The 288358-nt window shown below is 38.1% G+C and overlaps 8 protein-coding genes across 29 annotated transcripts in view; 4 read left to right on the forward strand and 4 right to left on the reverse strand.

Moving 5' to 3' along the window:
* Window positions 1-13049, reverse strand: part of kaznb (kazrin, periplakin interacting protein b) — a 209513-nt gene extending 196464 nt beyond the window's left edge. For all 4 annotated transcript variants that reach the window (XR_013818509.1, XM_079843827.1, XM_079843830.1 and 1 more), the window contains exon 1: window positions 12452-13049. Coding sequence is in view for 3 of the 4 variants with exons in the window: in XM_079843827.1 (XP_079699953.1) it covers window positions 12452-12527 (76 nt within the window). In the remaining variant the exon portion in view is untranslated. The remainder of the gene's footprint in view (window positions 1-12451) is intronic.
* Window positions 13050-19483: 6434 nt separating this feature from the next.
* Window positions 19484-31176, reverse strand: prdm2b (PR domain containing 2, with ZNF domain b). The gene is made up of 4 exons (XM_079844413.1): window positions 31077-31176; window positions 26372-26485; window positions 21254-25911; window positions 19484-21165 (listed from the first exon to the last, which is right to left on the reverse strand). Exons 2-4 carry the CDS (start codon window positions 26388-26390, stop codon window positions 21139-21141), a joined length of 4704 nt encoding a protein of 1567 aa, XP_079700539.1. The 5' UTR covers window positions 26391-26485; window positions 31077-31176; the 3' UTR covers window positions 19484-21138.
* Window positions 31177-51399: 20223 nt separating this feature from the next.
* foxj3 (forkhead box J3) lies at window positions 51400-176658 on the reverse strand. Of its 2 annotated transcripts, none has more exons than XM_079844821.1 (12): window positions 176422-176658; window positions 120239-120674; window positions 85001-85075; window positions 79937-80020; window positions 76780-76881; window positions 66868-66996; window positions 64271-64445; window positions 58493-58930; window positions 58020-58121; window positions 57390-57578; window positions 57201-57302; window positions 51400-55713 (listed from the first exon to the last, which is right to left on the reverse strand). In XM_079844821.1, the coding sequence occupies exons 2-12, from the start codon at window positions 120557-120559 to the stop codon at window positions 55601-55603; spliced, it is 1830 nt and encodes a 609-aa protein (XP_079700947.1). In that variant the 5' UTR covers window positions 120560-120674; window positions 176422-176658; the 3' UTR covers window positions 51400-55600. The 2 variants fall into 2 exon arrangements, with proteins under 2 accessions (XP_079700947.1, XP_079700946.1); XM_079844820.1 differs by having other exon boundaries at window positions 54146-55713; window positions 57201-57314.
* Window positions 176659-177639: 981 nt separating this feature from the next.
* ppcs (phosphopantothenoylcysteine synthetase) lies at window positions 177640-180080 on the forward strand. 4 transcript variants are annotated; one of them, XM_079844337.1, is made up of 4 exons: window positions 177640-177766; window positions 178180-178721; window positions 178813-178916; window positions 179307-180080. In XM_079844337.1, exons 2-4 carry the CDS (start codon window positions 178187-178189, stop codon window positions 179625-179627), a joined length of 960 nt encoding a protein of 319 aa, XP_079700463.1. In that variant the 5' UTR covers window positions 177640-177766; window positions 178180-178186; the 3' UTR covers window positions 179628-180080. The 4 variants fall into 4 exon arrangements, with proteins under 4 accessions (XP_079700463.1, XP_079700466.1, XP_079700465.1 ...); XM_079844340.1 differs by having other exon boundaries at window positions 177642-177750; XM_079844339.1 differs by having other exon boundaries at window positions 177642-177711.
* Window positions 180081-180241: 161 nt separating this feature from the next.
* Window positions 180242-186942, reverse strand: utp3 (UTP3 small subunit processome component). The gene is made up of 16 exons (XM_079844336.1): window positions 186744-186942; window positions 186346-186433; window positions 186180-186236; window positions 186036-186092; window positions 185776-185902; window positions 185532-185600; window positions 185305-185426; window positions 184234-184389; window positions 183667-183738; window positions 183533-183573; window positions 181236-181332; window positions 181025-181141; window positions 180814-180944; window positions 180682-180736; window positions 180469-180576; window positions 180242-180392 (listed from the first exon to the last, which is right to left on the reverse strand). The coding sequence occupies exons 1-16, from the start codon at window positions 186758-186760 to the stop codon at window positions 180303-180305; spliced, it is 1404 nt and encodes a 467-aa protein (XP_079700462.1). The 5' UTR covers window positions 186761-186942; the 3' UTR covers window positions 180242-180302.
* A 3108-nt stretch (window positions 186943-190050) lies between these two features.
* Window positions 190051-210894, forward strand: cpne1 (copine I). Of its 11 annotated transcripts, none has more exons than XM_079844741.1 (18): window positions 190106-190234; window positions 192242-192325; window positions 201370-201501; window positions 202439-202618; window positions 202744-202818; window positions 203178-203249; window positions 204183-204266; window positions 204382-204471; window positions 206934-207029; window positions 207363-207449; window positions 207556-207615; window positions 207782-207915; window positions 208720-208774; window positions 208862-208913; window positions 209028-209161; window positions 209314-209550; window positions 209655-209784; window positions 210002-210894. In XM_079844741.1, exons 3-17 carry the CDS (start codon window positions 201370-201372, stop codon window positions 209766-209768), a joined length of 1602 nt encoding a protein of 533 aa, XP_079700867.1. In that variant the 5' UTR covers window positions 190106-190234; window positions 192242-192325; the 3' UTR covers window positions 209769-209784; window positions 210002-210894. The 11 variants fall into 11 exon arrangements, with proteins under 11 accessions (XP_079700875.1, XP_079700868.1, XP_079700870.1 ...); XM_079844745.1 differs by lacking the exon at window positions 206934-207029 and adding an exon at window positions 207109-207207; XM_079844749.1 differs by lacking the exon at window positions 192242-192325 and having other exon boundaries at window positions 190051-190234.
* A 392-nt stretch (window positions 210895-211286) lies between these two features.
* Window positions 211287-242495, forward strand: fer1l4 (fer-1 like family member 4; the record flags this gene model as incomplete). The annotated part of the gene is made up of 46 exons (XM_079844751.1): window positions 211287-211365; window positions 211540-211595; window positions 215182-215270; window positions 215384-215483; window positions 215684-215778; window positions 217085-217126; window positions 217211-217384; window positions 217584-217644; window positions 217750-217881; window positions 218187-218249; window positions 219654-219738; window positions 220547-220709; window positions 220884-221058; window positions 221649-221835; window positions 223643-223921; window positions 224288-224391; window positions 224919-225027; window positions 225498-225681; window positions 225774-225894; window positions 226054-226154; window positions 226266-226353; window positions 226434-226550; window positions 226669-226821; window positions 227021-227204; window positions 227345-227469; window positions 227699-227833; window positions 228140-228313; window positions 229205-229315; window positions 229559-229720; window positions 230135-230300; window positions 231752-231864; window positions 232476-232592; window positions 232681-232720; window positions 233086-233189; window positions 233313-233447; window positions 233558-233674; window positions 236125-236252; window positions 236482-236652; window positions 236941-237095; window positions 238337-238518; window positions 238730-238815; window positions 240000-240098; window positions 240268-240509; window positions 240605-240906; window positions 241017-241117; window positions 241222-242495. The coding sequence occupies 46 exons, from the start codon at window positions 211287-211289 to the stop codon at window positions 241400-241402; spliced, it is 6087 nt and encodes a 2028-aa protein (XP_079700877.1). The 3' UTR covers window positions 241403-242495.
* An 8103-nt stretch (window positions 242496-250598) lies between these two features.
* The window catches only part of unm_sa1614 (un-named sa1614), a 46708-nt gene continuing 8948 nt past the window's right edge, over window positions 250599-288358 (forward strand). For all 5 annotated transcript variants that reach the window (XM_079843782.1, XM_079843779.1, XM_079843780.1 and 2 more), the window contains exons 1-21: window positions 250599-250894; window positions 261716-261788; window positions 262219-262364; window positions 262686-262760; window positions 263457-263506; window positions 264366-264495; window positions 266000-266085; window positions 266522-266597; window positions 270440-270526; window positions 272041-272141; window positions 272428-272497; window positions 275135-275222; window positions 275744-275792; window positions 277961-278124; window positions 280160-280293; window positions 280479-280570; window positions 283839-284025; window positions 284110-284195; window positions 284309-284424; window positions 284708-284775; window positions 286468-286575. In XM_079843782.1, the coding sequence (XP_079699908.1) occupies window positions 250769-250894; window positions 261716-261788; window positions 262219-262364; window positions 262686-262760; window positions 263457-263506; window positions 264366-264495; window positions 266000-266085; window positions 266522-266597; window positions 270440-270526; window positions 272041-272141; window positions 272428-272497; window positions 275135-275222; window positions 275744-275792; window positions 277961-278124; window positions 280160-280293; window positions 280479-280570; window positions 283839-284025; window positions 284110-284195; window positions 284309-284424; window positions 284708-284775; window positions 286468-286575 (2112 nt within the window). In that variant the 5' untranslated portion in view covers window positions 250599-250768. The remainder of the gene's footprint in view (window positions 250895-261715; window positions 261789-262218; window positions 262365-262685; window positions 262761-263456; window positions 263507-264365; window positions 264496-265999; window positions 266086-266521; window positions 266598-270439; window positions 270527-272040; window positions 272142-272427; window positions 272498-275134; window positions 275223-275743; window positions 275793-277960; window positions 278125-280159; window positions 280294-280478; window positions 280571-283838; window positions 284026-284109; window positions 284196-284308; window positions 284425-284707; window positions 284776-286467; window positions 286576-288358) is intronic.

A 288358-nucleotide genomic window follows, 5' to 3' on the forward strand; every position in this document is an offset into this window, starting at 1 on the left:
TTATGCTTTTTATTTATATTATTTTATTCCGTTTTTCTCTGTTGTCAGAAACGCTGCAGGTGCGTGAAAATTTGATAATGTTCCGTATGCTGCTGTTTGCACGGTAAAATAAACCATTGAAAAAAACATATTTTTTAACGGGTCATAGACACTCGTCGATTGTATTTTTATTTAATGCCAATTCAATATTATAATCTTATCAGTTAACAGTTAATATTCGGATAATGAGCAGCGGTTGTCGGTCGGGGAAATTAACTGAAATGAGCATCCCTACTGGGAATACACCCCTACTCTTTTTCAGATGGACATCCTGGGATTTTTAATGACCACAGAGAGTCAGGACCTTCAGAATCCGAAGGACGGTGCTTGTTACAGTATAGTGTCTCCATCACTATACTGGGCCGTTAGGACCCACACAGAACACAGAGTGAGCACTCACTAACACCTCTTCCCGCAGCTACCTAGTTTTCCCAGGAGGTCTCCCATCCAGGCACTGACCAGGCTCAACCCTGCTTAGCTTCAGTGGGAAACCAGTCTTGGGATACAGGGTGATATGGCTGCTGGAATTCATGGAGGAATTCCTGCAATATACCCATCTTTCAACCTGGACTGACCACCAGCGAATGGACTTGTTTTGGAGTGGTTTGTATCCACATGTTGCCCCATAGATACCAGTAGGTGACTCTAGTTACAATCTTGAACGCTATTTTGATATGGTGCGCTGAACGTGTTGTTCTCCCACCGTTGGTGTGTCCTCATCACCTTAAGTCCCATTATATCCCAAATTCAACCTCAGGGTTCCCATTCCTAGAGCCGGAAAGGTGGTTGTCATGTTCATTCGGGCCGGGGAGCTCTGAAAATTCTCCTCTCCAGAGTCTGTGCTACCCTCATGAACGTGCTCCAGAGTTTATTTCGGAACCGAGTCTAGTGGCTATTGCAGCCTCAGTTCTTCATTTCACCTCTGCCCAAAGGAGGAGGCGGAGGAAGAAGAAGAAACAACCCTCTGCATATCCAGTCCCTGTCCAGAGTCCAGAGATGCCTCCAGTCCCTGACCAGAAACCCGAAACGGCTCCAGCCCCTGAGCTCATTCCAGAGTGCTCTCCAGCCCATGAGGCTATAGCTCCTCCCAAGAAAATTTGTCATTGACTACCATAGTTGGGAGAAAAAATACTATGGTAATCAATGGGGGGCGAGATCTGCTTGGTAACAAACATTATTCGAAATATCTTCCTTTGTGTACAGCAGAACAAAAAAATGAGTACAGGTTTGGAACAACTTGAGGGTGAGTAAATGATGACAGAATTTTAATTTTGAGGTGAACTATCCCTTTTAATTACATTAAATAAAACCCTAGCATTGTGGCAGTTTGTATCTATTAAATTAGAAAAATAAGCAGATCTTTCAACTTTAAAAGGGTCATGAACTGGCTTTTTTTGTTTTATACTGTTGTCTGAGGTCAACTTATGATGTTTGCGTGATTTTTTTACATTCAAAAACATCATAATGAATAAGTAATAGGCTATTTTCTACACTGGTTTTGAGCCTCTCTCATGGAACGCTCTGTTTTTCTGGCCGTGCCGCACTAAAGACTTAGAAGTAAATGCCCACTACTATGATTGAATGAGCTTTACATATTATAATAAGCTTCGGCTCCCCTGTGAGTACACGTGAGGAATTGTTTTGAAAGCGTGTGGGAAAACGGCAACCGGAATGATTCGCTCATAGGGCTTACAAAATGTCTTTATAAAAAAAACACAATGATTTATCTCTCATGCACCCGCAATTAATTGGAATATTATTTTTTTTATTGCTTGGTCCGTCCAATCGGTGGATATAACTGCAAATAGTGAATCACTAACAGACACACACGCTCACACACGCACGAACAAGCCTCACTGCAGAGTCAGACAAATCAGCATGTTCAAAGCTTTCGCGATTGTATTTTTCCTTCAAATATCAAGTCCAGAGAGTGAACAACGCACATCAAGAAAGGATTGTTATTTCACTATTTAAGATAGCCCGTCGGTAGGCCGGTGATCTGTTTTGGTAGCCCATCTGAAAAACACATATCCCTGGGATGTTGGGCTTTGTGAGCCCTGGCACATAAATGTCCGAGACTGATCACGAATCGCAGCACAATGAACCACCAACACCTCAAATAAAGGATTCTCCAGCCTGTGACAGCGTGGTAAGTTATGATCAAGCGTTTGCTGAACCTGGTGTCAATAAAAGCTTTTCTTTGACTAACAAGGAAGTTTTCAGCTCTGAAACTACAGGATATTCTTATATTACTATGACCTTTTATAAATCAAAAGCTCAAGGGAAAGTTTATTTCTCAATTCATGACCCCTTTAACTGTCTCATTAAAAAGCACAAATAACCCTTCAAGTGCTAAAAATTGACAAAGTCTAGTTGATTTCCAAGCCCGTTCTGCCTTCCTACACTTTCTCTTTAATATACAAATATCTTCATTTATCTATGGTACTTGATTAACTACTGACCTTGTTTTTTATTTTAACTGGGGCCACTGAGTCTAATATTTAAGAACAAAGATAGTTAAAATCATTCAACTGACCAACTGTAGTTGCATCCTAAGCCCAGTCATCCGTTAAAGCATAAAAATTAGCTGAAAATGTATCAACAATTTCAGGGTTTATAACGTGTCATAGATAAGTACCAGTTGTCTTGATTTTTTTGTCTCTCAACAGTCAATGAAACATAAAAAACAATGCTCTTGTGATCTGAAATAGCACTATCCTCGATTATTAAATTGCTAAACCAAATCCAATGTAGTGCCATGAGTCATGACTATGCATAGTTATATATATACTGACACATGTTTTATATATATATATATAATGCCAGATATAATGCAAAAAGTAAGGGAGTTACACAGTAAATCCTATGTAAAGGCAGAGGAACCAAATAGGCTCCAAGTGATTAAAACGATTCTCTCCATGGAGAGGGGAGAGCTGCATAATCTGCTGTTGCAGATGTTAAAAACGGATGCTTGGCTACTAAAGCATGACAGAAACATAATCTCAGAACAAGTCCTTTGCTATAAAACTGTAGTACAAGGTTTCTTGTACAACAAAGATGCAAAAAAAAATGCTACAGCAGTTCTCAAATGCATAAGTTCAGAAAGGTGTGAAATTGACCCTTGTGTAAAAAGTTCTGCAGCACAAACTAGTCTACGGAGAGGAAAATGAGAGAGAGATTGGGAGAGCGGCGGGGAAGGTTGGGGAGGATCTGATAATATTAAGCAGTCCTCAAGTTACATAATGGAAATGAAATATGTGGATTTAATCCCACATTCCGGAAGATGTGTCAAATTTTCTAAATAAATAAATTACAAATACGACGCACTTGCCACAGACATATTATGAGATCCCTTTGAAGTGGTTTCAGAAGAAAACAAATTTGCATGCAGGAAGTTCTTTAGCTGCTCAAGTCTTGCCAGCTGCCTCTGTCAAAATATATTCCCTCAGATGTAAATACTATTCAGAACAGTTCAGAACATCATGTGTAGGGACTGATATCCAAAGCAATTTTAGGCTCCAAAGTAACCTGTCAATTGGATAAAGCTGCCATGCCAAGTTGCAGACTAGCCTATAATCACACACCTAACCTCACGGTAAACAGCATCAGGCAAATCCACACAGGCTGATGCGCTACATCATTTTTGAACTTATTCCTTCCAGAAACTCTCCAGGGGAAGGGTTGTGTGTACTTCTTGCAGTTTAGAGGGAGTTACATCACTTTTCTTATTATAAGTGAAATAGTTCAGAAACTCCAAAGCTTAAATTCAAACAAAACTGGCCCCTGCTTAAAATTCATGAGAACGCTCTAATCAACGAGCGCTGCCTGTAAGCTAAGCCTTTTCTGCACTAACGGCTGCGTTGCCACTTAAAACCAGTTTCTTTCAAATACACTTAGAAGAAAAATGGATTTATGTCCAATTGTGAACACCAAAGTTCTTGGAATTAATATGTGTGGTATTCGGTCAGCAAATTCGCACTTGGTTCAAAGGTGCTATTGCTTAGAAATATCCTTTCCATCTCGGCTGCTTCTTGAGTCAATGATCGGATAGTTGTGAGATTCAATAATAGTGATTCAGAAAGAGAAGCTCTCGAATTAGGCATCTATTGATCCAAATGGAGTGATTGTCGAGCCTCGTGAGGAACATCTAATGACTCTGGGTCAATAGAAATTTGTCAGTAAACCTAAGATATAACCACGGCAAAGAAAGCAGTTCAAGACAATCAATTTGTACAAGTTTCTTCTTCAAAACCTAGTATCAACAATAAAGTACAGTGTTGTGAGTAACATTCTGTTGTGAGCAACATACGCACAATATTAAAGTGACAGTCTGTAAGCATCTAATGTCCCTTGAAAATATATGCCTGAAAACATATGGGAGGAATAGTCAGATTAATATGCAAGCAGTGTAGCAGCACTGTGTTGTTTGTCATTACATAGCAACTAACAAATTGCCAGTAGCAGAAACTACTAGCTTTCAAAAATGTAAAATATAACAATAGTGTTGTATAGTATTGGGAATGTATCCAAAATGTATTTTGACGATAGATGAGAAACAGGTCATTTAATGTAATATAATTAAAACGCTAACTACATATACATCTATACACACACACACACACAGTGCTGCTTGTAAATTTGTGAACCCCTTGCAGAATCTGTGAAAATGTGAATAATTTTAACAAAATAAGAGGGATCATACAAAATGCATGTTATTTTTTATTTAGTACTCTGAATAATGTTCTCATAATGTTCCACTCCCGTCTCTTAATGCATCGTGTTTCCTTCTGGAGCATCAGTGAATGTTTGAATCCTTTTTTAATAGTTGTGTTTGAGTCCCTTAATTCTTCTCATACAGTCATAAATCATAAAGTCACTGCTGGAAAGAGTTCAAATATGCAAAAGATGCTGGAAAACTGAAGAATTATCAGGACCTGGAGGATTTTTCTGAAGAACGTTGGGCAGTTTAACTGCTCGGGACAAACAAGGGACTCAAGAACAACCATCACAAAACAAAAAAAAAACAGCTGTGGATCATCCAGGGAACGACACACAGTATTAAGAATCAAGGGTTCATAAACTTATGAACAGGGTCATTTGAATAAATTCAGCTATTTTTTGTCTTGTGGACTCTATGTAAACATTTTTTATGTAAAATATCTTATTCAGGACAGTACTAAATAAAAAATAAAATGCATGTTGTATTGTTAAAATTATTCACACTTTCTGCAAGGGGTTCACAAACTTAAAACTTTCAAGCATATATATATATGTGTGTGTGTGTGTGTGTGTGTGTGTGTGTGTGTGTGTGTGTGTGTGTGTGTGTGTGTGTGTGTGTGTGCGCTCACGCGCGCGTGTGTGTGTGTGTGTGTGTGTGTGTGTGTGTGTGTGTGTGTGTGTGTGTGTGTGTGTGTGTGTGTGTGTATATATATATATATTGTATGCTATTTTGTTGTAATATTGAAACATTTCTAACATTTATTAGTGGCCATATATCTTTTGGTGCCACTGTTATATTGTAGTATCAGGAGAGCTCTTATTATGCTATGCTATAAAACTATATGACTTTAGGACAAGGTCATGACTTCCTTCCTCTAAAGGGACACAGATTGGCTCTCTCTTTATTGTGGCAGAGGTGACAGAAGAAAAGATTTCTCAACTTCTAGTCAATTCTGCTGATGCTATTCTTTTCCTACTGCTATAATACCTCGTCTACATTGGGCCAATGATGCAGAAAGGTGACTTATTCTTGGGCTCGATGCAAACAGACTTGGCAAAAGCAAACCTGATTTCTTTGCTTCCAGGTCAACAAAGTTGCACAGAGAAAGTATAAAAGAGAATCATTAGATTACAGCCTTGCTTGCTTATAGCAGGTTTTCTAATGTATCAAGCAACTTTAAAGCAACATTGTAGACGTTATTTTATTATATTCTAAATCACTTGCATTATAGAAAACATAAGTCATAGCGGTAACACTTTACAATAAGGTTTCATTGGTTAACATTCGTTAACTACATCAGTTAACTTGAACTAACAATAAGAAATATTACTATAATTTACTAAAATACTAAATTAATGTTAATCTCAACCAGGGTTTCTGCAGGTTTCACCAAGTCAAATTTAAGACTGTTTAAGACCTTTTTAAGACCATTATGAATTAAATGTAAGACCTATATCACGCAATAAAAAACAATTACGTACAGAGGAAATACAGAATCACAAAATGACTTGCAAAGCAAAATAATTTATTTATCAGTATTAGTAAACTTGCACTTCCTCATAGCTCAATCCCACTAGGATTGGGGGGAACATTCACACTAATTTATATATATTATGTTTTATTTATTTATTTTATTGTTTTGTGGTGGTAATTCTCAGAAATTTGCATGCTTTTTTTTTCATAATTAGGATGCCTTTTTCCCCAAAATAAACGTAACAAGAGCCTTTTTATTTTACCATTTATGACTCAAACATCTCCTGATGAGCATACTGACACCTTGTCCGCTCACAGTGGGTGCACCTATAAGCCTGTATCCTATTTTTGCTATTTTCTGGCGGGTCGTTTTTTTCCCGCGCTTTCTGCGGATGTGACGTCACCACCGTTGCGAGAGCGAGCAGAAAATAAGAGCAGTTCTGTTTTTTGGCCACAGGTGTCAGTCGCGAGTTTAAATTTCAGAAAAACGCATATAGCCCCTTTAAAGTGGGAAATATGACCAAAATCTTACATGTAAACCACATAAATAAGAATTTGCTTAATATAAGTAAAAAGTTCTCAAAGTAATCAAGTAAAGGGTGTGTAATGTGTGTATTTAATCGTATTTGTGTGTAATGTCTATGGGTATTTAATCATTCAAGGGCAATAAGCCTAGAAATAGACACATTTGCGTGAGCGCTGACAGGCGGCAAACGCGTGAACAGAATCCACAGTCAGAATGACTTCAGTCAGTAACGAACTGAGTTTGTGGTTTATTAACTCTTTTTTAAGACTTTTATTTGGTCATTATGCGAGATGGCAGGTGAGAAAGATTCGCCTTCGCTTACCCGATCGTGCAACTATAAGAACTGGAGGACTGTTCTGAAGAATAAAATCCATTTGATGCGTCTGTGGTACAGTCCGAAAAAGACTCGCGCCAATAACATGAAAGCTGATTGGCTGCAATATAAGATGCATGTTGGTCTCATTTGTAGTTGTAATACAGTGATCTAGCGAAAGAAAGAACACCCCGGAATAAACACACACACACACACACACACAATCACACACACACTAATGCGCTGCGGGAGCATTTCAATGAGCAATAGAGGAGGTAGCGTTACATGGACATATAGGAAAATTAAGACCTGTTTGAAATTAATTTAGACCTAGAACTCAATATTTCAGCAAATTTTTAAAGCCTTAAATTTTCATTTTGAAATGTTAGACTTTTTAAGAGCCCGCGGGAACCATGTCAACATTTACTAAAACATGTTTGAGGTCAAAAGTTATATCTGTTAACATTAGTTAATGCACTGTGAACTAACATGAACGTAATTTTTTTTTTAAATTAAAGCCACAATAATGAATTTTTCGCCGTTAGAGATCGCTTATTCAAAAAGGCGTAGCTTGATGACGCCTTGATTTCCCAGAGCTTTTATTATGCCGCTTTCATTTCTTCTTCTCATGCGAATGAGGGGTAACATATTAGACACATTTGAGTGTGTTAGTTTTGTTAGCCTATAATACTACTCTCTCAGCCGCAACTATGAGACACTTGTTGCACACTGCAGAAAGCTAGATCAATCTTAGGCATGGTAAAACATGGTACTCGCGGTAAGTCAAGAAAATGAGATTTAAAACAATAAGACTAACTGAGTTGAGCTATATAACAATGATTCGTTTTCTGTCGATAAATGTATTCAAACAGCTGCTCACCTGTCTAATAAAACACAATATATTAAAGCGTCTTTGGTGTTTCCATGGTTTCTACAAAATAAAACTGGAAATCGAGGGTAACGCAGGTATGATGTCATTGATAGGCGATGCACGGACACAGACTGGTTAAAATAGCTTATTCCTCTGGATTTAAACATTCTTGGAAACATTTGGGATAATGTACACAAGTCAACAAAATATATTACATTGTTCTAGTGGTTTTTGGATATTTTAATCCAAAAATCTTACATATTGGGCCTTTAACTAACATAAACATAGGTTAAAGCTGTAAAAATTTATTGTTAGTTATTGCATGTTACCTTGTTTTACATTTCAACAGTCAATGAAAAAAATTTCATTAAAAAAATGTGTAATAAAATGTGTAATAAATTACAGATTGTCGCATATTGTCTTATGTCTGTCTGTTATACTATTTATTCAATATGAATAAGAACTATGGGAAAATACTTAAATAGATAACGTTCAGTCAGTCATTATTATTTATTGCACATAAATGGACATGAAATATTGATCTGAGCTGACATTATTATGTGAGAAAAAAGGAGGGCAATGTGACATGAAACTAGCACATTGTGGCATTAAATATAAAAATCAACAGCCATTATACAAAAATATTTGACTGATCAGAATCAAGTATTCAAGAGCTAAATATAAAAATGAATGCGAGTTTGAGTTCATACTTTGTATGCCGTGTCAAGGCTTATTTCTGCAGTAAGTATTTCTCAATCAAACATGCAGTGAGGAAAAGAGGTCATCACACCCCGAGACGGTGTAACTCCTGTTAGAGTCACTGGCGCTGCATATTGTGCTATCACTAACATCTGCAGACATACAAATGAGCCCACATCCCAGCCACGTCCGTTACGTCAGCCAAAACAGTCTGTGTGTCGACGGGTGAGTGCATAGACTTGGATCTCAGCCAGGCTCATATAAACACCAACACAGAACATAAAAGCAGTGGTGTGCCATGCCAATGAAATCAGCACTGTAGATCAGTTTGCATCGATTGAAGATGATCTTTCAAAACACTTATGGAGCAAACATAGGGCACTTTGATAAATGTTAAAAGAGAAAATTGTTCGAGGCGAAAGTGCACCAAAAAAAGCACCACATCCTCCTGGCAGACTTTAATGCAAATTAGAAAAGGAAAAAAAAAACCACGTATTTTTGTGAAAAAAATGAAAGTCCTCTCATATCAGTTCATTGTTTATAAAAGGAGAAACTTCAGAAAATTCCATGTCCAGTGAGTCCACGGGGAACGAGACATCAGAATGTTTCGAAACTACAAAATCTCATCATTATGGATGATCCAGAATGTGAGACATTCAAAGCAAAGAGCCACAGAGAAGTGGCTGATGATAATACATACAGTATTTCGGCACCTCTGAGGCTCAGATATTGCAGAGGAGTCTCATCTTCAGGCACTTCAGAAACACAAATTCAGTAAAGAGGCTTTCAGCGCTCCAAAGCCACACGCAGAATATTAATCATGGCAATGTCACACACTCTGCAGACACTAATACATCCCTGCATACCAAACAGCTAATGAGTTCACAGAAATAAAACAAACAAAGGGCATTATTTATAAAAGTTTTTTTCTATTTCTGGAGAGCGAACAGAGAAAGAGAGAGACTTTTATTCTGTCTCGTTTCACTGCTGCCATTCCCCCCACCAAAACACCCTGCTAACACACACACACATATAATACCACTCCGATAACGCACATTTTTTTATTACAATTTGCAAACTTTTCTTGCATGCAGTTACTGTGAGAGTAAAGATGAACTTTAAATTAGATTCTAGTGGTTTAAAGTGCAGAAATCTCTCACCCAGAGGAAGGTAATTTAAGGACATTTCCTTTTTTTAAAAAAACATGCACCATCTGGAGAGGTAATAACCGAAACCATGGCGTAAAACCCAATGACAATGACATTGGCTTTCTACATGATATGTTTCTATGCATGATAAACATATCACATGGAATTTAAAATTTGCCTTTTTGCACAACTGATATTTAGCATTACAACCATTTAACTTTGTATTGTTACATGTGGAAGCAATCCTGTTAGTTGCTTTATTAAGAAAGCATTTATCAAAAACGAAGGCAAATGTATATGTAATATAAACTCCCGAATGGACCATCATCACCCTCTGATACACGGTCTTTAAGGGGGACCTATTATGCAATATTCACTTTTACATGGTGTTAGAACATAAATGTGTGTTGGCAATGTGCGTACACAACCACCCTATAATAATAGAAATCAATCAATCATAAGCAGTGTCTCAGAACAAGCCATTAACAGATTCTACTTTTTGTGATGTCACAAAATGCCTTGGCCCCGCCCACGAATGGCTTACGGACACTGCCTCATTAGCATAGACCCCGCCCTCAATGTGCTGTACACAGTCTGCCAAGTTTATCTCCTCACCAGAGCATTTACCAGCAGCATTTAAGAAATGTATTCTTAGTAAAGCTACTTAAGTTAATTCAGTCAAGAGCAGTGAGTAATTTTTGTTTTTTCTTTTGTTGTTTTGATTCATATTAACAGCATATATAGCAGTAGTTACTGTATATTACGCTGCTTTCACTTTAATTCACAGCTCTAATATTACACATGCGATTTCTTTACTTGCTGTTTATGTTCACAGACACTTTGTTTGACATAACCATGTGTATATTTGACAGTTTAAGCGCAATAAGGCGTGAAAGAGAACTTAGTTTAATACTCACAGGACGCGCCGTCTGACAGCCAGCTCTCTGTGCGTTTCTATGGCTTTAAAATGCATGCAGATCATAAACTTTCATGATTATGAAGAACTGCAATGTCACGTGAGCGTAACCGCAATAGTTTTGGTAATATTATCCGAGGCACAAGCTGTAAAGGCTCCACCCTTTTCTGGAAAGTGGGGTGAGGTGGGGAGCAGCAGCTCATTTGCATTTAAAGATACATGCACGAAAACAGCATATTTTTCCTTCCACTAAAAAATGGGTATTTACAATAAGGTTTAATAAATGATCTGTGTTTTGAGCTGGAACTTCACAGACACATTCTGGGGACAACTGAGGCTTATATTACTTTGTAAAAAGAGGCATAATAGGTCCCCTTTAAAACTCTGTCCCAGAAGGACTTGGTAATCACGTTTTTTTTGGCAGCATGGCTTTGATTTGGCAGCATGGCATTTCTCTGCTAATTGGCATGTTAATGTGTAGAGACATCGAATTAAACATCAAATTAAAATCTGCTCGGATTGTCATTACCGCTAGTATCACGGTCATTTACAAACTGCTGTTTGAGTAATTGCGTCCTGCTGCAAGTCTCCTTAATTCAATTGCTCCACCAACATCTAAGCTGTAACTTTGACATGCGAGTACAAATCAGCTATAAGCTAATATAAGCTATTGATAAAAGCCAGAGATATCTGTGAAAACATTACGGAAGTACACTAAAATCATTTTTAATGTAGTTAGTTTACAAAAGCAATCATCGCCAAGTATTTTTTTAAACAGTGCAGTAATTCCTTGACAGCTTCATAAATATTGCAGTCATAAGCACTGATCACTGAATAAATAAATTAAAAAGTACTATAAATGTATAGAGGTTTTAAATCATACTCCTTTATATAACAAATTGAAAATAAATTATATTTTGTGAATATTTAATATTATCAAAAAACCTTGGGACAACAGAGTGTGTGACCAGTTAAAATCATAAATATTAAGTGTATGTATGTTAAATATTTATACACATTAAAAATTATCTATAATAAACCTGAAATTGTTACATGTGTTTAATTCCAAGTTCCGAGTTATCATGTGCTAATTTGTCACTAGTTTCCATTTTCATTCTTAATTAAGACAAAGATCAGGGGTATTTTGGTACGCTCATACAAAACCTGTACAAAGCCATTAAATGCAGAAGTACAATCTGTGAGACATAAGTTATGAAGCGGCATCTATTCATAGCACTGGGACTTTTTGTAAGACAAAATTCATAATTCATCAATGCTTAGGAGTACAATATTTATGAAGCTGTCAAGGAATTATTGCACTGTTTCAGAATTACACTGGTGAGGTTCTCTATTAAAAAACACCCTGAATAATCTATCTTGAGTTAGTTGCTCAACACAACTTTCATGTTCCTCTTTCAGCCCCAGCCCTCATGACTGACTTATTAAGATCGCTATATCCATCCATAAGCAAGATGAGAGACGCACACACGCAGACACATTTCTTGACTGTGTGCAGCTCATTAGCGGGCTGAAAGCAACGGGGAAGAAGAGCTGGTTTTCTCTCTGCATGCTGGGTGCCTAAGCCATGAGATCAGGATTTGCAGTGGACCATGGTTTCACCAGCAGAGCTTTCACAGACCATAAGCAAGCACTCAGCTGACTGGTCCATTTCATATTTACTACCCCAAGGCCTGCAAATTGACATAACCTTGCAACCTCCCAATATGACAGATCTCATGTACTTACTAGCTTGCATCAGCTGTCCTTGGCGGCCGAAGACCTGGGAAAAGGTGGTGGGAGTACAGGTGAGAGTGTCCTCCATGGTTGGGATGTCCCACTAGGATTGATGGGTCAGTCTCTGAACGACACACCACGCAGAAAAGCCCCGGTTTGCCTTCACTTCCCTTTGAAAACGGCAGCTGGAGCTACGTTGCAGCTGTGTAAGAATAGCACAGAGGTTTCTGCTCGGGACAGAGAGAAATAGCCTCACTCACATGCAAGATAATGAGGGAGTGTGTCTGTGTGCGTCAAGGAGAATGAGTGAGAGTGTGTGCGGAGAGCGAGCTTGAAAGAGAGAGAGAATCAGAGCAATGATGTCTTGCCTTTTCCTGCTGCTCTATGATCATGCGTTGAGGTTGTGCCTCGCTGGCAGGTTTCTCCAGAGTGAGAGCGTGGCGGTCTGAAGCTCCTGGTCCAGCTGACTGAGTGAGAAGCCTTCTGTTCCCCCAGGCTCAGGGTGGACTGCCGTTTGTTGTGCTCTGATCGGGTGCGTGTGCCCTCTTCTCTCCTCCCTCTGCCTCGGCTCTACCCCTCCCTTTCATTGCTTGCTCGCTCCTCTCAACTCGATGATCCGTTTCATAAGAAGCGCGGCTGCAGGGAAAAGATTTTTTTTGCAACTCTTGCAGCTCTACTTTTTAATTCCTCCCCCTGTGGAGGAGAGAGAGGAAGTTGAAAAGGAAAGTTCATTTTGGGTAACTCACTCAAGGTTGGCAAAATAACAATTGAAATACAATGAGAAATCTTAATAGGTGGGATCTTATGGGATGTGTACACCTGCAGTGACACCCAACATGTACAGTTGGACACTTAAAAATTTAGCAATGTCTTTGCATTATATAAGAAAATCTCAAACCTGGAGGGAAATATAACGTTAGCTACATAAAAAGACTGGGAAAGAGAAAAGTTAGGTCAGAGAAAAGGTCTAGCTTTTTTATTTTTATTTACAAACGTTACTCGTGACGTTGTCACACCTGATTATCACACTTTCCAATTAATGAATTCCAAATATGAATTTCTAAATAATCATTCAACCAATCTATCTAAGGTTAAATTTTAGACTTTATATTTGCACATTTTCAACTTAGTAACGTGTTATTTTAATGTGACGTAGTTACTTACTATAGTTATATTTGGTAACATTGTATTTTCGTGTGCTTACCATAGTAGCTAATAACAATAAATTATGCATAATTACATGCAACTAACCCTATAGTAAGTACATTAATTAATATTACTCAGTATAATTACACTGCAACAATGACACCTTAAAATAAAGGTTAACACTTTATTTTACAGCGTCATTATTACTTATGTTACATGTAGTTACTATAGTATTAACTATAAATTATGCATAATTACATGCAACTAACCCTTAACCAAACCCTAATCCTATAGTAAGTACATGTAGTTGGTCAGTGCTTAAATGTATAATTACAGTGTAACGTTAAATAAAGTGTAACCATATATTACTAGTATGCAATATTATCACTCAGTATTTGTGTATTTGTATCATTTTAATATAAAGCGTAACCTTCAGTTTTCCTTGAGACAAATTATTCATCCAATAGAGTTGTGAAAGTCCCTTCTAGCTACATTTTTAAGATGAAAGAAAAAAACTACTTCATTTTTCCATAAGCTTTTATATAAGCTCGTTCATTTTTATGCTGTTTTCCCATTCGTCCGATTTTCCCATGGAAGCTGTGTGTCAGGTCAGTGTGATAGTCGATAGCTACCTGGTATTATGCAACATCCAGCTACTCGTGTAGTTGAAGGTGATTGGTTTACACAAGGACAGCCTGCCGTTCCACAGCGGTGAAAGAGAAGGTGATTTTACATTCTTTTCTTCCTTTTATATCAACAAAACTCTGAAATTTAGTTGTGACAAGAGGCACAGTTAGTTTCACAGCTTTCAACTGACAGACAAGGCAGATGCCAAGTGGCTGGAGCTCGCTGGAATTAATTCCCTCTGTCTAACTGAAGGTTCGCTCAAATCAAATTCTTTTTGAACGTGAACTGAAGAGACATGCAGATAGTACGCTGTCAGCTGAGAAGGGTAGAGTTGTTCCTCCTATGCACCCCCTGCCAGAACAGATCTCTCTCTCTCTCTCTCTCTCTCTCTCTCTCTCTCTCTCTCTCTCTCTCTCTCTCTCTCTCTCTCTCTCTCTCTCTCTCTCTCTCTCTCTCTCTCTCAATTCCACTGTTCTTCCGCTCCCCTCAGAGAGGCAGAAAGGTATGTGATAGCATGTACATCAGCACAAACATATCCTCGGCCTATCTAGTTACATAAGGCAACGCTACTTCTAATGGTCTCTGAACCCGTAGGGTAGAAGTAACGTTAATATTTTGCAGCAATACATACCGGTAGATTAATAAAAGTAGTAGCACGCAAGTCTGAGGTTAAAATTCCACAAGGGTTCAAAACTGGCCTTATATACATCATTAATGCAAGTTAAGTTTACATCAAAATTGTGCTCGTGATGTGACTTCCACTGGTTCGTTTTGTGGCCAACGCCACAGGAAATAACGTCAGCTGCGGGTTCTCGCGCTCACTCACTCCGGTTAAAGGGTTAGTTCACCCAAAAATGAAAATAATGTAATTTATTTCTCACCCTCATGCTGTTCCACTCCCGTAAGACCTCCGTTCATCTTCGGAACACAAATTAAGATATTTTTGTTGAAATCTGAAGGCTCAGTGAGGCCCCCATAGCCAGCAATGACATCTACACTCCCAAGATCCATTAATGTACTAAAAACATATTTAAATCAGCTCATGCGAGAACAGTGGTTCAATATTAATATTATAAAGCGACGATAATATGTGTGGTGCGTCATTAAAACTAATTAACGACTTATAGTGATAACCGTTTTTAAAAACACTGCTTCAGTGGATCGGAGCATTATATGGTATGGAGCGGAGCGCCAAAGTCACATGATTTCAGCACTTTGGCGGTTTGACACCGACACGCGATCCGAATCATGAATCGACTCGCTGATACGCTCCGAGGCTTCATGAAGATGCTGTCTATGCAATGCTGGCTATGCAGGCCTCACTGAGCCATCGGATTAAAAAATATATATCTTAATTTGTGTTCCGAAGATGAACGGAGGTCTTACGGGTGTGGAACGGCATAAGGGTGAGTAATAAATTAGATTATTTTCATTTTTGGGTGAACTAACCCTTTCAATAGTGCTTGTATTGCACATCAAAAAGCGCGTGTACCATTGATCGCTTCTCAAACAGCTTGAGTCGCAATTCAAATACAATGGTCAAATACATACAAAATGATGTCAAAAATTCCCTTAGCAAGTAGGCCTAGCCTATTCAGTTAAACAGTCAGTTTTGGAACATAAATAGTTAAGAAAGTTAAAGGAGCTGTATGTAGGACTGTGGCCAAAACTGGTACTGCAATCACTTTCAAATTACTGTAGAGCGGTGTATCCCCTCTCCCCCTCCCCCTGACTCGAGGTTGCCAGCTAGGCTGCAGGATCCAGCAGGAACGTAGGCTGCTACAAGGAGCTTTCGATGGCAAGTGACGAGTCGTACACAGTAAGTTTTTTTTCTTTCTGTTAATTATGTTTATGCTTCAAGAGCGATGTTTTGTGAAGTAATTATGAATCGCAAAAATGTACTAATCGCGATTAGCCAAATATAATCGTAAATATGAACGATCGTATGTGACAGTACATTCCCACATGAAAAAATACTATAGTAAAATTACAGCAAAGCTAAATAACATTAGCAATGGTCATACAGGTCCACTTGCAGCATGTTTTGTCCACTATATATGCGAAGAACGAATGAGGAATAATTTTTACCGAGGTAACGTTAGGCTACTGTCGTTTTCACATTGCCATAATAGGCGTGCTAATGTTGTTTTCCTCAGCGTCCCAGCATAATGACAGAGAAACGGGCTCTGATAATGCAATACTAATGTTAGCAATGACGACTCACCGGTTTTATTTACCAAACAATTCCTTAACGTTACCTTTTCAATTCAATGACCCACCTCCTCCATCTGCGCTAACCTAACGTTACTTTGCACAAACATGCATAACTTTGTTCGACTGTCATGAATATTTGAAATGTCCATTTACATTAAGTACAAGTTAGCCAAACATAGATGAACCTTACCTGTCCAGGAGAAAATTAGCAACGTTGGCATCAGTCTTCAAATTATTCTCCGTTTTCAGCCGTCTCCATCTTTCAAAGGCATCTCTTATACAAATCCTTGTTTTATTTCAGACACTGTCACAACGTTTTTCTGATTCTTAACGAGGTCGTTTAGGTTTCGTAAAGTTAGACATTGTTTATCCAAAAAGTTTGTAGCTGCAGCTGTGGTAACTAGAGCAGAGCTGGCAACCCGAATGCAGAAACACTACTGACTTCGTGATTGGTAGATAGGTGGAGGGTGGCGCTTCAGGCCAAAACACAACATGTCAACATCAACATCAGTTGAGGGCTGCAACTTCACTTTTAAAATGACAATATCTTGGCCGGGCAACCGTTGTCAGTGATATAAGTATTTTAAATTAACATGATTTCTTAATGTCTAGAGACATATCAAGGCCATTTTATGATTAATTGAAATACATTTCTTACATACAGTTCCTTTAACACGTTGTGCAACAGTATATTGGATTTGTTCATAAGCTCTTAAAGTGACAGCAGTCTAATATTCCTGCTGCTGTCTGTCATTTTAATCAAAGAACAAACAAAAGAAAACCACTCTCTGCTTTTGACTGAATAAGTTTTATAACTCTGATTGTAATCAGCAGTCTGTATTTAATTTGTACACTGAAGACTATCCAGTTATTTTAGATTTGTTTACTTAATTTCTGTAGCCTATTTCTAACCTGAATAATAACCTGTTAGACCCACTTGAAAAAAAGTTTCATAGCTCATTCTATTGCATTTATTGGTGCTGTCGTTTGCTTTTTGTTCTTATTTTATTACTGACATTTACTTTTGTTAATGAAAATAAACATTTGTATTCACTGTAAAAAAAATAAAAAAATCAGGTCTCCAATTGAAAATTTTCTAGTGAAAATTTTAGGTGTGATCGGTCACTAGAAAATGTTCAATTGGAGACCTGATTTTTTTATTTTTTTTACGGTGTTGAAGAAAAGTAGATTTTTGTTTGTATATGCTGTCTGTCAATTATAGTTATTAGAAAGAAAATCGGAATTGGCAAAAAATCGTTATCGGCTGGTCACACGTACAAAAAATATTTTGGAATTGGCCAAGAAAATTGCAATCGGTGCATCTCTATTGCAAACTGCACTTAACATTAAAGGGATAGTTCACCCAAAAATTAAAATTAGCCCATTATTTACTCACCCTCAATTCATCCTAGATGTACATGACATTCTTCTTTCAGACGAATACAATCAGAGTTTTGTTAAAGAATATCCAATTAATTTTTGGGTGAACTAACCCTTTAAGCATTAAAAGAAAAAAATCTTTAATACATGACAGCAAAACTTTTGAGATATCTAGAAGTAAAATAAATAAATAAAAAAAAGTTAATTATTGGGGATGATTTCTAATGTAAGCATCATCTTAATGTACTGCATCGACCAGCTCAGCAGCTGCATAGGACTGCATTTTATGACTAGGGCTATGCCACCTTGCACAGCAATCAGGATTAAGTGTGGCTATATTTCATCCTGTCAAGCTGAGCACAGCATCATGCACCTCTTCTTTTCAATACATCGCATCGAGGAACCATAAACCACAGCATTGGCCCATGGAGGAACCATAAAAAACAGCACCATGGCATGGGGTAAACATAAACAAGATGTGCTTTCCCCGATACATAAAGATCTATCCTGTGTAACAGAACAAATTTGCACTCAATATTCTATTCTTCATTTGAGTATCGGCAAGCCAGACGGTTATAAATGTCCTTACAGCTATACAAGAATTTTGTCATGGTTATATGGCTATAGCCTAGAAGATAACTATTCCATTCTAATGGCTTTTTTGATGGTCAAATACGAGAATCTTAAGGCCACAGTAAAACTTAAATCCTTCCGGAAAGATCGAGCTCTCAATAGGATGGGTTCAATTGTTTAAGTCAGGTGATTTGAAGGAAACATACTAATATTGGACCTGGGGGGAAAAAAAATTACGTGACTGAACTAAAAATATGTAAGGCAAAAGCATGGATTAGTCAAGAAGCAATGCTGTCAATGAATAGTGATATGCATAGGATCAAACCGAAGACATTAAATTGAGAGATGACTTATCTCTGGATACTAGGGCTGGGCAAAAAAATAAATTTTTCGATTAATCGTTTTTTTAAATGTGGTCGATTCAAAATCGATTCTCAAGGCCAATAATAGATTTTTTTCCCCCGGGGGTTTCCAGTCGGTCCTGCCCGGTATCGCATATATGCTGCTTGTCGTTAAGATAAAATCTAATGGCAATCACATCTAAGGAAGGCACGCAAATAACAGAGATAGTGACGAAATATAATGCATCATCCGGGGCACGAATCAAAGCTCAGATGCCCCTGGAGGAAAAAGCCTCCATAAAAACGGACAGAGTCTGAATGACGGTTGGCTAAATCGCAAGAAATGCTTGTCCTTTACTGAAAATCATCCAATATCCTTTTTATGTTTTAGAATAAGTGTATCAAAATATCCATAAAAACAAAATTGTATTCTATTTAACATAATTGTATGCATTTGAAATATAGAGATGGGTTCTGTTTTAATGTAGGCCTACCCAAGTGTACCTAAAATAAAAAGAATTTAATATACAGGTTTGTGGCTCTTAATTTCTTTTTAATTACCCACTTGTAAACTCATGTTCACTGTTCTTTTTAATAAATATAGTAGGCTATTTGAATTAAATCTATATTCATTGAGTTGAATCGAGAATCGAATCGATTTGAAAGCTTGCGAATCGAAATATCTGAATCGATACCCAGCCCTACTGGATACATTCTTTAGTATCACCTAAAGTCAAACTAAAAGCTAAAATCAATTATACATTGAAAAAAACATTTTATATATCAATTAGGACAATGCATTTTACATTTGTGAAGGTTATTATTCATAATCACAAAACACGGTCAACATTTCATTCCCAAAAATATATCAATGCAGGACAGCAAAGACATACTGCAAGGTGGAAACTCTGTAAAGAAAAAGAAATATCGTTTCAAGTTCCTTGCTTAAAAAACATTTCAAGCATTCAGATCTTGTTTAGATCCCGGTCCTCATTGTCCAGGTTGTAAAGTGGAAATGACATGGCAGAGACAGGCTTAGGAGTGAAAGGGATTACGCTGTCCGAAGGCAGAAAACGCATCAGTTCAAAGCTTGCCAGGAGGTAGACCACTACGGGTTTTAAGAGCAGTTGATGTTCTATTGAAGCAGAGGCCTTATCCATTTTATAAAAATGAGAAACGATAAAAACAAACCATTTGTGTAATGCTCGGTTACCAAAGAATCTGAGTGCTTGTGATGGTGTCATGGCAATAACGGCTAAATATACTAATAATGCGACATTACCAAGGTCTTAATCGACCGGAAGCAAATTTCTGAGGTTGCCTCAGGGTATGACGTGCGTGCGTATAATATACCAGTGAAAATGGTGATTTTATAGTTTTCAAGCAGGTGTCATCACATATTGTAAAATCACCTCAAACTTTGAGATATCCATAAAAGGCAAATTAGCCTAAATAAAGTGCTTTTCATAGAAACAAGCAACCTGACTGACCAGATCACTAATATGCAATATGTATGTAATATGCAAATTACATAATTTGGGTTGTAATAATGGCACTTACAACTTTTAATTCATCTCATGCAAGTGCAGAAGACAGTTTGTCATTCCCAGTTGAAGTTTTAGTGTAATTTTAATGGCCAGCAGCCCTGCTGTAGAATCTGTAGATTACAAAAGGAACAGAGAAAAGAAAAGAAAAAAAAATGGCTTACGGTTTTGGCTGGTTCAGGTGAAGGTGGAACACCTTTTACATACAGCAAACCGTTCTCTCCTGCTCACTCTGACTGTATCAAACAGCTGAATTCAATGTCAAAATAAACTAAAACATTAACAACAAAGTAAAAACAAAAAAGCCTCTCAGATTGTGAGAGTCTCAGTATGATAAACATTCCCTGTGGAGGATTACATTTACTTAAATATACATATATACTCTTCAAATAATTTCTCTCAATAAAAGAGGAGCAGGTCAAAATGGAGTACAGACATGGAGAGAGGATCAGTCCAATCATACTGTATACAGAAGCACATGCATTACGAGTTTGCAGGATCCGAAAACCTTACAGATTAAACAGGGTCAATCAGCCTAAGAAAAACTGTTGAATGATTGCCTCTTGCAATATCTTAAACCAGAAGGTCAACATTTATAAATATTACTTATATTAGTAATATTATGCTTGATTGAGATTTATTTATTTAGCATATTCTTTTGTCCAGTCCATTTTTGGGGAGGGGTTAGACATCCAAAGGCTTATTTATAAAAGTGCACCGAGAAGATACTTCCAATGGGCCAACACAAAAGATGAGCAGGGAGACAACTCCTGGTTCCCCTGAACATTCAGGCTACGATCAAGATAATCCAATTTAGTTGAAAGGTTCCCCTTCCAGTCCTAGACTCAAGCAGTCCTTTAGAGAAAGTGGCGTTCTACCTGGCTAACTTCAATAGAGACTCCTGAAAAAAAAACACAGAAAAACAAGAAACTATAAAAATGTAACTACTAACACATTATATCAATGCTAACAATGAAATTCTGCATTACCTCAGTCTGCCCTGGTTCATGGTTTGAGAGGTCTTCAGTCTTCACTTCCAAAGGAGCTGAAGCACTAGCCATCTGTACACTGCGTGTCACCGGTCCGCCTTTTCTCTCCCGTGTCCTTGCTGAAAAACGCTCCTCCTTTTTAGACTGGTGCGTTTTCGCAACAACCTCCTTAATAACCTCCTTCTTGACAACGACCTCTTTTTTGACAACAACCTCCTTCTTGACAACAACCTCCTTGACAACAACCTCCTTCTTGACAACAACCTCCTTCTTCTTGACAACAACGTCTTTAGATCCACGTTGAATTTTAGATGGTGGTCGTGTTGAAGAGTCATCAGCAACTGCAGGAGTTATGGAAGTCAGTGGCTCATTGCTCTTTTTGCCTTTCTTTGTTTGTGGGGCCGAGTTGTCCATATTCAAGGCTGGCCTCTTTGTACGTACCTGAGGTTCCTTTCCTTTAATTGCTGGTGGAGCTTCATTCTCAATTGGGTCAGAGCTCCGGGCTCTGGTTTTCCCCAAAGGCTTTGCACTTGATCCAGAACCTGCCTCTTGCTTGACTTCAGACTCGGTGGCTCGACTTCGGAGACTCCTGTTTTTGTCTTGAGGCAACAGTGCACCTTTATTCAACTTCTTGGCAACAGGTCTTTGTGGACAACTGCAAGCAATGTGTTTAGCGAGGCTGGCTGGGTATGTGAATTCTCGATTACAGTATGGGCATGCATGGACCTCATGAGTCTCCTCTTCCTTTACCCGGGTTGTCGGTTTCTTTGCAGAGGCAGCAGACTTGTTCTTTTGAGATATGGCTTTCTGGACAAGCTGGTTTTTCTTCTTATTTAGAGCAGATAACTTTGCTTTAGAGGTTATATCTTGGTTAAAGTTCAGCCTTTTTGGTTGACCCATTCTGCGGAAGGCATTCTGCCCAGTAGAAGCTCCTGTGGTGGAAAGACCATTTGGAGACTGCTTCACAACTTGCTTGAGAGGAATGGGATTCTTCTTAGGGGTGTAGCGTCTCTTATCACTAGCATTAGCACAAACTAATATGTGTTTATGTAGCTCTGGCATGTTGTCAAAGCTGTTTCCGCATTTGGTACACCGGATCGCAGTGCTAAATGTTTGGGGGATGTTGTGTGTGGTAAAATTAGTGGCGGAGGGAACCGAGCCATCGGGTGTTCGGTTGTGGTACGGGAAAGGTGGAGGCTTAAAGCTGGGGTAGTGTTGATTAATGCCAAGCCGTACATCTGGACCTTTTGGTTTACCAGCTTCAGATGCCATAATCTTTATTGTAGTGTATATTTCTTCTGTAGGATCCTCATGGCCATTTTCCTCTTCTTCCACCTTATTAGTGTCACTGTTGTGCTCCTCAGAAGAATCCTCAGCAGTTGAGTCAACAACAGCATCTTTCTCCACATTTGCGTAAGAAGGATCGGTGTAGTTCTGAGGTCTGAGCTTCCCGTTTTCAACAGCAGTGTGAGTGCAACTCTGACTTGGATGTAGGTCACTTTGATGTTGCTGAAGATTGCAGAGGAAGGCAAACTCCTTTGAGCAAATGGAGCAAACATAAATTCTTCCCACCCCGTGGAGAGAGGAGCGGTGCTCGAGGAGCGCAGTGGCATTGCCAAATAACTGCACACAAAACTCACACTTAAAAGGCCACTCTGACGCATGCTCTATTATATGGCCACTAAGGTCTTTGATAGAGCGAAATGGCTCTTTGCAAACGTTACACACAAAACTCTTAACAAAAGTCTCTCGCTCTGGCGTTTCAACCTCATCACAATTTCTGACTTGAGTCCCAGGTGAAACGTCAGCTCCATTTGTAATATCAAGGGGCTCCTCTTTTTTCAATGCATCTTCTACAACCAAGTTATCATCAACATCTGAACTCTTGTCTGGAGAATGCAATTCGCTGAGGAAGTTCGGTGAAGATTCCCTAGGAGTTGATTGTACAGTAGAAAGAGAAGACTTTGATTTGTGTCGGCCTTCTGTTTTAATATTGAGGTCTTGAGGGAGAGTTCCTTCACAGGAATGGCTTTGGCTGGTTTCAGAAGCAGTATCCCACTCTAGGTGAGACGAACCTGCTTGGTCTGCATTTCTTAAAAACTGAGGCTTAGAATCATGGGTTGAGCCCTCAAGTAGTGTTTCTGACTTTGAAGAAGAATCTGCTGTACAATGTATTTTTGCATCCTGAGGCAGTGGAGAAATCGCAGGGTCTAACTGCTCAGCAGTTTGGCCTGATTCATTAACAATGGAATTTAATGCGTCATGGCATGATTCTGTTAATGCAGATGAATCAGACACTTCCTCTAAACTATCATCTGCTTTTGGTGACATTTTAGGGGACAACACAGGAAAAGGGGATGGCGATAAGGCGTCTGACATCCGAAAATGCTGCGATGATAAAGGTGGAGGAGATGGCATAGTGGGTAAGACTGGAGGAGGGGGAGTAGATGAAGCTATACTAGAGGAAGATGGAGAGGATGGATTAATAGTCATAGGGGTCAGGGAGGGAGGAGAGGTTGATTCACAAGGAAGGCGCTCTGATTCTGATCCAGGGCTAGAAGGGGCTACACATGTGGCACTCTCAGAAGACGAAAGGGCGTCAGGGCTTCCAAGAGTGTTGGATCCTTCTTCTCCGGGTGAGTTTAGGCCAGCATACTCGTTCATTAACACTTTTTCTAAAATGCTGGTATTAGGTTTCTTCCTCTTCACATGTGGCGGAAGTGTGGCTGAGCATGTCTTTACTTCATGGTCAACAGGACTTTTACGGTTCATACTTAAGTCAAGCACAGCCTCTCCAGATGCTCTGCTTACACTATTGTCTCTTTTACAGAACGAATTCGAAAGGTCAAGGGGCTGCTGATTGCAAGAATTCCCTCCACTTCTTGAAGGAGACCAGTCTTTTCCTGTCAGGCTTTCAGTGTCTCCATGATCACTGCTGGACAAACTCCAAGAATGCGTCATGCAGTGGCTCTCAATCTTTGGCACCTTCAGAGAACATGAAACCCCAGTTGCAGAGCTTATGTTGTCATTTCTTTGTGGTGGGCTACTCTGTGAAGTTGTGGGAGGGGAGGCAGTTCTTCTTTTAAACCTACCTTGGACAGCAGGCAGTGAAGTTACGGAAAGTGGGGTGGTCAATCTATTATCTGCAATTAGACCTATGGCTGGTTTCTGACCGTCCGGGGCCTGTAGTAGTTGTTTGAGTTTCGGAGAGAGATAAACGGTTTTCTCCTTTTGAAAAGCTAACGTTTCGGTTGACTGGGAGAAAATGTTTCCTACCAACAAAGAGGACTGAGAGGAAGGGGAGGACAGTGAGGAAGAGGAGGACACCGTTTCTGCCTCCACTTTCACCGCAGGCAGCAGCGGTGGTGTAGCAGTTCGCCTTTTAGAAGCTGTCTGAGCCACGCATGAAACTTCCTTCACTGGACAAGTCCGTGTTTCAACTTTAAGAGCATGAGTAATTTGTTTGGGACTCAAAATGAGAGCATCGAGGCCAAATAATGCTGCAGTGCTTGAATCAACCTCGATGACCTCACAGTTACTCACTGTGCTCGTAGATGGGATCTTTCCATCGATGTAATGGCTGAGATTTTCAGAAATATTGTTAGAGATATCAACCATACACTCCTCCCTCTCTCCCTCGTCCTCGGTCTCCACACTGGGCACATAAATAGGTGGTGGACTGGCACTTGGTGACTCTTCCTGGAGCAAAACAGGCTGCCCTTGTTCATGCTGCTGGTGTTGGGAGGAGCCGTCCTGCAGGAGTATACCTTTCCGACGAACACCTTTCGGCATTAGATGCCGCTCATGGATTCTGCGCTGGTGTCTGCGCATGTTGGTGTGTGTGCCGAAAGCCTTGTTACAGTACTTGCAAGGATGAAGCTCTTTTGACTCCCCATTCTCATCTAATACAAAAGGCCGGTCAGAATCAACACCAGGCTCTTTTTTCAAACTGTCAGAGGGTTGCTGAGGAGGACCATTCTGTGTGTTCATAGTTATTGTGTGGCTTGGAGTGGACACACTGCCAGAGGTAGCAGAATCATTGGACATTGTAGGACTGTGGAGAAACGCCGTTCCGCTGAGTGACCCGGGCCTATTTAAAGTTTTACTCCCATTCTCATGTCTACGTTCATGTCTGCGCCTGCCTACCTGAGAGCCAAAGGGCTTGGCACAGTACCGGCACTTAAATGTATGAGTTTGAAGGTTTGAAGTAGTGTGAATGTGAGTGTGGCGCTCCAGGCCCTGTTTGGTTGAGAAATGACGCTCGCAGTGCTGACAGGGGTACGTTCCTCCCTGAGGGTCATCCTCAAAATCCCCATCTGCCTCCAACTCAGGATTCGCTAAAGAAGATATACACTCTGTATCACACAGTGGACTTTCAGAGCTTTCCTCTGCAGGGCTGCCCGAATTTAATTGCAGGAGAGACTTTTCATTCCCATCAACCGATTCTGCCTCAGAGGGGTGCTGTGGGCTCGGATTTAACTGTGGCTGCTGCGGTTGTCCATCAACCTTTGCATGTTCCTCATCCAAACCTTCCCTCTGGTCCATCTCTGTTGTGTGAGACTGGACAGGGTTTTCACTTTCTGTAGAAAATGACTGGGAAACTGCATTCTCCTGTTGCAACTCTGGAGGTGAAGATGGTCTTTCCTCACCATTAAGCCCTGAATCACAAGAAAAATATATTTAAAATACTACCCAAAATGGTTTGTAACTGCTCAAGCAAATGAAAACTGACTAGAGAAGCTGAAAATCATTAATCTAAACACATAATTCTGTTACATGTCATACACACACAATAATTTTGCAATGTAGCATTAAACCTCTTTGTACATAATGTACTGTATACACAGCCTGCACTAATTGTTTTCATAGCATTCAATTTGCACATTGTTTGGAAGACAATTTTGAGCAGGATCTAGAACATCAAGCTTTTCATTCAAACAAGAATAATAAAAAAGTGGCTTTTTTAATCCATTTAATCAAAGAAATAAATGGCAATTGATTATCAAAATAACTGTTAATTGCAGCCCTACTGTTAACCATAAAAATACTATGATTGAGCTAAACATACTTGTGAACAGCACAAATCGCTGCCAGAGGCTGATGAAGAGCATATCCTACCTTCCTCTGAGTCCCGCATCTCTGTGAATAAGGGTTCAGCGGCACGCGATTTCTTCGGTTCACAGAATCCACCCAAATCAGCCTGTCTGCCTTTTTCCGACAGCTTCCTCCTTGCTTTAGGGAGAAACAAATCTGTTTTTAGTAAAAAAAAAAACAAGAAAGAAAAAAAAAAAAACTCAAGACTCACTAAAGCCAGCAAAAAAGCAATAAAAAAAAGAAAAAAAAAAGTTTCATTAGGGATGCTCCAATCAGGATTTTTCCTGATTGCCGATAACGATCCTGATTATTTAATCTTTATATAAAAAAACTATTTAAGCGCTCTGTTGAATGTCATAAGTAATACCACAGACATTATTTACAGTAATGCTGTAGATTGTGGTTTTAATTGAGAATCAAAAATAAGCACAAATCATTTTAATTTTACAGTGAAAATGAATAGGCCTTTAAAAACAGGGCTTATACAAAACACTATCATTATTAGGATACTCTGGCTTATTAAAGAGCCTACAAGGCTTAAAGGATTAGTTCACTTTTAGATAAACTTTTGCTGATAATTTACTCACCCCCATGTCATCCAAGATGTCCATGTCTTTCTTTCTAAAGTCGAAAAGAAATTATGTTTTTTTGATGAAAACATTACAGGATTGTTCTCCATATAATGGACTTCAATGGGCTCCAAATGACAGTTTCAGTACAGCTTCAAAGGGCTTTAAATGATACCAGACGATGAATAAGGGTCTTATCTAGCGAAACGAATCCGTTTCTGCGAGAAACCGAGCAGTATTTATGCTATTATTTTACATCTTATCAGACGAACGTGATCTCTGAGCTCCGCCATAACTTCCGCTAAGTGAGGTCAAAATACGAGCCTGGTCATAGATGTATACGTAGATGCCTCATTAGCGCTTGCACGGATCAGTAGAATGAGGCATCTACGATCGATATATCTATGACCAGGCTCGTATTTTGACCTCACTTAGCGGAAGTTATGGCTGAGCTCAGAGATGATCACGTTCGTCTGATAAGAGGTAAAATAATAGCATAAATACTGCTCGGTTTCTCGCAGAAACTGATCGTTTCGCTAGATAAGACCCTTATTCATCGTCTGGTATCATTTAAAGCCCTTTGAAGCTGTACTGAAACTGTCATTTGTACCTTGAACCGTTTGGAGCCCATTGAAGTCCATTATATGGAGAAAAATCCTGGAAAGTTTTCATCAAACACTTAATTTCTTTTCGACTGCAGAAAGAAAGACATGGACATCTTGGGTGACAAGGGGATGAGTAAATTATCAGCAAAAGTTTATCTAAAAGTGAACTAATCCTTTAAATGTCAAACTCAACATAATAAAAGCCCATTAGATGTAATTAAACACGGTCCAATATGTGACTGAGGAAAAAAACTAATTGAAACACTGCAACACCTGAATGAACAAAATTAGTAGTCGGATACCAAAATGATTAGGAAAATTATTCAGCAAGTGCTGAGTATTTGTGTCCTTCCTTCCTACGCCCTATTTAAGTGGGTAAGGCAGGATTCTCTTTATAAATTCAAGCTTTTCTGCATTGTGGGGAGAGTCTATTCCTCTTCATCCAAAAAATATGTGGCTGTCCTGAATAGTTGCTCACCATCAACAATCAAGCGTTAAACTTCAAGCACTAGAAATAGAAATACAAGTTTTATAAAGTAATCAAATGTACAAAAAGAGTGCATAATCTTCACAAGTGATTTACTGAGAGACTGTTTGATTAAAATGAATGCAAGGACAGCAACAGTTTTTTTAGCCTGCTTTCACTTTAACACCGGTTTACATTCACTTAAGACTTAAGGCATTTTGACACAAGTGAGCGTCTTCAAATCAAGGCTAAAACGCATTGTTTATTGAAACCGCCTATTTTAGTGACTCCCGATCGAGTGATAGAATATGACGGCCGATTGATCAGAGAATCCATACCTACAACCTACAATAATTTAATCCAATGATATTTTATCAAAGTAGTAATAAATATAAAGTGAAAAACAAGTTTTTTTAAGAACATCTGGTTCATTAACTAGAATAAAGAGCTCCACCTGCAAGATACACAACAAGTATGTCACCGCCTTTTCTAAACTAGCAGCTCACCACAAAACCAGACTGACTTCTCAGTAACTGCAGCATTGTGCTGACATAGCTGAAGAAATGCTTGTTTTTCACACTTTTAATGCCCAAAATAAAATCTATATCTCAGTTGCATGTTGAACGTAGTGTGCATCAACTGTTACTGAATTACATGTTCACCCAAAAATTGAAAATTCGCTCATCATTTACTTACTCACATGTTGTTTCTAACCTGTATGACTGAACTCTTGAGTGGAACACAAAATAATATATTCTGAAGAACATTGACTTTCACTGTATGGATGAAAGAACATCCTTAAAAAAAAGAAGAAATTGTTTTCATGTTTCACAGAAGAAGAAAATTCATACAGGCCTGTAGTGACATGACAGTAAGCATTTTATTTTTTGGGTGAACTTTCCTTTTAGTGGCGTATAAATGTTGGCTAATGACGCTTTTATATACATTTACACAATGGATCACATATTGTCGCAGCTAAGCAAAGAAACCAGCTATCAGCTGCTGTCCTTGTGACAAGGTCATTTGCGAACATCTTATACAAAACCCAATTCATAAAACAGACACATGCTGCTAACTTGGTCATCTGACCAAGCTTGTCAAAAATAGTCATTCCCACATATCCACATCCAACTCGGTCCTCAAATGCTAGTCTAATACTATTTCATGTACACAACCATGAACATTTTCAAACAAAATTCGAAACATAGTAATTACAACTGCCCTTAATGTACGCATTGCCATTTGACCCTGCTTTTTGTCAGATAAAGGATTGATGCATACCGGTAGTTACAATGTATTGACATGTTAATAACATCAAAAAGTTCACTGTTAAACAGTCTATAAATTGTTAGGGATTTAAATATTTAGGCTAAAACTTCCAACTTATGTAACCAAATTTAAAACAAACTAAAAACAGAACATCCTTTTCTCAATTCCTAACAATTTTCCCCAACAGCAAACTTTCGAATATCATTTAAGCCACTATGTCACTTTTTGCCGCTAGGAGGTCGCTTATTCAAAACAAAGGCGTAGTTTGAAGACACCTTGATTTCGCAGAGCTTTTATTATGACAACGGTTTTCGCTTCTTCCGGTCATGCGTATGTGGGGTAACGCAGCGCCATTTTATCATATTATACATTATTTGAGTATGTTGAAAGTTGTTATAATGCTACTCTGTGCATTCGCTCGGTGATAACTATGAGACACTTGTTGCACACTGCAGAAAGCTAGATCAGTATTAGGCATGGTAAAACATGGTACTCGCGGTAAGTCAAGAAAATGAGATTTAAACAATAAGACTAACTGTGTTGAGCTTTATAACAATGATTAGTTTTCTGTCGATGAACGTATCCAAACAGTTGCTCGCATGTCTAATAAATCACATAATAAAGTGTCTTTGTTTCCATTATTTATATAAAATAAAAGGTATGATGTAATTGATAGGCGACGCACGGACACAGTCCGTGTCCTGGTAAAAATTGCTTATTTCTCTGGATTTAAACATTCGAGATAATGCAAGTACACAAGTCAACAAAATATATAACATTGTACAAGTGGTTTTTGGATATTTTAATCCAAATATCTTACATATTGTGCTATTAACATGTAAAATATTTCAAGAAATACTTGTAATATTAAGCAAGTAAGGTTGGGCATAAGTACAAGCTAAATTGAACCTTCATGCATTTAGCTGCATTTGTCATTGAAAAGGGTAAAGTCAAATGACCGTTTACTCAATGAAATGATCAGCAAATACTCTTTTCCTTTTCCTAAACAGTGAGTTTAGGTCGGGCATATGTCCTTTAAAGTCATTAAAACAGTCTAGACAGTTGGGGGACAGGTCAGACCGAATACATACATTTTAACTCAAATAGATTTGAGTACTATTTTATAGACCAATTAATTACAAAAGAAAAATGTTTATCAAATTACGTACAAGCATCAAACTTAATGCAGTGATGTGTGACAAATGAGCTATGGACGAACAAACAAATCAGACTCTCATACTTGGAGCTTTTAGAGGTGAAACTCTCTGTGTTTATTTTATGGCTCATTTAGGTCTCATTCAAAATGCTTTGCGAGGAGGGTCTCGAAGGTCATCCCTGACAGTCATGGGCTGTGTCTCCAAACCTAGTGAGCTGTCTATCTAGATGGCATGTTTGGGCATCACAGGCGGGTTTTAACCTTTCAAACGATCTGAATCGAACGCTTGACCGTGCCCGTGATGCTCAAACGGCGAGACGTTCATTAGATTTTGAGAAACTGAAACAAGGTTCGAGTCTGCAAGGCGGCTAACTGACCCGATCAACATGAGGAAGAGTACGATATGTTCAACGCACTTTGGCTCTGTTCCGAGTGTTTTTTCTCTTTAACAAAGCCGTTTAAAACAGAACATCATCTATAATTCATGTTTCTAAATATTCTTCCTATGAAATAGGCGAATAGCCAGGTGGCTAACGTGCTAGCTCCAGCTAGCGACTGCGAATACTTCCGAATAGAATAAACATATGTTCCCGGACATTAATTAGACATTTTTATCGAAAATAACTCCTGGTAGTAGCAGTAAGAGGCGGTGTTTTCATTTTACCTCGCTTTGCTCTAGGTGAACTCTTCTTGTTCAGGTTGCTAGTCCTTTCTTCCTCTAATGCAGCTGCTATCTCAGGATTGTCTTCCCCATTGTACCACACGAGAAGTTCTTCGTCGGGTCCGATTGGCTGACGGAGAGTAGACGGACCAATCAGAGTCGAGGTTTTTGGCATGCCATAGGATGAAATACTATCTAGGCCTTGACGCTCTGTCAGGCATTTAGGAACAGACCCCAATAACAAACTAGGGTGCAGTATGAGAAAGCTCATTTAAGAATATTAGAACATTTTTAATTGAAGCTAAAGATGCTTTGTTCATCTGTCAACTACAATAAAAGTAGAAGGGGATGCATTTAAAAAAACAAACAAAAAAAAACAATAGAATTTTAATTTCTACTGGTAAATGTATAAAATATTTACATATAACAAGTTTACTGTGCATACATTTAAGCAGGAGCACAGCAATTTTTATTATGATTATTCTATATTTGTCCCAGATTACTAGTTTTCAAATATCCATGCCATGCTATGAAATTAAAATGAGGGTTGTTGTTGTATTTAGTCCATGTCTATTACCTTTGAGTGCATTTATATACTAGTGTAGGGGTTTTCAAACAGGGGGGTTGCAAAGGTTTGCTGGTAAAATTTCAGTGAAAAATTAAATATTAATTAAAAAAAATAAACCCACAGCACAATCATGATATTACTCATGATTATTCTACTGACAGCCCTATTTTAACAATAACTTAAATTATATAAAAGTGTTCATTTCTCCTTCCCTGCTATGTACAAGCTTTTAAGAACAGTTTGTATTTGTGTTGTACTTTCCTAGATGGTTTCTCCTCGTCGTCACTGTTGCCTTTTGCAACATTCTCATTCATATTTAATTATTGTGAAAAGCACCACACAAGTAAATGCAACTGAATATGGTTCTCTTTGCGTTAAACATTTAACATTAATAGTGGTATTAAGTTAATACTAGCAAACCTAAGACATTTTTACTTTAGTACACTAGCATTTTCATTTAAAGACCCCTGTGGTGTAAGATATTAATGTTCATATGTCTATGTGGCGTTTTTAATATGCTTTAAGACAAACCATGTGCAAAGTCATTAGTGAACACCGTTGCTGAGTATTTTCACCTTAAAACTGCAATGACAAAATGGAATTGTGGCATTTCTGATGTCACAAACGACCTTGTAACCAATCATGTAAACGTGTGGGCGGGCTTTAGCATATCATTAACTATTCTCTGAAGCAGTGGAGTCTCAAGAGAAGCCAGGTTATCTTGGTATATTTTTCTGTTGATATGAAAAATTGGGTGACTTATGTATATGTTGTATATTACAATGTTATAATGAACTATGCCTTTCTCCACTGACGTTCTAAATTGTTCAAAGCCTTTCTAAGGATACTGATTTTTAGAAGGCAGCTGTCTGACTCGGAGGAGGCAAACGGGAACACGTTATCAGCTGTTTGATAACGTAATCAAGCAAAAGGCTAAATCAATTACCGTTATGTGTCTGACGTTGCAGAGAACGATACATATAACATTACCATTCTGATACATCGACGTAGACGAGCCTGCATGAGTGTGTGGAGGCGGGGCTCATTTGCATATTCATGACTCCACGTATATATTAAATGAGGCAAGAGTGTATTAAGGGCCAGGGTGCATTATTGACTACAGGGGGACTTTAACAACATCTGCCCCGGTTTCACAGACAAGGCTTAAGCCTAGTCCCAGACTTTAACTGAAAGCATCTTAAAATATGTTAGTGCCATTGTTTTGTCTCAAGATGCACACCAGAAATGTTTTTTTTTCCCCTTTCTAAGACACGTTTATAAAAGCTATCTAAAAATGTTACATTTTAATTGATGCAGATAGCAAAGATAGCTATATTACTCCATTCTTCAGTGTTGCATGATCCTTCAGAAATCACGTCACTTTTTTTCACTGTTGATTGAATGCATCCTAGATAAAAGGTATTCATTTCCCTTACACTTATTTAAGAAAATAAGCCTTATATTGAGGCCAAACATTTGAAGGGTGGTAATATAGCTGCTTTAATAATTTCGGAAGAGTGTACCTTGCAAGGAAATCATATTTTGGTGGTCGTTAGCATAAAAAAAAAAAAGGTTTGAGAACCCCTTTACTAGTGTACTACTCCCCTGTATGCACCTTCTCCAGGCTTAAACTTTTTGCAATCATAAAACACTAATTGGTGAAAATCAAAACAATTCATCAGCTCTTACCCTTAACACCTTGTAGTAAATAGCTCGGTTGATTTCCAGTGGAAAGAGGTTTTGCTCTTGAGAAGAGCGTGCCCAGTTCACATACCGCAACCAGTTTCCTTTCATAGGGTCTGTGGCATCTACACACATCCATCCCCAGGCTGGAAAATATACCTAATGATAGTGGAGCAAGATGTATTTAATTAAGAACCACCACTTAAACTTACACTACTGTTCAAAAGTTTGGGGTCAGTAAGGTTGTTTTTTTCAGCAAGGGTGCATAAAATAGTTTTTTTTTTAAAGTGTCAGTAAAGAATTATAAATTAACAAAAGATGCTAATCTAAACATCATTAAAAAATGTTGCAGTTTCCACAAAAAGTTTAAGCAGCACAACTGTTTTCAACAATGATAATAATCAAATGTTTCTTGAGCACCAAATCAGCATATTAAAATGATTTCTGTAGGATCATGTGACTGAAAACTGGAGTAATGATGCTGGCAATTCAACTGTTTTACTGTATTTTTGATCAAATAGCCTTGGTGAGCATAAGATACTTTTTTCAAAAACATCAAAAAAATCTTACTGACCCCAAACTTTTGAAAGGCACTGTACATTGGTCCAAATATACTTTGTGTTGATCAGTGTTTTCAGATGGGATATCTAATACATACCTCCCACATGTAAACATTGCTTGTCACTTGAGATCTCTTCTTTCGTTCTCCTACAAAAGGTCCAAACCTTTTGCCTTTAGGTATTAATCTAGATGCCCATACACCTGTAGAAAGACGTGGACAGCATGTCGCAAGAAATCCTATGTGAGCAAACACTGGGAATTTTATTTGCTTCTTCATTCATACATCAGTTTTTTTGTTTAAACTCTTATTTGATGGATTTGAGCATGAATCCTCATTCAGAATGAGCCACTTTAAGATCTCCAGAGACTCTCTAACAGAGCCATTTTTTGGAGCATTCGATATTAAACATTTATCTGTATATTTCTAGGGCACCACCACAGCATACTGCACATTCTCCATTTCAAACATGGAACAAAACAAGACTGCAGTTACGTTGTTTGAAATTCAATTGTTTAACTTTCTCGATTCCTTTGGCTCAAAATGCTGACCAGCTAAACCACAAGGCGACTGTCAAATGTGAAGGTTGTGGAGCAAATCAGGCAAACTTTGTAAATATTTCAACTTTTTATTTGAAGTAAGTGATTGTGTTTCAAAGTCAAATATTTGGGACAGATTTTTCAGCAAACAGAGTTCAAATAAAATACTGCAATAATGAACATGATTTCTCATCAACAGTATCATTTACAAGTACTCAGCCATGCGGTTACTCACCAATGCGATTTGGGTTGACAGCTGACGGTCCCAGCTTCATGCTGTTTGGCAGACCCTTCCACACATGAGGTGGGATGTCATCCAAGATTTCATATGCTCCTTGAGGCAAAGCCATTACAGCCTTTAAAAAAAAAAATTACAATATGTTCCTTAACTGTATATCAGCATAACCAATACTCATGGTTTTAAAGCAAAAGTATGAATTGCCTGGGGGTGGGCATTTATAAATCATTAGGAAAAAAAAAAAGTTGTTTCGCCATACCTGCGGCAAGGATTTAACACTTGATTGAATTTAAAAAGTCCCTAAGACTTTTCGTATTTCATGGATTCTGTAAAACAGAAAATATGAGTGGTTATTTTTAACATGTAGAACAAAATAATTATCTATGCTTATGAAGCAGGAAGGGACTTGTTCTCAAGCTGAAAGCATGAATGGACAGGCTTTAAAAACCGCAGTAAACTCAGACTCTCTGGTATTTGCTTTTTTTTTTTAAATTTACACTACCATGCAAAAGTTTGGGGTCATTATGATTTTTTACAAAATATTTCTGTTTCAAATAAATGCTGTACTTTTGAACAATCTATTTATCAAAGAATCATGACAATTGTGACACTGAAGACAGCTTTGACATTACAGGAATAAATTACATTTTAAAATGTGTTAAAAAAGAAAAGAGTTATTGTAATAATTTCACAATATTACAGCCTTGTTAAAGGGATAGTTCACCCAAAAATGAAAATCACCCCATGATTTATTCACCCTCAAGCCATCCTTGGTATGACTTTCTTCTTACAGAGATGAGTTATATTTAAAAATGTCCTGGCTAATCTAAGCTTTATAATGGAAATGAATGGGAGCCCAAAAATAGTACATCCATCCATTATAAAAGTAATCCACACGGCTCTGGGGGGTTAGTTAAGGCCTTCTGAAGTGAATCGATGGGTTTTTGTAAGAAAAATATCCATATTTAATAAATTTAAAATATCTAGCCTTCCATATTCAACTTATGAACAAAGTGTAACGCCTCTCGCAGTTCACAACGCTTATGCTACGTCCGACGTCACGCTATTTTCGTAAGTTGAATACGGAAGGCGGTCCGGCGGAAGCTAGACATTTTACTCTATAACGTGTTAAATATGGATATTTTTCTTACACAAACGCATACGTTCAGAATAGAAGGCCTTTATTAACCCCCCGGAGTCGTGTGGAGTATGTTTATTATGGATGGATGCACTTTTTTGCTTCAAATTTTGGGCTGCCGTTCACTTCCATTATAAATCTTGGATTAGCCAGGACATTTTTTAATATAACTCCGATAGTATTCGTCTGAAAGAAGAATGTCATATACACCTAGGATGGCTTGAAGGTGAGTAAATCATGAGGTAATTTTCATTTTTGGGTGAACTATCCCTTTAAGCATAAGCATTCTTTCAAAAACAAAAAACGGTAGTGTATATAATTAATATGTACAGCATAATTCATACAGTTAATACTTCAACGAATGATCGAGTTGCTCTCCTAACATCTGAGATGTTTAGTAAGTGGAGGTGAGTCACCCTCAAGGTGTATTTCACACCAAATGGTGATGATCTAACAGGTGTGGTTAGACTATAAACAGTATCTATTACCAGGGGCCACACCAGCTTTACACTCTGTGTGTAATTAACCCAGCCTCACCTCAAATCCAACTGAGAGACAGCACACACACACACACACAAAAAACATTCTTCAGTCAGGCATACAGGTGCAAACCCCACAGTTTCAGACAAATGATGATCCGTTTTGTTGTGGGTCTGCAGAAAATTCTTCTCATAGCATGAGAACAGCAATAACGAGAGCTGACAGGACGGTAAGTAGAACATTGTCATCAGGTTTGGATGACAACTACAGAGAATAAGGGGAAATTGAGAAAACAGCATGACACACAAGGGGCCTCTCTGATGTGACACCGTTACATAAGTGTGGAGGTCGGAGACAGATTCTCGGCTTCCGCTGCCTCTGACTTTCACAAGGGTGGGAGCATGAAAGCACAACAGAAAGTCTGTTAAAACAAGCTGCTGGAAACAAAATTAAAACGTCAAATTCAAACTCCCCCTCTATCTTATCAAGATGGATGCTTGCAGAAATAATTCATGACATCCTTACACTCAAATCTCAGTAGTGAATAAAAATAGATGCGATTTCTAATTTGCAGAAAAAAAAAAAGAAAAAAAATCCTTTCTCCCAGTCAGTAGCCTAAAGTACACTGTAGTCATTAAGAATTATTAGTCCAAAAATTATTAGTCTGTATCAGTGACCTCCTCTGTCACCCTCATAAATGTTTGGAATAACTTTATAATGAAAAACTTTAACTACCAACTTTATATACCTTTTGGCACCAGTATGTTATTCCTCGATTCAACCCTTAAAGCTGCCCCCCCCCCCCCCCAATATTACTAGTAGCTTTAAACTCTATACTGACGCCTATTGGCCTGGATGCATTATGTTTGTTCGCTAACTTCTGCCACATAAACTGAAGCAGTTATGTTGCTTTTCATTCATGGTTTTATACTAGGGCTGTCAAAAGATTTATCGCATCCAAAATAAAAGTTTGTGTTTACATAATATATGTGTGTGTACTCTGTTGATTATTATTTATATATAAATACACACACAAGCATGTATATATTTAAGAAAAAATGTTATTTTTATATATAAAACATTTATATATATTATAGATTTTATAAATGTATATACATGCAAATATTTCTTAAATATATACATGAATGTGTGTGTATTTATATATAAATAATTAGCAGAGTACACACACATATATTATGTAAACACAAACTTTTATTTTGGATGCGATTAATCGCGATTAATCTTTTAACAGCCCTATTTTATACTAAACATACCTATGTTTTAGTACACTAGCTGCATTGACAGCATGTCGTAATTACAAGATGACAACCCGTGACGTTCTACTCGGAACTGTTCACGTCCTCAGACTCAGAAATGTGCATTTCTATGGCAACACTATCAATGCAACATTATCACTATCAACTCAAAGATTTGGGTAGAATAATCTTGTACCATTTAGATATAAAAATACAAATAGAAAGAAATTATATTCCATTCTTTGTTATCCACAACATGAAGTGCATTAAATATTACAACACACCAGGGTTTCCCAGACAGGGTACATGATGGAACTGCTGAGATTTGTGGGTAAAGAAAAGCCATTAATTAATTAAGTCATACAATTGTTTGAATTAAAATAAATAATTAAAAAACAAAAACATTAAAAATAAAATAAAATAAAAAGTTTAAAAAAAGTGCGTGTGTGTATATGTGTATATGTATATATATTATAGATATATATTTAAAAAAAATGTTTAATTATTATTATTTTTTTATGCACTGTTAACTTAAATTATTATTTAATATTAATTCAAGCAAATGTATTATTGACCTAGTTTACAAATTAAAATCTCAGGGGGTACTTTAAGTATATAAGGTAAAAAATTTCAGCTGACAAAAAAAGTTTAGCGAATTCCTGCATTGCATGTAAATATGAAATTACGTGAATTTGTACATTTTAATGTGTTTCAAAGACAAAAGCCTTCCAAAGACATTAATACATGATTAAATGACACACTGAAATGGAGTGATAATTCGAATAATGAATGTGTTAATCAGGAGTTGATTAGATATGCAATGTTGAGAAAACACCGTAAATCCAGTGTGGGTCTCAGTTTCCTCAGACCAGTGGCTGCTCTGTGTACGTGATTCCACAAACCTGGAAGACCTTCTGAACGTATACAAGCAGTGGGCATTTTTAGAAAGGAAGATTTAAAAGATAAAAAAGAAGTAGTAGGGAGAATCAATTAATTATGAATATTTGAATGCCATTGTGAGAACAACATATAAATCAATAAAGTAACTGTAGTCTGAATATGAGTATTTTAAAACAAATATAATCGAATTACAAGTACTTAATTTTGAGTATACGTAATCCAGATTACATGCAACCAGTTACTACCCAGCTCTGCTTGTAATTAAGGTAATTCCGACATGGCATGAACGCACCTACTCATCTACATAATGGACATATATTGGATTTAATCTCAAAGTTTTTCTACATAGTTATTTTGTGATGGAATATATATATATATATATAAAATTTTACCACAGTTAGCACTGCACGCAAATGGAAGAAAAATTACATAAAATGATCAAATTAAATAAAAAGCAAAGTAAAAACTGTCAAAAACAAGCATAATGCCTTAAATTATTCTTAACATGTCAACATGGCAGCCTCCATGAGGGTGCGACCCACTCTATCCCTTTTCTTTTCTTTTTTCTTTCACAAATCTGATATCAGACTTCAGTCACGTGAATATATCATTTTAATGTTTCTCAAATTTCATTTCCTCACATGTACAACTTTTTAATTCGGCAAAAAAAAATTGCTGAATGCACCTTTAAGTTCACCCCAGTAATCACCGATTTCATCTGAACAGCCGCCAGTCTCTACTACTGTGTTTTATTGTATTTTTACAGATTTTCTCTAAACTACATGTAAGAATACGAAAAATATTATTTTCGAGGCATGAGCATGAAGAAAAGCAGGAGATGAATGAGATGTAATTCACGGTGGTGTCATCTTTGTTAATAACAGACGGTGGCTGGGACAAAGAAAGAAGGCGTTTCAGCACCCAAAGCAGATGATGATTTAACTAACAGCGAAAAAGTTTCCAAATTCTTAAAAGAAACACCAGCAAAAACTCACACGATATTTGTAGGTGGATTTTGATGCACAGACACGCAATACTTAAATGCCCACAACCTGATTATAATAAACTTAATTCAAAATACATCTCAAAACAAGTGCGGGTTGTATGTAAAACAGACTTAAAGTGTATCCTCGCGCTTAAAATATTGTCAGGCGAACCAGATGATGTTAAATCTTGAATTATAGTGGCTCGTGCAAATCTGTTCAGGTTGTATATCCCGACTTTCAGGCAAACAAACACAAACCGCGCTTTAAAGACACTTCTAATGGTCACATTTTCGCTTGAGGAATCTTAAATGAGAGAAAAAGTTCTCTCAAATGTTTCAACGGAGCACTAGTGTTGCTTTGTGGACTGGCAGGACACACAGATTTTATTGTTATCATCAATCCGAGCACTCATAAGTGCACAAACCCGCTGCAACTCACTCCGAGCAAGGTGTCCTGCTTTCCCAGCCATTCAGTGCAGCGTTGCAAAGGCTTGGTTGAAATAAAAAATGTGAGCATGGTGTTCTTGAACACTTACCTGTTGTTTTATACCGGCACTGTGTAGTTTTTGGTCTACCTGCTTTCCAGTGTGCTGAAAATGGCGGATGGAGACTAGAGCTTATGGAGCTTCCCCAATGTAACTGGTCGGGTCGCAGAATTGGGAGAAGCACACGACCATCTCGATGGGCCATTGGTGAAAGTAAGGCTGGACCATCACAAATCAGCTTATTCTGTAGGGCATGTTATGCCGAAATGTGCCTGTATAGCATAGTTGAACTAATGTGTTTTTAATTTTCACTATAGGGGAGACTAGGCTTGTCGTCATACACAGTTTTTTCTCCAGTGAATATTTCTCAAGGTGAGTTTACTTTTGTCCGTCCGTTTCTGTATAAACTAGTCTTAGCTACAACAAAAGCTATTGAACATTTTCACATTTATTGCCCAAGAAAAAATAGACCCGTTGACCTTTTAATTGCCCCAATTGTTTTGGCCAGTAATTAATACATTGTAAATAATGACAACATATGAAACACGTGTGACAATTTGGCCAATTATATTTATGGAAAAAATGCACAGGCAATTCTTTCAGTTGAAATCTATTATACGGTTGTTCTTGTTGTTTATGGTGGTTTATTTATTTATTTGTCTTAATTTACACCATTGTGGTTTTATTGTGATCATCTGTGTTTATGGTATGTTGTTTTAATTTTGAGGATCTTAAATGAAAGGGTATAAATCACAAAACGTTCTATTTTAGGGTATTTAGACTAATTTAAAGATTGAACACTAACACTTTAAATTTAAAATGTAGTGTCTATATGTAATAAAATATAGTCGACATCGCCCATATTGCAGGGAAATTGTCAACAAAGGTCTAGGAAAATTAACCTGGTATATAGCAATTTTAGAGACAATCAGATCATAAACATAATCCAGATTGTCTTATTCTCCTGAGAACCAGGAAAAAAAAAAGTTTTGAGTTTTCTATTAGTTTATTATTTTTTTGTGTCATTACATAAAAATAATATATATTTTTTAATGATATTTTATTCATGTTATGCTATGTCCTCTGTAGAGGACACCAGGATTCATTTAAAAAATAAAAAGACATGAATGGATGTGAATAGGCAAAAAACAATGGGATTTTTTTTTTATTCCAAAGTTTGTATAAAGATGATTCTTAACTATGTTATGAAAAATATAACAAGGATTTGATATGCCATTTTGCTTTAAGCGGGTTTTCCCATTATATACAATGCACTATATCTAATTAGCATATTAATGAATTTTTGGGGCAACGTAATGAAAAAGAAGTGTAAAAATGGAAACAAGTTTTTCATAATAATATCTAGTATTTCATAGGAATATTGAAATATAATTTCTTTCCCTATTCACTTCACACTCCCAAAATGCCTGATAAACATGATTTGAGTCCTGGTGTCCTCTATAGTGGACATGTATGAAATCCATGCCCTGTTTCGTAACAGAACGTCATATTATGAAACCCCATAACATTTTCCAAGATGTTGATTTATAACAAACAATTCAAAAATCCAACCAAGTCCAAGGAGAGGCAGTCATTGTGAAACTTCCAAATGTGCAACATTTTGGTATCCCTGAAATGTGCTCTTTACAGAACACCCAGACTTAAAACTGTACATGTATGTTGTCAGAGAAATGTACTCAAATATAATCTCCACTACAGGGGACAAAAGTCTATTCCTGGGTCCCAGGAGGATTCAGTATGGTTTAAATGTTCAATGTCATTCTTTTGCTCTTTCAGTTGTTTTGTGGAACTGATCTGACTGACCTTTTAAAGTAAGAAAAGTTCTGTTTCTAATGCAGAAATTGCTCTTTGAACATACACTTTATTGCCTAAAGTTTTGGGACGTCCACCTCGCCACACACATGAACTTTAATGACATCCCATTCTTAATCCGTAGGGTTTTAATATGGAGTTGGCCCACCCTTTGCAGCTATAACAGCTTCAACTCTTCTGAGAAGGCTTTCCACAAGGTTTAGGAGTGTGTTTCTGGGAATTTTTGACCATTCTTCTAGAAGCGCATTTGTGAGGTCAGGCACTGATGTTGGTCGAGAAGGCCTGGCTCGCAGTCTCCGCTCTAATTCATCCCAAAGGTGTTCGATCGGGTTGAGGTCAGGACTCTGTGCAGGCCAGTCAAGTTCCTCCACACCAAACTCGCTCATCCATGTCTTTCAAGGTCAAGGTCACGGTATACTTTATTATCCCCGAGGGAAATTTGTCTTAGGCTCCAAAATACAACCACCACATCACATAAAACATCTAGTTACAAAATAGCACAACACAATAACACAACATTACATAGTATTCTTTAATAACTTAATTGCACACAGAATAAACAAGTCCTTGAACCGATTCAATCTGCATCTTGCAATTCTTAATCTCCTGCCAGATACTTAAATAGTGGGCTTTATGGACCTTGCTTTGTGCACTGGTGCGCAGTCATGTTGGAACAGGACGGGGCCATCCCCAAACTGTTCCCACAAAGTTGGGAGCATGAAATTTCCCAAAATGTCTTGGTATGCTGAAGCATTAAGAGTTCCTTTCACTGGAACTAAGGGGCCACGCCCAACCCCTGAAAAACAACCCCACACCATAATCCCACTCCACCAAACTTTACACTTGGCACAATGCAGTCAGGCAAGTACTGTTCTCCTGGCAACCGCCAAACCCAGACTCATCCATCGGATTGCCAGACAGAGAAGTGTGATTCGTCACTCTAGAGAACTCGTCTCCACTGCTCTAGAGTCGAGTGGCGGCGCACTTAACACCACTGCATCTGACGCTTTGCATGATGTAAGTGATGTGATGCACTTGGTGATGTAAGGCTTGGATGAGCTGCTCGGCCATGGGAACCCATTCAGTGAAGCTCTCTACACAGTTCTTGAGCTAATCTGAAGGCCACACGAAGTTTGGAGGTCTGTAGCTATTGACTGCAGAAAGTTGCCGACTTCTGTGCACTGTGCGCCTCAGCATGCGCTGACCCCACTTTGATTTTACGTGGCCTACCACTTTGTGGCTGTTGTTCCCAATTGCTTTTTGTTATAATACCACTACCACTAACCGAACCATTCTTTCACAAATGTTTGTAGAAGCATCTGCATGCCTATAGGTGCTTGATGTTATACACCTGTGGCCATGGAAGTGATTGGAACACCTGAATTCAATGATTTGGAGGGGTGTCCCAATACTTTTGGCAATATAGTGTATATTAAATATAACAACAATAAAAATAATTAACAAAAGGGTTTAAAACAATGCAACATGACAAGTAATAATTGAAATGGATAATACCATGAAAAGAAAAAAATATAGGGCCTTCAGGTGTAACATGATGAATAAATTATGAAGGCGGAACTCAGTCCTTAGATTGATGGATTTGAATCTCTTCTACACTCTAAAAAAAGATGTTTCTTTACACGGAGAAACAGTTCTATTCAGAAACATATGGTCTTGAGGATCCTTTATCTGCTGAAATGGTTCTCTTTGTGTTAGAGCTTAGGGTTTTTTTATTCCCGCCTTTTTGTTTTTCAAATCTGACGTCACACGGCAGTGCTTCCGGGTCCAAACGCTCTCTCATACCACAAGAAAAACAACAAACGGTGCTAATATACACACACAATGTGGGGTAATACACCAAAAAATATGTAATCATAACCTTTATCTCCAAACCAAAATTCCAGATGGCAAGACAGTGATTCATCTTTTATAAATCGTTAAAATATTAATGTCTGTGACGCTGTGAGCACAGAGACTGTTGTGTAGACTGTAAGTATTTAAAATGTTGAACTTTTTACAATGTTTGATGTTTAATATGAATAAATAGTGCTCATAAACGGCCGTCGATGGCATTCTCAAGTGAAACGAGTTGAGGCTTGGACCCAGAAACGGCGTTCCTTATGTCACGACTTAACAAGTGGATATAACTTCACTCACTGTCAACACACATGCTGTTTTTTTTTCTTTGTAAAACCCAAAAGGCCACAATTATTTATTTATAAATAATATTAATAATACTAATGAATAATAATATTACTATACTAATATTAATGAAAACAAACGTGTTAAAAAGCACCATTAAGGTCCTATATAGCACGTTTACAGAATGGTTCTTTATGGAACCTTATAAAAAGGGTTCTGCTATTGTTACAATCCGAAGAACCCTAATTTGGTGCTGTTCAGAATAATTTTTCCTAAGAGTGTAGTCAGATATAAAAATACATTTAGCATGTATTGTGACAGAGAAAATAGGAAACTGATCAGTTTGTTTTCAATCATAACAACAGAATTAAAACATTTTAGGATAATTCATCACCCTGACCGATAAATATGCATAGAGCCCTTCCTCCGTTCTCAGAGAGAACTGTCAAGCTGTGAAGTCCTTCTGTCTCTGGTCCAGATGCGTACAACAGTCCACATCCCAAATAAATCCAGGCCCAGCATTTCCTCACATAAATATCATGCGTTATGATGTGGAGAGTGAGACATGTTTCACATATGGACATAGTTTCTCTGCTTGACCCAACAACCAGCCATTGTGAACATCCTGTTCTCTGCGCAACATGTGCTAAACACACGTGTGTGTGTATTTAACATGCCCTCAGAGACGATAACATACCTATAAGTTGTCTGCGTTTATTGGCATACTTTGGGAATTTGTGATTTATTGATTTTTATTACTAACTACATGAAAATGAACAGAGTTATATATGACAAATAATAATAAAAAAAAAGGTGCATACATGTCATTATATATGAACCTATACTTTGATCCGAGGTTGTATCATCATGCTATTATTGAAAATGGAGATTATGATGCATCGATCCCACAACACACTGACCAAATTCGGCAGATTTTTCTTGATATGGCTCTGCCCGCAGAGCCGTCAGCGATCAGAATCATTAGAGAGAAGAATGCAGCGTTCAGAACAAGACCTCAGCTAACCCCTCCTGAAATGCAGCTAAACAATGACAGTGTTGAGACTGCACTGAAAACATTACACTGCATTCAACATAGAACGTTTGTGGCATCCTGGGCAACACTGAATTGCATGGAATTGTTCTTCTAGGCTCTTCTAGATCATACACAGGTTCTTGGAGCATCTTTTGTTTCAGAAGACGTAGAGATGTAGTTCTTATGGAGAACTTTGTTCTGCCGTTTTTCTTTAGAAAACACTGTTCATCTGTTAAAACAGGACAAACTGTTCATACTTTGTGATCATACTCATACAACATAGCAGGAAAACATGGGAGCACTAAAGTCCCAGGTTATTTATAACTATATGGGAAGAGTTTTGATATCCTGTCAGAAAAGCTGCACAGAAGGAATATATACATGCTTGTACACACAATCCAACAACACAATGTAAAGACACATTTCTGTCCAAAAATACTCTTTTGCAATGTAAAGCTTTCACACGGATGATACTTACACTGATAGTTACATCAAAAGTAGGCCTACTTGCCAAATGGGAGAGATGCAATATGCTATTCATAAAGAAGTCTATTTGGTTAAAATTGCAATGTATCATATCAAAGAGCAGTCTATGAAGCACATCTCACACAGAAGTCGCTTTCAAACTAAACAGCTTTCTGTTGGTCAATGCAGCAAATCGAAATCCACAACGAATTCCTACTGAAGTTGCCAAACAATGCTAAATGTGTCCACACTTTTAGATTGTACACATTGTGGGTTATACACACTAACCATGACTGAGTTTACCATTTAAAAATGACTATTTCTAAAGCCCGGGACACACCAAGCGTCTTGGCCAAAAAGCTGCTCTTGAACACACCAAAAGGACTAAAGATGACTGTCAACTAGCATGTGTGTTCTGCGCCTGGGTGTGAGTAAATATCTGTCTATTTCAGCAGGTATCAAGAGTCTATTTTCATTATTTAAAAAGGGAAACCAAAACTAGGACTGCATATATACAAACCGCTTGCTTAGAATATCAATCACACTGATCTCTTTCTTCATTCCAGTCGCACGGCCCGACGATAAATCGGACCAGAAAACCCCAATGCTGTCCGAGTAGAGCCACACCGAATAAAGTAAGCCGATCACTGCGGTCAGCTAGGTGTGTCCCGGCCTTAAAGTTCATGTCAGTTTTCTAGGGAAGCTTGTTTCCGCCCCAGAATAAAACTTTTTAAAAGATCATTTACTTTTTTTCTCTCAATTGTGACTTTATGACTCGCAATTACAACTTTATTTCACGCAATTCTGAGATAAAGAAAATAAGAATTGCGAGTTTATAAATACAGAATTGTGAGATAAGAGGCAATTATCTTTTTTATTTTTTATTCTGTGGCTGAAACAAGCTTCCATAGTTTACATCTCGCAATTTGCGGTAAAAAGTCGCAATTTTGCGTTATAGACAAAATTGTGAATATAAACTTGCAATTCTGACTCTTTTTCCTCACAATTGTGAGTTTATATCTTGCAATTCTGACTTTAGAACACACAATTGCGAGTATATCACAATTTTGACTTTTTAATGCAATTGCGACTTTATATCACACAATATCTGAATTTATATCACGCAATTCTGACTTTAACACGCAATTGCGACTTTCTCGCAATTCTGATTTTGTTACACGCAATTGCAACTTTATATCACGCAATTCTGACTTTATAACTCGCAATTCTGACTTTATAACACGCAATTGCGACTTTATATCACGCAATTCTGACTTTATAACACACAATTGCCTCTGGCTTGGCATGCTCAGTTGGGGACACTACATTTTTCAACTAAACATCGAAATAAATCGAATTAATAAACTAAATTAACCATATAAACTAAATTACTGATCTAATTATTGATCTAAAGCCCACACTGTTACTGTATGATAATTGAAATGAACTGATGACATCAGCGGTTTCTCCAGAATGGCTATACAGCTGAATAAAATAATGGTGCATTATTTTCCTGTTTAGCACAAACAGTAGAGCATGGCGCTAGCAACGCCAAGGTCATGGGTTCGATTCCCAGGGAAAGCAAGAACTGAAAAAATGTAAAATGTGTACCTTGAATGCAATGTAAGTCGCTTTGGATAAAAGCGTCTGCCAAATGCATAAAAGTAAAAGTAAAGTAAAAAGTAGCACTGTAAAGCTGCTTTGAAACAATCTACATTGTAAAAAGCGCTATATAAATAAAGTTGACTTGACTTGACTATATCACGCAATTGCGACTTTCTCACAATTCTGATTTCATAACACGCAATTGCGACTTTATATCACACAATTCTGACTTTATATCACGCAATTCTGACTTTATATCACGCAATTCTTACTTTGTAACACTCAATTGCGATTTTATATCATGCTATTCTGACTTTATAACACACAATTGCGACTTTCTCGCAATTCTGACTTTATAACACGCAATTGCGACTTTCTCGCAATTCTGACTTTATAACACGCAATTGCGACTTTATATCACGCAATTCTGACTTTATAACTTACAATTGCAACATTATATCACGCAATTCTGACTTTATAACACGCAATTGTGACTTTATATCACGCAATTCTGACATTCTGACTTTATATCACGCAATTGCGACTTTCTCGCAATTCTGACTTTATAACACGCAATTGCGACTTTCTTGAAATTCTGACTTTATAACACGCAATTGCGACTTTATAACACGCAATTGCAAATTTATCTCACAATTCTGACTTTATAACACGCAATTGCGACTCTATATCACACAATTCTGACTTTATAACTCACAATTGCGACTTTATATCACGCAATTCTGACTTTATAACACGCAATGGTAACTTTATATCACGCAATTCTGACTTTATAACACGCAATTGCGACTCTCACAATTCTGATTTCATAACACGCAATTGCGACTTTATATCACGCAATTCTGACTTTAACACGCAATTCTGATTTTGTTACACGCAATTGCGACTTTATATCACGCAATTCTGACTTTATAACACGCAATTGCGACTTTCTCAAAATTCTGATTTTGTTACACACAATTGCGACTTAATATCACGCAATTCTGACTTTATAACTCACAATTGCAACCTTATATCACGGAATTTGGACTTTATAACACGCAATTGCGACTTTCTCGCAATTCTGACTTTATAACACGCAATTCTGACTATAACACGCAATGGTAACTTTATATCACGCAATTCTGACTTTATATCACGCAATTCTGACTTTATATCACGCAATTCTGATTTTGTTACACGCAATTGCGACTATATCACGCAATTCTTTATTTTTTAACACGCAATTGCGACTTTCTCAAAATTCTGACTTTATAACACGCAATTCTGACTTTTTCGCAATTCTGATTATGTTACACACAATTGCGACTTAATATCACGCAATTCTGACTTTATAACTCACAATTGCAACCTTATATCACGGAATTTGGACTTTATAACACGCAATTGCGACTTTCTTGCAATTCTGACTTTATAACACGCAATTCTGACTATAACACGCAATGTTAACTTTATATCACGCAATTCTGACTTTATATCACGCAATTCTGACTTTATATCACGCAATTCTGATTTTGTTACACGCAATTGCGACTATATCACGCAATTCTGACTTTTTAACACGCAATTGCGACTTTCTCAAAATTCTGACTTTATATCACGCAATTCTGATTTATAAGACGCAATTGTGACTTTCTATCACGGAATTCAGACTTTATAACACGCAATTGCGACTTTCTCGCAATTCTGACTTTATAACACGCAATTGCGACTTTATATCATGCAATTCTGACTTTATAACTCACAATTGCGACTTTATATCACGCAATTCTGACTTTATAACTCACAATTGCAACTTTATATCACGCAATTCTGACTTAATAACACGCAATTGCGGTTTTCTCGCAATTCTGATTTATTACACGCAATTGCAAATTTATCTCGCAATTCTGACTTTATAACTCACAATTGCGACTTTATATCACGCAATTCTGACTTTATAACACGCAATTGCGATTTTCGCCTCAAATCGACTCAGTGGTTCAGAGCGCCAAAGTCACGTGATTTCAGCAGTTTGACACGCGATCCAAATCATGATTCGACTCGCTGATTCATAACGATTCGAATCTTCATGAATCAGTGTTTTGAAATTGCTTATCACTATATAAGTCGTTATTTAGGTTTTTTTTGGCGCACCAAAAATATTCTTGTTGCTTTATAATCTTAATATTGAACCACTGTACTCACATGGACTGCTTTAAATATGTTTTTAGTACATTAATGGATCCTGAGAGTGTAAATTGCTTTGCTCCCTATGGAGGCCTCACTGAGCCTTCAGATTTCAACAAAAATATCTTCATTTGTGTTCAGGAGATGAACGGAGGTCTTACGGGTGTGGAACGGCATGAGGGTGAGTAATACATGACATTATTTTCGTCGTCTTTTGCAGCAATCTGGATCATTGCTGTCCTGACAGACCCTCCAAAGTCTTACCCAAAGTTTACATTCCCATACATTTTACATATTCGTGGCAGAGAAAGAGTTTTTTTTTATAAGATTCCCACAGAACATATCAAGAATTGATTGATCTGATAAGGCAAGGGGGGTCGATGCATGTGTGCATTTTAGTAAAAAATGTTTTAAGGGGGTTTTGAACATAACTAAGCTTTAGATACTAGAAATAGACCGCCAAGTCAGTGACAGCACCAGATCGTCAAATTCAAAATAGGTCGGTAAAATACCAAGGGACTGTGTGTGCTCTTCAGGAGGAAACTGGGATTACAAAGACTTAAGCGATTTCAAAGCACCGTGGTGAGCGCACCAAATACACAAGCGTGAGGAAATGCAAACTTGTAGGGTGCTTCAAACACTACAGCATCTCGAGAGTGTCGCAAAAGCTTCTCAAAGCTAAGAACATCCCGTCAACGGCTGTCTTGCCATCAGAAACTAAGATGGCTAACCTAGATCTGCTGCTGAGCAAAAACAGGCTTGTTAACAAGCTTATTGTTATAACCCATTGTGACAGCCGAAGTTCAGCAGCACGTGCATCATATACAAGAGCGTACAGAATACTTTGATGAAAAATGAATTCGATTTTAAGGTTAATGTGAGTGCGACCTTAAAAGTTCACATTAAGGTCAGCTTTCATGTATCATGAATGACATAGCTTGTGGACATATGGGATAAGGCACTGAATGCTATATCCTGTGTATTACACGGCTACTCACGAAATGGATATGTGGACATTAAATCTTGATTTGAATTGAAATTATTTTATAATTGTACCTGTGTATTAAAGCATCCGCTGAGAAAAAATATGGTCCATTACAGCATACAAAACTATCAAGACTAGTATGAACATTAATATTTCTGAGGCTTTTTTTTACTATAATCGATTATGCGGTTTTATTTAATGACATTTATTTATTTAATAAAAAAAATTATATTTAGTAATTCCCACATGTATTTATTTCCAGATGAATATATGCATTCATAAACAAAAAAAAATAAAAAAAGATTTATTTGTTTTATCGGGTCATTTATTACTTTATTTTCCTATCGTTACATTTATTTATTTATCTAATCAATAAATTGACTAACCAATTTTCTGTCAGTATAGTGACTAGTTGGTTAAAAATTAAAAAAATATTTTTTTTTTGAGATCAGAAACAAACAAACTGACAGGATAACAGCAAAATCATCCATTCAATTAAATGAAGGCCTTTTGCAAATATATATATATATAAATAATTGTCACAAAGCAGCAAAGATTGCACAGTGAAGTTAACATATTTTATTTCTTTAAGTGCCATTCATGCATATCGGGGGAAGGGGTGGTATTGACAATCCTAATGACACTTCAGTTATTTTACAGCACTAAAACCAATACAAAGAGAAGCCGTGTCATCTTATTGGACAGCAAAAGTAATAAACCGTGCAATAACAAAAAGGACAAAAAGGGGGAAATAAAGGAAACAACAAATACAAGTAATGACCAGGACAAAATCAAACAGAAAACAAAGATTAAAATAGAATATAAACACTGAAACACTGAATGTTGAACCATAGTACAGGTAAAAGGTAGTGTCACACAAAAAGCCAACGCATTTTCATCACATATATACAATATAGATATATACATACTGTGTCACCCTTGGATTGGACAATAACAAAATACTCTGTATTCATCTCCCTCTTTTCTTTCGCAGGTGAACCCGAGCCCTTGCCTTGATCCCTCACCACCCCAGAGGAAAAAAGGACAATCGAAAAGACACATATTTACAATAAGCACAACAACACACCAACAATGAATAAAATAGGCTCCAAATACCAGAACTTGTTGGCAGTTTTCTCCCGTAAATGTAACAAGGCTTCTCAAATCTTCCTTGATTACAATAATCTCTCTGGCAGATGCATCTCCACTCGTTTTAAGTTCTTTTTTTTTTTTCTCTTTTGTTTTACGAAAACTGAGTTGTCTTTAAACAGTTAAAACTTTCACACAACACAAACACAAAAATCAAAGGAGCAATGTTTTTCCTTTTTTGAGAAAAAGAGGAAGAGAGAGAGAGATAGAGAGAACTCATCACCTGTCCAGCTCATATTCTCTTGCGCTCCCTCCTTGAAGCTTTCCGTTCGGTCCGATCCTTCAGACTTACTTTACGCCAATTACCCGCCGCCGCAAAAATTAGACTTCCTCTCTTTGGCAAACAAGAGATCCAAACACATCACTACCACAAATAGATTGGCAATACATACAAAATATTTCCAACTTAAAACAGACACTCCTTCTCTGGTCGACAATCCAGACAAACCGTGATCGAGGGTGAACGCCACAGTATGGTATTAAAGTTCACGCCGAGGGTGGATCGATGCCAGACATTCACTCGAGGCGAGATCCTGCTCGAGTTCATGAACGACAGGAGCGCTTGTGCTTCTGAATTCTTTTCAAAGTGCACAAAATGACCAGATAAAAGCTCCGAAAGCTCTTTGTATGACAAACACTGAGGCTAGGTGAATGAGGCTCGTGAACAGTATCCTAACAAAAACACGAGACGAACCACTGACAGAAAGAAAACAGGAAGAGGAGGATGCGGAGAGCCAAAGCAGATTTTTGGGCAATGGAGCTTAGCTTAAGAACAATGTGCACAGCATCGCAGTCGAACAAAAAAAACACGGACGTTAAACAGTCGGTCTGGGGTAAAGTGGATAAAAGTTCTGTCGTCGTTTTTCTTCTCGTCACAAATTCGGCATCGTGGCCAGTTGAGTTGGATTCGGTAATATGGTTTCACCGATTTAAACCCTTTTGACATTAAAAGGGTCTGACGATTGGTTATGTGATGATGGAATCCATGGATATGTAACAAACTACATAGCTAATGGTCTGAAATGTCCTTAACCATTCAAATCCTTTAAGGGTGAATCTCTCAAGATCTGTCTCGTTTCACCCCAAAGTTAAAACATTTTGATCAAGAAATCTTTTTTAAGACCATTAAGTTCGGAATTCTTATTACACTATAAAGACCGTAAAATGCAAGTAATTAAAAGAAAAAAGCAGAATAAAACCATGTTTTATTTTCATTTATCAGTGTTTTTTTTAATACTGCATTTGTGATAAATTGAAGTATTCTGCTCTGATTTTTTTCATGAACTACTGTATTACAGTAATCGCTGAGAATAAAGGGGAATTTATAGAGGGAAAGTGTCTGGACAGATTCGAGCAATGTCTCATGATGATAAATGTCAGAAGTCCAAATCTTAATGGTCTTAAAAATAGATGTCTTTATGCAAAACAAATCTGAGGTTGTAATGTGACATTTTCATGATATTAGGACACGTCTGACAAACCGTCAGGTAGGGTTCATGGATCCATGACCGTAAGGGCCTTAGCGGTCAAAGCCCAATACATGTCAAAGACTAGTGTAAATACTTTGTTTGAGAGTTTATAATACTGAGATACAAAACGAAAAAAACAACGGTCATTAGTTCATTTCACTTTACAAGTCTATTTGCACGTACACTTTGATAAATAATAAAACAAGTCCCATTAAAGATGACCGAGAACTACTGAAAGCCAACGAGACTCAGGTGTGTGTAAACTTTCAAGCTATGAGAATCAGATCCACTCCTTCCCTTTTCAACCGCACTTAATGGCTTTTCTAAATAAGCACTTCGCTCTGGAATTTGGTCTAATCCAGGGGTGGCAAACTCCGGTCCTGAAGAGTTTTGCTTCAACCCTAATCAAACACACCTGAACAAGTTCATCTATGAAGCTACAGACAGGGGCTGCGTCCGAAACCTGGAAAATGCGGCCTTCGGAAGGACACATTTCAAGTCAGGAAGGCACCGAGGCATGTCCGAATCTAATGTTAGCTTCACTTCCTGCCTCCTGAGAGACCTTCATCTGATCGATTTTTGAAGGCAGCCTAAATGTATCCTTCGCCGCCTTTGATATCCCACAATCCTGTGCGTTCCATTCTGTGACAGTTGAGATGGCGTCCGAAAGTTTGCTGGTCAGTTTGTGAGTAAATGTACGTTTTCCACTTCTGATGTCATTTCTAGCGAGAAATTACTAATGTAGTAATTAAATATGTGTTTAGTTCTCACCAAAGCTCTCTCTATTTTGCTGTAGATCCTTAAACGGTTACACTGCCTAAGAAGTCGGTACGAAATTAGTTTTGTGAGGTGCCTTCATGCACAAACGCTGCCTTACAAGCCATTGTCTGCTAAGGCAGCGAGGCAACGAATCAGCTGCCTAGGTTTTCGGACGCAGCCAGTGAGCTAAGCTCTGCTGGACTGAGGCTCTCTAGGACCGCAGTTCAACAGCCCTGGTCTAATCGAAGTGCTGCTTCTCACCGATAAATACCCAGCTAAAGGTCAACAGCCTGCACCTATTTCTAATTTGGGTTCCGCTATTCTAGTCCACATCTTGTGCATTAGTTTTGTGCTCTTCAAAAGAGATGATTGTAATCACTGATAGCCCTAAATTAATTATATTGCACAAACACATTCCATAATATCGCTGCTAGAATAAAAATGACACTGATTTGTTAAGTTAGCAGACACTTTCAACCAAACTTTTCAAAATATAGTCTAGTATGTAGTAATTACAGCGAAGTTGCTTAAGGGCGCTACGCTTGATCAGGCAAGGCGTAGTTACAGTCTAGTTCCTGCATCCATCCAGGTCGATGATTTTCTTTAGTTTTTTTGAAGGACAGTCTGAATGTGTGTGATTTTGACTTTAGTAGCAGAATTTCAAACGCAGCAGTTGACATTCCTCCAACATAAGGCTTTTAGTGTATCTAAATATTTTAGTCCTCATCTTTCTCTCGGTATTACGCTCCACCCAGCATCCAGAAGCCACAGCTTAAGTGAAGGTACGCTCTCTGCAAAATGTCCTTGTCAGTGCAGCAAAGAGCAAGCAATTTCATGTTGGTTGGTCCTAGGGTTAAAATAAAGAGGGCTCTTTTATCGCGGACCATTAAGCAAATGTGCCTTGACGTGATTTTCATCTCCTTCTCAGCGCTGCTGTAAAGAGCCACGCAGCAGGCTGATTTCTCAACGTGAAAAGGGCTCTGTTATCCCACAAATCGCCGCTCTGCTCCTAAACAGCGCATGAAAGTTTTCAGTGGCAGGTCCTGAGGGCTTTAAATGAACTTAAAAGCAAAGCAGTCCAATTGGGAGACTGCAGGCTGACGGGTGAAAGTTGACAGAACAAGGATTGTACATGCAAACGTAAAACGTTAACAGCGAGGTCTGGATCGATATCATTTTCTGACGCACACGTTTAGACTTGCCTAAAACTATTAGTGACAGAAAACATGACACACTTCAGGCAGCAAAGATACACAAGTACAAATACTGCAGGTAATGTGGTTTACACGTTTCATTATGAGCCTTTTACGATCAGTAAAATCTGCTAGAATCGGAATCGGATGCATGGCGACTTCGACATGTTACAGTGTGTAGGGTCAGAAGAGCAAAAAAAAAAAAAAAGAGAGAGAGAGAGAGAGAGAGAGAGAGAGAGAGAGAGAGAGAGAGAGAAAAAGGGCTACTTGTGCCTGAATGAGCAGAGAGAACAATGGTAGGTGCATTGAGTGTCACGTTACCTGCACCATCGGCCTTCTTCCGAAAAGTGCCCTGCATCTCCGAGGAAGTTTCACAACACAAATGAGGGAGCCAATCTTGTCTGATAGGCAGTCAAGGCCTGAGTTAGTCACCATGAGAGGGGAGAACAAGCCAGACATATTACTCGAAAATCACAGAACTACAGTTGAAGAGCAGGGGCGAGCTTGGCAATTGAGCGGGCTTGTAGAAAGGCTGTGGGTTGGGAGACATTTGACATAAACACGAACCACTTGCCCCTTGGACAAGTATAAAAGCGATCACTGAAACGTCCTAGTAAATGTGATTGTCTTCAAAGTAATATCTTTTTTTTGTTTGTTTGTTTTTGTTTCATAAGAACACCAGGAACACAGGAGTCTCTTTCAGGTCAAAATGAACAACACCTGCACTATTTTTCAAGTGTCCCGTTCCAATCTGCTTTCGGTCACGGGCATGCAGACACCTCAGGTCCAGCCCTCTTGCTCTGTAACACAAACACTCTGCCTCCATACGCTCCTCTCTCGTTTTGTCTGCACCACTCTTCGCGCTCTGGGACTGGGTTAGACGATGGAGTCCCAGTCAAACTCGTCCTGGATGTCGTCGGCGGGCATGCGGCGCATCTGGAAGTTTCCAGCAGGCATCATATGCTGCTGGTTCATCTGAGCGTGATGGCCTGAGGACAGAGCAGAGGGGAACGGTCACGACATGCAAATGCTTTGACTTGCATGTTAAGAAAATCGTATTCCCACACATATCATGGAAACTTGCAACCTGGGCAAGTGTTAAATACAAACTGCTAATGAATTATAAACAGGCTTCCTTGTGATGTTAAGCAAACCTAGTGTAAGGAAGGTGTCTATGCTCATTGCTATGTGGTTGTAGTGTTACTATGGAGTTATTAAAGGGAAAAATGAAAATGATCCCATAATTTACTCACCCTCAAGCCATCCTAGGTGTATATGACATTCTTCTTTCAGACAAATACAATCAAGAGTTATACTAAAAAATGTCCTGGGTAATCCAAGCTTTATAAAAAATGCAACCATCCATTATAAACATACTCCACACGGCTCTGGGGGGTTAATAAAGGCCTACTGAAGTGAATCGATGGGTTTGTGTAAGAAAAATATCCATATTTAAAACATCATAAAGTATAATATATCTTGCTTCCGGCGGAACGCCTTCCGTATTCAACTTTAAAAGAAAGTGTAACGCTTCGCAGAGTTCAAAATGCTTGCGCTACACCTGACACCAGTTAAGCTTTTTCCGTAAGTTGAATATGCAAGGTGGTCTGGCAGAAACTTTATAATGTGTTAAATATGGATATTTTTCTTACAAAAACCTGATTCGCTTCAGAAGGCCTTTATTAACCCCCCGGAGCCGTGTGTGGAACACTTTTATGATGGGTGGATGTGCTTTTTTGGGCTTAAAATTTTGGGCTGCCATTCACTACCATTGTAATGCTTGGATTAACCAGGACATTTTTTAATATAACTCCGATTGTATTCGTGTGAAAGAAGAATGTCATATACACCTAGGATGGCTTGAAGGTGAGTAATTCATGGGGTAATTTTCATTTTTGGGTGAGCTATCCCTTTAAGGTGTTTTGGGTGGTTGCTTGGGAATATCAGGGTGTCTCTATGATATCTTCCGACTGCATGATTTAAAGTATCATTCACATCCATAGCATAAACTGTGCAGGATAATTCAGCAAGATTGATCAAAAGTGCCACATTTATAATGTAAAAACAAAAATTCTAGTTCAAATAAATGCTGTTCTTTTGATCTTTCTATTCATCAAGGATTCCTGGGGGGAAAAATCATCACAATTTCCAACTCTTTTCAAATTTGATAATAAGAAATGAGCACCAAATCAATATATTAGAATGTTTTGATCATGTGACACTCTGATCATTGCTGAAAATGTAGCTTTGCCATTACAAGTATATATTTTACAAAAGAAAAATACTATTATATTTCATAATACTGTACTTTTGATCAGATAAATGCAGCCTTGGTGAGCATAAGAGTTATTTTGTTAGTGCATCTTCATCAAAAATCATATTTTAGTTTTTAAACTAGCTCCTGTTCAACATGAATCACATGCAGCAAAATCGAGGCCATTTGATTGTTGATATAAGAGTTATAAAAGATAAGGACCTGTCATAGTGGGGCCAGGGCTGCTCATGGGCGGCATATGAGGATATCCCGGCGGACCCATCATAGAACTCAAGCTCTGTCTCGAGTCCATGTACATGTTTCCTGAAAAACAAACTGATGTTACTATGTTACTATTGTGGCAGTCTTAATGTATGACAGTGAATTTTAGGGATGATTAAGTCCACTCACCTGTGTTGATGTGTGGGCTAGGCTTGTTTGGATGCATGGAGCCGTGGCACACTGGAGGCTGCACTGCCCCCTGTGGCTGAATTCCAGTGCGAGCAAAGAACTGATTGATGGAAGAGCAGAGGTCTGCTATCTGAGTGGGCTCGAGAGACCAGTTATTCAGCTCCGCCTGTCTCATGCTCTCTTTCAAACCTTCAGAAAAACAATGACAGACATTTTCACAAAGCCAAAAAAAAAAAAAAGCTTTAAAAGACCACATCCATGGCTACTGTTTTAAAACAAGTGACTTGCACAATCAATTAATATACAAAACAAATATTTAACAGGTGCTTAACAGGTCATTTTTTTCAAGTTAATAAGCAATCCTGTGATAGTCAATTAAAACAATTTATATATTTTCTTTATTCAAAAAGCTAGTTTAAAGACGGGTCTTTCATTTTTCAGTTTAACTACTCAAATAAACATTTAGCTCATCACATAGATTTAAAAATAAAAGCTCAGAGTTGTTATATTTTAAAAAATGTATTAGATGAAGTGGTGCTAGTACAAAATTAATAGCTTAAAAACTCTAAACTTTTTCATTAGCATTTAGTGAAAAAATGACAGCAAATATACAGGGCATTTCGTTTATACCTTGGAAGGGTGACAGATCCACATCAGCCCAGTTGTAGCTGCTGGCGATGCGGCAGCTTTCTTTCAGCGCATCCAGATTGGGGTACCAGTCACTGGGAAGACCTGCAGATAAAACAAGGTAGTGAAGGCCACAGCAGAACTCATCTGGATGTGTGGAAGCGGCTTTGTGTTTGAGCCAGCAGGGGGAGCCATAGCCCTCTGCTACAGGCCTGCTCTCTGTAGTGTGCTGCATTTGCTTTGTTCTCATTAGAGAAAGCTGTATAAATCACCTCATGATTTACTGCTGACTTCTCCGAAGTTGCCATAAATTTCTTAATTTAAAATAAATGACTTTTAGAAGAGGCCTGAATAAATCGGCCTGTCAGGGCAATGCCAGCGCAGAAGGAAGTACGCTGAGGGTTTGAGACAGAAAGCAAGAGGAAAAGGAGAGACGATCAGATAGCGAGAACTATCCCAGACAAGCAGACTCTTACCGGTGTTGCACTGCATCTGTTGCTGGGCAGGATGAGGCTGGTGGGAGAGATTCTGGTGCTGCTGCTGCTGTTGCTGCGCCGTGTGCTGGCCGTGGGCCTGGTGCTGGGAGGGATGCTGCCCGTGCTGGCTGTGCTGGGGATGTTGGCTGTGTTGGGGATGTTGGCTGTGCTGGCTATGCGCCGTGTGTGGGTGCTGGCTGTGCTGGGTGTGAGGGCCATGCTGGGAGAGGTGCTGTCCGTGGGGCGAGTTGTGGGCCGAGTGAGGGGGGTGGGAGAGAGGCACCTGGCTACCGCTGTTGGGGATATTGTTGGGGTGAGAGTTAGTGATGCTGTTCTGGTTGTTGTGAGGGTGGGTGCTGATGGTGCTGCTGGGGGAGTGTTGGTAAGAGCAGGAGGTGTGGGTCTGCTGGGACGACTCCGAGGGCATACCCATCAGACCTGTTAGGATCAAACAGACAGAGCATCACGTCAAATATGCTGCCAGCATCTGATCAGAATTTAAGAAGCCTAAGAAATGTAGGGACATTTCCATCATGTCAATTTAAACTATTGATTTATACTCAAACACTTTATATTAAGGTTGCATATGTAATACAATAGTTAACATGGACTAACAAGACAATCCTTTCACAGCATTAATCTATCTTCTAGTTATTGACCTTAAATGTGAATTTCTACATACACTAAAACATTTTAACATTACAAATTTTCACAAATAACTTAACGCTATAATTTGTTTTATTCACATTTTTAATATTTTCAATAAATCATTTAAGTTATTTAAAATTAATAAGGAACAATAATTAATATTTATTCATCTGGTTATTACTTTTAAATGTTCTTTTCTAAATTTTTAACATTAATAGTTTGCACAAATAAACAAACAAAATGCTACATTTATTTATACTTTATGTTAATTATTTTAAAGTTATTTATCATTAATAACAAGGCACAATAATTTTGAACAAAGTTAAAAAGCATATGCTAACACTATGCACATTATGCACAAAAAATTAACAGAAAAATTAACAGAAATAGTACATTTATTTTGAATATTTTATTTTGATCAATATAAAATGAAAATATATGAAAATAATTTAATTTAATTAAATAATAATAATAACAATAATAACAACACGCATTATTAGGGATGCACCGATCCAATACTCCATAACTGTGCCGGCTCCGATACCGCCTTTATTTGCCGGATCGGGTATCAGTCAAACAGGACCGATCCAGATCCGATACTATGTGTATAATAATCTGTTATTGTTAAGCCCCAGTGCACCACAAAAGGCACAAAAACATTATATGGCATCATCAACACTTTGTGCACAATATTAAAGGGGTCTCAAACACCATTGCGTCCTCCTTCATATGTAAATCTCGTTTGTGAAAAATGGGCGAATCTCAACGTAACACCGACTGTTGCGCAACAGTCGGAATCATTAATATGTACGCCCCCAACATTTGTATATGCCAGCACATGTCTTGATTATTTCATGTATGTTTAAATAAATCTGTCATGAAAGTGACAGTCACTGTGTATAAATGATTATATTTCAACAATGAATTGGAGAAAAAACTATTTTATAATTAGATTTAGAAGTTAATGCAAAAACTGCCTAATGTGAAGTTTACATGTTTGCACACAATGAGTTATTTGAGTGTTATTATTATACCTAAAAATAAATATCAACTGAATTTAAGCTAATAGTTTGGGCTCTGTTATTAACCTTTAATATTATAATGTGTAAGGAAGGGCTCCCTATATAGTTTACAGCATTATCTTCAATAACTTTTAGTTGAATTCATTTAAGGACAGACACTTTTTTTTTTCAGTAAACCACTGTTATTAAATAAAAATAAATAAAAAGCAATTTTGTAAAACTGTTGTACCGAACCCGTGCCGAACCGTGACTTCAAAACTGAGGTACGTACCGAACCGTCAGTTTTGTGTACCGTTACATCCCTATAAACTACACATAGATATCTCTTCGCTTTGAGTTTTGAACTTTGCAATGTGGACGGAACGCTACCGCTGCATGCTGTGACTCAGTGTTGCTTCAAGCGCATCATTTTGCACACAGGATGCGCATATGCGCTTTGTGTCACTCTGTATTGGAGCCTTTCGCATTATAATACTTTAGCGCAACGAAAGATTATTAATAGCCTTTCTTGTTCTGCCCAATCTATAATATGTTGCTGCCTCGTTAAAAAGCGGCGCTATACATTCAAAATAAATGTCTTTTAACTTCTTAGTATATAGGCCCTATTTCTACAAATATATTTACTTGTTTTTCCATGAATGTATTTTACAACAATGTGTAACATTTTACCAGATTTAGTGTTACAATTAATCACTTTTATTTGTTCCCCAATACATTTTTGTTTTTTGTGAATTTTATACAATTATGGTGCACTCATGATTTTTCTAGAGTAACTTTTGCTGTTGAATTATCCATAATAACCTAGTTTTTCCACCACCTAGTTTATAGTAGTATTTTTGTCATTGATTGTGATTTATATATACATTTTTAAATGTGTTGTTTTTCTTTATAATGAAGTTGTCTGTATTTAGTAGATTGTGTTTAACACACAAAAGCGTGATTATCAGTTCAACACACTGAGGTATAGAAATTCTACATTGAATTTTTAAACAAAACTGCGCTGGTATCGGATTGGTATCGGTAACGGCCGATACTCAGAATTTTTTGTACCGATGCATCCCTAATAAATAAATTATTATTAATAAAATGCAAATATAAATGAAAGATTACCAAACGCTGTAATAAATGTATTGTCAGTTCACAATACTTCATACATTCACTAATATCTAATGTACAGAACTAATGTACAGTCAAACGGTTGCCATGCATACTATGTCAGTGTTTATGCCAGCAATAAGTTTGACTCCAGTTTGTGACTTTCTGATCACACTTAATCCTTTATCCAGTCCTTATCTATGTAGTACAAAGGTCAAGACATTTTGAAAACATCAGATTGTGCCAAGACAGTGACTCAGCACAAAGTCGAGGTCAGCCCTCTTAAACTGAACCAGAATTTCTCCAACTTTTCATTTGTGAAACGATTGTTTTGAACTATTTTCTAAAAACACCTGACAAGCTTCCAACATCTGCACACTCAATAGCAATCACCGAAGCGTGCAGCTTGCGGTCTTAAGAGGCCCTGTCCATCATGGCGTTGGCACTGTAAACCTATTTCGGTGGAGAGCTTTTAGAGCAGACTGCGGGGCCCTGCATCGCTGCAATCGCCAGAGAATACTCATCGGCGGGGTGACAGGGGTGCATCTCTTATCAGCAGAGAAAGCCTATTGTCCAACCATGGGAGAGCACAGAAAGCAATTAGCTAGCAGCTCCCCTGAATAATAATGCGATTCATTACCTATTATCAAAGCCAGTGAATTAGCTCAGTGTCTCCAGCAGTGGGGTGTGAAATCCTCTCGCCAGCTTTATTTGCTCATTTTAATTGCCCAAGCTTGTCTGACTAAGAGATTTAACTTTTATGCACATAAAAAGGTAACAACTTTCAGCTAATGAAACATAGATGATAGATTAAAGAAGTTCACTTTGGAAACATTAACATGAAAAGCATCTGATTTGAGCAAAGTAGGTTAGACGCGGGGGTTCGTCTGGTGTTGCACGCAACTCGCTTGTCAAGTGCTTTTTGAACATCAGTCAATCAGATTACAAACAATAGGAATTAACTTCTAAAAGACAGGCAAGCTCGCAGTGAACCAAATCTAGCACTGCAATGTTCTTATATTCATTTGCCATTTGAGATGGAGAACTCTCTTTCAATGAAAAAAACTTTTCCGGTTCATTGAAACAAACTGTGAGATAACCGGTTCGCAGAAAAGAACTGGACTTCCCATCACTACCACAGACAGTTTATTTGTCTTAATGTATTTCATAATGCTTTCAGCTACTGAATAATAGAGTCATAGTCAAATATTAAATAATTTTCAGGGCTGTACGTTAACATTTTTTGCATACTGGTGCTACAGAGGTTGAAAGTTTTGTAGCAGAGGCCACATCTGTTACCATGTCTGAAAAATGCAAATGTGTATTTAAGAATAAATATAATAATAATTATTGTTATATTTTACAGAAAACAAATCATTAGAAAGGTCTAAGGTTTTATTATAAAACATAAAATTAAGATGAAAAAAAAAACTGACTCTGTCAAAATTTTTGTCAGGAATCCATATGCATCCAATGAGAGAGAAAACAAGTACTGTACACTTCTCTACACAGCGAATCACTTTACAGAATACAATAATATAATTTCTGCCTCTTTCGGTGATGTGAAGCACATCCGATCTCAAAAGTAGGTTATTTCAAACACTTGATTAAATGTTCTCTTTTGTTTGACAACAGGTTTGTAAACGCTTCTTTTTACAAGTTTGGAAAGATGTTTGGCACATGTTGCTTTTGGCTTTTCGCAGCGTTGGTCTGGTTTCACACTCAACTTGATTCTATCGAACCCTTGTGCATTTGCGCTCATCTCATCACAAACGTGGACGGCGCATGATAAAAAAAGTGGTAAATATATTGTGTTTTTTATTAATTTGGTGCTATCATGCGCAGCTAAGTGAACAACACTTTGGTTTACTGTACTGTACTCTTTAGAGGAAACAGTGGATTACCATTCGCTGCCCTGATTGCACTCGCTATATGCGAATATACTGTTGGCCCACTCTCGCTCGTATCTAAGGTAAATCCTCAACACTATCATCCCTTACATGTGTTTTATTGAACTAAATACATCACAATCGGCTAAAACATGCACTGGTTACTTTTATTCCTGAAGAAGTGCGCACACGAGTCCGTTACTTTCACATTCACGCTAATCGCGGCACAATTCGAGTGCCACCGAACTCAGACCACCTCCTCCAGGTAGTGTCGGGTTCGGTACCTCGCACCGCATGCCAGTTTCGAACTAAACTGCCAATAACTCACAGTGCTTGCAGAGATAGCGCATCCGCTCAATCCAAACGATCCGCTCTGAACAGTGCTGCGCTTCACCTGCACATATATTTATTTATAAATTAAAGCTTTTGCCATTTCATAATTTCACTAAGCCAAATCGTGATTTAATTTCAGTCAATCGTGCAGCCCTAGATAACCTCACACATTCACAAAACAAATTCTCACATCACACAAACGAGCTCTGTCTCACAAGACAAACTGTATCGCACGCGTGCTACTGGGGTAAATGTATTCATCGCACTGGCCGATTTTTTTGTAGCACATGCAACATATATGTCATATATACATGTCTGAAGCAAGCTCAGCTAAAGCGTTGATCCATTTTAAGTTACTATATTTTTATATAATTAATAGCATATGCAATTAGATAAATTATATATACAATTGTATATTATTAATAGTTTATTAGTTTTAATATTATAAATTATATAAATAAATAAAAAGTTTAAAATAAAATAAGGATAATAAAATATTATTAATAAATTATTATAAATACTATACAATTATTTATTATTTACACTCATAGGCAGGCACATACAGAATCTGTTGACACAAAAATTCTGCAGAACTGAACAGTTTCACACAATCTCCACTCTGTTGGTTTATTAATTAATTTGGCTGATATTATGATGCTTCCAGCTACCAATAAGACTCTGCATTACTCTCAGCTATGCACATGGTGCAAAAAGTCTGCAGACTCCATCTGGACTTGGCCTACGTTCTTTTTCCAAATCGGTCTGATGCGATGTCCGTGTGTGAAACTCACCCTGTTGGTTGTAGGACTGCTCAAACACAGTCTTGTAAAGGCTGCGAAAGGAGGCACTGAGATCTTCGAAGTCGGAGAAGAGCAGCTGCTTGTCGCGGTCCGGTATGTTGTACTGGGCCTGAGGGGGCTGCTGCAAGCCCATGGACTGGGACACCGGCTCTGGATGACTCGTCACCTGAAGGGGGAGAAGAGGAGGATTTACGGTTGTGTGAGGGAATGAATGCAAGATTAGCAACAATGACAGAAATCAGCCTTGCCACTCTAAAAGGCAGAGCTGCTCAGCCAGGCCCAGTGACCGGCAGATTAGAGCTCAGATAGAACATGACAGCTCTGACTACAGCACTCAGCATCACGGCACAGGAAATGAACTGCCAGACACACTGCAGTACAATATGCAGGAGCGAAATCTCAGGCGCACAAAACTCCTTCAATTCTTGACCGTTTATTTACGAGCACAGCTGAATCTGTACATAACCATACAGCCATGATCAAAACAGACGCGTCTCCTGAGAGACTCTCTGAAGTTGTTTTTACGGCTGTTTATTCTGTAATTAACAGCTTGGCGAAACGAACTGAGCAACCCAACTGAAATCGACAGCGAGATCATACAAGCTTGCCTGCAAAAAACAGGCACTGATCCATAAAACAAACCTTTCTAATGATAAATATCCTTCAAACTAAATACAGGACAGGTTTGCCCATCAGAACGAATTAGCTTGTGTGTCTAAACTCTCACATCTTTGAAATCGTAAGTGTTGCACTCCAAAGGGGATCTGCTCACTGTTTTGAGTCTGAAGAGATGCCTTTCGTGCCCAGAATGAGTGATTCATTGAATGGCTCCCAAGGCCTCCATAATGCCAAGCATATTTGTGGCGTACACAAGGGCAGAGGCTCTGCCATGTCTAGCTCAAGACAACAGTGTTTAACAGACTGGAGAGGCTGGCAAAACAGTCATCTGGACTCTGAAGAAGTCTAATTCTAGCTGTCACTGCGATCTGGTGATGGGACATTGATGTATCTGAACATGTCTCAAAGCTACTGCAAACAAGTCCCATGAACAGATAATTGTTAGCGCCAGGGATTCAAACAGTGTCTCCTGATAATAAGTTGTACACACAAATACTATTTTTTTTAAATTAAAATACCTTGTATAACAAAACATTTTTTTGCGAATATCTATCTTACACTCTATATCCCGTTCATTCAGTACAGGTTCACTGTAAAAGCGGTTTGAGAGTCATTTCGGTTACAAAGTGCAATAATCAGTATCGTTAATAGCTGAAATGCATTATCATTCTAAAACTGTGCTGACATCCATATTTTGCTAGGGATGCACAATATTAACTTTCAGGCTGACGCTGAAAAGTTGATAATCATTTTGTTATTCTATGGCTGATAAGTAATATATGGCAGATATTACAATTTTGTCCAAATACATTGAAAATCAAACATTAAAAAGTAAAACCAGTCCTTTTAAAAACTACAAGTGAATTTATGCATCAGAACATTTGAATGAAAAATTAGATTTGCTAAAGATTACATTTAACAGTGTTATTAAATGATTAGTGTTTTTTTAAAGATTAGTGGTTTAATTTATTATTTAGTCTTAGATGATGGTAATTTAAGTGTAAAAAGTAGGGACATTAACATACACAACGAAACATGCAATATTAATCGATATATATTTAATATCAAGAAATTCAAAAACAATTTGGAAACATTACACATCCTCTCACATATATATCGTTATGCATATACTGTGCATCCCGACCTTATCGTGTGGTACCCATCATTTTGTACCTCTTTACAATTGCAAACTTAATTGTAAAAATCACAGAGCAGGAAAGACTAGTTAGCACTATCAAAAAAAACAACAACCTTGCATAAGACCTGCTCGCATGCAACATTAGCAGCAGAGACTAATTGTACATAAGAAATATGAGCAGTGGGAGTCAGATGACACACTATGCATCACTGTAAAGATGATGCGCATATAATCTGGTTATGTTCAAACAGACTACAGTGTTCGAATCAGCTGGATGGAGCTGAAAAAGAGACAGAGACAGAGACAGACAGAGAGAGAGAGAGAGAGAGAGAGAGAGAGAGAGAGAGAGAGAGAGAGAGAGAGAGAGAGAGAGAGAGAGAGAGAGAGAGAGAGAGAGAGAGAGAGAGAGAGAGAGAGAGAGAGAGAGAGAGAGAAAGAAAGAGAGAGAGAACATTGTCTGGCCCACTGAAGTGAATCTATCAGTGTCTGTGCCGGATCAATGCTGAGAGCCTGGAGCGAGAGGCATGCGGGGCTTCTAGGGGACCACAACAAAGAAGCGGCTTCTCTGGTGGGAGGACATCAGAGGCAGCGTCTCTCTTTAGCAGCGCTCCAGCAGTATGAGCTCTGCCTTTCATTCCCTTAACCTCTGTGTCAGCACGCTCCCATGCACAGGCCTCCAATCTCTGGCATTCTGACTAACGCACTGGAATCTTGCTGCTTCTCATAAAGTAGATCCACAATAAAACTCAGCAAATTAAGAGCTCTGCTTCAGGTTCACGAGGTTAAAGAGTGGAACAGTGGCTGCAAAGTTTGATGAAAACTGGACTCTTACCGGTGTGTAGCTGTGCACGCTGCCCACGCTGTTAAGATTAACAGAGGCCAGACTCTGATCAGATAGGCTATTGTTAAGGCTGCTTCGAGGGCTGTCACTCCCGTCTTGGTCAGGGTTGTACAATGCCACCTGGAAATCAAGAAAGGGAAAGGGTCAATGACGTAAGAGTTTCCATGATAAAAAATTTGTGCCAAGTTCTTAGATGTGCACTCTGTTTATGTTGGTTTCATACGGTTTTGAAAAACTTTAATGCGATTAACACCTTTAATACTAAAATGTTTAAATATAAATGACACTAAAGGCCCTGATATACTCACAGCAAAGTTCTTTTTCGTTCTTCGTTTAGCGGTAAAACGAAGCTGGAAATACGTGATCAGCGATATACTGTTAGTGAACATCTGACACCGCCCACACTGCTGAGAGCGAAGTTTAGATGAATATGTAAATATGTGCTGCACGCTTTCCTCTCAATAACAAAATAAACAACAAAATTGAGAAAACGGCAAGCATTTTAATAAAGCAGAAGCATCAGATCATAGCAATGTGGATGTTCGCATAAGCTCTACAGCACTCAAGTAAAGTCACATTTATTTTTATCACTTTATACAATAGATAGCTTAAAATAAAGCCGCTTTACCATATTTAACATGAAAAACAGTGTCAGCGCCTCGTTTCATTAGAAGCACAACTCTCCGGTGTGTTCATGTTTATAAATCACGGATGTCTAATGTGAAACGGGAAAGAAGGCAGGGCCTCCGTGCAGTCACACACACCCACTGAACCAATGGTAGTACGAAGGTGTTTCTGGAAAGCTGTTTCCAACTCCCAAAACGAACTCCAACCGAACTTTCGAATCTTGATATATGAGTATTATCAGGGCCTTAAAGGACAACATATTTTCCTTACACAATGAATACAAGTGCACACATTCTAATATACATTTGTTTGATTAAAAAAGATATAAAAAATTGTATTAATAAAAAAAATTATTAAATATTTGATATGTAATTTGAATATATAATTTATAATACGATTTCTTTACTTTGATATAAAGACAGTAGTATTACTAAGTATGGATATTTAACTTTTTGCCCCCTGAGCAGTGTAATTATTTTAAATAATGAATTAAATAAATAAAATGTATTGTGCTATTACAAATATTAGTTAAACATTGTATATATACAATTAAAAATATATATATATATTTTTATTTATTTTATTATATATTAACTTTTAATGTAAGCTTTACTTTATGATGATGTCAAAACAGTTGCATATTAAACATTTTTATAAATAAAATGATTACATATATAAAATGTACTATACAAAATATATTTATGAATATCAAAATGAATTAAAACTAGAATTAGAAAGTAAAAACATGTTTATTATGGAAGATGTGCATTCAGGTAATTGCATTTTAATGTATTTTTGTCGTCTGCCACTTTAAATGCTCAAGCTCTTTAAAACAGGATGGATTCTGATTGGCTGCCAATGTTTTTAACATTCATCAGCTAGAAAAAAAATCGTTCTGAAAGTGAATCCAACGATAATGTTTCTCTGTGCCGAAATTGTTATAGTTGTGGTATGGACTCTGCTGGACTCTTTTTAGAAATATATCTTTATCATTATCGTTATAGTCCTTGGTGTGAACGGGCAGATGCAGATACTGCAGGTGAGGTGTAGAGGAAAAGGAACCAATCAAACAGAAACCATCTGGTTTCAGAGGTCGAGGGGAATTCTTATCCCTTTTCAAACTGTAATAGAAACCCAACAGACGGTTGCATCACATACGTGACGTGTGGCATGCGTACACCACACTCTGTACACGAGTAAGGTCAGTGTTAATGCGCAGCGCCCCACACTGTGCCTCATATGGAGGGAGAGCGTGGCTGGTGGCCAGCAAGATGATCTGCTGTCTCAGACGGCTGAGAGGGGAGAGCTCTCCTTCAGTAAAGGTCACGATGCTGGCAGCGTTGAAACCGTCAACTTGCACAGCGCAAATTGGTTTGGGACAGCTCACAAAGGTCCCGAATGCTACAGAGACCCTGACCTTTCGGTGTGCACTGTTGAATGCGCAGTTTTCCGAAGCGGAAGAACCTCCACTTCAAAATGATAATCCCAATTATCATTTGAAAAGCTGAACTGCAAATATGTGCTGGTTGCAAAATGAGAATAAATAAAGCATTGGAGGGATGTATGGGAATGAATATAATGAGCTCCTGGGAGAATAGTCCTACATTGAGTTCGCCGTGGTAGGAAAGGATGAATGGAATCGCAACAATGCTGGCCGTGCTCGCATCACACAACGCATGTCTTGGCAGCCGCAGAATAGTGCTAAAACCACGCAACAAGTCCCAAAATTCACCTGCCTGAGTAAGGACATACAGAGGCTTTCATGCTACACTAAAACCGCCAGTTCACCAAATATTATATTATATATATTATAAATTACATTTACTCTCCCTCATGTAGTTCCAAATCTGTGAGACTTACTTTCTTATGCTGAACACAAAAGATGATATTTTGAATGCAAAAGATGATAAGATATCTTGAACAAAACAACATTAGACCCCATTGACTTTCATTGTATGGACCTTTTCAGAAACCAAGGCCCAACCATTTTTCCGTTGCCGCGAGAGATGCAGCAAACGCTTCGGTACTGTTCCCCCGTGACTCAGCACGACAGCAGATAGAACGACACATTACAGATCACGGTCTCTTACAGAGAATTATCATTGAAGCAGAATAAATGTTTCCCAATCCTATTATTCCCTGTTCATCAAAAGAGCAGAGCATAACGGTTGCCGGGGCTGCACTGGATTGAGGGTGGATGGGGGGTTAATGTCATGGAATGATTAGCATATTATAACTCTTCCATGTTTCAGCTATGTTTAGGCCTGGAAACAGTACATAACTAGAACAACTAACCCTGCACGCAACTAAGCACTGAGAGGCTCAGGCATGTCGAAAATTCAATCACGCAGAAAACAGTAACAATTATAATCAAAACCTGGTGAGAAGAACAAGTATAAATGTTATGTGTAATTAAGTCATAAAAGAGGCTTTTAGCCATGAGCCTTTCACCGCAATCTATTTTTACTCCCTGTATCCATAAAGTATGATTTAAAGACCTCATCACACTGTGGTTTGTTCAAGGCCCAAAACGTGGACGCCTACACACACTGTGTGCACGTCCGCGCACACACATGCACACACAGTGGGAAAGTAACACGCAGAGAGAAGGTAAGGGGTGAACAAATCCATTGCAAATACTCCTGTGTGTTTGCTGCAGTGGAAAAGGAGTGCTATATTTAGCCGTGAATTAAAGTCAAAAGCCAGTGGAGTCTTTCATACAGGCGACTAATCTGCAGCATGAGACAAGGATTATGAAATCAAAGAGAAATCCACCCAGGTGTCTCTTACAATAACTCGCATTCAAAAGAAAAACTCCATGTTAGAAATAAATAAAGGAAAGCAAGAAAAAGAAATAAAGAATAAAAAATGAAAGTTTTGCTTATGTTTTAATCCATGTTACACTTTCAATATCAGAATAAGTAATACATAAATATCAATGATTAAATATGACATAAAAAAGCATATCCAATAATAGATTTATTCAGCAATATTAGACTAAGTTCTAATATTCAATTTAAAGGTGCAGTGTGTGAATTATAGGTAGCCTAGAACTCTAGTCTAATCTAATTTGCAGCCAGGGCGTCTAGCAACTCTCCGTTGGCTTGCGAGCTGAAAAAAACAAACTCTGGTCAGGTCAATCACATCGTTTATGGAGTCGGTGGGCGGGCTTAACATAATGACGCCAGTTGTTGCGGTTCTGCATGCTACTTGTAAACAAAGAAGCTGGCCAACAGCGGTCTTTCTAATCGGCTTTGGTCGTGACTCTGGAAGACTTGGAGTTAAGCTTTTCTTTGAGAAAAGAACAAAGAACGGCACTGAAGTCATTCTTAAGAAAGGAAGATGTGTTCGGAGTTTTGCCGACCGGATACGGCTAAAGTTTAATCTATCAACTAGCTCTGCTTCACCTTCTTCTTTGCACTGGTTGGTTGAAGCGCTATCCTATTGCGTGCAGAGGGAATTTGAAAGACAACCGTTTATCCCGCCCCTCGGATTGAGCCCTGCCAATGGTGTGTTCCCAGACCCAACATCTTGATGTGGGTCTGGCATGTCAGGCTACCGGTGAGGTTGTGAATTGCAATCACCCAACCGCTCACCCCTCCCTTTCAAAGCACATAGAGAAGCTACGGTGGCCGACACAGGACAAAGATGTCGTCTGAGACAGCAGAGAGTGACTAGCGCTCTGTAGTGCAGTTTGTCCGTTTAGGGCTACTGTAGAAACATGAGGCCGCAAAATGGTGACCTCACTGTAAGGGGATCTGTGGTGTATGTAGATGGAAATGGCTTATTCTAAGGTAATAAAAACATAACAGTTCATTATGTAAGGTCTTTATACTGCACTGAAAACATAGTTATGTATATTATATTGCATTTCTGTCAATAGATCCTCATAAATACTACACACTACACCTTTAAAGTAAAAAAAAAATTCAATTTTAAGTTAAAATTTTTAAATAGAATTCAATTCAATATAATAAATATTTAAAATATATTGAATGTACATAAATATAATATCAACATAATAGAATATCATGTATAATATTAACATAATACAATTACATGCACACACACATCAAATACTTACTTATTTATGGCATTAGTAAGAAAGTTAGAAAGAAAAAAGAAAAGATTAATGTTAACGTTAAGCATCAAGTACGATTATGATCTTTCAATTTAAAGAAAAGATAAATATAATCAGTGTTGGGAAGGATACTTTCAAAATGTATTTCATTACAGAATACAGAATACATGCCCAAAAATGTCATCTGTAACGTATTCCGTTAGGTTACTCAAACTGAGTAACAAATTCTGAATACTTGGATTACTTCTACTAGGGTTGTGCCGATGATGGCTGACCGACATCACGATTGAGTGCCGCCCCCCGTTGCGAGTCTTGCGCGAGCGACACACTAATCCTAGTCTATTATTCTATAGTTAACCTAAAAACTTTGCACTGCAGGGATTGCTCTGAAAATTAAAGTGAGAATATAACTATGCTATTTTAAATATTGTAGTCTATGCCAGAGACGTGATGTGTTAGTCTGTGAAAATACAGTGTCAGGCAGGCTACACAAATATTGATCTTGACATTGTTAGCCTCTGGTCTTACACTGTGAATTTAACTTAAAATATTTAATTTTGTACAAGAAAACAGTCCTTATTAATGAATTATTAGTATACAAGCCTATTGTAGTGTCTCATGAGATTGTGCTCATTGTCACACAGCTCTTGCTCCTGCGCTGAAGCGGCAGTTTAAGATAAACCCAGACTTCAGCGAACGTCAAATAACTCTTGTCTGGTTATTACTTTTAAAGACGATGTCAAATCAAATGAAAGAATGAAGGTGATTCTGATAACACACATTTATTAAAACACAGAAGAACAACAAATCAAGAACAAGAAAACGGGAACAACACTCAAACTCGGGATTTACCAGCACAAGTAACTTTTTGTTGTGCAAAGCATAGCATAGGCTACAAAATAAATTAGGTTATTGAAATATTGTATGGTGGTTGTATGAACTACACGAAAGAACGTTTAAAGAACAATATGCAAAATCAAAATTGATCAGCTCCGTGATGGATTGTGAAAAGTGCGTGTAACCGAAAGCCAGTAATTAGTTGGGTGAGTAAAATAACGAAACTATAGTTTTTAAGTAGAAAATAATATTTATGTAAAGAGATACAGTAAAATAAAAATGTAAGTGGAAGAAAGCTACGTTTTTCCCCTCACGTGCAACCTATAGGGCGGATGAGTAGTTGGGTTTTTAATATTTTTGAAATAATTTTTAATTGATTATTGAAGGTGAAATTTTCATAATAATAAAGTGCTGATTAACATAGATTTATCACTATAGAATACCATAAAATAATGCATTGTCTGCCTCATTCTGAGATAAGAAGCCACATCAGCTCACAAACACTCGACTGACTATATGAAGCGAGTTAAAACTATTATTAAACGTTGTATTTTGTTGGACAACAGGTTCATGAACGCTTCGTTTTACTAGTTGGTTAAGATATTTGACGCGTGATGGTTTTTTAAACTCACGTTATAAGCGACTCAAACTCGCAGTGCTTTCAGACGGAGCGGTGTTACTGATCACAGAGCCGCTCTTCACTGACACAGTTCACAACTTCACAGTTATATTTCGTTCTCCCTTTTCTTTCTTTAATGTGAAATGCTGTTTGAATTTCCAAGATAGAAACGCTTTCTTGCCCTGGCTCTGTTGTCCTCTAGCTCCCGCTGCTGCTCTTCCGACTCCATTGTGACTGATCACACAAACCGCGTGTTTTCATATTTGGGCGTTCTGGGAAATGCAAGGAGTTGTCTTAATTTATTTAGAGAGTGAATAAACTTGTGAAACCGAGAAGTATCGTAATGTAATCCATTGATTTCAACAATGTAATTGTATTCTAAATACCAACTATTTAAATTGTAACTGTAACGGAATACATTTACTCATAATTTATATTCTGAATACGTAACAATGTATTCCGTTACTCCCCAACACTGTGTATAATAAGATATTTTTTTAATAATATTATAAATATGATCAATGAATATAATAAAAAATATTTTAATATGGCTAACTTCTTGTAAACCAGCAACATCCATAAGTCAGATTCCATCTATGGGTCTGCTCAGTAGGCTTAACCAACTGAATTAAAAGATGGAAAAGCACTGCATGATGATCATTTAATCTGAGGGAGAGAGAGAATGCTCAGTAACAGCCAGGCTTTCCTTCTCCATGTTATGCAGCATAGGCGCTTTCCCATTGGCCTGCACCGGCAGGCGGGAAAGTATGAGAAAGAGGGAATTCCTGTGGCTTGGCATGAAACACTCAAGAGGCGTGGCATGTTCTCTGTTTACAGGGCCCACACTGAGAAACAGCATCTCCAAGGAGCCACCGAAATCTGCAGTCTTGTTTTCGCTCTCGTGTGTGTTCGGTTTCTAATCTATCAGCGTTTCGAGTAGGAGGGCAAAGAAAGCATATGCTCATGGGATAACCTTGAAATTCCATTCTGGGTGGATCTTGAAATTCTTCCCATATGAATCAGTCATACGTTACGCTCGCATTGTTTTGTTGTGGGGAACACTGTAAAAGGGGAATAGTCGTTTGAGATGTGCTAAAACAATAATAATATTGCAATAAAACAATCAATACAAATATTTATTGTTTTGATATAAAGGTTGGGTTACAAAACCTAGTAAACTTCCAACATCAGGAGCATTTTAAGGGATCAGAGACACACTCCAGAAGATATCTTGTTTTGGTCAACTTCGCATTTGCTAAGAAAAGCTAGCAAAAAAAACCAGAGAGAGAATGACAGAAAATGTCAATTATAAAATTAACAACTGAAAACTGGAAATTAAACAATTTACTCAATTTGCATGCTTATATTACAGTATCGCTTTACTTGTTCCAAATTGGTCACTTACAAGGTTAAAATTTAGTTACGACAAATCACTTCTACTGGAGGTTTTGCAAAAGAAACAAACAACAATTCTATATACACTGTATAACTAAAATGTGACATTTAGATCTGCTCATTTATCAATCTAACATAGAAACGAGTGCAGAAATCATCTTACAGCAGGGTTCATATGTAATTCATGAAACATTCATATGCAGCCAATCCCATCGTACGAGGGATCGTACCTTGATAAATGTGGCGGCTGAAAACAATCGTCATTTAAATATAACGCTCCAAAAAAATCACGGTTTAGAAACCTTGCCCCTAGGATTTACGACATGCAGAAATGTGTCTTAAACGTATATTAAATAAAACATTTACAAACATTATAAATAGCCTAGGATATTTCCCCCTCACTCCACAAAAAGTCCTTTACATTTAACAGTATTCAGAACAGAACAAGAATGAAAAATAAGTAGCTATAAATTATATATTAAAGTATAAAATAAAACACAAATTAGGCTATAGTGGCATTCATTAAAAACAACATACAAACGTCAAGCCAAAATGTATTTATTTAAAAATGTGTCTGGTTAGACGCTGGGCACGCTGATTTTACAGCGGACCTTTTAAAAATGAGCAGTGTCACTTTTATGTTTGGTTGACTGCATTTTGGTTTGATGATGAATGGCTGAAGTTAGAAAAGCTACAACTGATACGTGGAAAAAAACATTTGTGGTATTTTTAAAGTGTCACAGACACCCATCTATTCCAATTTAATTTTCATTTGACATTATAATCTAGTCTTTTAACAGTTAATGATCGATTAGTGAGCTTTGGTTGTCGGTTTTGCGTGGAACCGGCCATACGCACAGTTTTCTGTCGTACTTTAGTTTCATACATGAGGCCCACTGTATTTTATCCAGATGAACAGATCACCAAACTTACTATAATTCAATCCAAATGAATTCCACATCCCCCTAGCCCTCATCTTAAACACCATGCTTAATGTGAAATACTATTGGTTTAATGCCTGAAGTAAATTAATAACTGATGGTTTTGGGCTTTGTAAAAGCACTCCAGAGAGAGCGAGAAGCCCGCAACAGGCCAAGAGTGAAGCGCTTAAGGTTAAAAAGCCTATTTAAATTTCAGAGTGTTTTGCTCCATTCCTTTTTACACACTTCTCCATGAAGTCATGCCACGAAGGGCGAGTTACAGAGAGAGTCACTCGGGGTGCTCTGCCTAGAAGCATTCAGCAGGTAATCATACTTCCAAACAATAAACTGTTCTCTTGCAGAGAAGAACTGCAAGTATTTAACACTATGATACAAGCTTTTAAAGATGCAGTACAAACTTAACTTTCACTTTAAAAGAATATTCTGGGTTCAGCACAAGTTAAGCTGACTATAAAAGGTGCAGTCAAATTTCTGTGAAATTGTGCAGACAAAAAAAGTCAAGCATTGTCAAGAAGTGACGTATGAAGCACAACTAACAAAGTCACTTTCAAACTAAACAGCTTTCCCATGGTCAACAAACTCAATATGTGAAGCCAACTTAAACCCTAGAAATCTGCGAAGCCAACTTAAACCCTATGAGAAATCTGCGCAAGAAAGTCTTTTGCCTTCATATAAAAATTCAGACTGAAATGAGTGGATTTTGTCTGTGAAAATTCACAGTAAAAATATAAATGGGACAGCACCTTAATGTTGATTACCAAATCATTTTGACCTTGTTTTCTCAAAAAAACAACAACAAAAAAAAACATATTACATATAAACATTACCGTAACATCATACAAACAAGGTTAGTAAGTGACTTTTTTTCACAATTGGCACCATTCACTTCCATTTTAAGTGCCTCACTGTAACTAAGATTTGAGCTTTTTTTAAAGAAAAAGAAGGACAAATGGAAATGAATATAGTGGTTTCTGCATATTAAGATAAGTGAAAATATTTTAACATAAAATCACGCCTCAGCGTGGGATAGAACCATAGAAGCAAACCATAGTCAATGATGAAGAATGCTGTATTTTTGCACAGCTTAATATCATGTGTAGGCACAAACCTGACATTTTGGACTCAACCGAAATATGGAATAAGGTATTATCAATGCACAATACAACGCATTTGCACTGTTAAGGATTTGTATACATAATGCCTGCCCAATATAGATGAAACCCAACATCAGTTTTCTCAGCGTCCGTGTAAACAAAAGCATCACATGTCAGTCCTGTTATGCAGTGCATGCATATAGTCATAGCAGGATAAATATAAATGTAAACTGGGTATGTAGGCTGCTAATGTCAGCTGTGATGGGACAAACACAGCCAGGACTTGTGGAGTTGGAGATTGAATGCTACCTTGTTAGTCACAGTGTTGATTGCCAGCGTTGGAGAGGCACTTCCAGAGATGATGCAGTCCATTCCCAAGTTATCCGACTCCAGGCTGTATGGCGTAGATGCCTGCAAGAAAACAAGGAAAAAAGGACACGTTCAGTCAACCAGGATGAAGATGAGCGATCTGAATTGACTTTGATTTCTATTCAAAGGCATTTGATATTACTCTGGTGCAAGAAATTTAAAAGCATACACAGCAAGCGTTTATCAACAATAAAAGAGCAACACCTTTTATTTAGGTCAAAATTAATTTGATGCATTCTGGGAAAGAGATGAGCAGGAGAGAGGAACGGCTCCCTGTGCTCTGTCTGCTCTTGCTGGGGTAAAAGATAACTTCAGCACGCCTGTCTCCCAAAACTGCTTATTGTAAGAGGATTGCCTGGCAACAATGCGATTTTTAATTTGTGATAAACATAAATGAGATTTTGCTAAGTCACAATTTTTAATGTCAAAGAATTTCTTAAACAAGACAGGAGGAGGATGAGAGAGAAAGAGAGAGAGAGAGCGCGAGTGTGTCTAATGAAATATACTCTTAATAGCAAGCGTCACACTTCGCACAGACAGAATTCCCACTTATTTTTCATGCAGGATCAGGCTGAGAGAGAATGGATCTAATTGGAGGTTTTTGATGTGAGTGAAGTGAGTGTCAGAATGAAAAATGTTTGTGTGTGGCCTGAGGGCAAAGATGTGTGCCGAGAGAATGATACTCTCACTGGAGTCTGGAGTGTGGCAATTATAAATGACACCAGCCTAACTGCCTGACCATACAGAAGAAAACACACGCCACCAGCTCAACACGCAAAAGGTCAACTATGCAATCAGGCTTATCACATGTGATTTCTGACATATAATCTTTTTGGTCCAATATATTTACACTGATGTGCGAGCAGACGTTATCAAGTATAATCGCACTTTGCAACAATTTAATAAAAACTGCTTGATAGCATGCACGCCTACACTGTGTGAGTGTGACGTAGCCAGTTGGAATTGCCCCCAAAAATGCCTCTCTGATTCTGCACAGAATATGAAAAGCTTCAGAGTCCTCTGTCCACAACAGGCCTAAACTAGCCAAAGTACCAGCGCAGAAATGCACCCAGGAAAATAAAGTCCAGTTATCTTTATCGCCGAAATCCTACAAAAAATTGAGATCTAATCTCAATATATAGCTTTACACCCCCTACAGTACACCTAAAATGGAAAATTCTGTCTTTGTTCACAATTTTTACCGTTGTGCTTGTGACGGCAATTTAATGCCCTGATAAATAAATGCTTCTTCACAAATGCTATTTTCTTCTAGGCCTATATGGCTTTCTATCATGGTAACTCTATCATGGTAACCATCATGGTAACTCTTTCAGTTTGCCTGCCACCGATCCAAAACGCAGGGTTGGACAAAATGATGCAAGATGCCTCTGAGCCAGGTCAACCTCGGAGGCCGGCGTGGAGTGCAACCGAGTTGTATATTCCGGTGAGTGTTGCTCATAAATAATGGAAGGAAAAAGCTCTGGCTGAAAATAACCGGTGCAGAAACTCGGCATTAATTGATGTTTGCTAAAAAATGACTGCAGAATGCAACGTATGTAAAGTCTGCCTAGGGCACAGTTTATTAATAAGCCGGACCCCCCTCTACAAGATAAACTGAGCCACACTGAGTGAGACAGCTATATAAAAAGATATAAGCGCGCAATCAGCAAACCGATGCACGGCACGACTATAAAGCACAGACTCAGACATGAAACAAAGCCAGCATTCTCAACTCAGGAAATATTCAGTCCCGTCTCATTCCTTTTCTATCAACACACCAAGCCCATGTTGTCTCACATTTCTGGCATCACAAAAAGCCAGAACAAACAAGCAACATTCATGCTAAGTTGGGCTACCTGCATGCTAATGCTGAGGGGGAAAAAGACAAGACTTATATAAATAAAGACATGTATATATATATATATATTTTTTTTTTATATCAATTATATTTTTATTTTGAAACTGTTCATCTTAGGTGTGGTTGGTTGGTTTTGTTTGTTGTTCTTCCCAAAAATAAAAACATGTACGAGCCATTAACACATACGCTGACGAAATTACTTAAGTTTTCTGCTGACCCTTTAAGTTTGGAAAGATGAACTAGACTAATAAGCTTACATTTTCACCCCTGAAATTAGATTTCTAATACAGAAATCTGTTTTTACAGCAGGGACTCATAACCTCACTACAATCAAAAACGATACAATTGAAATAATGTAAAATATATTTAGAACCAAACAACTCTTTTGTGAATGTGTATCTTTAAGTAGACATTGACATAACATCCAGTCAGTAAGCAAGTCGGATGTTAATCAATGTCCATTCTAATAGATGAGCGAGACCAATTCAATCAAGTCTAAACATTTGTTGAGCACCTCACTAAAAGATCCGACTGTGTAAATCATGTAGCCCAGAAGAAAATGCATCAACATCTTTGGATTGCTTTAGTTTTTAAACTGCACCATATTCAATTCAAACTGCAAAATGAAATCTCAGGTAAAACTATTTCATTTTCGATGGCACTCTAGATCAATGATTCTCAACCTTATTTTAGTTTTTTTCTTTGATGAACCAAGTTTCCAACAGTCTTGAAAAACCTTGATATATGAGGTAGCCTAATGTTAAAAGTTTAATCTAGACCTGAAAAAGTCATGCAAAACCTAAAACTATGTAGGCATTTTTATAATGATTTTTCTATTTATATAAAAGTCTTAAATATTTTATCGGTTGGAAATTGTGAAAAAAAGGGGGCCTTATTACTGTGAACAATGGGGGGCCTTGGAGTCAAAAAGATTGAGAACTAAAACAGTGTCAAAATCGCCATGCTGGAAACCATAATTTTTACAGTGGCGATTGAATGGTATTCTGTACGGTTTAAGGAACTACAGCATCAAGTGAAGTTATGGCGCAAATCAGTGACATTGAGCTTGAACTGGGAGAGTGAGATGCTCACTGTTTTCTGCTCTTTGATCATTTGACCAGACTCAAAGTAATGAGCTGAGTTTGGCCTGAGAATGTCTGTAAGCCTGAAAACTGACCACCAGGGGGTCTCGGAGCATGCACACACACACACAGAAAACTCGTAGAAACTTTCATTTACCCGCTCTCCAGACCGTGGCCTTTTCTTGGGTCGTGTGGGCAGCGTATCCTCCTTTGGATTTGTGTCGATTGCCCAGTAGGAACCCTAGAAACAGGATAAAGATGGAATATTAACTCCAAAGCAAGTCATCATATTCTAAAACAGTGGTTAACTTGAAGCCACGCAATAAAACTTTCATAAAAACCAGAGTGCGATAATCAGCAGGATTTCTAGGAGAGAAACTTCGGTAATCAGATACTGGGCGCGTTTGCCATCAAACGCATATAACTTTTTGTTCATCAAAGTTTCAGCGAGCCCATTTGTAAGCCTGTCACGTCTTGAGGACGTTCATGAAGATATATGTTGAGGTGCGAAGAAGTTTGGTCTTTCGCTACAGCCATTTCTTTCGCTCGCTCGCTCTCGCTTCGCATTTCTCCTGAGCCTTGGCAGAGGCAGGTAAAATGTTAAGCCCCTCCTGAAGCCCCTCTTCCTCAGCCGCAGGTTTATCGATTGCTCCTGTTCAGGGCTGGACACAGAGGTGTTGGATTTCTGGTCAGGTCTGAGCTCTGATAATCAGGCAGAAAATAGCACACCTTGGTTTGGGGCTGCTGGTATCCAAGCACCCAAGACCCTGGCTGAATAATTTATCTTTGCATTCTTCCTGTTTAATTTATTTTTCAATAGTGCTGCTCTTCCCAGAAGCTAAAGGCAACTCTGGCCAGCAAGTTAGGCGAAAAGAAAAAGAAATTAACCTCTAGGCTTGGGTTTTATTTTAAAATATTTCATATTATATGGGATAAGATCTCAATTGTCCAGAGAGGGTGCGATTAAGACCTTTAAAATTACTTGTGCACAGCTCTTGCATGCACCTAAGCAAGGAGAATAATTGAAAACCACCAAAGGATGTGTCTAGACAGCATGCTTCAGGTTCCTCCAAAGACATATTGATAAAATGATGTAAATTTCTACATTTAAACAGCAATACAGCACAGGTTAGAAGCCACGGAATGGCAATGAGCAAAGCTCCAGTTTTTCGCTGCGTCTCTTCCTTAAGAAAAGAGCTCATTGTCTCTGTTTTAACACGCGGATGTTACAGCAATTTGTTATTTAAGTGTGATGACAGCTTCAAAACAATCTGACCAATCACAAAGCTTGCAGCATTATCACACCTTGCTTTAACATGACATTTTTTGGCCTTAGAAGCACTGTACTAAAAGCGGCTTGATGAAAGGAAGTGACATAATTAACATTAATCAAATGATAAACTAGGCATTCAAATTATAACATTAATGAATGCAGATCACTGTGGCAGTCAACCAAAAATAACCACAATCTTCAATAAGAGCCTCGTCTAATCTTAAGATTGTATGGGACATTTTTTTGTTATGTTAAGTTAAGTTTGTTTAAGTTATGCGCATGTGTGTATATTTTAGAAATGTATAACTAACAAATCTAATTTAGAAAATAAATTCAATGCATTTATTTTTGTTTATTTAATTAGAGAGGAGCATTTTGCTAAATATATGCACTATAATTTATATTCATTATATTTTTACTTAACCTAAAAGACACCTTTTTAAAAAAACGAAATGCAGTAGAAACCTAATTGTGTTTATGATAAAGTTATTATAAAAAAAAACTGCCTTATGTGCAATTTACATGTTTGCACAGCTAACAAATTGTTAATTCAGTTGTTCATTTTAACATTATACTAATGTACCAATTGACAGAGTTCCCTGTATAGTTTACAGCAGTAGTTTGAATTGAATCGAGATCGGAACTGAATTGCAAGCTTGTGAATAGAAATCGAATCAAAGCGTGAAATTTAATACCCAGCCCTAATTTTTAATTGATTACCTGTCAATATGCATGACTTTTCATTAGGAGTGTTTCAACTTGTACAACACAACATAAAAAGCATATGACATTCAGAGAATAATTCATCATATTACACATTAGTATGCAAATTAACCAACCAAGCACAACTTGAGCTGAGAGGTGCGCTGATGGGAGTCATGTGAAAGGGTCTTAAGTTTCTTTATATATTCTAATGTAGCATGAGTTAAATGTTACAGGTAGTGAGTGCTTCCACACAAAAAGCAAACTAGATAAGTACAGCTACTCTCCAACAAATTGTTTAAACACTGAAACGTGATCTTCACCCTGCATCGCCATTTACGCATTATATTCCATCATTTGACCATCTGAGTTCATTACATGCAGGACAATCTTAGTATTAAACACCCTCATGTTCGTGATTTTAATTTAAATAATCATGTTCCTGTAATTGATGCAGTGACGATGAAGGACAGCTGAAGGTGACTGAAAATGCTGGCAGCCTGTTACACCTAGCAGATGTAACTGAAATTAAAACTACTGCAAGACACTTTCACTGTGGAAGGGGAGGCTGAGTATCATTCCATTTAATTAGCAGAAAAATCTTGAAACACTGAAAGCCCTTGGGAGGGGAGTAACTGTAGGCTGCAACAATCTCTAGAGAAAAAGCAACGTTTAAAGAAATCCATGAAAGGAGAGTTTACATGAATCTGAAACCGGGAAATACAATAAGATTGTGTCAAGGTTACTTCTTTAAATTATGAACTCGACTGAACCCAAAAATTAACAGCCGTTAATGCAATCAAATAAAGAACATTAACAGTCTCCCTTCACAATGGCCGTCCAAATCAAGTACTAAAAGGACAGTTCACACAATTTTTGTCATCATTATTCCAAAAAAGATAAGTAAATATAAAATACAAAACACTTTACATATATTCTATTAATTTAGTAGACTTTTTATCCAAAGCCACTCGTAAACGAGGAAGATATCAATACTGTATATTATATACCAGCTTTCAAAAGTTTGGGGTTGCAACGATTTCATTTTTTAGAAATAAATTAATACTTTTATAAGCAAGGATGCATTAAATAGATCAAAAGTATCAATTCAAACATTTATAAAGTTACAAAAGATTTCAATTTCAAATAACTTCTGTTTTTTTTTCAATTCAAATAATCAAGTTCAGCATTATAATAATATTAAGTAAGTTTCTTGAACACCAAATCAGAAGTAGAATGATTTCTGAAGGATCATGAGACACTAAAGGCTGGGATAATGGCTGCTTAAATATTTTAAAACGTATATAAAGACCATTTAAATTGTAATAATATTTCACAATATTACGGTTTTCAATTTTCTTTTTTATATTTGTTTTTAAAAAAAGTCTCATGCTCACCAAGATTGCATTCATTTGATCAAAAATAACGTAAAAATTAGTGTGAAACATTGCTGCTGCGTTTGTGATGGTTTAATGGAAACTGACTAAAAATCAGTACACCACAGTCTTAATGCAGGCTAGACCTCCCTGACCAGAAGTCTACTCAAGGGCAAACATGATTCTATCTGCCCCAAAGTTCAGCCTTCCTCATTCTCAGCAGCTGCTGCGGTTCACAAAGGTGAAGTGAACAATCGTTTTTGCCATCTCTGAGAAACACGCCTCAGTTACTATCTCGCACAAACAGCAGGGTCCATATTCCTGCCGTATTACAATATTGATGGAACATATCAAGAGAGCGGTGCGCAGCTTTGAAGTTCTCCTTCCAGGGGGGGAGGGTTGTGTGGAAGGAAGCAAATTCCAAATTGAACATTAGGGATGCAAGCATGTTGGCCGTGCATTCGGAATAGAATCCATCCAGCGATAGATTATTTTGTATTTAGTGGAGCACATCCCAGGAGTGTCAATATCAGAGGATTACACCAAAACATGAAATTAGCATTCAGTCCCCATCCCCTGCATGCCTCCGCTCTTCTCTTTATGTCGCGCTGTGAGCGTATGTGCGTGAATGTGCTCGCACAAGATGGCTGAGGATACAGAGAAATGAGCAAGCGTTTGTGGCAGTGGTACTATGTGGAGAAAAAAGAAACAAGTTAACCGGTGTCCATCGATGTTGTACTGATGCACATATAGTTGAACCGCTTGCAGAATCTGTGAAATGTGAATAATTTGAACTAAATAAGAGGGATCATACAAAATGCATGTTATTATTTTTATTTAGTACTGTCCTGAATAAGATATTTTACATAAAACATTTTTATATATAGTCCACAAGACAAAAAAATTGCTGAATTTATTAAAATGACCCCTTTCAAAAGTTTATAAACCATTTATTCTTAATAATATGTCGTTCCCTGGATGATCCACGGCTGTTTTTTTGTTTTGTGTTGGTTGTTCATGAGTCCCTTGTTTGTCCTGAGTAGTTATACTGCCCAACTTTCTTCAGAAAAATCCAATCCATTCAGTTTTCCAGCATCTTTTGCATATTTGAACCCTCTCCAGCAGTGACTGTATGATTTTGAGAGCCATCTTTTCACACGGCGCTCAAACACAACTATTAAAAAAGATTCAAACATTCACTGATGCTCCAGAAGGTAACACAATGCATTAAGAGAATAAATATCAATTGTATTAATTTAGTACTGCATCAGTGAATGTTTGAACCTTTTTTAATAGTTGCGTTTGAGTCCCTTATTTGTCCTCATGAACAACCAACACAAAACAACGACACCGTATTAAGAATCAATGGTTTATAAACTTTTGAACGGGGTCATTGTGTCTTGTGGACTCTATGTAAACATTTTTAATTTAAAATATCTTATTCAGGACAGTACTAAATAAAAAAATTAACATGCATTTTGTATGATCCCTCTTATTTAGTTCAAATTATTCACATTTCACAGATTTCGCATGTCGCTCTGCACTCTGGCCTACACATGAATCCGTTTGGCTTGTTTTAGCTCTACCAGGCCGGGCTAGTGGCATGCTAACTGAGGGGAAGCAGGTGGTGGTCTCCCCCTCTTGTGCAGGAAGTGCCGGGCTGAAGTGCTTTCTCCTCTACCCGGGAGAGCTCCGGAGAGCGCTTTTAAAACATTACAGCGAGTGCTCGCTCTCATCTATTTTCACAAGGATACGTATGCATTTTTAACGGCCGAATCTGCTCTGGTAGCGGCATTTTGTATTTAGAGAATGTACAAAACATTTCTGAATAAAACAGAACTACATATGGAGGTAAGAAGAAAACCCTTACCTTTCCCGGGTCATCTTTGGAGCGAGGCACTTTAAGAAAACACTTGTTCAACGAGAGATTGTGCCGTATTGAGTTCTGTAGGAGGAAAGAGAGACAGAGAAGTGTTTAGGTTGTTTATAGGTTAATGAGCCCCCTGCATGATATTACACTATAAGAGTACCTAAACCCCTCATTTACATGCAGCCTATAGCGCGCTGTCAGACAGTGCCGTAGCAATCGCGAGTGTGTAGGGTCCCTGCAAATAAGAGAATATGAATAAAACACTGGGGTATAATAACCCACGGCCTGCGTCATCTTTTCAGTGCTATGCAAAGCAACCGGGCCAGAGAAATATATTAAAGAGATTCATCTTGCTGCAGACGACAGCCTCAAAAAAAAAAGAACAAAAAAAAAGGAAGGACGGTTAGGACGATTGCAGAATATTGAGACTCTTAAACTCAATAATAAATACCCCTGACTTAACTATTTTTAACGACACAGAGATTTTTCATAACTTCTGTGATTCCCACACATTTGAATGCACTGAAACTGATGTGACGGAAAAACCTTGATAATTCCCATACATGAAGGATGTCCTGAGGTTAATTAAAAAAAAGGAGAGAGATCCAGTTTAACTGCATAGTAATTCATTAATCATCCTGATCCTCAGAGGGAAATGAATTATGCAAATTATATATTTTTTAAACTTACACAATTCTTTAATGAGCAAAAGGTAATTTTTCAGCATGTGAGGGATGAATCAGCAGGAGGCGGCTTGAACGCACATCATGCCTTAATGCTCCGCGCGTTCCAGCTGGAGCTTAGCCAGCCACTTGGCTTAAGACACTAGAAACGCACAGGTTTTGAAATCATTTGACCAAATTGTATTGACAGATGGGTGTGATATAAAAGCTCTGGGATCTTCGCATGAGCTGGTCTGGCGTGGAACGAGACTGCGAGAGAAATGCTCACAAGAGAGGCGATTAGATGAAAATACTAAGCAAACACACAATCTAGCTTAATATGCGATGAATTTGTACAAGAGAACTACCGTATAACATCTAATGAGGGATAAATTTGGCCATTTCCACTGGGCCGATCAGGGTTGATTGCAGGTGTGTTGGATGTTTAACCGTGGACTGAAGGGAATGACACGTCATGGTAAGGGAGTCTCTGACTGCATAAGCAGTACCGAAACCATTAGCAGCAATAAACGTAAGCTCCAACGAGAGTCCAAGAGATGCATGCATGCAAAAAAGGCAGGTCAGAGCAGTATACTGTGTAACTCGCCACTGAACCTGACGCCCTCTACGCATCTGTCCACAGAACCTAATCTTGTAGTGTATTAAAACTTTAGCAGCCACAGCAACTCTCCACACTGCAATATCTGAGGTCAGTCAGGCAGACGGCGTCAAAAAAAAACACAATGTCAACTACTTAAGCCAGCGATGAGCACTATGGGCATTTTGAATGCTTGAGTACTCGAAAGATATAACGGAAGAGTACTTGAGGTCTGAGAGGGCAGATGATGCAAGATCTTTTTATTATAACAACCCTCAACAATGTGAGTAAATCACACACACGCGAGTAAATGTTCACTCTGGGCGACTAAATAATATCTATAATTAGCAATTGGCTAATAAATGCTTAGATTTTAATCGCCGGTGTATGGGTGGCCAAGAATACCTTTAGCATAGATGTAATTTTCACTCGCTGAACACTCAGAGAAACAGTTTCGCTCTCCGTCAAGCAATCGGTCTATTTCAGTTCAGCTCAACAGGTGCCTGCATTTGACGTAAACTCTAGTGTGAAGGCGCACAACTCGCCGTCGCTTTGCTGAGCTCACACACACATGCAAAGAGAGAGTGTCTTAAATACCACGCAGAATCGACACGCTACATGTGAAGTATGAGTTCATTTGGAATTTTTCAGCTTTTAAGAACAAGCAGAGGATATGCAGTTTCTCCGGTAGTGGGCGGGACTAATGCACAAACGGCAATCTCATTGGCTGGTGCTCATCTATTACCTTCACTGTTTTGATTTCAGCAAATCAGTTCAAGCGAAAGCTGACAACATGATTAATATTCATGACCCCAGCAGCTCATCAGTCTGTAGTGCATTGTATATTGTTATTAGTATTATTATTATCTTATTAATAATTACTAATATATATTACTATTATAATTTTTTACAGAAAAACTGAATGACCAACAATATCTTAAGCACCACCACCAGTCCTAAGTTAAAATATAAAATAAGCATTCATACATGCGTGTGTGTAATTTTTATATATATATATGGGCTGTCAAACGATTAAATGTGATATATAAGTTTGCTTACATAATGTGTGTGTACTGTGTATAATTATTATGTATATTTGAACACACACGCGTATGTATATGCATATTCTAGGGCTGCAGCTATCGATTCTTTTTGTAATAGATTAATCTAGCACTTAATCGATCGATTAATTGGATAACAAATTTTTCCGTGTTTTAAACAACCAAAACAAATAATGCATAACGAAAATGCTATTTAATTTATTAATATGCACAACAGGTTTCATCCTGTAATCTAGCCCTGACATCAAAGTAAATATCTGTTTTATGTAGATTTCTACACCTGCAGCATTGACCAATGGGCTACTAACAAATAATATATCATTTCTGGGGTAAGCCTATTTGCTATGGTAACCTAGCAACCTGTGTGTGTGTGCGCAATCGTGCCGTGCGTGAGGAAGAGTGACGCCCCAGTCAGACCAGTTGCTTCATTGCAGTTTGGTATGGCAGAAATACATACATTCATTTTCAATAGAACGCTGCATTTGGCTTGCATCACTTGCATTGCGGTGCATTTTAGGTGAAGCATCCGTTCGAAAAATCGCGTCACAACATCACGTCCTGGTGTATACAGTGAATGCATGCTGAAATTATTGTTGCGTGGCTACATAAAAGCTTAAGCATACGTGATGCATTGCCGCGATTGGTCTGACTGACGCGTGAGAGAGACAAGGGTGCATGCGTGTGTGTGTGTGTGTGTGTGAAGGGGTTCTTTTTTTAGGCTATACTCTCTTGCAATTGAACGTGAATACGTTTACTACTTAAAAACATCATATGTAGTCAAACCGCATCACGACATCGCTACAAATACAGTATGGGATTAAAATCAGCGAACATCAATGTATAGGCTTAGGCTACGTTACCATTGAAGTCCTACCGCTGTGGAATGCCAGGTCTACTTTGCATTAGACACTTTGCACCTTGTTCTCTTCTTTTTTAAGAATGTAATGATCCCAAACTTTACACATTCTCTGCCGTTTATGGACATCTTTACTCTCCGCCATCGCGCCAACTAAATTCAAAATGTATCACGCGCTATGGTGTGCTTCCTGAACATTGAACAGCGGTCCGTGTGAATCAGATCCATGCGCGTATAGTGTGCGTCATAGGAATTTAATGAGGCTTCGAGGCAGAGTTTTTGCATTTTTGTAATCGAGTTAATCAAGTAACTCGATGAATCGTTTCAGCCCTAGTATATTCACAAAGTATTATTATTGTAAATAAGAAATATTTGCATGTATACACACATTTATGTAATTTATATTATATATAAATATTTTATATATAAAAAAACATTTCTTATGCATGTGTGCGTATTTATGTACACATAATAATTATACACAGTACACACACATCTGTAAACACAAACTTTTTGGATGCAGTTCATTGCGATTAATCGATTTGACAGCACTAATATAAATAAAATACTATATCAGTCTGGCGAGTAAACTAAAACATGTTCTAACCAATGGGGATTCTATTGCCAAGGTGTGCGTAGAGGGTTGTATAATAAATATGCATCAGGCTGTCATGCTTCAACTCATGGGTTTCGCAATCAACACAAGTTTCCAACATCATTGATGAAAAGAAACAATTTATTTTTCAAAGTAACGATTCTGTGACCACCTTCTATCAGGTTAGGTAGGGGACCAGCTAAGTGGACAAGTAGGTCAGACAGGCAGGTCCCTTTCCCTGGCTGTCACATTCTCGCTTTTGTCCTCCACTGCTTTAACTTTCCTCTCCCTCTCTCTTCACCGTCTCTCCCTCTTTCTCTGCTGGGGGCCGGAGGGTTCAAGGCTGGCTCAGCAGGGCTCCTGCAGACAGACACGGCTAATAAGCACTACTGCACCAGTTCAGTCTGTCTCCAACTCTCTATCAGGGGAACTAACCAGGAGAGCCGCAGGGCCAGCTGCCATTCAGACACACTGAGTTTGAGAGTGTGTGTGTGTGTGTGTGTGTGTGTGTGTATGAGAGAGAAAAAGAAAGAAAATGAATGACCAAGAGAAAGTTAGTGTTGCAGCTTTTGTGTGTAGAAGCCCACTCTGAGTTGATCAGATGGATCCTGTATGGTTAAAGCTACCAAATCTAATGCATGTAACAAATTCAAAAAACGGTTACCTTTCGCAATATAATCCATTTCAAAAAGATAAAAATTAGGTTCCATCCTAAATGTTTTTTTTTTCTCCCTGAAAACTCTATTTCACTTGGAAGTGTGTCATAATTTAGGTTGTGAATGCTCTTTTGGCATGAAGTGCTAGCATATCCTACATTTTTGCACACTGCAGTGTGTAATATTAATGAGGATCTATTGACAGAAAAGCGATATAATATACATAACTATGTTTTCAGTAGTGTATAAAGACCTTACATAATGAACCTTGCCACCGCCGGTAGTTGGTCCATTACCACCGCGGTGGTAAAAAAAAAACTGCCACCGTCACAGCTCATGATTCTACAGTAACCCTAAACGGCCAAACTACTCTACAGATTGCGAGCTACTCTCTGCTGTCTCAGACGACATCTTTGTCCTGTGTCAGCCACCGTAGCTTTTCTATGTGCTCCAAAAGGGAGGGGTGAGCGGTGGGTGATTGCAATTCACAACCTCAACGCTAGATGCCGCTAAAATATGCACAATGAACCATTAAGGTAGGACATGTAACGTGTAATATGAGGCCTGCTTGTCAGTTGGCTATATAAGAGACCCACTTTTTTCCTTTTTTGAATCTGCTTTGAACCTGAAAATTGAGTTTTACTTTTTGACGAGTTACCCAACCGGTCACTGCCTTAGATTTCTTTACATGCACATTGCTGGTGTAAAACCAAAGGTCAGCAGGTCACTCACGGACATAACTGATGACTTCCAGAGCATAGAAATATTCCACATCACATTAAATGATGTGCAGCTAACACTGCTGATTCCAAATATCTTATGCTTGCTTGCATAGATTACAGCTGGAACTCAGAAGCACTGCAGTGCAGTGAAGTGATGAAGAGGAGGAGGAAGAGAGCTGTAGGAGTCATTGAGGATGAGGAGCTACAATAAGAGGGTCAGACAATGAGCTCTGTGGGAGTGCCTGTCCATTACGGTCTCGGTGGGCTGAGATGTACCTGCGTTCCACAGCAGGAGCGCTCTCTCGTAACCCCCCGCACAAACGCGCCCGCTGACAGTTAGTGCACCCATCCGCCCACTCAACCCTGGCCTCTCGCCCACCTTTTCCAACATGACAGAAGGGCAGGCGGGGGAAAGTGGGTCAGGCTGACCTCCTCGTGTCGAGTATCAAGCGCTCAGCGTGAGTCAAAGGGACAGGCCGTGTCGCAGCGGAGTTCTTCATCAAGGACATACCGCCGTTCCTTGCCTTCTCGGCCCAGGGAGCCCAGGTTACAACAGAACCATCCCATCAGTGCCCGCAAATCCAGCCTGACATCCTCACTCTACATACAGCGACACAAAGGGAGACTTTAAATTATGGCGGGGTTGGCCAAGAAACTGATGATGACTTGATCACAAGATAAAACACATTTTAACGTCCAAAGGTCTCAATGTAAAGAGTCTCTATATGGCAAAGCGGAAATACACATCCAATTCACGACCGGCTATTATTGTGCTGTAACTGAAAAGCATATGCACAATACAATACAAGCAGTATGCTTAAATGTCTCAATTAATTCCAGCCCACAAAAACATATCCAGTCTTTTTACCTTTTAGGAACACATTCTACTAAAACTATTATCCAAATTAAATCACAGAAATAATCTTAAATAATTTCAATCCTATGGGATGTAATAAGTGGTGAGTCTGTTTTGGTTCCTAAGACAGCATTTAAAAATACAATTGTAGGTTTAATTTTGCAAAAATGTTATGTATACGTTTTTTTCTATTATACTATTCTCTATATTACATAATATATTGTGTTGAATAAACCTACAGAAAGACAGACACGTAGTTTATAAATTATCAAAGATTATATATCTATATATATATATATATATATAATCTATATATATATATATATATATAATCTATATATATATATATATATATATATTTATATATATATATATATATATATATATATATATATATATATATATATATATATATATATATATATATATATATATATATATATATATATATATATATATATATATATATATATATATATATATATATATATATATATATATATATATATATATATATATATATATATATATATATATATATATATATATATATATATATATATATATATATATATATATATTTATATTAGTGGTGTAACGGTACACAAAACTGATGCCCTCAACAATGTGGCATAAGGTAAAGTGAGGTCAACCTCAACAGCAGGGGGCGGGGGGCGTTCGGTGCACACTATGAAAGTGCGGTACGTGCCGTGGGTGGTGTATTGCGTTTTTCATTTCGGTTTGAATAGTGTTACACCCCTAATAAATTTCCTTTTATAAAGAATATCTTTGCTGTAAAAAAAGAAAACAGCATACAAAATGTATTTATTTTCACACAATATAATATGGAATATTTAGAACTGAATAAAAAAAACTTTATCTTTGCTAACTTTCAACAACAAAAAAGAATAAATTCATATAAAACATGCAGACATATGCAACAACTTCAAATATGTTTCATAGATTTGTTGGATAATAAGGTATAATGTGATATGTGTATGACCCAAGCCTGCAGCACTCCTCTCAGAAACTGAAGCCTCCGCGCCTCGATCGCCCCCAGGTGGCCGGTCCCAGTATAGCTCATAAACCCGCCCCTCCGTGGATTCTAATGGACGCGAGACAAACTAAACGATCAAATTACACTTAAAATAATTGTTTCCTAAAGATGGTTTCTGTCATTTTAGGCAGTTTTTATCACAATGATTTTATTTCAAGCGTTCGTTTTTTAAATAAGTTTAGTTTTAAGGAGTTATTTGATACTATAAAAACAGGGGGTGTGGCGTCATGATTGACAGCTGAGATTGACGGCTTCTCTGAGTGAAGTTGTCACTGAGACACTAACTGACTTTTTTCTGAATTTTTGGGAGGAGATTGGAGCTTTAGCTTTAATTTCTACATTTCCATAACTGTTTATTTCACACCATCATAATGAATTGTTCTGCATCTGTGAGAGTGTGGGCGGGCTTTTGATATCGCGTCTCTACTTCCTGCTCTCTACCGCGCAGATTCTGGTCCTGAGATCACTACTGCGTAGACTCTGTCCCAAATCTGTGCAAGATGTCAGCGCTGTGTGCTTCAACTCTCGTCAGCGGAAACCAATGAATTTGCGTCGTCCCTATTTTTTTACGGTCTATGGTATGACCTTAAATTGAATTGATCATTTGGGGGCATGTGTCTAGCCACCAATCAAAATAATTTTCAGCACAATGCCTCATTATCATGCGAGAGGTGGGGGGGCAAGGTTGATCCGAGTGAGACAGAAAGGAACGTTTCAATACTCCAGGGCATGAAGAACATCCCAAACACAACCTGGAATTCCCAGCATTCCTCCTTATACGCTGTCTCTCTTTTCTGTCCAGTGTATTCACCCATCCCATACAGTATTTTATATCTTCTCTCTCCAATGCTTTCAATATCTTTGACATATGGGCTTTTCGCAAACCACGCTCAAGTTCCCTCACCCACTGCAGTTCCTGACAAGCCTTTTGCAAACACAGATGTACGCAGGCATTTCTTAAGATTGCAATATCTCTACACAAGTTCGGGAATGTAGCACGTTGGCAGACTATGTTTGTAGTGGGTGTGGGAAGATGCTGGAGCTGTTTTTCTTTCATGTATGTGGTGAGAAGAAGCACAAACGGTGCCCTTAACCGGACCCGAGGTGGAATGCTCCATCCAGCTCGGAGACTAAACCTGCGAAAATATCCCCCACCTTTGACAGACAAGCCATGCGACTGCTGCCTGGAACTGGATGCAGTGAGGATTTAATCCACTTAGAGCATGGAGAATCCCTCACCCTCGGCCACAGTGATGAGGACAGCATGACTGAGTGTGAGAGAGGCAGGAGCTGATAAGGCGCTAAGATGTGGGGGACTCTTGTTAAATGAATAAGAGGAAGGCATCATATTGGAGCTGTACCTGAAGTCTGCCACTGTTTAAACCTCATATTAACAACAGTCTCAGGTGATCCTAGCACCGCTCGGTTCGCTTGTCTCGGTTCGGAGTGTGTCCGTCGCACGGTTCGACGCATGCGCAATGTATCCTCGTGCCCGTATGTTACCTCAGACAGTGGGTGTCCTTTTCGCGCTAAATAAGAGGTGTGTGTGTGTGTGTGTGTGTGTGTGTGTGTGTGTGTGTGTGTGGACATACAGTAATTGTACTGCATACAGATCCAGTGCGGAGAGCAGGAGCCGGGCGCGCCCGTTGCGCATACACAAAGACAGTGTTTGTCTCGCGCAGCTGAACCGCGGCTCATGTATTGCAAATGCAGACAAATATTGTCCATTCTGTCACATTTTCCGGTGTTCTCCTCCAACCCCTGTCTGTCTCATGCTTTGATTTATGATGGGTTGCATATATCTGCTGCAAATGCGACCGTGTTCCCCTCCTTCTCATACACACATGCATATAGTTCATAGTTCACATGATAAATGTAACATTTAAAAGTTAATATATGCTTCTAATTTTAATAATTTAAACATGCCTTTGAAGTTTGGGAAAAAACTTCTGGCAGTGTTGTGTTTTCGTATATTTTTTTCTTTTCACAGCGCTGGATGTCATATGGTGATTGTGAAACACACGGAACACTTCATGGAGAAATTTGTTAATCAGGTAAGCTGAATTAAAGTCACAGTGCATTGTTCTGATCAAAATTTATATGATTAACATGAAAAATGTTACGCCAATGTGTCGGACTCGGTAGACAGCCAGTTAGGAAACAACTTGGAGTGTTAACGATTGGACAATTTCTGGAGTGTTAACGATAAAAAAAAAAAAAACAAGAACCGTACAGAACCGAAAACCATGACCCTGAAACCGTGATACGAACCTAACCGTGGGTTTTGTGAACCGTGCCACCCCTAGTGCTGACCATGCGATTGGATCACTAGAAACTAATCTTAATGCCAGAAATAAGTACTGAGTACTGATACCTTAGTATAGTCACTATATAGGCTATATGTTTTATGACAATACAAGTTATTTATCATATAAACAGCTGACAATCACCTGAGAAAACACACACCAAAGCAGAGCAAAATGGCATTTCTAACTTCAGCTTCAAGATAAACAGCCCACAACCGAGCAGCAATGGACGACTAATTCAACGATTTCTCAACTTCATTTTTCAAGTACTTCAAAGGTATTTGATCTCTTTTCTCTTGGCATCTAGTAGCAGTGTGTAGGCATGCAACATTTTTAAAGCCCATTCGTTCTCTGATCTTTACTCGCTTATAAGTCGTTTTAATAAAACATGAAGATTTTGCTAGCTGCAGCAAAAAATGAATGCCAAGGTGAAAACCACAATAAACATAAAGAGCCCCATTACACTGAGATCTCAATGGCTCACAATAAGAACAAGTCGAATAGCGGCGCGGTCAATACTGGCTTGATGTAATGCTGCGTGCGATGTACTGTGAAGTATTGCGATAATTAAAATTTGCAGATGCTGTACAAAGTAATATAACACCTTGGAGGACTGACTAATTCAGAGTTTAAATTAAACCCATCTTTCATGTAAAGCATGTTAATTTATAAGACTAATAATACATGAGTACCGTGGTAAGTGAGCCCTGAACAGATACTACACAATGCATGCAGATGATGGCACTGGGTTTTTTTGGGAATATTTTTCTTATCTTGAAAAATTAGTAAAAATAAAAATAATCCAAGAGAGGAGACTCTGAGGACAGAGCCTGTGACTGTGTCAAATATCAAGTGCAAGTCTCTGTATTTCTTTGAAAGACACAGGAGTGTTGATGGAATAAATAAACAGCCTTAATAACCTATTTAGGAATCTTGAGAGTCTGACTGCATGATCCTTTTATTTAAAGAGGTGAAAGTGGTGATGAAAGTCTTCCAAATGGACTTCCTCCTCTACATAAGAGTGTAGCTGTGTCAAACACTTTGCAAGGCTTTGCGAACTAAACCATGAAAAGTTTTCAATAGAAACACAAACAAACAACCCCCCTCCAAAAAAAAAAAAAAGGTGAACAGGGTTCAAAAAGAGACAAAGGACGGCTATTCATTCAGATTTTCTTCCTGGCTTTGTCACCCAAGGTGCTTTTAAAGCAAAGAGGGCTTTAAGACCCGAGCCATTTCAAATAACCTGACCTCTCTCTGGAGATTTTTTTGCATTGTATCGTTTTCTACAAGTGCTCAAGGCCGCAGTACTTACCTTAGTTCAACAGTACAGAGTCCAATTTAAAAAGGCAAATTCACTGGTGTAATTCTGACTAACAGGTCAAAAACTCATAAGACGACAATTGTCTGGAGTTTTTAATCAATGTTCCGTAAAGCTGCACTTTTAGCAAGGCATGTTCATACTTCAGTGCTGAGAGCTCAGTAAAAAGACTTCTTAATTTTCTAACAACCTTGAAGAATAACAAATTCCACTGAATCCTGCCTTGCTCAATGGCTCTGGTTTAGAGAGGCGATATTCAGAGGATTAGCTTGACAGAATTCTTCTGCAATCTGTGGTTATTGGTAGACAAAACAAAGAAACATGTCCTTTTACATAAACTACAGCTAGATACTTGCTAAATAAAAATATCACATTAAACCCATAACGTGACGCATTTCCTATATTATGCAAGCCAGATATTCAATGAGAAATAAAATATGGGTGGTACTTGGGAAAAGCCTGGATTGTGAAAAGTGGGCGTTAGCGTTACACACCAGAATGTAACCAGGCTAAGAATATGCATTAAGAATGTAAAGCAAAATGTTTTTACTTCATGTTGACTTTAAGGGAAATGTTCACCAAGATCACATAATAAATTAATATAATATAATAAATATTATACAATTTTATATAATATAATAAATATAAATTAGCACATTAAAAGCATGTGAATATTTTTTTCATTTTAACGTGTTAAAAATATGTAATGCAATTAACGTAGCACCCGTTTTTCTATCATCCTTTGGCTGGCATTACGTTATATGATCATGCAATAATAAACAATAATAATAACACAGAGAATTGTGACAATGCCGTTTTGTCGAGTATTCTCGTAAGAGCTTAAATTAACTTCAAGAATTGTGAGAAAATGAGATGCGTGTGACAGCGCGTCAGATCCAGGTCATGTTCGGCAGAGGCAGATCTTAAAGTGACAACAGCCTAATAAACCGGTTGCTGTGAAGCCTGTCATTCAAGTTAATCGAAGAACAAAGGTAACAGATAAAATTGTAGCTTTAATAAGGTAATTTTATTAATCTACATTTAATTTAAAATGTATGCAGTTCAGAAAGGTGTTTGAACTTTATTACATTTCTGTATGTCTAACAGGTAGGAAAGGCCACAGGTAAATATTACATTTATTATAATGGGTTTATGTGAAGATTGTTTGAGTAGCAGTATTAGTATCAGTGAATTTTTTTTAAATAAATGCCATTACAACAAATATTTTAAATATAAGTTATTTCTACATTAATTTGGAGAGTAACTGTGAAATGTCTACAATATAAACACACACACACACACACACACAACACACACACAACACACACACAACACACACACAACACACACACAACACACACACAACACACACACACACACACACACACACACACACACACACACACACACACACACACACACACACACACACACACACACACACACACACACACACACACACACACACACACACACACACACACACACACACACACACACACATCAGCAGATTGGAAATGAAAAAGCAAATTTCAGAGAGATTAAAGCCTGGGGCATGGCAGATTGATGGAAAAGGCCTGTTTGTCTTTATTAAATGTGCTATGGCAAGAGAAAAATCAAGTCAACCAGTACTATGTGCAAAAGTATCATATCAGTTAACCAGTTTTCAAGTGCAATCTTTGTCCCACTGGTCTGAGTTAAAGCTAATGCTCTTGTCCCGCTATGGACCCATTATGTCACGCAATGGCTTTCTACCAACTACTAATTTTCACACAAGCACAGTCACTGAATATGTTCACTGACTTTAAATTGACCCAACAGTTGAATGAATACTCACAAAACAAGTGCAGAGTGAGAATGTTAGAAATTCAACTTACACATGTACTATTCAAAAGTTTGGGATATAAAGGATAAAAAAAAAAAAGAAAAGAAGTTGATACTTTTATTCAGCAATGATGCATTAAATTAAATCACAGTAAAGGCATTTATAATGTTGCAAAATATTTCCATTTCAAATAAATGTTGTTCTCACTAAGCAGTGACTAAATTACATTTTAAAATATATTGAAATAGAAAAACAGTTATTTTAAATTGTAATAATATTCCACAATATTCTTTTGTGATCATATAATTGTAGCCTTGGTGCAGCAGACTTCTTTCAAAAACATAAAAAAATATATATATTAGTGACCTCAAACCTTTGAATGGCATTTTAAATAATGAGATAAGCCCCTCTGTGACATTACCTGCTCACAAACAGCAATAACCCACATGCATTCTCATTTCCCATCACTCTAAAAAAGTCCTTTGCTGTAAACATCTCAGGTTCTGATGCAAGTTACGTGTACATAATGAAAATGTCTCTGTAATACATAGACAAATGTCTGTTTTTTTGTTTATGCATTATTAATATTATTATTGCAATTTAGTATTTTAGCAACTGAAACTGAAACTGATGCATCAATAAAAATAAAAAGGCTATGACGGAAAAAGTGAGTAATCCGGTAACCCTAAACTAGTGGTGGTATAAAACATAAAAGCCATTGTGTATTAGGCCAGTAAAATTCAGGAATATCTCACTGAGGCAGTGGGGAGAACTTGGCACTTATGTGTGGCATAGCTGCGTTGAGTTTTTAAAGAGAGAGCTCTTTGCTCTGCTCTGCTCTCCTCTCCTCGGAGGAGCCACAGAAGGTTATGAAAGATTGCAAAGCAAAGACACGTCTCCCGGTTTATCCTCCCTGAAAGCCTTCGTGTGCTCTCAGTTCCAGATGAGCGATCTGATGAGAGCCATTTGTCAGGCCCTCCTCTTAATTATCAGCCGGCTCAGAGCGGCATCCTGCAACAGCCACTGACAATGGCACTTTGGGCCTTATTCAGCACTGCCTCAAAACTGCTGTCAGACAGAGACAGGGGGGGAAAAACAGTGTTTGTCTGAGAGTGAAGTGAAAGATACTGAGCATACCAAGTTTAAAACACTTTGCATTCTTCTCGTCTATTAAAGAAGCGGAAGGCAGAGCCGTCGTCTTTCCTCATGTCTCATCCCATGGTTTTGTGCCACACGGATTGGTGGAAAGGAAAATCATTTAAATGTTATAATTTAGGTCCATGCCAACACATAAAACACAGGGTTAAGGAGCTGCGTGGGAGATGTCCCTTTATAATCAGGGCTACCAGGAAGAAAATGAGAAGACAGTTGGGCAGAGTGCAGATGATATTAATGGTAGGGGGGAAATTGGTTAGTGGTTATCTTCAAGCATTTCAAAACTGCAAGTAGTTAGTGAGCAGACTGTCCAAACAGGAGTCAATTTGTGGTATTTTAAGGATTGTTTACTATATGTTCCCTTTTTTGTTTAAATAAAGAGACTATAGCATTATATTTATATATATATATATATATATATATATATATATATATATAAAATAAGTGAACAACACTTTCCTCTCACCATAAGACTTAACTTGTTATACATCAAGAACCAGAATATAATATCCTGAAGACATAGGCGGAGTTTGCTTTTGTGCTTTGGGGTGGGGGGCCACCTACCAGCAGATGGGGGGGGTATCTGCCGGTATAATTTAAATTATAAATAATAATAATTACTATTATTAAAGGATTAAAAGGGATTTAAGGTAATGCATAAATAATAAAGGTAAAATAAGTGCTCATGTCTAATTTTAGTAATTAAGTAATCAATGTAAACTATTTGCTAATAATGCACCGAAATGAAAATTCTTGGCCGAAGCGAATAATAATAAAACACTTGGCCGAAGGCCGAAGCCGAATACCAAATGCTTTTTACTATTTTGTCTTGCTTTTAAAACATAAATAAATAAATTACAAAACTACAATTTAAAAATATTTAACACTGAAATTTTTTTGCATTCCAGCAGACATTATATAAACAAAATCAAAATATAAGCAAAAAAAAAAAAAGTAAAATAATGTATTTTTTATTTGGCCATCTTATCTTAGGCCTATTATGCCAACAGGTTTCATAATCAAATCACTGAGGGTGCTCTATTAAAGTGCAGATGTAGGCTAATGGCTCCACCACAGCAGTGAGTGTACAGTGAGACATTTAAGATTATCTAGAATTTCAAAAATGTTTTGCAACAAATATTTTTCTATTAGTCTGCCTTTACATTGCTTTAATGCGTTACTATTTCACTGTCACTTCCGAAACTTTGCAGCGTGCAATTGGCCATTAATTATTTTTGCAACATGAAAAACAATAGTTTTATTCAATGGATTATATAGACTGTAGACCGCTCCATTTACGATCACTAAATGCTGTCGCTATGTCAGTTCATCGCAATCTCAAAAAGTTAAATGAAGCTGCTAAAAATGCACAACAAATATCTTACGTCGATTTGTGTCTACACTTTGTTTGTTTGTTCATGAGAGGTTTTGCGAGCCTGTATAACTCAGCACTGAATTAAAAACTCTGGTCTGACTAACTTTAAACACATTGGCCATTGCGTACAAGAGATCAACAACTATGTCACCGCTGCAGAAACACATTGTAAGTGGATACATTTGACGTTTTACAGACACAAATATGCACTGGAGCATTTGCCAATATATTATTACAGTATCAACTGAGGGTGCTCTTGCTTGCATTTGAGGGTGCTTAGACAATTCAGCACAACTGTGTCTGCAAAGGGCCATTTTTTGCGTCTTTCTCGGACACTTTAATGCTTCCACACTTCCGACATGTATTCGGTCTTTTCACTTATTCAGCCGAACACCGAAAGTGCAACTTTTGTAATAATTTTGGTTGCCGAACATTCAGTGCATCCCTACTATTTTTTTGCCTCGTCGTAACATTAATTTATGAATTACATGAATCATTATCAAATTTTTTCAATTCAAAACGGTGAAATTTCATAAAAAGTTGAGTAGTTTGCATCACAGATGTCTATTGCCATTACTGTCGGTAGCTGAATATTTCTATCATAAAACAGTTGTATGAGACTTGCATCTATTTACATCTTCCCACAAACTCTCGTTGCGTTGTGACAGTGACAGTTTGATTGGCCATTTCGATCATTTTTGACATTGATGAGCGCTGTTAGACCACTGAGGTAGAGCAGCCTAAAAAAATAATCAGCCTAAAAAAGTTACTTTTAAAAATGTTTTTTTTACAAAACAGCTTTACTCATTCTGCACTAAAAAGATAAGATAAGAAATAAAATGAGAAAATATTAATTTTTTATTCATAGCTCAGACAAAATCATTGGCTCTCCCCCCAAACTCTGCCTATGCCTGAAGGTCAGCCATACTCATTTTTTACATGCATAATATGCTAAATCTGCTCTTTCCATAAACTCAATTACAAACACATTTATTTTATACACATTACATTTTTTTCAGCTAACAACATCAAAAATGAAATAAATCATGAGTGAAATCAGAGTAATTGGCGAAAATCTAGATGTGCCATTGGGTTTTTGCTTCAATATTTTATGAATATTGAAACAATAAAAGAAAATTTCAATTATCGGGATGGAATATCAAACTATTTGAAAATCGACATCAGTAAACAAATTCTTTAAATTCCAATGCCGACAGACTAATTTAGGTTTGGGTCCATGTTGTGACGTTACATTTGGAAATTCACCAGAGGGAAGACTTAAATATGTAGCTGCAGGTAGAAGGTCAGTTTATTAAAAATCCTATTCAAATTGTTTATGCATGCAGAGTTTGAGGACTTGTATCTAGCTGGCTGCAAGAACCTCCAGGAAATCCATAATACAACATTATCATAAGACCGGTGTCAAGATGCAATATGTACAGTGCTTCTTAGGCTCTGACAAAGAATTTAAATCTGATTCTTCAACATCTTTTCGTCTAACCAAAGATATTAGGTGTTTCTCAATGTCAAGGATCCTTCCTCTGCAGGACTGGTCCTTCCAAGTCACTTCCTTCAGAGGCTAGGCGAGGCTCCTCTTTAGCATTCGGAGAACAGGTAAATGGAACAGGCTAGCAAGTGCGCGTCAGCCTCATTACGTCAGTGAAAAGGTCCGTTAGCCATCAATAACGTCATTTGTATAACGGTTGTAATTTGTACTGGCATTTAAAAGTTAAACTTTACTTACATTTACTACGGTTATAACTAATGTTTGGTAACGTAAATACTTACACTTGAAAGCATATTGCCCCGTTAACACTCCGCCAACGTCCGATATTTTGTATTTTTTGAACAAGATAGCAAAGCTGCGCGCATAGGATTGTGGGTGATTTGAGAACGCTAAGTGCGCGAAGTCTACTCGTATGCATCCTTTCCTGTATATGGCATATCTTTCGAACGAAGGACTCAGACCTTGGTTGAAATTCCGAGGATCCTCGACATTGGAACAGCCCTTCGACGGACGTCGATGACGTAGCATCCTCGGAATTCTGGCTTCCGAGGATCCTTCCTTGACATTGAGAAACGCCTATTGTTTTTAAACATCGTATGTTATAGAGATGCACCAGTCGACTGGCCACTTCGGTTTTATTTTGTCTGACCAGACTTGCATTACGGAGTCTGTAAACAGGATGTTAACACAGGCCGGAGGCGCCACGCGCTGAAGACAGGCACAGCAAGCTTCCTGTTCACAATTCACTAAATATTGTAAGAAAATGATAAATATTGAATTGGGGTAGGTGATGTATATGAATGCATCTCTGAAGGGAACTGACTGTCTTCAAAGTTTTGATGGCTTTTTCCATCCGTCTCACCTTTGTATAGTTCCTAATAAAGTAGTGTTTAGAAGAGCAGTGTTGTTTTGTGTACAGTGTACCAAGTACACAAAGGAAACGCTGTATCACTGTGATTTCATAAGCACCACCTACTGTCAGTGAGTGAATTTGCATTTACATTCAGTCCATTCAGGCATGTTTTATTTAGCATAATGTCACAAAGCTAAAGTCAAACCATGCTGAAATCTTAAAATTATACATTTTAAATAAATAAAAAACTGCTTGTTACATGTGTGTAGCATCTTTGTTTGGATAAAAAAAAAAATTAAAAAATGGTTGTGTACTAGGGATGGGCATTTTTGTCAATTTCTCATTTCGATCATCGATAGGTCTCAAAAACGAGTACTCGGGGGCGGGGCATGTCCGTCATTGACATAATGAAAACTGTTATGAAAATGGTTGTTGACAAATACAAACGTGACATGAAAACAGGTATATGAAAACATGAACATATAAAACAAAAAAAAACTGCTAGATTATAATGCATAAATGTCTTTGAAAAAGAAACATCTTTATAAAATGACTCAAATAACCAAGTCAGTATCGAGCATTGCCTTTGAGCTGAAACTGTGAAATAACACCACCCTGCAGAGCTTGCTAGCTGGTTAATAAACTCAACCAAACGCACCCTATATCAATATTAATATGAAGATTAATATGAACCTATTACAACTTAAATCAACACAAAAGGACGTGAATGCGCACGTGAACTTCAGCGTGCTAGATTTTACAGGCTATGGTTTGAAACGGAACATTTTGAATGCACTCTTCCCTTAACAACGCTGATACACGGACAACGAAAGCACACAGAAACAACATTTTATTAAAATCGTGTTCTCATTATAATGCTTTGACAGATTGACTCTGCATATCATGCACTTAATTTTATTATTCATGATCGAAGTGTTTACAGACATCACTGCGTGTTTTCGAACTCATAACGAAAAACAACTTTAAATAAACTAGGTCTACTGTTAAAAAATACGAGAACAGTAGCCTATAGCACTGCTGCATTACTAATATCAATGATTCTGAGAAAGAAATAGACTATCTAAAAAGAATATGACTGTCTCTAACCCATCATGTCGAGCATGAAATACGTTTGAGCTGAAACTGAAGAGAATGAACTAGAGCCGGTATAACGGCAGCGCTTTGCTAGCTTATTAAGCTCAACCAAACGCTTCTTATATTAGATTAATCAGATAGACAACATAAAACTAATCTTACAACGTGCATCTGCAGAAAAGGACGCGAATGCGCACATGAACTTCACGCGCTAGTCTGAGTGTTCTCGCTAGTTTCTCTGTGGATTTCCTTTAACAGCTGATACACGGGGAACTAAGCACAGATAATTTACAGCATTCTATTTCCATCGTCATTATAATGCTACGTAGGCTATGACAGATTGGCGCTGCACATCTTGCACTAACCATTTAATGATCACAGTGAGTCCAGACATCACTGCAGTGCACACCTCAGTTTCACTTTATTTTGCCGCGGTCTGGAGGTGTGCTGTATAACTCTAACCAATCAGACCTCCGGTACCGCGCAAAACGACACAATAAACAATAAAAAAAAGAGACAAATATAATTTTTTCAGGGCGATCATCGTTCTCATGATCGATGATCGCTGTCACGTTCGAGTACTCGATTACTCGACCACTGTTGCCCATCCCTATTGTGTACATCTAAAGTTGAAAGATAAAATCCATAAATAAACTTTAATAATTAACTTAATTATAAAAAAAGAATAATATATTCAATACAATTATTATTATTATCATCACCAGAGAAATAAATTATATTTTGAGATAATATGCCAATTACATACTGTGACAAAGGTATTGCAATATCACATTGTATCTAATTTTACCTCCACATTTAGTATGCTCCAAATATGTCACAAAAAAAAAAACATAAGTATGCACTGGTGCTTTAGATTATTACATGTAAAAGCTAACAAAATGGGAGCAAGTCTGAACGTGAGGGTCACCAGCAAACCCAGAGTTTGGAACGGCCGCTGTGCACAAGTGGCTGATGAAGCGGCGACAGAAGAGCGTCCTCAGCACCACTAGCGAACGCAGCACTCATCCATCGCAGCTGCAAGAGCCGCCATTAATATTACAGGTGCTTAAAGCTCCATCCAGTCAATAACCACTATTACAGCCAATGGAGCTAATGAGGGAGCAGAGGTGACCATCCAGTTCCCATATGCACAATACAGCACAATCTCTCCCCACTACTGTAAGACGGCTGTTATGTGAACACTTCATTGTGCTAGTGGCCTACAATCAGCACGATCAGATCAACGGAATACAACTGTTCAAGTCAATGTCGACAATTAGGCTCTTTGAAAACAAAATCGATCTGCTAGAGGCTCTAACAGTGGTGCAACGGCACTGCACACTTCCAAGAAAAGGCTAAAAAACACTTTGGAGAGGCTGCTTTGGCAAACCAAGGGAAACTCAGCATTCATCTATAACTGCGGACTGACACAAGAATCCCTCACACAACAGAGGCAGTCAATCAATCAACAGAAGCGCACAGCAGACATGGTGAAGAGGGTGCCGAGGGTGGACAGGGACCCGTCTTTTACACCTTTATCCATCTGAAGCTCGTACACCGGCTTTCCCTTCAGGCAAAACTCTCCTTTAAACTGCAGTCGAGAAAACAAAACAAAAAAGCAGATTCTTTGTGCTTTGACAAAGGAAGGGGTAAAAATTACTCAAGTTTTCCATTTGTATTCAACTTAACACAGATCCAAAAGTCACAACCCTCCTATAGAGTCCATTAGCAAAGTTAATGTAAAACTGTCAAGCACAACGACCCATAAATAATACATTGCTGAGGTGAGGAAAGGCCGGGTACCCTTCTGCTCACCATCGTCCCTCTAGTCAGACACTCCAGCCCTTTACAAGGCCACATTAATTGTCTAATTCAGAGGCAATTAGTTGGCAGTGAGAGGTTGCGGCCTTGCAGCCAGCTGGCCCTGATAAGGAGGACAGAGGCTAGAGGGGCGGCAACCAGCAGCAGTAGTTCTGCCCCTCTCTCTCTTTCCCCACGACCAGTCTGCCTGCTGACCAGAATCTCTCCGCTGCTACAGGCAGCCCACGCCACCTCGAAAAGAAAGACGACTGCATACACACCTTGGCTGTATATTTTATATTCGCCATGAAAAGTATTTTGGACACTTAAATCATGCTTAAGAAGAACTGTATAATCACTGCCATACAATACAATTTCAAATCAAAAAGCATGGAGTTCTAGTACATCTGCAGACAATGTAGTGACCAAAAGAGGTGAGGTATCTGTATTTACTATCTCAGAGGCTAAAGCCCAAAGTATACTTCGGCCGTCTGTGTCCGCGCAACTTTCGTCATCAGGAGGGTTTGCGGACGTCCGCACACCCAGTCTGCAGGCAGCCCAATTTTTGAGACGGTGCGCATACAACAGCGCATTCTGAACTAATGTTGCCATCGTTGATCCACTACTTTTCTTCTTCGATCCTGCCAAGTGAATGTCCTGTTGATGACACGACTCTTGACATTTTTTTTTACTGGCAATGTGTCGAACTCGGCCATCCGCTGTTGAGTAAACCTTGAAAGCTGTGCAGACATGACTGCGTGCGAGATGCATCCGGACGTGGAAATTGAAGTATACCAGGTGCTTAATAGTTTCAGGGAAAAATATTAGGCAAAAAAATAAATAAAAAATCTCTGACACTGGCCCAAGGACATTCTTCCTACACATTCACACAGGTGTCCTATCAGAGTAACACAGGTGTAGTCATTAGACATTAACTACATTACCCATTGACATCTTATATTAATGTTTAACAAACAGAAAGTGTTTCAATGCTTTAATTATGAATACATCTGCACTTTTAAGTTTCCATTTAAAACAGACTTCTCTTTGAAATGTTTTACTTGTAAAGTGTGCTTGTGCAATCTTTAAATGCCACTTGGCTTGATGATATGCAATCGCAGAAATTCATTATGACTTTAGTGTCCAAACATTTTTTGGGCTACTGTATGTGCATTCCTCCCCTTAAGTTTTCTTCAATAAATTAGGATGGAAAAAGTGTATTGAGAGCACTGACACTGATGAATAGGCAATCATGAGTGAGGAATTAATGTGTCATATCCATGGCTGCTATGACCTGCGATTATACAGAGTGATGCAAAGATGCTGGAGCTGTGCCTGTCAATGGCTGTGGGACAGGGAGACAGCGTTGATTCCTGGCATCTCATCCATCACTGATTGTGCTCCACTGCTAGGAGGCAGTGTCATTCTCCTCTCCTGAGTAAAGGGTAAATTCTGTAAGGACATAGTGCCTGTGGATACACAAATACTGTAGTGACAAACTAATGATGATACCAGGCATGTGAAGTGAATTTTCTAATCTCGAGATGATTATAGAAATTGGGTTTCTGGCAAAAATGAAATAAATAATCCAAAAGACACACATTGCTTTGAAGCAGAGATCTTGTAATTTCTGCTGTTTCCTAGCGGGAATTTAAGTCAAAGGGGGGAAAAAACAGGCAAGGGATCAAAAAAAAGCCCGGTCTAACTCATTAGACCTCAAAGTCCTGGCCTTCTCAGCTACCAGTACAGACAAACCAAAGTCACCCAAAAGCCAGATAGTAAAAGCATGGAGCTCAATGACATTTTCGATGTGGGAGCTCTATGTGAAGTCCCTGGGCAGTGTGCCATATCCTCAGTGACACCACACACATGGTGCCACTCTGTCTGCAGCTCCTGCCTGCTAAAACCATGTCAGATGGGCATAAAATGAGATGAAACATTTCTGCCATGGCACATTTCCTATTGTTAAAACTCAGCATTGTACTGGTAATGCCTTGGCAGGCCTACTTAATCTTTAAATTTGTGTCTTCGAAAAAAGACTTGACAAGAAGGGTCAGGTTTGCTGAAGAGAAAGCAAAGTAACCGAGCAGCTTATGGATAATTACTTCAAAACGCAAGTACTATTGTGTATGGCTGTGCTGCATTTGCTAGCGTTCTGGAAGAGGTGCTCCTCATGCAAACTTCTAGGACAGTTAACTCAATCTGTCATTACACTGGGTCTTCATACTCAGCTGTTTACATTAACATTGACACATTTTCTCTCCTCATTCATAAAAACAAGTAGACAGAGGGTATAGTGTCAGTGATGTAATATGAGTGTTCTTCTATATCTGTTCCAAATTCTTCGAAATTGTATTTTAATATGGAAATTCTAAAAAACGATACGTCATAACTATATGTCATTTTTGTCAAGTTCTACCAACTTGATACAGAAAAACGAATTTTATTACCAAAATGAACAATCTTAGAAGAGGTGTGTGCGAGTCACTATGTACGAATTGCATTAATATATGTTTTTGAATAATAAAAAAAAAACACAAATAAGCATTATTGTCAGTGGCCCCTTTCACTCAGGAAATCTGGTAAACTACCATTAAAAATGACCAGAATGACTTTACCGGTAAATACCCAAATATGCTGTTCACACAAGGAACAGTGTTCAACCTTTTAACCGTTAAGAGACCATTCACACATCAGCACCAAAATACCGGGTAATTCTGTGATGTCAGTCATCGGAAGTGGGGCGACGTTGTCTTCATTCTCCCATATGAGGAGAAGCGTAAACTGAGTGACAGACGTCTGAAAACACGAAACGCATAATCCAATTGCAGAGCCCCAACGCTGACAAATGGAAAAGAAGGCTGGGTCTCAAGTGCAACAAGTTGAAAAAGCTGCAAGACGTGGCGTGGCGCAAAGGACAAATATGACCATCAAACTCTTATTTACATAGAAACACTATTAAAAAGCAGCGGAGCTTACTGTAATGATGTTACATATGACACTGAAGCTTCAAAGCGTGTATCGAGTATGCAACACAATTGCTCATGAAGCTCCCATACAGGAGCGCATAGTTTTCAGAGAAACACGTGATCAAAGAAAAACAAAGCCTCACTTTCTTTCCAGTTATGTGAAAGCTTCACTTTGAGTGTCATTATGCCAAACTTTAAAGGGGACCTATTATGCAAAATTCACTTTTATAAGGTGTTTGAACACAGATGTGTGCCCACAGTGTGTAAACAACCAGCCTATAAATGGTAAAAATCCACCCAATACTTTTTTTATAATCCCCATCAATCATTATCAATCTCTCATAACACGCAGTTTCATATTTTCCCCTACTCCTACGTAAGGCTGTGTGTCCACCAAAGCGTTTTTATCAAGCTGACAATGCTAGGCGCTCTGCTGAAAACGTCTAGCTGTGGGCGCTTGAGAGCGTTTTGGCAGCCCAGAGTTTTTTTTTTCAGTTGAGACTCTTTGCTTGTTATGATACGGAATATCCGCGGAAGTGTTACTAGTTTCTCATTTCAAAGATAGTTTGTTTCTGTGTTGATTATAAAATTATGATATAAATTATATAAAAATGCCGATACAATGTAAAGAATTTGCTCTGGCTCTTGTTTTAAATAATTTTGTTCTGTTATTATGCTGCTTGTTTTCATATGTTGACGTTGTACAAGCAGAATGAATGTGGCGGTTGGTTGGTGTTGTATTTGTCCCGCCCCTCCTCCACTGTGATTGGACGGCTGGGTGAAAAGTGACAGTGATGAGCGCTGCGTGAAGAACATTCTTCAACTCTCGGCGACCAGTAAAAAATGCAGAGCGCTCAGTGCTTGAGCGTGAAATACTCGCTCAGCGCCTCGTAGGGCTGTGCAATTAATCGAATTTCGATTTCGATTTCGATTTTGCCTCCCAACGATCACCAAAATAGTACAATCGAGAAAAAACGATTATTTTGCCTTGCGTTCTGAATGAAACGCGCATGCGCTCATCCGCCCCTCCCGAAGCCACAAACTTTCTCAGATCGGGAGTCTCGTGTGCATATCATCCGCTGGAATTTAAAAACTCTGCGCGAGTAAAGATGGCAGAAGGAGGGCAGTTACAGCAGCGTTTGGTGAGCAAAAAAGGCAAAACCAACTCCGTTGTCTGGGAACAGTTTGGCTTCGAGGAATCAGACGACGAGCAGAAACATGCTACGTGCAAGATTTGCTACATGGCAGTGGCTGCAACGCAAGGAAACACCACGAATTTGTTTAACCACTTGAAAATTAAACAGAGTGACCTATGACAATCTAATAAAGAAACAAAAACTGACGAGAGCAGGGGTGCCGTGTAAACGTCCTTTTTCCCCTCATATTTTTCAAATAATTCTCTCTTTGTAATCTTTGTTCAATGCATGCGAGTGCTGCCGTATGTTTGAATATGACCAGTCGTTTTCACCATCATCACCCGGGTTTAGTGCCAGAAGACGCGAATGAGAAGCCGCGCGCGCTGTGAGGAAATGTATCTCTGTGCGCTCATCCGAGAGCGCGCACACGTCTCTCAGCGCGCAAATACTGAGTTCTCTTTCAAGTCTTGCTCTTGAACGGACAAACTCACACAAAACGTATGTCAACATGTCCATCTTGATGAGTATCCTAGCAGACATAGTCTGTATATGCCTTAAGTGAACTTTATACAGTCGATAAAGACGACGCATATCCGATCCGGATTGAATAGCTTTTGTAAGTTTAATAGGATTCATCTTTAATTTATGCACTCAAATATGCAATGTTATTTTACATTTGAGACATTTCTGTACCTGAAAACGAAGGTTAGACGTACCTGAAAAGCATATCTAGCCGAACCATATTGTTGATCTTATTTATTTGTGATTATCATTTTTACATGAATACTTTTATACTTTGATTTGAATATAGCCTATGTTATATTATTTATTTTAATAGTTCAAAAAGTACAACAAATGTTACAATTTCAATTGAATTGTTGAAAGGTGTATTTTTAATAAATACAACACATTCCCAAAGTCATGTGAAATAATCGTGTTACATAATCGTGATTTCAATATTGACCAAAATAATCGTGATTATGATTTTTTCCATAATCGAGCAGCCCTAGCGCCTCGTTACGCTCATGGTGTTCTAAAAACGCTTTGGTGGACACAGCCTAAGAGTAGGGAAACCCCACCCCATGCATTGATTAGTCGGGTGACAGACTTTTTAAATTCCCACACGTGCAGCTATACAACAATTTATAGATGAACATGACAGTACATGCTAGACGACAAGTTGGACCAATGTAACTCCACAACAACTAACGTTACATAAATGTATCCACTAACGATTCAGAAACGTCCAGGTGCAGTCTAAAAGTCGCAACCTCTTCCTGAGTCTCTCCATCTGTGTCAGACTCCGGTTCAAACATGCAAGGCTGTACTCCACAACTGGTTATTTCTAACATTTTGGCTGAGTTAGATTTGTTTTGTTGTTGACGTTGTAGCCGAAGCTCGTGTAAAGGAGCCACTGCAAGGGGGCGGGCGGGGAGCAGCAGCTCATTTGCATTTAAAAGGGACACAAACAAAAACTGCACATTTTTGCTCACACCCAAATAGGGGCAAATTTGACAAACTATAATAAATGATATGGGGGGTATTTCCCCACATTCTGGGGACACCAGAGATTTATAAATCACACCTTGTGGGCATAATATGTCCCCTTTAATAAGTGAATTATATTATGAGAAATCTAAACATTTAGCATTATACTACTACTATTTTCTACATGGTGAATGGCACATATACCCCTTTTCCACCAAGGCAGTGCTAGAGCTAGTTCGGAGCCAGAGCCTAGTTTCAAACCGGTTCTTTGTGTTTCCACACAAAAAGGCCCAGCTCCGAGCCAGGAAAAGTGGTTCTTAAGTAGCACCAAAACATTGTGTTTTTGTTGTGTTTTGATGCCGATGTAGGATCGTAAAGCCATGTGAATCAATAGTAACGCAACGTTTGCATTGTTGATGGAAGGCTTGTTCGCAGCGGTGCTGTGCAGAGACGATCGGCGTATGATAACGAGTCCAGCGAGAGCATATGACTCCTTATGCTTTTGATTCACTCATGCGTTTTTTTTTTTAATATCATACGTGGATCGGTCTGCGCAGCGCCGATGCATCTCGAACAAGCCTGGTGTGTTTGTGTTTCCCGCTGCCCAGGGTTGCCAGGTTTTCACAACAAAACCCGCCCAATTGCTACTCAAAACAAGCCCAAAAATTCTAAATAATACTAAAATTCGCATTCCCGGGGCTAAATATCACATAATTGGGGTCGCTTCAACCCGCGGACATGAAAAACAGCCCACGGCAACATTGATGAAGTAGCCCAATTCCGCAGGAAAACCACGGACTTGGCAACACTGCCGCTGCCTCGCTAGCGTTGCTGAGAAAGATGAGACGTATACAGTGACGTAAGACCTGGCTCTGTTGTGGCTCTCAGCATGTGGAAAAGCAAACGGTTCTTAGAAGGCTCCTCAGTCGAACCAACTATGAACTGGGACTAGCACTGACTCTGAACTAGCACCCAGTTCATTCTGGTGGAAAAGGAGTAATTTTGCACTATATAGGGGATAGGGAACTATTCAGACTGTAAATATGCTTTCCATTGGGGTGAATGAGGTCTGGTTTCACGTTAATGTCACGTGAACCGTTGCAGCGCGTACAGTCTGCTCTGGTCCAGAGACACGGTAGCACAGAGCGAATAAAGACCATAAGAACGTTGTGATTCGCCCAAAGTAGACCTCTTACATCAGCACGTTTGGAACTCAAACGTTCTCATAATGGTAATCACAATTCTGTTCAAACAGCACTATACCGGTAACGTTACAACTTCCCTTACTGCTAAATTTCCAGAACTGATTTACTGGCATTCTTGAAAAGGTCCTGTACACAAATGATCTCTTATGGGTAATTTAGCAGTAAAGACCATGTGTGAAAGGAGATATTGACTAACATCTGAAATGTAAAAGATCTGCATTTCCATCGAATCACAGTTCTATAGGAACACCGGACTACTTTCATTCTAGACAATTCATTATCTCAAAACAATGACCAGGAGGCCTAAAAGAGAGAAGAGGAGAATCCATCACACACAATTAATAAAAAAATCAGAGACCAAGAAAACCTTTTTCAAAGTGAACTGCCCAACCATTTATGAAAATTACAATTTCATTTTTCTCTTTTTTGCATAATGCCTGCAGCAGCGACAGACAGTCCTACTCCAGCTTAAGCAGATTTCAGAGAGTAGATTCGGAGTTAAAGGCAGATTCCAAGGACCAGACTCTATTTATAGCATGCGCAAATTCATCATGGCTCAGCGCCTCTCTCTTGGGGCCAAATCACAGCAGCGATGAGAGGCCATGTTCAGGTCATCCCAGCCTCAATTAATAAAGAGCTGGGCATCCTCGCCAGAATGAGGGAAGCTGCTGACTTGTTTAAAGGCTGGCATGATAACCGTGCCGAAGATTTTTTTTTTTTTTTTTTTTGTATAAAGTGGTTTATGGAGAAAGCAAAAGCAAGTATCTTTAGCAGAATATGGCAATTAACTTCTGTGGGGGAGGAGGAAAAAACCTAAATGGATGGAAATATGAAAACAGGAAATTGAGCAATAAGGTACGAGAGGACAAGCAACCCCTTCAAAGCTGTGACTATATTCAAAATAAAGCATGCCCTTTAATTCCTTATACAAAGCAGTGAATACATAAAAATAGAGCACAGAGCTTACTGGGCCAATATTTAATTCATTTTTTTCTTTCTTTTTAGCTATAAAACAAAACGCAGTTCAGAATCTTAAACTGCTTTTAACCCCCAAGTGACGGATGGAAAGGTGGCTGATATTTTACAAGCAATAAGAAAAGCTAAAGAGGCTGACATTTCACCTAAGTTCACCCAGCATTAAATGATCCATGTCAGATATTGACTTTGTGTAACAGGCCTCATTATCACTGTAGATGGGGCTGAATCAATCAATGAAGGACAAATGATTGATGATTAGTGAGAGAAGTATAAACCTACATGGACAGTAGGGATCATGGGCTTCTTGCTGTCTGTAAACGCTTACTCACAATATATATTTGTATTGTGCTTTTAACTTCTTAACCCACAGCGGATCGTGGGCTGTAACTAGTGGGTATGTCTGTACTTTTGTTTTATACAAAATATTTAATCAACTATCACAAACTATGCATCAATTGAAAGCTAAAACACTCAAGGTTCATGTTCTGAACTTGTTTTTGCAATAAATACAACAGAGAGGAAAGGGTTCAATTAAATGCTAAAGGCCGGCCATGTAAACATTAGCATAATAAACGCAGTACGCAGTAATCTTTACTCTCCTGTCGTTCAGATCAGACGTAACCAAGAAACACCAGCATATATGTCAGTGTAAGGGTCCACTCTTCAAAATGCATCCCATTTTTTAATCCAAAACAACGATAAAATAGGGGGGAAAAAAACAAAAAATCATCCTTTGTTTGCATGAGCGTTTTGAGTTAGAGTAACCAAACATGTCCATTTTCAATGAAATATCGATTCTAATCAGTATTCTGGCGAACTCCCTTGCAGCTTAGTCTCTTCCGCATAATATGAATGGAGTTGGTGGTCCTGTGGGTTAAACCATGGAACTGATAAGCAGAAGGTTGCTGGTTCAATCCCAGAGGCGGTCAAGGCACTTTACTCCATGTTGCTCCAGGGGGATTGTCCCTGTAATAAGGCCACTGTAAGTCGCCTTGGACAAAAGCGTCTGCCAAATGCATAAATGTAAATGTAAATATGAATCCTCCCAGGTCTCTCTCCTTCGATCACAGCCTTTCTGAGTCATTACATACAGGAAGCGCCTTACTGGTTCCACCAGGTGTCAGTCAAAGCGCCCATGGTTCTCGTTGGATAAATTCAGTCAATGCCTAGCCAGTGCCTTGCCAGCGAAGGTTTGATTGATGGACGTAGTAACCAATCAAAAGGCATTATCTTGCACAGTGTTTGTAAGCAATATTGGTGAATACTACTCATGCTTACGTTTTCAAGACACCAGCGCGCCTGCCTGACAGTTTTGCGCGCACACGCAATGGAGCGCGCAGACTCTATGACTGACACTTATCATCAACTAAATTTGAAATCTGAGACGGTTTCATATCAATAGTAACAAGGTACAAAGAATATTGCGATTTATAGGATGGGAGGCGTGCTACAATGTTCCTTTCAGTCTTGGGATTTAAGAAATCGGTATCAGTTTGTAAAAATGAGAATCGATTAAAATCGAGAAATCTATATTTTTTTACCCAGCCCTAGTTTGAACAGTAGTGTACAGAGACTAACAATCTCTCCCTAGAGTATTCAAATAGCTGTTTGATCTATCTTCCAAGTACTCAAGTAGTCAAAAGTAGTGCATTCCCTTTTTTAACAACACAAAGAAAAGATCATGACTGGTTACAGCAACACTGGTTAAAATGCTTTAAGACGTTTGAAGACGTCAGTCTCTTCCACAAGCATTTGCCAAAGTCAACTTGCTTTGCGAGGTGTATCGAGTGCCCTCTCTGCCAGCTCCACCTGGTGAACCGCTACGCTTTCTGCCCACCTACTCTGAGTGAGCGGCGGGGTACGAGTGGGATGGGGCAAGGTGAGGCTGGTAGGCGGGCGGCCAGGCGGGAGCTTCCTGACACGAGAGCCAGCCACACAGCAGGATCAAACTGGCTACGGCATGAATCACCACCACTCCCACCACCGACACAGCCACTTCTGCTGCTGTCACAATTAAAAACACAGAGAGAGATAGAGAGAGGCTGCATACTAAATTTATGCAGCAACACAGGCCCAATAATTGCGCATTAGATTTTTTAAATATGATGTACTGAAGGTTACTGTATTTTTAGAAAAAGAAGTCGAGGAAAAAAATATCAGGAGGCCGTTTAAAAATGAAATGCCCGACCGCGTAATGATCCTGGCTGGAGGATTAAACTGAGAATCAGAGTGCGCTGAAGCAATTTTACATCTTAATATTCCAAACCCTGCATACCAAGTCTGAGTCGAGAGATAGGACGAGTGCAATACCTGTGCTTCTACATTTAAATAAAAGCAAGGGGAACTAGGATTTGGGCTGTTTAGTTACTTAAGAGATAGTGTTCCCGGATTGCAAGTAAATAACGCCCTGGGGCGGCGAAGCGGTCCCCCAAATCACTTATTAGGGAAAAAAAACGGTCAACCGCCCTTGGCTTCCATTATTATGTCGGCTGCCCAGCAGCGGGTGCAACCTTTGATCTGTTTAGGTTGGTGAGCATTTGCATTTCATAATGAGATCAAAGAAGGAGGTTCGGACACTCCACAAGTGCCAACAGCGTTTTTAAACAGGGCAAGACTCAAAACTCGCCTACTGCATTTATCCATTTGCGCAGGCCGAAACAGCTTTGGAGTGTCAACGGCTACGCCATTTGTGAGGAATTATGCATTTGCACACTTTTTTGCCTACTTGCAGGTGTTGAAACGGGAAAATATTATGCCGGTAGCGACAGCAGATATTCAAGAACAAACATTTCAAGCATATTTAAACTGGTTAAGATGCGAGAACTGCTCTGGATTTTCGGCGGCGCTTCAGACGAGCAGCCTCCTGCACAATGAGATTCAGACTTGGGGTTCAAAAAAGAGCGATGACCTGAAAAGTCACCCGGCCTTCCCGAAGCACTGTTGGTAAATCATAAGGGAGCAATTAGGCGAGAAAATGGCAGAAACGCATTGTGTATTCTGAGGAGCAGCAGCCGTGGCAAAGCCATCATAAGCAGGCCGCGCTGTCACATCTGCTAGCGTCGCACGTTTTCAGAGTGCCTGATCAGATTACGGCCTGCTCTGTGGCCGGATTACAAACCTGTTGTGTAAACAGAGATTGAAAATTCTCAGCGGATAACAAGAGCTTTCGCGTGGCTTGGGTCCTCCATAATCCTCTAACATCCATACATTTAATGCTTTTAAACTGAGGTTTAGCCTGGTTGCACTCCGTTACAGCTTCTATACAAGTGCTCTGAGGTCAAACGGGATGAGGATGCTGGAACACTCAAATCAGGTGGGTTGCGATGGCATTCGCTTCACCAGACGCAGTTTTTGGTGTTAAATGCATACTAAGAGGGTGACCGGGTGCTAAGCATCTTGACAGCATTAAACATCTCATCAGCGAGAAGTGGGTTTGACGGGGAACAGTGAGCCTCTCAACACGATAGATGGCAAATTAATGTCATTTGCTCTTTCACTCTTTACACCGAGGTAGCTCGCATGCAGATAACTTGGGATTATGAGAACCAGACAAAGACAAGTGTATTACATAAAAGCTCTTAATAAGGATGGAGGATTATTTCTTGTGGTGACAGTCTAAGCAATATCTTGAATCTGTGTATAATGGACCACCACCCTGCTGTTCCAAGGCAGCAATCCTGGATTGTTTAATACAAATCATCCACAAGAATTTGATCTTTAAGTCGAACCACTGCGTGATTGTGATATAAACCTGCCTGCAATATATTACTTTGAACAGCGGTATACTGAAAAAAAAAAAAGGAGCAATATTGAATTAACTTTAGCATTCAAAAACATTGCTCCTTACAAAAAAAATTACAAGAGACTAGGGATACCAGGGTTATTCCTGCATAGAGAATTACGAGGCGGCCACCTCCGTCTGTTGACAAAAATCCGACAGGCAGTCACATGCTCCGATTAGGCCTGTTGTGATAATTAAATAATCAGAAATATATCTCATCACATGGTCCTTCAGCAATCATTCTTATATTATGATTTGCTGGTAAAAGCCATCTAAAGCCATTCCATAGCTGTGTGAGGGACAGAAGAATATTTACATTGTTAAATTAAAATCGTGAAACTCGTCTTTCCTCCTTTCAGCATTCAAACAATGCGTCCCATTCGGTTACGACAGTCAGCGCGGTAAAACTCTCTACAAGATGATATATTCCCAGTATTATTCTTTATTTGTAGACTATAGATAAAGGGCTGTGGATTTGCATGAAATTACTTTATCTTGCCATGTTGCTTTAAGCAAACAACAAAAGTTTAAGCAGTTGATGAATAGTTCAAAAGACGACCATTTATTTGAAATAGAAATCATATGTAACATTATAAATGTCTTCACTATCACTTTTGGTATATGTAATGCATTCTTTCAGAATAAAGTATCCCTTAATTCACAAAAAAAAAAAAGTTTACACACTCGCTTGAGATGGTTTTTGGCAACAACAAAAGAGTTAATATGCAAATAATGGGCGCTGGAAAAGCATTTAGTGAATAAATTCTGGCGTAGCGTTCATTAATTCCACGTGACTAATCAGCTGTTTCCACTGATGGTTTTACTCACTGTTGGTTACTAGGTTACCAATACCACCGCCATCCGTTTGAACAACTTGGTGGAAACGCACCTAATTTGCATTTGTTTTTTTTGCGAACTTTGAAAAGATTTGCTTCAAGTTTCGATGGAAACCCAGCAAGTGTAAAACAGAAATAATCTGTTAAATTTAACATTAGAGAGTTATTTTATATATTTGAAACCATACAAATGGCTAGAAAAACTAAAACAAAAGAAGTGGCTGTTTAAATTCTGCATTTCACCAGCCACAAAAAAGTTCCTACCTTGGTGACAATCCAACTCTACAGTAAGCGAATGAGCTAAAATAATCTCAAACTGCATATCTGTCTCCCCTAATACTGCATTAATATTTTTTGACCTTGATGAATTATCTATTCTTATTGACAGCACTTATTGATATTTCTTAAAAGCGTTGGCTAATGGAGTTCTATTGAGATGACTAAATGAGTTGCCGCCGCCTGGATTAGCCCGGTCTCATCTCTCCGGCACAGCTAGAATTATCATAGAGAACAGACGCGTGCGTGCGCTGGGTCGTAAATTCCTGCTGCCGACATCTCAGGGGGGTTGTGGAGAGATGGAGGGCGATGACTGCACACAGACCTACATTCACCCCAGCCACGCTCAGTATATGTGCAAACTCACAAATATAGCAGCGTGCACTTCAGAGACAAAGGATCTCTCTAAAATAATAGTCAACGGCGGTCGGAGTGAGATTCACGCTCTCCTGCCTATTAAAAGCAACACTCGTATTGCTGTTATACAATTCTTAACACCAACTTCATAGCTCCGTTTTCCCATCAGTACATGATCTTCCGCCTATGAGATGCGTTTTTGCTGCAATATCCTGAAAGCCATTTTCCACATCACATAGTAGGACAGCAGCATAGCACCTCGGTCTGTCTCACACTATGCATCTAAATGCACAGCACTTTCACAGAGACTGGCTGGTATTTGATTTCAGCTATATCTTCAACCTATAGATTTATATAAATGATTTTAAAAAAAATATCAAAACAGAACCACATCCAATTATCTAACTTGTCATTCCTTCTTTTATAAGAACGCCAACACACTAGAGAATGTATATTAGGTCCTTTGTAAATTGATAGGCTGCAAGATCTTTAATATAATAGCTGTAACAATACATGATATAGAGATGGAATGTGGCAATTATCGGCCATCATTGAGAACAGCGGTGGGTCGCCTCTTTCCACGACGCTTTTGAAAAAAGGCTACATTCCAGCAAAATGGAAAGCCGTCAGCCAGTAAACGTGTCAGGGCAGCAACCTTGTACAGCGATTTCAGTGAATTCAGTGAAAAACGCAGAAATCCATTTGTTATGTCTGTCCACTGTGCAAAATGTGTACGGGGGGAGGGGGGAGGGGGGAAAGAAAGGCAGAAAGTGTGAGCACGTTTCTAGCAAGAGGATAAAATGGGTCGTCTTAAATGAGTAAAAGCACTACACTGACCCTCAAAGTCACCCAAGATATCTGAAAACAAATATTTTCAGCGGAAACCGCATTATGCTTCAGGAGGGAAGAAAACTTTAAGAAATTGAATTGATAAATATGCAAATATCCTGTTCTATAATTCACAGACAACAAAAGGGGTGGGAGTTTATAAAGCCACATGTTTTGATTATAGTTATCAAGTAAAAACTGCATCTATAAACATTTTAAGGTGATTTTTTTTAAACTTGCAAAATCATCTGTTGCTTTCATATCTACACGGACATAAATATCCGTTTCACAGCAGAGCAAAAGAGGGTGGTGGGTGTAAAAATATGCTCACCAACAGATAGACACACACACACACACACACACACACACACAGACGCAAGCGTGAACAGGGCCGCGTCTCGCACGGATATGAAACGCATACATCTTGTCTGTCTGCAATAAAGCTGTGCTACCGATTCTATTGCCAATAAATGTCAACTGATTGGAAAGCTCATTCTAATATCAATTGCCATCTCCGCTCTTTAAAAGGCAATCAGCACGGCTTCATCTCTGTATATCATATGCTCCTTGAGATGGTGACACAGCAATGGCTCTCTCCAACATAATGGACTTCTATCAAGGCATCTGGCATGAATAATACAATCCATGAAAGGGAGTTTTTTCCTCTATGGCTTGTGTGGCTGGATCTGGCTGGGTGAATATCAACACACTTCCTTCTTAAACTTGTCTCTGCAAAAAGACCCTTTATTTTCTCGTGTCTAGAGACAAGATACTGTGTCAAATATTAATGGTCATAAACAGATCCGAACGGCGCTTTGCAAAATAGCAGCGTGACTGTTGCTTTGATATTTTCGAAATGTTCCTTGGCGAGGAAAGGCAGAAAAAAAAGTCTTGACAGCATAAGAAATGAGAATAATTTCACACATTAACCTTGGCAGTCTCCTCTGACTAAATTCAGGGCTGATTTGGTACACTGATTGAATTTAAGTGGAGGGACGTCACTCATGTGCATGCAAATGTCTCTGACGGGCAGAAAGCAAATAATGACAAATTAACTGACGCTTACAGTCAGCGCTTCGCCCCTTACCTTCCACCCGCTGCCGGCTTCCCTGTAATAGGGGAAATTGTCACAGATCCACTGGTAGATCTCGCTCAGTGTCATTTTCTTCTTTGGCGAGCTGTTGATGGCGAACGTGATGAGGCTGGCGTAGCTATACGGCGGTTTGCCATCCTTGTGCTGCTGCACCTCTTCCTGGTCCAGTGTGGTGTTGGGGTCCAACAGGGCACTCTTCTTAGCCATGCCCGGCCCGTGAGTGTTCTGGGCGTCTGCTTTCTGAATGGCCGCCCGCATGGTCAGCTGCGGCAGCCAGTCCATGGAGGTCAAGCTGCTCTCCAGCTCCGACGTCATGGTGGCAGGTCGAGTGTCGGCGGCTGCGGCGAAGGAGGGGTGACGATCCGTTGTGGTGAGAACGAAGGGGCTCCCTCAGATCACTGTTTTTGTTGGTGTCACTCAAAAACGAAACCTGCGGAGAAGAGCAAGAGAGGGGATCATTATATTGCCCGACACTGTCAGGATATGAGCGATCGCTTCTGAAGCACGCCGACACTTCAATAGTTAGAACCACTCCAGCTGGAACCAATGTCATTTTAATTAGCACATTCAAGCAGGCAGCGTTTCTCTTTGGAGAGAAGCTCCAGAACAGACGCTGATCTGCAGACAAACCAAAAAAAAAAAAAAAAAGAGGAAAAAAAAAAACACTGAGCTGCACAGACCGGCCAAGCCGTCTGGCCCACCTCCTACCTCCGGCCTGCACCCTGCAGCTGACTCACACAACAGTAATCCGAGCCGCAAACTGAGTAAATGCTGCGGAATTGTTTTCACAACTGCCAGCCAAATGGGGGATTGGTTCACAAGAAATTCCAATTCTCCTGAGGGTAGTGTAACCCTTTCTATCTCCCTCTACCCTTCCCCCTCTCCATCTAGTCTGCGTTGTAAACAGGCCTCAGAGTCGTCGTCACTGTGCGACAGGGGCTCTTTTTCCCATCTGCGGCTGCACCCTACACTCACAAACAACTATTTAAGGCACGCTGCCCTCTCCAGTTTAAAATGGCAGCAAAGGCGCGAGGCTCATCCCGTCACATAGGTACACGGTCAGGCGGCATAATCCATCAACTCTCTATAGAACGTCTTATCGTGAAAATGACACGACTGGAAAAAAGGCAACAGGAGAGGTAATATCCCACATATTATTCAAACGAATCTCTCTCAGTTTAAAAATACCTCTCTCGGGCACCCTCATTGAAATTCCCCTAGAATAGTGGAAAGCAAGCACGAGCCTCAGAAATCTGATAAATGAGATGTCTGTGAGGCCAGTTCTATGACAGACACTTTTTTTCATCGTTCTGTCATTTCCATAAAGGTGAGTCATGACCCTCTAATTTCAAAGATGTATCCCAGCATGAGGATGGGACCCTCTGATCCAGCTGTATGAAGTGCAAACTTAAAATTCAAATTTAGCATCCTTGTCGTTCACATGCAGGAAATGAGCGCCTTTGGGCGCTTGTTAATTAAATTAAATCAAATCTATGCACAGTGGACTCCTCAGCATCCAAACTGAAGAAATAAACTGCATCGACAAACTGAAACTGCTGCATGTTGCAACTAACAGGCAACCAACAAACATCCCAAAAGCAATGCCAGGCAGACAGCAGCAAAAACATATAAAATAAGGCAAATAAGCTTTTAACTAAAGCTAGTAAAATATATAGCCTAATTATACTTTTGGATAAGGCTGTCGGTCAAATGCATAAATGTAAATGCAATGTTATCCAGTATCTGAAGGTTTTCATAGTCACATTATCAGTATTTATAAAAATCTATACAAAACGGTAGATGGCATTAATTAACATCCTGTGGTGAGGTGCTAATGTAATCAAAAACCTTTTTAAACAGAAAATTGCTTATTTTTTTCGTAATGAATAAAATGTATGACCTTAAATTAGACTACATGAGAACCATTTAACTAGTAAAACTGAAAATGTTGGTCATGGTAAATACTCACAATACCTCAAATATATACTAGGGGTGCGTCCGTCCGATATACAGTATCGGTATCGCTCCGATACAGCCATTTTTTTACCCGATATCAGACCGATCCAAATCCAATATTGTGCGTATACTATTCTGTGTTATTGTTAAATCCTACCACAAGTTCCAAGTTTTCTGAAGCCATTCCATAGTTTAATGCGAGGTACAGATGAATATTTAAGTCATTCAATTCACGTGAATGCTTCCCTCGGCTGCAGCTGTCAGTCAGTCAGTCATTCTCCATTCAGCTTTCAAACTGTGTGTCGCGTTTGGTTACGACAGTCAATGTGATGAAACTCTCTCCAAGATGATTCAATGTTCCTGTTATTATATTTGATCTGTAGATAAAGGTCTATGGTTTTTGCATAACTTGACTTTATCTGGCTGGAGTTTATTGCTGTTTCAAATGTTACTTTCTCCCGGGTGTCTGTTAGATCACAACACTGGAGTAGAGAGTGTTATAATTGTTCTTCACGTGCACAATAACTGAAATGTAAAACTGTTAAAAGAGAAGACTCAATAAACTATTGCATAGATATATTACACTACACATCAATATCTCTTCCCTTTGTGCTTTGAACTTTTCAATGCGAAGCGTTGTCGCTGCACGCTGTGACTCAAGCGCATCATTCTGCACACGGGATGTGCATAAGCGCTCTGTATTGGAGACTTTTATATTACAATACTTTTGCACAATGAAAGATTATTAATAACTTTCTTGTTCTGTCCTATCATATGTTTCTGCTTCATTAAAAAGTTGAACTTGAACTTACATTTATTTTAATTGTGTAGTATATATTTATAAATATATTTACTTGTTTTTCATGAATGTATGACTCATACATTACAAAATCATGAGTCATGAATGAAGGAGTTAGCCTGACTCCTGTTTATTTTGAATGTCTACCAAGCTAGTGAAGCTATTGGTTTATTTACAGTTGTTGCACTGGTGCACAATTATTTCATAAATAATTCACTACATTTGTGTTTGAATTGTGCTTTACAAAAGTTAGGAAAATAATGTTTAAGTCAAGACGATGCCTTTCTTTTTTTATTATTATTAGTATCGGATTGGTACTCGGTATCGGCCAATACTGAATCCCCGGATTGGAATCGATATCGGAGGCAAAAAGGCGGATCGGACCACCCTTAATACATACTTTATACAAACAAAACAAATGTTTTTTACATCAAAATACACTTTACACATAAAAAAAAGTGAAAGGTGTTATACTCTGTAACAACAGTGTTTTCAATAAAGGAGAATTTGCACTCGTGGGCTTCGTTGACTATAAACATCTACGTATGAAAGTATGAAGACTACGGAGAAAAATACCAACGCTGATGTGGTAGATAAAACAGGAGAGAATGAATTTCCCAGAAAAAAAAAAACTTTTAAATACTGATCAAAATAAAAGAGTTAGATATCCAAAACATCAGATATAAAAAGCAGCAATAAAACAACTGATGAGTTCAAAACTTTCATTTCAAGGTGACCAAAACAATGCTAATATACTTCAGGTGAACTTTTAAACACACAAAACAGCTGATTCAAAATATTAATTTGGACTTGGGATACATATTTTAATATTTGTGAGGCTGCTCATGCCACATGTGCGCAATGTATTTTAAGGCTGTGACTAATAAACTAATACAGTACAAAAATGATGCATGCAGAATGAGGCATTCTGTACACTTAATATTCACATCACCATCCCACAAACCACAGAAGTATCCTTGCAATGACTCTGAATGATGAAATCTGCAGATAAAGGCTCAGGTCTCAAGCATCACCTACTTTGCTAAAGGGCTGCTGCCATTTTGACTCCATGCACATCAAGGATAAATGCACCAGTCAGGAGTGCTGCGGTGTTAATAAGCACACCTCTGCAGTGCCAGGCAGTAAAATGCAGTAAACATCTCCCCTCATTAACAGTGGCACCTGTACAGACGACTCAGTTACAGGCCCCGCTCTGTGGAAGAGCATGCATTGACTGATGGGTCGTTTTTGAAGTCCATAAAAGTGCATCTATCCATCATAAAAGTGCTCCACAAGGCTCCTGGAGGTTAATAAAGGCCTTCTGAAGCAAGTGGCGCTTTTGTGTAAGAAAAATACCCATATTTAAAACTTTATAGATTAAAATAGCGAACTTCCGGCGGATTGCTGTATGCATCAATTTACGACTAAAGAGTAACCCTTGACGCATGCATTTTCTTACACAAGCGTGCGTGGCACTTTGCTTCAGAAATATTAATATTTTATTAATAAAATATTCTAAAAAAAATAATCAATATGTGTGTGTGTGTGTGTGTGTGTGTGTGTGTGTGTGTGTGTGTGTGTGTGTGTGTGTGTGTGTGTGTGTGTGTGTGTGTGTGTGTTATATCCACAAGAAAGATTTTATCAATAAGACCATGTTAAAACAACTCACAAACGGTGCAAATGCTCTGAGCGCTAATATTCCTCATGTTATTGATTAGCATTACGCGACGTTTGAGAAATATGATCCTAAATATGATCCTACTGTAATTCAAAGATGACAATTACTCGGGAGTCATCTCTTTCCAAAACTCAACATCATCCGATCACAGTGTTAAAAGAGAATGTTAATTGCTTTGGCACACCGTATGCTCTGTCAGACGCCGATTCTCCAAGCCAAAGTGTGAACAATAAATATTTACTTTACGGAACAAACGCGAGCAAACTTGTGTGTGTACATGGATGTGTGGATTAGTAAGCAGACTTGCGGTGGAGAAGGCCCCGTCGGGGGGATGGTAACTTGGCTTCGGCAGAGGGGAATCACTCTCTGTGAGCTCCTTCCACAGCGCCTGAAGACCTGGCACACCGCTTCACAACAACAACAGTGATGTAACCTAGTAACAAGCCCTTGGCTTTTCTACTCCTAACCGAAACTCTGGCCATGTCTTCCATATCAACAACATTATTACACCGTGTAAAAAGGCTTGTGTTGTCTTAGCGATCATGAAAGGGAAAGCAGGGAGGGGTGGGAAACACGCTCACCTGCCCCAGAGTAAAAAGGAGATTCCTCATTTTTTCCAATGCCCCAGGCGCTGATCTCAAGTTATTTTTGAAAACAAGAATAACTAAAATAGCAACGGCTCATTGTTGCGCCTGAATGTTGAGTGCTGTAATTGTTCGCTGCGGCCGGCCCGAAGACTCATCTTCATTAAATGGAAAAGTAGGTAACAGCAACAGCTTTTAAATGTCAGTCTTCCCTCTCCATTAAAGGCTTAATGGTTGCATTGAAACCACCCCCAGGATGAGAACATTAATAACCCAGTCGTTACTCGCATTTTTAGGATGTGTCAATTATCGCTCCGCTGCGCACACTGCCAGCCGAGCACATTGTTCGGCTTATTACAGCCTGCAGCAGATCAGGGCTTGTCACAATGAGACCGCCGCTCATCCTGGCCTATCGGATGCCAGCGCTGATCTCAGGCCTGCCAGAGAATTTGCTTTAAGGCAGCGTGCACAGGCCGGGAGATCTGAGGCGTCGGAGGAGCCCTGTTCCAGTAACGAGGTCTGGCAGATACACATTGGCCGGGGCGCTGTGTCCTCAGAGCGCCAGTCTCATTGCTTTACATGAGGGCAGATTCCCACCTCCCCGGCTCAGCAGTCTACAGGGGCCGCATGCATGTACTCCATAATTAATCTGCCAGTCACAGCAAAGTGCCACTCTGGCTGGAGAGAAATGGAGAGCTGCGCACATCCGAGCAGCTGATAATCATAAATGTGGCACCGTGTTAATGGTAGGTTAACGTAAAAGCTGCAGGATTTTAAAAAGCCCCGTGGGCCAGGAATGCAGCTAAGACAAATGGACACTGAATTCACATAAGTATTTCAGCCTGATTTGCTCATACGCAGAGAATGGGTCAACTCAACTGAAAAATGTCATTTGCCAAATTGTGAAATCATATATTCACAAATAAATCAAATCAAGACATTTTTACAAAAAAATGCAAGCCAAATTTTTATTTGAATCATCTTTCAATTATATATATATATATGACAATGCAGCATTATTGCATTGTCATAACATTTACTCCTCTTGCAAGTACCTAATACACTTCCTTCCCTTCCAAAGTAATGACATTGTATTTCATACATTTAATGAAATAATGTACGGTAACATTAGTTTTCACAAAATAATAAAAACACTGACTCACACTTGTCAGTCAGCCATGATAGGTCCCGGTTGTCCTAAACATGGACTGCGACTTCAAAACGATACATTAATGCTATATTAATTGAAATTAACCTAACCCTAACCCATGGATATCATACTATTTGTGTTAATGCTAATATAAATAAAATTATATATTAGCTATTCCAGGTAGGAAAACCCAATAGTGTTTTAATAATAAATTATAAATTGTAAAAGACAGACCTACACATTAAAACCATTAAGAACATAGTCTTGTACCTTTGCTTTTGTCTGATTTTCAAATACAGATTTATTTTTTTGTTTATTTTTTTGCGATTCACCTCATTGCTAGTTGATTTGGTTCATGGATCCTTTATTCCTATATCCCTACGAGTAAAATAACCAAGGCTGCAGAAAAAGAGAATGGTTGAGTTTTTAATTTAGCTGAATCAGGTAGATATTGGATGTCTAACCGTTTGCACCCATTTAACAAAAACGGAATGACACGCATCTAGATCTATGTAATCATTGGGGAAACTAAAACAGCAATGACAAAACACACGATGACTGAAGCGTTGGTCAAGAGAGCCAAATAATGCTTATTTGTGGTGCGAACTTCACAGAAAAAGCCTAAATATTCTAAACGGAGCTCAGAACGCTGGATGTAGAATGTGAAGAGCAAAAAGGTACAACAGACAATTTTATCGTTATGACTGAATTGCATATCAGCCTCCAGCTGCAGACATTGCAATCGTGCCTACTGAGAGATCAAAAAAAAAATCTTTACAGGCTAATCAGCTGCAGGATGTCACATGGGGTTAAAAGCAGAGACAACAGGCTTTGTAACCTCTGATGCAGATACACTCAAATAATTACTGAAAAGGGAGGAAGGAATTTGAATTTATGCAAGAGTAATTATGCCATTTGGGGATATTAGAGAGATTTTCTCAGCAGTCTGCCACCACTCACAGTGCTTTTCAGAGGCGGGCGACTAAGAGCTGCACACGCTGACAAACACAAGGCCTTCGGCTCATTGTGCAATCTGCGGGCCCTTACAAAATAACGCTGAGCATTCCAGTAATTCAATAAGCCCTTCCAGTGAATTACAACCCTGATCAGGAGGGGGATTGTCTCTGTGTCCCTGGCAGCTAGGCTAGGAGGTGCGCTTTGTGTACGGAGCGGTGCCGCTGCCCTGACACCAACCATGCGAACCCAATTACACTGCTTTGTGAGCCCGCGGCCCCCATATTAACACATATTCTCCCCTGAGAAGCGTCGACCAGTGCCAGCCTGGCAGTCATTCGCCAGAGCCCACTGTTGAATCTCAAATAAAGCACTTAAGGCTCTGGCAAAATAATCATTTGTCCCTGGCATTCTTGAAAGCCCCCTTTCTCATCAGAATTCCCTGTTCCTTTCCTTGGCAATTAAATGCTAAGCTCTTCGACTCTGCAGCAGGCAGCACAATGGGACCTCAGAGCTGCAACAGACACAAGCCAATGCTCACTAGCATTATAAAAATAAAAAAAAATTACAAAAAATGATATAAGAGACATTCACATGAAGCATTCTATAGCATTTCTTCCGGGATGGGCGAAACTCTGATACATTTCTTGATTTTGTCTCGACTAAATCAGCGTTAATTGCTCTCCTCTAGGTACATTGAAAATCATCTCTGCTCCTTGAAGACTCGTGACAAGACCTCACTAAATCTCATTCACATGTCATTTGCTTTGCAATTCCAAAATATATTCCTTTGGGATATTCTGACAGTTTATCGTGATCTGTCTGGTTAAATCTGTCACACTTTAACTATTTCGCCACAAAGAGCGAATAAACAAGCTGAAATAAAAGCACTGAATGGCTTCAGCCGTTTCAAGTTCATCTCACGTAGGCCTAAAATTGTCAACACTTGGGATGACATTAACACTTGGGTTATAATTAAACCCGTTTTGCTTTTCAATCAATATCCAATCTCTCAGAAGTAATTAACAACATATTAAAGAGTTTATTGCCTGGCAGAGCTGGCTGCTGCTGCATCATTAACAGTTAAAATGTGACTCTTTGACACCTACAGTCATTTCGCAGCTTTTTACTGCAGCAACCCCCCCTTCTCTTGGCTGTCATTCCGGCACCCCCCTCAAAAAGAAACCCATTACCTACCGGCGGGTGCAGATTCACATTAGGACTTGCACACAATGACTGATACCAAAGAAGAAGTGGCAGAAATCGCGAGAGCGAGAGAGAGCATAATCAGTCTCAACCACAATGCACAGTAATTATGATTCTGCTAAAGGACAAGCACCTTGATGCAACATTAAATCAGATGTTTAAAAATTAAAACGGAGCAATAATGCAGATATCAGCCCAAACACATGCAGAGACAAAAATGTTTAACGAATCTGAGTTTGCGAGCACGGTGCGTGATGTGTCACAGGGGGCTTATCCCTTAGGAAATGAAGAACTGAGACAATATGACTCAGAAGGGGAATACCAGCGAGGGCTGATGAAAATATGGAATAAAGTTGCTTCTTTCAAACCCATGCACTTTAGCATTACAGATGCAACCTTCTCAATGCTCTGAAAAAGGTGTCAGATTACAGGTTAGAAATGTGAAAGTTCAGCGTTAGGAATATAGCTATTTCTATATTAATGCAAATATACTCCCACAGCGCATAAAACTGAGCCAACTGATACATTTGAAGTGCAATGCATTACTAATCAGAAAACAAATACTTAAGTTACTGCGTCTAGGGAAAACCCTTAGAGTTGTACAGCAACCAATTCAAAGAGCAACAGTTACTGTTCAAAAGCAGCCACCCACTATAAAGACGTACCCTTTTCCCAGAATGATAATGCATCGGAATCTGTGGTTGCACAACGCGGCGGCACACTAGAGATTAGAGGATTATGTCACAGGTCAGTAGTTTCAGCTTTTGTTGATGTTGCAGCTAAGCCATCACTTTTCAAAGACAATGCAGGAAAGGAGCCATGTCATCCGAGGCAAGGGGCACGTGTTGTCAATATGCTACTGTCCCAGGAACACTTAAGAAAAGCACACAAAAATGTACAAAATAAATGAATGAAGTATGGCTGCATGAAGCAGGTGGCAGGGAAGGAATCAACTGGACAGACCAGCGGAGGAATTTGACCAGGGATTCCTGGTCATGCAGCGTTATAGTTACACCCAGTCATAAATTCCATTGAATGATGCCATATATAGAGAGTCCGGACGAGTCATACTCAAATCTGAAGGTTGGGTTTAGTTCTGTCGGTTCTACAGTGACTGATTTCAATGAACAGAAGCAAATAGTAACAAACTGGACAGTTAAACAAACAGTTTACAAGACTAGCTTTGATGTGCCCAATGAATAAGAAACCCACCCAACTTTATGGGTGAGAGTATATAGCCTTCTCATTATTCATCAAGGGCAAGCTGTTTACATACAGTTGATAAATGTAATAAAATATGCTTTCAATGTAATAAAATGAGGTGTTTATGTTGTCCCATTACAAAAGAAAAGTATCACTCCAATAACTCTATGGAATCTGCGGAAGTGGAAAAAACTTTTTACGAGGCTACTTTTGGTAAAACATTCCCCACCGACCAAAACAGAAAAGGGGGGAAAAAAAACATGAGAGTAGGGCTGTCACTAACGATTATGGTAATCAAGTTATTCTGTTGATTATTTTGACGATTAATCTGATATTTTTTGTGGTAGTAAAAATAGACCTAAGCAAAGACCTAAACCTTTAAAATGACTTAAACATATAATAACAATGAGGATAATATTTGGTTCAAATAAAGTATCAAAAGCAATCAATCTATAACAAATGCCTGCAGAGGTCTGTATTGGAGACTTTTATATTACAATACTTTTGCACAATGAAAGATTATTAATAACTTTCTTGTTCTGTCCTATCATATGTTGCTGCTTCATTAAAAAGTTGCGCTTAATTTAAAAGAAACTTCTTTTAATTGTATAGTATATATTTATAAATATATTTACTTGTTTTTCATGAATGTATGACTCATACATTACAAAATCATGAGTCATGAATGAAGGAGTTAGCCTGACTCCTGTTTATTTTGAATGTCTACCAAGCTAGTGAAGCTATTGGTTTATTTACAGTTGACTGGTGCACAATTATTTCATAAATAATTCACTACATTTGTGTCTGTATTTTGCTTTACAAAGTTAGGAAAATAATGTTTAAGTCAAGACGATGCCTTTCTCGAAAGAATGATCCCAGTCTCTTCCACACAGTGAGGTATACAGCTAATTAGGTAATTCAGCACTGTTTTTTTTTTATTATTATTATTTTAGTATCAGATCGGTACTTGGTATCAGCCAATACTGAATCCCAGGTATCGGGATTTTTACTGGCCACACCTTTAACAGCTTATATCCGTATGTGTAAATGTTACAAATTCAACCGTGCTGAGAATTCTGGGCCGAGAACGGTTAATAATCGTGCCGTGCCATACCAGGCTCGAGGAAACACAACTGGAACCATTCCTTACCATTCGAAGAACCATTTGGCCACAGGAGAGAGGGAGACAATTAATATTCAGCGCAAAAACATTCATTTAGCTGAAATATCTGCTGTTGGACGCTAAATTTAGTTACAAGTCAACATGTAATTTAAGTATTTAATGAGAGTAGTAACTGTAAAGGGATAAAAGCGTGTAAATGCAAGATGTTTCTTATAGCCTATTTATTAGTGGTGCAACGGATCACTCACGGTTCGGATCACACTACGGATCATGAGTCACGGATCGGATCATTTTTCGGATCAGAATAAAAGGGGGAAGAGACTATTTTTATTTGCTTTCCATTTATTACATGAAAACTTTTGGTGTTAAAATAACCTATTTGGTTAATAGGTTAACAAGGAACTTTTGGTGTTAACAAAAAAAATAAAAATAAATAACCATCTGAATAAATCAAATTTGACTAAAAACAACCTGAGATGTGAAAATGGGCCTAAGCTTTTTTTAATTTATTTTTTTATAAAGATTAGGATGTCAACATTCCCAGGGGAGAGAGTAGACCTTTCACACTTGTCAGCATTGCCATTCTCTTTGTAGGCCTACACACTATTTTATAGATATCATGTTTAAACGCACTACACTTGAACAACGTTTTATTGAATTCATTACTTTATATTTATATAGCCTAGTACCTACTTTAGATGTATATATTACGTTGCTCATGCAAGTTGCAAAACAGACAATGTTAAAATAAACATTTTAAATTATAACTTACGATAGACAAAAACCGACTGTCGTCTTTTCTTTCGTTTTTAAAACTTTTTACAAGAAATCCTGCAGGTCATAAAGAACCTCCAAGAAAGGACAGGTGCTCTCCATTATTTCTCCTTGTTTACTTAAAGGCCGTTTTCCTTGCTTTACTCGAGTCAAAAAGCCAGGTGTTGACTTTGAAACAGAGTAGACTTTACATTATATGCATCTGTGGTGGAATTACTAGATTTTCGCATCGATACATGTTTGTTTTAATGCGGATGCGCTGTCACTTTAATTCAGCGCCAGCACATCAAAAAATAGACTGCCGGAAACGATCGCAGCACAGCTGTATGGCTATGGCTAGGCGCTCCTGGAACGCACTGACGGACCGAAGCCATTTGTATAACTACACAAATACCATAGTTAAACTATGGATTGAAGCAAAACTATGGTTAATTTGTGGTTACCATGGAATAACTAAAATAACCCTTTTATTTATTTATTATAATTTTTTGTTTGCTTGTTTTATTCATTGTAAAACTATGGTTAATTCTTGGATATATTCACTATGTTTGTTTTCATATAGCACTCAGCTGACACGTTTGTTTGAAGGACAGCATTGGGCAGGATATGGAATAGTGTGTTGTGTCAATAAAATAAAATATGGGGCTTTATCCGATTAATCGATGTCCTCAGAAGGGTAAAGTCTAGTCGTGCGTGGAAACTCTTAATGCATGACACAGGCTGGATCTTAGTAGAGGGCATCCACAGCGATTACCTGGGAATATAATCCCATCCATGACTTGGTCTGAATTAATCACATAGAGATCATATAAAGAGAAATTCAAACTCTTGACATTAAAAATCTCTGGGTAAAGTGGCAGCCAGGGTACACAGCAAAATCCCTCTCTAAAAAAATCTCTCTCAACTAACGCTGTAAACTATAAGGAACACCATTTGGTATCATTATAATATTAAAGGTTAAAAATAATTGATTTGTCAGCTACTTGCATTTAAATTACACAAAGTTACACACATAACAAATCTTAATGACAATTATGTTTCTACTTTTTTCTTTTTATATATATAAACAGTTCATGATGGCTGTCATGAAACAGATTTACTCAAATATTAAATATTGAAGAAGAGGTTAAGAAAAATACAATGAACTCTTCTCTAAATTCACTTTTCTAGTTGTCTAATGAGTTTTAGGACATTTCTGAGGTAAATGTGACGTTATGAGTCATTGTTTAAAAGCGTTTTATTGACGTCTTTCTGTGGTTGAAACACTGATTACATGTGAAATGATACGGATTTAAGTAAGTTGTACTGTATCTTTAAAAATACTTTCTGATGTTCATGATTTTTTTTCGTGCTGTAAAGCAGAACAGGTGATCGGTTCACGTGCGCTCCACGCTGCCAATTGCTTGAACTGAGGCACTACAGCGATCTGTCGTGCCACATTAGAGTGCCAAAAAAACAGCTCGAGAAATGTCAATGGGAAATTAATGAAGTTAATTTTACTAATTGTGAAGTTACACAATAATAAAAAGTTCCTATTATTATTGTGAAGGGACCACAGAACCAACCCACACACACACACACACACACACACACAAAACCTACGCGATTCACATAAATGACATATTTTGACTCAAAACACTATGATTATTATTATGTAAATATGACCCATCATCATGTTGTACTAAGTGAACACGTCACTTAAAATGACGAGAGTAAGTCTATGATTCTTACAATTTAAATGAATAGCATGTAGTATGTTGCAGTTCCTTGTAAAGTTACCAGCCACTGTTGTTTCCTCGCCAATTTTTTTTTTTTACTCATCAGGGGCTTATCGAGTGTTCATTTTATACCCTGGCTGCAGTTCTTTTTCTGACTGTGGGCAAGAAAAGTCAGATGACAAAAATCACCCCAAGTGTCACTGATCTGTCTATTTAGCAGTTGAATATTCTCAGCTGCATGAAAGCTGCTAAGAGTCACACTTCATTAAAGCTGAAGGCCCCCGACCTGCCCAAAACTGAGAGCATAACTTGAACATACATCAGATAATAACTCTGCTATTCATTAAAGAATGGAATTCAGTTATAATTCCTTTACAAACAAATGATAGGTATAGGGATAAAGGGATCACAGACAGACACACCTTTCTCTCCCTCACACACACACACATCACAGATATCAACAGGATATTGTTGGGGCAGGATGCAGTAGCAGTGACTCATTTCCCTTCACTAATTTGAGCCATGAATCTGAAATCTCAAGCTTTCATGAGTTAAAGCAGATGTTCATCAAAAACATTTCACCTAGCAGCAGCGATTGACCTTGGCCTCAGAGCGCGAATGACTGAACATCACTGCCTGGCTACCCCCAATGACTACTATTGACAGGTTTCCTGCAAGAAAATACAATTGCCGGCTAACAGGAAAGTAATCAGCTAAACCGGTTTGCAGATATAGCATCGATGAGGCATCATGGTTGCTCAGGCTTACCAGCCAAAGGCTTCCAAAATGTACAACTATGATTCCAAAATTATGATTTCAATACAATACCTGACTAGCATATCTCAATACCAATACTAAATTGATACCACAGCAAAAAACTAAAACAGTAAAAGTAGGGTAGGGTGATAAAATGGTAACGATAATTATTGATATATAATTGTCCTCGATAAAACAATAACAAAAGTTTGGTAAATGTTCGATATACTGTTTATGCTGCAAAGCGGAACGATACACAGCTACTCATTTGAACCGCGCGGCACACCATTTATCCGCTCCGCTCAGAGTTCAAACGGCAGCGCAGCGTGAGCTTACTATAGCATATGCATTTACTGACTGATCGTCTCGGTCACAGGAGCACTAAACGGTGCTGTGAGATCCAGTGAAAAGTGCTTGAATTCAGCGAAGAACCAGCATCGTGGTGATTTCAACTAGTTTAAAGCCAGAAGAAAGAGAGCTGACAAACAGGAGAAACTCTGTGCACAACGATACAGTCAGAAGGCTTTTCAGTCTACAAATCACCATCATTTAGCCTACTATGGATTTACTGTAGTAACAGTAATTTACTGCACCATGGTATTGTGGCAGAAATGTAGGATAATCATTTAGAATTGTGTTATATTTTAATGTAAACATGCATTAAATGTATTAAAGGAGTATGGAATACGATTACTGTAAATAGTGCATATTTTTGTGATTAGCCTAAGCTATGGCATTTGTGCTTTTATATAATTATTATCATATAAATACTATAGAAACCACATTTTACCATGGTAGTGAGGTGCTATATGCGTTGTTTTAACTGTGTTTATCTAAATGTATGCTATTATGAAAGACCAAACTCAATAAAACTCAAAAAGGCAGAACATTTACATTTTACTATATAAAAATTTGGGTTACAATTTTTACAGACCATTTTTGTTAATGATCATAAATGTACATTTGCATCCTAACTCAAGCTACTACTACTACTTCTTCAACTCAAGCTAGTGACATTAGGGTTAAAGGAACAATATGTAGGATTTTTGTAATTAATATCTAAAAACCAGTATGATACATTTCATGCAGTTGTGTACTTACATTATCCCAAAAGTTCCCAAAGATTTGTAAATCCAGAGAAATTCCCATTTTAAATAATGGCTCGTCCATCAATGACTTAATATCCACTAGGGATGTGCCGATCTGATACTCGGATCAGGTGTTGGCTCCGATACTGCCATTTTTGAACTTTTCAATGCGAAGCGCTGCCGCTGCACGCTGTGACTCAAGCGCATCATTCTGCACACGGGATGTGCATAAGCGCTCTGTGCGGCCAAGTTGGATTAAAGAATAGCTTGGATTGAACCAAAAGTTAACTGCGTCCAAAATGGCATAACACAACTCAGCCAAACAGCTGTTCTGGGGGAAATGCAGATGGCCTGCTAGCTCAATTACCAGCTCAGGAGGTAATAAACACTTTGAAATCTCGGCATGAACTACCGCTTAAGTCTAAGCCATGAAAAAAAGCAATACCAGTCAAAGACACTTAATGTGCTGATTTACTGTGAATCGATGCAAGAAGCTCATCAAACAGTATCTTCAAATCCTCAGAGTATTAAGGCCTGCGAAACGATGTCTGATGCATTTTTCATTGATTTGGAAGATCATTTAGTTGAACTATAAGAACTGCTCCAGGCATACAATTAACCTCTCTTTTAGTTCACAGAAACATCAAGTTCAGCATTTCTACAGGAAGAATAAATGTGTAAAACATCATGCTGCCCAAATTTAACAAAGCAAATTATTATAGCAAAAAACTAACATAAAACGTGCATTAAGCCCGGGGTTTTCAAACTGGGGTCCTCCAGAAGTTTCTAAGGGGTCCCCAGAAAATTTCAGATAATACAAAGACAAAGCAAAAATGGATAAAGTCTACTGAATATTCTAATGGTTTAATTTCTAAATGTTGCTCCTCTTTCTTGCCGTATACATTCCAGAATTGTATATGTTTGCTTTGTATCTTTATTGAGTTTCTCAATAGTCCCCTTAATCTCGCTCACTGGGGTTGTAAGGGAGTTCTCTTAACAGTACGTACACTGCTTACATACATTTATTGTAAAAGTTGCTTGTACAAATAATTTTTAATTGAAAATGTTCTTCTTCAGGTTTATATATCCAAAATGAATAGCCAATTTAAGTTGGGAAACAATATGTTGTAGTTATAATCTCACACTTACTATTTATCTAACAGTTTAAATATTGTTTCATACATAAAAATAGATGGATTTTAGGAAGGGGGTCCCTCATAAAGGTTCATCATATTTGGGAGTCCTTGGCATCATAAAGTTTGAAAACCCCTGCATTAAACAACATGTAGAGTCGGCTTAATACTAAAGCAACCAAACCAGAACATAATAGTAGCTTACTTTCACCACTCTGTGCCAGCTTTGTTTATTCTAGTTTAATACTCAATTACCCAAACCATTAACAGCTTTCCCCTTGAGCACTATAACACCATAAGAGAAACACTAAGCAGGAAATCCAGTTAATTAATTAATACTTGATTTGAACGAGGATGAAATCCTGTTACGAACCATGTCTTGGTAGTCTTCCTTCTAATTCCACATTTCCCTCTCTTTTTCGGTCTGAAGCTCACCTTTATTTCCTCTCCACTTCAAATCTGAACACTTTCTTAGGTTTAACACAAAACGGGCTGCACTCATTTCACTGGATTTGCATGTCTACTACAGAACAGTGCGAGAAGAAAAAAATCAAAACTCCCAGTGGCTGCCTCTGCCAGCCTTCACTCATTTGACAGCCAGAGCTTCAGTTCAGGGCCCAGAAAGAGCAGCATATTTAACAAGAGAGAAATTTAAAGGGGCCACACTCACCAATTCAACATCTGCAACAACACGATCATCACAGGTAAAGAAATAAAAGAGAAGAATGATTCATGGCGGGTCAATATCACACATAGTCCCATGAAGTATTTTCAAATAAGTAAATAAAACTGAGAAGGGAGAGCTTTGTGGTTCAGCTGAATGTGAGGGACAGAAGAATATTTACACCGTTAAATTAAAGTGCATGGAAACTCGTCGTCCATCCACTGCGGCTGTCAATCATTCACCCCGTTCAGCATTCAAACGGTGCGTCGCGTTCGATTACGACAGTCAGCAGCAAGGTAAAACTCTCTCCAAGATGATATATTCCCATTATAATACTTCATATGTCGATAAAGGGCAGTGGGTATTTGCATAAAATGAATTTATCCTGCTGGAGTTTATAGCTGTTTCTGAACAATGTTGTAGGCCTATATGCTAGTTCCGGGTGACAACACAAGGACTATTAATTAGCATCACACGCACAATACCTGGAATTTAAAACTGTGAAGAAACAAATTATCAGTGAACTGTTGGACAGATATTCATTTTAGACTAGGATTTGTGTGCTCAACATCTCTTCTCGTTGTGCCGAGAAGAGATGTTCATTGCGCACTTTTCATTGCGCACTCTGACTCCATGTTGTATATACAGTATATACATGCAAATATTTCATGTATACATGAATGAGTGTGTATTTACAGAATAATAATAATAATAATAATAATAATGCACAGTAAACTCACATATATTATGCAAACACAAACTCTTATTTTGGATGCGATTAAAGCTACACTATGTAACTTTTCCGTCCACTAGAGGTCGCCTGTTCAAAACAAAGGCGTAATTTGATGACGCCACGTTTGAGCGCAGAATCTTGGGACATGTGGTCTTCACCTCACAGCCAGTGGGAAAGAGTCAGGATAGGACTCGGGCAGAAATCATGTTCATGGATGCGATTATTAACATTACTGTAGTATGAAGCAGAGCAGGACCGAGTGTTGTGGAGCTGAGCACGGCTGCAGGAGCGATTGAAGAGCGGGACCGTTATTATGGCATAGTCGCCGGCTGGACTTTAATTATGACACGATCGCCGGCGCCACTTCCTCTTTTCCAGTCATGAATATGAGGTAATGCAGCTCTGTTTATCGTATTAGATATATCCGAGTGTGTTGAAAAGGAAGTTATGACGTTCACTCGGCGGAAACCAAGGGTAACGCAGATATGACGCCATTAACAGGCGACTCCCTCAAACGCATAGCTCACACGTCCCGGTTCCTTGGTTAAAATAGCAATTTCTCACGATTTACAAATAGTTGGAAACATTTGGGATATTCTAAGTACTCAACTGAACAAAATATATAACACTGGCCTAGTGGTTTTTGGATATTTTACTGCAAAAATCTTACATAGTTCACCTTTAATCGATTTGACAGCACTAAATAATTGTATATAATATATTGTTTTTTTTTTATTAATTTGGTGCTATTATGCGCAGCTGAGTAAATTACACTTGGGTTTACCGCATATGTGTGTGTCGCTTGAAGGCGGCTTTGCTGCTTGCAAACAGACTCTTTTGAGGAAACAGTGGATTGCCATTCATTCGCTGCCCTGATTGCACTCGCTATGCGTGAATACACTGCAGGCTCGCTCTCCCTCGTATCTAAGGTAAATCATAAACAGTGTCATCCCTTACATGCAAGTTATTGAACTAATGACATTGTAATCAGCTAAAATGCATGCGCTGGTTACTTTTCTTCCCAAACAAGTGCGTGTTGCTTTCACACTCACACATGAATACCGGCACAGTTCGAGAGCAACCAAACTCAGGTTGTGGGTTCTTGGGTTTGGTACCAAGCTCTGTAAGAGAGCTTTCACATTAGCAATTTTTCACGCTAACCGTGCCCCATTTCGAATTAAACTGCCAGTGTAAAGACACCCCGAGGCAACAGAAGAAGAACACATTGTCTCACATGCACACTGTGGACTTGCGTGGCATAACAGTTACGGTAACTTGGGGCGATGTCAAATAACAGTCATACGTTTCAGCATGTTACAATAATTATATGGCTTGAGTTAATATAGCTATTCCCTAATGAATTAAACAGTTTGTTATCATACAGATTGAGAGCGTGAATAGTCTCTCTCTCTCTCTGTGTAGCCTATACATGCGTGCATGCGGGGGAGGAGTTGCGATTTTCCAATAATAATCAAATAATTCCCAGCGATCATCGAATATTATTTTTGCTTGAAATGCCCATCCCTACTGTATTGTTGTTTTAATAAATTATGGATTATTATGAATCATTTGTCCTTCTGTTTTTAACCGATCTCATCTTATTACTTTTTTTTGGTCTAACAGAGTAAGAAAGTAAACAATTTTCAAACATCTCAATTGATTTTTCACACCTCTGATAATGAGATGCTTTAAATCTTTGTTTACCATTTCAGCATTATTATTGTTGTTTTACTTTCATCTTGAAATATTCCAATAGTCACCATTACAAATAATGTTAGCAAAATTATAGATAACATGATAGCGCTGTATAACAACAAGAATCTGTTTACGATATATTGTGATACTGTTAGAAAGGCATTTTCATTTATATCACTAATCACTATTTTAGTGCTTGCAGGATGCTTTAGGTATATCGTTTGTATATATTCTTGGATCCTGCTTTAAAGGTTCACAGTATAGAAGTCTTTAAAGCTGCAGTCCATAACTTTTTTTGTGTTCAAAATATACAAAATGTATATAATAAGCATACATTGTGAATCCATTTTCCAAGTACATCAGGAATCAATTTTCCAAAACGTGTTGTCATCTTACCCTGAATCACTACGGTACACTTATAAGTAGTGTTTATATTCGGACTATTTTAGACTGATTCAGGTCAGCCCCATTGCGCATTAGCACAGTACCTGTGCGCGCACACTCAGAGCCGCGAAGACAGCGTGTGAACACAAAATTCAGTTCTCTTTCTTTTGAGCTTAAACGGACATGTGCACGCCAAATGAAGTCAAAACACCCGTCTCGGCGAGTATCCTCGTAAACACTGTCTGTTATGTGTTTTAAACAATTGAGAAAGAAAACGGATAGCGTGCCATTTATTAGGGATGCACCGAATATTCGGCCACCGAAAATTTTCGGCCGAAAATGGCCCAAAAGTGCATTTTCGGTTTTCGGCCGAAAGACTTTTATCACCGAAACAACACGGCCGAAATGTTGTGATGACGCAAACAGAAACCGCGACCTGCACGTGCTTGTCTGAATCAACATGTCCGCGGTGTGGAGTCTGTGGACGTATTTCAGTATATCTGAGAAACACCCACGTCTGCTCCATGCACAAGCACTGACAGCGAGAGCTCATGTTCTCGATGAGAAGAGGACCAGACTTCACTGTGAACCCGAACGGTTTCTGAATGCAATCTTTAACAGTGGGCATGTTTTAAGCGCGGAACACACTTCAATCTGGCGGCGGCGCGCGCGCGTGAACGCGATCATCTGTGAGCGTGATCGATCATCTCTTCCTTAAGAATAAACATGAATGAACATCTAAGGTGTGTTGAGGATACATTACAACTTACTGTCACGTATCATTTGTGGTGTAATCGCTAAATCAGTGTCTCAACGGCGGAAAGACCTCACTATAACTGCTGTAAACTAAACAGTCATGTAGCATCACATTTAAGTTACCTCAGGCAGTCATTCAGTGTCCACATCTGTTAGTTCACTAGAGAAATCAACTCTTTCACTAAATATATGACCTATATTAGCCGTTATATTCATTATATTCTACTTAACCTGTTAATGATATATTGATTATTTCATGTATGTTTAAATAAAATGACAGACACTGTGTATAAATGATTATATTTCAACAACGAATTGGATAAAAAAACTATTTTATAATTAGATTTAGAAGTTATTGCAAAAACTGCCTTATGTGAAGTGTACATGTTTGTGTACTATGTTATTTGAGTGTTGATTATTAGACCTAAAAATACATAGCAACTGAATTTAGGCTAATAGTTTGGGCTCTGTTGTTAACCTTTAATATTAATGTGCAAGTAAGGGCTCCCTATATAGTTTAGAGCAATATATTCTATAAACTTTTAGTTATAATTTAATTCATTTAAGGACAGATACCTTTTTTTCAGTAAACCAGTAAGAATAAATAAAAAGCCATTTTGTAAAACTGCTGTACCGAACCGTCAGTTTTGTGTACCGCTACTACACCCCTATTCTACAGTTAACATATGGACTATGGCAGTCTTTGTTTTGATACACTATGTTGAAGGCCTACAGAGAAAATAGTTGTATCTTTAAGCAGTTGCACTTGTTCTGAATGCACTTTCTTGTAGTAGTCCTACAGAGACAAATTTTAAATGCACTAGACCTAAATGCACTTTGTTTTTATGAGAGAACATTTAATTGTATAACCTTTCTGTAGGCCCTTTACATTATTATTTAATGTACAAATGAGTGGGTCAAGTTAAACATTTTAGTTTGAATTTTATTTTATACTGTGCATTGTTGCAATGTGCTAAATAAATATTGGCATAATTTGTAATTGATTTATTCTTTGAAACTTTAATATTAATTTATGCAATTGCAATGCCTTGATTTTAGTAAAGTTAGTACACAGTCATAGCCATAAATGCAATGGTACTAATAATTGGCATAATTTCTTTCGGTGTTTCGGTTTTCGGCTTTGGTTTCCTCTTTTTCGGTTTTCGGTTTCGGCCAGGAATTTTCATTCCGGTGCATCCCTACTAGGGATGGGCGATATGGACTTAAAAATGTATCCCGATATTTTCTAGTATTTATTGCGATAATGATAAAAGTAGAATCATTCCCCATGTTTTTGGATACAAGTGAGAGCTAAGGCTCAAATAGGCTCCTATAATACATAATATATATACATTTTTTTTTAATGTAAAATACCACACCAGCCTTTTCAGAAATGGAAAAGTTGCAGATATAATTGTCTTCTGTAAAAGTGCAGGTAATGTTTAAATAGTGCAACTGTGCTGAAAAACATCACACAATACAAACAATAATAATTCAAATCAATGGCAAGTTTTAAATGTAAACCGATTCTGTATTTATTCATTTATTCAATTTGAGTTGATAAAATAATACAGCGAATTCTTCAACTAATAAAAATAAACTGCACTAAGGATTAATGAGCTTCTGGGCTCATGAATATTAATCACGTTGTCAGCGCTCATTCTAACTGATTTGCTGAAATCAAAACAGGCACAGTAATAGGTGCGCGCCAGCCAATGAGATTCCCGTTTGTGCATTCGTTTCTTCCTGTTCACGAAAGGCTGAATAATTCCAAATAAACAGCATTATTTTACAGGAAAATACAACAAAGGATATTGTTTACATGTAGCACGTCAATTCTGTGTTGTGTAAGACTCTCTCGCTCTCTCTTTGAGTGTGTGTGAAACACTGAGCGCTCTCAGTCGCGCGCCTCACACTAGTGCGTCAAATACACTGCGCATTCATTGAGATGAACTGAAATAGTTTGCTTTACCGATCGATTGAGACAGAGCGAATCTCTTAAGCGCTCAGTCCAAGTGCTCAGCGAGTGAAAATACATCTGTATGTACAGGTTTCCGATTTCCCTCAGGTAGCCCCTCATTTAGCTATGAACTCGTTGCGTATTCAGACTGGGCAGTCTGGCACCACAAGAAAAGTTCAGCTATACAAAGTGACGAACGCAGCCACCGCGGCCATCATAAAGTAATAACGCTTAGGGCATCAAGAGACGGACAGCGGCTGCACTGTGCGGATGGGTCGCGCCATCAACTAGGCTTTATCGTTATTATCGCGGGAAGACAAATTCTTATTGTGGGGAGAATTTTTACCGGTATATCGCAAACGATATGATATCGCCCATCCCTAATCCCTACCATTTATATCAGGTCCGTGCATTAGTCTTAAAAGGACCCTAATGTACCCGCAGCCGTACCAATAGTGATCAAACAACAAAAGAGAAAGAGAAAATTACTTTTGTAGCTTTAACAAAGATAAATTGAATTCATTCAAATAAAAAAAAATTAAATTTATACAGTGAAGATTGTTATTTTACATTTGATTATTCATTTTCTGTATACTGAATACTGTTAGATTTACCTGCTTATTTCATTTGTTTCTTTCTTCTATTGTATATATCTTTGCTTGTAATTTGTTTATCATTTTCTATGCAGATTAACTCCCCTACAAAATTACCCCACTTACTCTAGAATGATTCATTATTTTCAAATAGAGCTATTCAAATCATCTGGTGAATTTGTTTTTATAAATCGCAATACATAATCACAGAAAAACAAAATATTGCAATGTACGTTTTTTTCCAGTGTCCTGCAGCCCTAACAGAAACTACATTTTTTTCAACTGTAATGCTGCTTGCTTTACAGCATCTACATCTTTTGTATAAAGTGCTATATAAACGTGCCTTCACTTGAGTGCTGAATTGCAGAGCTCGTGCAAACATATCCACATCGTTGTGATCAGGTGCTTTCTTGCTGCTGTTTTCTCACCGCTGTCATTTTTGTTTGAAAGTGTGCAGTGCATATATTTACATATTCTATCAAAACGCCACTCTCATCAGCGCGGATGGTGTTGGGATGTTAAGTGAGCTCTCAGAGTCAATGTGTTTCCCAAATATTGGATTTTAGCATGGGTTATTTGGCAAACAATATGACTCTTGTCGATCTCCTTAGTGGTTTGTTTATAGTGGAGTGAGTCCACACTTCAGCTCTGTACTAGGGAAAGGCAAGTACTCAGGGGCGGGGCTTGTGCGGGGCTCAGGGCGTGTCCGTCATGGCGATAATGAAAATATTTTAGTTGAAACGCAGCTACTAAAATTAATGCTGACAAACAAAAATATGACATGGAAATGTCTATCGAAATATAAAAATATGAATAGCAAAAAAACACTGCTAGATTATCAATAATGCATCAATGTTTTCGAGAAAGAAACATCTAAAAGGAATAGGCTAGCTGCATGAGATGAAGCTGAAGAGTGAATGAACACCAGTAAACAGAAGCCAGTTCTATATGACATCCTATATTATTCAGATATCCTAGATACACAGCAGGAACGTAACATTAGAATTTTGTCAGAAACTTGGCAGTTGGTCAGAAAACCACTCAAATTTTTATCACTTGAGAAATATTTCTAAACTGAGGACTTTGTTGCCCAAAGCTACCATGGAGTTGATTATTCATGCTTTCATTTCTTCGCGTTTAGATTACTGTAATTCTCTTTTCACTTGCTTTAACAAATCTTCTCCGAATAGTCTCCAAATGGTGCAAAACGCTGCAGCCAGGCTTTTAAAAAGGAACTAACAGAAGGGCACACATTTCACCGATCTTATATACATTACACTCCCTGTTAAATACAGAATTGATTATAAAATTTTAGTTCTAACTTTTAGAGCACTACATGGTCAGACCCCCCAATATATCTCAGACCTGCTGTCACCGTGCTCTTCCTCTCGTACTCTTCGTTCCTCAGGTCAAAATTGTCTTAAAACATGGGGAGACCTGTCCTTTCAGGCAGTCGCCCCTAAATTATGGAACGCCCTCCCCCCGCATTGCGTGTGGCAGAATCTGTTGATTCTTTAAAAAGCAGCTGAAGACACTTTTATTCAGACAAGCTTTTAGTTAATTTTGGGCTTTTATGTTTTGTTATGGTGCTGCGTTAATTTTTTTATTTCATATACTTTGTAAAGCACTTTGTGATTTTTATCTGTGATAGGTGCTATATAAATAAAGTTTACTTACTTACTTACTTAACTTGTATCTGCACAAGTAGAAGTAAGAATTTGAACTTGAATTACATGCCAGCCAGAAAGTGCTATTCCCATTGTGGATGCACTCGCAAACCATAACAATGTGCAGGAAAAATGGGCAACTAAATCACAATAGTCTAAAGAGTTGTCTTTATAATGTTTATATACTATATGACAGATTGGCACTGCACTAATTTATCAAGTGATTCCAGATGTTGGATTATTAATAATATCAAGGTTTTAGAAAAAGAAACATCTAAAAAGAATATGACTGATAATTCAATGATGTCGGGCATAGCCATTTGAGCTGATGCTGATTACACAGGTAAACTGAACCGCTATGCTTATACATGAGATTAATCAGATACACAGAACATAAAAGTAATATTACAACACATCTGTACAAAAGGATGCAAATGCGCGGTTGAACTTGACCATGCTCGTCTGAATGTAGGATTACTCCCTACATTCAAGTAAATAAATAATCAATAGAGATTTAGTATCTAAATAAATATTGATTGTGTTTTTGAGAATTGATATGGAGTATGCAAATATAATATATTGATATTTTCTGACACCCCTATAACATGACCATTTTTTAGCCAGCATTAGAACAGATTTCTCACTGGTCTATAATTCATTGAGGTCTCCATATTAAAAAAGATCCTGATTCTAATAGCTGTAAAAAAAAAAGTGTAATTCAACAAACCCAGAAAAACCTTGCCAGTACCAAGACATCAAACTCAAGTTGGGCCGGTGTGAATGAAAGGAGACACGCCTCACTTTCTATTAACGTTTCAATGAGAAGCTCCATCACCTCAGTTACATAAGAAAACATGCAACTATAAGTCAGTTCACCATCTTGGTAATACACCCCACCAACGTCCCATCTACCTAAATACTGCCTGAAATCCCTAGCAAGACAAAATCTTGTCCATCTCTAACCCATAGAAGGTTTGATTCCGATGGCCCTCTATGTCTGTGAACTGCTCGCTTGGGATGACTCACTTGGCAGAAGTCACACGTCATGTGGCAGGCAGCATGACTCATTCAGAACAGAGGATTTCTAGAGCAAACTGCTGACCGGCCATTATCAGACACCAGGAGACATATATTAGTGACATCTCAAAAGACTCCAGCACTCAACATTTGGGAGGAGCTTTAAACATTTCATAAAGGGAAAGGTTGAGACTAATGTTTTTATTTTCTTTACCAATAAATGTTAGTGCTTTATAGAGTGCATTGCACCACTGTTGCACAACACATTTAGGGTAAGTAAAAAAAAAACTCAGTGAACTGGTGCGCGTCACAAATTACGTATTAAAGGTGCAGCCTTCATCTTTGTAGCCGACACCGACTCAAGGTTTTAAATGGCTCCTATCTATTTTTTCTGACACATTCATTATCATTACTTTTGTCGGTGCTCTGCAGCAAGCTTTATGCGTGCACTTGAGCACGGAATAGGCTATATATTCCAACCCCCAGTATATATTTGAGTAATTAAATGAATATAAACATGCGATTAGTCGACTAATGGCTTACATGTACGATTACTAGATGACTAGAATAATCTTTAGTCGGGGGCAGCCCTAAAAAGAAGTCAATTTCAAATTGACTCACCAACTAAAGAAAATTCAAAAGATATAAATACAACACAGTCTCAATTAGGGTTGGGCATCGAGAACCGGTTCCAACTTGGAACCGTTTAAAAAATAACGATGCCATTGGAATCGTTTAGAAATTTTATTTCCGATTCCAATCATCGGTTCCAAACGCGCAAGTTTTCGGAAGTGCTTGGCGCGCCCGTTTGTTCTGTTGCAGCCATGGAGCACGGTAAGCGGCGCTCAAAAGTGTGGCTTTATTTCACTAAAAAAAAAAAAAAAAAGCCTGGGTCGGCACAGTGCAACACAAATGACAAACTTATTTCTTGCACGGGAGGATGTACTACAAATATGTGGTGTATAAATCAACGAGTGTAGCGTGTTTGAAATGCTGCGCAGGTCTGTCCTCCTCGGGCAACCCTGCGCTAACCAACGCTACTAAAGGGATAGATCACCCTGAAATGAAAATAAAGCCTTTTTCTTACCCGGATGTTGTCCCAGTGCCCTATGTCCTATGACATTTAAAATACTGTTCCTGCACACGCTCCTTCCTATTATGGCAGTGAATGGCGATCAGCTAAAACATTACAAAAAATAAACAAATGTATCACGCAACTATACAGGGAGACGCGCGCCATATGGAACGTGTTCAGGGGCACACTATAAGGTTTTGCGAGAACGAACCCGTATTATTCAGTCAAAACACTGAGCTCGGCCGTTATTCTGAGCGCGCTCCTCTGTGTACACTATGAGCCGTCAGCAGCCGCCGGAGCTCATGCCTACTATAATAACTCGCACTGTTGTCATTGCAAACAGGATAAGCACACACACACACACACACACACACACACACACACACACACACACACACACACATATATAACCATTTTGAGAAATCAAGCTCAGTAGAAAAAAAACGCGATTCTCGTCTTTTCTATAACGTATATGATAAGAAATAATACTAATAATATAACCTCCTTAAGTGAATATTGTGTACCGGTTGTCATGACAATATTGCACGAGGCTACTGTGGCTTGGAGTGCGCACACACAGGAACACGCGCATTTGAACAACAGCTGGGTGAGTAAAAGATGGCTTTATTTTCATTTCAGGGTGAACTAACATTATCCCACCTCGTCATAATCAGGTAAGTGATTGTAGTGTAATAACAAAGCCCTTGACCAAATTGCGAATTGTGGTGAACAACAACGATACTGAAATTATTTTTCCCCCTCGTAGATAAATGTAGCTATACGCAAATTGCCCACGCTAGTAGCAGTCCTAATATGACTGCTGTTAATGCTATTGTTAAACCGGGACTCATGTGAAACTCCATTCACCTTTGCAGCAAAGCAAGTGAAAATGCCAGCGGAGAAAGTCCCAAAACTAAAACTCATTATTGAATCAAAATGCAATTTTCCTCTGTGAAATGAGCCTGTGACATGTTGTGACTCCACCCCTCAAAGAATCGGAATCGAGAATCGAAAAGAACTGTAATCGAAACTAAGAATCGGAATCAGAATCGTTCAAATCAAAACGATGCCCAACCCTAGTCTAAATAGACTGGGCATCAGCCTCTTTCAGATCACAGCATGCTCACTATTAGGTACCCTAAATGGAGACAACTGAGTGAAAGATTTCAAAGCCTCCCATCTTAAAGTACAAAGGCAAAAACGGAATGACAGGCAAAAAGACCATAATTTGCGGATCCTTCTGCAAACTTCATATTGCTGTCTTGTAGGCTTAAATAAAACGCCTCTGCTGGCACTGGGTATGTGTGGTCACTGTGTCCGGCCATTAAGCACCCCATGAAAAAGTCTGCTACCCCCTACCGCACAGTGGCTTTTACAAGCAACATCCTCTTTCGCATGTTAATGGGATAGTAAATCAAGACGGGGAAGTGAAGGTATCAAACCGTATTTAAAGACATCAGACTAAATGAATAAACACACTCCCCGGAGCGGCCACACTAAGGGGTTGCAGGAAGATTGTACTGTGCACGACTGCTCATGTCAGATGAAGCTGCAGGGTTCACAGCAGATGACATCAAAGACAGAGGCTTGTAAAAGAGGAAAAGCGGGCAAGAAGCCACATTCAGTTCAAATTTGTCTCCAATTCAAAGCGAGACAACAAATCCTGGGAAACAGCAATTAGTGGTTCAAAGTGCCATTTGGAAAGGGGAGCATTATTTCAAGCTTAAATAAGAGCAGATTCAATTTTTCTTTTACAGTATGACTGTCACGTTGCCAATGTCATGTCTTTTACCCAAAGCCACAGTGTGCAATGCAAGACCCATCATCAAGTTAAAGAGAGAAAGATGGTCTTAGGAAATCCCCTAATACGGCATTCCCTTCATAGCATTTGATTTCCTTTCATGAGTAGTCAGACCAAACCGTGGTTTCAAAAATCCTAAATTATCTTCTACAGTGAGAAAAAAACAATCTGGTAAAATGCAGACTACTAAATGGTTTAGATTTCATGTTCAGACAACAGTTTTTTTTCCCTTTATCAGTACGATTTCTTTGTAGTGATGCACATACTGACACAGCTTATAAGCATCGAAATCGAAAAACGCCTTTAAGACCCTTATTTATCAACTCTATTTGCTATTCTATAAAAAAAGGAAAACTCATTCTGGCACTCCTTGAAGACATTAAAAGTAGGTCATTCAGTCTCCAGTGACTCACCAATTCTGGCAAGAAACCAAATAGTGCAGGTATAGGGAAGGCAAGAGACGTTCTGACTGAAGCTATTTGGCAAAGGGGTCATGTTTTAATAGCTGTAAAGCCAGTTCACAAATCAGCACACTGCCTCCAAAAACATTTAATACTTATGCATTTCTTACAGTACATGGAGCATGTACAACTAGAGCTCTAACACAGAGCCTCCCCTACAGTGTTGTGGCACATTGGGGCTGGCTGACATATCTTAAAAAAAAATAATAAATAAATAAATTCAAAACATTGATACATTTCAACTGTTTGAAAAATAAATTAAATATTCAGCTTTTAAAAGCATTAACATGAGAGAAACCACCATATCAACCAATCACAACATTAATTATGATAAATAGATTAAAGATTTATGTTTAAATTCAAATCGTTTACATTCTTATGCACCAGTGCCGGTATATTGTTATCGTGGGCACTTCAAAATACAGTTAATTATTTAATCAGGAATTAATCAGATTTTTAGAATACTTTAAAAAATACTTATGTCATCAGCCGTTTAAAATGCACAACAATGCATGCCGCGTCAAAGAAGCATGTGCGCGCACTGATGTAAAGAAGCCCAACACGCATGAGAAGCGCATGACTGAACGAGTGAAAGGAGACGCGCTGACTGAAAGTGCACATTCCCTCTCTGACAGCAGATGGCGCTGATGGAACAGCAGAAACGCAGCAGTTACCCCAGTAACCATAGTAAACAAAGCACTACTACAGTATTTAAATGCTTCAAACAGCCAAACAGATTTTTGTATTCACTACTGTTCATCACAGCACCAAACACTTGAAGATTTTTCTATTTTAATCTGGACTACAAAATGCCCAAATAAATAATTATTGAATATGTTCTGAATCTTTATTGTTCAGTCGCACTTTACAGTAAGGCTCCAATAATGAACATTAGTAAATTCATTAGTTAACTCATTAGTTAACATAAAATGACAATAAAAAATACTTCAGAAGCATTTATTAATTTGAGGTAATGTTAATTTCAACATTTAATAACACTTTAAAATCAAAAGTTGTTGTTAATTGACCTGAGCTAACACGGTTGTATTTTTAACTTACTTAAACAAAGACTAATAACTTATGTAACAAATGTAGCTTGACTTCAAAACCGAGGTACGAACCGAACTGTCAGTTTTGTGTACCGTTACACCCCTAGTAGCTATTGCTCATTGTTAAAAGGTCCCATGGCATGAAATTTTCATTTTATGAGTTTTTTCAACATTAATATGAGTTCCCCTAGCCTGAATATTGTCCCCAAGTGGATAGAAATGTTGATCGGTGTAAAACCCGAGTTCTGGCTGTCTTTCTCTGCCTTAGAGAAAATGACAGGCCAGACTAGCCAATCCTGAAGTCTCCTGGTTTGACGTCCAAGCAGGAACGGTTCCCTCCCTTTCCTCCGCCCAGAGAATCTGGCACGCCCATGCAAACGCTATATTTGTCCTGGAGAGATCAAGGCTTGTGAACAAGTGAATGCTGGCAGTTTCTCAGTGTTTGGATGTACAAATGAAAACAGAAGTCTTTTTTCAGTTCATTCTGATCTGTGATCAGTGATTTCTGATGTGTAGCTAATTATTTATTATTCGTGCACACGCAGCGGCTTCTCTCTCTCCCGACAGAACGGTGTTTTCGTGTTTTCTATCTTGTGAGTCAGTGTTTTTGTACGTCCTCGTCGCGTCTATCTGTTCTAAAATGTGCATACAGTCGTTTCTGCTCAACATCAGTAGAGCCACATCTTTAGAGATAAACCTTACACACGCCGAAGCTCGGGCTGGCCGGTCGGCCTTCAACATCCCCGACCCCCAGTACTGCATCTGGCCCACAGCAGAGGCACCAAACGCGGCGCAAGATTAAGCAGAAGGGGGGTCAGCGTGAGCATATCCGGGCTAGGCAGCTATCCCCACAATAAACTGGATTACATTCGATTACTGCTGTTGTGTCTTTGTTTGCGCTGTGTAATAGGGCTGTGCAATTAATCGAATTTCGATTTCGATTTTGCCTCCCAACGATCACCAAAATAGTACAATCGAGAAAAAACGATTATTTTGTCTTGCGTTCTGAATGAAACGCGCATGCGCTCATCCGCCCCTCCCGAAGCCACAAACTCTCTCAGTTCGGGAGTCTCGTGTGCATATCATCCGCTGGAATTTAAAAACTCGGCGAGAGTAAAGATGGCAGAAGGAGGGCAGTTACAGCAGCGTTTGGTGAGCAAAAAGGGCAAAACCAACTCCGTTGTCTGGGAACAGTTTGGCTTCGAGGAATCAGACGACGAGCAGAAACATGTTACGTGCAAGATTTGCTACATGGTAGTGGCTGCAACGCAAGGGAACACCACGAATTTGTTTAACCACTTGAAAATTAAACAGAGTGATCTATGACAATCTAATAAAGAAACAAAAACTGACGAGAGCAGGGGTGCCGTGTAAACGTCCTTTTTTCCCCTCATATTTTTCAAATAATTCTCTCTTTGTAAACTTTGTTCAATGCATGCGAGTGCTGCCGTATGTTTGAATATGACCAGTCGTTTTCCCCGTCATCACCCGGGTTTAGTGCCAGAAGACGCGAATGAGAAGCCGCGCGCGCTGTGAGGAAATGTATGTGCGTTCATCCGAGAGCGCGCACACGTCTCTCAGCACGCAAATATTGAGTTCTCTTTCAAGTCTTGCTCTTGAACGGACAAACTCACACAAAACGTATGTCAACATGTCCATCTTGATGAGTATCCTAGCAGACATAGTCTGTATATGCCTTAAGTGAACTTTATACAGTCGATAAAGACGACGCATATCCGATCCGGATTGAATAGCTTTTGTAAGTTTAATAGGATTCATCTTTAATTTATGCACTCAAATATGCAATGTTATTTTACATTTGAGACATTTCTGTACCTGAAAACTAATGCTAGACGTACCTGAAAAGCATATCTAGCCGAACCATATTGTTGATCTTATTTATTTGTGATTATCATTTTTACGTGAATACTTTTATACTTTGATTTGAATATATGTTATATTATTTATTTTAATAGTTCAAAAAGTACAACAAATGTTACAATTTCAATTGAATTGTTGAAAGGTGTATTTTTAATAAATACAACACATTGCCAAAGTCATGTGAAATAATCGTGTTACATAATCGTGATTTCAATATTGACCAAAATAATCGTGATTATGATTTTTTCCATAATCGAGCAGCCCTACTGTGTAACGTTACTCAATGCGCGTCACTGACGCTTTTCATATGATAGGAACATATCTAAAAATAATGCTATTATCAACACTTACTTGTAACTCGTTCATCTCGACAGCTGTAATGGTACTTTGCATGTGTTACAAAGTTGGTAATAATGATGAAGACGGACTCGGTGTGACTGGGACTCGTGTTTATTCAGAACTCTCAGATACAAACACAAACTCGCGCTGGCAGCGCTCTCATAACTCAGTAGTTACTATAAATAACTTTGTAAGCAATCGCTGAGCTCCGTCTCTGGTAACGTTACATTAGTGATGTCCGGTTCGCGAACGATCTTTCTTTTGAACCGGTTCTTTTTAGTGAACCGAATCAGTTCACCAAATCGGACTGAATCGTTCTAAACGGTTCGCGTCTCCAGTCAGCGCTGATCCATAATTTACTAAAGTTACTAACTTTCTGACATGAGTGACAGTCCCTCTGACTAGAAATAGACTAATAACCTGAAGTATATGCTGTAACTACAACAGTTCACTCAAGTGAGACTGACAGAACTGATGTGAAGTGAACTCAGGTCCATCCGTCTCTCTGGCAGCAGCTCGTGCCTGCTCGTGCCTCGTAGACCTCGTTAAACCACGCCCCCTCCGCTCATTTAAAATGCAAAGATGTCAGCCAATCACAACAGTGGGCGTTTTTACTGAAGTCTCACAGCAGACACGCCTCTTGAAACAGGGCAGTCAGCCACAGGGCAAACAGCAGTATAGAAAAAATGCCTTTTATTTCTAAATTATGACATTTTATGATGTAAAAATCATACTAAAAATATAAGTACACCTCAGGAAACATTATAAAATAATAGAAAAATGCCATGCCATGGGACCTTTAATGTTAGTTAATGCATTAACCAGACCGTATTATAAAGTTTTACCTATTGTTCTTTATAATTCTTTTGCACTTTAATCTGGTTGAAACTAGGGATGCACTGAATCCAGATTTTTGGGGCTCGGCTGAATACCAAATCCACTGGTTAAGATTCTGCTGAATACGGAACTGAATACCGAATCCTACTCCCATCCTCAGTCCATCATCATAGTTAACACATTAAGGAAGTAAACAACGTCCACAGCAGTTAGTGTATTTTTTATTTAATTTAAATTAAGAATAGGCAACATTATGCCAGGATGACTCTCCTTCCTTTGCCGTACCTGAAGTTGCTGCATTTTGGCTGCTGTCTGTAGATTCCTTCATGCACAACTCGTATTCTTTCGGATGTTTCATATGAAAATGTTTTAACAGCGGCTATTGTTTAGGGCCACAAGACAAATCGGCATTGCAAATTGAACATGTAGCTCGACTTTTGACTGAAAGTACTGCCACGTTTTCTGTTCACGAGTTCAATTTTCACTTTCTCACAGCCTGCAGTCGAACAGTCCACCTAGTAAACACGTTCCCATAATCAACGTCAGCGCCATTACGTTCGACCAGCGGACCGCGCGTAGTGCAAGCCTAGGGTTCGGTTCTGTGGGAAAAAATTCTAGTCAAAAAAGTCCAATATTCGGCCGAATCAGAAACCGAATACTGGATTCGGTGCATCCTTAGTTGAAACATTTGTTTACTTAATACGTTTTTGTCTATTTCTTTATTTAAATGTTCAGTTCTTTTTGTTACAAGAAAAAAAGTTATTAAATCAGTTATAGTAGGACCACTTTTTTTGCAACTGTCAATATCGTGATAATACCGTATACCGTGATAAAAGCTTCAGTAATAATCACAACATGAAAATGTGATACCGTGACATGCCTAGTATCAATACACAGTAATAAACAGCGATATAGATTCACATAGACTCTTATTCAAAACTTTGGGGTGGGTATGTTTTTTTGTTCATAAAAGTGAGTTTAGACACCAGGTGCAGCTTCCTCCTCTCCTGCAGCCACTGGTGGGGTCACTCCAAGGGCTAGGATTCCAGCCGGCCTATTTAAGAGACGATGACTCAGCCGGCCCATCCTGATGTCAGTGGTGTCAGCCACCAAGGGATCTGGCATTCTAAAAGACCCATTGATCAGTGTGGCTCATGTCCCATCACTGACACACCACCACAAGGCCAATGGCACTGACCAAGCCTCCGAAAGCTTTGGAGTCAAAGGGGGATGCGAGCGCCCCTCCCCCACGTCGAGTTAATTCAAGCTGTGCAAAGGGAGCAGCACCGAGTCCAAAGGAAATATGACTCATTTGAGTAACATGAGGCATTCTCCACAGAACTCTTGTTTGTTAAGTGAGAGAAGCCAGTTGAATGCAGCAGTGTGAGAATTCAGGAGGAGAGAGGGGCTTCAAGGGGGAGGGAGATGTGACACTTATGGTGTCAGCTACATCATCGTAAAGCTTCGCTCTCCAGGTTCACCAAGCACTTCTTTGGCTTCATTCAAGGACTTTCTGAAGCAGAATGGCAGAATCAATCCCTTTAAGAGGAATGTTAAGAACAATTTAGTGCAGCAGAAACTATTAATGAAGTCAAAAGGCTGAAAGAACTTAAGTGAACTGCACCACAGAATGCCATGACTAACATATGCTCGATAGTGTGCTAAATGCATTAAACACTTCCTGTGCCAGTTTTACCAAACCACAGCAGGCCTGTAATGATGCTGTAAACACATTTTAATCAGAAGACAGGTGAGACAGTAAAAAACAACAAAGTAGCTCAGGCTGACCTAAGATTGTGTAAAATGGTGTCATTGAACCGGTCATAATTACATAATCGCCTGTTCACTATTTTAAGATAACCGCAACCATTATGCACTTAAAATACATTTGTATACCTTAAAGGGGTCATGAATTGAGAAATGAACTTTCCCTTGACAGGGCTCGACATTAAGCCTGTTCACACGCTTGTCCTTCGGACAAGTAAATCTGTCATTCACTTGTCCGAGTAAAACATTTGCTTGTCCGGATTTTTTTTGTAAATATAATATATTCTGAAGCAATATTCTCACCAGTGTTTAATCAGCTTTGACATATTTAAATATGCATATTTGTCACATTTGTACCTTTTTATAAAGGGCATTTTTCCATAATCTTATTAAATATAGGAAATCCTTCAGCTTTCCTTTTATATTCTTAAATTTGATCTATAAATTAAATTAGAATAAGACACTATAGGCTGCTACCAATCAAATTAAATAATTTACATTGAAAAAATTACAACTGCATTAAATAATGTTATGTTGCTGTGAGATGCGTTACGGTTCTGCTGTCATATTTGTTTGGAACTATTTTCGCTGCTGAAATAGAACAAAAACAGTCCATATTACTTCTAAAATGTAAGTGACTTAATGTTAATTAATTGTTTATGGAACTGGCTTATGAAATCAGTGTCATTTTCAGTCGTGATGGTATTCAGGAAAACAACACTCTTGTTAGTGTAATGTTGCTTAACTGTATCATATGTTATAAATATAAAAACTGCACAATTTTAACTGTGTATGTTAACTGAGTTTCTTTGTATGAGCGGCGCTCATTTGTTTTCGATTTTCTCCTCGAGAGGCTGCGCGAGCCTCAACAGCACAACCTTGTTAACGTCAGTTCGTTTTATATTATTATCCACTATCGATCGCCACTTACACTAACTGAATGCAGAATCATTATTGCACTTTGGTGATTCCCTAGTTATTTTTTGTTTTGTCGTTTTAACCAGGATACTTGTCCGTTGGGCAAGTAAAATAATTTTTCACTTGCCCCTTCAAAAAATCCACTTGTCCCGGACTTGTCGAGCCCTGCTTGAGCTTTTGATTTATAAAAGGTCATGGCAATATAAGAATATCCTTTAAGTTTCAAAGCTGCAAAACATCATTGTTAGTCAAAGAAAAGCTTTTATTGACAGCTGGCTCAGCAAATAATCAATCTGCGAATGTGCTTCCCTGTGACGTCAAAGTGCAGTGAAACGCCGCCTTAACCGAAGAAGAAGAATGCCTAATTCTGTAGCCCCGCCCACCATAACATAGGCCTTCATGGAACTAAACAGGATCGAACTTCCAAGCAATAAACATGCCGCATAAGCTTCATACGGATTCCAATATTAGCAATGCATGGTTGAACTTTATTTTTAATGAAGATCCAGCTCATGAGGGGAAGACATTGCGCAATACGTTTGTTCGCTTCATTTCACTGTGGATTCGTTTGTAAACGAGACTGAATTTGCAGACAGGATGAGATTAAACGATGCTGTGCCTTCTGGATCCGACAGGAATGAAGCAACACACTTTATATTATATACATATACAGTGAGGAAATTAAGTATTTGAACACCCTGCTATTTTGCAAGTTCTCCCACTTAGAAATCATGGAGGGGTCTGAAATTGTCATCGTAGGTGCATGTCCACTGTGAGAGACATAATCTAAAAAAAAAAAAATCCAGAAATCACAATGTATGATTTTTTAACTATTTATTTGTATGATACAGCTGCAAATAAGTATTTGAACACCTGTCTATCAGCTAGAATTCTGACCCTCAAAGACCTGTTAGTCTGCCTTTAAAATGTCCACCTCCACTCCATTTATTATCCTAAATTAGATGCACCTGTTTGAGGTGGTTAGCTGCATAAAGACACCTGTCCACCCCATACAATCAGTAAAAATCCAACTACTAACTAGGGGTGGTGAAAAAAACCGATTATCGATTAATCGCGAGTATGTTATGGACGAGTATGAATCGATAATTAAATTTTCAAAAATCTATTTTTTTATTTATCTAAACCTGACACTACCACCGTGTGTGTGTGTGTGTGTGTGTGTGTGTGTGTGTGTGTGTGTGTGTGTGTGTGTGTGTGTGTGTGTGTGTGTGTGTGTGTGTGTGTGTGTGTGTGTGTGTGTGTGTGTGTGTGTTCATTAGATGAATGTAAATCTGTCGTTAATGCTGAGATGATTCTGAGGGAACACTCTAGAAATCCTCCCGCCTCGCCTCCTCTGGAGCTCAGGCACATTAGCATTAGCGCGTTAGCACGGCTCAGATTCGCGCACAAACACCGAATAAACGCCTTCAATCCGCAGACTTATGAGCGCTTCAGATGAGCGAGCGCGACACACATCGACGCAAACATTCGCGGGAATAAAGGCGATCCTGAGGACGCAATGAGCGGATCACACACACACACACAGCCGGACTGATGCTGGAAACACACCGCCGCTCCGCTGCACCAACCCGCGGCTCCCGCTCACGGAACCGAACGGGCCTCGACACTCCTCCGACACGAACCCGTTTTTCTTCTGTCGTTTTTTTCCCCTTTTGTCTTTCTCACGTCAGGAAACGAACGAGAGGAGCTCGAGCGGTCCACGCGCTCCCGCCCCCCTCACGCGCGCACCGCATCCATCACTCTTGACATTTTGTCACTGTGTTCTACAGTACAGTATATAAGCTGAAGCTACAGTAAGTTGTTCAAAAATTTTCATTTTGTCTTCTTAATGATTAAATTGGACAATTTTCTTCTAGAAAGACAAGGTGTTTAGGTGGAGAAAAAACCTCTTCTTTACCTTGACATGTTTCGACTGCAGCCTGCAGTCTTCCTCCACCTGAACACGTTGTCTTTCTAGAAGAAAATTGTCCAATTTCTACAGTATGTTGGTTCTGATCTACTTCCTAAAGGAAATACGCCTTTCATTTATTTGTTATTGTTTGGTTCAACTTGATGAGTCACAACACAATATGATGTATTCATTTCTGTGTAACTACACAACACTACACGACAAGTGCTTTGAGTTGTTGTTACTCAATAAAAGAGTTAAGTAATTCAGTAGCTGACTTTTTTTTTAATACTGCAATCACTTTGTAGTGTATTTTCGTTTACTGTTGTGAAATGGAAAATCAATAATCGCTAATCGAGAATCGTTAATAATCGAAAATCGACTGTAATCGAATCGGGACTTCAATAATCGTTATCGAATCGAATCGGGAAATCAGACAGATTAACCACCCCTACTACTAACATGGCCAAGACTAAAGAGCTGTCCAAAGACACTAGAGACAAAATTGTACACCTCCACAAGGCTGGCTTGGTGAAAAAAGGTCCACTGTTGGAGCAATCATTAGAAAATGGAAGAAGCTAAACATGACTGTCAATCTCCCTCGGACTGGGGCTCCATGCAAGATCTCACCTCGTGGGGTCTCAATGATCCTAAGAAAGGTGAGAAATCAGCCCAGAACTACATGGGAGGAGCTGGTCAATTACCTGAAAAGAGCTGGGACCATCGTTTCCAAGGTTACTGTTGGTAATACACTAAGACGTCATGGTTTGAAATCATGCATGGCACGCACGGTTCCCCTGCTTAAACCAGCACATGTCCAGGCCCGTCTTAAGTTTGCCAATGACCATTTGGATGATCCAGAGGAGTCATGGGAGAAAGTCATGTGGTCAGATGAGACCAAAATAGAACTTTTTGGTCATAATTCCACTAAACGTGTTTGGAGGAAGAAGAATGATGAGTACCATCCCAAGAACACCATCTCTACTGTGAAGCATGGGGGTGGTAGCATCATGCTTTGGGGGTGTTTTTCTGCACATGGGACAGGGCGACTGCACTGTATTAAGGAGAGGATGACCGGGGCCTGTATTGCGAGATTTTGGGGAACAACCTCCTTCCCTCAGTTAGAACATTGAAGATTGGTCAAGGCTGGGTCTTCCAACATGACAATGACCCGAAGCCCACAGCCAGGATAACCAAGGAGTGGCTCTGTAATAAGCATATCAAGGTTCTGTGGTGGCCTAGCCAGTCTCCAGACCTAAACCCAATAGAGAATCTTTGGAGGGAGCTCAAACTCCGTGTTTCTCAGCGACAGGCCAGAAACCTGACTGATCTAGAGAAGATCTGTGTGGAGGAGTGGGCCAAAATCCCTCCTGCAGTGTATGCAAACCTGGTGAAAAACTAAAGGAAACGTTTGACCTCTGTAATTGCAAACAAAGGCTCCTGTACCAAATATTAACATTTATTTTCTCAGCTGTTCAAATACTTATTTGCAGCTGTATCATACAAATAAATAGTTAAAAAAAAATCATACATTGTGATTTCTGGATTTTTTTTTTTAGATTATGTCTCTCACAGTGGACATGCACCTACGATGACAATTTTAGACCCCTCCATGATTTCTAAGTGAAAGAACTTGCAAAATAGCAGGGTGTTCAAATACTTATTTTACTCACTGTATATGTATATATATATATGTATATATGTATATGTATATATGTATATGTGTATGTGTATGTGTATGTGTATATGTATATGTATATGTATATGTATATGTATATGTATATGTATATGTATATATGTATGTATGTATGTATGTATGTATGTATGTATGTATGTATGTATGTATGTATGTATATATGTATATGTATATGTATATGTGTATATGTGTATGTGTATATGTATATGTATATGTATATGTATATATATATGTATATATGTATATATGTATATGTATATATGTATATGTGTATATGTGTATGTGTATGTGTATATGTATATGTATATATATATATATATATATATATATGTATGTATGTATGTATATGTGGCAAGGTGGACGAGCGAGAGACATGGGAGGAGCGAGCGTGATCGGTGTGCGTGATTTAGAATAAACGTCACCTGCGAGGCACACCGGTCTCGAGTCCTCTCATGAGGGAGCACGGAGTCATATAAGGACGAGCGGCTCCAGTGAAGGACAAGAGAGGACCAGGCCTGGATTTTAAGTTGTGTTTTATTTATGTTTTGTTATGTGTGTGCGCGGCAGTTGTCTGTGAGGGGCTGCCGCTTTTACTTTCATTTTGTGTTCATTTGTTTTATTAAAAGTATGTTGAACATTCGCCGGTTCCCACCTCCCTCTTCCCTGAACGTCCGAACCGTTACAATATATATTTATTTATATTTATTATATTAGTGGTGGTCATAGAATCATTTTTTTAATCTAGATTAATCTCACTGTAATCTTGAAATTAATATAGATTAAAATGGCTCATTTGAATTCTGCCGAATTCGTTTGTCTTTTTGTAGTTTGAATAATAACTACTGTCCATTTAAGACCTGAGGCACGCATGGATCCCAAACACTGTTCCTGTGAGCTGGTTACGACTGTGTTTACGTTAAAACTCACCAAGATGAGCATTGAGACATTTTTGAGTGTATTTGACCATTAATAAGATGGAAAAAGGAGCTAATTTTTGCACTTGTATGTCAGAGGCGGCTTTATTGCGGTATGTGTGTGTGCACTTCAGATGAGAGCGCGAAATCTGCGGGAATTAGTAGAATTAACGTTATGTGCATCCCAGCGCAAAATTCAGACCGGTCACACCGATACTGGCTTTCCTGTAGCTCAAACAGTAGAGCATACATGGGCAATATACGGCCCGGGGGCCGGATCCGGCCCGCATAGTGCTTCAATCCGGCCCCCGCGATGCGCTCGATGTGCTGGCAATTTGGATGAAAGTTGAATTTTTGTATTCAGGATTACAAATGAAATGTTTAAGCTTTTGATCGTTATGGTCGCATATATGGGATTTTTACTTCTGTGCCCCTGAGAGTACGGTCCCACATGGTATTTAGGATGTTCAGTGACGTCGCATGACTGCCGGATTCAAACTGTGCTGTTGCGCGTTGGATGGCGCTGAGCCAGAGACGGACGAGCTCAGCGTCAGCGCTGTCATATATCACAACTATGCAGTTTTTTCCTACCTCATAATGTTTATTTTAGGTTTCAGACATTTCAATACACATTAGCACGAGTAAAACAATACATTTAGAGTTTGTAAAATACACACTGATGTCTGTGGAAGCAGCAATAACAATCTATTCAAATATAATTTTTCCGAAGTGATATTATATCAGACAAACATAGTGGAAGTAACTATTAAGTCTACTCTATTCTTGTTACAGTTCACCGGCCACTTTCTTGCAAGTATTTCGAGAGAAACTGATGACCCTGATTCTCGGAATAAAAGCAATGCATCTGTAATAGTGTTATTGTGGGTGCGGTGTCACGTGACAAATATGACGCATCGCCATGGAAACATTAAGGGGGAACAATCTAAAATAGGAATCGCCTTGAAAAAACTCACTGGGGACGCTGGTTTATCTTTTTATTAAGCTAGTTATCAGTGTGTATTGATCATTGATGGTATAAAGTTAAACAACATTGTTCAGTTTCATGTTGCTATTTCTTATGCATGTCCTGTAGATGTTGATGATGATACAGATTACAGTTACATCAAATTTACATTTTGTGAGACGCATAGGACTATTCCATGTTGTTAATTCTTTCAAGCAAACGTACGTGTGATGAAGTTGATCTGCACTTAAATTGTGTTATATTTTATAAAAGATTTAAACAACATATGTTAAAAAAAGAAATTACAAAAAAAGGAATAATAACAAGTGAAATAAGATGAATATGTTTTTCATTCAGTGATGAAGTTATCCCCAATTAAATTTGATAATTCCAAGCCAGATTGCCTGAAGTCTGTATGTTAATGTAACCTGCAAACATACATTTGCAGTTTTGTTAATAGTTTTCGATCTTGAATAGCTACAGCTGGTATGAATGACAGTTGAACAATATGCAGGGTAGTGTAAATTAATCCTTTTAAGTAAATCCAGTTATTGTAACCTTAGAGACTATGTCAGACAGGCCTAGCAAAAATATATATCAGGCCTTGAAATAGGCTGGTAAAAGTCAAAGTAACTGTAGCCTTATACATATCTGCATTTAATTAATTTGTACGATTTAATCATGTAACTATTTTTAATTGCAATTGTCCAAAGTGTGGCCCTCGGTTTACTTTGCCAAAGTAACTGTGGCCCTCAGACTAAAACTGTTGCCCACCCCTGCAGTAGAGCGTGGCGCTAGCAATGCCAAGGTCATGGGTTCGATTCCCAGGAAAAGCAAGAACTGACAAAATGTGTACCTTGAATTCAATGGAAGTCGCTTTGGATAAAAGCGCCTGCCAAATGAATAAATGTAAATGTAAATGTACTAACACGCTGTCATGAGGAAAAACCCAGCAGAACACCCGTTCGCAATGTTCAGAGGATTAAACGGACTGAATGAGAGGAGGCGGGTGCTGTCAACTCGCTGTCGGTCGGAGAGGAGGGGAGAGCGCAGCTGATATCGATACTGTAGAAAATGAGTATTGCATCGTTTCAGATATTTCAGTATCAATAGATAAATAGCGAAATATCAATATTTGACAACACTAGTAGGTAGTTTTTCTGATGCACATACTTGGCTTCGCGTTATATCCACCGATCGGCCAGGCCAAGTAATAAAAAATAACATTCCAATTAATTGCGTGTGGATGAGAGATAAATTATTGTGTTTGTTTGATAAAGACATATTGTGAGCCCTGTGGAAGAATCATTCTGGTTGCCGTTTTCAAACATGTACTGACGGGGGAGCCGAAGCTCATTATAATATGGAAAATGGTTATCCAATCATAGCAGTGGGCGTTTACATCCAAGTCTTCAATGTGGCACACCCATAAAAACTGAGCGTTTCAGGAGCTAGGCTCAAAACCAGTGTAGAAAATAGCCTATTACTTATAATTATGATGATGTTTGTGAATGTAAAAACCACGCAAACATCATAAATTGACCCCTTTAATCCAAAAATATTTCAATACAGAAATGCATTAAATTACAAATGTAAAGTAATGTAAACAGCATACAGAATCTGTCTTCCTTCATTAGAAAAGGTGGCTTATATTTATATTAATATAAGCAATGTATTCCTTAACATGAAGACCATAAATAAATAAATAAATAAATAAATAAATAAATAAATAAATAAATAAATAAATAAATAAATAAAAATAAATTGCAAGCACTTGCACCGCTGTTAATCTCAAATCTGCAAGGCATCTATAATATGGTTTAATGGAAAAAAAACATAAAACAGTTCCACAAATGCGTTTCTGTCGATGGACTGAATGCATTTCACGTGAGAGTAGGTGTCCAATCAACTGTTAGAAAGTAAATCTATTGATGACATCACAGTTCTTCACGTGTTGCAGTTCAGCATGACAAGCGATGGAGACAAGCCACAGACACAGCCACTGTCTGCATTACATAAATCTCCTGTCTGGAAACATTCTGGCAACCCAATACGTTACAACAGCGAGTAAACTTTGTTCAACGCGAGTGCCGTATGCTCTAATATGACCGGTCATATACACCATCATCACCCAGGTGTTGATAGCGCAAAAGCACAAGTGAGACAGAAACAGCACACATTGCCTTCTGGGTTTGAACAGGCACTCAGTACTAATTCGACAGTAGGGGTGTGAATCGTCACTGGTTTCAAGATTCAATTAGATTGCGACTATGTCATAGGGTTGGGCGATGTCTCCTAAATTGGCAGTTGAAGATGTTTACAGTAAAACATCATGATGGACGATGATATCGTCTTTTTTTATTAATACAAATATATAATTTACTATATCTGTATTTTACTATCTCTTTACATAAATACTATTTGCTACTTAAAAACTATATAATTTTGTTATTTTACTAACCCAAATAATGACTCATCCGCACTTGGTTGCACGTGAGGGAAAAAAGTAGCTTCCTTCCACTTAAGAAGAGTTGTGCACTTTTTATTTTAATATATCTCTTTACATAAATACTATTTTCTACTTCAAAACTATAATTTCGTTACTAACCCAGTGTTTTGTATGTTAATGCTGTTTTACGTGAATAATACCGAGTGAAGCACAAAGCTTTGTTTACAAAGGAAATAAAAATAAATTCTCAGCCATGAATGGATTCATGCCGAATGAGAGCGGTAGGCCGAGCCCAATTTAAGATTTGTTGGCTTTTTTACTCTGTTTTGTGATTTCCGTGAATTTTAACAATTGGCCTAACGTTAGTCCATTTTATCCCACATGGACATCTCGTTTCTTTTCTCAAATCTTCACTCGCGTCTCACCCATTTTCGCAGGGAATTATAAACGTTTCTTCCTTTTGTTTGTTTATAATTAAGTCTATTATACCCATTCACGTCCTTTACTGTGGGAAAGTAAAAAAACACTGTAGGATGAATAAGCTACCTTTTTACTTAATTTTATTTAACACAGTTTATGCTTGTTGGTAAGGCGTCAAGTTTATTTGAATAGCGCATCACACACACAGGCCATTTTACTTTCGTTTTCTCTGGCAGTGAATAATCAAACATAGCTTAAATGTCTTGACCCAGTGGAAGATAAAATCCGCTCTTCAGAACTTTTACAACAAGTGTTGCTTTGCAAAATCAGGAGAACACATGAAGACGAAGATATTTGAGAAGGTGTCTATCCAGCTCGTGTTTAATCTCGTGCAGAGCGGTAGGCTATATGACGCATCTTTGAGGGGAAATTAAACAATTTTTTTAAACTAATATTTAATTTTATTATATTCTTTAGGTTACCATTATTTACTGATAATTGTTTAAATGTTTTACAGGCAGTGGTGTGTTGTTTCACTGACGGAAGTGCTGAAATAAACATGCAATCAAAATGTAGGCTATATCTGGCATAGACTACAGTATTTAAAATAGAATATATGCATTAGTTATATTCTCAATTTAATTTACAGAGCAATTCCTGCTGAGTTTTTAGTTTAACTATATATAGAAGAGGATTTAGTGTGCGTCGCATTCACAACAAGACTCGCAATGGGGGGCGTGGCATCACGCTCCATCGTGATGATGATATCGTCCATCGGCACAACCCTACTATGTCAACAACTCAATTCAATTCAATATCACTCACGATGCGATGCATTCCCAATTTTCAATATTACTGCACATTACTACATTTTTGTCAATGAATACAAGCAGTCAGAAATGTGAACTTATTTTATCTGCTCCAAGAAAGTACACTTCCTGAATGTAGCAAACATCAAACACAACATAAGTCTGAACACAGCAGACGACAGGACCATTTAGATTTAACAAACATTAATAAATACTAAAAGCCCATGAAACATGAAACGCTCAAACACACGTTGTAAATGTTAAAATAGTGGGTGCACTTTTTATTACTCGCTTTTGTGTTTTACGCTGAGGAAGAAGCGGATGTGACTTTAGTAGCCACTAAAGCTAAACTTTAGTAGGCTATAATCGATTAAGGTCTATTACTGCATTGATGCAGAATCGTCCACGTCTGCATAGTACATACTGAACCAGAGACCCTAAAATCGTGATAAAAACCAAACCGTGAGTAATTTTAACTGTTACACCCCTGATATCCAGACAGGGTTCAAAACTAGTTTAAAATCAAGAGGCATTTGATTTGTGGTTTGTATGGGAGAACTCTGCACTGAACTCAAGCACTTTTCACTGCTTAACTGTGTTTACGTGAATACTCACCAGGATGTGCATTTTTACATATATTTTTTTGACCATTCAAAACCAATAACCTGTGAAAGAGAACTGAAGTCGTGATCACATGCTGTCTGAAAGACGTGCGTGCGCTTCAGGTCTGAGTCCGGTACCTTGCTTCAGTACTTTAGGCATGTTTACCTCAATAACTGTAAAGAAACTAAGTCATTTATAGAAGTGTTATTGACATTATGCCAGAGCTGCCTTGGTTGCTGTCTGCCATTGTCTGTGACATTTGTATTAGGGCTGCAACGACGCGTCGACGTCGTCGATGACGTCGACTACGAAAATACGTCGACGTGCGTGAAATGCGTCGACGCGTCGGCGGCACATTATTTACGTTCTAGAATGGAACAGAAGATCTAGAATAATGGCAGCTTCTGCTCCCGGGCATAGTGAAAATTATCATTTATCATATAAAGCCAGACCGCGACATTCAAAAGTGTGGGAGTACTTTAAACAGAAGCCGAGTAAAACTGTGCTTTGTTCGCTCTGTAACGCCGGTTTCACACTGCGCGCGCAGGCAGGGCAGAAGCTGTGCGCGTGGAGAGCGGGAGCTTTCACACTGCAGTCAGTGTTGCCAAGTCCGCTTTTTTCCGCGGAATTGGGCTACTTCTACACTGTTGCCGCGGGCTGTGTCTCATGTCCGCGGGTTGAAGCAAAAAAACACACATATTTAACCCCCCGAACGCGATGTTTACCAGAGAACCTCCCCGAAACGCGATTGGGCTTGTTTTGGGCTTGTTTTGAGTAACGAATGGGTGGGTTTTGTTGTGTAAACCTGGCAACCCTTCCAGTGTTCTCTCGCGCAGCTGAACCGTGGCGCGTGTATTGCAACAGACGGTCACATTTTCCGGGGTTCTTCTCCGACCCCAGTACGTCTCGTGCTTTTATTTATTATGGGCTGCATATATCTCCTGTTAATGCGACCTGGTTCCCCTCTGTCCCAAACACATATGCATAAAACATGCTGTATATAGGTAGTTTACATGATTAAAGTAACATTAAAGTTAAGATATGCCTCTAGCTTTAATCATTTAAATGTGTCTTTGAAGTTTGGGCAAAAACTTCTGGCAGCTTTAGTCGTTGTTTATGCACATGTATCTTCAAAATAGACGACTAGTTATACTATATTAAAACTATGCTGAAAGCTCCTGTATGTGAACCTTTTGCAGATAAATACAAGTGCATTTTCGTTTACTATTGACACAAATCAATAAGTAAATCATACTCAACTACTAGCCTATAGTAAACAACTTTTCCTAATTAGGCCTACTCTGTATACATTTTATGATGAATAGTATCATTATATATTATGTTTAAAAAGCTTCTTGTGTTCATATATTTCATTATAAAATGGCATACTATGTACACTACCTTTCCTGAAATACAATTAATATTGTCATCATTCATTGATTTCATGTTAAAATAATATACAAATTCACTACCCTCTTTGAAATACAATAATCAGTAAAAAAGAATCATAAGATTAATCTGGAAAAATAATCGTTAGATTAGTCGACTAATCGAAAAAATAATCGTTAGATTAGTCGACAGAAAAAATAATCGTTAGTTGCAGCTCTAATTTGTATACTGTAATATTTACCCGTAAATAGTAGACTATTAGGGTTGGGTACCGAACTCGGTACTTTTAAGGGCACCGACCAAATTACGTCGGTACTACCGAGTACCGATTCACATTAAATCAATCGGTACCAAATTTCGGTCCCTGAGAACGCATCTGGTGATATAGACTAGTGTCTGTGAATATTAAACCGCAAAAAGAATATTTAAATATGAATCATGTGTGTCTCTGTGCGAATGAATGCCGTAGACGCGCGGTTTACCACACACACACACACGCACGCGTGCGGTTGACGGTTTCATTTGAGGGCATATCATCTCCAGAGCCAGAGAGTCACTTTATGAGCATTTTACCGTTTCATTTGAGAAAAACTACCGTCATGACATAAACACACAGAAACTCAAAGGTCTTCACGGCAACCCGTCAAAATAAAAGTTTGGTTTATCTTGACAAATATCACTGTGTACAGTAGAATTTAGATACTCTTAATGGAATAAGACTAAAACTAATGTAATAATAATAAATTATCAAAACTTTGTTTTTTAATCAATTAAAAATTCTCTTTACGTTTTACTTTTAGCCGTATAAAGCACAGTTGAGCAGCACTTCGTTTGACAAAAAAAGTTTAATTAAATTAAAAGATAAATTAATGTCATGTCTTTATTTGATTACCAGAAAATACACAACACAGAATTTGTGGGAAATCTTTTCATAGAAATGAAATTAAAAAGAAAAAATAATATGGTTGTTTTTATTAATTAAATTAAGTACCAAGTTTCCTACTATTTACTAGTAAATATTACAGTACACAAACATCACAGACAATGTCAGACAGAGAGCAGGGCAGCTCTGGCATAATGTCTAACACTTCTATAAATGACTGAAAGGTTATTTGTAGTTATTGATGTAAACATCCCAAAAGTACCGAAAAAAGGTACCCGTTGGGTACCTCGGTTTCAGTAAAATGTGTTCCGGTACCCAACCCTATAGGCTATAACTACAGTAACAGTAATATAATTGTCAAGATAAACCAAACTTTGTAGTGAATAGGGCTGGGTATTGTTCAAAATCTTTCGATCCGGTGCCAAATTTGATACCCCAGTTTCGATACCGGTTCCTAATGATACTTTTTTCAATACAATAGGTTTTAAAATCCATTTCAACATCAACAAAAATACATTAAACACAAAACTTCACCTTAATTAAAACAAATTCAGGTAACACTTCTCACTCAGGGTAACATTATTAATAAAACTGGTTGTGCTCTTTGTAAGGGTGCTTAGAAAATCAGGATTTTTGGAGCCGATACTGATCTATTTGAAGCCTTCTTTTTATCATGTAGAATTATTTATAGGGAATTTTACAGACATTCATTCAGTGCCTGAATTTTATTTCTGACAATGGGGGAACCCCAAGCCTTGACTGTAGTATTAATTCACCCGTCCTAAGCAAACATCATTTAGTGCTACTTCACTGGTCAGCCTATGAAGCATTTGCATGCTACTCACACTGAGAATAATATTGAGTATTCCTTCAAAACTCTGCAAACAGCAAACATTTTTTATGATGCAAAATTTCTAAAACTTCAGCATTTCTCAAAGAGACGTAAAAGCGCAACACTGTGGTGTTCTGGTTCAGCTTAGTTATATTAAGTAATGAAACTGCTTCAGGAAAGTGACCTAAAGCATTATTCAATTCTTCAATTAGCATAATACTATGTCAAATTAAAGTTGAAAAAGTGAAACATTAAGAGCTTTAAATCCTTTTTAAAGACATATTGAAATACAGAATAAATGCAACACTATTTAAAACAAACAGTCTGCCATTTTTAAAGGCAACTTTAACAACAAAACTTGAACTTTTCTAAAGCAACTAAACCAATTAGCTTTATTAATCAGACGTCTGCATTACAGCTTTGGCTATTCAAGACTCGCATTTGGGGAAAAAACGAACCAAAACATGGAGGGAACTGGGCAGAAATTGCTCTCTGGAGCACAGAGCATGGATAATTGTCCATCTTTAGCAAGTTATTAGGGCTTCTCCAGAAGTGCATTTGTAACTACAGCTGAGTGTGCAGTAAGCTAAAGTAATTAAAATGGTTATTAAATGGTTTATTAGTGCAGCTTGATTATGATTATTTAAGCTGTGTAATCTAGGTAAAATCCTTTCCCTGCTCACAAGCATCCATGTCTCTGCTGAACAAGAGAGTCTCCTTTACCTTTAGTATGCACTAAGTGAAATATTCTGTGATGCTCTACTGTTTTAAGAGACACAAGATACACAAAGTCCTTACATTCCACTGTGACGCACCCTTGCAGACCAGCCTGTTTCGCCAAGGACAAATAGGCAATGCAGCAAGAATTTTTTCTGCAGTCATACCAAAAGGAATGAATATACACCAAGGTGTATCCCCAAACATTTCACTGACGTGCCTGTGGTGAACAGAGGGCATGTGTAGTCAAATAGGTAATGCCGTATGGTTAATGAAAGTGACTGACAACATGCAACCTACTGAAACCACAAAATGCTACAGTAGATTGGGAAGGAGGTCAGTCAAACCAATGCAAGAGGCCAAAAAGGCAGCCAAGGCCCCATTTGCACCCGTGAAACACTTGATCTGGATGGTAGAGCGGGTCTCCAGCCAGGTAATGGGGGCGGATGACACATAATCTGTCCACTGCACTGCATATCTGGAGTTCCAACTGCTGTTGGATCTGCCAGTGCAGCACAGCACAGACCAACATCTAACAAAGTTCTCTGTACACGGAGAGACTGGTAGAGCTCTGGCAGTGTATTTCAGCATTAATAAAAAATGAAAGTATAGTGCTTCGGTAGATCCGCACTCCTCTTCCCAGGGGTGGGGGGTTGTTTGAAAAACTCTGAACCAGTGCAGCATTCCCATATCCACCCATATCTAGTGAGGGGCTCTTTAAAAATTCATTAATTTACAGCAAAAATAGATTAAAGCACCCAGCTGAGCAAAACTCAAAATTTGGCTCCTGAATAACATTAATAATAAAACAGCTCCCAAAAGCCCCGGGGGTTTCGCCTGAAGAAACTGTGTTGGCTTCAGCTCACCTCGTAACACCTTGTGAAAAGCTATCTTTTTTTTCGTATTTGCTAAAATATTTTAATTGTCATTCACTGAATCTGATCATTGCCCTGAAAATGCGATCTAGCCCAAAAATGCCTGGCCATGAAACTGCAGTTACTGTAATTGCCCTGGTCAGTTCTAAATGAGGTTCACTTAAGTGCAATTATCCCCCAGTGATCTTTCACATAAAGAGACTTCTTGTACATGAAAAAGTGGGCTCACACAATATGACTGCAAACATTCAAATTGGTATCATAGATGAATGGCTTCATAGCTCATCTGCATTCTAGTGATGAACGGCTTTGCTAATGAAGACCGAGCTACTTACTGACTCTCACCACTAGCACAGCAAGGCTTCATATTGGATTTTGCCATAACAAGAGCTTCGGCATGCAAGGCATTATTGCAACAGCTTGAAATAGACAATACAAAATAGGGATGATCCAAAATGGTTGACCAAGACAACCAACAACCGATTTATTAGTGCGACTGACAAGTGGGACGCCATTGGTACAGTTTAAGGTGACAAAATGTGATGTTCAGTGAAGTTTTGTTTGTGCATTAACAGAAAACAACATGTCCTAAAAAGATCAATATTGGGATTTAAGAATCAACATTTGGTTCATCAGTTGAAATCGAGAAATCAATATTGCCAACACAGCCCTATATCTAACAGCTTTTAAAGGATTAGTTCATCCAAAAATGAAAATTATCCCATGATTTACTCACCAACGGAAGTTTGCTATTTTAGTCTATAAAGTTTTAAATAGGGATATTTTTCTTACACAAACACGCCACTTCACTTCAGAAGGCCTTTATTAACCCCCCGGATCCGTGTGAAGCACTTTTATGATGATAGATGCACTTTTATGGACTACAAAAAACGACCCATCAAGTCAATGCCATTATTATGCTTGGGTTAGCCAGGACTTTTTTAATATAATTTATTCATCTGAAAGAGGAATGTCATATACAATTAATTACCTTAGAACCGCAGGTCCCCTTACAGTGAAGTCGCCATTTTGCGCCGACATGTTTCTACAGTAGCCCTATAGGGACAAACTGCTCAACAGAGCGCTAGTCACTCTCTGCTGACTCAGACAACGACATCTTTGTCCTGTGTCGGCCACCGTAACTTCTCTATGTGCTTCGAAAGGGAGGGGTGAGTGATGGGCGGTTGCAATTCACAACCTCACCACTACATGCCGCTAAAATTTACACACTGCACCTTTAAATAATACAACCCAAGTGTCCTGGACCTCCTTGACACTGATTAGCTGACTAGTGTTTCAGAGAATCACAGACTAATCAATTATGAAAATATGTTCTTTATCAAATCCCTAAAAAGAAAGAGGCTGTAACAATAATGGTGGCAGCTTGTCTGAATCAACACTGCTTACCAGAATGTAAATGATTCTGCATTTAACTAATAAAGCCTAATTATTTTAACACTAGCATTGCAAGAGTGCTATGCTCTGGCTAATTTCTATGCTTAACAAGCACCAACACGTACTGACAACCACTGAGGGTAACAGGAAGTAAAAGATGATAATACATAATAGAGTAGCAATAAACATTATTTTTATCAAGATATTTAAAGTCATCGCCAGAGGAAGAGTAGGAGCAATGTAACAAGCGGTTACCTGATGGGCGGTTTCTGATCTGGGGAAGCCATGCATTTAGCTTGCCTGGACCCCATTTACCAACAGGGGTCTGATAACTTCATCTCACGGACTGCCATTTGAATAATCACTTCAACAAGGGGGAAAAATTAAAAGCCTCTGAGTGAGACAGGGCTGGGCAAAGGGCCACCGCTGAATTCCAAATGAGCAATTGGTATGCGAAAGGTGAGGGGTTGTCTCTTCTTTGCCCACGTCAGTGCTCAATCTACACACGCCTTACTACTAATTCAATGTCATTACGGTGCTTTTTAACATTACAAATTAAAATCTGTCTGACTGTGAAAATCTAATGGGGAAAATGGGAAGCAAACCACTTGTTGCAACCAGACAGAAAATGATACACTGGTTTCACACGACACAAATGTAAGAGAACAGATGTTTGTGCGGCACAGCTGGAAAAAGGCTTAACTTTTCTAAATGTGGGACAAAATCTCATCAACCAATTCAGCGGAGGGGGGAAAAAAAATTGCTAATGCCTCAAAAAACACTGTAAACAGTGTAACGGTAAAGACAGCTCATTATACTGAACACCATATAGCTCCAACGTATAAAAAAATAATAACACAGTCACCAAAGATCTAAAGCACCATACAATGGCCCATTTGGCACGTAGCCTATGGCGTCGTTTAGCGATGATAAAGGTGGTGGAATGCATAAAGCCAGCAGTTTCCAGGTGAGTTTAGACATAGCGGCAGGATGCCCACTGAGGCCTGAGGGCAAGACGGAGACGAGTCTGTATGCAATGCTGCAGCCGAGGCCTCGTCAGATCCTGGCATGGGAACAGTTATGCTACGCTACAACAGATGCCATGCTTGTGCTCTTTAACAGCTCCCATTCCAGCCCATTTAGCAAAGCACTAATGAACAACATACAGAACAAGTTGAAAGATAAAAGACACTTAAGGGCTAATACCTTTCTTAAGACAGGATTTAAAACCAGAGTAACAAAAACTTCTTTCATGGCTTTTCTCAATCGGCTTCACTGTGATATCGGCTAAGACGTAAAAAAAGCTTTAGTACAAATGCAATCAGATTAACAGAATATTAACACTAATAATGAATCATTCATGTTATGCATGTAATATCCTTATGCATTAATATAAAAATGTAAAGATGTGAACCATATCAGTTGTACTCTTATGAAGAGAGAAGAATTTTAAACTTGACCGACTAAACATTTAACCATTATATTATAACATTTAAATATTTATCGAACAAAACAAGTATTATCTGCTAATCAATTCATAGGTTTTTCTTGTGTTCTCAGTCACTTTCCACCCTGTTAGTCTTTTCTAATATCTATTTATAATATACATTTAACTAACAAATGTCAGGTCCCTAAAGACATTATCCTCCAGGAAATGACATTTTGGTGGGAAAACAACAGCAAAACCATGAGCAAGCAAGCAGCAATGAATTTGGTTATGTATGGTATTAGCCGATCAAATTTAATAAAATTGCATAAATTGGTATCCTGGTTATTAAAGATTTACAATAAAAAAAGAGAGAGAGAGAGGCCTGAGTTTGACCAAAACATATAGCCTGATAGGGGTGGGCGATTGCCGGTAGACACGATTAACCGTGTCTATCATCTCTATCGCGGTAATGCTCACATGGCGTTGCTGTGGTGTGTCGTCTCGAAAGATGATCATTAGAATGTAACTTTAATAGGAAATGTATATTTTATTTACAGTTTTTTGTTGTTGTGGTTTTCTTTTAGATTTGATTACTTTATACAATATGTAGTATCTACTTCTATAGGCCTATCTAGTGCTTGAAGTTTAATTTGTCTTTGTTCTATTGTAGCTTTTCGTCCTATTGCTTGTAATTATTTTCTTTGTTCCTCTTTTATCACTGACTGTGTACTTGTCTTTAGTGAGCTTGAGTTTTTTTTTTACTTATGTCAGTTAGGCTAATATTCATTTTTATGTGATTTTGAAATTGGAGAGAAGATTTATGAAATATCAATTCAATTTTGATATCATAACTTTATTTAAAGCAAAAATAACTATTAAGTGATACATATCATTATTGTGAAATCATATAGTGATATAAGATTTTGATATCGCCCAACCCTATAGCCTGAAAGTCTGATGAAACATTTTATATTAATACAAAAAGCTATAGAGATCAAAATGCACAGCATAACTTGCATGATTTGAATCATTTTTTAAACAAATGTAACAATGTTTTTGAAGCAATAATTGTAAATACTAAAAGGCATCAGTTTCAGCACAAGAACCACCAGGCATGTTCTGACAGGCAACTGATGGTTCAATCATTTTCTGCGTTCTGTGAGCTGACAACCCAAAGACAAACAAGTCTGGTGCTAACGTGAATCTTTCACACTATTGTACTGCCACACTGACTGGGTGGGGAAAATATGTCTCGGGTAGTTCACATGTGTCTATCATTCAATATTTTAAGCATGCTGGTGCATAATTCAACATCTCTCCATTCGTATACTCTACTCTTTTAGTGAATGGGGGGGGGGGGTGTCCCATTATAACTAATAGAATGCTGATGGTCAAACTTTATCAGGCCATAACAAATGTAACGTGCATGCAAAAATATGCAGACAGGTTGTCTTTGTTAACTACAAGCAAAACCATTGTTTTTCATGCACTGGTGAATTTTGGGCTATTTTGCTCCATAACATGTTTTCAGACTAGTCGAAAGAAAATCATTTAAATGTTTAGTTTATTACACTGTCTCTATACGCACATGTACATTTTCATTAAAATATATAAGATATGTTTTTTTTTGCCAGAAATCTCCACTTCAATAGCACTTACAGCAAACTTTCCCATCTATATTCTGATGTTTTTACAGCGGGGTTTGTTAATATATCATATGGCTGATTTATATGTATTCCTAAAAAACATGATGAAAATTATTTCTTTTCTGACTGCTGACAGTGTTTTCTGATTTAGTTTCAAGTTTATTTGTCATATGCACAAGATGTCAGTGACCGTTTGCACTTTGAAATGCTTGCTTGTCATTCTACAGCAGAAATTACAGATACAAATACTAACATTAAAAACATGGAAGAAAATAATTCAATATGTGGACTGTTATGAAGACATATCCTGTATCCTTTAAAATCTAATGTCAACTAAATGTAAACATTTTTTACAAATTACAATTTATGCAAATGAGCACAGATTTTACTAGATAACTACTTTTTGAATATTTCAACATACCATTTCAGAAAACTTGCAAAACATAACTGTCACATTGTACTGTGATTAATCATCTGGGGAGGTATAGTGATATCCATGTGATACCCATCACCTGTGGTGTCGTGGATGTCATATTTTGGTAGCTTCATGTAAATTATAAACGTTAGACATCGCGATATAAACAACATGAGGCACATTCAACACAGAGCACAACATGACAGTAAAGGTCTCTATTTGCAGTAGCTAGAGGGGAAACCCCAAATACAGACAGCGGGTTACATTCCAGCTGCTGACTAGACGAAGGACCAGTCTTGCATTGACTAGATATGCCAGCCAAGGTTGCCTAGATATAATGTGTATGAAATCTTGCAGATGTGGCTCTATATAATATCCGAGAAGTATTATCACTCGTCGTCGAAATTCACCTAAGTTATACTGCTAATTCATACACCATATGCTGACAGAAGAACTCATGTACAATTTCATTCAGTCAAACTAAAAATTTCAATACCACTCCATAAACAATCTAACATCTCTGGTTAGCACAAAAACAGAGCTCGTGTGCATATTAATGGCACCACAAGTTGGCCAGGATTCGTATTTAAAATGACACGCAGCTGCCGCGCGTCTGTTTCCAAAATATTAATAGATACGGCCTCCACCTCCAACTACTGTTAGTTGACAGGACCTAAAGTTGCTCGTTTGGCAGTACCCGGTCGAAAAGCCCCCTTCCAGCTCGCCTTACTGACCGAGTTCCAGTCACAAATATTTCACGTCAGACGCCTGTCAGATAACGCAAACAAATAGCAGGCGAGCTAAAGTAAAGCTGGCGGCTAATTAGCAGCTCACTCTCGCTACCTGTCTGACAAAAACCGTATTGGCGGCTAGCTGGCTTGCTAACTAAACTTGTTCTCCTGTCACAGTGGAGCTTGCAGTGTCCCCACCTGCCCCCGACCGACGGCGGCAGCGGCAGCAACATACCACTTGAGGCCTGAACGTTCGTCCTCCCGCTCTACTCAGAACTTCAGCACCACACAACTAACAGTTAAAGTCGTCCATTTTTCGCGGGCCCTGACTTCAACTTCGCGAGCTCCATGTCGCGAGCTTGTAACGTTCACCAGCACTCACCCAGGCTCGTGTCCGCTACTGGAGGCCAGTGCAGGTCTGTCAAAGTTAGCCGTCCCCTCCCCTTCCTTTTTTCGATCACTGCTCCCTCTCTCTCCTCGAAATGAGCCTCAGCTCTCCGTGTTTATCGTGGGTTTGGACCCGCAATCCCTTTACCGGTTTGTCCGTGGCGTCTCCTAGCTTCTCCGCCTCTCTCTCGCTCGTTCGTCTTTCTCTCTGAATAGCTAACATCCGGGGACTGAGCGGATCAAAAATCCGGAACTACTTTTGGGCATTAGCCGGAGAACGGCCCACTGTACCAAGCTGCGACAGGGCTTGCAGCCGGAAAGTAGTGCCTTTAGTGTACACAAAAACATCGTCAAAATATAATGATGATTATTATGACTTTTGCACATTTATCATTATCATAATAAGCATAATCGTATCGTACAATAAAACTGACTTCGAATATTAAATGTTCTAATCGATTCATAAGAAACTTTACTGCCATTAACAAAGCAGATCATAAAGCCTCTGTCGAATGAGTTGCGGTAGTACCCACGATTTTTTGTAATTAGTAGGTGTCTCGAGGAAGAAAAATATTACCTTTTTTGTACCCCAAGTGTTTCTGTTTTCAAATAAAGGCTTCTTTATTTTTTGTATTTTATTCCATTGTTAATTCATCTTTTTCATAATTGTGAATCTTTTAATAAAGAGTTAGGTAATATCTTAAGCTATATTTTTAGAATGGGTAAATATAAAATTCGCAATACTAAGTTTTTATAACCCAAGCCCTTAATGTTTGCAAAATGACAGTTTTTAGCTGTAGAAATACTTATAATTTCCCATTGCTTAAACAATGCTGCCCCCTGTGAACCTGGAAGTGGACTACATATTTTACAAATATTTTGTAGTTCATTGTTCCTACAAAGCCTACAATGCAATGTTTTCTCTCTTCCCCTTTCCATTTTTTATTTTATTTTATTTTATTTAATTATTTATTTTTTGTATATTGGATGGAACATTAGATCGCTGCATAGTAAATTAAATACATCAAATAAATAACGTATACTGTCCTTCTTGTATCTTTTATCTCTGTTTTCTTGTGTGGTTCTTTTGTCTTTCATATTACTGTGTTCCATGATCCACATAAAAGCGGAGGGTTATCTAAAAACCTTTATTTTGAAATTTACACAGCAGCCCTCTGACAGAGCCAATCACAACAGCCAAAGCTGCGCATGCGCATACTCAAACGCTATAAGTGTAGGAACTGCTCCTGCTGATCTGTCACACACTCAGTTCAAGTTTATTAAGGTCATTCGCAAGTTAATTATATTCTTTCGCGTTTTATTTGTGAGTGAGAAAACAGGTAAACCTTTGGTTATCTTATTTTGTTATTTTATCAATATCAGCGCGATAACAAGCAAACACTGACAGCGATAATGTTTATATTTTTATGTAGCAACACATACGATTAGTGTAGTAAAGAAAATACATTAGTTTTTGTCAGGTGAAAGTCATATTAATTATGATACTCTTTCTGGTTTTGGAATTGGTGCAAGTTAAGTGTGATTTCATCTGACCTTTATTTAATAGTTGACCAACAACAGTATATTGATACAGTGCTGCTCAGTGACAATTATGTAGCATGTAATGCCATATTATTTTGGGTATGGAATGTGTCAGATGATCATCTTTAGCATATTTTTAATTCAAAATTTGCATTCATAACCCCATGCCTATTGATAACACTTCGATAGCTGAATGTTTTTTTTTCTTCAGGTTTACAATGGCCCACTCTGACCCCTCATCCTCAAGTGCAGTGGATGAAAGACTGTCTAAAGAATTTACGGTCCCCTCTCATGTGGAGGATGTCAGGAAACTCATGACAGAGTTTGCTGAACATCACAGATCGGCCGGCCACAGAGTAGTTCTGATCACCTCTGGAGGAACTAAAGTCCCTCTGGAATCCCGAACGGTACGATTCCTGGACAACTTCAGCAGTGGTCGGCGAGGGGCATCCTCTGCGGAGTATTTCCTGGACTCAGGCTATGCAGTGATCTTTCTGCACAGGCATCGTTCTCTCTACCCATACACTCGTCTATACACAGGGGTCAATTTACTGGATAGCTTACTATTAGAGACTGATAAGGAGGACACTGGTCAGATCCTGGTGGATCAGAACACACTTCCAAACATTGCAAAGGTTTTAAAGCGCTATCAGGCTGTGAAAGCAGCAGGATTACTGCTGCCGGTGGAATTCAACACCTTGTCTGAGTACCTCCATCTTCTCAAAGCTGCAGCCCAAGCATTAAGCTGCATAGGTGAACAAAGCCACTTTTTGATTACTTTAAGCCGAATACATTTTTAGTGGGATTATTAGTAATTATTACTAATTCAGTTTTTCCCTCCTAGGGTCCAAGGCTATGTTTTATTTGGCTGCTGCTGTTTCTGATTTCTATATCCCAGCATCTGAAATGCCAGAACATAAAATTCAGTCCTCTAACGGGCCACTTCAGGTGTTGTATGAAAATACAAATATTAATTCTGTCTGCTAGGACAGGGGTTTTCAATCTTTTAGAAACCATGTGATAATATTTGTTCAAGGGACCCCGATTTTAAAATCAGCTATATAAAGACCCAATTTATGAAAAAAAGTTATAATAAATATGTAAAACATTTAGTTTTTATTATGTTACATTACTTCTTTCTACTCACTATAATACTGTACTGTTTGATGTATTATTTATTTAAATTCATTTATTTAAATCTATTTATTAATACATTTTTGTTTTTCTCTAAACTTTTCCCAGCACTCCTTTGCAGAAAACCCCTGTGCTGCTCTACATTCAGTTCATCTAGGCTCCAAACAAAATATGACAAGTCACTCATCTTCTTATGTTATTTAGATAAGTATGAAGATGGTTCCCAAGATGTTGTCCCCATTGGTGAAAGACTGGGCACCTCAGGCATTTGTCACCTCTTTCAAGCTGGAAACAGACCCCTCCATCCTTTTGGAGCGAGCACGGCGAGCCTTAGAAACATACAACCACCAGGCAGTGGTTGCGAATGTTCTTGACACACGCCGTGGTTATGTGGTCGTCGTCACCAAAGACACGCAACACGAGCTGGTCCTCACAGATGAGGAAGTGCAGAAAGAGGTAGAGATTGAGGACAGGATTGTCAGTAATCTGACTGCGGCACACAGTCAATTTATGTCTGAAGTATAAAAAGTATGAGCGATTTCATAGCATGTAGGCTCAAGTTGCTCTGTCAGGCAGATGTTGGATTTTTTTTGTTGTCTTCTAACAATTATGGTTAGAATTTGAACAGAGAAGAAAAATTGACTTGTTTGTGGTCATTCCGATCAACGTCTGCAAATTCGGAAAGTTCTCTGTTGTGAAATTAAGTTGCTAATCGAATCATTTCCTTTATATTAATTTCTTCTGTACAAAGATATCTGCAAACGTTTTATTTTAGTTACATTCTTTGGGCTTTAATCATAATTTAAAAATAAAATGATATATGGTCGGTGGATATCCTAAATTTGCCTTTGCTTAGTGTCTTAAATCTGTTCTTACAAATCTGTCTGTCTGTAACAAATCACACTTTAACAGCTGCTGATGTAAATTAAATTAAAAATACGTATAAAAATGTTTCTGCAATAAACATTTAACACTTCAGTTCTTTTGAAGTACATTTTTGAATAGGAAAATATCCATATGGCACTGCATGCATCATTAAAAATCATTTTTGAGATTTAATTTCAGTCGTTACATGAGCTGTTGCATAAAACATGTAATTTCCATCTGTTGATATCTGGGACAGTGAGTATAAACAGAAACACAAGAAAAGTCCATTTTAATATCACATTCAAGCTTGGATGAGCATCATCTGTAGTTTGATCACTTGAGTTTGACGCTCCTCTTAACTCCAGCGCGAATACCAGACCATTCTCCACTGTATCTCGTCTCCTCACGCCGCACCTCACGAACCTGACACATATAATCTGTAATCAGTGTCTGTTTTGGATAGTGATTTAAAAATGAAAGTGAATCCTATGACACTTACCTGACCCTTGCGACGAATCTGGGCACGTCTGAACTTCTCTCTGTGTTTGACTCTGGGATTCCGGTCAATCTTCTTCCTCTTGGGTGTGAGCCCTTTGTTCTTGGACATCTTTTCACAAAACATAATGTGAATATGATAACACTGTCCGTAATATTCTTAAATTGGACAATGGCTGACTTGCGAGATCAAAGCATATTAACCACAACACCTCACCTGATAGGTGATCCTTCTTTTAGCATCTCCCTCCATCCTTGCCTCTTCCACCAATCTGGAAATGCAGTCAGTAACAGTAAGGTTTCTGAAACATGACAAACCACAAGGGCTGAATGTTGTAAATGGACTCACCCGTCCTCGTTCTGCATCTCGTTCTTTTTCCTCTTGAGTTTCTGCCTCTCCGCCATGGCATTGTAGAAGCGCAGAGCTTCCTCGTCTGAGTCTGACTCCTCTGCTTCTTCCAACTCAGCCTCTTCTGATACCTAAAACAGACACGTCAAACTCAGTAAAAAAAGGGAGCCAGTGCTAATACTTACATAGATTAAAAAGGAAAAGTAATTACCTTGGAATGTTTTCTGCCTGCTGATCTCCTTGCAGTTCTGTCTTGCTGTTCTCCAGTGAGAAGCTGCCGCAGTTGAGGAGCCAGTCTAGCATCTACTGCTCCTAGTTCATTTATCAGCTGTGAAAGTGATAATGAGATTAAGTCTTTTAAGCTTTTTTTTTATGAATACCTGTGATTAAAAAAAAAAAAGTGTACATTTGATTGTACTTACATTTCTGTAGGTCAGCAATCTCTCAATCACAGGATGGTTATGTGCTGGAATTCGCTTAGCTTTTAGAACCAAATAAAAACTAATGTTTGTGCAATAGCTGGAAAGAAGGGAATATTCATAGTGAAAAATAGAATTGCAATATTGTTGAAAAGTTTGGGGTCGGTATGATTTTTCTTATGTTTTTGAAAGAAGTCATCAAAGCTGCATTTATTTGACCACAAATACAGTAAAACTAACACTGGTCAACTGGCTATCAAAGTTTTTTTGGTTTTATTTTGGCCAATCTCTGTTCCGGACCTGCACACAAACTGCGTTGCAATAATTTCCCAAAATGTAATTTGTGTGAAACTATTACGAAGTCTGCAAACAGGGGGCATTAACACAGGCCATTCCACCGTGTCCAAACTGCAGAGATACCCACGATTGTTTACAGCGGTAACCAAGAAAATGCTATATCACCCCCGTTAAGCGCCACCTACTGTCAGATAATGAATTTGCATTTTCATTCAGTCCGTCAGCTGTTTTTGTTTTGTGCAGGTATGTTTAACTCTTTCCCCGCCAAACACAGAATTTTCCGTTATTTGTGAGAAAACGCTTCCCTGCCAAACACGGAATTTTCTGGAATTTTCACACTGTGTGATTTATAATAGGTCTTCACGATTGTTCCTTGTCAGACTGTACGAACATGATCTCCGCTGTAAGCCATGTCACACTGTAAGATCTAAGTTGTCATTAACGTCAGACTGAACGATAGTCAAGGCGCGCTAAAAACAGATGCTCGCAAGAAAACTCGTCCGGAGTTTTAGATCATCAATCAATGACGTGTTCGGTGACAGCTGCATTACACGCCGGACTGAAATGTTGCCTACAAAGAAATCTCTAGCATTCATTTTGGTCATAGATTGTCTAGAAGTCACACTGCAGGATTGTGCGGCAAATTTTCTGACACTGCCAGAATTTCGTCTGAGGTCAAATTTGATCGCAATGGTCATTAAAGGTGCACAATGTATGCAACATTTTTTCAGTAAAATATCCAAAAACCACTAGGCCAGTGTTATTTATTTTGTTCAGTTGAGTACTTACAACATCCCAAATGTTTCCAACTATTTGTAAATCGTGAGAAAATTGCTATTTTACCCAAGGAACCCGGACGTGTGAGGGAGTCGCCTGTCAATTGCGTCATATCTGCGTTACCCTCGGTTTCCAGTTTTATTTTGCAGAAACGGTTTACTCTTACTGCAGTGTGAACAAGTGTCATAGCCGAGCGAACGCACAGAGTATCCTCATAACTTCATTTTCAACACACTCAGATGTATCTAATAGGATAAACAGAGCTGGGTTACCTTATACTCATGACTGGAAAAGCAGAAGTGGTGCCGGTGACTGTGGCATAATAAAAGTCTCTACGACTGTGAAAATAGACTCGATCAACTCCATCTGTGTTTGATCATCACTCTGAATCTGATCTGGATGTAGTCTTTGACAAAAACGGGATTTTCTCAGCTTTTTGTTCAAAATGTTGCTTTTTTCATGAAACTTACCCGTATTTAAGTGTTAATAAAAAAGTAATGCATGAAGCTAGAATAAAACCCTGGCGGTGACTGTCAACTTTTTTTTTTTTAAACGCTGGCGGGGAAAGAGTTAATGTAGCATCATTTCACAAAGCTAAAGTAAGACCATGCTGATTCTGCTTTAAATCGTGAAATTATGCATATCTAATTTAAAAAAACAACTACATGTTACATGTGTGTAGAATCTTTGTTTGGATCGTGATTAAAATACAGTGATTGCCTCTAATTTCAAATGGCTGCAGATAGTTTGTTTAAGTCCAGTTTGGCCTGTAATAGAGAAAATAAGCTTCAAATCAATTTGCTTAAAAATGTTTTAGAAAATTCAACAACCGGTATCAGAATCAGCCCATCTGCTAGTCAAAAAAAAAAGAAGATGATCGGCACATCCCTAGTAATATTGTGAAATATTATTACATTTTAAAATAACTGTTTTCTATTTTATTATATTTATAAAATATTATTTATTTCTATGATGGCAGTTGTGCTGCTTAATATTTTTGTGGAAGCTGTGATATATTCTTATTCAGGATTCTTTTATTATTTTAAAGTTCAAAAGAACTGCATTTTAATGCATCCTTGCTGAATAAAAGTACTATTTCTTTCAACAACAAAAAAATCTTACTGACCACAAACTTTTGAATGGTAGTGTTTGTAAATATTATATAATGTAAATTCTGCAATCACTCACAGAATTAGAGTATTTAACATGATAAAGGTAAGGCTTACTTAAGATAAAGTTGCTGTTTCGTAATGAGGTATTTTGCACCCTAGAGGATGGAAAGGATACAAAGCAAAAGTGTAATTACATAAAAATTGAATAACAGGCTATTTAGAGCTTTAATTATGTAGATTTAACTCACCTTTCCAGGAGGAATCCGTCCATCTTTGACCATCTCCACAAGGGGCTGAACTTCATCCCTCAATTCTCTAAGCTGAGTATGCAATAAAATACTCAAATTTAGCAATACAACAGCACTGAGGGAAAACCCTTAAAGGAACACTCCACTATTTTTGAAAATAAGCTCATTTTCCAACTCCCCTTGTGTTTTATCGTTTTTGAATCCATTCAGCCGATCTCCGGGTCTGGCGGTGGTGCTTTTAGCATAGATCATTGAATCTGATTAGACCGTTAGCATCTCGCTCAAAAATGACCAAAGAGTTTTAATATTTTTTCCTATTTAAAACTCTTCTGTAGTTACATCGTGTACTAAGACCACCTGCTGCACCCATGGTATGGCAGCAAAGTTCCATGATTATTACGCAGGAATGAGAGTATAGTTCCTAGCCATATCGGCCTAGAAAAATGGCAACTTTTTATTTTCTGTCAGTCTTAGTACACGATGTAACTACAGTACGGTAAAACTCAAGGTGAAGTGTTCCTTTAATAGCAATGCAAAAACATGAATGTCCTTCCTGCAAGCCTTTACCTTTGCTTTGAAGTCTTGAATAAGTTCCATCAACTCTGGTGATTCTTTCTTCAGCAGTTTGAGCTTTTCTTTCTGTGACATGGTCTTCAAATCCTTCACAATCCTTTCCTCTTTTTTTTCATCCTCCTTCTCCACTTCAGCCTTTGCTGCAAACTCCTAATAACCCACAGGAAATTACAAAGACTGAGTAATATGCACTAACACCTGGGCCCGTATTCATAAAGATTCTAAGAGTCCTCTCAGAAAACTCCTAATTTAGCTTAAAAACTTTTACGTAGGAGTCTTAGCTTAAGAGCTATTCGGGACCGATCCGAGAGCAACTCTGAGCAAGGAAAATACAAAAACTTTTATCTTAGTGAAGAGGAGGGGCTGACCCCGTTGCTACGTATGACACAGTCTTTTGAAGACTGTGATTGGTTGGTTGTCCAAAAAGGGGAATAAAGGAGCGCTTTTAAGTATAGGGTCTATTCTAAGCCTTCACTTTGAAATTACAAGCGCAAATTGTCCTATTTTACCATTCTCTCTCACTCACACACACACACACTATAAATATATGTATATAAATCCTTTTATTATTTACCATGCTGTTAATTTTCTATAAGGTATTTGATTGGCTTTGAACTATAAACATTGTTCCACTCTTTCCAATTACACTGATTGGAGGTTTGAAAGTTGGGTTTATTATTGTTTAATGCAACAAACATGATCCCTGCACAATCTAATCTATAGGTCTTATTAAGTCACTGTCATCCATTGTCTGCAACACATTTCTTCACCCCTCTTTGTCTTTCTGCCATTTTCTCCGCTGCTAAAGAAACTCTTAAGCCTCTTAAAAGTCCTCATCCGTGCTCCTAACAAATTTGACCTTAAGAGCTCTTTTAAGGGTTAAGATGCTTTCTGAATTACTTTTTTCTTTACTAGGATTTTTTAGTTCATTTTAAGAGTAAACACCCACATTTCTAAGAATTTTCTTAGAATTTTGTCACTAGGAGCTACTCTTTGCATTAAGATTCTTTATGAATACGGGCCCTGAACTCTACCGATGTCTTTAGAAAAAAATTATTGTAGTACCTCAAGCAGGTTTAGATCGTAGTCTTCCTCGCTTAGGTTGGCTGCCAATCTCTTTTGAATGTTTTTGGCCTCCTCTTCCTCTTCTTTGTCTTCTGCCTCAATTTCTTCAAGAGATTTTCCCTCTGCAAAATATACAAATCATACATGCTAGAATATGTATATATTATACAGTGCATAATAACAAAGCTATAAAATGTTATACACATGTAGGTAAAATAAAGACTTACTTTTAGTGACATAATCAGAATCATAAAAAATCTTCTTTTTGTCTCCCCAAGCCATGTCATTTGGAAGATCTGTAAATGGAAATGGAGGTGTCAGAGACAATGCCTCAAACATTATGTGCGAGGCAATAAAAAACTTTTATATACTTGAATGTTTCCTTAAGTACACTGTAGTGTAAAACACATTAAATCACACACAAAAATGTACACATAAACAAAAATGTGAAATATATTTACAGCACATTACCATCATCTTGCTTTCCTTCCAGGTCACTATCCATGTCTGTCTCCTCTTCCTTATCGTCTTCCTGCCCTTCCTCCTCATCATCATCATCATCCCCTGAATCAGACAGGGTCAGGGGCATGACCTCCTCCTAAAAATAAAGAAAAAACAATGGTGATCTTCAAAAAAAAGCATAAAAAGTCACACTATTACAAGCAATAAAAGCCTTTAAAGTCATGCTGCCAATTATATTATATTGTTTTGAAATTCTTTAATTTACTTACAACTTTATCTTCATCCTCCTGATCACTGTCTTCTTGCACCCCTCGAGCCAAGAGTTTCTACAGACCAAAGTCAAAGGTCAAATATGTACTAGGATAATATCATGACTGTTCATGCATAAAGAACATGAAGAAAATAGAACTCACTGAGATTTTTTCATTGTGGAATTCATCTATTTTATCCTCCACATATGTTGATGATTTCTGATGAGAAAACCCAAAGATGTTTACAACCAGGTTATTAGTTTATTTAAAAAAAAAAAAAAAAACGTTTTATACACACACACACACACATAAATATATATAAATATACCTTATCTGGAATGGCTTCATCTTTATAAGCTTCAGGATCATCACTGTCATATTCTTGTTGCTTCTTTGCTCTAGGCTTCTTCACTGCCCTTTGAAATGATAAAAAATGCATTTGCAAAATCATTACAATGTAATACGTTAATTAAATTATAAACTAAAGTATGTAAACCCACATTTGTAGAGTAACTAAGGTGTCAATGTCTGCAGTGTAACTTAGGTGTCAATGTCTGCCTTGTCTGGTGTCTATTTATACAATTTGTTAGTAGAAAAAATGCAGAATACATACAATAAACTAACTGGTTTATTCGTGGACGTTTTATATGTTAAAATAACGTTACTGATATATATGCTCTACATAGAATTGTTAACAAGCAAAAAAGACGACATAGTAGTACTAACCTTCTTGCTCGGACCATGCTTTCATCGGATTATACAAATTACTGCTTGATCTAATTATTTAAATATTAGAGCTATTCACAGATAGCGTATAGCTCATAAACCAACAAACAGCTGGGTCAAAACAGCTCAACAACTATCCGCGTGGACTTGCCACATGCATTTAGAACGGGAAGTAAACGAAGTGAGTACTTCCTCTACTGATTGAGTCTGTTTCAAAATAAAAGTCTCCCAAAGTAATCCGTTGTTTGAACATAGGCATCAAGTCATCACCTTATCGGAGCGTCTAAAATACTATCTATCTTCATTTTCAACGTACTTTTTGGCATGGTTTTTTTACATAAAATATATCCCAAAATCAATAAACACACGCACACATACTAGTTAGGTTTCCATGTACGGTATATTCTATCACCTAAGCCTTCCCCTAAACAAAACCCTCACCGAAAACTTTCTGCATTTTTACAAAGATAATTTTCCCCCTCATGGGGACCAAACAATGTCCACACAAGGTCAAACATTTGGTAGTACAATATTTGTGGGGACACACTGTAGGGAAAACCTGAACCACACAAACACAAACAAACATTGACAGAAAAACGCAAATGGCCATAAGTGTCATTATCTCGCCAAATGTGCATGCTGCTCCCACAAATACTTGCCTACTTCATAAATCTTTCGTCTAAGTCTTTGACGTTTATTCGGTGTTCCTGAATTTAATGGATTTAGAGCATGTATTAGCCTACATACATTTTAAAATTGCAATTTAAATCTATCATACATTTTAAAATGAACATAAAACTTGTCAAATGTTTTTTTTTTCTTCTTTCTGAATATGCCGTGTGCGATGCAAAGGGCGTTTGTTCATGTATTTGTTTGGGCTAGAATAGAAACATGAAATGCGGTCTGTCAAACGTTTATTTACCACAGTAAAGCAAATATTTGTCAAAACCCTACAATCCAGTTGATGAGCTGTTTGGCATCAATGACACAGGCTTAGACAAAGTTGCATTCATCAGTTTTCTGTTGTTTTGCATCTGTTTATTTATTCGTTTTTAGTACAGCCATGCACGAATGAATTAGTTCAGCATTTACATTTTACAAAGCAAATTTGGAGTTGACATGCCAGTGTCACAGTACAATACTCAGATTACTGACAATAGCAACGTTTTAGCTTTTTTTTTATAACCGTCTTCATCGAAAGACTGGGTGATATATGAAGTATTATTATATTTGGGGGAGCAGCATGCATTCTGACGAGAAAATGTCATTCATTCAAGTGTCATAAATATAATGTATCAGCTTGTATTGAAGCACAAACATAAGCCCAGCCCTTCGCTTAAAGAGGTAGGCCTAATTCAGCGCTGAGAAGATGAATGTGTATTTAAACTGGGTCATTTATGTAATAGAAATGTGAAATAATTTTTTGATTTTGGTGCCTTCTAGACTGAGAAAAGACAGAAAATTTATTTTTGTCTCTTGTGAATGAAAGACAACAACCAGAATGCGCTTGCTTCGCTGTTCAATGAAGCCACTCCCACTGGCCAGTCAAAATCAAGACGACGGTGCCGCGGCAGGCAAGTGATATTGATTTTTATAGTAATAAAATAATTTTGTTCAGTTAGAGAACAGACACTACAATTAAAAACTGAACGTGTCTTTTCAATAACGTGTGAGTGAGCCGAACGAAAGGCACAAACGCAGCAGGAGTCAGATTTCATTCATCACAAGAGCGAAGAGCTGAGCAGAGCTGAGGTAAGCGCAGCAGTCATTCACGACGCGTTTTGTGTTTTCAGATCATGCCGAAGCTCAACTTTCATAGGAATTCATTGAAAAGTTGAAACTCATGCTGCGTCCCAATTCGCATACTATCCGTACTAAATAGTATTTGAAAAAAGAATTAGTATGTCCCAAATCATAGTATGTTGAAAAGAGTATTTCAAAGATTCCTGGATGGTCTACTATTTCCGGTCAGAATACAAAGTGCAGATCGATGCGCACTCTAACGGCTGATATTGCCCACAACTCATTGCTAGATGGACGAGGATTTTATTAGAACTACGCGGATATAAAGTATTAAAAAACTACAAACATGACGGTTATGCGAGTGCTACGGTTAAGTAGGGAGGGTTTAATAAAGGGGTTTGAGTGAGCAATTATCAGTATCTAACCTGATGAAAAGATATTTATTAAATATTATCCGCATTACATTTCATCTGCAGCAGCAATGAGAACTTGTGTAATGATACGTTTGGCCATTAACTTTTAAATACATCATTATATTGAAACTGCAAACTCATGAGAGGAGTCTCTGCATTAAAGACCCACGAAAGGCAGATCAATGTGCGTCTACACTTCTCTCTGATACGGTAGGAAATAAAATTTAATGTGGAGGATTTTAACTGTGACGGTGATTGACAGGGCAGTTTAAACAGTGATGGGATGCACGTAACCAAGCAACAGAGTCCGTTAAAGATTACGAAGTAGTATGTCCCAAAGCTTGCATACTCTTTTGCTACACACTCAAAAGTACTTTTTCTTCACAAAAAGAGTACATAATTTTAGGTCATAGTATAAGTAGGCGAATTGGGACGCACCGTCACTTTGCTCCATACCGCTGCAGCAGCTGTGCGCATTTACATTCTGTGAGTGAGATCCCACCCCTATGGGCGGGTTGATAACATGCCGAACTAGCTCCTACTACTGGCTGTAGTCTATAGCCTCTGGGCAAAAAATCCTCAGATGACGCAAAATGACGATATTTGCGTCATCGGAGGATTTTTTCCAGAAATAAAATGTCTATCTATCTATCTATCTATCTATCTATCTATCTATCTATCTATCTATCTATCTATCTATCTATCTATCTATCTATCTATCTATCTATCTATCTATCTATCTATCTATCTATCTATCTATCTATCTATCTATCTATCTATCTATCTATCTATCTATCTATCTATCTATCTATCTATCTATCTATCTATCTATCTATCTATCTATCTATCTATCTATCTATCATCTGACTAACTATCTAACTAGTGCTTCAAGTAGGCTATAGGTCCCTGCAGGATCGTAATAGGAGTTACTAGATCAGTGGGAAAGGCCATAAACAGAGGGGCGTTTTTCACTGCGTTACCTGATTTGTCCATGTCACAGTGAGTGAATGGTTTAGGGGAGGGGTCGGTGGAATGGGGCTCATTTTCATTGCATGATTTATAAACACCCATTAGTTTGAAAACACCCACAAATTTATAAACGCCCACTTTTGTTCCGCAAGTCCAGACCCGCCTACTAGCCCGGCCCGTGCGTCTGTATACTGCGTTTACCGATTGGCTTACATGAGCGCAAGCGCCGTCGACCTCGTTCTAGACTCGATACTGAACAGATTGAGCACGACAAGACAAGACGCTGACGATCAAGAGGTGGAAGAAGAAAACTGAAGCGCCTCGTCTTTATTATTTTAAAAAGATCAGTTAAGACAAATAATTTCGGTAAGAATATGCAAAGTACATCAATTCACACAATGTATTTCATGTAGCCATACACAACACACTCGACATTTGCAAAAATGCAGTGGTTTTATACGCTTAATGGAAGGCAGGGTGATTGTGAGTGGCAAGCAAACGACATAGCTTTGTTTAAATGGACAATGCGCCGCTAGCCAGGTATCTCTTCCTGCAGTGGATGTTGTTTTCATATTTTTAAAACGTGCTATGCTGATATGAAGTATTGAGAAAATAGCAGCGAGCTTTGTTTCTGTTGGAGACCACATCAGCCCATTTGCGCTGGTAAATACAGGCGGCGCCATTTTGTCTTCTCGCTGGTTTTGAGGTTTGAATGGCTGATGACGCCATACCATGGATGTTATTGTTAAACTCTATTTATCTAGATTATTTTGTTTTAAGAAATCAAAGAGTTCTGTGTTTTCAAAGCTTTTCTTGGACGGCCTTTCATACCTGTCTGTTTTCTATTGTTATGATTCGCTCTTTTATTTCAGTGGTTGTTCCAGCTAAAGCAAGCTGCAAAGTTCTAAAATAAGCTATATTTGACACAATTTGCAATGTTTCCTGGATGACACTCATTTCATATTCGATGTTGTATCAAGTTTGTAGACACTTCGCCATATTTCAGCATAAGCATAAAATTTGACTTTTTTTTTTAAAAAAAGAGGTTGTTTATGGTGATATTGGAGTGTTTGTTTTTAAGTGGAAATCTTGTGAGAAGTGTTGCTGCAATGGAAATCTCCAAGTTATGGTTTTTATTAAACGTTTTTATAGTGCAGTTAACAGACCTCAAACTTGATGTCATACTTTAATTATTTGTTTTTTAGTAGTGACTACCTGTTTTGGCTTACATGCATTCAGATGTATGTTCACATGGTTATTGGCCTATGCTTGTGTGCCCTAGTTTCCACTTTTGGTTCTGGTTTTGGTTAAGACTCTTAACATTATTTAACTTGTATTAACCTTTATCGAGCTGAATGTTGGTGGTTGTCGCTCATTTTGTGAGTTTTATTAAACTAACCTAGTTTCTGGTGGTAGGTGATCAAATATTCTTCCTATTTAAACAGTTTACCAAAAAAAAAGAGAGCGAATATTCTCACCCTAACCCATAAGGCCTTCATTTATATTCAAATTAAGAAATTAAAAATGAATTAAATGCGTTAAATTGAAGCAATCATGTCTGAACCACTATTTTTGTACTTTTTGATGCATTCAAGTTTTGGTTGCGTGGTTTTTTTTTAAAGTATTGACAAAAAATGATGAAAGAATATTGTATATATATCTTCATTTGTGTTCTGAAGATAAAGTGAAGTCTTATAGATTTGGAACATCTTGAAGGTTGAGTAAATGATGGCAGAATATACTTTTTTGGGTAAACCATCCCTTTAGTGTCATGCTAGGTAGAGTGTAAATTTCATGTTCTTTTGAAGTGTGATACTGAAGAAAGGTTTCTACAGTGGTTGTACTGTTTTTAGTGTCTACTGCCCCCCACCCCCTGATTTTCTGTATGTTTACACTACAGGTTACCAATTTGCAGATTAGAAATACGCAAGTTAGGATGAGACACACTAGATGCTTTTAGAGATGTTCTGTAGTTATGTTTCTTGCACATTGCTCACAATTTACCTACATTATCATATTTTCTCTTCACTCAATGCAAGGTCACAATTTGTTTTTCTAGCTTAATATACTACAAAATGTTTAAAAATGTTCCTGTATTTTGATGCATTGCTGTTAAGTATGAATGGTTGCTGGGGTTCATGAAATGCATGATATTCATGTTTTCTAAGACCAATTTTAATGTGTATGGCTTTTGCGAAGCAGCTGGCCAACTTCTGATGTGCACAAGTGGTGATTCAATATATTGTTTTGCTGTAGCAGAATGTTATTAAATGTGCTGGAAATGGCTGGATGGTTTTCTTGGAGACACTCATGGGTATGCTTGTTCTAATGCTGTTTACATATATTTCCCTCCATTTATTCTTTTTATTACAGTCGAGAATTGATTTTAAATGATTGCCGTCAGGATTGGCTTGGGAATCCTGTGCATCTTGTAACGAAGCAGCACTTTAAATACAGGTAAGCATTTGAGGGATCTTAGTCCACTAATCTTGGAAATATTTGGTCAACTTATTTTTTTTAGTTATTTAAAAAAAGACCGAAAAAAAATGAATTTAGAAATGTGGCTTAATGTTTTTTGTCGTCTTGAGTAATATATCATTGCAGTATGGATTCTTTGTGAATGGTTGACTATCTACAATGAAATTGTGCTAATGTTTTGGGGGACAATTTGCTGGCTATAGCAAATGTATTTTTTCCCAAGCCTCAATGCTAAGGATTTTTTTCTACTGGCCCATTTGGGCCAGTGGTTCTAAAGTGTACTTGCCCTGCCAAATTTTTTACTGGCCCCACCACAAAAAGTAATACATAAGTAGGCCTAGTTATTTTCTTTGATGTTTTTGACCCATAACCTTAATATATAAGGCGGTGACACCAAAAACTACTAGCCTAATTCGTATAGATATCAAATATTGTTAGACAAGCAAACAAAAGTAATTTAAATATAAAATAAGAACATATAATCAAATTACGAGCAATAGCACAAAACAAACATACAAATAAAATAAACACAGCTTTTCATGTTTTTCAGGGAAGTCTAACAGTAATTTTCATGGAGAGAAAATTAATAATCAAATGTAAAATAGCACTGCATAGTCTTCACTGTATAAATTAAATATAGATTATCCTTATTAAACCTTAAAATATCAAAAGTTATTTAGTCAAGAGCAGTGAGTGATTATTTTTTTTCTTCTTAGTTGTTTATTGACATTAAAAACAAAGACAGCAGCAGGTTATTAGGCTGCTGTCCCTTTAAGAGCTGCAAGGATCCAACATGCTGTTACTCATGCATTTTATTTCTCAACTGTTTATGTTCACTTAAGATATAACAGATTTTTTACTAGGATACTCGTGAGACTGGCATTTTTTTTTAAAGTAACTTTGTGTGAATATTTCTGTTCAAGCGCAAGAATGTATAATAATAATAGTATGTTTATTTTTTATAGCGCCTTTCAAGAACCCAAGGTCGCTTCACAATGGAGTACAAGAGTACAATCAATTACAATCAGACAGTCAGCCTGTTCATTATAGCAAATAAACAAGCAGGTGTACAACAAATAACTCCAACAACAACAAAGAAGTTATAGAGTCAAAAGAACAATTAACATTAGCTAGTCATATAGCATAACATGAAGAGGTGTGAGATCACTTGAAGGCAGAGGCGGTGAGAGAAAATTAATTATTTACTGCACGGAGAAAAAAGATGAGTTTTAAGTTGGGATTTAAAAATCTGGAGAGCAGGTGCGTTGCGGATAGTCGAGGGCAGCTTATTCCATAATTTAGGGCCAATAACACTAAAAGCCCTTCCTCCCACACTAGAGAGATTAAACTTGGGGCCGACAAGCACACAAGAACTTGAAAGAAAGCTGAATTCAGCATTCGCACGCTGTCTGAGAAGCAGCTTTCTGGGTGTGTGCTTTAGATGTGTGCGCACACACAACTTATTATACTCACACTACTGAATTGAGTTCAATTTTGTGTCTTCCGCTTGAATATTTCAATTGGCAAGGCTTAAAAACATGTGCAAATGATAAACTTTTGTGATGCAGCACTGGCCCGGCAGTCGGGCAGTCCTTATTGTTGAGCCCTGCTTCCAATAGTTGTTAACCTGGAAATAAAATAAAAAAAATTCAATTGTAATTTCTAACTGGAAAAGTTAAAAGGATCGTTCACCCAAAAATTAAAATTCTGTCATTTACTCATCCTCAAAAAAAAATAAAAATAAAAAATAAAAATACTATGGAAGTCAATGGCCCCATTGACTTCCATAGTATTTATTTTTTTTCCCCATACTATGGAAGTCAAAATATAATCTTTTTTTGTTCAGCAGAAAAAATAAATTCATACAGGTTTGGAACAACACGAGGGTGAGTAAATTATGACACAATATTTGGGTGAACTATAAGGAAATACAAATTTTAAAGTCATGCAATACAAGCCTTTTTATTATTTCCCAAATAATTCCTTGGCTAAGCTGTACATTCCTTTTTTGAAAGTCAATCTCTAATTTTATTTTTTTTATATATTTTTTTTAAAAGATTTTAAAAAAAAAAGCTAAATCAATTAATCACAGGCAACTAGAAGAGCCATGGAAATTCATTTGTGAAAATGTGTGGGAACCCTGTGGTCAGCAATCTTCAAGCCAAGGATGGTGTAGAATAAGCTACAACAGTGGATTTCATTCCTGGTCCTAGGGACCCACAGCACTGCATTTTCCTGTGTGTGTGTGTGTGTGTGTGTGTGTGTGTGTGTGTGTATCCTTTATTTAAAACACCTGATTCAGCTCAATGAACTGAACTGATTGTCAGATATATAAAAATGTGCAGTGCTATGGAGTGCTCAGGACTAGGATTTAAAACCATTGGGCTACATTTGCTAAATACAAAATAACAGTATTAGTGTTTTCAGCCTTCTGATATATTTGAAGATTGTGACTTCAATTCTCAGTTAAACTCAGGCAATTGGCGTGTTTAACAGTTTTATGTACTGATCTCGGTATGTAGTGTTTCAAGATGAAGTGTTTTAAATGAACTTTGAAAATTGTTGTAGTTTGAAAAGTTTTGTTCAGCTTATTTCATTATTTGATCTCATACTAAATTGTTGCATCCTATATAAAGTGAAATTCAGTATGCTAGTGTACTTTGTGTGTGCTATGACTCCAAAGCCATTAAACAGTGTGATGAGCTAAGAATCTGTGTTTCAATTCATATGGGCTACGCTGTGTTAAAATTCATGCGTTTATTTATTCTGCTGTTGTCATAATGTTTCTCACATAATCTTTGGTCTTTGTGTGAATTGTCGTCTTGTGGTTTGTATACTGGTTCTCTGTGTTATCTTTTTGCCTTTTACCATAGCCTGACAGTCGTTGCCTTCTTTCATCTACAGGTGTGTGTTGTTGCACCTCAGCATGGCTGTGGTCATCCGTTTGCAGGGTCTCCCCATTGTGGCTGGGACTATGGACATACGCCATTTCTTCTCTGGATTGACCATCCCGGATGGTGGTGTGCATATTGTAGGGGGTGAACACGGTGAGGCTTTTATCGTGTTCGCCACAGATGAAGATGCAAGGCTTGGAATGATGCGCACAGGGGGGTCTATCAAAGGTTCCAAGGTGTCTCTGTTACTGAGTAGCAAAACCGAAATGCAAAACATGATTGAGCTGAGCCGTAGGCGCTTTGAAACCGGCAGTGCAGAGGCTGCCACAGGAAATGGCAGTAGGCCGGGTCCACCAGTTAGTACTGGTGGAAGTGGAAGGGGCAACTTGGCAACCACAGCACAAGGTTTTAGTAACACAACTTCAACTACAGCCACAACAGCAGTGTCAACACACGAGCCTGTAAGCAACAAGACTGTCCCTACCTTTTCAACCACTACCATGGGAAACATGCCCCCAAACTTTAATAATTTTAGCAGCCCGAATCTTAGTTTGGGATCTACAATGACAACAGCAATGTCGTCCTTGAACTCTGTACCTCCCCCAATACCTCCCTTGCCCTCCATGCCAACTCTACCACCAATGCCCCCCATACCAGTACCGCCACCAGTATCCTCATTGCCACCCGTACCTGCTGTCAATCCGCTAACGTCAGTGCCTCCGGTCCCTCCCATGGCGCACATGGGGCACATGTCTGCACTTCCTCCGTTCAATCCGGGTGTCCCTCCCCCAGTTGGCCCTGTAGGTGGTGGTTTAGCTGGCTCTGGTCCACTGTCTCTCGGAAACCACAATCCGATGTTCCTGAATCCCCTAAACCATCTAAACCCCCTAAACCTCCACCATCACATGAAATCAGCACCAACAAGCCCAGATGAGTTTTACGTTCATCTACACGGCCTTCCTTTTTCAGTCATGGAAAATGAAGTCAGAGATTTCTTTCAGGGACTTGGTATTGAGTCTGTTCGTTTGCTCAAAGACCACTTAGGTAGAAACTGCGGCAGGGCATTGGTTAAGTTCTTCTCGCCCCAAGAGTCTTTTGAAGCTCTGAAGAGAAATGCTGGAATGTTAGGCCAAAGATACGTCGAGATTTCTCCAGCTACAGAGCGACAATGGAGGGAGAGCGCGGGACAGTCTAAAGCAGGTGGTGATGCTGAACACAATCGCCATCGTCGCAGAAGTAACAATTCGCCACCACCCTCTGGTCGCGAGCGAGCCAGATCCCGATCTCCCCACAAACTAGAATTCTGTGTGTATTTGAAAGGACTCCCGTATGAAGCTGAAAACAAGCAGATCTTTGAGTTTTTCAAAAATCTTGATATTGTTGAAGATAGCATTTACATTGCGTATGGGCCCAATGGCAGGGCAACCGGTGAGGGATTTGTGGAGTTTAGGAATGAAACTGACTACAAAACGGCTCTCGGATGCCATATGCAATACATGGGTAGTCGGTTCATTCAGGTGCATCCGATCACAAAGAAAAACATGTATGAAAAGATAGACACCATTCGCAAACGAATGCAGGGTTCCCAGGGCGATCAGAAGAATAGCTCGGGAGGAGGAAAGAGTGCCAAGAATTGTGCTCACATAACCAATATTCCGTATAACGTGACAAAAAAAGATGTCCGTCTTTTTCTTGATGGCATTCAGTTGTTTGAGGAAAGTCTCAAGGTGCTAGTTGATGCAAACGGTAATGGTCTTGGCCAGGCTATTGTGCAGTTTAAATCTGACGATGATGCACTTAAAGCAGAGAGGCTCCATAGGCAAAAATTGAATGGCAGGGATGCGTTCGTTCATTTGGTCACATTTGAGCAGATGAAGGAAGTTGAGCGAAATCCTCCTCCACAAGCAAAGAGAGGCCAGAAATCTCTAGGAAATTCCCATGCCCATTCCCATGCACACGCTCCGCCCCAGGCCCAAGTCCCCCAAGTACCTCATGCTTTTCCAGGAATGACAGGCGACGAGTTCAGTTTTTTGAGAAATGCTGTAGGGACCCTTGGCAACGGTCCACCTTTTGTCAACCCGTTCATTGCCCCGGGTAATGGACTGGCAGGTCCACCCCCTCTGCCGCCACTTGGTGCTGCTTTGGGTGACGTCTCGCTAGGCATTCCCCCGCCAATGGTTGGAGGACCCCTGCCCGGTCCTGTTCTAGAGCACCCTGGTTTCAGACCCAGCGCGCCATCTGGCTTTGGTGCACCAGAGCCTTTAAGGGGCATGCCATCGTTTGATAATGGATCTTCTCGTAAATCAGTCGGCCAAAATCATGGAGGGAGCCAAGGTCAGAGGCCGGCTTCTGAGAATCTTAGAGGGCCAACCAGTGGTCCAGGTAATTCACGGCCCACTATTGTCAAAATTCAAAACATGCCCTTTACTGTGACCGTTGATGAGATCATCGATTTCTTCTATGGCTATCAAGTGTTGCCTGGTTCTGTATGCTTGCAATTCAATGAGAACGGTTTGCCCACTGGGGAAGCGATGGTTGCTTTTGACTCCCATGATGAAGCAATGGCTGCTGTAATGGACCTGAATGATAGGCCTATTGGGGCAAGGAAAGTTAAGATCACTTTGGGATGAAAACAATGTATGCTCTCTTTTGACACGTTTTTTTGAAAAATTAACTTATCTGGTCGTTTTTATGTACAGAAGAAACTGACAAGTATTAGTTTTTTCCCTCCCTGGACACGTTTATGTATCCAAGATTGTAGTTACATGAAGCATGACAATTGAGGAAAGACAATGTTTATTTTATATTCCTCTAAACAGCGTTGTTTAAGACTTCAGGACAATAATGTTTTAGTTCATATCTGCAGATCTGAAAAAGAGGCATCTTTATAGTGGTATGTTCAATAGAGCCTAATAGCTGTGGAGGAGGTTAATTCCTCATTGTTTGGTATCTCTGCTCAAGTTTTACACCTATATCTGATCCATGCTGCATCTACGCATTTCCTTCTGAGGTAAAAAAAAAAACGTGCTGCCATGCATTGTGTGATTAAATACATGTCTAGACTTCAGTTACAATGTTTGCTCTCTGCTGCAAGTTTTTTTTTCTGTCAATAAAATGCAAATGCAGTGTCTTTATCAATATCTGTTGCTGTCATATTGGTTTGCTTTAAAAGCCTAATGTCAAACCAATACTTCACTGTAAATGATAAGCGGGATGTGAAGCAAGTGCAGCATTGTAATATTATGTATATGAAAGCATTTTACTCTCTTTGCTTAGCTCTCTTCACAATGTGTTGCTGTGGTGTTTTGATAGCTTCCTTTTTTCTTTTTTTTTTTTTTTTTTGGATGTTTGGCTTTTTTTAAAGTGTTGCTGAAATAGATCAGTTGTTATACTTAGTTTATTTTGACGTTCCAGCGCTTTTTCTCTTGTAAATACTTTCCAGCTGAACTATTTTGTCAATAAAATGCCATTCCTGAAATGATGACACTTAAAGGTATTGTATTCTCTCCTGTCCTTTTCTTTCAGTTCAAATATGAACAATAAAATGTTTTGCTGTGACTTCCTTGTTTCCCATATTGAACTGCATATTTATATTTTCAATACCCCCCCCCCCCCCCCCCATCAGATGTCTTCTAAAGATGTAACAAATCTTTTGCTTGTTGCTTAAGACTTTGTAGCATCTACCTTTTCCCACGCTTTATTTAAAATGTAAGGCTCTTTTTAAATTTCATATTTTCTACTACCACAGATAAGCATCTCAGCTAAAAAGCTTTATACTGTCACTGTTGTGTCCGGAAAATAAATGGTCTAGTAGTTATTCTAGTTTGGATTTTGTTGAACTGCACAGCATATATTTAAGTGCGTTCTTATGCCTGAAGCATTACCCAAAACTTCTCTTAATAGTGTACGGATCAAAAACTCCTGAAATTCCGCCCCAGTTGTGCCACTGATGGCTTTTTAGGAATGCAGTGTCTCTATATGAAACATTAAAGAGGAACACATTTTTGAATTTGGTTGTTTTTGAACTTTGTTCTGATATTATAAAAGTGGATGAACATTTCTCATGGAAACTGCACTGATGAGAGGCGCATGAAATGTTTAATGGTTTTGGCTGTGGATTTTTATGATGGCAAATTATGATATGCTGCATAAAAGATTTTTTCAGTAGCACATGCTTGTCATTTCTCTCTAGCAACTGGTCAAAGAATTCTGCACATTCTCCATGCCTTTCTTTAAAGCAGGTCAAGTGGGATTGCTCTCAAACGCTGCTCTTTGATGCTTTGAATCTGCTTGCACTGGGCCTGTTCAGAAGCACACAAGTTCACGGTTATTTATGCACATTTTTTATTTTTATTTGGGTTGAGCTTTTGTGCTTTTGCTGTTGTGAAATGCGTTGGAATTAAATTCATGATGAATTGAGTGCATTTCTGCCCGTTTCGCATTCTCAAGTGGTTCTCAAGCATTGTGGACTGCATATTTTGCTTTGCCTTTTTGATGCTGAGCCTTGATTCCTGATTAACGTTAATGTTCAGGTAAGTTGTAATCATAGACCTTAGTACTGCTATAAATCTGTGAGCATTGGATTTTCTACCAGGTTTTTTAGTGTTTGCTAATGTTTTTAAGGAAGAGTGCATTGTGGGGTAACAATTGGTAAATGCTTTGCTTTATTTGAAGAGTCATCTCTGTTTTGAGAAATAAAATGTTATGCATTGCCACAGTAATTCTGGAAAGTTTTAAACTGATATTGCAGCAGAAATAGATTGTCTGCAATATTTCAAACATTGTGGAGGTAACTGAGATATTGTTTCTGTAAGCTGGTACACAATAACACATATAACATTGCTTTGTTGTGGTGATTGAATTAGTGAGATTGATGTTAAGAAGTATAAGACTTCTATACATTTTATATTTTGATTGCACAGCAATATCAAGGAAAAAAGGTCAGTAATTTGTCACTCCTAAAGATAGATTTGCCAACAAATACGGTACAACGGAGTAATATAGGAATTTCTTCTGTAGTGTTTGTTTGCTTTTTGTAATGATTTGGCTCAGTAGTAGAATCTGTGTTACCATGGAGACATAGCGGTCAAGGCAAGCACGCTCTGCCTCTGCTCGCTGTCTTTTAAACAGGTTGCTCTTAAACCAGTCGAGACTAGTTGCTGTGCTGTGCTGTGGCATTACAGATAAAACTGACACGCTGGTAGAATGCATAACAAATGTGAAGCTTCTCATTGTTGGGTGTACGTGGAACTATTATGAACTCGTGCAGTCATATATTAATTATTCCGCTGAAACGCTATTGTTTACACATTTAAGATGGTTAGACGCGTGTTTCAATATGATTTTAAGTAAGATGAGTACGAGTTCACGGGGTTGGTAAAAAATTTGAATTCTGTGCACTTTGTATTGTTGTCTGTGGAATGACTCACTCCACGTTGGTTTCATGCACAGTGCTCTGTGCCGCGGGCTGGTGCTGCTGTGATTGACAAGTACCTGACCAATCGCAGCTTAGTTCATCTGCCGTTCTGACCAATAGCGTTGCACGTCCATAGAGGAAATGAATGGCGCCGCCCTGCTCATTTTATATTACATGAACGTGTCAGGGTGTAGACGGTAGTAGTAAGCCGATTTGGGACAGAGAATCTCCGAGCACAATTTCTACGGTTTGAAAGTTGTTAAGGGTATGATATGTTTAGTTGCACGGTCGCATTTGTCAGCTTATCATATAATAGCGGGGTGTCCGTGTTATATTTGCATTGCGCCGTTAAGCAATGCAGAAATATAGTTTTGGTCGCGTTAACACATTTAAGGCGTGACTGTCGAAAGTCTCTAATACTGATATTTAGGCCCTCAGACTTGACATTTGCCACATTTGTTTGTTTTTTATAATTTAAAGGGCATATTTTGGTAAAAACGGAGCATGTATGATTTGAAGATTATATGAATCTTGTATATTGCTTTTTTTATTACGACCAATTTTGATCAAAATTCGTCCTTCTGTACATTTCTTTAATCGAATTTCACTTCCTCGCCGTGTGTATCTTCCGTTACGCGTCAGTAATGATTCTTTGAAACAGTTTAGCTCGAGGCAAGAACTTTATACAATTTTGTGTTTGTTGTGGTTTTCAGATGGCCGTTCAGTGTGTATCTAAAGTCGAGCTCTCCATCTCTTGCAATAATCTTCTGGATAAAGATGTTGGATCCAAATCTGATCCACTCTGTGTTCTGCTGCAGAGTGTTGGCGATGACAGTTGGACAGAGGTATACACTTTAATCCTCAAACAGCCGCTGTAACAAAATTGCAATTAACCTTTTTTATTTTATTTTATTAGTATAACACCTGCTGACACTCAAATATCACAAGTTTTAATGGGGAAAAATATCACTGCTTGCTGACGCCATATGTAATAACTTTGAAACAATTAAAGATTTATGTGATTTGATTTATTATTATTTAAAGTAGGTAGAAAATAATTTATTATAGAAAGAATTATATTCGGATTTACATACGATTTACATGAATACAATTATTTTACATGTCTTAGGATTGCAGAATGCACAAGTTAATCAGTTTTGTGTGTGTATTATACATACACACACGCATGCAAACATTTAGTGGTGGCCAAAAGTGATTTCTGGCCAAGGAAAATGTACATTTTGTCACCTTTTATTAAAAAATTATTATACTGTGGTACCAGGCAGAGGGACTGTGAGAACTGGGTGAGAATGAGCACCAGCTGCACGCCGGACCGGTCTCGTGTCTCACGGAGTAGCTTCGGATGCATTAAAAGGAAGCCCAGGCCTGGTTCTCTCTTGTCCTTCACTGTCTTCTCTCCTCCTTTTATGCATCCGAAGCTCCTCGCGTCTTTCTCATGGTCCCTCGGCCTCGTCCTGCTTGCCACAGATTTTGTAAGCTTACTGTGTAGTTGTGCTTTGAGTCAATTGTTTTAATTGTGACTCAATGAAACGTGCCAAACATAATTCCATAAATCTCCCCTGTGAGATTTTTGTTTTTCTGTGTTCTTTTTCTTATAGTAAAATGGAAGCTGTAGCAGTTGCTTGCCTTTTTTACCAATTCATTTGTCAGATAAATACCTATTTACCCCATATTTTGATGGTTTAATCAAACTTGTAGAGCCATTAAAAACAAGTTTCCTCAATTGCTTGTCTCATTGCTGAATGTATGTGATCATTGCAGGTAGAACGCACAGAGAGAGTGAAGAATTGCCAGGACCCAGAGTTCTCGACGAAACTTCACATTGACTACTACTTTGAGAAGGTGCAGAAACTAAAGTTTGGCGTCTATGACATTGACAACAAGTCTGTTGACCTCAAGGATGATGACTTCCTGGGAGGCTTTGAATGCACCCTTGGTCAGGTATGTATTGTGAGGAGTGATACAGTGAAATGCTGTGTTGTGCTAGGTGCAGCAGAACAGTGCTAATAATTAGTGACACTGTACTTCATAAAGAATATAACATGTACATAATGGCTCTTCAACAGATTGTATCAAGTAGGAAGATTACCAGACCCCTTCAGCTCAAGGCATCAAAACCAGCTGGGAAAGGCACAATAACGGTATGTTCATAAACACAATGATGTTTCTAATATTGCAACATTTGTAAAAGAACATGGGAATTTGTCACTTGAGAGTTTTACCATCTTCCTGATCAATGTTTTACAGGCACCAGAATTCGATTCATTTTCATTTGTGGTATCTTTGTTTGTAGTAGAATTTAAGGGCTTCACAAAATAATTAGTTTTATTTGATACACCACAAAAGCCCTTTGTTTGAACAAGATAACATTTGCCTATGTGAATTTATGCAAAGTTCGTCATTGATATATACCATAATTTAACTGTTCATTTTTGTCAACAGTTCTGCCACTCAAAAGGTTTCTTACATTTTAGCAATGTTGTATATTTGGTATGTACAGATTACAGCAGATGAAGTGAAGGACAACAGGGCTATTGTGATGGAGGTGGAGGCCAAAAACCTGGATAAAAAGGTAAACACAATCATCCTCTGTTCTTGCATCCTGTTTTAACCAATTATGATTTGTACTCCATCAGTTATTGCTGCAAAAGCAGCAGAAATGTTTCTTTTTGAAATGTCACTGCTGGCTTACCACACAAAAATCATTGCCATATTCAGGGTAAAAGCCAGTTATCATACTCACTGTTTTGTAAGGCTGGACCAGAATTTTAGTTCGGTGGGTTGGTATTAGATTTTTTTTAAAGTCTGGGATTCTAATATTTTTTTTGTTGTTGTTTGTTTTTCTCGCAAATCCAGCATCCCCCTCGAAAAGGTTCACATTTGCGCTTGAATATGTTAACACTATAAAATCGGGTGCAATACAATATATATATTATTATTTTTATTTTTTAACAATTATTCTTAGTGTTCCCTGGAACTAAGTATTCCCTGTCTAGAGCGCACAACTGCATGAGCTTATATGGAAGAAGCTTATGCCTGAGCTTACATTTTTGGTTAAGCTGCGTTGGTTTGACATTGTGGAAAATAGAATAATAGAATCAAAATGTATTGGCCTTTTTGGGATGGGACGGTAAGAACTTTCCAGTGGCAAGTGGGCAAGTGTTGTAACCGGTGTTATGCCTGAACACCGGTAGCACAGACTATCGCAGCAAGCCTATTACCCGTTATTATCAATCTAAATTAATCTACTGTGAAATATAGGCGCTTGTTACTGAGATGTAACAGACCTGTGTGTTTTGTATCACTAGTGCAGCATATAAGCTCTGCCCACGTGAGGCGTGCCGCTTCTCGAGATTCTCGAGAGCCTTTATTAGAGAGAAGAATATGTTCGGCCCTCTCCCTCCGAAGCTTCGAATATTCTGTGTTGAGTAAAAAAAATGGTATTTGGGCCAGCCCTACTGTTTTGTGTTAAATGCAAGCTCCACTATTCACTTCTCTTTTTCAGGATTTGTTTGGAAAGTCTGATCCATTCTTGGAGTTTTTCAAGCAAGAAGAAGATGGGAAATGGCAGCTAGTTCACAGGACAGAGGTTTTTACCCACTTTCACTCACTCAGTGAACCAGATATTAGTCTATTTGTGAATGCAAAACAATTCATGGGTTGTTGCATTCATGGCTGTGTTGACTTTTATCTGTTACTGATAGGTCATCAAGAATAATTTGAATCCATCTTGGAAAAAGTTTACTGTCTCCTTGCATACATTCTGTGCTGGTGACCTGAACAAACCAATCAAGGTAACTACAAGGTGTTTTTATGCTCACTCAGATGTGCATTTGTCATGTTAACTTGTCAGAATTGTAGAAGACATCATTTCACTATGAGAGAAATTTATAGAGAAAGAGAAAATGATTGTTTATCGTTAGAGATGCCACTATGTTGGGAGAAGTTTCTATCAATTTTCTGATTACATATCCTTACATTGCATGTTATTAGCTTGTGCTAGTTTTAACCCTGTGAGAAGTTTTTTACTCAGTTAACACTTTTGAAAACAAAAACAAAAAAACAAACAAAGTTAAACCAAATATAGTTTTAGATTATAAAAACCTGATATAGTTATAAATTCTCACCATGAAAATGGCCACAGAAGCTGGCATGGCATTATAACAATCAAAATCGTCTTCACATACACTACTGTTCAAAAGTTTGGGGTCTGTAGGAGTTTTTATTTAATTTTATGTTTTTGAAAGAAGTCTCCTATGTTCACCAAGGCTGCATTTATTTGCTGCATTTTCTTGAAATATAAAACAACGTTACTGTGGCTTAAACAGTCGCAACGGCGATACACGATACAATTTTTGCAATAATAGCCTGTGCTGATTATGTGCTTTATTTGATGTTAAAATAATTTAGTGTGAGTTTGAATATCGTGAACTTTTATAGCCATACTGAAAGTGAGAATTCACCTCCAGATCTTGAAAATAAATCAAAGGAAACAAGAACGTCCAAACTGTGAACTCAATGTGAACAAACACGTGTATTCTACGACAAAAATTGTTTTAGTCACTCAGTGTGTATTTTTATAATATTTTTAATAGGGATGTCGATTTTTCACTTTAATTTAATTAGTTAGTTATGGGAAAAAATATCTGAATCTTACATTTCATATAGTTGAACATAAAGCAGTGCAACAACTCACTGCATGATGGAGCCTATAGAATACAGTCAGAATGCCCCTAAAATTCAAGATATCGGCAAAAATGCCCCTGTATTTGTCTCATCATATAATGTATAGTTGAGCAATATCACACAAGTGGTGTTTTTGTCCCGAATAGCACAAGTGCAAATGTGATACTGAGTTTATACAACAGTTCAATAAATAGGAAGTTTATATGTGATGCCATCTGGGAAAACCCGTTGGTTTTCGCGCTAGAACGTTTTCAGCAAAGTTGAAGAATAGGTTGAATGTCAAGTTTGTTTGGTCAAAATTAGGTTTTCATTAAATTATTATTCTATAACATCTAGTCTATCATTTCTAAAAATATCTTGGCAAAATGCACTTGTTTAGTGCAGAAAAATAGTGATTTATAGCGGCAAGCTGAAAAGACTGTGTCTTTCTCTAATGTTTATTTAGATCATGCCCGGCGGAGGTGAAAAAAAAAAGAAACAGCCATAGTTTCGCGCTCTTAACACCACAAAGATAGTTCACTCATAAAAATAAACCCATTATATGTAGAATAAAGGTGTATCAAAGAACATTTCCCTCCAGTCCTATGTAAACTACGGCACGGCCATGGTGGTTATGTAAACCTGTTTTTCTCAATTCCGTTCCTAAAAGTCATAGCGATCATCCGACTTCAGATAACCATAACTTTTGTTTCAGACAAGCCTTGAAAGAAATAAAAATTTATTTGAAAAGGGCTTGGTCCCAGTTTTCATATGATATCAAAAGCTCTTGACACAATAGTGTCTGTTTTTGCTCAATTTTGGAAAGGATAATATTGCCTATAAAGCTGGAGCAGAACCGTTGTGAGCAGAACCGAGCAACACACAGCGGTGTTTAATATCTGAATGAGCAAATCAATCAGGTGAACCAATGATTCAATGGCCCATTCATAAAGAGAGCCATTTAATTCATTCCTGAATTAATGAATGCCACCTACTGGCAGTTTTAGTTTACCATTTAGAGAAGAATTTCATAAAAAGAAAAAATCTATATTAATAAAACGCCCATTAAAGGTATAGTTCACCCAAAAATGAAAATTGTCATCACTTATTCACCCTCATGGCCATTTTGTAATGTCTATTTGATGCTTTTCTCATTTAGGACAATAATTAATTACTTTTGGAGTCATTTCTCAAAAACATGCCATTAATTAAATGCGTTTTAATCGCTTGATACGCCTATTTTTTAATAGTTAAAATTGTGTAATATTAGTGTTGTCGCTGGAATCTTTTCACGTCGCGTCTGGTTAGGAAATGGTGTAAAATTCTTTACTGATATTTTTAATCAATTAAATGCAACTTTGCTCAATATCAGTATTAATGTCTTTTAAAATAAAATAAAAATCTTACTGACCCCCAACTTTTGAACAGTAAGTAAACAAAACTTAGGCAACAATATCTTTTGGGAGGAAGCTATTAGATCCGAGTGCATAGCATCTTAAAAATAGAATCATGTACCTTTTTTGAGGGGGCAAAGACATCAGCCAGCACTTTCAGTTGTCCTAGTCCTTATAAAGCTTTGTCTAATTGCTAGGTAACTTGTTACGATAAGGATGAAGACACAAGCTCAGACATGATAGGAGAGTTCACCTGCACCGCCGCTAAACTAATGGAGGCTAAAGACAATGCGGTGAGCAGGATGTCCGTTTATTTTCTCTAAACCTCTTTCTTTCTTTCTTTTTCTGTCTGTGTGTGGCTTTTTGTTTTAGGTTCATTGTTTTGATTATGATAGCGATGGCTCTCATGATCTCATTGGTGTGTTTCAAACTAATGTGTCAGATCTGCAGAAAGCAGTTCAAGGCTCCCCGGTGAGACTCCCACCTTCACTGTGTCAGGCTTTCTTGTTGTCCTTGTGTTAGCACTAGAACCTTTCGTTTTCTTTATATACATTTCCATTCTATTCACTTTCATAATTTCTGAGTGTTTTATAATAGGGCATGAGTAAAAACTTTTCATTTTATAGGTTGAGTTTGAATGCATTCATCCAGAGAAGCAAAAGAAGAAAAAGAGTTATAAGAACTCTGGGGTCATCAAGATTAAGTATTGCAAGGTTCGAACAACCTTCTGTCTTTTTTTTTTTTTTTTTTTACACATGAAAATTGATATTGCAGAATTCTTTACAAATAAGGATATATAATCTTCACACTGTTTTACAGCTTGAGGCACAGTATTCATTTCTGGATTATGTGATGGGAGGTTGCCAAATTAACTTCACGGTAAGATCAGTCATGGCACAATATTTGTTTCCGATAGCTGGTGTTTTTTCTGCGTTTGTTTACTTGCTGATATAATGAATGGGTATAATGCTGAAATTTTTAGGTTGTAAATTTGAGGCTGAATGGTTTAATCTCTAAAACAATGGTGAAAATTGTTCGGTTTTAGGTGGGCATTGACTTCACTGGCTCTAATGGAGACCCCCGCTCCCCTGACTCACTTCACTATCTCAGCCCTAATGGTGTGAACCAATATCTGTCAGCCATATGGTCCGTCGGCCAGGTAGTCCAAGACTATGACGCGTAAGAGGCCGATTTTTGTCTATATACTTTCCATCAGCTGTGTGACTGAATGGTTTTAGACTTAAAGGGATAGTTCACCCAAAAATGACAATTCTGTCATAATTTATTCACCCTCAAGTTGTTCCAAACCTATATGAACACTAAAGAAGATATTTTGAAGAATGTTTGTAACCAAACAAAATATCTTCTTTTGTGCTCAGCAGAACAAAGAAATTCATACAGGTTTGGAACAACTTGAGGGTGAATAAATTGACAGAATTTTCATTTTTGGGTGAACTATCCCTTTAATGTTGTCCTTTCTAAGTTGCTACAAACTAACATATGTTCACCCAATTGAGTAGTGCATTGTAGTTGTTATAGGGAAAGTTTAGTGTCAGTTTGAATTTAAGTAATTCCACAAAGATGCCTTGATCAAAAGTGACAGTAAAGACATTTATAATGTTACAAAAGGTTTCTTTTTTTATTTTTAACTGTATTCATCAAAGAATTCTGAAACAAATGTATCAATTTTCACAGTATTAAGCTGTACAACGGTTTTTAACATTGATAATAAGAAATTAATAAGAAATGCAAATCAGCATATTAGAATGATTTCTGAAGACTGGAGTAATGATTGCTGAAAATTGAGCTTTACATCACAGGAATAAATTATATATTAATTTGTATTAAAATAGATTTTAGTTATTTTAAATTGTAAAATCTCCCAATAGTTTAGCAGAATTTTTGATCAAGTACATTATGCTTTTACCAGTTTATGAAAGTCCTTTTATCTACAATATATTTTTTTCTGTCTTCCCTTCATAGTGATAAACTTTTCCCAGCATTTGGATTTGGTGCCCAAGTACCTCCAAACTTCCAGGTTAGACATAGGTGTCCTTGATACTTTTTATTATTTGTTGTAATAATAATTTAATTTTACAAAAAGTACCTTTTTACAATTCCTTAGGTATCCCATGAGTTCCCATTGAACTTCAATCCAAATAGCCCATATTGCCAAGGTAAGAGTCCCCAGTGTTTAAAAATTAGATTCGAAATTTAATAATTACGTAACTGTCTGACTTTGAAGACATTCTAGCATGTTCTCACACGTGCTGATGTTTTATACCATGCAGGAGTTCAAGGAATTGTGGAAGCCTACCGCCTGGCCTTGCCTCAAGTCCGTCTTTATGGACCTACCAACTTCTCCCCCATTATAAATCACGTGGCCCGAATTGCAGCTGGAGCTGCCCAGCAACCAAATGCAGCTGTGAGTAGCAGCAACAAATGTCTTTTTAATGTAGTACACTGCCTCTTCCAACCCAGGATGTGGTACTCGTGCATATTTGCTCTGTGGTCTACCATAGCATTTTCAGTCCATTAGCACTATGCATGTCTAATGTCTTTCTCTCTCTCCATTAGCAATACTTTGTGCTGTTGATCATCACTGATGGGGAGATCACCGATCTCGACCAGACCAGACAATCCATTGTGAACAGCTCCAAACTTCCCATGTCTATAATCATCGTGGGTGTGGGTGAGGCAGACTTTAAGGCCATGGAGTTTCTTGATGGGGACAATGGAGTTCTCAAATCTCTTTCCGGAGAGCCGGCGGTCAGAGATATCGTGCAGTTCGTGCCATTAAAGCAGTTTGCCAGTGTATGAGCCTCTTTAAATTTGAATTGAAATTGCATGCTGGTTAGAAGTTCTTACATTCATATCCAGTGTTTTTTTGTTGTTACAATTTCTCTATTTCTTCTTAGGCTCCTAAAGAAGCGCTTGCTCAGAGTGTTCTAGCTGAGGTGCCAAATCAACTGGTGTCGTACTTTAAAATGAGAAATCTGCTTCCTGTCAACCCACCTCCACCAACCAAGTAGACAGGTTTGCTAACAGGTATCTAAATGAAGTAGTTAGGAGTTAAGTATATGGATCACCACTAGAGGGAGCCATCAGTTCTGTTAAAGAAGCGTTTATGGGGGTTTTACTTTTAAGATCTTATGAACAGCACTTGTATTCTATATGTGTATTGCTCTTTTTTATATATATATTATATTATATTATGCAATCAATTTTCATTTTCAGTCTTTCATACATTCTTTTGTCTTCCCAGATTCCTCATATTATTCAACTGGTATAGAGTTTATATAAATATTCCTTTTTACAGATCTATTTTCAGTATTGTTACATATATATTTTGTATGTTATTCTTTATGGATACAGATGTCTTGATGTCATTAAGCCAAGATTTGAAATCACTTCTTTCGGACGCTGAATGCTATATCAATCAGGAATGCTGGTTTATGAAATTCACTGCACTTTCTGCGCTATATAATTATCAGAGCATAGTGAATCACTAAACTCATTCAGCCACTATGCTGCAATACATAATCATAATCACGCTGTCATAATAGAGATGATTAGTAGTTAGAAACTTACCAAAGAAATTACTGCATGTCTTTCAGTAGCAAACTATATGAATTGTAAGTAGAATTGAAATTAATGAAATGCTGGTTACCTGGTATAAAGGCATTATATAGATGCTGGGACCATAGAACTGCCTTAACGGTTGTCTTTTTAAAAAGTTGTAGTTAGTGCCAAGTAATATTTTAAAGATTTGTTTGTAATTATAGAAGATGTGGCAATTTGATTTATCTAACACAAATGTTTGCACCTTAATCGCGCACAGTAAAGGTAATCTGCACTTCTCCATTAGAGCTGTTGAATTTACTCCTATGATTGCTTGTTATTGCCATGGTTGTATGATGCCTTATGGGACCGTTATCTTGTTTATTTTTTTTTATATATATATATATAATGATTTAAAGGGATTATAATCATATTATGATTGTTTTTTCTCCCTGCCATTGCTTTTCCTAATCATGAAATATGATGTTTACACAGCAACATGTTGTTCAGTTCTTCAGAAGCCATTGACGCTTGGTTACACCACTTTTTATAACTGTCAAGAAGAAATGCTGAATAAAATTGCCTTATTAACACACATCACACGTGTTTGTTTGTTTTTTTATTAGGATGTTATAGACTTTAAAATGAGTCTTAAAGGCAGATCTGAGCTCAGCCGTTCACCTGTATACTCCCTTAGTTCACTAACTGTTCGACTGTTAAATTATCATAGGTAAATATTCCAACTCCTTCAGTGCATAGGGTGTTTTCCTTCAGATGGAATTCCAGCACACTTCCTCAAGGTGTAGGATCGTACAGTCTGACAATGTTTTCGAATGCCACATGTGTATTGGATATTTAATACACATCTTAATTTTGAAGTTAGATTGGAGCATAATATTTATACCGTAAGGAAAATGAGGACCAACTGCACTAAACGCTAACACAGTGGATTGGGATTACAAGACGCAGAAACACAGCAGCGCTCTGCCATGTCTATTACTGTCATTTTAAAGAAGATATATAATCTGCCAGGGAAATATGACAGGAAAGTGGAGTTGTCATTTAGAGGTAAGAGCTGGATATTGAGGGATAAGTATATTGCCATATGATTGATACTGTCAACTCAATTGGTGAATTATTGTTTTTGGAATATATTTTTATATGAATGTTCAATACATTATATGGGAAATGATTTGGGGATTATACCATGGTACTGTTTTGAAACATTTGTTTACGGTGCAGGATTTACTCACAAAACCAGGATTCTTCAATGTGAAAATATAGCCATCTTCAATGAGGTAACTGCTTCAGTTGTGTTAACTTCAGTTCATTTATCCGCTGCCTTTTTTTTTTTTTTTTACATAGTCACAACAGGATACTGACAAAAAAAGCATTTTGTTTTTTAAGTTACCATTCAAGTCATAAAAGATAATTAGTAGCTACGTTACCATTCAAAAGTTTGGGTTTTGAAAGAAAACCCTCCCAAAAAGTTTGTTTTTGAAAGAAATCCCTTATTCATCAAGGCTACACGTATTTTAGAAAAACAATTATATTGTAAAATGTTACAATTTAAAATAACATTTCTATTTTGATATGTTTTAAAATGTAATGTATTCCTGTTGTGGCAAAACTGAATCATCATTGAGCATCCAGTCTTTAGTATCACATGATCCTTTAGAAATCATTCTAATATGCTGAACACAAATACAAATCTTTTTAATGAAATCTGAGTGCTTTCTGTCCCTTTAATATTTTGTAAATAAAGGGAAATTGTTTTTTTTTATGCAAACAAAGTACTTGCATTGCTTCATAAAACTGAGGTTAAACCACTGAAGTTACTTTAATGTTGTCTTTACTATATTTCTGGGGCTTGAAAGTGTCAGTTGTGTAGCTGTCAATGGAGGGACAGAAAGCTGCCAGATTTCGTTAAAAATATCTTCATTTGTGTTCTGAAGATGAACAAATGTCTTACAGGTTTGGAACACCATGAGTAAATAAAGTCACAATATGTAGATTTTTGAATTAAATTTTAGCCAGTATTATGGACCGTGTCCTTGCGTCGCCTGTCAATGATGTCATACTCGCGTTAACCTCAATTTCCTATTTTATTTAGTTGAAACCATGGAAACACCAAAGACACTTTAATGTATTGTGTTTTATTAGACAGGTGGGCAACTGTTTGGATACATTCATCGACAGAAAACAAATCATTGTTATACAGCTCAGTTAGTCTTATTGTACAACCCCAAATCAGAAAAAGTTGGGACAGTATGGAAAACGCAAAAAAAAAATAAGTGATTTCTAAATTTACTTTGACTTGTATTTCATTGCAGACAATATGAACACAAAATATTTCATGTTTTGTCTGGTCAACTTCTTGTCATTTGTAAATATGCATCCTTTCCTGTCATTCAGACCTGCAACACATTTCAAAAAAAGTTGGGACAGGAGCAATTTAGGGCTAGTAATGAGGTAAAATTGTTAAATAATGATGTGATTTGAAACAGGTGATGTCAACAGGTGATTGTAATAATGATTTGGTACAAAAGCAGCATCCAGAAAGGTCTAATCCTTTAGGAGCAAAGATGGGCCGAGGATCGCCAGTTTGCCAACAAATACGTGAGAAAATTATTGAAATGTTTAAAAACAATATTCCTCAAAGAGAGATAGGATTTGGATATTTCACATTCAACAGTGCATAACATAATTAAAAGGTTCAAGGAATCTGGAGGAATTTTAGGGCGTAAAGGACAAGGGCGCAAGCCTAAGCTGAACAACCGTGATCTCCGATCCCTCAGGCGGCACTGCATCAAGAATCGTCATTCATCTATAAGCGATATCACCACATGGGCTCCGGACTACTTTGGCAAACCTTTGTCAAGTACCACAATACGTAGTTACATCCACAAATGCCCGTTAAAACTGTACTGTGCCAAAAGGAAGCCCTATGTTAACAGTGTCCAGAAGCGCCGTCGACTTCTCTGGGCTCTGAGGCATCTGGGATGGACTATCACACAGTGGAAACGTGTACTGTGGTCAGATGAATCAGTATTTCATGTATTTTTTGGGAGGAATGGACGCCGTGTGCTCCGGACCAAAGAAGAAAAGGATCATCCAGACTGTTACCAGCAACAAGTCCAAAAGCCAGGGTCTGTCATTGTATGGGGTTGTGTCAGTGCCCTTGGCAAAGGTAACTTGCACTTCTGTGAAGGCACCATTAATGCTGAAAAGTACATAGAGATTTTAAAGCATAATATGCTGCCTTCAAGAAGACATCTTTTCCAGGGACGTCCATGCATATTTCAACAAGACAATGCAAAACCACATTCTGCACACATTACAAAGTCCTGGCTGCGGAGGAAGAGGGTACGGGTACTTGACTGGCCTGCCTGCAGTCCCGACCTGTCTCCAATAGAGAATGTGTGGCGCATTTTGAAGCGCAAAATGCGACAACGAAGACCCCGTACTGTTGCCCACCTTAAGACTTGTTTGCAGGAAGAATGGGACAAAATTACACCTGAAACACTTCATCACTGGTGTCTTCAGTCCCTAAACATCTTTTAAGTGTTGTGAAAAGGAATAGCAACATTAAGTGGTAAATGCTTTACTGTCCCAACTTTATTTGAAATGTGTTGCAGGTCTGAATGACAGGAAAGGATGCATATTTACAAATGACATGAAGTTGACCAGACAAAACATGAAATATTTTGTGTTCATATTGTCTGCAATGAAATACAAGTCAAAGTAAATTTAGAAATCACTTCTTTCTTTTTTTTTTTTTTTGCGTTTTCCATACTGTCCCAACTTTTTCTGATTTGGGGTTGTATAATCTCGTTTTCTTGGTTTACCGCAAGTAGGCTACCATGTTTTACCATGCCTAATATCTTGTTGAGTGTGCAACAAGTGTCTCATGGTAGCTAGCTGCCGAGCTAATGCACAGAGTAACATTATAACATAACTTTCTGCTTTCAGCCCCACCCTGCTTCATACTACTGTAACATTAATAAATCTTTAATACATTAGCTCATCCATGTGTTTCGAATAAGCAACCTCTAGAGGCTGAACATTACTTGTGACATTTTCATTTTTGGTTTAACTAACCCCTTAACCAACTTCACTTTTTAGGAAATTATTTATTCATTCATGCTAAATGTGTACAATATTAGGTGGAAAAATTGTAAAAAGCAACACACGTTACTGCTCATTGTTATATAGTTAAGTTGAAAGCAGTGTTTGATGGTGTGTATGTTGGGAGGAGATATTCATGCTAACCACACCTTTAGTGGTTGGTTACCAATGAAGGGGCTAGAACATTCTCAGAGTCTTGTAAACAGCCACATCTATGAGCTCAGATACAGTAATGAAATTAAAATATTTGACTAGTTCTGTCACAAGGTTATCCTTTAACTTAAGCTAACAGATACTAGACTGGTGGGAAGGACAAGAAAGAAAAGCTGTTCAGCCTGACTGAAGATAAATCATGGTCAACACTGCTTTATGAAGAGGAAGTCTTTGGGATTTTCATTTATGAGAAATGCAGCGACTGTAAAGAAGGGAGAGATCTAACACAAACCTATAAATGTGTCAGGAGAGATCTAAGACATACCACATGCTGTTCTTTTAAACTTTCTATTCATCACAGTATCCACAAAATGATTAAGCAGCACATGTTGATAATAATAAATCTTGAGCATTAAATCTGCATTTTAGAATGATTTCTGAAGGATCGTTGACACTTTAAACTGTATGGCTGCTCATGGTATGAGGGCAAGCGGTTACTGATAGATTACAGATCCACAATCACAAGGAGTTGAACATCTGAAAGAAACGTTTAGCCTGTGTGGAATAAATGAACATGTGTTTACTTTATTTATGTGACTTTAGCACTTCAGATGGCCTCACTATGGGAAGGTTGAGAGGGATGAAGTGCTGTCAATCAGTGTCTACAACTGCAGTAAGATTTTCAGCAACAGGTCAGAACATGATTCAGCCCTACTGAAAGTGTTCATAAGACAAGAGGGAAATGAACTGAAAGATTCATAAATGTGGGATATTTTGAAAAAGAGCACTGCATGTGTGTGCACAGATTGCTGGGGAAGCTGGTGATCAGCCTGCAGCATGTGGTGTCTGTGGGGCAGCTGCTTCTCCGTGAGTCTCTAACAGACAGTCAGCACAGTCTTACTGACGTGAGTGATGAAGAGCCGCGCTGAGCTCCAACACACTCCCCACTCCTTTTACATCCCTTAAACAAATACACTTCATGATGTTCTAACATTGGTGTGGTGAACGATTATTAAATCCTGATGGTTGTTCATGTGGTGTAGTTAGGTGTAATTGAAGCTCTTTTGTGTTGGTATTGTATGTGATGATGGATTTTTTGGTGTAGATCTACGTCGAGCTGGAGGTGAAGTACAGCCCTCTTCAGGGGGCTGCAGGGGGATGGGACAGTGTTGACTTCATCAGAGAAGAGGACAGTGATGGGTAAACTAGGACATCTTCATGTTCATCCCATCCATCATTCCTCTCTTTCATTCTTTCTTTCTTTGTACCTTCTTTTCTCTATTTCTTTTCACCCATTCTTCCTTTCTTCTATCCATTCTTCCTTCATTCTGTCTATCCTTCCTTCCATCTGTCCATCCTTCCTGCAATCTTTCTTGACTTCCTTCCTGTTTCCATCCATCCTTCCTTCCATCCTTCTGTCCCTTCTTTCATCCATATTCCCTTCCTTGATTACTTACACTGCTTTAATCGCTTATATAATATTCCTTCATTTGTTTTTCCATCCATCCTTCTGTCCCTTCTTTCATTGTTTCCACTGCTTTTATCCATTATAATATTTCCTTCCTTAATTTTTCCATCCATCCATCCATTCCTCCTTCAGTCCTTCCTTCCTTCTGTTCCTCCCTCCATTCATTTTCCCTTCTTTCATTACTTCCACTGCTTCTGTCCATCCATTCTAACTTTTTCCTTCCTTCTTTTTCCTCCTTTAGATAGATGGATTTTTCCATTAATCAATCAATCCATCCATCCACCCATCCTTCTGTCCCTTCTTTCAGTGTTTCCACTGCTTTTATCCATTATAACATTTCCTTCCTTAATTTTTCCATCCATCCATCCATCCTTTCATCCATTCCTCCTTCAGTCCTTCCTTCCTTCTGTCCCTCCCTCCATTCATTTTCCCTTCTTTAATTACTTCCACTGCTTCTGTCCATCCATTCTAACTTTTTCCTTCCTTCTTTTTCCTCCTTTAGATAGATGGATTTTTCCATTAATCAATCCATCCATCCATCCATCCACCCACCCATCCTTCTGTCCCTTCTTTCATTGTTTCCACTGCTTTTATCCATTATAACATTTCCTTCCTTAATTTTTCCATCCATCCATCCATCCTTTCATCCATTCCTCCTTCAGTCCTTCCTTCCTTCTGTCCCTCCCTCCATTCATTTCCCCTTCTTTCATTACTTCCACTGCTTCTGTCCATCCATTCTAACTTTTTCCTTCCTTCTTTTTCCTCCTTTAGATAGATGGATTTTCCCATTAATCGATCCATCCATCCATCCATCCATCCATCCACCCACCCATCCATCCTTCATCTATTATCTTCTATCCATTCTTCCTTCTGTCACTTTTTCATCCATTTTTTCTTCCTACCTACCTTAATACCTACCATTTTTCGTTCCTTCCTTCCTCTATTTCCTTCTTTCCTTCCATCCATCTTTCATTTCTTCTTACTTTCTCCCTTCTTTTCCATCCATCCATCCATCCCATTTTCTCTATTCTATTTCAGCTCAGAGCTTGTCATCAGAAACACAGGTTTTACGGAACCAAGGTAGGACATCTTCAGTATGATCCCCTATACATTTTCATGTCCTTTATTCATGGTATTCACACTGATATTCTCAATAATTCACAGCTCTTCAGATGGCCTGCGTCCTCAGCAACTGGATCGTGAAACCAAGATGATTGGTCGTGGCCTTTTGAAAACTGATGACGAGAACGGAGACGAAGATGATGACAATGACTATGATGATGATTATGACTTTGCAGATATTGAATGTGGCAATGTGACATTCACTCCCATTTTGAGGTGCGTTTCATTACCTTTTAGTGTTTTACATTACAGTACACCATTATGAAGCCTATTGTATTCTTTTGCAGTGTAATATTACATATTGCATCACTAAAAATTGCCCTTCATGTAATTCCCATATTTGAAATATAATCTGAGAATGTAATTTTGTAGTTTGATGAATAAGACTGACTCACAGCTTTGTTGATGTGTGTAGCCGTTGCAGGGCCCTAGCAAAGCATGAGCTTGCCATCACACCTAAAGTGAAGTCTTTCCAGGTAAAGCAATCCAATGATGAAAACATACCTATTTCATATACAAATAATTGTTTTGATGAGAATCTACCAGGGTAAAGTCTTCTATTTCACTCTTTTTCTCCTCAGGTGAATGTAAATGTGATTGAAGCTCAGAAACTGGTAGGGGTGAACATCAACCCAGCAGTGTATGTGACTATTGGGGATGAGAAAAGGCACACAGCTACTCAGAAGTCTACCAATTGTCCATTTTACAATGAGGTAACTGCTTGCAAAGAACTCAGCTTTAAGGCCAGTTTACACCAAGAGCAATAACTAAAATGATAACGATTAAGATATAGTTCTAATCAGTCCACATCACGACTATAACGATAACGTCACAGAGAAATTATACTGTTGGAATCACTTTCAGAATGATTTTTTCCAGCTGATGAACAATAAAAACATTGACAGCCAATCAGAATCCACCCTGCACCCCGCTGGTGTGGATGCTAATATAGGCCTTTACGCATCTAAAGGTTTGAGCATTTCTCTGATTGTTTTGTTTCTCTATTTTTGTCTTTCAGAACTTCATGTTTGAATTTCAAGAGACACAAGATGTGCTCTTTGATAAAGTGATTAAAATTTCCGTAAGTATTCCCAGAGACACTTAGAGACATGCAAACATATTAAGAAAGGTTTAAAGGGAGATTACATACATTTATTACATATTTATCAGCTAAAGTGGTTTTAATGCACAAATATTTTGCCTGTAATAACTGATAAAAATTTGCATGCTAATTCTGCTTAATCTGACCCTTAAGAATTATTTATTTGGTGGAACTGAATATAGTCAGGTTCAGTCAATCATATTACCGGTAATAATTTTTGACATGAATTAAAGGTATACTATGTAAATTTTGGCCCTCTAGCAGTTAAAAAAACCTGCATGCATTTTGCGGAAGAACATGTTTTGGTTGTGCTTCGGCTCTATGTTACAGTGCGGATGAATAATGTTTGTGGCACCTGTGTTTAGATGGAAAGGATCTCAAGATGACCTATTATGCAATTTACCTGTTCAATAAAATAACCTACTCACCTGTTGAGTTATAAATACAGCATCTCTGCGTCAACATTTTAACACCCCTTAGTTATCGCAATCTCTGAAAAGCCAAGCCAATGTTGATTCTTGTTTTATTACGAGCTCTGTTGCATTCTCTTTTTGCCAGCAGACTCTGTTCTGTGTGTGTTTTTTTTAAACCTGGAGGTTTTATATTTAGCTCACCCCATGTCAACCTTTCTTGCTCGTTGTGACAACTAACTTATGCCACTCCCACACCATATATGCATCAAAGTAGCCGGAGCAACTGTTCTCCATTTACGAATATGATGAGACATGCACGGGCGAGTGATGTAGGGTGAATTCAGGGTGATTGGGACACATTTTCCAAGTCATCTCAATGGCAAAAAGTGACCCAACCACCCTGAAATCACCCTATGTATGCAATATCCTGCAAAAACCATCCAGCTAGTTGTAAAATTTAAACACTTAGTGAATCACCATACACTCTAAAAAAAAAGGTTCTGTATGGCACCAAAAATGGTTCTTGGCTCGTAATCATAGGGGAACCTTTTTTAGTGCTATATAGCACCAATTTTGGTGCTTCAGTGGTTCTTCAGCGGTTCTTCAGAGGTGCTATATAGCACCTTAGTCAAAGAACCGGTGAAGAACCTCTGAAGAACCGCTGAAGGAACCACTGAAGCACCAAAATTGGTGCTATACAGCACTAAAAAATGTTCCCCTATGATTACGAGCCAAGAACCATTTTTGGTGCCATATAGAACCTTTTTTTTTGAGAGTGTAGTGAATCAAGGTAAAACAAAAACACATTTTGGAAGAAGGATTGATGATGTATTGACAAAATAGTTAATTGGGAAAAAATAAAGTTACATAGTGTACCTTTAAGGTAAAATATATATTATCATATTTTTGTCATTTGACACAATATTGGATGTATCATGGCTATTTTCTTAATTTTTTTCTTATATTTTAGGTGGTTCATAAGAAAATCCTTGCCTTTTTGATGAACCACATAGGAACCTTTAAGATCGACATCAGCACAGTGCATCAGCAGCCAGGTAGCATGACACTTTAACATTAAAGAGGCTTTATGTATGAATTTTCATGTTTTAATCGCATTTTATTGACAATGCATGAACAGCTTGGAACAAAACTTAAAAAATGAGACCTTCTCTGACTTCCTAGGTTGACTATGAATGCCGACTGATTAATATGTGAAGGACTCAGGCTATTTTTGACAAGAAAATCAAAAGAATGTGACGTTTATGCGCACTCCCGAAAGCCTATCTTCCGTTCTATGACACATGAAACGAATGCTTATGTTCACAATAATCCAGAAAGAGCTATTCTGTACTGTAACGGCATTGTGTCATGCAAATAAAAGGGATTTATTCAGATCTGTAGTCTCAAGTAAAGCCTTCTTTATCAAACTATCATAACAGTGTAATTTTAATGACCTCATCTGTTGACATGATGCAAACATATCCACATCACTGCATCGCTATACTTATTTTGTTATTGAGAGAAAAGCATGCAGCACATATTTACATATTCACTCTCAGCAGTGTGGACATCGTCTGTCGCTTATACCAATGTTTCTGAATTCTACATATATCCCCTTTAATATTTATATAAACCCAGCTTAAAAAACTATAAATGCTGTTTGCAATCTTTGATATACACAGCCAAAGTGAACAATAAAGGCTTAGAGTTCATCGCATTGGTAACACGATAATAACATTCTCTAGACATTTTAATGGTGATAATTAACTCATCACTGGTGCTGAAAAGGAATGATTATAGGTCTACTTAGAAACTGCAACATTGATCATTACAACAACTTAACACAGCCAATATATCTCACAGATCACCGTTTCTACCAGAAATGGGCTCCGCTTACTGACCCAAAAGATACCCGCTCGGGAATTAAAGGCTATGTGAAGTGCACAGTGAGTGTGGTAATGAAAGGAGACCCTATGGGCATGGTCAGCCTGGCACCAGCTGGCAGCCAGAATGATGACATTGAAAAGTAAGAGCTTGCCTTATGTTACATGACAGTTCTCCTCTTATGAACCCATCCCCCCTGAAAGAAACATTAATATTAGATGTTTGGTTCTTTGGTCATTGGCATCAATGTGTTCAGTAGATACTCTTCGGCATCTGAAACCTAATATTTTTTGGTACATTTTCATGTGACATGTAGGAACCTTCTCCTTCCAAAGAGGATGCCATCAGAACGTCCTTGGGCAAAGTTTGTCCTGAAGATCTTCAGAGCTGAAGGCCTACCCAGCATGAACTCTGGTTTCATGGGGAAGATAATGAGAGACAAGAAGGTTTTCCTTGACCCTTATGTTCAGGTCACGTTCGCAGGACAGCAGGTGATTTTCTTTCCATCCAACTTTGAATGAGACATTTTGTTCAGAGTATTTCTAACAAGAATTTAAAGTCTTTCTCACGATATGTTTGCTTAAAATCGTTCTTTGACATATGCCTTGACTACTATTTAAACAGTCAAATAATCTAAAAAATATATATATTTTCCTTATAATGTTCTGGTTTCATTTTTAAATTGATTTCCACACACGTATCTTATGAAAAATAACACTTTTGTCAAAGGACACACACACATACACAACCTGACAGTGCTTTTGTTTGTTAAATGGGCTGAGGTGCGTCAGTATTTGAACTGTTCTCTGAATCTTGCCACACAGGGTGTTGGCAAACATTTCAGCTCAAAATAAATTGCTCTGATGTCAGAGCTTGTCTTATGTAAAAAAAAAGAAGAAAAAAAGAAAAAAAAAAGTGGATTCAGGAGCCAAACCTAAACTCCCTGTTCCCGTCAAACAAAGGCATTCGTCTACACACAGTTTTTTAATACATTCAGTCATTTCTTAAATATAGTAGAATGCTTAAAAAAATGCATTAAAGAATGCAAATTCATGAAAATTATTGTTTACATGTTTGATAGGGGGAAACGTCAGTAGGAAGCAACACCAATGCTCCTGAGTGGAATGAACAGATATCCTTCATTGAGCAGTTTCCACCTCTTGCTCGGCGGATCAAAATCCAGATCCTTGATGATGCCAACATTGGAGATGTGGCTGTGGCAACACACTTCCTGGACCTTCTTCAAATCTCCAATCCCAACCGAAATGGTCAGATTAAATAGAGAGTCTACCCAAAAAAAAAACACGATATATATATATATATATATATATATATATATATATATATATATATATATATATATATATATATATATATATAAAGAGAGAGAGAGTAAGAGAGAGAGTAAGAGAGTAAGAGAGAGAGTAATATATATATATATATATATATATATATATATATATATATATATATATATATATATATATATATATATATATATATATATATATATATATATATATATATATATATATATATATATATATATATATAGGGGGGGACAGCCATTTGGTGTCCAAAACCATAGTGGACATTATTGAGTGCACTCATTCAATCCCACATTGCGCCGCAATAACGAGGGTACAGCTGATGTACACACAATGGCTGTCCGACTTCACACACTCATTTTCATTCACTCCTTCAAGTGAAATCTATTTGTGGAATAGTGAATGAGGGTTTAGGGGGTGATTTTGGATTCAGCCTTACTCTCTCTCTCTTTATTTAGTCATATGCAAAGCATGCTTGGAACTAACAAGCCCAGCCCAGTTTCAGTTAATGCAACACAAATCATTCATGTAATCTCAACACAAACGGATTAAGTAAACTTAAATTTTACATATATTTAAGTGTTTTGAACACAATCAAATTAAGTTAGGACAAAATGTATAGCAATTGTGTTGATTTAGCTCATTTTAACTAAGCAATTTGAACACCAGGCAAAAATATTTTTTCTTTGTATCCGCATCCTCGTTTTATCATTTGGGTACCTATGGGGCGCCGTTTGTAAAGCGGCTCACGCTGAAAATAACAGCAACATTTTGACACATTTAGCTTCAACAATGTTTAAAAAACTGGTATGAATTTTTGGCGGTCACTTTTTTAGCACATTTACAACAATATTTGTCAACTTAGAGATATTTTAAATAGTTAAATCTAAATGTTAAATGTTAAATCTAAATGTTAATTGTTAAATCTAAATGTTAAATCTAAATCTAAATGTTAAATCTAAATCTAAATGTTATATCTAAATGTTAAATCTAAATCTAAATGTTAAATCTAAATCTAAATGTTAAATCTAAATGTTAAATCTAAATCTAAATGCTAAATCTAAATCTAAATGTTAAATCTAAATCTAAATGTTAAATCTAAATCTAAATGTTAAATCTAAATGCTAAATCTAAATGTTACATCTAAATCTAAATGTAAAATCTAAATGTTAAATCTAAATTTTAAAACCGGTTATCTGCATTCTGAATTTGCATATTAGTTAAATATTTAGTTTCACCCGAAACATTTAGATTCAACATTTATATTTAGATTTAACATTTAGATTTAACATTTAGATTTAGATTTTGTATTTAGATTTAACATTTAGATTTTACATTTAGATTTAGATGTAACATTTAGATTTAACGTTTAGATTTAACATTTAGATTTAGCATTTAGATTTAGATTCAACATTTAGATTTAGATTTAACATTTAGATTTAGATTTAACATTTAGATTTAGCATTTAGATTTAGCATTTAGATTTAACATTTAGATTTAACTATTTAAAATATCTCTAAGTTGATAAATATTGTTGTAAATGTGCTAAAAAAGTGACCCCCAAAAATTCATACCAGTTTTTTAAACATTGTTTGAAGCTAAATGTGTCAAAATGTTGCTGTTATTTTCAGCGTGAGCCGCTTTACAAACGGCGCCCCATAGGTACCTTCTGGTTTTTTACTCCTTGTTCAACAACTTCAACTTCATTATACATTCTGCAACCTACTCCCTGTCTTTCCTCCATCAGGTTTCAATCCCACTTTTGGCCCAGCTTGGGTCAATCTCTACGGCTCTCCTCAAAACTCCACGCTGAGAGACATCCACAGGGCTCTTAATGAAGGTCTGAGTGAAGGGATTTTCTACAGGGGCAGAATGCTGCTCTCACTGAGTGTGGAGGTTTATTCCTCCCCTACATCTGTGGTGACGGAGAGTAAGACTGTTGTTAATGTGAAGAGCACAATCAGCAGGCTTAATCTTAAACGCAAGAGCAGAAAGTCCAAGGAGAAGAAAGCGGCAGGCAAAGAAGGTAGTAAAAAAAATCAATTCCACTGAAATAAATATATACACACTGTAATCATTTATGGATTATGAATGGTGTGCAATTTCTGTGCCCCTGGTGGCACTAAAAGCAATCTGTTTATTTGAGCATTCTAAATTGTCAAGACATAACGAAATTATCTCTTGGGGGCTTGGGGCGGGGCTATCTGTTTGTCCAACCAATTTCAGATGGCAGGAATGTCTGTTTGTCACTAGTGCTGCAGAAATTACAACTTTTAATATCGATATGTAATGTAAACTTTATTTACATATTGGAATTATCCATTCATACGCACAAACATGTATCAAAGATGCTCTAGCATTGTAATCATGACTAGAGGATGATTTTATTTAGCACTACAGAGTCCCAGTGGGCCAGTCGAGGAATCTGAAGATGTTGGCGCTGAGGTACCAGTTGCCGTCACAGTGGAAGTGGAAGAGGTTCACCCTCTTCCTGAGGTCAGTGACCAAGTTTGCCTGGTAGGAAAAGATAAACAGTCTACCATGTAGTATTTCAGATTATACTGTACAACAGCTAGTTGTGATCTTTGAATTTCATTGGCCGGGTGGTGTTGCAAGACAACACCCCAACAGGCTACTTGGAGATTTTTCAGTTACTTGTTATGGCAGGAGAAGTTCTTTATGAGTGAGTCAACAAATCATTGACTCAATTGATTCTTTCAAAACTGATTCATTTGGGGGAAAAACAAAGTAGCTGTCTTTATGAGTGAGTCATTGTATCATTCACTCACTGTTATTTCAAAACACTGAATAGTTCAGGAATTATTTGCCACTACTTGGAGACGTGCAACGGTTTTCCTCCTTTGACTTTGTTTGGAACAATTAGCAGAGGAAAAATAGACAAACCAATATTGTGTCTAAAATATTCTTGTTTACTGAACTGTTGTATAAAAGCAATATCACTATTGTTACATATATGTACAGTATTACATTTAATCGACATTGTATGTTTTTTCCTAATGCAGAATTTCACTGGAGAGAAGGATGAATTTTTGTTGTTTGCGTCCTTCTTTGAAGTTACAATGATAGATCCTTCTATTGGTACCAAACCTGTCACCTTTGAGCTCTCTATAGGTAAGACTGGACTTTTTAACATCATAATGTCATATCCCGTGCCACTTAATATAAACAGCTATTTGAGTACAAGCCACTCATACTACAGTGCACTTCACAGCTTATTGAAATTGGTTATAGTAGTATTATTTACTATTATAGTATTTATTCATATTTTGAATTTTGCAATAAATTGCTTTTATTTTTATATTTTCAGTATTTTCAGTTTTAGAATTTGTGTTATTTGCTTTGACATTTTTATTTGTTTTTTGTTTTTTAAATATATCTGTATAGCTTTAATTTATATTTACTATTTAAATACTTTTAGTGCTTTAACTTAAATTTATTTTATTTCAGCTAGATTTATAGCAACATTTCTTAAGTTATAGGTTTTATCTGATATTCATATTTTATTTTATTTCAGCTTTATTTCAATTAATGAAAAATATTTTTATATAGTTGTACTTAACAAGAATAACTCTGCTTTACAGGGAACTATGGGAAAACGGCAGACGTGAAGTCCAGCAAGAGTGGTAGTCAGGAGAATCTGGCTGAGGACACACAGCCGCTGCTGGAATCAGATGATGAGCAGGAGAGAGATCAAATTCTGAACCCTGGGCCTCAAGACAAATCCGTCACGGCGCCCAGGAGACCACAGCCCACGGAATATGACAGGTGAAATGACATCCTCAAGGATGACAGCTTATCGTGGATTGCAGTGGGATTATGGAGGAATAACTGAAAACGTCAATATTTTTCTCATTCAGATCATTTAGTTGCATTCCCTTGTTCCGAGAGAAACCATGCATCTTCGTGTGGAGCAACTTTGAAGATCACACCTTCCGATTCCACAACAGCAACTGGTTGTCTAAGATGGCTGACCGGCTGGCAAGTGCTACAGAGCAGATATTGAATACTTTAATTAGCAGAATTACAAATATGACGATTTAAAATTCAAAGTTTTTCCCCTCATTAAATTCAGAATGCATCCATTTCACTTCATTGTTGGAATTATCTAAATTTGAATTATGTTCTATGTTCTTCAAGGAGTATGGCATTGATGAAGTGGAGATGCTTTTGAAAAGATCAAAAATCAAGGCTAAAGAACGTTTGGTGGATGTTGTGCTGGAATTCTTTTCCACTTGCAAGTAGGACACATTTGCATGACTATTGTATTGAGTCCATTTCGCTTATTGTAGCTGTTTCTTACATAGCACATTATGGATAAAACCATAAAACTTGTTCTCATCGGCTCTCAGGCAGTACATCAGTAACTTAGACAGGAAGAGGAATACTCGCCAAAACACCCTGGATAAGTGCCGTGTGGGGCTCATCAAAAGGAACATTGTAAGTAAACTGTATTGATTTTGGTATTATGGATATGGTGTAGTAGCACTAACAGTCATATGAATTTCTTTATTTCACAGGTGTTGCTGGCCAAACAGACCCTGAGAATCAAAAAGAGAGTCACCAGAAATACAGTTAAAGACAGACTAGCAGATCTCAAGAATATCACAAAGAGGCTCCGCTTTCTGGCTCTAGAAGTAAAATACAAGATATCTTAATGTCTTAATGTTTACCTTATATACCTATATATATATATAAATATATATATACACCAGCAGAACTGTATATAAGTGTGTTTGTGTTCTCATACGTCAGCCTCAGAGCACACTGCCTGATGTGTTTTTATGGATGCTGAGTGGAGGAAGGCGAGTGGCCTATGCCAGGATCCCAGCACCCTCCATCCTCTTCTCACTGGTGGAAGAGGAGAAGGGTAAAGACTGCGGGAAAATCACTGCAGTGTACATGAAGGTGAATTCCTAAATCAACCTTTTGTTCTGTCCAAAGCAATTTATTACTAGTTTCCTAAAATAAAACTGGCACAAAATAGTTTTTTTGGATTTCTTTAACCTCAGAAGAAAAAATGCTCCTCAGTGAAATGTTTTTGAGTGATTTTGTTGGTGTTGTTTTCCCAAAAAGTGACTTACTTTTTATACTTTTCATTTTGTAGACCCCTGGAGGGCCAGTGGGGGAAATCTTTGCCAAACTGGAAGTCTATATGTGGCTTGGTATCACAAAGTACGCAAAAAACTGTGTCACTAGCCTTCCAGCAGAGTTTAGACCCATTTATGAAGAGGCGACATCTGGCACATTGATTCCCCGTAACATGCCTCCTACCAAATTAGCAGTGGAAGGTACTTTAGCCAATACAAACATCTCTGATATTCTCCATAATTTGTCTCAGGCTGCTTTGAAAACCAATAGACTTCCATTTGAATGACATTTGGATTCACTTTCATGAAAAGTACCATCCCTCCCTTGTCCTTTCATCCAGACAGTCGTTATTTCCAGTTGCGTGCTCACATTTATCAGGCGCGTGGCATCATTGCAGCTGATGACAATGGACTGTCCGACCCCTTCGCCAAGGTTGTGTTCAACACTCAGTGTCAGGTCACACGGGTGAGTCTCATTTATTAACACATTAATTAATTGTGTTCTGTCCTCAATAAAAAGCAATGGATATGAAAAGCACTATAGGATGAAAACGAACTTTTGTTCAGTTCCCAAGAGATGTATTGGTCATTTATGACAGGTCCATTAAGTCTAATAGGATCTGAATGGGCATATAAATGAATCATTCTTTCTGTATTGATTGCAACTTTGTGTCTAAAGATTGTATCGTTTGTAGGTGATGGAAGAAACTCTGTCCCCGACATGGTGTGAGTTACTCTTCTATGACCAGGTTCTGATGGAGGGCAATAAGGACGAGTACAGAGAAGACCCTCCTGTGGTCATCATCAACATCTATGACTACAACAAACTAGTGAATGATACTTTTCAATGCATTCGAATATTTTGAAATACTATAATCTGTGAATCACCTGTAAATGCCAAGCAAAAGATGCAAAAACATTTTGCTAAACAAGAGCATAGATTTGGTTTTTAACACTGAACATGTTTTTATTTACATTTAGTTACATTCTTATTTCGGTTGTTCATGTTTAGGAAGTGTATTTATATGTATGAATAGTCTGCAATACTCTCTATATATGATAACTGGATGTCAGACTATAATATTTATTATATAGTATAATTAATTTATGTGTTGTATGTTTCAATGTTACAACAGGGCAGTCCACAAGCCCTTGGTCGTGCATTTGCAAAGCCAGAGCTGAAGTTTGTGGAAGAGCCATATAAAAAGCCCCAGCTGCAGTTTTTTGAGATCACAAAAGGCAAGAGCAAAGCTGGTGAAATTTTGGCTGCTCTTGAGCTAATCGAGTTGGATTACTCAAGCTTTGGAGAGGTGGGACCCCTGTTTTTTCCCCATTAATTTCACTGGAAAAGAAAGTGAATAGAGAATCTTGCTTTGCACTCTCATAGACATGACTAAAAGCATTAATTTGTATGTTAGAGAATAGCTTTATTCAGTTGAATGGATAAAAAGGGATGCACACACACACACACACACACACACACACACACACACACACACACACACACACACACACACACACACACACACACACACACACACACACACACACACACACACACACACACACACACACACACACACACACACACACACACACACACACACACACACACACACACACACACACACACACACACACACACACACACACACACACACACACACACACACACACACACACACACACACACATTTTCAATTTAAAATTGTATTTATTTCTGTAATGGCAAAGCTGAATTTTCAGTAGCCATTACTCCAGTCTAAATTATTATAATATGCTGATTTGGTTTTCAAGAAAATTATTATTATTATCAGTTTTGAAAACAGTTGTGCTGCTTAATGCATAAACCATAATAGGCCTATATATTTTTAAGGATTCTTTGCTGGATAGAATGTTCTAAAGAGCAGCATTTATTTGAAATAGAATCTTTTGCAGTATTACAAATGTCTTCTCTGTCAATTATGATCAATTTAACACATAGTCCTAGCTAAAAAAAAATATGACTGACCCCAAACTTTTGAATAGTAGTGTACACCGATCAGGCATAACATTATGTAATAATAACACTAATTATCTCTTCATCACGGCACTTTTTGTTAGTGTGAAAAGACGACTTGTAGACAATCCTCCACCTCTAAAAGAAAGTGTCAAAGTAAGTCTTTTAAATGTCATGTATGTGTGCTCTGAATCCATTTCAGCCAGCTCTGCCACTGGATGTTGACCCCAAAGAGCCACAGTACATTGAAGAAGAACGCCATTATATCATTCCTGAGGGAGTGCGACCCGTGCTGAGGAAATACAGAATTGAGGTACAACCTTGAACAGAAATAAACTGAATCAAAGTCACAAGCGTTGTATTTAACATCAACATTTAAAGATCTGAAATGCTCAAGAACAAATCGATTTAGCACATAAAACAGATGTGTTCATAAATCAATCTCCAAGAGAGCGTTTACAAAAGCAGAAAGTGGTGACCTACTGCTACACGTTTGCCAGCTGACTGGTTTGGTGCGTGCGCTACAGTGTTTTGAACTCAAACCCTTAAACGGCAGGTGCTGTACTGGGGCCTGAGGGACCTGAAAAGGGTCAACCTCTTTGAAGTGGAGCGCCCTCAAGTGAGGATGGAGTGTGCGGGCCAGATGATCGAGTCGGAGGAAATTCAGAGCTACAAGCTGAACCCAAACTTCAATGATGTGGTTAAACACTTTGATGTTGTAAGACTCCCTCTTATTAAAGTATTAGACCTTATCTTAAGAGCTGTGTTAAGAACTTACTGGCCATACAAGCTTTGATCACATATCCTGTTTCAGAAGTACAAAGAAAAGCTGGTGAGATTCTGGCTGCTCTTTTAATTTGATAGTCTGATGTCTTGCTCAGAATGATTCATTGCACAATATGTAGTCAATACATGTCTGTATAAGTTGTAGGTTTTTATTTGCGATTGCTTGGTGATGCCTTTTGCAAAAACCAATGCAGTAATTTGACATTTAACAGCTTATTAAATATTTAAGCATTTTAAACATGCAACGTATTAAACATTTGATGAAGATGATTTAAAACGAATCAACTACTGCATACTTGTATTATCACAATTGCACAATATCTCATAACTGGTCATGTGTCCTCAGGAACTTCCAGAGCTTGTCTACCTGCATCCTCCTCTTACTATCTTCATTATGGAGCAGAGGGCGTTTGGGAGGCTGGTCCTGGTGGGAACTCACGTGGTTCAAAACCTTGTGCAATTTGGGCCCAGGGACCAGGAGGAGTGGAAAGATGAGGAGGAGGAGCCTGAGGGTATGGAACCTTCTATAGCTCATATGTTTCTGGTTTAAAGGCCAAAATACAAGCATCTGCTGTCCTGATATGTGTACATAAATATTTTACATTTAAAAGTCATATGCTGTACAAAAACAGGATGGCATGAAACTTTGAACCACACTCTTATGTTGCTCTAGTTTAAGGTACATATTCTGGTTAATTTTATTTATGTTTTCTTGAAAATGGAGAGGATAGAGCGGTTATTGATTAAAAAAAGTGCAGATTCATTCAATCAACTCAGGATTTTCCATTTATTTTTTGACAACAACACAGAATTACTTACAATGAATTGCAAAATATAGCAGCACTTTCACTCGTCTATATGTGCTCATTTGTGACCCTGGACCACAAAACCACTAATAAGGGTCATTTTTTTTATAATTGAGATTTATACATCATCTGAAAGCTGAATAAATAAGCTTTCCATTGATATATGGTTTGTTAGGAGAGGACAACTATTTGAAAATCTGGAATCTGAGGGTGCAAAAACATCTAAATATTGAGAAAATCGCCTTTAAATTTGTCCAAATGAAGTCCTTAGCAATGCATATTGCTACTAATAATAATTTTTGTATATATTTACGGTAGGAAATTTACAAAATATCTTCATGGAACATGGTCTTTATTTAATATCCTAATGATTTTTGGCATAAAAGAAAAATCCATAATTTTGACCCATACAATGTATTGTTGGTTATTGCCACAAATATACCTGCACAACTTATGACTAGTTATGTGGCCCAGGGTCACATTTTGTAATGTTTGTAAAGTGAAATTTTTTTTTCAGAACAACCGCTTTTTCGCACTCATAATTATATTAATTTCTACCTGAAAAATAAAGAATGTTTTAAATAAGGTGTTTAAATGATCCACAATTCCCCTTTTTAAATTATGCACATACTACTTCTCAAAACTTTGGGGACAGTAAGATTTTTTTCAAAATAAATTAATACCTTTATTCAGCAAGGATGCGTTAAATTGATCAAGTGACAGTAAATATATTTATAATATAATTTCTATTTAAAATACATTTAATTCATCAAAGAATCCTGAAAAACAATGTATCATGGTTTCCTGAGAACCAATTCAACATAATCCAAAGAATTCGGCTTTGTCATCACAGGAATAAATTACATATTAAATATATTAAAATAGAAAACAGCAACATTTATGTAAGTTGTAATAATGTTGTCACAATATTACTGTTTTTACTGTATTCTGATAAAATAAATGCAGCCATGTGAGCATAAAAGACTTAAAAAACATTAAAAAAATTGCACTGACCTCAAACTTTTTTAACTGTAGAGTACATAATTGGAGGATGACCACATTTTCATTAAAATAGTACCTACGCATCTAAACATGGTGATTGACGTCGGCTGCCTTTTTAATATGGCAAATTCCTAAACATTCTCTCATAATTTTAGAGAAAAAGCCTCCCAAGAAGACCACTCCACTAACCACGGTGATTAACATGGATTTGGGAGGACTTGCATTGAAGCATAGCAAAATTCCTGTCAACCCTCTTAACTTAGTCACAGTAAGTTCCACTCTCCTTATTTTTCAGTCCATAAGAATGACCACTTTCTTCAATGTTCCTCAAATTTCTACTCACCATATGTGCAAAACGGTTCAAAATTATATCTGCCATCTTCCACCAGTTTTTTAGAGGTTTTGCAAACACTTTTATGGTCATGGGGTATCTAGTCTGGGTGCGATGACGTTAGTTGGCTGCTTTGGGATGTTTGAAATAGCTCCTAATGAGTACTTAGCGCACATGTTTTTAACCATCCACAGTTTGCAGTTATTAAATTGTGAAGCCCTTTGCACCCATTAACCTGTTGATTATGGTGTGAATCTGCTGGTTTGTTGAGCGCAGTGAAGTGTGTTCCTGTGGCAGTTTGAGCTCCTGCTGTTAGATCACTCTGATTAATTGGCCAGCCACTGCATAGCCAAGACCCCTGCTGACATCCAAATGGGAGGCTTTCAATCATGAGTGTGTGTGTGTGGGTTTGGCTTTTTAAAATCTGTGTTCATGGTTAGAGCGTTAAGGGCTGTTCACAAATTTAAACCCATGGAAGGACATGAAGGTGAGTAAATGACAGAATTTAAATTTTAAAATAAATCTATTTGTGCAAACTACATTTTCAGTCTCCAATCAAAAAGGTGATGAAAAAAGAGGAGGAGTTAGAGGAGGAGCCACCAGAAAAGGAGGAGCTTGATTGGTGGTCAAAATATTATGCGTCACTGGCTGACCTCGAAAAACAGGTGATAACTGATTTTGATAATAGGTTGTTTTAAATTGTGTGCCTTATTGTTTTCTTCAACATGTAAAAGTCTTGTGTCTCTTCTTCAGGAGGAGAAAGAGGATGACCTGGAAGATGGGCAAGATGGAGGTATTATAAATTCGAAGCATGATTGCTATAAATGCTCAAAATGGCCTCAAAATGTATATGGACATGCTTAAAATTGATTGTCAAATGATTTACATAACAAAATACCAAAAACTGGTTACTCTGCTAGGACACCTGTGTGACTCTGAAGGTAAATGACTTCATACATGCACTAAAATCAGCTATGGACTGATTAAAAAAGTGACATTTTAAAGGTCTAGTATAATTTGTTTGCACTTTACAGATGCCACTTGGTTTGAGCTTTCTAATGTGATGACATTCATACATTTAACTGTGGCCTAAGTGACCACATACTCCACTTTGACTGAATGTATTTCAAAGCATCAATGTAATGTCCCATTTTGCAGATGGAGCACCACTGACCATATCTGCGCTAGAGGCAGAGGATGATGAGGCTGTGATCGAAATAGAGCCTCCTGCTCCAAAGAGGAAGAACATTTCCATCTTACAGGTTTGACATATTCTTCAAACTGCAGAAACATTTCAATGTGTTTACATGATTTTGTTTCCGTTCTTAGACCAACTAAAACAGTTTGCAGTACACATTTTCTGCCTTTTTTAATTCATTCCCCAGCTTTACAAGTCTGAACTGGAAAATGAATTTAGTCAGTTCATGGATTGGTTGCACATATTTCCTGTCTACAAAGGCAAATCCAGCCTGGATGATGAAGAGGAAGATGAAAGTACGAGATATATGGGTAAATATAAGGTGAGATATGAAATATGAGGCAAGCTCTCATGCCTTACTTCAACAATGTGACAGCAAGCATGAAGGAAGTTGAGGATTAGAGATTAAACCAGAGCTGTGCTCCATTGCAGGGATCATTTCTGATTTACCCCATCTCTCCCGAAGACGAGGACGCAGACTGTCAGATCACCAATGCGACTCCCAAAAATGTACCCATCAAAGTCCTTGTGAGGGTGTATGTAGTAAAAGTGAGTATCAGTTATAAAAAACTTTTTTTTATTTTTAGATTTTAGATTGTTTAAAAGTGTATATTTTAGATTTCTTTTAAAGTCCATATGAAACGGAAATTCATCCTATGTATTTTCTAAATGCATGTTGATATGCATATTGCATATTGATCTTATTATGAACATTTTATCCATTCATGTTTATATACATGGATTTTAATAGGCAAATGCTTAAGAGTCAATGATTGGATCATAATTGCAGTGATTATTAGGTTTTTAGCATGTTATATGTTTGGCAACAGTTCTTCTAACCCTAATTGATGGAGTGTGTAGCTTTTCATTTCTTAAACAACCATGTAGGAAGACACATCATGGCCATATTCCAGGATGACAATGTCAAGATTGATCAGGCTCAAACTGTAAAAGAATGGTTGGGAGGGGGCATGAAGAATCATTTTCACACATGAATTGAGTCCAGACCTTAAATTCATTGAAAGTCTTTGGGATGTGCTGGAGGAGACTTTACAGAGTGCTTAACTCTTGCATTGTCAATAAAAGATCTTGACCAAAAATTGATTCACCTCTTGATGGAAATAAATGTTACAATGTTATTTCCACCAAGAGGTGCACCAAACATACTAGAAGCACAATAATCACTGCTATAATGTTCCAACTATTGACTTTTGAATAGTAGTGTACACTGATCAGGCATAACATTATGACCACCGATGAAGTGAATAATACGGATTCTCTCTTCATCATGGCACCTGTAAGTGGGTGGGATATATTAGGCAGCAAGTGAGCATTGTGTCCTCAAAGTTGATGTGTTAGCAGCAGGACAAATGGGCAAGCGTAAGGATTTGAGTGAGTTTGACAAGGGCCAAATTGTGATGGCTAGACGACTGGGTCAGAGCATTTCCAAAACTGCAGCTCTTATGGGGTGTTCCCGGTCTGCAGTGGTCAGTATCTATCAAAAGTGGTCCAAGGAAGGAACAGTGGTGAACCGGTGTGGGGAGCGAAGGCTGGCCGGTGTGGTCCGATCAAAGAGACGAGCTACTGTAGCTCAAATTGATCAAGTAGTTAATGCTGGTTCTGATAGTAAGGTGTCAGAATACACAGTGCACCACAGTTTGTATTGTATATATTGACCTGAATTTTTTTAATTAAAATGTCGATCTTTTGGTGAACCGGCTGACGTCTTTCTGGTGATGTGTGCTGGTGTTATCTAATAATTTTGTGATAAATCCCACCCCTTTCTAACAATCATCTACAAGCTCACATCTAGATCTGCCACCATCCAATCAACAACCGATTCATAGAATTAAAGGGTTAGTTCACCCAAAAATGAAAATTATGTCATTAATTACTCACCCTCATGTCGTTCGACACCCGTAAGACCTCCGTTCATCTTCGGAACACAAATGAAGATATTTTTGTTGAAAGCTGATGGCTGAGAAAGGCTTCAGATAGGCCTCCATTGGCATTCAGTACATTTACACTCACAAGACCCATAAAAGGCACTTAAGACGTCGTTACAAAGTCCATCTCACCACAGTGGCTCTACAGTAATTTTACGATGCGATGACAATAGTTTTTGTGCGCAAAAAAAAAATCAAAATAACGCCTTTATCCAACTTGTTCTTGTCTTCCGTGTGTGCCTCCACGACGCATGCGCGAGAATATTACGCAGATCCGGCGTTCGGACACATGACCCAGAAGCGATTTGTTTACAAGCAGAGGAAGACGCGTGTATCTAAGCTGTTGGATTCTACATTGATCGTGCTTTAGGTCTCGGCGTAGTTCTCAAAATGGGACTAAAGTGTGCATTCCATGGATTCCGAACACCGGCGCTACGTCATATTCTTGCGCATGCGTCGTGGAGGCACACACGGAAGACAAGAAGAGGTTGAATAAAGTCGTAATTTTGAATTTTTTTTGCGCACAAAAACTATTGTCGTCGCTTCGTAAAATTATTGTAGAGCCACTGTGGTGAGATAGACTTTGTAACGACGTTTTAAGTGCCTTTTATGGGTCTTGTGAGTGTAAATGTACTGAATGCCAATGGAGGCCTATCTGAAGCCTTTCTCAGCCATCAGCTTTCAACAAAAATATCTTCATTTGTGTTCCGAAGTTGAACGGAGGTCTAACAGGTGTCGAACGACATGAGGGTGAGTAATTAATGACAGAATTTTCATTTTTGGGTGAACTAACCCTTTAAGTCTCACCCTCCATTTCTATCTTTTCCGATAATCTGTTCCACTATGCTGTGTCACAATACAGAAAAAAAGATCTGTCGCTACTTCCGTAACATGGCAACCTTTTAAATTTTGCAGTTTAATAGTTCTGCATGTATCACAATTATATACACGTTGCATGCATCCCGATGGTGCAGTCTTTTCCCTCACGTCTCTCTGTATTTTCTGTTCATTTACCCAAATTAACTGTTTATGCTTTTCCTTGTGAACCCTAAGGCAACCAATCTGGCACCCACAGACCCAAATGGGAAGGCAGACCCCTATGTGGTGGTAAAGGTTGGCAAGCAGCAAATGGACAGCAAAGATCGCTACATTCCCAAACAACTGAACCCAGTGTTTGGAGAGTAAGTGCCGTCTATTCACAACATGAATGGGTGAAACTACAGCGCTCAGTACGCTGGCTGAAAGAATAGAAGCTCCGCCTTTAAGTTTTAAGAATAAATAGCATTCGTTGAGGATTTGCCTGTATTTTTTACTCACATGCACATTGGCATCTGAAAACTATAATAGTGTATGATATCATTGTCAGATTTGTTTACTGATTTGATGTGCTGCGCCCTCGTCTCCCCACAGAGTGTTCGAGCTGACCGTGTCCTTCCCTTTGGAGACAGAGCTCACGCTGTATGTGTTTGACCATGACCTTGTGGGCTCTGATGACCTGATTGGCGAGACCCGCGTGGACCTGGAGAACCGTTTCTTCAGCCGCCACCGTGCCGGGTGTGGCCTGGCCATTCATTATGATAAGTGGGTAATGGCTTTAGCCTCTGATGATGATGGTGATAATGATGATTATAATGATGATTAGCATTATTATCTTTGTCGTGACCACTACTGTCGTTGTCATTATTGTCTTCATCATCATCCGAATTTCTGAAAGCTCACCGACTGCTTTAAAGCTCACATTTGGAGAGCTCTCAGTTGATTGTTTGCAGCTGCAGCGTTTTAGACTGAGACAAATCATGCCGTTTTTTGGCCTGATTTTCATTTGACTCTCTACAGGTTAAATCAGATTAGACTGTCTTGTGATTTCAGGGATGGCTATAATAAATGGAGAGATGCCAAGAAACCCACTGCGATATTATTGGAGCTCTGCCGCAAAAATGGGATTCCATCTCCAGAGTACCGGGAGTCTGAAATTAAAGTTCTCAACAAGATCTTCAAAGTTCCCATTGAGGCTTTTCCAGAAGGTGGAAATTACATTTTTATTCATTTAAAATAAAGGTTATAAAGCACCTTCATCTAATACAAAAATAAACAGTTTCCCTGTTTTCTGAAAGAAAATTTGAGTTTGGCTCAAAACAGATATAGGGGCTATAAATCAAACATTCACATCCTTTTATTGTTTTACGACATTAAACCCTATATTTGCCTTTTTATACTGATCACGCACACACACACACACACACACACACACACACACACACACACACACACACACACACACACACACACACACACACACACACACACACACACACACACACACACACACACACACACACACACACACACACACACACACACACACACACACACACACACACACACACACACATATATAATAAAATCTTTATTCATTAAAGGGTTAGTTCACCCAAAAATGAAAATTCTGTCATTAATTACTTACCCTCATGTCGTTCGACACCCGTTAGACCTCCGTTGATCTTCGGAACACAAATGAAGATATTTTAGTTGAAATCTGATGGCTCTGAAAGGCCTCCATTGGCACAATGGCACTTTACACTCTCAAGACCCTTAAAAGGTACTAAAGACGTCGTTACAAAGTCCATCTCACTACAGTGGTTCTATAATAACTTTATGAATTGGCGAGAATAGTTTTTGTGCGCAAAAAAACACGGCATCATCAAGCTTCGAAGCGTTATGAATCAGTGAGTCGAATCAGCAGTTTGGATCGCCAAATTTCAGCAGTTTGGCGGTTTGACACGCGATCCGAATCATGATTCGACTCACTGATTCATAACGCTTCGAAGCTTGATGATGCCGTGTTTTGAAATCGTCATCACTATATAAGTCGTTATTTAGGGTTTTTTTGCACACAAAAACTATTCTCGCCGATTCATAAAGTTATTATAGAACCACTGTAGTGAGATGGACTTTGTAACAACGTCTTTAGTACCTTTTAAGGGTCTTGAGAGTGAACCATGCATTGTGCCAATGGAGGCCTTTCAGAGCCATCAGATTTCAACTAAAATATCTTCATTTGTGTTCCGAAGATCAACGGAGGTCTTACGGGTGTCGGACGACATGAGGGTAAGTAATTAATGACAGAATTTTAATTTTGGGTGAACTAACCCTTTAATAAAATATATGGTGCATTTGCATATTTAGTCAATGCACCCATAAACACCATGTTGGATGTATCAGTTTATGAATAACAGATTATTAATATGAGACTTGGGTGCTGCAGAATTGCTTAAGAAGAATAAGAAGACAGAGGAAGACTACGCAGAGCTGGATGAGCATAAAGCTCTGAGTGTCCTCCAGCGCTGGAAGGAGATGAGAGAGTTCTGTGAGGGAGCGTGTCCTCTGGTTCCTGAGCATGTGGAGGTCCGCTCACTGCTTAGCGCGGAAAAGCCAGGTCTTCCTCAGGTCAGACTCCATCACACACAATTACTAGTTAGCCTGGATTAAATCTTCACTTACACTATTCAAAGTTGGAGCTGTTGTTAGTAATGTAGTGTTCATGTACCGAAGTTTGAGTCGTTGATCTGATATTCTCCAATTAAAGATGTATTTCATAAAGTCAAATTACTATGTAGTTGCGAAATAATCTCTTATGTCTTTGCCTTTCACCTGACAGGGTTATGTTCACATGTGGATTGACATGTTTCCTGTAGATGTACCTCCACCACCACCTATTAATATCAAACCTAGACTTCCAGAGAGGTAATCAAGATATCACATTAAACTGAATACAATATATATATACACACACACACACACACACCAATCAGGCATAATATTATGACCACTGACAGTTGAAGTGAATAACACTGATTATCTCTTCATCACGGTTCCTGTTAGTGGGTGCGATATTTTATGGCAGCAAATTAACATTATAACCAGAAAGGTGATGTGTTAGGAAAAATGGACAAGTGTAAGAATTTGAGTGACGACTGGGTGAGAGCATCTCCAGATCTCCAGGTGTTCCCGGTCTGCAGTGGTCAGTAGGTATCAAAAGTGGTCCAAGGAAGGAAAAGTGGTGAACCGGCGGCAGGGTCATGGGCGGCTAAGGCCCATTGATGCACGTAGGGAGCGAAGGCTGGCCCGTGTGGTCCGATCAAACAGACGAGTTACACAAATTGCTCAAGAAGTTAATGCTGGTTCTAATAGAAAGGTGTCAGAATACACAGTACGTCGCAGTTTGTTGAGTATGGGGCTGCATAGCCGCAGGCCAGTCAGGGTGCCCATGCTGACCCCTGTTCACCGCCTAAAGTGCCAACAATGGGCACGTAAGCATCAGAACTGGACCATGGAGCAATAGAAGAAGGTGGCCTGGTCTGACAAGCGCTTTCAGCAGGATAATGCGCCCTGCCGCAAAGCAAAAATGGTTCAGGAATGGTTTGAGGAGCACAACAACGAGTTTGAGGTGTTGACTGGACCTCCAAATTCCCCAGATCTCAATACAATCGAGCATCTGTGGAATGTGCTGAACAAACAACTCTGATCTATGGAGGCCCCACCTCACAACTTACAGGACTTAAAGGATCTGCTGCTAACATCTTAGTGCCAGATACCCACAGCACACCTTCAGGGGTCTAGTGGAGTCCATGCCTCGACGGGTTAGGGCTGTTTTGGCAGTAAAAGGGGGACCAACACAATATTAGGTCATAATGTTATGCCTGATCGGTGTATATATATATATATATATATATATATATATAGTGGCTCTTAGTGAGCATGACCATTTTGATGTCATGTTCAAACCTCACCAAAAAGACTAAATATAGAGAATTAAAGAAGATTCCTTCCTACATCTCTCTCAAGAATAATCAGTCTGCTCTTTTAATTTTTTACATCTTGTTGGTTATATTTGTGTAATGAGAGAGTATTTAACCCTCTGTCTCTAGTTATCAACTGCGTGTGATCATCTGGAATACTGACGATGTTGTACTGGATGATGTCAATCCTTTCACTGGAGAGCCATCAAGTGACATCTATGTTAAAGGGTCAGGATGCACAAGAAAATAAACGAAAGCTTCTTTGATACCACGTTACAGTTCTCATATAAAATTCAATAACTATATTCTATAAAAAACTAACACTGCCGTTCAAAGGTTTGGGGTCAGTAGATGTATGTTTGTTTTGAATTTTATTTATGTGCATTGCATTCACCAGCTGGATTAAAGGTCTGGATGATGAGAAACAGGAGACAGACGTGCATTTTAATTCCCTCACTGGTGAAGGCAACTTCAACTGGCGCTTTGTCTTCCACTTTGACTATCTTCCAACGGAGAAGGAGGTCATCTACAAGAAGAAGGAGTCCCTGTTCGCCCTCGAGGAGACTGAGTTCCGCCAGCCGGCTGTTCTGGTGCTACAGGTCTGGGATTATGACCGCATCGGTTCCAATGACTTCTTGGGTTAGTGGTTTTAGTCACTGGTCATGTATGAAATCTACTTACATTTTCTTGTTAGTCAGTAAAAACAGGAATTCCTTTCCAACTGTTGTGGCTAGGATCCATAGAGTTGCGTCTCAGCGATATGGTCCGTGCTGCAAAATCATCAGAGCAATGCAGCATCACAATGGCCAAAGACAAGGCTGGCCCTCGCTTCTCCATCTTCCGCAGCAAGAGGATGAAGGGCTGGTGGCCGCTTATCAAACTAAAGAGCCAGGAGGACATCGAGAGAGAGGAGAGAGAGGCAGAAGAAGAGAAGAAAAACAAGAAGAAGAAGAAAAAGAAGTCCAGCAAGCGTAGCAGCATGAAACCAGAAGATCTGCAATTTGTGGACAACAGTGGAAACACCTTCCTCTTAATGGTACAAGCACTTCTTTAATGCACCAACATTGTGTACAATGAATGTAGTAACACACTTGTTCACGTTGTAAAGGTAGACTCAAACCCTTCGTTCATTTCTGTGGTTTGCAGGGTAAAGTAGAGGCAGAGTTCCACTTAGTGACAGCTGAAGAAGCAGAGAAGAACCCTGTGGGAAAAGCACGCAAAGAACCCGAACCTCTGGACAAACCAAAGTAAGGGCCTAAAATGCATTTATATAATTTCAAGTTTGCATCTTTTTATTTGAGTTGTGTGCTTGCTAAAATGTGCTACATAAATACGTTTTTGTCCCCTTAAGCCGCCCTAAGACTTCCTTCAACTGGTTTGTGAATCCCTTGAAGACCTTTGTGTACTTCATCTGGAAGAAGTACAAGAAGTACATCATTGCTTTGATCATTCTGGTTATCCTGGGGGTGTTCCTCTTCCTCATCCTCTACACTATGCCTTCACACATCAGCCAGCTTATTGTTAATGGATGAGAAGGTGGAAATGCACATAAACAGAAATGCATGGATCGACAGGGGAAATAATGATACTCGTGTACATAGCCATTGTTTTATTGTAATAGGAAAGACATATGCTGTAATCTCTAGAATAACACTTTAACAATACAAACAATTGCCTGTCAATAAATTCAGTGCAATTTAATGTTTTATGATTCAATGTACACTACTGTTCAAACATTTGGAGTCAGTAAGAAATTAATACTTTCATTTATCAAGCATTGATCAAAAAAGACTTTGTTACAGAAGATTTCTATTGATTCTCTATTTCAAAGAATCCTGGAAAAAACCATCACGGTTTCCACAAAAATATTAAACAACACAACTGTTATATTGATAATAATAAGAAATGTTGAGCACCAAGTCAGCATATTAAAATAATTTCTGAAGGATCATCATGACACCAAAGACTGTAATGATGCTGAAAATTAAGCTTTGTCATCACAGGAATACATACAATTTTAAAATATATAAAAAAATAGTTCAATTGTAATACTATTTTACATTCACAACATTGCAGTTTTACGGTATTTTTGATCAAATAAATACAGCCTTGGTGAGCATAAGAGACTTCAAAACCATAAAAAAGTTTTTACACACCCCAAGCTTTTGAACTGCCTTTTAATGTAATAATTTTAAAGCTGCAGTCCGTAACTTTTTGCGCTCTATAGCGGTTAATAAACAGAACTGCATGCGTCTAGCGGAAGAACATTGCAGCCGGAGCTACTTCTCTCTGTTTATGTCTATGGCAAGTCACGCAGGGACTGTGCTCCTCCGCAGCGGTTCCTACCAGACCGGCCTGAAATAGTCCCAATATAAACACTTATTATAAGTGTACCATAAGGATTCAGGGTAAGACAAAAACACGGTTTGGAAAATGGATTCATGTTGTACATTCTCATTATATAATTTTTGTATATCTTGAACACAAAAAGAGTTACGACAGCAGCTTCAATACATATATTTTAATATATTCTGGAAATGTTTCAACAATGAACTGTTAATGATATTACAGGTTGTTTAAGAAAACCTTGTAAATTGCATAAATAAATGATCTTGTAATGAACTGAAAAATCTGTTTGATTTATGTCTAGGCTGTCAGGATTTAATATTTTCATACTGTATGTCGAGATTTATAGTTTGTAGAGGTTGATAAGAAACATCAGGTAGATTTACACAGGGATTTAGCCATTTGAGATTGAGGTTCATGACAGAATCCTATTCATCACAGATACATTGCAGAAGATTTGATAAATGACATCCAGCCTGGCAACAATATTGCTTGACCTGTTCAGTAGACCTTATTCTGTTTTTCTCATACAAAGTAATAATATAAAACATGCTTTAATAATAGTAAATTATGTGTTTAACTATCTTCCCTCTAACACAGCACTCCTGGCTGATCTCGCAGTACATGATCTAAACCCACTCATGTGAGATAATTGCCTGTGATATGAGAAGGGTAATTATATAGAATGTACCAGTGATGCTTGACTGTCACATGGGAATACAACTAAAAACTGGCAGCTAATGGACATGCAAATGATCACTTAATAATATCCATGGTTTCCATGGTTATGCTCCTGTGTGATGGATCTATACATCAGCATACCATAATGTAATGGACGATATGTAACAAAAAATGACCAAGAAGTGAACCTTAAAGTCACAATGAAATCAAAATGGACAATTCTTGTTTTGTTTTTTTAATGGAATATTGCAGTATTTATTACAATTAACTCATGCATGTTCATATGTTTTTAATTCATGTGCCCTCGTAATGTTTAATCAGAATAACTTCCCCTCATCTCTTCTCTGATAACGTTTGCAGGTGCCTAAAAATGTTTTAGTTCGAGAAGCAGTTTCACAATATACTTCACAATTGGGGAAGAAAATGCTATCGTAACTTCCGTTTCATGCTGATTTAAATGTATTCTTTAAAATACCTTGGAGTACCATGTTGGTACATGAATATGGTAATCATCTGAATATGGTACCATCTGATTTCATTACCATGATGCGGCGTAGGATTTTTTTGTAAGGAGATCCATTTTATGTTCATCTTGGACTGTCACTTTCATTTTATCAGCTTCCATCGGCTACAGCAACTGAATGAAGGAAAATATGTAATTAATCTTTCTATTTTCATCATATCTTTCTGAGATATTCAGTTAGCACCTCTTTATTCTCACCACTCTGACCACAAGAGTTTTAGGGTCTTGTTCAAATTTAATCACTTTTGCCAAAACTTTGACAATAATTGACATTTTAATGTCTTCATTGTAGTCATCTTAAACTAGATATTTTTACAGTACATGGGCTGTAGGCATCAGTCATCACAATGAGGTTTCAGTTATGTTGTGAGTGAACAGCGTGGGAATGTGCAGCATGGGTCACATGGCTCTCTGTAGAGCCATTTGGGCTTTCTTAGGTAGAAGGAGCCCACGGCTGACTGAGTGAAACTAATCAGAGACGACAGCTGGGATAGGTGACTTCCAGGCTTTATTAATAATGTGCTATGTAATGCTCTTTTCTACACTCTCAGACCAAAAGGCAGGCAGTGTGTGGCTTTAGTCCCTTTGGACATGTTTTTGATGTTCTGTCTTAGATATTGGCGTTTAGTTCATAAATGAATCAGCTTTTTTAATTTTGAATGAATCTGAGTGAATCGTTCGCGTTTCTATTCCATGCATTTTTCGGTCTCTATTTATTGAATTTTATTGGTGGGAGGGAGGGAGTTACTGCATGAATATGCTACGCATTTCACCAAACAAGTCGATGGTGTTTTGAATCTGAACGACACAAGCTTGGACGGGTTGAGCCGGGACCTCATCTTTTGAAAAAAATTGATTTACTGACCACTGAACTGAATGTCGAGAACATATGGAGGAAAGAATTTAGATCTACCTTGTCATTTTTGGAGGAAAACGCTTAAAGGGGTACTTCAGCGCTAGGAAGATGAATGTGTATTTAAACTGGGTCATTTATGTAGTAGAAATGTGAAATAATTTTTTAATTTGGTGCCTTCTAGACTGAGAAAAGACAGAACATTTATTTTTGTCTCATGTGGATGAAAGACAACAACTCCCAGAATGCACTTGCTTCGCTGCCCTACGAGGCCGCTCCCAAGCCACGGATACTGGTTATATCTCTTGCCCACCGCGGGACCGCCCCCACCTTCGTTTTGATATTCATAGTAATAAAATAATTTCGTTCAGTTAGAGAACAGACACTACAATTAAAAAGTGTGAGTGAGCCGAACGAAAGTCACGACACAAATGCAGCAGGAGTCAGATTTCATTCATCATGAGAGCGAAGAGCTGAGATGAGCTGAGGTAAGCGCGGCAGTCATTCACGACGCGTGTCCAGTCTGACGCGTTATCAGTTCATGCCTATGGAAGCTTAACTTTCATGGAAATTCATCGAAAAGTTGAAACACTTACTTTGCTACGTACCGCTCCGTTATGAATGCCCGAGCCGAGCGGCAGCGGCTGTGCGCATTTACATTCTGTGAGTGAGATCCCACATCTATGGGCGGACCTTACATAATGAACCGTTATGCTTTTATTACCTTATAATGAGCCATTTCTAGTGAAATCGCCATTTTACGCTGCCATGTTTCTACAGTAGCCCTAAATGGACAAACTGCTCTACAGAGCGCTAGTCACTCTCTACTCCCTCCGACGATGACATTTTTGTCCTGTATTGGCCCCCGTAGCTTCTCTATGTGCTTCGAAAGGGAGGGGTGCGCGTTGGGTGATTGCAATTCACAACCTCACTGCTAGATGCCACTAAAATTCACACACTGCACCTTTAAGCCCCTGGAGCCATGTGGAGTATGTTTATTATGGATGGATGCACTTGTTTTTTGAGCTTCAAACTCAATGGACTCCGCCACTGCCTTTATACCTGCAACTCTGATTGTGTTCATCAGAAAGAAGAAAGTCATATACATCTAGGATGGCTTGAGGGTGAGTAAATCATGGGGGGATTTTCATTTTAAAGTGAACTACTCCTTTAAATACGTTCTGAGTGTCTCAGGCAATATGTGGACAAAGGCTGCGTCCGAAACCTGCAAAATGCTGCCTTCGGAGGACACATTTCAAGGCATTTCATCTGATCAATTTTCGAAGGCAGCATTTATGTATCCTTCGCTGCCTTTAATATCCCACAATCCTTTGCTTTCCATTCTGTGACAGTTGAGCTGGGGGGGAAAAATGTCGTCCAAAAGTTGCGTTTGCTGGTCAGTTTGTGTATAAATGTAAGGTTTTTTTAAACAATATTTTCGACTTCTGATGTAATTTCTTGGTCGAAAAAATAGCCAAAATTTCTAGCAAGAAATTACTAATGTAGTAATTAAATATTTGTTTAGTTCAAAAATTCGTAATGAAACAGTTAAAAGATTCAGTGATTCACCCAATACACAAAAAGACACTTGTCGCCACCTACTGGCTTTGCACCACCTGCAGAAAGAGTCACCGAACGAATCAATTCAATTAAATTCACATTTATTTGTATACCGCTTTTCACAATACTACATATTGTCAAAGCAGCTTTACAGAAAACGCATGCGTCTACATTACAATTTAAAGTGATTTGTTTCAGTGATTGAACTGAATCTCTACACAATTATTTTTTGTACAATCAAATAATCATTGTTTTTTTATAAATGATCATAAATAGTCGATTAATTTATTAAATTAATTAATAATCAGTTATTGACTAGATTAGATTAAAAAGATAAGTAATAATAAATATCTTAGATAGAATTTCTGGTGGTAGGCCATAGCTCATTCATAAATGCGAATAGCTCACAGAACATTCAAGAATGTGTAAGGTTTATATTGGTTTATTTATTTCAGTGCAATTGTTTGTATCTATGGCCAGGGGCGAAGGCGAAAGGCAGGCGACCGCCTGGGGCCCCCGAAAGCCAAGGGCCCCCTAAAATGCTTTTTATACGAGATGCGAGTTCAGCCTTCAGCGCGGACGACCACCGCCTGCTCATCCGCTTTGAACGCGCTTCTTGTAGAAAGTATAGCGCCCAAATGATTTCCGCGATTCAGAAAACGCGTACAGGATCACAGAATCCATTCATAAAAACGAAATGTCACGGTCATTGAATGGCTCAGACGCGCGGTTTACTACTGAAGCACGCGCAACGCTCGTGATGCTCTGCTCAATTAATTCACACAGAGACACAAAACATGCAGGATTCATATTTAAATAGTATTTTTGCCGTTTAATATTCACATACATACACTAGTCCATATCGCGATTTGATTGAAGTGTACTGACTCGCATTGGATTTATTCATCCAAAATTTGACAAATTCCGTGACATTCCGCATTAAACATTAAATTCAATTTTTATGACTGCATTACGCTTTTCCGTTCGCATTTTCTGCATCGCGGAAATCATAGGCGACGAGCATTGAACCGTTTCATTTGAGAGAAACTAAACTATCATCATAACATACACAGAAAAAGGTCTAAGGCAACCCGTCAAAATAAAAGTTTGGACAGTATATGTCTTAAAGTAACAATTTTAACAGTAGGCCTAACCTGTTGTGTAGCACTTTGAATGTACAAAAATGAAAATGTTTGTTTAATTTTCATTGGAATAAAAGATAAATGTTGTATATGCATGGTGAGAGGCGGCGGGCTGGTGTGGGTTTGCTTATAGCCCCCCAGCTCTGCCGCCATGTGTTGGAGTTTACCCCGGTGAACGAGAGGGTCGTTTCCCTGCGGCTTCGGCTCAGGGATAGGTCTCTCACTGTTGTTTGTGCCTACGGGCCGAACGGCAGTGCAGAGTACCCGGCCTTCTTGGTGTCCCTGGGAGGGGTGCTGGAAAGTGCTCCGACTGGGGACTCCGTCGTTCTACAGGGGGACTTCAACGCCCACGTGGGCAATGACAGTGACACCTGGAGGGGGTGATTGGGAGGAACGGCCCCCCTGATCTGAACCCGAGTGGTGTTCAGTTATTGGACTTCTGTGCTAGTTACGGTTTGTCCATAACGAACACCATGTTCAGGCATAAGAGTGTCCATCAGTGCACATGGCACCAGGACACTCTAGGTCGTAGGTCAATGATCGACTTTGTGGTCGTTTCATCTGACCTGCGGCCGTATGTCTTGGACACTCGGGTGAAGAGAGGGGCGGAGCTGTCAACTGATCACCACCTGGTGGTTGGATCCGATGGCGGGGGAGGAAGCTGGACAGACTCGGCAGACCCAAGCGTACTGTAAGGGTCTGCTGGGAACGTTTGGCCGAGTCTCCTGTCAGAGAGATCTTCAACTCCTACCTCCGGCAGAACTTCGACCAGATCCCGAGGGAGGCTGGAGATATTGAGTCCGAATGGACCATGTTCTCCACCTCCATTGTCAAAGCGGCCGCTCGGAGCTGTGGCCGTAAGGTCTCCGGTGCATGTCGAGGTGGCAATCCCCGAACCCGGTGGTGGACACCGGAAGTAAGGGATGCCGTCAAGCTGAAGAAGGAGTCCTATCGGGCCTGGTTGGCTTGTGGGACTCCTGAGGCAGCTGACACGTACCGGCAGGCTAAGCGGACTGCAGCCCGGTTGGTTGTGGAGGCATTGTCTCCTCGGGCCTGGGAGGAGTTCGGTGAGGCCATGGAAAAGGACTATCGGCTGGCCTTGAAGAGATTCTGGCAAACCGTCCGGCGCCTCAGGAGGGGGAAGCAGTGCCCTACCAACGCTGTTTACAGTGGCGATGGGGAATACTTAGAGGATCTCCTCAATCCCGCCATCACGTCTTCCATTGAGGAAGCAGAGGCTGGAGGCTCAGAGGAGGACTCGTCCATCACCCAAGCTGAAGTCACCGAGGTGGTCAAGAAACTCCTCGGTGGCAAGGCACCGGGGGTGGATGAGATCCGCCCTGAGTACCTCAAGTCTCTGGATGTTGTGGGGCTGTCTTGGCTGACACGCCTCTGCAACATCGCGTGGCGGTCGGGGCAGTGCCTCTGGGATGGCAGACCGGGGTGGTGGTCCCTCTTTTTAAGAAGGGGGACCGGAGGGTGTGTTCCAACTACAGGGGGATCACACTTCCCAGCCTCCCCGGGAAAGTCTATGCCAGGGTACTGGAGAGGAGAATACGGCCGATAGTAGAACCTCGGATTCAGGAGGAACAGTCTGGTTTTCGTCCGGGCCGTGGTACACTGGACCAGCTCTATACCCTCTACAGGGTGCTGGAGGGTTCATGGGAGTTTGCCCAACCAGTCCACATGTGTTTTGTGGATTTGGAGAAGGCGTTCGACTGTGTCCCTCACGGCATCCTGTGGAGGGTGCTGGGGGAGTATTGGGTCCGGGGTCCTTTGCTAAGGGCTGTCCGGTCCCTGTACGACCGAAGCAGGAGTTTGGTCCGCATTGCCGGCAGTAAGTCAGACTTGTTCCCGGTGCATGTTGGACTCCGGCAGGGCTGCCCTTTGTCGCCGGTTCTGTTCATAATTTTTATGGACAGAATTTCTAGGCGCAGCCAGGGGCCGAAGGGTGTCAGGTTTGGGGACAACGCGGTTTCGTCTCTGCTCTTTGCGGATGACGTTGTCGTGTTGGCCTCTTCTAATCAGGACCTTCAGCATGCACTGGGACGGTTTGCAGCTGAGTGTGAAGCGGCTGGGATGAGGATCAGCACCTCCAAATCCGAGGCCATGGTCCTCAGTCGGAAAAGGGTGGTTTGCCCACTTCAGGTTGGTGGAGAGTTCCTGCCTCAAGTGGAGGAGTTCAAGTATCTAGGGGTCTTGTTCACGAGTGAGGGGAGGATGGAACAGGAGATTGACAGACGGATCGGTGCAGCTTCTGCAGTAATGCGGTCGATGTACCGGTCTGTTGTGGTGAAGAAAGAGCTAAGCCGTAAGGCGAAGCTCTCGATTTACCGGTCAATCTACGTTCCTACTCTCACCTTTGGTCATGAGCTTTGGGTCATGACCGAAAGGACAAGATCCCGGATACAGGCGGCCGAAATGAGCTTTCTCCGCAGGGTGGCTGGGCGCTCCCTTAGGGATAGGGTGAGAAGCTCAGTCACTCGGGAGGAACTCGGAGTAGAGCCGCTGCTCCTCCACATCGAGAGGGGTCAGCTGAGGTGGCTCGGGCAAATGTTCCGGATGCCTCCTGAACGCCTTCCCGGGAAGGTGTTTCGGGCATGTCCAACCGGGAGGAGGCCCCGGGGAAGACCAAGGACACACTGGAGGAACTATGTCTTCCGGCTGGCCTGGGAACGCCTCGGTGTACCCCCGGAAGAGCTAGAGGAAGTGTCTAGGGAGAGGGAAGTCTGGGCATCTCTGCTTAGACTGCTGCCCCCGCGACCCGGCCCTGGATAAAGCGGAAGAAGATGGATGGATGGATGGATGTTGTATATGCCTTAATTAGATTACCAGAAAAAATTAAATAGCTAGCCTACATAAAACAAATAAATATATATTTTGTTAAACTTTTAAAAAATTGCTGTTAAATTATTCAAGTTTCAATTAATTAGACATGCTTTTTGGTTAATACAATTGTATATAGCCATCCAAAAAAAATTAAAACAGAATAAAAAAAAGGAATTTGGATTTTTTTTTAATGGAATTTGGAAAAAAATAAAACAGATTTCATAGGGCCCTACAAATGAAAATAGCATGTTACTTTCCACACAGGTACACACATTTTTGGTTGAAAATTCTTATGTGTGTAATAATTACTTTCAGTTTAATAACATAACAAATATTTTAAAGTTTAGAATTAGACAGCCTTGTGTTGTGTAAACAATTGTGCAGTGAAAATGACCACAAATGACCACCTAGTGTCCAACCTACTCTAATACTCTAATAACCCATTTACACGTGAACAAGGGATCTACAACATGACGAAAGCAATTATTTATAACATGTACAATGTTATAAAATAAAAGAAAAATTGGCCACAACAATGAGACAAGGTCAGCAATCATCACAACATAGGGCCCCATTCCTGTATTTTGCTTGGGGCCCCAAAATCACTAAATCCGCCCCTGTCTATGGCCTTCTCCACTACCGGATAACACTGACCACAGAAGATGCTTATAATAGTTTCACCATTATTAACCATCCCAGCCTGATGTGCTTTGTGGGGTCCGTCGGCCAACTGCGCATGCGTACTATCGAACAGTCAACGCTAGACTGACACTAAACCCTCCTGTTTCCTCTTTATGCGCGTTCGCCAAACATAACACTGCTGCACTTTACTTTACCGCTGTGCGAACTTTTCAAACAGCTTGACATTTTTCTAGCTACTTCCTCACCAACAGTATCATCCTTTTTAATGGGCTTACTGTGAACATTTCTTTTAAAATTAGCGTTTTCCCAATTTTCCTCCAAAATGCCTGAGTTCATATCAGTGGATGAGTTTATCGTGGAGACTTTGGAGGACTACAGCTCTCCCACCACCTCTTCCTTCTACACCAAAATGACAAGTTGCCGAAATTCCGCCAACATTATCGAGGAGGTATGAGATTGTGCCTTTATGTGCTGCCTTCTTTTGTATTCGCTTCTTAATTTGTCTTTGACAGTTGTGTTCTGTACCGTCAGCAAGGTGTTCTGTACCGTCCAACATCAGGAGCAGCTCTCAATGTGTTTTTGTGAAGGCAAAATGCTTTTTATCCTGTTTTACATTGCATTGCAGAACTGCTTTAAGCCAATGAACGTGTTGTCTTTCATATTTTCCCCCTACGAACACTGCTTCAAACATTACTACAGCAGATACTGCTCTTTGTCTTGTTGAATCCATCGGGCTGAGCGTAGCCTATTTCCAAAACCCCAAACCATGTGATTTCAAGCTAAATCTTCAGTTAAAGCGTAGAAATTTTTTGTAGTCGTATAATCAGGTTGCTTTTAAAATTGTTCAAATTAATTAATATCATGTACGCCCCTTATCCTGTGGTTTCTGTATCATATCGTGCAACTGAAAGAGGAAGGATCTCGCATTTCATTGCGCGTTATAATCTACATTTCCTCTTCGTTATTGTAAATTAAATTGCACCGAAGTTTTGCATTATTTCCTTTTGTGTAACAATAGGCTTTTTTACTCTTTACTTCGCATCTCGCGCCTCTTATCGCATATCCCTCCTCGTGCGTCAATACGAGTTTCTGCTGTATTATCACGAGCACGTGCCTTTCATCCAGTGTTTATTGAGCTGCATAAACAAAAGCCGGTTTACGATTCATGGCTCTTCTGGAGCAAAGGAACCAGCACATGAATACGACAGTCATGTTTCTGGATCCGCGTCCATTGTTGTTGTTGTTGAAACAAACCTCAGCCAATCATTGCTTACTGATTTTAGGGTTAGGGATGGGAGGATTGGTTGATAGAGATGTTGCTCCAGGACCAACAAAGGATTTTGATCCAGAGTAATGTCCTGTTAGTGAATGTCATGTTGTGCATGTGACAGAAATCATGGTAGTGGGAATAATTTTGACTGCTGTTTGCCATCCCTTCACTGCAAAACTGCATCTAAAGTGCATGTACAAAAAGATGCAGTTACTCACTGTAAAATGCAGCACAGAGGTGTCCTTTTTTCATTACAAAACGTATATAATATATAAAAACATTTTAATATTTAAACAAATTCAATAGCTGTAAATAATTAAATAAGTGTCATGACAAATTTCATGACAGGTTGTTTATATTTTTATTTACATTTATTCATTTAGATTGTATATATTGTAATTGAATTAATACAAATACTTTTATTTATTATATCAACATTTTTTATCATATATGTAGGCTATTTTTATTTATATTTTAATTAGTCCCTGAAAGAACAATGCGATTATTTAGCTATTGCAGATCATCATGTTCCTAATAAAGTAACACAAGTAGCCAATTTTTATGCACATTAATTTTGAACCCCAGTTGTGCCAATTTGAAGCACACAGTGGGGTCAGGCTGGTAACAATCGAACGATGACTGCTTTAATAAGAGTGACATAGTGGAATGTGAAGTAACCATGGCGATGACCTGGTCTGCAATTCATAGCCATACAAATTGAACAGTGCATCACATTAGATGCTTGATTGTGACAGGATAGGACCCTTAATATCTAGTGAGCTTTGCACACGCACAGCCTAAGGGGGTTAAGGACAAAAGGGGTATAAGAGAGACAGAGTGGTGGTCTTTCTTCTAAACTCGTCTCCACTATCCAAATCATTCCTTTATAACAGAAACCTCAAGACTCGTCTCAGACCAGACTTCATTAATGAAGGACACCTCCGTTTAATCTGCCTTAGTGCAGATTTACAGGCGCTGAAGCAAATCCTGCTGCTTGGACAAGCCCTTCAAAACAACATATTAGAGGCACAGGAGGGCAAATGAATGAAATCTATGACTTAAAAGGGTAATTAGCCCAAAAAGGAAAAAACACTCACGCTTATGTTGTTCCAATAACAAACCTGTAAGACTATTTCTTCGGTGGAACACAAAAGAAGAAGAATTTTCTCCATATGACAACTTAACGGAGCTCAAAACAACATTGGACCCCATTGACATTTATTTTATGGACAAGAAAATCAATGGACATTTTGATTCTCTCTCTTAGTACAGTATTAGTGGGACCTTTACCAGTTCATTTAATGTTTAATCTCACTATTTTTGAGAAGTTTGATTAATCACCAACCATATTAAAGAGGATGAGGGAAATGAGACAACACAGACGCTTTGCCTTAATCTGCACTGACCTCAAGAGAGATAATGGAAACCCCATGCTATAATAGAGTCTGTGTTTGGGTCATGTGACTTAATGACAAAGCAGGAACTGGAAAGATTTCCCAGGACATTTCTGATGTTGATCCAATACCCACCTCGGCTATCTCTCTTCAACACAACATGGTGCTTCTGCTTCTGAATTCCCATTGTATGTTGTTGAACGTTAATTGAAATGAGGGGCAATTTGGGATTAGCAGATGCAACGGAGAGGAATAATGAAAGATAATTGAAGAGCTTGGATTATCTGCCACACCAACAGGAGCAGCCGAAGCTGTTGTTGTGTCATGCCTTGTTTTTTCTATATAAAGTAAAGCAGGGTTACCCATTCATTTAGAGCGGAGACACCTGATATTACTATTATCCTCATTCCTGGAACAACAAAAAAAGGGTACACTCACCACTCCATCGTTTCTTCCCCTCATTAAAAAGTTTTAAACATAGGCCTTATGAGTAGAATATTAAAAAAGAATTGAAATGAATTATATTACATTCATCTTTTAGGAAAATAATACTACTGAGAGCACCATTCAATAGGTAAAAGTAATAACCCTGTGGCATTGTTTCCCCAGAGACCCAGTTAAATGCATTATAGCCATTGTATTACTGCAGCACAGTGCTATGAAAGCCCATCTGATGCACTTACCTAGTGATTTCACACACATTGATCCCATTTGCTTTTGGACTTAAAGGGACAATTCATCATTTACTTTCATTTAATTTCAAATCTGTATTTTTTTTGTGGAACATAAAAGAAGATTTTTCTCAGTGGGCTTTTGGTTCATACAGGAAGTCAATGGTAACCAAGACTTCTCAAAATATCTTGTTTTTAATTCCTTAGAAGAGTCATGTAGGTTTTGAACATCCATTTAAAGGTTTATTTCAGTATGTCATAAAGCCCCATGGCAACACCTTGCACTTGCAAAGGAAGTGGTATCAGCATGCTGTTTTTATATCATAAAACATTTGCTGACTTCATGATAAACCTGCTCTGGATTCTTCTGGATTTAATGGGTTTTATGCTATTTCTGAGCTTTTGTGTGTGTGTGTTTACCTCAAACTACTCTTATTAGTCTTTAGAGCACTGTGGACACAATATAAATAGCATGCCTCACCACTTTATATGAGACCCACAGGTCTAAGTAAATGGTCATAGTAGTTCTGGACTACATTTTATTTTCTTCCTATAAACTAATAGGCTATCCCCAGTGGGGAAAAAAATGACTAGGCAGTTTCTAGTTACTTTTTTACCTTACTCATAATTGACAGTTATTGACTGTGAGGAAGTGAACTCTACCATGTGGTATTATCGTGGTATAGTTTAGGTTTCACTTCTGGCCGTCTTGGTTAAGGAGTAAAAATCCACCAGTGGTGAAGAAAGTGAACTGTGTGTGTCTGTGTGGGCTGTGCTTCATTAAGCTCAAAAGAGGGAGATAAACATCTGGTCGTGCTCCTCAATTATAAAATGCCTCAGACCTCAAAACATTATTATTGCATGTCTTATGGTGGATTCATGACATGAAGAATGGAGCTTTTATGTGTCAGTATAAGAAGCATTGTGTCAGTTCTGTTGTGGTGAATGATTAATATTTAAGGTTCTTTAAATTGGATTTAAACGGACATTTGAATAATTTCAGTACATTTAGACGATGTTTTCTCTCAGGGAATAGGATTTATTTAAAATTTGAGAAGCAGCACTGTTGTCAGAGGAACATCTTTATTCTTTACTGGTAATATGTACAATAACTAGGATTTTTTTTTACTGAACTATCCGTATAATTCAACATTTTATATGCCATATTATAATAATATATACAGTATTATCCACTATTCAATTATTATTTCATATTTGGGTGAAAACCTGAGCAGAGTCGACTAATAATTTAATTCTAAATGTTATATGCTGTATTATATTACATTGCAAATGCCATAAAAGTATAATATTATATATTATCCCATATTAAGATATATTTTAGTATTTTTGCACATTTTTGTTTAAACTCAAAATGTTATATTCATCCATCCATTCATTTAACTGCTTGTCCTCTGAGTAGCACGCTGAATATTATGCCATATTATAATATTATAGGATCCCATCTTAAGATATTATTTCATACTGGTTAGGGCTGCTCGATTATGGAAAAAATCATAATCACGATTATTTTGGTCAATATTGAAATCACGATTATGTAACACGATTATTTCACATGACTTTGGGAATGTGTTGCATTTATTAAAAATACACCTTTCAACAATTCAATTGAAATTGTAACATTTGTTGTACTTTTTGAACTATTAAAATAAATAATATAACATATAGCCTATTCAAATCAAAGTATAAAAGTATTCACGTAAAAATGATAACCACAAATAAATAAGATCAACAATATGGTTCGGCTAGATATGCTTTTCAGGTACGTCTAACATTAGTTTTCAGGTACAGAAATGTATCAAATGTAAAATAACATTGCATATTTGAGTGCATAAATTAAAGATTAATCCTATTAAACTTACAAAAGCTATTCAATCAAGAGCAGTGAGTGATGTCCTTGTCTTTTGTTGTTTGACATTAAACAGTCAGCAGTAAAGGCTACTGCCCCTTTAAGACCTATAATGCTCGGATATGCGTCGTCTTTCTCGACTGTATAAAGTTTACTCAAGGCATATACAGACTATTTCTGCTAGGATACTCATCAAGATGGACATGTTGACATACGCTTTGTGTGAGTTTGTCCGTTCAAGAGCAAGACTTGAAAGAGAACTCAATATTTGCGCGCTGAGAGACGTGTGCGCGCTCTCGGATGAGTGCACAGAGATACATTTTCTCACAGCGCCCGCGGCTTCTCATTCGCGTCTTCTGGCACTAAAACCGGGTGATGACGGTGGAAACGACTGGTCATATTCGAACATATGGCAGCACTCGCATGCATTGAACAAAGTTTACAAAGAGAGAATTATTTGAAAAATATGAGGGGAAAAAAAGGACGTTTACACGGCACCCCTGCTCTCGTCAGTTTTTGTTTCTTTATTAGATTGTCATAGGTCACTCTGTGTTTAATTTTCAAGTGGTTAAACAAATTCGCGGTGTTCCCTTGCGTTGCAGCCACTACCATGTGGCAAATCTTGCACGTAGCATGTTTCTGCTCGTCATCTGATTCCTCGAAGCCAAACTGTTCCCAGACAACGGAGTTGGTTTTGCCTTTTTTGCTCACCAAACGCTGCTGTAACTGCCCTCCTTCTGCCATCTTTACTCGCGCCGAGTTTTTAAATTCCAGCGGATGATATGCACACGAGTCACGAGACTCGCGACCTGAGAGAGATTGTGGCTTCGGGAGGGGCGGATGTGCGCGTTTTATTCAGAACGCAAGACAAAATGAGTGTTCTTGCAAAACTGAACATGGCAATATAATCGTTTTTTCTCGATTGTACTATTTTGGTGATCGTTGGGAGGCAAAATCGAAATCGAAATCGAAATTCGATTAATTGCACAGCCCTAATACTGGTGTAGCAACATTCACAGCAAAGTTTAAACAGAGTTTACATTTACATTTAGTCATTTAGCAGACGCTTTTATCCAAAGCGACTTCTGTAGTTTAAGGAACCACAGTATGTAAAAGAGTTCAATGCTTCCCTCCCAAACACAATGGCAGGCAGAATAAGAATAATAATAAGTTCTTTTGGTGTAAAAATGTAAATGTAAACTGAACCAACAACATTTTGGCCCATCACTGCATCTGTTTACCATAAGTATTTATGGCTGTTTATCACTTGTCTTACTTTGTTCTATCCTTTCAATGTATGCTGTGGGGAATTTCACACGCACTAAATGAACACAAAAGCCAATCCAAAAGGCCAGGCACCATTGCTGCAATATAGAACAATAGATCTGAGGTTAGTCGTGCTGAGTACAGAATTCACACTTTGCCTAGTCAGGGGAATGTGAATTTCAGCGTGATTTCATGCCGTTCCAGGTGAAATACCACACGGTTGAATTGATATTGGCCCAGTGTACACATAACAGAGCTAACTGGAAGGGCTAAAAACAAGAAAGACAAACATCCTTTATGCAAAACAAGCAGCTCTGAGTCTGAATGTGTTAGGTTTCTGTTTGCTTAATTTAAAGGGATAGGTAGGCAAAAATTATATTTTGTAAGTACTGTATATATTCATCTTCACGTCATTCCAAACCGGTATGACTTTGTTCACTGGAACACAAAGGGAGATAATGAAAGAAGTGGATGGATCATAAAAGTAGTCCATACGAATTTATACTATATAACAAGTCTTCTGAAGCCATCGTTTTGTGTGAAACAAACCAAATTTAATTTGGCCTCCATTTTCAGCATTCACTTGGAAAAGAGCTGCTTGGAAATTCTACAATCATGTTCTCCTTTTGTGTTGCACAGCAGGAAAAGGTCAAATTTGAGGGTGAGCATTTTCATTTTGGGATCAGCTATCTCTTTAAGCATTGGTTCTATGACAGTTTACTCTTGCTCAGTGTCAGATGATTTCACATCACACCCAACATGTTTCTCAATTGTGCTGCATGAGGAGTTCATAACGGGTTCTCTGAACTAATAACAGTGAATTACATTTTCCTCTTCACACTATCATGTGTGACACCAATGAATATTAATTGCTTATAATCCTTTATGCTGGCATTTGACAGGCCTGTTTCCTTAGAGAATAAAAACAGCAAGATAAGACACGAGTGTTAGAGGCAGAGGTCCTCAGCTTTGAAACAGGAAGAAGTCTCCATAGAAACTGACATTTTTTTGAAGGAAGTTGATTTCATCAAGGCTAAGGAGAACGAAGAATTTAGTTACAGAGTTTTAATCATGTTATGAAATTCCTCCTGTGCACTTAACATTCAGTACAGTAAACATGACATGAATGTTATGAATACAGTCAATTTTCGGGATCGACTACCATATTTAACAACATTTAACTCAAACTGTCCATTCGAAAACATCTTATACATTATCTTTTTGCACTTTTAAATTAGCTAGATATGCATATTTGCCCATTGCACTCACGTCTCAGGCATAACATGGCATTCTAATTCTAATAACGCGGCATTCAAGTTAAAATAGTTTCTTTTTTCCATTCCACTGTCTTCCGTCTAACATTTTTAAAGACAGTATGACTTTTTTATTGTGATGTATATCCATTTGAAACGGCTTCTTGAACAAAAAATTGTTTTAGGGAGGGACATGATTTCGTCCATGTGGAACTAATTGGATGGTTGTGGTTTGCTATTGCTGTGATCTCATGTGAATGACAGGTTGTCCCGCCCTCGTGCAAGTAAACAAGTGATCAGAGAAGAGAGATGTTGCTAAAACAAAACAAGAGAGTTTTTGGATTAAAGATTATGAGGGCATAATAGTGCCCAATTTTTCTCTGTTAAATTCAGCAAGTGTATGATGATTAGTGTTTTAAAACCTGTTCAGGTTTGAAAAGTCAAGTAGTGTATTAGTTTTAATTATCCCATAATTTACTCACCCTCAAGCCATCCTTGCCTAGGTGTATGTGACTTTCTTCTTTCAGCCAAACACAATCGGGAGTGAATGGCGGTCCTGATTTTGAAGCCCAAAAAAGTGCATCCATTCATCAAAAACATACTCCAAACGGCTCCAGGGTGTTAATAAAGACCTTCCCGACTGAGCCTGGTTTCTCCCAAGGTTTATTTTTCTCCATTAGGTCACCTGGTGGGGTTTTGGTTTCCTTGCCACTGTTGCCTCTGGCTTGGCGTGCTCAGTTGGGGACACTAAATTTTTCAACTAAACATCGAAATAAATCTAAATAATAAACTAAATTAACCATTTAAACTAAATTACTGATCGAATTATTGATCTAAAGCCCACACTGTCACTGTATGATAATTGAAATGAACTGATGACATCAGCGTTTTTTTTTCCAGAATGGCTATACAGCTGAATAAAATTATGCTGCATTATTTTCCTGTTTAACACTGTAAAGCTGCTTTGAAACAATCTACATTGTTAAAAGCGCTATATAAATAAAGTTGACTTGACTTGACTTTTTTGTTGGAAAAATATACATATTTATAACTTTATAAACTATAATCACTAGCTTCCGGTAACAGGCGTACTCTAGCCGAGTTCCAACGGACGAGTAACCTCTGACCTCACAAATGACGTAGGACAGTGGTTCCCAACTTTTTTACTCCAAGGACCCCCGTTTAATAAAAGTTTTAAGTGATATCTTTCTTGCCTTAGACAAAGTTGATGATGTGATTTTGGTATTACTTGACTAGAGTGCAGCCTTTGACATGATTGCCCACAACATCCTTATCTCCTGCCTCGAACACCTAGTGGCTTTAAAAGATACAGTCCTGAAATGGTTTCAGTCTTACTTGAGTGACAGATATTTTTCAGTGAATTATAACAATGCAAATTCTGGGAAAAGGCATCTTCCTTGGGGGTCCCGCAAGGGTCCATCCTTTCCCCTGTACTATTTTATTTATACCTGCTTCCTCTGGGTAACATTCTTAGAAAATATGGTGTATCATTCCATTGTTACGCCAACAACACTCAATTTTATATACCTCAGGCGCTCATCTAGCACTTTCGATTCACTTTTACAATGTTTAAATGATATTAAAACTTGGATGGCAAAAAACGTTTTAATATTAAATGCGGATAAAACGGATGTTATTGTCTTCAGCCACCCAAATAATTCTTCTCAAGCTCTTTTAGATTTGAGTCCCCTGGCACCATACTCTAAATCTTTAGTAAGAGGCCTAGGTGTTTTAATCGATAACAACTTAAAAATGGACAAGCAAATAAATGTGGTGGTTCGAACCTGTTCTTATAACCTGCGCCTGTTAGTTAAGGTCAAACCTTTTTTATCATATGTAGATTTCGAGAGTAATTAGCCTAATTTTTTTGTTTTATCACGATTGGATTTCTGCAACTCCCTGTATTTTGGCATCAATTCTGCATCCTTGGCCAGATTGCAATCCATACAAAATGCCTCGGCGAGCCTTTAATAAAGGGCAAAGAAATATGACCCTGCTACCCCAATATTACTCTCTCTACAATGGCTACCAGTTAACCTTAGAATAAGGTTATACAATGTGGTTGTATTAGTAACACTGTTTAGAGTTGATTTACGTTTTTCAGTGCTGTTTGACCTGGAACAAGTGCAGCATTACACTATCAAATGTACTGTTGTAAATAATAGACTTCTCAGTTTAATCCTCATTGGCATGTACAGAACATGGTAGTTGATCTCTCGCCTTTTTTCTCGACTGGAGCAAACAAATGAATCTGCTTTGCCAAAAGCTCTTTGGGGACACCCTCAAGTCTTCAACCCAAATCTTTTTTTTAGTCAATAAGACTTTGGAGATTCTCTCTTTGTGAAAATGTGATTATGCTAAATCACCTGTGGTTAAAAAGATGGGAGATGTTCAGGACGGTGCTAAACGGGCTGATGGGATATGAGCTAGGGAAGTGTTACGGCCCTCTGCAGGGCTTCATTCTACACCCTGAGGAACAAACTGTTTATCCTGAGTGAAGGGAGGGATAATTGGGACAGGAAATACAGTTTCGCATTAAGTGTGTTGAAACTAGACTTTCATAGACAGTAAAACTACAGGCACAATTCAATATGGAATGAAATCTAGAATCTTTTAATGAATAAATGAATCACATTTTTTCTTATTGTACAACATGAGCCTACACTAGTAGGCGAAAATACATCTTAAAACATGACAAATTGTTGATAATTTCACCCTAGCACTAGTCACACTATTTTGAACCACACACAGCAATGTATCATGCTCTCAAGATGGCAAGCGACTATGAAGCTGTTAATTAATTTTTCCTTGTTTGCTCTTGCTTATTTAGTGACACAACAATCAGACTTCATGCTCCAGTAGCTGCCTTATAGTAACCAGATTGTCGCTTAATTCAGCAGATTACATTTTAGTACAGAAAATGTAGCATGTGTCATTTCAACTGCCCAGTTTCAGAGGGCAAACTCTCTGAGCATTTCATGATTTCATAATCATTTCATGATTCCATGTAATTGCTGTTTTTGAAACAGGAAATGTGTTTTTGTAAGGAGCCATTTCCAGTTGCGTTTGTGCTAAACAATAAGTGTGTGCCTTTATGTGTGTTTCTTTGTGTGTATTTCAAGTGATGAAGTGATGTTACTATATGAATATATCGTCTGGAATGAAAATACATTTACATATATGCATTTGGCAGATGCTTATTCAAGTGCATTCAAAATATAATGCCGTTCAAAAGTTTAGAGTCTGTAATGTTTTTTTAAGGAAGTATATATCTGCTCACCAAGACTACATTTATTTGATTAAATAAAAACAGTAATATTGTGAAAGATTCTTACAGTTTCAATGTATTCCTGTTCTGGAAAAGCTGAAATTTCAGCATAATATTGTGCTGCGTAATATTTTTGTGGAAACTGTGGTATATTTTCTCAGGATTCTTTGATGAATAGAAACCTACGTCTTATTCCCTTAACCAGTTCAAAAATGTCTAATTCCTAACTCAATGTTGATTTCTTTTTTTCTTTCAAAAGGCCTTGGACTCTGACCGCACAATCTTGCAGAAAATGAAGAAAGCAGCCAAAGCAAAGCATATCTCTGGACATGGTAACGTGAAATTATATTGAATCTGTGGGGTATATTTGTGATTAAATGTGTGAGAAAGTACCTGAAAGGGTATCATTTCTCGTTTAGTCAGGCGCTTTGGTTAGGTGCTTGCAACATTTTGTCACAAATGCATGTCTTCAGTATGCCATATGTAGTTTTTATTTCATGCACATCAGAGTGTAAGCAGCATTCATTCATTTTTGATTCTGTGTTAATTCATTAGAGAGATTGACAGGGCATGCAAAGCATTTCCTCCCGCCCAGCTACATATGAATATGAATGAAGTGGAAGGCAAATGCCCCTGAGACCCAAACCCATCAACACTTCTTTCAGTTTTTTTTAGTGCATTATGCTTTTAGTCAAATTTCCCTGTTTTCTTGGTTATATTTTCATGGTTTGTGCTGAATTTCTGCTGCTGTTCTCCCTCCAGATCACATATCACATTTGGAGTCATACATCAATTCCATGGAGAAGATGGCTGTGAACTTCCGCAACAATGGAGAACAGGAAGTGGCCTCTGCCTTTAATAAGTTCGCAGAATTCTCCAAAGAACTGCTGATGCCAATGAAGAACTTGGTGAGACACTTGGAGCTTCAGGGAGGGTTTTCTGTTAGGCTTCTGCATAATCCCAAAGAGTGTTTTGAATATTAGTCACAGTTTGGATTTACAAGATAGGCCTTATCTGCAAACAGCTTAGCTTCCCCGCCAAAGGTTTTCTCACCTCCCTGTCCACAGTTTCTTATCCTCTCCAGACGTGTTCCCATTAAATTGATTTCAAAGTAAAAAACATGTTTTAATGTGCTTGTTTGCAAGTAAGCAAACATACGCTGACATAAACTGGTTCTAAATGTGTTTTGCCGGCTCACAATTTCCCTTTTAATATTTCTGTTTTATCAGTTGAAGAGCATGTTGCACAACATCAACTTCTTCCTTGACTCGCTGGTAAAAGGGGATCTGAAAGAGGTCAAAGGTGTAAGTTGAACTCTATAATACAATACATTACTGTCTTGTGTTTTCTTGGTAAATGTATAGATTGTGATTATTTAGGTTTCATTATAGGCAAGTTCTCAAATTGTTAGGCTGATAATATGATTTGCAATGCAAAAAGGTAAAAACAAAAACAATAATAAAATGTTCTTAAGTGTAAAATAAATCAAATGTTGTAAATAATAAATGTGAAACATTTAATTAAATTATGTTAAAAGTATGAACTTTGGCTAATTAATAGGCTAATTTTATGTGTGCAGCATATTTGAATAAATGTAATATAAACTATTTGTATAAATATTACCTTTGCCAGGATATTTTTTAATAGAACCCAACTGTATACCATAAGAGTGAATGATTACCATATTCTAATACCATGGTACCAAAAAAGTACCATGTAACTTTTTGATACTTATGTTGCTCTGTTAGTGTTCCAGTATATATGATTCAAATATAGATGTAATGCACTGGATATTATATCCCAGAAGGCAAGAAGACATGTGTTCTATGCCTCTACAAGCAGAAACCCATTACATAGATCATTACCTTAAGCACAGTGGAATGTGAGCAGATGGTAATAAGACAAATGATGACTTCTGTTAATTCTGTCTTGATTCTCTTGACTTTTACTGTAAGATGATGTAAGTCTGACTCTGTTCTAATCTGTTTTTATGTTGTCAGGACCTGAAAAAGCCTTTTGACAAAGCATGGAGAGATTATGAAAATAAATTGTGAGTGCTTTTTATAACACTGTTTTTAAATTTAGCTTATTCCGGCCATTTCTCCCTGTGTTTTTTGACACCCACTGAGCAGTGGTTTATTTTATATTCATTAGATGAGATATTGCAAAAGCTTCAAAATAAGAAAGAGAAAACATTTTATCCCTGGTCTCTGTCACAACAGTCTGTGTGTGTGTGTGTGTTTCAAACAACAACCAATTTTAGAAACTGTGTAGGATATATTTTCTGTGCCTCATGTGTTACATTTTCACTGCAGCATCACAAACACTTTCACTTGTTCTCTTTTTTTCATATTTCTTAACACCTTTATTACAAGCCATGGCTGTTAAAACCAGTATTTGCCAACATGTTTTGCCTTATGTACCTTCACAACAAGTAGGGCTGAAGTGTTCCTTCATGGACACCAAATCAGAAATGTGGTCTTTTTTGTAGCAATAACATTAATAGTATGAAATATACTTTTTTTGTAGTAAAACTGTCATAGGAATCTAAGCGGTAGCACATACATTCTCATCTGTGTGTCATCCACACAAATGTATATATAAAAAAAAAAAAATTTATACGTTTAACATAGCAAAATCGAAAACTTATGACCTTCTAATCGAACTTCCTGATCCTTGATTGTTACCAGAGATCCTTTCAGTATCGTTATTTTGCTCCTTCTAATTTCTGTTCTTCATTTAATTGTAATTCTCGTAAGTGTCTTGCTTCACTTCTCTTACAATACTTTTGTATTGTGTTTCTAATTTACTGTAACCACAAATCAAATACATACCATCTGTTAGTCTATGTCGTACTACACAATACAAAAGTCCTGACCACACTGTCACACGCTTTCTGTCCCCTTTAGCACTAAGATTGAGAAGGAGAAGAGGGAACTGGCGAAGCAGTACGGTATGGTGCGCACAGAGGTGAGCGGAGGAGAGATTGCAGAAGAGATGGAGAAAGAGCGTAGGATGTTCCAGCTACAGATGTGTGAAGTAAGATCCGCTCATGTTTGTGTAAGCTGTTATAGAGGAACATGACAGATTAATGCTGAGATCAACTCATCTGTGTTATCATCTGTAAATTTGAATGTCAAAAACCTTTCCTAGGTCACTATTACTTTAAACCAGGGGTTTTTCAAACTTTTTGATGCCCAGCATGGGCGAATATTATAATCCCATTTATGCTGTGTAGAAAAAAGAATTAAGAGTGATTATTATAAAGTGTGATAAATAATCAACACTAAAACGTAGTAAATAAACACTAAACGCTCCATTAACAAATTTCCCTTATAATAATATTTTTAACCCAAATTGAAAGACTCAACCCCCTCACTCTCAATTTCTTGGCCTATCTAGAAGTATGTACACCGATCAGGCATAACATTATAACAGGTGAAGTGAATAACACTGATTATCTCTTCATCATGGCACCTGTAAGTGGGTGGGATATATTAGGCAGCAAGTGAACATTTTGTCCTCAAAGTTGATGTGTTAGAAGCAGGAAAAATGGACAAGCGTAAGGATTTGAGGGAGTTTCACAAGGGCCAACTTTTATCTTTTAAAAGTGGTTCAAGGAAGGAACAGTGGTGAACCGGCAACAGGGTCATGGGCGGTCAAGGCCACAAAGCAAAAATGGTTCAGGAATGGTTTGAGGACACACCGAGTTAGAGGTGTTGACTTGGCCTCCAAATTCCCCAGATCTCAATCCAATTGAGCATCTGTGGGATGTGCTGAACAAACAAGCCCGATCCATGGAGGCCCCACCTCACAACTTACAGGACTTAAAGGATCTGCTGCTAACATCCACAGCACACCTTCAGGGGTCTAGTGGAGTCCATGCCTCAAAGGGTCAAGGCTGTTTTGGCAGCAAAAGGGGGACCAACACAATATTAGGATTGCCTGATCGGTGTATATTCATAAAAAAAATAACCAAATAATAAGAATCTGTCATGCTATGTGGCTGTAATGACTCATGAGCACACTAAGAGGAGGAGTACAAAATAGACAGTTTTTTTAATAATAATCTTCATGAGGAAAAGAATAACTTAACCACATACCAAGACTACACAGAACAATGAACAAAGGAGACAACAAGGTAACTAAATGAACAACAAGTGAATGTAATCCAATCAGAAACCATAGAAACTAACTAGCAAACAGAACTCAGGAAAAGCAGCACAGGGAACAGAATGATAATAAAGCCAAAACAGAATGAGACAGACACAGAATCTTGAGGCCCCCTGGTGTGCCCCGGCCCCTGGTTGAGAACCACTGCTTTAAACAGACTCTGACTATATGACTTCACAATACAAAAAATTTGGGGTCGGTAACTTTTTTTAATGTTTATGAAAAAATGTCTCTAATGCTCACCAAGGCTGCATTTATTTGGTCTATTATCTTATTTGATTAAAAAATACAGTAAAATTGTAATATTGTGAAATATTATTACTATCTAAAATAACTGTTTTCTATTCTCATCTGTTTTCCTCTTAAACAGTACCTCATCAAAGTAAATGAAATTAAGACCAAGAAAGGAGTAGACCTGCTACAGAACCTCATTAAACACTACCACTCTCAGTGCAAGTAAGTCTGTGATAAAACTGTGATTTTTTTTTAAAGCTTATCATGCATTTCTATGGATATATAGCAATCCTTCAGATGAAAAGTCTGTGTGAAGCAATATAATCAGTCCCCCACAACAGAGCTGTCCAGTGAAATGAACCATACCATGGCAAAATGAATAAAGTCATCCGTGTGAGGAGAAATCTCTAGGCCAGGCAGCGCACCTGTGCCTGCTTGGCACCATCCCATCAGTGTTTTATGCATGTTTGGTGTGACGAATTGCCTTTCTTTATAGTCACATCCCTCCACACTCGAATCTGTCACACTGTTTTGAGTGTGACTGGTGAGAGGATGAGAAACCATTGAAAGAAGAGCGGGAGACGAAGAGAGATGCAGACTTGACAATTGACGCTGTTTTGTTATGAGATCTGTAACTAAAATGGCTTTCTCCTGTCAGTTTCTTTCAGGAGTGTCTGGATGCAACGGAAAAACTGAAGCAGTACATTGAGGCCCTTACGGGACAGCTGAGTGCTGTGAGTGATTTCGCCTGCACAGAAATGTTCTTAAAGTACCACTATTATGCCCCTATTGTTTTGGAGGTCTCCTATAACAGGTTTACATGCATCAAAGGTCAAAAAATTATTTAATTTTCTCATAATAACATTGCACATCACCACATTTTTCAATGATCCTCCAACGACTCGACGGATGAATCACACTCACCAAATCCCTCCTCTCCGCGATCCTAATCTGCTCTGATCTGAAACAAAACACCCATTACCATAACTGTACTTCAGCTCTGTCCGGAGATTTCCTAAAGCTCAGCGATTACACGCACAGTAAAGACAGAAACAATGACGTCGATTTTACAATATAAATCCGAACGTGATTCCGATAATGAAACATTGGAAGAACTAGTTATTCAACGCAAACCTCTGTTGCGAGGACAACTTGAGCGGGATGTTTCTCAGTGATGCGCTACTCAGTTTGAGTTACATTATGAGATGTTGCAACTGTAATTCCTCACCATCGGAATTGACAAGTGTGTATCCATAAACAAACCGATGTGTATATTTCTAATTTATTGCGGTGTACAATGGGGAACTATCAATAACGGTGCATACATTAGCCCGGCACTAATGTGAATGACTGATGTAACATAAACGTTTGTAAAACAGATCTTGCTCCATCCTTTATCTTTACTCAAAGTACTAAGAACAACATTAATGGACATGTTAGGTAATAATGGCACACAGCTGTTAGCAGAAGTATTTAAGACTGTAATAAGTTACAGTTAGCTGGAAACTTAAACTTAACACAATATAAAACACAAAATGACTAATTTTGAACACCCTGTATAATTATTCATACTTACAGAATATGATTCTGAGGAGCAAGCTGGTCCAAATAAACTGGGTACTGCCCCATCTTTCAAGAGCAAGCGTTTTGTGAATCCCATGTTGAACTCTGAGATTTTAGAAGCAGTCATCAGTAAAATGACGTTTGAGGGCTGGTCAAGTTATTCGCGGGCGGACAACGTACAACATAGGCGGGCATTATGCAAGTGTCTTTTCTAGTGACGTAGAACCGTCACAAAGTAGGATTTGAAATACAAACGACTAGTATAGGCAGTTCAAAGTTGATTCTTTCTTTTGGGAGACAATAACTTTATTTATTTTTCACTTTACAACATTTACATTCACAACCGGCTATATTACACACCTCATGAAAGGGAATATTCGAAAAACCATAATAGGGGCACATGACATGCTGTGGCTCAAATCCCACCTTACTATGATAATAAGCCACAATCACACTTACGGAAGTGGAAGAAATTCGGGTAATCGGCCTTCTAAAGTGTTTTTTTTTTTCTCTATGATTCATGCTTTTGTGTTGCCAAAGGCTTCCTACACAAGATACTCAAACCTCAAACAGACAGCGACAGGTTTAAACAAACTTACATTGTAATGCTGTGTGAATGTTAAAGAGATACTAATACTACTACTACCACTACTACTACTGCTAATATATTGGCATATACATTTTTTTATAAATAAAAAATATAAATAACTTGTTGTTGTTATTGTCATTCTTTTTATTATTACTATTACTAATCCAGAATGTAATATTAATAATAATAAAAAAGAAAAAAAAGGCAATATCAGGGCTATATATATATACAGTATATATATATATATATATATATATATATATATATATATATATATATATATATATATATATATATATATATATATATATATATATATATATATATATATATATATATATATATATATATATATATATATATATATATATATATATATATACATACACACAAATTAATGAACTCAAAGGAAACGGGTAACTCAATGAGAAACCAAACCAAACATAACCCTTACAATTACTATTACTAATCCTAAATATTATAATAGTGATCATTTAAATTACATTATTATTAATTATCCACCACATTCCGCCCCTTTCTTATTGTACTGTAACATGATTGAGACTAATGTGAAAGAGTAAAGAAATGCCCTAAGATTATAGCGCTTGACAGCTCTACTTGTTAGTTTAGCATCATTATACTAAACTGACATTTCAATTCAGACTATTTACCATTTAGAGAGTAACGGCTCACTTGAGGAAAGGTCAGAATGCATAAAAAGGCGTTGAAATCCAAACCGACGTGAAATAATTCAGAAAGATAACCAGTACATCATCTGTCAAGTGATTTGATAAATTGAGCCATGCATACTCAGAATCCTTTCAGACAAACAGGATCAGCCCTGAGTGTGTGTTCATGGTCATGTGGCAGCGGAGCGGGCTAATCGGTATTCAGAGCACAACTCACTTTGCAGCAATGAAGCTCAGGATGAGTGTGATATTGGCCCCGATCACTCAGTCCATGCTGTCCTACAGATCCCCAGTGTATTAATATTTCTTCATATACCATCCCATAAGCGAGGTCTTTATTTTTAAATTGAAAAGTGCTGAGGATCCTTTGCATCCTTTGTTCATTCTCAGGCAAATATATCTCAATCTCAGAGAGTAGATTGCTCATGCTGAGCAGCGAATGACTTTTGTTCTGCATCTTTATGGCATCCCATCATCCCCCCAAGCAAACAGTGTGTTCACAATGTTCCTTCATCTCCTTCTGTGTGCTTTGTATAGTCAGCCCAGATCAATAGTTTATAGGCTAAAAATAGTTAAGTCGATCATCTCAATACGGGTACAACCACACTGATATAACCGAGTGACTCACATTGAAGTATTAGAAGTGTTTGGGGTGTAAAGCATTACTAAGTAATTAATAACTGTAATTTATTTACTGTTCCCTTGAAAAATTAAAGCAAGGGATTACTTAAGTTTTTTCTGTAATTGCATTATAGACTATAGAATAATTCTATATAAAACAATAGTGGATTTAACTTCAAAATTTTACGTCTAATGTTAAAATGCATGCTTTTAATACTTTTGTCAGTTCAAGAATCATTTATGCAACTTTATATAATTTATTTGAAATAATTAAAAGAGCAGTTTCATGCCCATCCTCGTATTGTTCAACTGGTTGAGGTTGATATAGGATTTAGACAGTTATTAATAAATAATGCAATACTTTTTTAGAGGGAGTAATTAGTTATTACACTGTTGAAGATGAAATTAGTAGCTAGTAATGAATTACTTTTTTTCAGGTAACTTACCAAACACTGCGTATTAGTGGTGTTTACTTACGTAAGAGACTTAAACAAACCCAGAATCTTAGATAATAAACTGCATCCTGCTGAAAAACCCAATTTAGATTAAGTTAGTCTAGCTGGACTCCTAGTCTGGCCAAGCGGCTATTTAACTGGTTTAGCTGGTTAGCCTGCTAAATTTGTAGCATGACCAGCTAACAAGCATACAACTTTTCTCTAAAAGATCTAGCAATTTTTACATTTTTGTTTGTGAAATAAAGCTGAAATGAAATAGAAATGAGATTTTTTTTTAAATGTTGCCTTGGCAGCTAATTTTCTCTAGACCATGAAGAACCACAACAGTGTGGCTTTTGTTTGCTTGGGTCACGCCGCATCAAGGTTACCAGCCTCCGCCGCTCTACCTCATGCTGACACAATCAGGGAAGAAATCAGCACTGTAAGCAGTTGGTAACAGCAAATCCCGGTTAAGGACAAATTTGTGTTTGATAAAGCAGACGGCTTCTTTCAGCTGCAGTGATGTTGTGAGTGACAGACAATTTAATGAAAGGGCCATTGTCTCACCTAAAGCTTAAGTAATCATGCTTAGAAAAACAGGACTGGAGGAATGTACAAGGAGGAGAGGAAGTGTAGGATGTGTTTGGAGGAATTTAAATGGGTGTGTGTGTGTTTTACAGATAAAACATAAGCAGGATGAGGAGAAGAGACAGCTCTGTTCTCTCAGAGATCAGCTCAGACCTGCTCTGCAACCCGAATTCAAAGAGGTATGAAACTCTATTTACACCTCATTGCCGTTCCGTTTGCACACACATTTTTCCGCTTTAACGCAAATGTATCATGCTTACTTTCACCTTTTTTTATTTTCTACTTCCTCTGGATATGATCTTGCATGTTTAATTGAAACCAACACTGAGAAATTCTGGAGAAAAAACTAGCCACAGTAACTTTTCAAACACTATTTCAGTGAGCAGTACAATACACTTTATCTCTGTGTTGAGTTTTGTATTACATAGGACTGCGGTATGTTTAACCCACCACAGTTTTTTCCTGTTTTAGAGGTCACCCACCACTATTGATTCACAAAAATCAATAATATGTGATGTTGCAGTGCATGGCGGTATACATTATTTGTCAGGGTAATAAATAGATAGGGTCTCATGGAGTCATTTGTTAGTCTTACTATTAGTATTTAATGGGATTATGGTTTAGGGGGATCAATCTATATTTGTCCCTGTCAATCATCTTCCACAACCATTTTTTTGAATTGCCTGGAATGACTGTGAAGAGCAGCTATTAACAAAACCGTTTTTTTTTTTTTCAAAATGCTTCACTGACAAAACAGCAGTCCAGGAGAGTAAGTTGAGAGTTTGTTTTTATATTTGCATGTGATGTTATTGAGTTGCCTTAATTACCCATAAACACTTGCATTTGAACTGTCACTTCATGTTTCCCACTTAAGTTGAAAAAAATAGCATTTGCAATATAGTGTGTCATTCTCACAAGGAATATAACAGTTTGCCGTCAAACTTGCTTCAAAAATCATGTCTGATGTTTCACGTTTTTGTTTGCTGTTTTGAATGCTGTTGATATTTAGAATAATCCAGGTTAAACACGAGATATCTTTGTACACTTTCCCCATAGATGTCCATTGTAATTTTATAATTCTTGTTATAATTATATGCTTTCTAATATTTTTTGTTTGTTGTACAGAATTTTAGATATTTGAAATGATTTCCTGTTGACGGAATATTCTTTTTTTTAATTATTAAATTTGTACCAACTGCATGAGTGATATTCATCTATCGTGCATTTCTTGCATGTATTAACCCTTCTTCAGAAGTGTGAGTCGGTACATCCTCTCAGTTTTAGCACCTCTCTGCATGAATGACATGACATTTTTGTGACTTTCTACATTTAAGTTCATCCAAAAATTATCCAGAATGACTTCCTTCCTTCCATGGGACACAAAAGAAGATATTTTGTAGAATGTTCCCACTGCTCTTTTCCATAGAATAAAAGGGAACCGTGTACTAGCATATCTATCGGAGAAGTCATATGGACTATTTTTATGGTGCCCCTGGTTCTCATTCACTTTCATGGCAGGCTTCTTTTATTTTGTTTCCACGAAAAAAAGAAAATACAGGAACTATCCTTTACAGGAACTAGCTGTTGTGTGCAAAAACCCATGCATAGAGGCAATAAAAAGCAAAAAAAACCAAAAAAACAAAATGCGTAAAAAACAAACTATGACTTTCCTGTTTATGCTTCTGTTGTGCAGGATTCTCTAAGCAGACAGACCGTGTACAGCATGCATCAGCTTCAAGGCAACAAGCAATATGGCACAGAGAAATCAGGCTACCTCTACAAGAGGAGTGATGGGTAAATGAATTCTTGTTGTAGCAAATGGTCATGATATTATTAAATCTCTGTTCGCGGATCCTGCATTCTTCAAACATGACGTATAATCCACGCATTCATTAAGATTTCCATGATAAATCCTTTTGGAAGTGCCCTGTTAGCCCTTCATTTCAAATTATTCATGTGTGGTAAGACACGCTGTCCCGGGAGTTACACACAGATCTGTCTCTGCATTCACTGTATAGCTTTGTGTTGATTGAGGAGAATGTGATGTGGATGCTGTGCCGTAATCTCATTTCTCTGATAGGTTGAGGAAGATGTGGCAGAAGAGGAAATGTTCCGTGCAGAACTGCTATCTTACCATCGCTCATGGAACCGTGAGTACTCGCATCACTCCCTGTAAATACATCAGCAAGCAGTTTTTTTCTTCTGCTGGTTTCTGTGAAAAAATGTGGATACATTCAAAATGTCACGTGTGGTTGCACATAATAATGAGGAGAAAGCAGATCCAAAGGCAGCAGATAACGTTTTACTCAGGAAACCAGAACAACTTGACTAAAATGTCATGAGAACGGACAATGAAATTACAGAAACACAGGCTTAAATACACAGACCAACTAATCACAAAATCAAACAATAAGTATGAAACACGAAACTGGGACATGGAACTGAAATACAGGACAAAGACCCACACAAACTTATACCGGACACGGTAACACTTTATAATATGTATGCAGTAATAAAGTATTTACAACTATTAGTTTATAGTTAATTAATAGTTTAAAAACTGTAGTTAATACATTAATAGACTATATACAATTGTCACTGTAGTTAAGAAATTATTATTGTTTAATTAGCTCACATTTAAAGATAATGCTTTGTTAACCATAAATAGTAAATAGTGAAATATTTTGTCATGAAAAACGTGTACATGATATCAAACAATGCACCTTAATATGGCATTTCACACCTGAAAATATCATACTGTGTGTACTTTTTTTTTTTTCCTGAATATGATGCATTGGACTAAATTGACATTTATTTTGTGATTATTTTTTATTTATATTATATTTACACCACTGTTCAAAAGTTTGGGGATTTTAATGTTTTTGAAAGAAGTCTCTAATGCTCACCAAGGTTACATTTAATACAGTAAAAACAGAAATATTGTGAAATATTATTACGATTTTAAATAACTGTTTTCTATTGTAATATATTTTAAAATGCAAGTTATTCCTGTTTTGACAAAGCTGAATTTTCAGCATCGTTACTCCAGTCCTTAGTGTCACATGACCCTTCAGGAATCATTCTAATATCCTGATAAGAAACATTTGTGATACATTTGATACATTTTTCATCATTCTTTTAGGAACAGAAAGTTCAAAAGAACAGCATTGATATTAAATATATTATTTGGAACATTATAAATGTCTTTACTGTCACTTTTGTTAAATTTAATACATCCTTGCTAAATAAAATTATTAATTTATTTTTTTTAAATCCTACTGACCCCACATTTTTGAATAGTAGTGTATATTTTTATATTTACAGTTGTGGTCAGAATTATTTGCACCCCTGGTAAATATGATCAAATATGATCAATAAATCTGCATTGTTTATCCTTTTGATCAATCATTCAAAACATTTGCAAAAACCTAATCTTTCATTGAAGTAAAAGAATGGAAAGTGGGGGGGGGGGGGGGGGTCACATTGTGAAATAAAGGTTTTTCTCCAAAACACGTTGGAAACAATTAATGACACCTTGAATTTTTTATGAGTAAAATATCTCTGAAGTATATTCCCATATTTACACTTTTTAGCACACCAGGGTGACTAGGAACAGGTAATTGTTCAGCTATGACTTATTGTTCCACAGGAGTATAAATATGAGAAAACACAAAGGCCATATTCCCTTAATCATCATCACAATGAGTAACACCAAAGAATGTGCAGCAAAAGATTGAAAAAAAAGCTTAAGCATTGAAAACCATTTCCACCATCAGGGCAATAATTAAGAAGCTCCAATCAACTAAAGATGTTACGAATATACCAGGGAGAGGACGTGTGTCTATATTGTCCTAATGCATGTTGAGGAAGAGATTTTGAGCTAAAAGACTCTCCAAGGATCACAGATTGGGGTCAGAAAGACAAAAAAAAAACAAAAAAAAATTCCAACAACCTCTACATCACCACATGTTGTTTGGGAGGGATTCAAGAAAAATCCTTCTTGCTCATCCAGAAACAAACTCCAGCAAATTCAGTTGTCAGAAACGACTGGAAATTCAAAAGGGAACTGATTCTGTGGTCAGATGAAACTATAAAAAGAGGTTTTTGGCAGCAAACCCACCAGATCAGGACAACGATCCAAAACAAACATCAAAATCAACAAACAAATGTGTCTGAGCACAAAATTAAGCTTCTGCCATGACCATCTCAGTTCCCTGACCTGAACCCTATAGAAAATAAGTGGGGTGAACTGAAGAGAAGGAGCTGGACATCTGAAGGATCTGGAGAGATTCTGTATGGAGGAATGGTCTCTGATCTCTTGTTAGGTGTTCTCTAAACTCATCAAGCATTATAGAAAAAGACTCAGAGCTGTTATCTTGGCAAAAGGAGGTTCCAAAAAGTATTTAATAAAAGGGTGCCAATAAGTATGGTCAACGTGTTTTGGAGAAAAGCATTTATGATTTATGATTTTTTTTTTTAAATAAAAGATCAAAAGGATTAACAATGCAGATTTCTTTTTACAGCCATATTTGATCATATTTACCAGGGGTGCCAATAATTCTGACCACAACTGTATTTATTAATTATTACTTTTACTTAGACATGTATATTTATATACATATTTATTTTTATTTATATTAGCATTTTATACTTTCATGTTTAGTTGCATTTTCAGTGGCCGAAACCAATGTTGATATGCACACAATACAATTGTGCTGCACAAAATTGCATTAGACAAGCCTTTAGTCGTGATATATTAGTTATGATGTGCTATTCCTTCATTGCAGCCTAATAAATCACCAGCTAAACTGAACCTCCTCACCTGCCAAGTCAAACCAAGTCTGGAAGACAAGAAATGTTTTGACCTCATCTCACGTGAGTTAACCATGCACTCTCTCAGACTTTTCCCGACCAAGAGCTCGGTCTATCACACACTCTCCCATGTGATATAATAGAGGAAAAAAACTTCAAAGGTAGATTTCAGGATCTTCACTCTAAGCTGAAGCGAACCAGCCTCAGGCTATTTTTGGTGAAGTGAACTGCTTAATTGTATCTGCATGCGTCCATGCATTATTCTGGCCTCAGGTCTCTAGTGTCATTACATTACTTATGTAACAATCATAAAATATTTTGAAATGCTAGAGGACTCTAGATGACAATACTAGAGTCCCTGAAATAAATGCAGGCTGCTCTGAGAACAGAGCTCTGTTTAAATTCACTATTTGCTCTGGAGCACATTGTTTGTTCTCTCACTTGTATTTTAACAAAGGACCTGAAACCTGTTTTATCTCTCCTGATTGTTTGTTGATTACATGTTAGCTGATGCCAGCTGAGGATGAATTGAGGAATTTTACAAGGATTAATGAGTGTGTGTGTGGTGTTTTTTAATTTATTAGATAATCGCACTTACCATTTTCTGGCTGATGATGAGTCTGATTGTGTTGCGTAAGTATTTCTTTTGTTTATTCACGGCAATAAATGCTTGAAACGCAAACTGTTTAAATGGCACTATTTGTTTTGTTTCAACCCTAAAGAACCTACGCATTTATGTACCTCAATGAGTAAATTTGACATAATTGCGCATACATCCAAATAATAAAAAGCAATGCAAACTATTATTTATAATAAAGTCATCTATAACTATGCACAAAATGTTTTGAATTAATACTGATATATTTTAAATGATGTATTAACATATTTCCTATTGAAATTGGAAGTTTGAGCAGGACATATAAAAGGGCCTATCGTTTTTTATTTAAATTTTCAACAGGCTTTCGTTTACATAACAGTTGTGAATGATTTTTCATTTGCTAGTTGGTTGCAGGTGTAATTAAGGGGCGGGACATTCTCATTCTTGAGAGCATCTGATTGGACATAAAACAGAATAAATGCAGAATAAGTCATCAATATTTTTTGGAATAAGAAATGTTTCTTAAAGGGATAGTTCACCCAAAAATAAAAATTAGCCCATAATTTACTCACCCTCAAGTCATCCTAGGTGTATATGACATTCTTCTTTCAGACGAACACAATCTGAGTAGTATTAAAAAAGTCCAGGTTAATCCAAGCATTATAATAGCAGTAATAGTTGCTCTGTTTTTGAAGTTCATAAAAAATGCATCTGTCCATGGCTCTGGGGTGTTAATAAAGGCCTTCTGAAGCGAATCGATCCATCTGTGGAAGAAAAGTATTCATATTTAAAACTTTATCAAGTAAAGTTCCAGCCGATCGCCTTCTGTGGAAAAGGGTTGAAAGTGCCTTCTAGCAATTCAAGATGCGTACGTGACGTCATGAGCGTACCTGGTCGCGTTTGTCTTTGATCGGCAAAGGCACTTTCAACACTTTTTCCATCAATTGAATACGGAAGGCGGTCAGCCGAAATTTTACTTTATAAAGTTTTAAATATGGATATTTTTTCTCACACAAACGCATCGATTTGCTTCAGAAGGCCTTTATTAACCCCCCAGAGCCGCGTAGAGCATGTTATTTGACAGACAGATGCATTTTTTATGGACTTCAAAAAGCAACTATTACTGCCATTATAAAGCTTGGAAGAGCCAGGACTTTTTTAATATAACTGATTGTATTCGTCTGAAAGAAGAATGTCATATACACCTAGGATGGCTTGAGGGTGAGTAAATCATGGGCTAATTTTCAGGTGAACTATCCCTTTAAGGATCATGTGACACTGAAGACTGGCGTAATGATGCTGAAAATTCAGCTTTGCATCACAGGAACAAATTACATTTTTAAATATATTCATATAGAAAACAGTTATTTTAAATTATAATAATATTTCACAATATTTCAGTTTTTACTGTATTTTTGAACAAATAAATACAGCTTTGGTGAGCATAAGAAACTTTAAAAAACAACAAAAAATCTTACCAACCCTAAACTCTTGAACATTAGTGTATATCTGTTAAAAGTGAATTCTGTCGCTGTTTTGGAGTATACAGCATAAAGATGACCTTAAAGCTCACAGACATGAATTAAATGCTACAAAAATCTGATTCTGATTTCATGCACTCTTTAAAGAGAAATGCCTTTACTCTCAGTCCACTCATGTGACTGTCAGATGAGAATGTGTAGACGCCGTCAGATAGGAAAGAGCTTGTATCATTTTCAGCACACACACCTCTTCCAATTTGACCTTTCCATCTTGACAGGGGAACAGAGTCTCCTTTCTTGGAGAGAAAGAGAAATATGTAACATTTCTTCCTCCAAGTGGCTGGATGTACAATGATTAAAGTGCTTCTCATGTCAGATCACAGCCCATGCTTCCATCTTCAACTAAATGTCAGAGTTGAAGAGGAGCAAATGAAAAGAGTATTTTTAGTCACATTATATAGCCTACTGCACCTTTTCAGAAATTGATCCAAGAGAGGTTATTCACTGACTAGAAGTGTGCAAAGCCTGTGCAGTGTTTACAAAATTCCCAAATCCCAAAATTCCATTTAAGATCAATTCTCATTCATTGCAGATGAACTAACTGGATCAGTATTAGTCACAAGTGACTTTTTTATGAATGGTGCCACATGGAAATACGTTCTGAAGTGTCTTGGCGCCCTCTAATGGTTGTATTTGTTATTGCACCTTTCTAAAAATATCAGGTGGATATCAGTGCTGACGAACAGCAAGCAGGAGGCTCTAAATGTGGCTCTGGATGAGAAAAGGCCAAGTGGAGAGAACAGCGTGGAGGATCTGACGCGAGCCATCACTGAGGATATTCGCCGCATTCCTGGAAACAACGTTTGCTGCGACTGTGGGGCCACAGGTGCAAAAATAAAGTCTTTACAGTAGCACAAATGAATATGATAATCATTCGGTATCCAGGGCGACAACCACCATATAATCTTATATCGTTACGTCAGTGGACATATGCCTTCACATGCTTTCAGTATGATCGTAAATACGAATTTCCTAATCGGAAATTGGACATGAACACCCTCTCAAGTTGAATTTAAAGGGATAGTTCACCCAAAAGTTTATATTCTGTCATCATTCATCTCACCCTCAAGTTGTTCCAAACCTGTAGGAGTTTCATTGTTCTGCTGAACACAAAAGAAGATATTGAAGAATGTTTGTAACCAAGCAGATAGAGCAACTATTGACTACCATAGTAGGGGAAAAAATACTGTGGTAGTCAATGGTTGAACATTAGTGTATATCTGTTAAAAGTTAATTCTGTCGCTGTTTAGGAGTATACAGCTTAAAGATGACCTTAAAGCTCACAGACATGAATTAAATGCTACAAAAATCTGATTCTGATTTCATGGGCTCTTTAAAGAGAAATGCCTTTACTCTAAATCCACTCATGTGACTGTCAGATGAGAATGTGTAGACGCCGTCAGAAAAAAATACTGTGGTAGTCAATGGTTGCTCTATCTGCTTTATAATGAACCGTTATGTTTTTATTACCTTAGATTGACTGACTACAACATCTTTGACCTGTGTCGGCTACCATAGCGCTGGTCCATTGCAATTCACAACCTCATTGCTAGATGCCGCTAAAATTCACACACTGCACCTTTACATATCTTCATACACCGTGGCTTTAATAAGATTGCCCCCAAGAAATAGGCAAGAGTAAACCTGGTGTCCTCCATGATTCCTGTTCTTTCCGACAACAAAGCACTTGTACGCGACTAACTCATAATTACGACTTCAGAAGTGGGAAGTAGGAAATTTCCGACAGCAGCATGTGAAGACAGCAGTATTGTTTTGTGTCTCCCACTCTTTCTCTCTCTTTATATTCAGTATAGCGTTTAATGAATATGTGTCTTTCAGTTACCACCAGTTCTTAAAGTTTTGCATTTGGTCCCCCTAATCTTGAATACTTTACACTCTAGTCAAGTACAGTGTGTAAAATTGGTGTAAAGCATCATGAGTCATCATCAATATTTTTGGTCTGTTTTCCTGGAAGAAAAGACTGTACATTTTAAATGTGCTGAAGCTAAATGTGAGTTTTGTCAACTTTAAGGAGCACACTAATAAAAATGTATTTCACAATGTCTTGTACAATTCTCACAGACATTGTTTATATGATAGAAGAGTTGAGATGAGTCTTTCATTTTAATTTTAACAGTGCTGTTGGACTAGAAATGGAAACTAAGCAGTTTAAGCAAACAGCTGCTTGGGAAATGGCACCCCTGGTCCCTGCTGTTTCTTTAAATACTGTCCATAAATCATATTTAATTAAATTAAAACCCAGTGTATATGAGAGAACAGCCTGCAGGATTTATAGGCACGCTTCCTCTAAGAAGTGCTGATGGTTTGGGTTTGGCTGAAGAGTTTAGATTTTTCAGATCTCCATTGCAAAAAGTATAAGCGTGTTGTTGAATATCACTGGAGCAGGTTCACACTGGGCCAGTGTTATTTATATACTATTATAGTATTTTATTCATATTTTAAATTAGATTTAGATTCATATTTTGTGCTTTTGTAATATTATTTAGATTTACATTTCACTTTAATGTATTTTTTATTTTAGTTTTAGAAATTGTATTCAGACCATTTATATATATATATATATATATATATATATATATATATATATATATATATAAAAAATATGTGTATAGTTAACAATAACAAAACTGCACTGGGCTAACCTACCAATAACCTTTATGAGGCCCCCAATTGGTGAAATATAGACTATTTTGTATTGTGTTAACAAATGACTCTTCACTGATAAGAACATGAGGGGTGTAAAATGGATAATCTTCAATCATGTTGTTTATTTATTGATAATAAGCCTTCATTTACCCCATGCAGTTTCTGACTGTTTTCTTTACACTCTTTGCTTTCAGATCCGACTTGGATCTCTATAAACCTGGGAATCCTGACGTGCATCGAGTGCTCAGGGATCCATCGGGAAATGGGTGTTCATTATTCACGTATTCAATCACTTTCTCTGGACAAACTAGGTACTTCAGAATTGCTGGTAAGGACTCACAATGAACACATGAGGAAAATCAATTCATGCATTGTTTAACGTAGCTGGTTGTTATCTTAATTGCATTCATGTATAGATAGCGTTTGACACTAGTATGACAATATTAGTGATTTCTCACGTTCTTAACCACTACCCGCAGATTTATGGCTCTTTCTCTCTCTATTGCTCCATAGTTGGCGAGAAATGTGGGGAATTCAGGTTTTAATGAAATTGTGGAAGCCAATCTTCCCAGTCCCTCTGTGAAGCCGTCAGCAGAGAGTGACATGTGAGTGATGAGAAGCCCTGTAATTACTCTTCAAACGGCAGCCAAATGGTTTCGGCACTTGGAGTCCGTGTCCCCATAGCACCCAATGTCTTTAGCATTTCGCATATCATTCGCACCAGTCAATTCCCTCTCAATTTTTCCCTGTAAAGGAGCACTCTTCATGGCTGGCACTGGGCGTAACCTCTCTGTACACAATTAACCTGTCTGCAGATGGTGCAGAGCTTTTTAAATTTGTTTTAAATTGATCGTTCTTGAAAGTAATTTGAAAGCTCAAGAACATCCAAATGACTTTAACCTTCAAACTGAACAGTTTGGTTTACCCTTCTGTCTCAAACAATGGGAGGAAAGTATGGTTGTTTACACTATTCTACACCAGCTGGACTTAATGAATAGTGCTATTATTAGATTCTTGCACAAAGCCCTGAAATAGCATTCATATTTCCAGGAAATACTTTAGGGATGTAATATGTAAACAGGAAGTGCTTCGTTCACTCCAGTGTTTGTCTGTTCCAGATTCTCATTCTGCCACCCAACCCCCTTTTCCTTTCTAGACTTTCCATGTTTAAATATCAAAAACTGTTTAATTATTTGACAACTTTGTGAGGGACTGTAATTTAGTTTTAATTTTTTTAGACGTAAAGAGGTTAGCCATACATTAAAACCAGTCAAAAATTGGGGTAATGTTTTTTTTTTTCTGAAAGTCTCTAATGCTCACCAAGGCTAAAAAAAAAAATACAGTAAAAATAGTAATATTGTGAAATATTATTACAATTTAAAACCGTTTTTTTTTGTTGATTATATTTGAAAATGTAATGTGTTCCTCTGATGGCAAACCTGAATTTTCAGCAGCCATTAAAGGAACACGCCGACTTTTTGGAACTTTGTGCTAAGCTAGGCTAGCGGTGGGTGCGTCAGACAGAGTTATGGTACGCACGGAGATGATAATGGTATGTATGGATTAGACATGTGCCGGTAAACGGTAATACGATATACCGCAATAATGAACATGCACAATATTGTTATCGTGGGCACTTCAAAATACCGTGAATAATTATTTATTACGAATTATTCAGATTTTTTGAATGTATTTTAAGAATACTTTACCCATCAACCGTTTAAAATGAACAACGCGTCAAAGAGGAACGCGCACTGATGTAAACAGACCGTCCATGAGCCGAGCACATGGCGGAAAGCGTGAAGAAGCACTGAAGTGCACATTCACTTTCAGACAGCAGAGAGCGCTGACGGAACAGCAGACATACAGCCGTTTCCCCAGTAACCACAATCCGGTGCTCGTCATCACATAACCTAATACTTAAAGACTTAAAGTCATTTTCAAACTTAATTTTTTTTTTTAAGTTTTAATTTACATGCCCTAGATGTTGTTTGAATATGTTCTGACTGTTGTTCAATCACACACTTTACAATATGGCTCCATTATTTAACATTAGTTCATTCATTAACAAACTGACAATGAAAAATACTTCTAAAGCATGTATTAATCTTAGTTAAATGTACATTTCAGCATTTACTAACACATTATTAAAATCAAAAGTTGTAACTGTATTATTTAATGGACCTGAGCTTACACTAACAGTTGCTTTTTTAAACTAACATTATCAAAGAAGAATAACTTCTGTAAAAATGTAGCTATTCACTCTTTGTTAATGTTAATGCATTAACTGGCGAGACATTATTGTAAAGTGTTACCTATTGTTCTTTATAATTCTTTAGCACTTTAATCTGTTTCAAATATTTGTTTACTTTATACATTTTTGTGTATTGCTTTATTGTATTTAAATGTTTGGTTCTTTTGTTATAAGAAAGTTTTTAAACCTGTTATAGTATGACAACACTTTTTTGCAACTTTTTTTAAATATCGTGATAATACCGTATACCGTGATAAAAGCTTCAGCAATTAATCGCAACATGAAAATTTGATACCGGCACATGCCTAGTATGGATTTATCTAACTCTGGGGGATACGGTGAATAAGCTAAAGTCCCAAAAAGTCGGTGTGTTCCTTTTAATCTGGTTAATATTTTGGTGAAAACCATGATTTATATATTTTTTCTTTGGATTCAAAATTATTATTTTATGAATACAATGTTCAAAAGAACATAATTTATTTGAAATATAAATCTTTTGTAACACTTTAAATGTCTTTACTGTCACTTTTGATCAATACAATACAATACAATACAATACAATACAATACAATACAAGCGGGAATACAAGTATTAATTTCTTTCATGAAAAAATCTTACTGACCTTAAAGGGTTAGTTCACCCAAAAATGAAAATTCTGTCATTAATTACTTACCCTCATGTCGTTCGACACCCGTAAGACCTCTGTTCATCTTCGGAAAACAAATGAAGTTATTTTAGTTGAAATCTGATGGCTCAGAAAGGCCTCCATTGGCACAATGCACTTTACACTCTCAAGTACTAAAGACGTCATTACAAAGTCCATCTCACTTCAGTGGTTCTACAATAACTTTATGAAGTGACGAGAATAGTTTTTGTGCGCAAAAAAAACCGAAATAACGACTTTATATAGTGATGACCGATTCCAAAACAGCATCATGAAGCTTCGAAGCGTTATGAATCAGCGAGTCGAATCATGATTCGGATCGCGTGTCAAACCGCCAAACTGCTGAAATCACGTGACTTTGGCGTTCCAAACCGCTGAATCGACTCACTGATTCATAAGTAATTAATGACAGAATTTTCATTTTTGGGTGAACTAACCCTTTAAACCTTTGAATGGCAGTTGTAGGCCTAAGTCTTAAAGGTACAGTAGCAAAATAGCCTGTGCAATTGTAAGGGTCAGAGAGAAGGTGTAAATGGTCATGTATATAGCTAAATAACAGCTTTTTTTGGTGCAAGAATCCTTGCATAACTGAGTTGAATTCAGACACGCACACAAAAAAATGCATTGAAAGCGTGGCCCCTTTAAGAGCTCTAACAGCTGTTGCCTGTCTCAGGACTCAGGGCTGGATATTTTCGTAATGGCAGTCTCTGTAGTGTTTCAACCCACATCTGTCCAACATGGTACCTTGAAAAGAGAGGAGAGTTACACTAATGAGAGCTCCAGTTATGCTGTCTCTTACCATCTGTGGATTGTAATGATCTAGTAGGCATGGCAAAGATGCTCATTTTTACAATTTCACTGCACATTTTATTGGTATCGGACATCTGTTGAATTTCACTGCCAGTTTGATACCCAATAAAACATAGTGTACTAAAATGTTCAGTGTTATTGACAGGGCCGTACGTAAAGACTTCATACTCTCAAAGTATATGGAATGGCAGTTTGCACAGCGTAGCAGCGGCTCACCGGAAACAAAACGCAAATATCTGCAGGAGGCTGTTCGCAGTCGAGATGTCTTCAGCCTGTTACAGCTATACGCTGAGAGAATGGACCTCAGCCAACCACTGCTTTGCCACCTACAGGTCAGCAAACATATCTTGCCTTATCTTTTTTTCTGTTTGACATTTGTAGATGTTGGCTGTAAATGGCCTGCTATGTTATGACAGGAAAAAGGGGAAACTGCACTACATTTAGCCGTTCTGTTGGCTGACAGGACATCACTTCACGTGGCTGATTTCCTGTTCCACAATTGGTCAGTTAAAAATAACACCAGTTCATTCCGAAAGCTTGTTGGTTATCTGCATGAACATGCAGTTATGGATTATCTTCATCATAACTGCCTTTCCTTCTTTTCCTTTGTTTCAGTAATAATCTGGATGCTCAGACAGTAAAGGGAAACACTGCTTTGCATTACTGCTGTCAGCACAACAAAACTGAGTGCCTTAAACTTCTGCTCAGAGCCAAGGCCAACACACATATCAGTGAGTCTATCCATCCATCCATCCATCCATCCATCCATCATCTTCATTTTAGTTGTTTCTGCTGTGATGGGATAAAGTATTTTACCATTGAACATTTTACACACTTGAGCTTTAATATTAATTGATGCTACATAGGGTTTTATCAGCATCTTATCAGTCATTGTTAAAGGAAGGAGGCTCATCGTGTTCTTTTTAAGGCTGGTTTGGCTGTTGGCTCATTCGTCCGAGTTAATTACAGAGCAGGATGATCATTGTGCTGATGATAATTGCTGTTCTGTGATAGAGAATGATAATGGAGAGACGGGACTGGACATGGCTCGCAGACTAAAGCACACACTTTGTGAGGAGCTGGTGAGTCAAAGAGATTTCCAGCGGTAACCTGTTAAAGCAAGTCTTTATCATTAGGGTATTCATGTGGGTGTAACCTGTATATTTCACTTTTATTGAACCTAATGTTTGCTGTATACTTCAGTTACATCATTGTCATGGTCTTTTCTAGAAGCAGGGTTCCCACACCTTTAAAATCATTCAGAAAAGTGATATCATGACTAAAAAAGTACAGTAAGGAAAATAAGTATTTCTGTCAGGTCCACTAAAGTCAAAAAACACAATAGACAAACATTTAGTACAATTTTTTAATTGCATATTTTGTAAAGATTTAGATTTGGCGGTATGGCTCTGTTCTAAATTCCCCATCCTTTCATGAGCTCCATGAAAAGCCAAGACAGGGAACAGCAGCAGATTCTGGGGACGACCTCCCATTTAACTGGGAGGGCAGAGCAAATCCCCCATTTAGAACAGAGCATGCATGTGATTAAGCATGCAGATTAAGTTAGCAATTTAAGGAGGAGCTGGGGAGGAGGTGGGTTGCAAAGCAGATGCAGCAGAAGCGTCCAAGCAGGCAGATTGAAGTGAAGCTATGCTTAAGTAAGCCGCCCTGTTTGAGAGAAGCCAATTGAGAGCATAAGATCAGCTGAAACAGATCAGCTGAAAGAGGGGCGGAGTTAGAATTTCCCAATCAGCTGATAGCGGAGCTTGACTACGTGGCCTGCCAGAACTAACGCTGGCGCTTGATTTGAACACCCTGCTATTTTGCAAGTTCTCCCACTTAGAAATCATGGAGGGGTCTGAAATTGTCATCATAGGTGCATATATATAGAATATAGCTAAAATAATTTATATTTCTAAAACAAACACTACCATTCAAATGTTTGGTATCTGTAAAATATTTGAATGTTTTTGAAAGAAGTCTTTCAAGTCAAAGTCTTTCATTAAATTGAAGTCAATCAATTTAATAAATAACTATTTCATATATTTTAAAATGTAATTAACAATTCTGATTGTAAAGCTGAATTTTCAGCAGACTTAACTCCAGTCTTCATTGTCTCATGATCCTTCAGAAATCATTATAATATTGAATATTGATTTAGTGCTCAAGAAACATTTCTTATCATTATCAATGTTGAAAACAGGTTTGCTGTTTTTTTCCAGGATCTGTTTAAAATTGAAATCTTTATTGTAATTTTTTATCAATTTAATGTATCCTTGCTGAATTAAAGTTATATACTGTATATCTGTATATATATTTGTAGTTATACTCTTCTCTAAAATATTTAAATGGCTAGATATTGCTCTTTGTGAGTGCTGGTGTAGAGTTAGACTCCAGAAATCCACCATGATCAGTCTGTTGAGCGTAACATCCTGTTTGATTCATTGGTCTGCAATGTTACCAGCTAATAACTGTTTCCTAAGGGACACGGAGTTGCCTTTCTGAAGAAGAGGCTGATTCAAGCGCTCACTGAGTTGCATTTGAATCTCAACTCTTTTTTTCCCTAGAGACATTTGTATATTAATGAGTGTAATTGTTTAAACTGATTAATTTCAAGGATTGGTCCTTAACATCCAAATGAAAACTGCTTCAGCAATCTCTACAAGTTGAATCTTTAAAAATCCTCATCCAATTATCTCAAAAACTAGAAAATCATGGAAATCCAACAGTCAAAAAGGGATTGATCTCATTGTTAAATGATGTGTTGTTTTCAGATCCACCAGTCACAGAACAACCAGTTTAACATGCATGTGCACGTGGAATATGAGTGGAGGCTCCGGCAGGATGATCTTTATGAGAGTGATGATGACCTAGATGACAAGGTGACAACATAAGACGACTACACCACCCATAATTTAACAGAACAAACATGCATATAGTGCTAATAAAGCATTTAAAGGTCCCATGGCATGGCATTTTTATATTATTTTATAATGTTTCCTGAGGTGTACTTATAATGTTAGTATGATTTTTACATCAAAAAATGTCATAATTTAGAAATAAAAGGCATTTTTTCTATACTGTTATTACCCCTCTGGCTGAAAGCCCTGTTTCAAGGGGCGTGTCTGCTGTGAGACTTCAGTGAAAACGCCCACTGTTGTGTTTGGATGACATCTTTGCATTTGAAATGAGTGTTAGATTATGTTGCGGAGGGGGCGTGGTTTAGCGAGGTACTGCAGGCACTGCATGCATGAGAGAGAGAGACTGACTAGGCACTCGTGAACCACAGAGAGCTGGAGGAAGTTTTATTGTAACAGACTTAATTGTAATGTATCTTATAATTTGTTTTTGTATAAATTTTTTAAATTTCTGTGCGTTTAAATAGGTTTTAGGTCTGTATTATCTGTGCAAATAAGTAGGGACTTTTATTTTGATGGGTGTTGCAGTCTACGGAGCGATATGAAAAAAGAGGGAGCGCTCGTGAGAGCTCAGTGGGTTTAAAGGGATAGTTCGCCCCAAAATGAAAATTCTGTCATAATTTACTCACCCTCAAGTTGTTTTAAAGCTGTATGAGTTTCTTTGTTCTGCTGAACACAAAAGAAGATAGAGTGAAGAATGTTTGTATCAAAGCAGATAGAGCAACTATTGACTACCATAGTATTTTTTTTCCTACTATGGTAGTCAATCTGCTTGGTTACCAACATTCTTCTAAATATCTTCTTTTGTGTTCAGAAGAACAAAGAAACTCATACAGGTTTGGAACAACTTGAGGGTGAGTAAATGATGACAGAATTTTCATTTTTGGGTGAACTATCCCTTTAAGCAGATTTAAAGTTTACAGTTTGTTTAGCACCCCCCGAAAAGTCAATAGGTGTGTATGTGCTTGTTTACTGTCATTTGTAATGAGTATGTTTGTGTATTTCGCTGTTTTGTTTGTTATTGATAATCCTATGGAGAGAGAGTTTGTGTATGAGGTGTTTATGCGCACTTCTTTGTTTTTTGTTCAGCTCTTACTGTGATTTTTGGAGATAAACGGTTTCAATAAACTCCTGAAACATCAGTAAAGTCTAGCCATCATTCGGACCGGGTCCGCTACATTTATTGTAACGTTTCTGAGTTGTTGAGAGCGCTGTGCTGTTAGCGCGAGCTTATTTGTATCTGAGAGTTCTAAATAAACAGTCCCAGTCACGTCGACTCTCTGTCTTCCACCTTTGTAACACATGTGATGTACCATTACAGCTGTCGAGATGAACGAATCGTCAAAGTGTGAATTATAGCATTATTTTATGATCTATTCCTATCACACTGAAAGGCTGCAGTGATGAGCATTGAGTACACAGGCAGACTGTCGATCGCGTGAATGCAGTGATCTCCTCATTGCAACTAACAGCAAAGACAACATCGACAGGAATACAGTAAGATCTTTGTGCAGCATAACAGCGTCATTCATTATAACGGCAGTTTGGGCAAGTGTGCAGATGCACTCGCGACGTGTGATTGACAGCTCCGGACATTATAAAGAGTGTTCTTTGATCGCTTTCTGTAGTTTAATCACTTAAAAAACGGATTTGTTTCATGCTACTAACAGAAACGATCGTTTTAGTCGCTGGCTTGATTCACTGATGCATTACGCTTAGGGCATCAAGACGGCGATCATTAAACGAT

This window comes from Gobio gobio, assembly GCF_949357685.1.
Source record: "Gobio gobio genome assembly, chromosome: 19".
In the NCBI taxonomy this organism is placed as follows: Eukaryota; Metazoa; Chordata; class Actinopteri; order Cypriniformes; family Gobionidae; genus Gobio; species Gobio gobio.

Excerpts from the sequence above, each read along its gene's own strand:
- prdm2b (XM_079844413.1), bottom strand. Across the intron at positions 21,166-21,253 it reads ATGAACCAGGGCAGACTGAG|GAGTCTCTATTGAAGTTAGC; the intron begins GTAATGCAGAAT and ends TTTTTTTTTCAG.
- foxj3 (XM_079844820.1), bottom strand. The coding sequence starts at position 120,559 with ATGACGTCGGAGCTGGAGAGCAGCTTGACCTCCATGGACTGGCTGCCG. Across the intron at positions 80,021-85,000 it reads CCAAAGATGACCCGGGAAAG|GGTTCCTACTGGGCAATCGA; the intron begins GTAAGGGTTTTC and ends TCCTGTTTCTAG. Across the intron at positions 58,931-64,270 it reads GCAGTCCTACAACCAACAGG|GTCTGATGGGTATGCCCTCG; the intron begins GTGAGTTTCACA and ends TGATCCTAACAG.
- ppcs (XM_079844337.1), top strand. The coding sequence starts at position 178,187 with ATGGCCCACTCTGACCCCTCATCCTCAAGTGCAGTGGATGAAAGACTG. Across the intron at positions 178,722-178,812 it reads CCAAGCATTAAGCTGCATAG|GGTCCAAGGCTATGTTTTAT; the intron begins GTGAACAAAGCC and ends TTTCCCTCCTAG. Across the intron at positions 178,917-179,306 it reads CCTCTAACGGGCCACTTCAG|ATAAGTATGAAGATGGTTCC; the intron begins GTGTTGTATGAA and ends TATGTTATTTAG.
- utp3 (XM_079844336.1), bottom strand. Across the intron at positions 186,093-186,179 it reads TCCACAATGAAAAAATCTCA|AAACTCTTGGCTCGAGGGGT; the intron begins GTGAGTTCTATT and ends TTTGGTCTGTAG. Across the intron at positions 185,601-185,775 it reads GGAAGGAAAGCAAGATGATG|ATCTTCCAAATGACATGGCT; the intron begins GTAATGTGCTGT and ends TTCCATTTACAG.
- cpne1 (XM_079844740.1), top strand. The coding sequence starts at position 195,273 with ATGGCTGTGGTCATCCGTTTGCAGGGTCTCCCCATTGTGGCTGGGACT.